Below are 266685 nucleotides of genomic sequence, written 5' to 3'. Positions count from 1 at the left end.
GACGTGACAATTTAACGAGGACATTATCGTTGTTTTATTTGCTCCTTCGCTCGAGCAAAGTATTACTGACTGATTGATTATTTGTCCCAATAATATAATTTCGAGCGATCGTATCGGTGTCGATTCGTTTATTAACGGAATTGTTGTCGACCCAGTTAATTGTATTATCGCTATCTTCAGCTTTATTTCCAGCGCACTGCTGTTCTCTATTTTCAATCAACACAATAACAAATTTGAAATTTCGTGTAATTAATGTTTAATTGAAGCAATTTAAATCTAATGTACATGATCGTGGAAGTATAATTTAATTATAAAATTGAGGCATTTCGAAGTGTTTACACGTGGTCGCCTCACGGACCATCTTTCGACCGTGCCGTCAAGTCGGAGGTTCCATTTTTAGATTACGGTTAAGGTGACGATTAAACGGCCAAGGGAGGCCAACGCACATTATCTTCGTATACTTGGACGACAGAATCTCGGTCCTGACCCACCCACGCGATCATCGATGCTTTTAGCGAAGGAAAATAAAAATTAATTTAATCGGTAACACTGGGGAGGAGGATCAAAAATTTACCCAGTAGACACCAGGAAATGCAAATTGATGTAAATAAGCTGTTTTGTTTTTAATTTTGAACGAAACAAAAATATACTACGTATCAGGATCTGCACTCGAGTTAGAAAAATGAAAGTTTTATTCAATTAACGAGATAATATTCATTTTTATGGTAGATCACGATGGCAGATATTTTGATAAATTAAACAGATCTGTGATCTGACCGCAACGTAGAGGAGCAATTAAAACAAAGCACGCTTTCTACGGATTAATACGGCTGTTCTCTGCTCCACATACACGTCTGGTTAATTAAAAATACTTAGATTCAAACGCCTCGTTTCCTCTACTTTTATCTAATTTATACGGTCACGCTGAATTATTATAATAAATTTACACTATCCTCAATTTCCGACTGTTTACATTATCCTGAATTCGCAGTGTAATCAATAATCTGTTTACGCTATCTTAAATTTGCCAGCAATTATTAACTTGTGCAATATAATCAGGGAGAAAATATAATTATTTGAAAATACAGAAATCGACCTAATAAGAACAATGATACATGCGTGCCGGATATTTCATAAAGATCAGGGCTAGGATAAAAATAAAAAGTCATCAGTCAACAAGAAGAGACTAGAACGCGTCTTATTTTTAGGCAAATGATGTTTACTAAGAGGCAGAGACCCGCTACCGATTTGATAATTTATCACCAGCAAGCATTCCACGCTGAATTGATCTATGGCCCCTTTATATTCCACGTTTCTCTACGTCCTTCTTTTTTTAACCGAGATATTTACCGGCTTCTTCTACCTCGATTAATACGTCCATTATCAAGGCGAATTGTCCGAGGGAGAGAAAGTTCTTCGGATACGGTCTCTCGCGAAAGAACAATTCAGGTGGTGAACTCTGTTGCTCGTTACTTTCGACTTCATAACGAGCGGACCGCGCGAAAGTCAGACTCACGGATCTGTGAAATCCGCTAGTGATGGATATTTCAAACTTCCTCGCGTTCAACTTTTCGAACAAACTCCAACAACTTCGGTTCGCTTCCAATTTTATTCGAGCCCCGAAAATTCTTGCAACTTTTCGATAATTTATCGAACCGGAGATTCAAGGTCCATCGAAATTCTGCATTCATAAGTGTCGTGACAATGATTCATTTGTGGATAAAGGGATGGACATCGAAGGGTCAATTTTAATATAATATTAGGCAAGATAACGATGCAACTGTTAAACAAAAATTCAATTAAAAAAGTTTATTTATTCAATGAATTTCATTCCTCTTTCATTCTATACAAATTGAATCCAGAAAGATTTATTTTGTAGCTTAAATTTCCAATTGCCCATCCCTCGAGTCAAAACGAAATCCTGGTCGAATGTATTTTTTTCCACTATTTTTGTTAAATTCGATCAAGTGTTTTTTGTTTAAAAAAACTGCTGCCGTGAATCCCGATCTGTCGCGGATGATTCAGGTGAATTACCGTGAATCGTTCGGTCAAAAATAGAAAAGCACGCGTGGGTGTTCTTTCAGAATAGAGCGTTAGCGAATGATCTACTATTATTTATGAAAATAAATGACTAATTTATGTTCCTTCTTTCCGAATAGTTCGAGAAGAATGGCTTTGTCGTTTTGGAGGACTTCTTTCAACCGGAGGAGATCGACGAGTTGAAATTTTGCGGCGAAGAGTTCACGAAGAACCTACCTCCGGAAAATGAAAGAAAAATTTTCAATTCAGTAGATTCGCAGCAAGTAAGAAACAATTTAGATGAAGCATCGTCCATCACCTGACAATGATAATGTATGAATTTTTCATTTGATAAATTATTCCAGAGTAAAGATCAGTATTTTCTGGATAGCGCTAATAAAATCAGTTTGTTCTTCGAGGCTGAAGCTTTAGAGAACGATGGAACGCTGAAGGTACACCCTCGAGTATCTCTGAACAAGGTACCACTCAATCTTTACAGTTAGGCTTCCTTGAACAAGCGTAGAACAAGAAGCGTCTCGCTATATCGTCTTATTTGTTCGTGTTCTTCACATGGAAAGACAAAAGCTTCTCTCCCAAGACAGAAGGAAAATTGATTGTTCTGTATGACAACATTTTAGGTAGGTCATGCTCTTCACTGGCTTCATCCTACGTTCAAGAAGTACACGTTCGACGAAAGGGTAAAAGAAGCAGCTTTCCAACTAGATTACGCGGAACCAGCTGTGTGTCAGTCAATGTACATTTACAAAAATCCGGGTACTGGATCTGAAGGTAAATAAAATATGAATTAGTTGTTCCAAAAATCCAACTGAACCTTTCCTGTTTAGTGGTGATGCATCAAGATGCAACGTATCTATACACCGATCCAGTGAAACTAGTTGGTTTCTGGATCGCCTTAGAGGATTCTACCCAAGAAAATGGATGTCTATGGATCGCTCCAGGCTCTCATCAAAGTGGAGTACACCGGCGTTATACAAGAAACAAAGATCCAGATTCCAAAGAGTTGTTGTCATACGACAGACCTGCACCCTGTTATCAGCTTAGCAATTTTCAACCTGTACCAGTCAGTAAAGGAACGTGTATTCTCATTCATGGACAAGTAGTACATTTCTCGTATCCTAATAAAAGTGACAAGTCGAGGCACGCTTATACGTTTCATGTGATTGACACGCAGCATGTATCTTATTCAAAAGAGAATTGGTTACAACCACCTTCAGGAGGATTTCCTAAACTTTACAGAAATTAAATTAACCGAATGAAACGCTTGAAGTGTATATTTGAAAAGGAAAAAAAAAAGATCACCAAGGAACGAGTAATTTAGTACCGATCACAATGCTGGCTGTGCATTTTTATTTTTCACCTTGTACAAAAGTTACTTCTTGTATTATACAGACCTGTTAATAAAAACACTTAAAATATTATTTCCTTTTTCAGGAAAAAAAAAAAAAAAATATAATCATCCAACACTCAAAAAATGTTATGTTACATCGTACGTCCCTGGTACGGAGAGTTACTTAACAGAAAGCTGTACATATAACTATATAATCTTTAAAAAAAAACGTAATGGAAGCGTATGCTTATGTACATCTATAACTTGCAAATCTACAAAAATGCGTGCTCAATTCTTGCAATTGTCGTAAGCCCGTTTTTAATACTTCTTCTTTTAGTTTCACGCAACAATAGACGTCAAGAGGCGCCAAATCATCGTTCAACTTCAACTTTGACGGCATAGCTTCAGGAAGAAACGATACCAATGTCTCGTGTAAGTTATTTAATGTCCGGTAATCGATTCGAGAAGTTTTAACTTGTTCTATTACACTGCAATTAAAACAATTAGTTATTTTACGTTGATACACAATGTCTGACAAATGATTGTACAATTACTTACGCGCTTAGATTGCATAATAGTCGGTTTACGTTCGCCGCTAATTCTGGTTGTATTTGTTTTACATAGTCCACAGCTGGAACTGGGTCTGGAGTATTATAGTGAAAGGTACACGGCATTCCTACAACTTCAGCTGCCAAACCGCTACACGATAAAAGAATGTTTATACAAAATAATAGGTCTAATGTGAAAATTTTATTTTATATCTTACCACATATCACGGGCGTAAACATACGCCGCTTCAAAATACCGAAAAGCTTTAACTGCCCTACGTTCTTGCTCTTTAACATCATTTTCAACCCCAATTTCATCGCGAACCTTCTGATCGTTTATCTGGAGTTCATAATCATAACATTTTTGCAACAATTCCTTTAAAAAAAATAATACAGTTATGAACAGAAATTACTTTAAAATATGATTAGAAAAACTTAGTTAATTTTTTGATTACATTGACTTTCTTAGACACCCGTGACATCAAGTCGTGATGTTTATCCACATGAACCATCTGAACCAAATCGCTACATTTATTTAAGATAAAAATAACTTGTTTTAAGCTTTTCTTTCCTAGAAGAATATTTTTGCATTAGTAAAGAATCATTTTTTCTAATTACTATGTTATTCAATGAAAGTTGATGAACTTACCAGATGTATCTTTAAATATTTCTAACAATTCTTTTAAAGCAGCTTCTGCTCTCCTTATAAATGACTCGCTTACAGCAGCTATCCAGTGTTTTATAGCACACTGTAAAACGGTTACTATTGTCCAAGGAGGTTTGACGATAACATACTTTTCCCAAGAGTCTCCGTATAATGTATGCATTTCTTTGCTAACTATCTGCAAAAGGTTTTCTATTCATTCTTACGCGTTATTTCTTTCTTATCGCATATTATATTTGTACTTGCCACTGTTAAGAAGTCTCTCATAACACCTTTTGTATCCTCAATCATCTCATCCGCTACAAATTTAGTACTCAAAATCGAAGTAGATCCTAAACCCAATCTTTCTCTGTCTTGATTGACTGATTTAGATGGCCCGTTAAAATAATTAGTGGCATTGAGATAGTCAATTTTTTCAAGAGGGTCATTACGTCCAATTGTGACAATATCATGGATCATCGCTTTAGTACAAAGATTAATATCGTACGATAGTAAAACCTAGGTTAAAGAATAATTGTATTTATTGATTGAAGTATATATGTCATATAATTAATAACTTACCACTGACTTTCCCAAGTCACGAATTTGTAAACAGGTCTGCAGAATTTCATCATCTGGACAATCAACGGAAAACTTTTCTTTATTTTTCGCAACATCTTCCGGCGTTTGACCAATTACACGTGGATTTTTAGAAGAAAAAAGCTTGTTAATATAATTTACAGCTTTTCTCGCTTTATAGCAAAGCAATGCTGGCTTTGTTTTACCATGGTCATCTTTAATATAATCAAGCTCCTACAGTGAAACGTTTATAAATAAATGAAATGTTTGTATCAAATATGTAGTATCTATCTTAATCAATTACTTACGCGTATAACCGTCCATGGTATTACAATCAGCGATCGATCATAAGTTTTTAAAGTAGTTTCTTGTACCAAATCAATAATCTCAATATTTGACAAAAATATATTTGTATCGACAACAATGTATACTTGCCGTTTTTCTTGTTGCTCGACAAGTAATGGATATTTTAACATATTACTGGGTATGTTGTATGATGTATTTGTACTATTCTCTGTACAAAGTTGCGTTCTAACAGCCTGGACCTAAGAAAGACAACAATTGTTGACTCCAAATTTTGCATTCCATCAATATTAAATAATTTTAGTGATTAATTAATATTACTTCATGCGAAATTTTTTCATCTTCCAATGGTTCCCAATCCATCTCTTCATACAAAGCATCTCTGTTCGATCGACTTACTAATTCATCTACCACTGTTACACTCGATACAGGCTCAAGCGTTTCTTTGGGTTCCGTACATTTCTTATTTTGCGGACTGGAAGAATGATGATCTTCCTTATTACTGGAAATCGCGTCCTTTGAAAGTTTGTCCTTTAAACGTGTCAATCTAACTTCCGCATATTTGCAAATATTTGTATATCTTCCTAACATAATCATTCCAAAAATTAAATCATAAAATAATATTTGAGTCATAATATGAGAAAGAATATTACAATACTTACTCTGTTTATGTATTGCAGAAGAAAGTATGGATACACAACTACTACCCAAATTTTTACCATCACTAATGGTTGCTGCTAGGTTTTTTCTTAATTTTTCCATGCGCTCCTTTCCCAAATTTTTTTTCATAGGCTTCTGTCTCTGCCTTATAGATGTAGCTTCAACTGAATCACATTCTTCATTTGTCTTTTTACCTATTTCTTTCCTTCCTACCATATCCGCAACATAACATAATTTTTTACTTTATTACTCAAGATCGAAATAATTTCTCTAATATACAAAATTTTGATATAGTTTATGAACTACATGTACCTTTGCTTTTTAACTGCCGCAATTTAGTAACTGGTTTTTCTTCCTTAGATTTAATATCACTGTCTTTATTTTCTTTTACTTTCTTTGTGTTAGAAACACTTTTTGAACCTCTTTCCTGCATTTTTTCTAAAAGTGCTTTCATCTGAGGGGTATAAACTGTGTTTGAAGTTGAATCAATCTCAGTCTTGTGTACCTGGCTATTTCTGTCAGACTTTGTAGCTAATGATTTTATATCATCTTTAGAAGATTTAGGACTCCCAGTTTCTTTCTTTTTTAATATTTTTTCACGAAGTATTTGCATCTGAGGTGTATCTTTTTCTTTGTTATCTTTTGGTTCATTGACTTTTTCTTCATTGACCTTTGCTTGGGTACGACGTAAAGACCTCTTAGCAGTGAGTTTCTTTCGTTCACCAATCTCATTTTCAGATGCATCGTATTCAGGTGTAGTAGGTCTAATCTCACCATCACTTTCATGAGTTACCTTTTTACGTTTCTTAGCAGGTTCAGTCTTCTTTGTAACCTGAATAATAAAAATCATTCATAAATTTGTCTATTTTAATATTTAATTTGTTTATTACAGGATGTATTAATGCACCGTTAATTGTTCAAATTGATCTATACAAATTTGTACAAATCAAAATGTACATTATATACATGGCTAACTAAAAGTACTAATAGAATGTATTAACAATTAATGCTGGTGATTAAAAAATACTTAAGTACTTGTTTAGGTTGATCTTCCATTGGTTTTTCCCAAGAAGACTGGTTTGTTTTGACATTAAAGTAATAAACTCTATCTGGATGCGTTTTTGATGCTAATACAATCCAATTTTTAGGTAACTTCTGTTTCATCATATCTCAAATGATCAAAGATGATCAAGGGAAAAGTTAATTTACTTGGCTTTCGAGAAACTGAAACTTCTTACTACATCTCATTACATTGTATCATCAACGAATATAGTATGTATTTGTGGTGTCATGAAGTTCCACGAAATAACAAATTAGCAAATGCCTGTAAACAAACTAAATTAATCACGCGTTCCAAAATAAGAAACCTTTGGGTTAACATAGAAATCGTCTTAATGATTTTCTTGACTTTTAGACCTTACGTTTAATCTATTACTTTTGATTTAATTACATTTCCTCCATCTTTTAAAAGAAAGCGATCATAAAAATCAAAAGAAAACAATTACATTTTTTAACAGAGATATTTTTTCATTAAAAAAAAACCAATGGATAGGGAATTTTAATGTTATTATTTTGCACGTACATACATATATGTATCAGTATCGATAGTGCCGAATGGTCTTTTCCCTTTCAATGAATCATTTCACCGAATGTTCTTTGTAATATAAAGTGTTTGTGACCAGAAGAAAAATAGGTTGATGTTTGAACAAAAGCTTCAATTATACCGATTCAATTGTTTTCAAAGTATAACTGTTTATGCATATTGCGTAAAAGATCTTTTTCTACGCATACCACCAGTTATATGTGTATTGTTGGTATATAACACCTTAAACAATGACAAATACAATTCAAAAAATTGATGATTCGTTCACAGACGATTTGAAATTCTTTTCAATGATAGATGATACCACAAAAGAGTGGCTTACTTCATTAAATCATATATGGCAGTTATGTAAGCAGATTATATATTGTTACAATTACAATATCACGATTATAATTATATATATGTACTACTCATGTTTCATATCTTTTTACAGGGAAGAAGTGCGATAGCGTAAGCAAAACATTAATAGAATATTTTGAAAGTGCACCAAATCCATATTTAAGCACAATACGAATATTAGTAAATACTTCAGACTTTAAAAATATGAAAACAAATTCATCGTTAGCATTTGCAGGTTTATGTTTTATAATACTTATATAATATAAATTAAATGATGTAAATAAGTTACATTCATTAGTTGTAATAAATAAGTTTTAATGTTTACTATATAAGTATAATTAAAGTTTTGTTAAACATAACATTGTTAACAGTATCATGATATTAATGATATTAATACATTTTTATGCATTCCAGTCATTGAAGAATATACAAAATGGTTAGAACCAAAAAAAGACCAGTACAAACATTTCTTAGTGTTAGATTTAAAATTAGCAGCATTTCAATTAGTCAATTCACAGAACAACATGGAATTCATTAAGATGGTTGCAGTTACATATGAATTTGTAGAACATAAAGAGGAATTTCTTAGTATAATAAAGGTATTATTGTATAATAAAGCTTTTAGTGTTTAACTTTTAAATTGTTTTCTGACACGAGTATATTCTTTCAGAAATTGGTTCATGAAAAAAAATATAAAAAAGCAGCACAGTATGTAGTTATGTTACAATTGCAAGACTATTTTGGAGATCCAGAATGTTTATTACTACCGCTTATGCTACAAAATAAATTAACAATAGTGGAAGAAGTTTTGAACAATTGTCCAGAAATGCAAAAGGTCCTGATCACCTATCTGGATAACTTAATTGGACCTGATAATGCTATGCACATTACATTAGATGAGATAATTAAGTAAGTTTAAATAATTTAAGGAAAAGAAGAATATTAAGTGCGATATAATGTTAAACTTATTACAGGAAAGATAACATACCAGATATAAAGATGTCTACAACACAAGTCAAACCAATGACTAAACTAATAGCGCGTTTTGTTAAGTTGTATAATCTTCCACCTGAATTTTGTCCCAATTTAAATAAAAAACGATGCGAAGGTGCTTTACAGTTCCTGATACATAAACGTTACGTGGATTGTAGTTTAAGTACGTTTATTTTTTATACAATTTACAATAATCAAATATTATAAATAAGAGATCTTTTATTAAATAAAGGTACTGCAAGCTGGAGGGAAATGGTACAGGAGACAATAGGAGGAGACGAAAAATTACAGCTTCACATGATAAGATTATTAATTAATGCAAAAGATGCAAAAGAAGGTTTGTATTGGGCAAAAAAATTTGATATACCTAAAGAGCAATGGCCATGGGCAATTACATACGAAGATGAACACATCGAATATGAAGGTAATAATCCTTTTTTACATTTCAATATCACTTGTACAAAACTATACTATTTAATTATAAAGGAATAAACGAAGGAGCTTCCACTAGCCGAGTTAACATAAACAGTGATGAACTCACTGAGGATATTATAAATTGTCATGAATTGAAACTGGCAAGAAATTCTATTAAAATAATAGATAATTCACGAAGTTTCGAAGAATTTCTTGACACTGGGTTTAACGGTGTCCATATTGTTGGTATTGATTCAGAATGGAAGCCTTGTTTTGGTAATATATCAAGTTAATTACAATTTGTTTCTACAATGACATAATAAAGAATAATCAAGACATTTTTATTTATTGACAGGTACAAAGCAGACTGAATTAGCTTTAATACAAATAGCTACTGATAATAATGTATACATCTTAGATGTAACTACAATGGGAAACGATTCAGGAGATTTGTGGTCAGAACTTGCTTTAATTTTATTTGAAAACAAAAATATTTTAAAATTAGGTAAACTTCAACTAATAAGCTGTTCTTGTATTATAATTAGTAATTGAATTTCATGGAAAATTAGGTAATTGATTATGTATACCTTTTTAAATATATTATACAGGTTTTGGCATAGCGCAAGATATGGCAGTTATGCGGGATAGTCTACCTGCTCTATCTAAAGTAAAAACGTATGGGCCAGGATATTTAGACATAGTTCATTTATGGCAGAAATTGGTAAATGACTATAAATTTGTATTCCCGCATGAAAGTGATGATCAGTTCACCAAACAAAGTTTAAGTAAACTCGTAGAACTTTGTATGGGAAATAGACTGAATAAATCTGATCAATTTTCTAATTGGGAACAAAGACCATTACGAGAAGGTCAAATAATATATGCTGGTAAATAGCTATTTTTTATATTTAAATGTAAAAATTACATACATATGCAGTTTTAATTGTTTTCTAGAAATTAAACGTAATAATAATTTATTATCATAGCGTTAGATGCATATTGCCTGTTGGAAATATATGAAGTTATAACACGTCAATGCGAACGTTTAGATATACCGTTTCCGGAAATTTGTACGGAGTTACAACATATTCCACATCGTTCACCGAAACGAAACACGAAAAAACCTGCACAGAATGTAAGTTCTTCTAACCTAAATAGGTAAATCATTTAAGTACTACTTGCATATCTGTATGTATCTTATTTCAGCAAAATGCAATTGAAAATGATGTACCAAATAATAATCAACAACAAAGATTTAAAAATCCATCGCAAAGATTTAGGAACGTTCAAAAACCTATGTTCCTAAACAGACAGGATCATCCCAACAGACAGGATCATCCCAACAGACAGGATCATCCCAACAGACAGGTTCATCCCAACAGACAGGTTCATCCCAACAGACAAGTTCATCCAAATAGACAGGATTACCCACAAAGACAAAATTACCCGAATAGACAGGTTCACCCAAATAGACAATATTTCCCAAACAGACAATTTGGGAATCACCCAAACAAACCAGATTACCCTAAGAAGCCTTTACATCATCAAAAATATTCAATCCTTGATCTAAACGACGAACCATGTTACATGACAAAAGACTATAATACAGAAACACCACAAAATCAGCCAATGACTAATAAGAAACTTATACCAGCACATAAATGGCGTGTAGTTTGTGATTCCATGTTAGGCGGATTAACGAGTAAGTTAAGAATGTGTGGGTGTGATTGTGTTCACGTTGCTTTTGATCAAAACGGTGAACGATCATTAAAATTAGCAGTGGACGAAAACAGAGTACTTCTAACACGTAACAAGAATGATCTAAAAGTAAGTATATTTTTACAGACTTGATTAAATTTGTATATAATCAGTGATTAATTAGTTTAATTGTATTTTGCAGTTTTCAAAATATCTACCACCTGAAAGATATTATATGGTAATAGCTGATAGTTGCGAGGAACAGTTAAGAGAAGTGTTGAAGTATTTTGGAATTTATGTTACACAAAAAGACATTTTTAGTCGGTGCCAAATTTGTAACAATGACGAATTTGCAAAAATTCCCAAAACATTAATGGACAAACTTGTGCAAAGGTTCGTTATAAATGATTTCTTCTTACAGTCGTTAAGTGTACAAATGGTAACGAACCCTTATAATTTTTTAGCTTTGTCAAATTAACGCGTGAAAATAATTATCGCATACCTTCAAGTGCACTAGATTCAGTGCATGATAATTCATTAGAGTTACCAATAACAAACGATACTAATTCACGAGATAATTATTATGTAAACAACGCAATGGAATTGGAGGATCGCACATGGAAATTAAGTATAGATTCTGTAAATATTAATACGTGTGCAACAAAATATCAAGCAAGGATACAAATTGATAAAGTACCGATAAATGTATTAAGAAATGTACCAGTTTTTTACATATGTGAACAGTGTGGACAGGTATACTGGAGTGGAAGTCATTTGGAACGCACACTCAATCATACTATCAAAGATATTATTTCCAAATGAATGTTGGTTACTATTAAAAATAACACAGTGTCAAAGCAGTGTTTATATGCTGCAAGCACAAATCAAAATTATCTTTATTTATTTAATGTTATCAGTAAGGACTGTTCCTACAATATGGTACGTTAAATCAGTACTTAGCATTTTAAGGATTTTTCAAAATACCTTTAAAGACTTACATGATCCTAGAAAGTTATATCTTTTTCATTCTTACTATTGTTATCAATTACTATTAATGTTGTTTTTTAAAAAGTTGAATTTATTAATAAGCCAAACTTCGTATTAATTCCGTTATAGTACTAAAAATATTATTTGTTACATATTAGACAGAAACATCTCGGTACATACTTTGTTGTATTCTAATGAGATGGTGTAAGTAAGAAAACTATAATTTGATAAAAACATAAGTTTATTTCACGCGCTTTCTACTAATTTACCAAATTATATGTTCACATTTGATGATTATTTGTTTACAGTATTAAATAACAAAGAATCTTTTAAATTATGATAAAGACTTTTTATTTTACATTGAAATTCATTATATTTACACGATACATAAAATATATACATATATGTAATATATTTATCATCTAATATAAATATGAGGATAGTTTCAGTTCGCTATAGGAAATCTAAAATAATGAAAGGTATCTTTTTATGTTAAACGGAAGTAGACGACTTTGCAATGTTAGCGTATGAATTTCATTTCTTCTAAAAGGTATTCTGTAAAAACTACATTTTTACCCAAATAAAGTTGTAATTCTTTCACTAAATTTTGTTTCTGCACCTGTAACAAGAACACCCATATTACAGAAAATTGTAGTTAATCATTGTACTTTTAAAGAAAAAAATATTGCAAAATATTTACATGAAAATCGTATTGGCCATGATTAAGTGGTATTGTAGAAATATTTATCAAAAGATGCTAGAGATGTATCTATTTCAAATCTTCCTGTACTTTACTTTCCAAATTAAGATTAAGTTCTTCTACTTCCATGACATCTTTCTTTCCAAATGGTGGTGGACCAATTAATTTTTCTATATCTTTGTATGTTAACGTTTCGTTTTTCAATAGTGCTTCGGCCAACTATGAGTACATATAAAAAACAAATTGTAGCAAAATTATATACGTAATATATAATAAAATACTATATGTCTAAGAAAATTGATGTAGAATATTCTTTTGGATAATGTCAGCTCGGGACTAGGCTACAATATTTTCTGAGAGACAAAAGTATTCCAGGAATTAATTACTATTACTTACTATTATTAACTTATCTTTGTTATCTAATAATAATTTTTCAGTTGTTTTATACGCTTCAGTAATTATTCGTCGTACTTCTGAATCCATTATACTTGCCATCTTTTTACTATATGGTTTTTTCGTTTTCTAATTAGTAAATCGATCATATTATGAAATCAATAATGCAGTATTATTTTGAAAATTTTATATATATATATATATATCTCTCACCGTGGTTGTATATTCTGTATTGAAAGAAATTAAACCTACAGCAGGGCTCATCCCAAATTGCTGAACTTGACGATATGCCATTTCCGTTACCTTTTTCAAATCATTTTGTGCTCTGGTTGAAATTTTATTAAATATTATATTTTCTGCAACTCTACCGCCTAACAACACACACATATTTTGAAAGAGATTTTCTACACTCCGAAGCTTTAGATTTGAATCGGAATATTGAGTAAAGCCCAAACGTTTATTCGTTCTTGGTATTACTGTAACTTTAATTAAAGGATCTATATGTTCTAATAACCATGCCGCTAAAGCATGACCAGCTTCGTGATAAACAACAACTTTTTTCTCGGAAGGTGTTAACGTGCTAGATTTTTTTACTGTACCACCTAATATTTTATCAATTGCATACATTAGATCGATGTTTTCAACTTTAGTTTTTGAATTGCTAGCTGCGTGTAATGCAGCCTCGTTGCAAACATTTGCTATCTCCGCACCTTCAAATATATAATTTGAAATAAAATTACATGGAAAAGAAGTTCTAAGCGTTCATTAATAATAGTAGCATACAATACCACTAAAGCCAGGAGTAAGATGAGCTAAGTATTTCGAATATTGTGAAGGGCTGCCTTCTAATACCAAACACTTAAGGTGATATTCAAAAATTTGCTCTCTTTCTTCTAAAGTAGGAAGATCGATTAAAATGTGTCTATCAAATCTACCGGGTCTTAGTAAAGCTTTATCCAAAACATCTGCTCTATTTGTCGAGGCTAAGATAATAATATCTTCCGATGTAGTCATTCCATCCATTTCCACTAAAAGTTGATTTAAAGTACGTTCAGATTCACTATTACTGAACTCAGCAATCCCTTCCGATCGTTTTTTGCCGATCGCATCAATTTCGTCTATGTAAATAATACTAGGAGCCCTATAACAATAAATAAACTAATTATAAATCAGAGAATAGTTGCATCATTTTTTTTTTTGTCATATAAAATAATAAACCTTTTCTTAGCCTCTGCAAACAAATCCCTTACGCGTACTGCACCTAATCCACCTACAATTTCGATAAATTCAGATCCATTCATTGATAGAAATGGAACATTTGACTCAGTTGCAACCGCTTTAGCTAATAGCGTTTTACCACATCCTGGTGGTCCTAACAATAAAGCTCCTAAAAATCAGTTAAACTAATTATAGTTCAATCAAAAAAAGAGCTGTAAGTTGAACCCTTTTAAACTATAAAATTTATACCTTTCGGTACTTTAGCACCGAGCTTTCGATACCGTTCAGGATTTTTAAGATAATCAACAAATTCCATAACTTCTATTTTGGCCTCTTTTAAACCAGCTACATCACTAAAATGTACACCTTTACCAGAAAAAGGATCTACTAATGTGAATTTTGCTTTTCTTAGATCACTAAAGATACTATTCAAACCATTTTTGAGGTTTGCACCACGAGCAAAAAAGGCAATTAAACCAATCACTAAGGCTAATCTAAACAATTCTCCTAGAATATTCTCCAATCCAAAGCTTATGTATCTAATTGGAATTCCATCCTCTAAAAATTCATAATAATATAATGATCAATGTAGTTCAAAATGAATGATGTCATATGGCATTCAATTTCTTGATCTTTCATACCCATTTTAATGCCAATACGTCTTTCTATTAGTCTAATTTTTTCTTCAATGTCTTTACTATCAGGAATATTATAAAGATCGAGTCGCGAAAATAATAGCTTTCCTTTGTATGTAGCACCACGTTTAAGTACCACTTGTACTTTTTTTGGATAAATTCTAATCTCTTGAACTTGCCCTTTTAAGAGTATCTCATTTATAAAGTCATTCCAATTTATCCTATCACCCTAATACAAAGTAATCACAGTTAGGCAAAACAATTTTTCATCCTACATTTTTTATTGGTTCAAACTTACCACAGCATCGGTAGGTTGCAAACTTATTAAACGATAAACAGATAATGCCACAAGAAAACCTACAGCAAATTTTACAAGTAATATTTGAAATTCATTAGGTCTTTTAGAATCCTTGCCAGGATCCTCTGAAGATTCACTAGAACCTTTAGAAGATTGTTTGCTGCTGGTAGTCGAGCTAAAGTTTCTTGGATTGCACAATTTTGAAGATTTACAGAAGTCATTTTTCAAAAACAATTGCAATTGATTTAATTCTTTATAAACTTTTGTATATAGCTGCAATAAAAATTGTTACATAAGTACTTCGTTAAAATAACATGTAAAACTGCAATCATAAGACACTTACCCCACATGACAGTGGAAAACATAACCTATTTATCGCACTGTTAAATTTGATATTTGAGGAAGTAGCTTTAATTATTCCATACTTTCGTGCATCATATTTAAATAGAGAACCAACAAGCTTTCGTGAAATAACGAATTGTCGCTTTGGATGTTTCAGTAAACTTTGCATATTTGCTCATGTAATTTGAAACCATAAACACCTTAATGTTAAATCACTTAGGAATCCCTTGCTTATTATTAAATAATTGCAACAGTTAAAATGATGACCACGCATAATATAATAAACACTATCTAATTATAATCTGCTTTAATTCCTTATAATTACCTGTCAACAGAAACCACAAATACTGAGTTATTAAAAAGAATGTAATATTCGGAAATATTTAAAAAACTGAACGATAACAAACCATAATATTTGTACTTCGTTTAAGATTACCATAATTACATTTGTTAATAAAGCCAATCTACTTGTGTTTAAGCATAAAAATATATTAATCTAAAAATAACAAACTCCGAAATTCGAAAGCGGTATACATCAAACGTGACATAGCATCAATAACTATAAATCCAAGACCAGACATGCCTTTGTTCTCGAGGGGACATGATTTAGGGGTTTCAAGCCACCCCCAGCTGAAATTAAGTTTAAGAGTACAGAGTACAGACTCCTTTGAACCTATTTTTTTAGGAATCAGTCAAAGTCAGCACAAGACCGAAAAATTATTGAAATAATTGCTTGATAAACTTGTATTCACAGACTTGTATTTTAAAAAGACCGCCATAAAATTTTAAAAATTCGATCCTATCGCCATCTTTAGGAACGCGGCGCAAACTACTCAACAATTTAACAATCGATTTTCTGGGAGAACACTAGCGCCACCTATCGAAGAGCGGCGGAAGCTATGCGACAACTTACCGACCGCCGAAGAACGGTCGATAAGTCGACAACTTACCAGAGGGTCGGTCGATAATTCGGCAAATAGTTTCCGCTACTTTCCGACAGGCGGCGCTTCTAGGATCGAATTTTGAAAACCCAATTTATGGTGGCCTTTTTAAAATACAAGTTTGTCAAACAGTCTTGTGCTGATTTTGATTAATTTTTAAGAAAATAGAATTAAAGAAAGTCGAAACTGTGTCCTTTTATGAATGCAATTAAATTGTAATTAATATTTTAACTTGTGAATCAATTATTCAGAAATTAACAATACACATCACACAGGTGCAGTAGAAATTTTCAAAAGATATCAGTGCTTCTTAAAATAAAACTTTTGTCCAAATCAATTAGTACTTTATGCCGCATAAAGAGGCAGATAAACGATATGTAAGAAAATTCATCATAATTATAGAATGTAAAGGAATAAAAGATAAGAAGAGGAAATTGAAAAGGGAATTGAGAAAGGAAAAGAGAAGGATGGTGAAGGGAAGGTGGTGGAACCTGGTTGAATATTTTTACCCAAGCCTGTTAACTACACTCTGTTATTTTATCTCACGTACGTAGTTTTTCCACTACTACTACGCTGTTACGCAGGAATATAAGTTTTAAGGCGTGTTTTGATAGCGTCAGGGTGTGTCAGCTGGGGCTTCCTACCTAATGGATCACTTCTTCGTTTATTCGTTCATACTTTTTGAAGTATATGACCCCATGATACCGTGAACATTTAGGCAATTTTAGTTATCTCGTAATTATATGCAAATTATTAAAGATACTTTCAGAATTCAATTATAAGGCTAACTAATGTATTGCATCCCTAAATTGAAGGTGCAAAATACTTGGAATGGCTGTGATGAGTTTGGTCCTGATGACAGACCGATGACAATTACAATTTGATCGTTTAAAAGAAGAAGAGACGAAACTAAAAGTGCTTCACCGCAGACACATATTTACGTGAAATAATATTTTTGTTGGCTTTAAGAAGGTGGCGACAGAGGATCCCCGCTCCTTTTTCTCATTTTACAGTACAAGAAAGACTCGTGAAGACGTTGTCTCTCGTCAAATTCATGTGCCCTGTCTTTAAAGTTAGTAGGTATAATTTAAATAACACACACTTTGTCATTGAACGTAGAACTTTATTATAATAAAAATGATACAAACGACAGGGTTATTTAAGATTATTGTATCTAATGATTAGCGTGCCTGTATATATACGATTAATCACAGTTGATCGGAATTTTGAAAATCTATCCTACGTAGCATTCCCGTAGCAGTCACGTAGAGGGAGAGCCGCAAGAGCGAACGTTGTTATTACAGATGCCACTCGTTCAGGATCCTGGGGTATATTTCAAGCACAAAGAAGCCTCCTTCCAATCCGGAAGAGTGAACGTCTAATTTTCGGGATTACGCGTACGTGGTTTTCTGATAAATGTGACAAGGTGACTGGACATGCCTTTGTTTTCAAGGAGTCTTGAATTTGGGCCTTGAAAACGGGCGCCAACTGATCCATCCTAGTATTGTGAAACCTTTTGCACTGCAACAGTCTAACGCACATTGATGGTAATAGAAATTTCAGCAACAAAGACATATTCAGTCCTTACTAGGACCGCCATCCTCAACACGGGCAGGTCCGAGAAGAAGAGCAAGAGAAGGGTAAATCAACCCTTCCCTTAACAGTAGATATGACGGCTTCACCACCAAAACCGGTGGGGCCGTCAGGGCCGCTGGCGTCCGGAGTGGGGGCTCCGGGCGCCCTTGTACGCAGCCCAAGTAGAGACCGACACCGGTGCGACCACGGTGTCGGCCAGAGGATAGGCAGCAGGGGGAGGGCTCAATTTGGACCTCCCCCGAGATGGGCACCTGTGTGCCAGGCGTGGAGGGCTTCGAAATAATACATATAAGGTCTCGAAGCCCTCCTTTAGCTCCAGTGTCGGTCGCCGTGGGGTTTTAGTCAGTAGGAATCTGACACTCCCCTGCCGCCCTCCCCCAGGGGACGGTGGGGGGTCTCATGCAAGATTTCCCCACGTTAAAAAAAAAAAAAAAAAATTATATCCCTTACATCTCTGCATTCCTTTCATCACTGTTTCCTTTATATCCCTGCATCCCTTACATCTCTGCATCCTTACATACCCGCATTACTTACACCCCTGTATCCATTCCATTACTTCCATCCCAGCAACCCTTACATCTCTGAATCCCTATCATACCCGCATTACTTACACCCCCACATCCCTTCCTTATTTCCATCCCTGCAACCCATACATCCCAGCACTTCAACTATTTCCAGGCCGGAACAGCGCCCTCTAGCGGCAAAAATTTCAACTAATTTTCGATGTCGAATCAGCGCCATCTGGTTTTGGAAAAAGGAACTAAATCACGCAACAATTTTGGCCCTCTAGCGGCAAAAATGTGAACTAAATTCTCGACGTCGAATCAGCGCCATCTGGTTTTGGAAAAAGGAACTAAATCACGCAACAATTTTGGCCCTCTAGCGGCAAAAATGTGAACTAAATTCTCGACGTCGAATCAGCGCCATCTGGTTTTGGAAAAAAGAACTAAATCATGCAACAATTTTGGCCCTCTAGCGGCAAAAATGTGAACTAAATTCTCGACGTCGAATCAGCGCCATCTGGTTTTGGAAAAAGGAACTAAATCATGCAACAATTTTGGCCCTCTAGCGGCAAAAATGTGAACTAAATTCTCGACGTCGAATCAGCGCCATCTGGTTTTGGAAAAAGGAACTAAATCATGCAACAATTTTGGCCCTCTAGCGGCAAAAATGTGAACTAAATTCTCGACGTCGAATCAGCGCCATCTGGTTTTGGAAAAAGGAACTAAATCATGCAACCATTTTGGCCCTCTAGCAGCAAAAATGTGAACTAAATTCTCAACGTCGAATCAGCGCCATCTGGTTTTGGAAAAAGGAACTAAATCATGCAACAATTTTGGCCCTGAAGCAAGGGTGTAAGGGATGCATAGATATAAGGGAAGCAAGGGTGTAAGGGATGCAGAGATATAAGTGAAGCAAGGGTGTAAGGGATGCATAGATATAAGGGAAGCAAGGGTGTATGGATTGCAGAGATATAAGGAAAGCAAGGGTGTAAGGGATGCAGATATATAAGGGAAGCAAGGGTGTAAGGGATGCAGAGATATAAGTGATGCACGGATATAAGAAAGAAGGATGTAATAAGAAATAAAGGGGATGGTCAACCGAAGCCTACAAGATGGATAGAATGAAAAATTTCATCCGCCTTATGAGCTTATTCAATAAGGTAAAAAATAAAAAAAATAAAATAAAATTATCTCTTTTGGACTTGTGCTGATAGTTCAAAAAAGAGATTCGACCTGATGGCGACTGGATAGAGGAAGGAAAGAGTGAACGAAGGGAGTGTAAGCAGTGACAAAGGGGTGACAAAAAGGGAAACGGAAGAAAAACACGACAGAGATAGAAGAGCGAAATAAGAAGGGACGAAAAGGAGGGGAGAGAGAAGTTGTACTGAAATAACATTGGATGACTGTGGTATTGTCAACCCTCGTACTCGCCCACCTCCGCGTCTCTCCCTTCTCTTGCACCCTCCAATAATGCTGCATTCACATTAGTATAGTAACTTGCAGCCTTGTAGCAGTCATTAGGCTCTTAATTAGTGCGGCTAGCTGAGTTTTTGGAAGGATCTAAGGAAAGCTAAAGGATAACCATCTGTCTTTACAGATAAGGAATGTGGGGAGGGATGGAAAACTCCTTCCTCAGTACTTGTCTAACAAACAAAAGTCTAAGTTGCAATGTGAATGTAGCCTTACCCTTCAGCACCGAGTCTTTCTTCCTGTCCTATCCTATCCTAACCTAGCTATGGCTCCGCTTTAGGCACTAGAATGTAGCTGCTCCCGGCTAGAATAGACGAAGCTGCCACGAGGGATGAAACAACACCCCGTTCCCATCGGTTCACCCCTCTTGCTCTGGTATATTCGTCCATCGCTACCGACCACCTTTTTCCCCGCTCGGTCCCTTTCGCGTTCCCTAAATGCGGCCAATAAAAACAACACGGTGCCGTCGCCACGCCAGCAAGATCGAGGATACGGTGAATTATAAAAATAACAATGCGAAACGATCGAACAATTGGCTGATTCGATAGTCGTCCACGTTTCACGGCTTCATGAAAAATCCCTCTATTCATCTCTCGCGACAACTGTTCGTCACCTCTCCCTTCGTCGCTGTTTACCTTTATATTGTTCACGAACCAGCGAAAATGGCAAGAACGAGTATCACTGAATAAACAATGAAACGCTCGTCTGGACCGATCCGTTCGAGTCGATTTCTTCGCTCTGTCGCGATTCCTCTTCTTTCTTCGTTCGCGTCCGATGTTTTCCCTCGTTCCGTCGGGCATTCCTCAGATTTCCTCCCGGTTTTCGCGGCCTCCTGCTCGTCCCTGTCCTCCTGGATTCTTTTCCTCGGCATCCCATCGCACTGCACACGGGTACACGAACGCCTACTCGCCTCGGCGAAGTCAAAGAGAGATAAAATCTATAAATATGTGGGAGGCGCACGCGACCCATTCCAGTGTTTGTTCAACCAGGAATAACCTCCGTTTCTTCATCGTACGCCGAACCCCGAGAAGAGGCTGGTTTTGTGGCTTGACGCAAGCCTAATCCAGGCTGATGCTTCGTTAACCACCTCCGGCTAACCCAAAGCTTTCATCCACCAATTATTCATTTTTCTGATTGACTTTTCTACAAATTATAGAACATCCATCGATTACTGTTCTTAGACCTATTCTCGTTCCCACCTCTAATTGTCTGCTTCACCGTACTGGAATTCAAACAATTTGTCGGCGCAAGTTTGAGGCTGCTTCTGGAGGGCCACGTTCCGCCCCGAGCAAAAGTTAGTTAGCTAGACGCGAAGCGGCAGCAGACGGGAATTAGTTAGTGGTAAACACACCTCATCAATCTTCCTCGAACGTCGTCGTTCTCTTCATCATCGGGCCGCGGTCCGATCTAAAATACCCGCGACACGTGTCTCCATTAAAGTGGCGCTTGCTAAGAACCTCGGCATACGTCATTTTCTTTCTAAATCACTGCTCTACCGAGAAACGTGAATAACTTTATTCCACGTCTTCTAACATATATATAACATTTCCGGGTTCGCTATTTGCAAGTACGTAGAATTATGAAAATTTATTTAGTACCCCAATGGTATGCCAGAAAAATGCAACCGAAACACCAAATACCTATCTATCAATGATCGATGATAATAATTGGAATGTTCAGGTGTGTCACTCGTCGTTCTCACGTGTCGTTCGCAAAATCAAAGAACGACCACTCGCTCCTCCCAGTGTCACAATTAACAAGAAATCTTTCGTGTTGGTCGCAAAGGAGGTTGAAGTGGTGTTAAAAGAGCAGTCAGGAGGGTCGACGGGAGAAAGGTCCGCCATTCTCGACACCTGGCAACAGCCAATGGTAGGATAAAGCAGACAGGAGAGAGCTTTTGGTCCTCGAACGCCACACCCTTCATTGTGACCATATATCGACCGAGTCTCTCTCTCTCACTGCTTGCGGCTGCCACCAGTTCCCTGCTACTAATTGTAAGTACTTGCTGTACTTGTACGCGCATGTGTGCGAAGACTATTCGTTCCCACAGAATTCAGCCACGTGCGAGACGATTTCTCGACAAAAAGGTGGTAAATTTATAATTTGGAAATTTCGAAAATTTCGAAAATTTCGAAAATTCACTGTTTTCTCATTAAATTAGTTTTATACAAAAACGATGATTCGGATGGTGCATTAACTGACAGTAAATACGAAATTCGTGTATAGCCATGAGATACATACACACATGGATGTATGGTGGCAGACTGAGCGGTCAGGTTGAGAGCAATAACCATCCACTTTAGCTTCAGCATGGCTTCTATATGGCACGAGAATGCGCAGCTACCCTAGGCATACCCTCGAATAATATTTTGATACTCCCGCCTCTAGGACTTTTCTCCTTCGTCCGATCTGCCACATATCAGCGGCAGGAAATTATTTTTCACACTCTCGTATCCTTTGCTTCTACTCTTCCCCCGAGATCCCCGAAGGGAACAGAGGAAACCTCGTTCGCCGCCACATCCGAAGGGGGATTCATCAAACCGTTCGTTGTTATGCTTCATATATTGAATTAAACAATAGATATTAAGTTATCAATGCGGATATCAAGAAAAATTCAAATGCCTGAAAAGCAACTGGTGCTTTGATTTAGGATAAACTTGATCTTCTGGATACCAATATAGGTAGGTAAGTTCTAATATTTTATGTGCTTTGCGTAGGTAGAACCGCTCTGCAAACGCTACCAGAACCAACAGAGTCCAGGTACCTGGTACCCTTCAAAGTGTCATCCAAAAGGATCTACGTTGACAAACCTCTAATAGTTCAGTAATGGCTAACTGTGTGATCTTTAGGATGTCAACCATGCTGAATACTACTGGTAGACACACAAAGAACCTTGGTTAACCCTTTGACTCGAAATGATAATTAAATTCTTCTACTTATTTCCACATACCTGAAGAAACTTCCACTACAACTAAACGCACACAGAAATTAGGAGACATGCAACAGAACAAGTGATAATGCTAAACATGGAGGATCATCCTCGAGTCAGGATACTTTTATACACGCGGAAAGCACGTAACACAGTGTCCAGGTATAGGTGGAAACAAACAGGGAGGTGGTAGAGCAGGCAGTCCAGCCTAAATGTTATTTCATGCGACAGAGATTGCTTCTTCAGGTAATACGCTCCCTCTGCCGACCTAGGCGATGGACCTGCACGGCAGGAGTTGGTCAAATATGTATGCAGATAAACACGGCCAAGGTTGACAGAAATAATATCCGCGGGTGAAGGCTACTGCACCTGTCGGTCCGAGTAGAAAAAAAAAAAGAATTTCTTAGTCCGAATCGATGAAACTCGTAGTTGAACATCGAACACTGATGAAATTGGAAAAAAGAGAAATTAAGAAATGTTGTTTCGCGTTTATCTGAAAGATTGGATAATCTGTAATAAGATTGTCAGTGATCCTTTGACGAAGGATAATCGTAAGGAAGGTGTCGCGATTCGGTTCACAGGATCCATTCAACTGAATTATCCTAGCCGATTCAACATCATCGAAACCCGATGACCTGTTTGCCCAACATCACCGTGTCTGGGTCGAATCACAAAAGGGAATCGAATTCGTGTCGAATCGAGCTAATCCGCCCGAGGAATTTCTTCCTCTCCGACAAGTGCCAGCAGGCCTATGTCGATGCCCATGAAAAATCTTTTCTACATGATTTTCTAGCGATGGATTCAAAACGGCAGCGAATCACTTTGGATACGACCACGAGCTTCGAACATAATGGCAGGGATTCAGCGGGGATTTCGATCGCTTTCAATAAGATTTCAGACCACCGGAATAGTCGATAATTCGAGACCATTTTGTAGCATTGTCGTGCTTTCGAAGGGATACTCCACCCATGGTGGTCTAATTTCACGAATTTTTTTTCTTTCATTACCCGAAGACATCGAAGCAACCAACTAGAAATAAATTCCTACGACGAACCTACGGGGCGAGAAATAATAATCAATTTCGACACGATTAATTAGAGGACAGTCTTATCAGAGATTAGAAAAGATCGCGGCAAAGGATGAAGCTAATCTTTGGAACATCCCTCAGTTGTAAAATATCTCGTCCATTACCGCAACTTTGCGGCCTGCTAACCGCTCATATACATATCAAGCCACGTCAGCCGAAACATACCGAAGTCGTAAAGCTCCCGGTGCACGCGGATGGACGGAAAAGAATCCCGGTGCCTAATTCGAGATGTTTATCCAAGCGGTGTTTCGGCCCTCTTAATTCATACCCGAGCTGTTGTTGCAGCTTAGCCAGCGCCAAATTTATTAAAATCGTTAGAACGTCTCCCTTCGTCGACGAGAAACGAAGGAGATGCCGCGTTATTATTACGTTGCCGATACCGCGATGCCCACGAATACCTTTCGCCTTCGAATACCTCGAATTTTCTATTTAAGTCTTTCGATCTGAGATAGAAAAAAATATTTCGCCTAAATTAAGCATTTTATAGAACGGTAATTAATCAGCTTGGAATTAAAATTGTTGAACAATTTCATTCGGTGGACTAGTTTCTTTTGCGGAGGTACGAAAGCGACATGGCAACATGTTGGAGATTTTTGAGGTAACTATGCGAGGCCAGGATTGTCGAGCAACGAAGAAAACGATTTAATGGTCGACGACGACTGGTGTTCGGACGTCGACGTGACGTCCGAATGCAAGCTGCATCTTGTCAGTGCGAAAGGGAAGCCTCGAGCACTCAACTAGACGAGCGAATGAACTGCTCTTCTTGTTGTCCACGATATAACGCACACGGGTCGCGTGAATTTCGACGTTCCGTGAATGAAATATCTTTCGTTATTTCGATACGAGACACTGACGAATCGCGATCGATCATTCAATTTCTCAAGTTTCATTGTATCCCAATAAAAAAGAAGAGAGACAATTTTCTTGGTCCTCGAATGATACAAGTTCGAAGAAAAGAATGGAAAATAGATAAACGTAATGCATTTACCGGAAAGAGGAAAATACGTAAACGAGCAGGGTAGAGTATGGTGGAGGTAGCAGCGTAAATAGAGAACCCTGTGAAATTGTCCGCTGTTCGAGGAATCGAGAGTGCATCCGATGTGCAAATCGGTTTAACCGTCGGCCCGGTATTCCACCCCCGTAAAATAACAACAGACATCGTTTCCATGCGTCGCATTTTCAGCTCGACGCCATTATCTCTGTCGGGTTGCGGCGGCTCTGCATGAATTCCTCCAACGATTATTCCTATATACGTTTTCGTCGATCCTTTGCCACCCACCGACACGGAATTCGTTTTATAGAATCGTTCGTTTCTAGATCCATGGCCGTACGATTATTCTGGAACGATCGTCCTTCCTTCACGAGCTTTCGAAAACCGCGATCTGAAACATAAATTTCAATTTGGTTAAATTAGAATAAAAAGCTAAATTAAAATGATTTGTAATTTTATCGCAAAAATGGCAAAACGGTGTTATTTAACTTCCAATTTCCTAAATATACAACGAATTTGTTCGCCACGCAAGAATACCTTGAAATAACAATGTGGAAGTAAAAGAAAAGGGAAAAATTATTCGAGAAATAATCGTCAGGTGGATGAATTAATACATACAAAAAGTTGCCACGGGTAGAATTTTCTTTGTACGTTTCATTACACTCGTTCCTCTTATACAAACATGTTCTATATGACGGTGAAATTTTTGATAATAAAAGCCTCGAGCTTCCGACATAAAGTGATGCTCGAGCTTTTTCGTTTGAATACTCTCGTTTCAAAATAACAACGTGACTTCAATTATCAGAATTAAGTTTTGATAACAGTTGAATGTGTTTAAAAAATATTCCTTTCTTTCTGAATAAAAAGAAATTAAGTAGGATAATTAATTAAGAATCTTATATATTTTTGTATTAAATCTCGAGCAATTCCACAAAATTCCAGTGTTCCTACGCGAGTCTATGGACGGACCATCTCGCGTGTGCTATTCTAGAAAAGTAGACAACGTCGGGGCACGAATAACCCATGATAGTAGCGCGGAGAAGATAATAGCCATAGAGAGGAGTAAACGGCGAAAGCACCGGGTTCCTCGTGGGCGGGTAACGCGGCTAATTCCGACTGTTTGGTTAGCAAGCATTTAAGGTTTGTCTTGGCTGTTGCTTCGTGTCTTTTAGACAGCCGATCTGTGTTCCGACCAAACGAAACGGAAGCTAAACGCTTCTGACGAGGTGACGAGCCGACGACACCGACGTTCGACGTTCTGCGCCTTTTTTGGACAATTATTCTACAGCCCTAACTTCACAATTGCTTCTTGCATCCTCCAAAAAGCATATAAGTATCTAAATTAGCTTTATATGTATAATTTTCTGAAGGAAGAACTAATGAAAGAAGTACCGTCTAAAAATTTTCTTATTTCAGACTGAGAGTAAGAAAACTTTAGCTTTCTTTCCAGAAAGACGCGTGGTACCTGGCTGTTAAGTAGGCACATAGGTACTCGGACACATATGTAACCGCGTGTACACGAGACAACCGCAACCCTCCGTACGGCACAAAAGATTTAGAGAAGTTGCGGCTGAACAAACACCGCCGGCATAAGCGCACGTTCCTCCCTTCGGCTTTTCCTGGCTGCTCTACGAACACCCGTGAATGCTTGCCTGCGGTTCTGTATGCGTACCCGTCCCTGATAAGGCTTTTCTTAACAAGCCTGCAACAACCCTCGTCTACTCGCGCGTTAATTCATCCGTCGCTCGATTATTTCCCTGGCAATTATTCGATCGTTGCATATCGAATCGCCAGATTTCTTCTTAATATCTATCAAATGCCTGATTGCCAATTAGGTATAAGCTCCTTTTCATTTCATTTAATAGTCAGCTAATGGACAATTGTTTACTAACTGTTCGTTTCCGAAGAGGAAAGATGGAAACGTCGAGACGACACGAAGAAACGACCCGGCCCGGGACAGTCTGGCAGTAGATTTATTTCCTTAAGGCAGACAATGAGGAAGGAAATGCGGCTGATACGTTTTCAAGAAAAATAAACGTCTCGTGGTTATACCCGAAGGGACGCGGAACGAAAGGGGACAAAGTTGAACTCGGTAGAGTTTGTTTTCATCCGTAGCGAATCAGTCGCATTATAATGTTACTAAGCTCTAATCAAAACAGTCAGAGATTCCTTCAAAGGATGGCCTATCAAATACAATATTACTACTTCATTTAAAAAAAAAATATATGTATCAAACTTTTTCTACTTGATAAAGACGTCAAATTTCGTGCACGATGTAACGAGAAAACGATGAACCGAACTTCTGTTACTTTCGCATAAATCGTTCGATGATACAGTCGACTAAATCTGCACGCAATAGGGTGGTGCGGAGAGGCGCATCAAAGTAGACACATCCACAAGCACACGGAGTATGGGGTAGAAGGTGTACGTGCAAGCGAAACTGCGCAACCCTATCTGGCGGAACCAACCGCGGAATATCACTGCACATCCAGATAATCCCGCTGGCCTATTGATATGCTGATGGTGAGACGTGTCGCGTGAAATTGCCACCCGGTACGCATTGTTCGGCTGAATTCCGCTTTGGCCCTTTTCAACTTCGCACCCTCGTACCGCAGGCAGGATTCAATCCTATCGGCACGAGACAGGTTTCTCGTTTTACCGGGAAAAACCGTCGATTTTGCGATCTACAGTTCGCTAGTATCTACTACTTTTCGAAATTAAAATTATCATTAGTTCAGCGATCCGAAGGAATTAAATTATTAAGGGCTAGACACACTTAGAGGCGAATAATATGTAGAAATATTAATTCCTCTGAATTCTTGATTCGCAGAACCGGGTTTATCGAAGGCTGGAAATAAAAAGGAGGTCTCCTATTGCAGGAAGGTGGTAATGTTAACCAGATTATCTTTTTCTCTTAGCGGATTTGAGAAACAGCAGACTCGCTGCACCGGCGTGTTTGTTATTTTTATGCGCGGATCGCATCGGGCCGCGGCCGCGTCATATTCTTGCATGAAAACGCGTGGAAACGGGTGCAGCGTAAACCCGGACGAATTACAAGCTCGTGGAAGATACGATGCAGAATTGCTGCTTCCTCTAAAGACAAACACACCGTTCGCTGCAGAACATCCAAACCTACTGCAGAAACCCTCGACAACCTCGGAGGACTTGAATAATCCGAACCGCACCCTATTCTACTTTCCGATAATTCACTTATCTATTTTACAATTTGAAAATAATTCATCATCGATCATTCATTAGAACCTCGTGTCTCGGAGCTAGCAATCAATTAATCCCTTTCGTTCTGTCGAATCGTACACGAAGATCATTGTACAAGTAAAAAAAAAGAGACGTCCAACAATTTTCACAGGGTTTTTCTTAGGCGTTTTTGCGCTAGTCGCTGGCTACTCGGTCCGCGTATTGGTTTACACGAGTTCCTAAGTTCGGTGGTCCCGAGAATTAAATTTCATCGTTATGTAAACACCGAGTCAGGAGCAGACAAGAAGCATACGGAATCCGAAGAGACTTCCTCCGGTTAATCCGATCGTACGATATGCCGTTCGACGTGGACTAGTTTCTAGATAAAAATAGTAGAAGACGCGCTTTTCTTTCGCTCCGTTTCTATTAGTCCGCGATCCTCAGGGAAATTCGACGTTCGAGTCAATCAATGTCATTTGTGATACAGAAATTTCCGCGACACTAAAATAATTTTCTCCTTTCCTTTTTCCGTACCGTATTGTTCTTTCGAAAGACTTTTGAAATTTGTTTTAAAAATACAGCCACATTTCGTCTGCTTCAATAATGCTCGTCCTCGCGATAACGACGTTCATTTCCTTCTCGACATTGTTACGACCTGCAATGTCGTCACCTTCCAGACACATTAAATTACGCGACGAAACACCTGAACTTTCGTTTGCATTGTCTCGTCAAACTTTATTCAATCGTTATCCTTATCAATCTGTTATGACAGAAACACGTACGCCATTAAGCAGGGTGAATTAACAACGGCATGGGGTTGTATACACCCACCACGGGGTGGTAAAATATTTATCTGATTAGGAAAATTAAGATTAGAATTGAATCAAACGGAAATTATAATTCCCATCGTTGAAAGGCAGCCTTTAAACACCGGATGATTATTTATGAAAGACGAACACGATGTAACATTATTTTTTCCTACAATTCGCGAACAGCGATGTGTCATAAAGAAAATGAACTTTCTTCTGGCAGTGACGTAACCTGGACCCCTCGAAATTCCCAGGGTTTATTGTTTCTGCCGGGCAAAAAAGAGTACGGCCATATCCACGGCATCCGATCGCATAGGATAGGTCATGGTGGTGGTTTATTTGGAAAGACCTCGAAATTTCTTAAACACCTCGAGAGAGGTGCTCGTCGACGCGGGTCGATGTGAAACAAGATACCGATTATTAGCATTTTTATCGACACTACGATTTCATATATTCTTTTGATCGTTAAATTTAAAGGCGAATCTCTTTCTTATTTTTCGAAAGGTTTGCGCTATAGTTTTCCAGAATTTTTCAGTCTATCAAAAGGATGCGGTACGTCGTAATGGAGCAGGAAAAAACACTAGACACGACGATCTTATCGGCTAGATTAACCGCTGGAGAAACGTTGGTTACGGTGAGCGACGAATTTAGATAGAACGCAAGCAAAAGACAATTAAACTTTGGTCGAAAGTTCGAAAGCGTTTCGCTTAGCCCGAGGCGACGGCGGCTAGGAAAGGACCGAATCGAAACACCTACAGTGAACGTCGTTTCATTTAAATGAAAATTAGACCTCGCTTTCGTGTCATCGATTTTACCCTTCCGCATTCTGCGGAACGACTATCCCTTGCGAACGATAGATTATAAAAAAATGACTATAAAGAGCGTTCTTTCCACTCTACTTGTCTCGATAATAAAAGGAGATGTTCTTCGTGGTTCCAGCAATCGAAAATTAAAAACGGTGCAAATATTTGTAAAAAAGACAATGCAACAATTAATGCTATTGAAATTAGTATCTTTTGTAATTGTCGCACATGTTCGCCTCATTCGTCATTCTCGATTCACGGAACCGAACAGTGTGTTCGCAAAATAATTGGAACTCAGCCAGACACAATCGTTATCAAGAATCTGATAAATCATCATACGGAATGTTTTCTCAAGATAACCTTCCTTTTCAACAGGCTTCCGTAATTTACGAACCATCGTCTTCAGAAACCTTCCAAGTTCTCGAAAGAGTTTCGATAATGAAAAACAAAAGGAGATTTTTTTCTCAAAAATTTCTCAAAATGAAAAAAGAAATGATAATTATCAAATGATGTACGTTGATAGAATTAATATCCTGTTTGTAATATAATTTCAAAGGAAAAAAGCGGTAAAATATTGTTGGAGTTATCGATTGGTTCAGAGATCTATCGTCGATGGCGCGGGTGAGGTTTCGCGGAACCGGGACCGAAAAAGTAGAACATCCCGACGATCAAAGATATTTTGAGAAGCTGGATAGAAGTTGGAGGGATTCGTAAGGAGCAGAGAAACGCAAAAGATGGAAGCCGAGGTGTCCCGTCGAGTGTTTTTGCAAGGCCGGAGTCGAACCCTTGGAAAAACAGACGCCAAATTGAATCCCTCCGCTATAAGAACGTGATGTCTCTCCCTTATCTATATAACTCTACCACTCGAGTCTTTTCCTCAGGGTTTCTCGAATTTCTTCGTTCACGGATTACACGTCTATCTGAATTTCTCGAACAAGTATCCAATTTTAGAGAGGAGTTTTAATCAAATGCAAGTGTAATCACAACTCTTTTAGTCGTTTGGAAATTTTTGGTAAACGTATGCTTGCGCAAATGTCAATGAACTTCGCGAACCTTATCATTACACGACATTGAATGGAAATTTAAAGGAAATGTATTTTTGACAACTTCAATAGCGTTTAAATTAATGTTTACACAAATGGATATAAAGAAAATGGGTGTACAAAAGCTGCAGTAATGTGTTATGATAAGAAAGTACAGATACTGGCACCAAAATAGGATGTACATACTACCCCGAAGTGAACCGGAGAAAGATAAGACCAAAGAATTCCTAGAACACCTACCTGCCCGGATAGTAGTCGCCATAAGGTCCCAAGCCTGCGACCACTAACTGGGCAATACCGTCTTGAACGATGGTTACCACTAATTCGAAACTTTGCCTAACATCTCACTATCCCGGACAAAAAAAATGAACACTGTTGAATCCCAGATGAAACGCAAATCAATTAGGATAGAAACACCACGTGGTTAATCGTATCACTTTGACGTATCTCTGACATGCTCGAAATCCATCGCATGGAGCGTTCGGCCGACTCTTGGTTCTCCAAGTTGCCAGTGGGGTCCGCCTTAAGTTAACCGATTTGTCAAATCTGTCGATGGTAAGAAAAAGGTATCCGACGGCGGCGAAAGTCGTACGCGGAAAAATTTCGCGAGTTCTCACACCACACAGGGCGACGCTCATTGTCTCGCTTTTGTTGCGTCGGCCCTGCGCGGGCAGCGAGGGCGTGACTAGGTTAAGACCGTCGCTCGATCCCTGCTGACTCGGCCGCAGAGGCGTCCACGGACTTCCCTTTAATATCCGTTCACCGATTGGTCGACGCTCGTAGGTGGAGTCACATGATCCCGTTCGACCAATGAGAGGGGCGTTTGAAGAATAGGCGGCAGGCAACGACGCGGTTCTCGTGATTTTTCGAAGAGAGGCGCCACGCACGGGGTCGCGCAGCCGTGCTGGTCGAGACCGAACACTTCGGTTGCTCGCGAGGCCGAGGCCCCAGTGTGTTTTTACTCGGGGTTGAGTAAACTCCGGCCTGTTGTGTATCATAATACGCGTGCACGCGGGTTTACGGGTTAGCCTTGCATCGACCACTGGATGCTCCCTTGTCTCGCACCACGCCGTCTCGCTTGTCTTCCTCGATCGCCGAGACCAACTTGCCCGGACTACGGAGATATTCCGGAAAGCGTCAACAAAACAGCCATTTAAACGCGGCTAACGAGTAAACGAACCCGCCGTCTCTGTCTGATCAACGGAATTGATCGTTCGCCGTACGATCCATCGATCGAATCAACCACGATCATGTTCCTCCGTACCGAGAGTTAAGTGAGTGACCGTTGAACGGGACCCGTGAACTCGCGTGACAATTAATCACCGCGCCTTAGTGAAATTCCTTACATTAGAATTTCTACTCGTTGTTAACTTGTGGAATAAAGTGTAAGTTACTAAAAGTGACTGATCGAGATCAGTGAGTGAAATCGGCATAATTAATATCTAGGATATCAATAATGTCGGTCGTTGGGCGCTGAGGACGTTTCGCTTAATAGTGATCTAGGTACTGTCAGAGAGATTCACGGCAAGTGCCGTTGAATCTTTACTCGAATTTTCGCGCGCACAGACACTATCCGTAATAAAAATGCATACACTGTTCGGTGAACAAAATGCTTATTACCGGCACGCAACGGCCGTTCCCGTTGGAATGGGAACTCCATCTTATCCAGGAGTGGGCGCCGCACCAGGATATTACGAGCAGTATCGCTACGGTGGGTATGCGACGGCAGCAGGGTACCCGGTCTCGGGTATCACTCAACAGCACATCCATCATCCTGGTAAGGATATGGTTAAACCCCCATATTCTTACATCGCTTTGATCGCGATGGCGATACAGAACGCGCCCGACAAAAAGATCACTCTGAATGGGATCTATCAATTCATCATGGAACGATTTCCGTATTATCGTGAAAACAAACAGGGTTGGCAAAACTCGATCAGACACAATCTGAGTCTAAACGAGTGCTTCGTAAAGGTTCCGAGGGACGACAAGAAGCCAGGAAAAGGAAGCTACTGGTCCTTGGATCCGGACAGTTATAACATGTTCGATAACGGTTCTTATCTGAGACGGCGTAGACGCTTCAAGAAGAAGGATGCTCTGAAGGAGAAAGAGGAAGCTTTGAAAAGACAAGGCTTGGTACCCGAGAAACGTAACCAGGAAGAGGCGAAACCCAGTAACATCGTGATCCCTCCGCCGTCGGACACTTCGAACAAGAAGTTGAACACGTTGGAAACGACGTTGTGCAAACCGAAGAGAGAGCCCGTCAACGATGCCGGAAGTCACTGTATGGCTGTGCAAGCGAAATACGGTCTTCACAGTCCGATCCAGGACACGAAAACGACCGCGGCGACGACGACGGCCGCCGTCGCGGTACCCGGTCAAAGCGTCATACAGACGGCCCTGGGACACCAGGTCCATCCAGCTCACCAAGTACACCAGGACGCTATCCAGGATGTCTCTATGGGTCTGGATCCCACTAGCTTTAGCGTCGATGCTCTGATGACGACGCGAGAGAATAGCGCCACTCTGATGACCAGAGAGAATCAGCACCATACGCATCACCCTCATCTTCAGCATCCTCACCCTCACTCACACTCGATAATGACGAGCAGAGAGTCGATGGGCGCGGGGGTCGTGTCCAGGGACCATTTGTCGGCGGTGTGCACGACCACGACCACGACGACAGCCGCCGTCGCAGCAATGATGGCGACCACCGGGTACGGCCACGGTAGCACCGTATCCAGGAGCAACGGTTCGCCACCCGGAACTATGTACGCGCCTTATTGCACGCCCACGGCTGGTTACATAATGGATCACGCGGAATACAATTCGAGAAATCACAACAACACCGCAGGACACTCGCAATGGTACCAAGAGGCAGCCAGTCCCGACACCGCGGCCATTTATCAGGATACCCAATCGCCGAGCTGTCAGCTTTACAGGTAAAGCAGTGAGCTAATGTTGCTAAAATGGTTCGATTTGGTTTAACATGGTTTTTCTTTGGAAAGAATCAATACTCATCGTAAAATTAACCCGTATTTTCCAGATCCAGCCCCCCTACTCCACTGTCGAGCAGTGCAGCACCGTCGCCGCCCTTGTACCATAGATATTACCAAGACTGCAACACCGTCAACACCAGTGGCAATTTACCCATCACGCTGCACAAATACTGAGAATACCGAAATTCAAGGCCTCATCATCGAGGTCTTGAAGAGCACCATACCGATCACTACGACCCGAGCTTGGTTTACGTGAAGCAAGAGTGGATCCCCAGCACGGAAGAACTCGCCAAAGAGTGGAATTAGATAAGTTCTAGAAATTCTGATAAAATGGCAAAGTTCACGAGTCGTGAATGTATTTAGCACGTCTTAGCGCAACGATAAATGTTAACGAAATAGGGAAAAATTAGCGATTCTATCGTGAGTTATTCAGAACTAGCTGATTTTTACTTTGATTATCGAGTTCAAGCTGTTCGTCGATCTTTTTAAATTTCTAAACAAAAATCGAAACCGGACTCTGTCGAAACGTGCGTGGTCGCAACGCAACCACTTGACATTTTAATGTCGTTATTGCGATTAGCGAACACGTGTTCCAACTGTTCAGAAGCAAAAAAAAAGGTTACACGTATACGTACGTGTAACTAAAAGAGCCCGTGGATTGACATATGACCTAAAACTGGCCGGTGGTACGCTGAGAGACAATTTCTTTCCATTCCCCTCCGGCTACGGAGTCTGGAGAGTTTGATAATTGAATGCACCTAATTGAACGTCTCAAAGAGAACCATTTTAAAAACTTCTTGTAACTTTTTTCATTGCTGACGTTCTTCTTGTTCTTTTAATTATCTCTTAAATTAAATCTCAACATTTTCGTTACTTCGCCTTGGATTCATCGTAGGACTTCGAGGCAAGTCAAAGATGGTGGAAGATGTTAAATTTAATCCTTTCGTGGGCAGTCATTTGAAGTCTTTTATTATTTTATGGCAGAAACGAAGGTTAAGTTCAACTTTGATGCCTTTGGTTTTCGTATGTCTGATTGCTCTTATCGCAACTAGAATCATTCATTAATGAATCGGAAGTGCGAGTGGAGCGAGATGTGCCCCAAGAAAACAGTTGTGAATATCAATGACGATCGTAGTCACCTGAGCAAACAAAGGCAAGTCTCCGTCCTGACCTACTCTAATTTGACCGATTTGAAATTCCTTTTTTCCCTCGCAATCGTGTTCGTATGTACGTCAGTTCTGGTGCAACTGTAAAAACCTTCCACAAATTAAACAGGTAAAAAAAATATCCTGAAAATTGCGCAGGTCTTTGCTTGTAGACGTTGCTTTCGTCACGTACACGTTATCAGTGTTTTTAACGATGATAGTGATAATATAGAAGCATATATTTTAATTGCATCGCGATGTTTATGGAGTTAACGACTGTTAGGTATAGAATCAACCTATTTTGCATTTGTAATAATTTTTAATTACCCGACAGTGTTCTACGATCACTGCTTACTATTTCCCGGCACGTTCGAACATTTTCATCGATCTTTCACCGCCATATTGGAGAAGATCTAAAATGGTGGCTTGCGATTATGGTAGTTCAGAGTAAATCACACTTTATTCTATTTCATACTAATCAACCCCCTAAATTCGTCACTTCGAAATCGTGAAAGTTTTTCCTTAGATAATTTAGTGGAACGTGACGAGGACGTGATAGAATTCATTGTAAAAGAGAAAAAAATAAAGTGATATGATAGTTTGAAGAGGTGTTTCGTGTCTCGTCGTTTGTGCATTTATCTATGTAAATGTCATTCCTTGCAACCGATTTGTGACGAAATTGGTTGAACCGACGAGAGCTGAGATAATATAATATATTTATTAACGACAAGATCATGTGAATAGTTAACGATTTAAACGAAATCGTATAGTAGATAGATCTCTGCGTGTATATTATTAAAAAAAAGAGTATATATAGATATAGATTGTATAGATGAAGCTATATATGTATAAATAGACAGATATATATATATGTATACATGAAACGTATTGGTATCAACGATTAATATTAATAATTGCAAACTTATTAACGTAGGATGAGATTCGTGCGAATACGAAACCGTTACGAAATAAACATAATGAATCACAACGAATAATCCTGTGTAGTTTCTTTTTTCATTTCAAAATTATCTGTGCGTCGAGTCTCCTTGGGTCCGACGTTACCAGCCGATACATTTGTTAAACTATTGTCTGGCTGTCGAATGTGTTTATTGGTATTACGGAAAGGAGTGCTTGGAAAAAAAATATTCCGTTACATTTCTCTTTTTTTTTGTCTTCTTTCCCCATCCCGTTTCTTTTTTAACGCGATTACCTGCCAAACGATCGCAGACACGGTGGACGTGCAAACAGCTGCAAAAACAATACAACTTTTTAATTATCAGCACTTCGCTCGATCGAATCAAATGCAAGACCCGGTCGAAAAAGAATTCTTTCGCACGGCACGATCGAAGGTGAAAACAATCCTTCGAATCGGATTAATAAACCGACGAAATTTTACGAGGAAAAAAGCTGGGGGCGGCACATAAAAGTCGCGCATCCCCGAAATTACGTTTACAATAATAACGAACTGGCTCGAAGGTGAATCGAGTCGGTTTAAAAGCATCGCGAAGATTCGTTGGACTTTTGCACTTTCGATCTCTGCTACAGGAATCGAACCTGATTATTTCTAGTCGCGATCTGCGAAACGTTATTTCTCCTCCGGCCCGCATCAGGCGTGGGCGATAATGGAAAGGTAAGAATATCTCGCTCGGCTGTATTTGCACGAACGAACGACACCGAGGGCTCTGTGTAATCCCAAAGGAATTTCATTTTCAAGTAAACGCGTAATAATCTTGAAACTTCTTTTGGGCTGCTTGAAGTAAAAAATAGTTAGCTCAGATTATATGCTTTCTTTGGATCTTGAACCGATTTAGACGAGGACTTTGATAACGATTATTTGGCAACAGCAATTAATGTTTGGTAGGGGAAAAAACTTGATCAGCAACAGACGTTGCGAGCAAAGTTTCGGTTCTGGTCTTTTGCTCGAGGCGGGATTTAACTGCATCTGCCGAAACACGTGCTCCGGATAATACGGGGCTTTAGAACCGTTCCGTTATTTCGTCGGAAGATAGTGTATACCTATCGACCAGTTAGCAGAATCCCTTCGAGCACGCGTCACTTTGTTCCTTTACTCTCCTCCTAGAAGCTCAGCTTTATGGAAAACCCAGAGTCTAAAAAGTGCAATTATTACCTATGCAAATGTAGAATTGCAAATAGTAAATATGGCAACCGGTTAAATGCCAGAGTTTATTAATCGATTACGAGAGGTACTCTATCAAAAGCGAAATCGAATTAGCGATCGACAGGCGAAAGTGATGGACGTCAGAAGTGGTATTTGCGCGGAATGTAAACCGTCGGGATGGTGGCTACGGCATTAGCCTCTAAACCGTGCAAACACACGCGAGAACGAACAGGCAAGGGGCAATTTTAGAGCGTCGGAACTCGAGGGTGCAAAAGTCATCGGGCCCTCGTTCTCTATCTCCACGGCAAACACTTAAAATTATCCACCCTGCGGCGTGCAAATACGCCGAGGAGAACACGCGACCCTCCGCTCGAAATTTAACCTCGAATGACCAGCGTACCTTGTCGGCGCAGCACCGGAAAGACCCACGTTTTCTATGAAACTCGATTCTTCCGTCTCCTTAAGTTCTCCAAGTGCGAGATTTTTCTCTTCGTCTGTTTAGAATTACAGACGTAACTTAAATCGCACCATGATACATTATTGATAAAAAAAATGAAACGAGTTACTTATCACGGAGCTGTAGCAGCTGGCAAGGACACGAAAAAACTTCATTTTTGAGGGAAGAATCTTTCACGGTAAAAACCGGCTGGAAAGTTTGATGGCATCGCAGCTAAGTTCCCACGTGTGGCGTAAACATTGCCGACGGAAAAACCACGACCGAATGACGATTATTTCGGCACCGAGAACGCAGTCGCACGCTTTTGGCTACAATTTGAACGGCCTTCCTTTTTCCCGCCTCCTGTCCCCGCCATTTCTTTTTTGTTCCTTCCCGCGTAACCGTTGCGGCCGTATTAGCGGTTCGTGCAATCATCAATTTCAAACAAGAGAAGGAAAGAGAAAAAAAGTTTGGCCGCCGGCTTACTTAAACAAACAGTACGCTCTACGAAATGAACGGGGAGAGAGAAAGAGAGAATCGAACGAGTAAACCTTCTCCGTTTCCGACTTACGTATAACAGTTTTTCTTTTCTAAGCAACGAGATGCACGTTGTGGCGGAAATGTTCGGTGAAAGCTTACGAAATCGCGTATGGTACGGGAAAAAGAACCCCCTTTTTTAAGTTCGGACCGAGTTAAGTCGTTCTAGAGGGCGCTGTTGAAACAATAACACATTTGCATCGATATAAGCACATTTTCCGACTACAACTCGTTATTATTAGATCCTAGATTCTATGTAAATACAGTATATGTTCGCAACTCTTTACGAAGGAAAAAAAAGAACAATATACGCGCGATAGGTAAAGGGTAGCTATTAAATTTCAACGAATATTTTCAACGTAAAAGCTCGAACGGAGGAAGCAAGGCACAGAATAGAGGAGAAGGAGGATGAAAAGAGAAGAGACGCATCGCAAAGAGAAGAGCGGGGGAGGAAGGGGGTTTCACCATCGTCTACTCGTCCAGGGGAAAGACGACAGGTGCACATTTCCCAGAGACCTGCGGCAAAACGCGAAACTGGAATCGCTGCCAGAGTACCGTGACCTAACCTCGATACACGTAGCTAACCTTCTATCGTTGCACTCGCTCCTATCCTTTGTTTTATTTCTAAAACCTTCTATTTCTCGGCTCCCTTATCATTATAAAGATAACTAAAATTTTTTTTTAAAGAAAAACAACGGATCGATGTAAGGTAAGGTTCGCTGGAATATGAAACTGAAGGAGTACTATGTCTTAGAAAGATAATACAAATATACCAAAAGGCAATCATATAATTCCTTTAATTCCATCAGAACCTCCTTTTCTCTCTTCCTGTAGAAGAGATTAGGTATTCGGTAATATTTGCTCAGTATGGATGATCGAGTAAGTAGATAGTAAAATGGAATAATGGCAAGATTGAAACGAACCAGCTCTACTAAATAAACTTCCACGGAAACGGATGAAATTCGCCATTCCGTAACAACCGGAAAAATGGGGGTGTACGACCCTACAAATACACAATCAAAACGAGAAGTGTATACGTGGGAATGGAAATGGAAATAGGAAGAAACGGAAGAAACTCGTCGAGCGTGATGCTGGATAAATAGAATTTAATTTACATCAAACATAGTGGTACTCTTCGAGGAATAAAAAAAAAGAGATGAGAAGGAAACGGTTGCAATGGAAGACAGGGAAAACCGAGAAAAAGAACAAAGCCAATTAAAATTGGCAATTAGGAAGGTACGGTTTGAAGTTACAATATTCCCTACCATCCACTTTTTCCCAGCATTTGGTTGCACCTCTCAGATGAGAGAAAAAGGACAAAGGGGGAAAAAGAAGAAAAGAAAACAGAGAAGAGAAGCAAAGTAGGGGTATGGAGTAATGGAAATTGGTTCGTGTCGGTGTTGGAACAAAGGACCTCTGGTGTCCATTGGTATCTGCGGCTACAGATCGATAATCACTGGATATGGAGCATCGCCCTGCTGCGACCAGCATCGTGAAAATCGTTTGAAAGCGGTTTATTGGTGGCGCGAGCATCGCGCAGCCTCGTTATGCGTATTTCTGTCGCGAAATGCGTATTACTGAATGCCATCGTTCAATTTTGCATACCAGAAATTTTGAGGTCGTAAAATATGTTGCGATTTAGATTTAGGTTTGGCTAGTTCGATTGAAGTTTCAAGGTGGATTGCCTTATTAGAATTGAATCGTGAACTTTCCGCTGAAAAATAAATCTGAAAATACTGTTATACGGATATTCGTGTAGATGAGCTTACGATTAATCGCGGTTTAATTCGAAATAAAGTAAACAACAAGCCAGTCGAAAATGCAAACGTCATTATGACGTTGAATGCTAAATCGGTTGCGCGAAACGTTCCCAGGAACATTTGTAGGCATATTACGCGTCACGCAAACAGCAACAATTTCCTCGTTTTCCCTGGTAATTTCGAATTTAATTGGCGCAGCTACCAACACACGAAGGAACGTCAATATCGATGTCTCACCGGTGCCACCCTTCTCATTATCCTATGCGTCTATCTCCTTCACCCACGCAACGCTGGGACGTTGCCGCCCGAGGCCATCTTGTCAAGTGACACGTTATTATGCCGTAGTAATTCGAATTTAAAATAAGTAATTAATTAACCGACCGATCTTTAACTCTCACCGTACAACCCCGATAGAATTATAAAACGCTAGTGAATACTTGATGCATTTGTTTTCCCCGGTTTGTTCAACGTCCACGGTGTGTTAATTATAAACGCTGTAAATGAATTTCCAAGTTCCTTTCACAGAAGACCCACTTGCCAGGGGTGAAAATCCACTACGGAAGACACAGCGTTTCGTGGGCCACCCGCAACGAGTGCAGCAACGGGTCCCCATAGTTTAACCCGTGGTGTGTTTACGAAATTACGGATGATAATGTAAGCATTTTTTCACGCTCTCCACGCGTGTGGGTCTACGTTCGATACGTACCGCTCGCGTATACGCGTCGCGTCCCGCTGCGGGGCTAATTTTAGGGTGTTCAACCCCCGTACGGTATGTTGGCCGACACCGTGTCTGTTTACATGTACGTGCGTCCCACGAAATTCTCACACCGAATGCCATTAAATCGTCCAACGGGATCCTCTTCTCGGAATCGCGTCGTTATCGAAGTCGCCCCCATAAATGACCTTCGGACATTACCAGTCTACTTCCTCTTCGCGTTAGAAACGCAGTATGTATTCGTCTTTACCTACTCCGAAGGAAATCGTTTCAGAATTTCTGGCCTCGAGGTTCGCCTCAAAGCGACCCGTGAAACCGTAAACATTTCCGTTGTGTCGGCGGCGTCTCTCTTTGGGCTTCGCGTTACGGCATTCACGGACGAGTGCAGCCGCCACGCGTGCATAATGGCGTGCAAGAAGAGACCGTGGGCTCCAAATAGCATTAACTCATTGCCGGTGGTCAGTCGTGCGCGTGATATCCTGCTGTCGCCTACCGATTGTATTGTTACGCGGGAATCGCGCGTATCCATTGTGCCCGCCGCTTGATGCACCTTCAGCTCCGTCGATCCTTCTGCCCCGGCAAAATTTACAACAATGAGATCGTTGTTTCGAATTCGTGTTTCGATAGTTACGGTGTATTTGCTCTCGTGAGAAGGTCACTCGCGTCATCGGACGATCAACTTGTATCTTTCACGTCGGATCAAATTTTAAACTGATCCGATAAATTTTTACCTTTAGTCTTCGGTTAGATTATGTTTGATTAACCGATGGGAGGATCCTCTTCCTACGCTATTTTTCTCCAATTTTCGTCGCGTAAATTCCCTGCCTTTCAAGTAACAATTAACCGAAAAAATGAATCGCAAGGAATAGTTGCCTTGTTGTCTGAACAATATGCTCCTGGAAAAGATCATCGTGTTGACAGTGGGGAGGTGAGTCGTACACAAGGCTACATTCACCGATTTCACGGTAAATCGAGCCTCCCTTAACCATGGATCTGGTTGTGCCCTTACGCAAACCTATTGTGCACGAGTGCCTCCTGCGGTGTCACGGTAGAACGAGAGCATAAAAGGGCAGGCTTCGAGCCGCAGGTCATCGGTATCTTCGAAATAGCATTACCAGCGGTCATAATGGATCAATCGGTGCGTCGTTGATGTGGCTTAAGTCTCGAATAAGGGAATCTTCTAATGGGGTACACGTTGCGTGGTATTACAAAAAAAGAAAACGAATGAAACTGGCAAACGTTTCTCTATCCATTAAGACGATACACAACAAAGGAGATTACACACGCGTACCGATCTTGATTTATTTTTATTTCAATTTCTGATCTTACAACCGGTAAAGTGTTTTACGATTCGCTACTATTTTTTCGAACGAACAGTAAATACACGAAACAGCAATAATCTGTTCGAGAGTAAATTTATTATGTATCAATGTATATCGTAGCGAAGATAAGAAATAATCGAAAGGAGGATAGCAAATAAGCTTCTCCCAGACTCTGTTTCTATCGGAAGCGTTTTAACACAGATAAAGGGTCGCGACATGGTGGTACAGGCGATGACGGTGATTTAATATTTTTCTTGTTATGAGTATAAGCTCGCTAGTTTATTCTGAAAACAGCAGCCAAGCACCGGTTCTCGGGTCCTCGTGCAAAACCACCTGCACGAACGAATAACCCATCGCGATAACCGTCCGCGCATTCTGAATCTTACTTATTTGCTCCTCTATTTACCTGTTGATCTTTCCTACCTTTTTCCCTTACTTCGAAACTTTTCCTTCTAATCGATAACATTGTTTCGTACGCGATTAACGCGATAAGATCTTTTTTTTTTCTTTTCTTGAAAATAAAATTTCAACTACGGTGCATTTGCATGCAGTCCGGTCGACATAACGGACCCGTGCCAACGTCTCGTGAACAAGAGCGAGAGTAAGAAAAAGGAAAATCAAGCTCGTATGCGTCTACGTGATTATTTCGAGAAGTCTAAGCGTCGAGACGTGTCCGCGTGTCTGACGGATGCCGCTAACGAGCACCGTTGACGATTGACAAAATATTCTCAGTGCGTGACCGAGTGTAACTATGCCTGGCTCGACCATGCGTACGAATACCCACGGTCCTGCAATTTCCAACCTATCACGATACACCAGCAACGAAATCGGTTAAATTTAATCGAATCGTTCCGAGAAAAGTCGTATAATTCAAATGATCATAAATCGACCGAGTTCTGTACATTTAGAACTTCTTCCGGTACAAATTTATATTTCCCCAGTTTCTATGCGTGATTTTTTTCATTTCATTTCCAAAATTAAAGAGTCCTGGTAGGTAATTATTATTTTTGATAAAAATTTAATAATAATTTTAAGAAGTGGATGATAAAAAAAGATAAAGAAGCGAAGGTTTCTCGCATGCAGAAGATGTTGATGTAGGTATGCCAAGTTAAATATACAGGCAGGACAAAAAGCTCTTCCTCTTATTCGAGTACACTTTGAACGTAGGATGAAATAAAAATCTTTATTCAATATAGAAGTGTACGTCGTTTTTCGAGTCGTTCTCTACTCTCTTCGTTCCCATTTTCATTTTTACCTTCTTATCTCACTGATACGATCCTTCGAAAGTTGCATAAATTGTAGAATCTAATTTTTTTTCTCTTCAAATTATCCTGGTCGTGACAATGAAACGAGAAATTGTCGTATCAATTGCACGATTTCAAGACCGAGTGTACAATCCTTTTCGTCTTGGAACACGTATCCAAAGCGTTACAGCTTTCATGTTGATGCTGGCAATGAGTTATGTTAGCACAACACAACTTGTCACGGCTGCTTGTTGCACGTTACGAACGTATTATGACAGATACGCCAAGCGTGGATCATGAATATTAGATAGTCAAGGCTGGTCGTGAAGTAAATAATAATCGTTTTAACGGGATCATGAGGCGAGCGACAAGCAATTATAAAAAGATCAATTTCAAGCTGTTCCCTATACAGAGATTCGTCGATTTCGACGTTGCGCTTGTTTAAATGTCGATTGCTGCGTTTCATGCACTTGCCAGACCGGAGAGATTCCACTAATAACCCGGATCATAGTGAATCCCAGCGTCGATCAAAATCAAAGATCTCCTTTGGAAAAGTCAGCGTATCAACAAACAAAGTGTCAATCGTGTTTCGTCTGAAGATTCTTCGAGTCTTGGGAAATTACACAGAGATCATGGTGCATTCGTTACTTCGCAAATTATTCCTTCCTAATCCTTATTTTTAATTCAATATTTAATTAGGGATGAAAATTGTCTTCCCTTCTAATAACTTGATCGACAAATTTTGGTTAACCATGAATTTAAAACGATTCAAGGTTCAAGATCAATAAACAGTATTTAATTTGACAGAAAACAGTCCGCCATTTACTAATTAGGTATTAAGTTTCATCCAACTGTACGTGTCTATGCTGATGAAGCAACACATTGAAACGCGTTATGACTGAAGAAGTTAGACGTTTATGAATCTAGAAACGCGAAAGAAAAAGTCGGGACAGGTTTTTTGTCGAAACGGGTAGAGCAATCTTTTGCAAGTGCCTCGAGCCGTTGCCAATAATAAAGGAATAAAAAAGGCTCATTGGACGACAGTGGTGTGTTTCAAAGCGACGGTAATGGGGCTTGAAAGCTGCCGGCTAGGAAAAGGAAGTAGTGGAAAGAGAAAGGGGTGACGGTGAAAGAAAAGAAAAAAAAATTGAGGGAAAGACGAGAGACATTCGTCTTCGAAGGCGTTCAACCGTTTGATAGCGGAACCACCCAGCGTTGGCACTGTTTGCTCTTTTCAGAGGAGGAAATCGGCTGCAACCGTCGGAAGCGTTTCCCACAGTGACAACCAGAGAAATCGTAATTTTTACGCGTTAAAAGGAACTCTGAAAACGAGTATGCTGTAAACTGTATCGAATTGAATGAAACAGAAACCAAGTAGTAACTTTTCTTTCTTAAAAAAAATGTAACAAGTGATAATGCGGTGAATTTTTGATTAGAAATACAAAAATTTCCTTCTCGAACGAACTCGAAGCCGTTTGGTAAATCAACGGCTTGCAACGGGATAAATGATAGTGTTTACACAAATGGAACTTGGTTTCTCGATCATTTACTTCCTGAACGAGGGTCACTTACCGACCGACACTTTCCTGTTCCGTTAAAATCGGTAGGCGGGGGCTAGGAATCGCTTCCGTTACTCGTTAACACCTAACAATTTGTTCCTGACGACGAAAACAGATCGACGAAAACATAAATCATATGTTAGGTTAATTACTGTTATAGTCGTTAAAAATTATCCAAGAAATATTTCTAAAACTATTAAATTTCCCCTTTAGAAATTCCCGTGTGAAAAGGAAAATTCATCACATTTTTCCTGGCTAATTACACACCGTGCTGGATAAATGAAATTAAAATGACGTCGAGGGGATCGTATCGCCACCTCCGTTGCCCGATATTCTGCAACGCAAATCACGGGTAGTAAGCAAACCTAATTACGGAAATTAACTGTACCCGTCGTAATTAACACCCGTTAAATCTCGAAAGTCGAAACATCAGGACTGAAGAGGCCTCGGATGTATATGTATAGGAGCGTGGTTTCGGTAGAGGCCACATCAGACCTTCGGCAGGCGTCAGACCTGTCGACGGTGGGTGGATGCGTTCCCGAAGACGAACGGCTTTTTTACGTGACGCCAGACGTTTCTTACGCCTCGTCAAGATGTCAACGACTTGACCGATGGATCGACGAAGGATTCTCGAAACGCCGCCTGGATCACGATTTCGCATAAAGTCGCGTTGATCGATCGGCAAGGTTCGTGATCGAGTTAACGGGTATCCTATCCAGTGTCTCTTTACGTGACTTGCCTCTATTTTCGGAAATTTACGTCCTCTGGGTGGCATTAAGTATCTCGTTTATAACATAATACGTGGCTAGGGATCCCTAGGAATGTCTAGGGTTCCCTAGATCGAAAGGAGTATAGCCAAGATAGAACCAATCATGTTCGTTAATCGAATCAGTAGACATTCTTCTCTCGTAAGATGGTATTGTTTACGGGACGTGGCCGTGTCACCTCGTCTCGGAATGAGATCGCATAAATAACTGAATGGAGGCTCTTCCTCGATGCTAGTCATCCCGGAGACTCATTGTGCTCCTCGTCGAATTTCTTTCTCTTTCTCCTCTGCCCTGGGTCCCTGGCAGGATCAGTTAGGAATCCCGCCAGTATGTGTCACTGTTCTGACGCAGCAACACGGAGACGCGAACAACGAGAGAAGGTAGCAACGAGAGGCGATGGGAGCAGTCAGCCTCATTGTCCGATCGAAAAATGACCACACGGATTTTTTCTCTCGGTTCCATTCAGTCTGGAGAGGCTCGAGAGACTCGAATCATTCCCTCTCTCTTTCTCTCTTTTCTCTCTGCACCCGTTTTTCCCGTCGGATTTCATTCATAATACCATCCTCCTCGAGTGGAGGCTCGAAACGGACCGGATGGTATTTCGTTTTCTGACAGCCAGCAGCGGTTGATCCACCCGTTCGAATTACGAGCCGAGTGTCCAGGAGCCGGGATATTTTGCTTATAGTATAAATAATCGGATCGTGAGTCGTCGAATCGTCGAGTTTTCGGCAATGGGAGAAGCTTCGCGATTCGCATCGCAACCTTTACGCGACGACCATCTCGCTGCACCGCGATGCAGCGCGGTGAAAGCAAAGTTGATTTGTTTATTCTGGTTAGATTTGAAAAAATTCCTCGTTGGCAAATTTTCCCTTTGACCGCGACACCATCCTGCATCAAGATGGTGCCGTGCTGTCTGGGAGACGTGGAATTCCATTGGAATTCATCTTTCCTCGTCAAATATTTGCTTTCTTCTGCTGGCACTCGAATCACTTTGCCTCGCTTCGTCGCTACTCCATGATTCGACGTTAAGAATACAACGGTGCTATCTCGTGTTGACCAAGAAAGCGATATATTTCATGCCATACTCGACGTTTTCAAACTTCCCCTCGCGTAATACGCGTCGATGGACGAAGAAATTCAGCAACGACAGGGGGGAAAACTTGTTCGCCAACGGGTAGTATCGTTAAGCTTGATAGCAAATAAACAAGTCGGTCTTAAATCAGAACGTCAGAGAAAGAAATAAAAATCGTAGAACGATTTCAAGATAGTTTGTTAGTTGCATGGCATTGGGATTTTGTTTTTATTTCCACGTTTCCATGGGTAACTAGACGGCTTGGCACCTAGAGCATGCTGCCCGTCGTCGACACACCAACCGGGCAACTATTATTCTTCCGGTCGATTCGTCGATCGGCGAAACGTTTTATCGTTGATTTATCTCTTGTTTGCTTTCTCTGTACGCGCGGAAACACGGCAAACGACCGATTTATGAACGTCCCGATAGAGGGACGGGATTCGTGGAGTCGTCTCGACGGCAACTTCAACTTCGGCCACGGTGAATAAGCAGGACACCGTTGCGTCAAACGCGAGTCTGCTGATCGGATCTATTCTGAGAAACTTTGCCGATTTAACCGACGACAAAATGCAAGGTTATTTTAAAACGGTCGTCGATCAACGTAATCGGGATAAATATAGATAGTTCAGTCAGAATTTAAAGGAAATTCCCCGCGACCCCATCCGTCAAACTCTTACTACTTCAAGGCTTGGTCGTATCAATGGCATTTCTCTTATATATTATTTATACTGTACGAAAAGTTGTTAACTACGCGATCCAATGACTGGTAGTTTGTAGGAGGAAAGCGAGGCAAAAAGAAAGGGGGTGAAAGGAAGCGAGAAAGAGGACGCCTCGCTCTATGTTGACTTTGGCCCGAAGCCTCGCTTAGGTGGCAGTACGGATGGAAATATCGGCCGCTAAAATAATTCGACGACAAAGAGCGGCGATCCAACGACAGGTCCGACAGTCGAGGATCTCCTATTGGCGGGCTTTTTAAACCGTCCCGGGTTCGAAAATAGTTTCGTCGAAATTTTCGCTCCGCCGTCGTCCCTTGTATCCGATGAAAGGCCTCTATTTTATGGGCACCACGATTCAATTGAAACCTACTTGTCCAAGCAAACGAGCTACAGAATACTCTACAAAATGAAAGGTTTAACGGTGCGCTCTGTCTGATATATGAAACGTCGCGATGCACTTTTCCTTGAAATATCGCGAGCAAATTCGAGGCTACGATACTCGAGAATTCGCTGAAACTAGTTCACGTTCCACGATCGGGCAGCGGAAAGTGAGATTAAGAAAAGGAAGATGATCACCAATTTTCACTATAGATTCACTTGTACACAATAGTGGGATGCCAACCACTCGATAATCTCTTCGAAACTTGCGCAAACTTTCGAAGGGTAGGGAAAGGGCGTGAAAAGCACGAAGAAAGGACAGCAATTGTTAAGCCCGGCAGGACGTGGGAAAGCTGGTGGACAAGGGACCAACAGAGTTGCCCGTGACCATTCACCTGTCAACTACCTTCTTCCTCTTCTTCTTCTTCTTCTTCTTCTTCGTGGTGTTCATCTTCGTGTGCCAGTAAGTTTCTTGGTGGCACAGCATCGGCATTGCCGTCCACTGCTCACGTAGTCGCGCCTACCAAAACATCTTCCAACGATCCTCCATTTGACTCGCCATTCATAGCCGGTGAAACAGCTTAATATAATCCTATTTAAGGAGCTGCCATTGTGACTGGCCTGGCTGCGTGCTACGTGACCGAAATTATTTACTCGTTTATTAGATGTCGCTGACCGATCGGCAGCCTCCGATGGATTTCACGTTCAGCCCTCTTCGGCCACTGTGCCCCTCGTTGTCGCCTTCTACTCGAAGGGACCATCGTCTTTTTTTTTATGAATCGCAATCTTTTCTTTTATTCCTCGACGAGTTCTTTGATTTTAGATGAAGTTGCAGAGCACCATCGCAGGGAAGGAATAAATTACGTTTGATTTATGATCAGGGAAGGTTTTTCTCAGAGATTAACCAGGCAATTAATTTCATCCCCGTCTGGTTACGCAGATACGTTCTGGGAAACTCGACGGTAGTAGAAAATTTATACGAGATTCGAGGAGTTTCAAACTCACGCCAGGATGAACACCGTTCGCTCTGTCGATCCGGAAACCATGGGATCGCGATTCTCGTGGAAATCTTGTTTTCTGTGACGACATCTCGTATACACGAACGTGCACTTAGGTAACGGTGCTTTGTTACGTAGACGAGTACACCCAGAAATACAGGATTGATTAACATTAAAAAGTACTACCAAAAATTTTAATTAAAATTGAAAACTTCATTTTATCGCACGCTTTGGAGAAAGCATAGAAGGTAATGGAAGATTGTTCGAGATGTTCCGAACTTATGTTGGATACTTAAATAGAGTCGTATCACTGGCAAAGAGCGATTAGATGCAATCGAATTCCAGGATCAGTCTGTCGGCAAAGTTTACACTCGAGTCTGGGCATAGCTTTGCTATGTTAGGTGGGCCAACATAAGCAAACCTCTTGAGACGAGGCACATGTGGCCAACAATGGGCCAAATAGCGTAGAAGGTTACATGTGTAACGTAAGATAAGGACCGGAACCGGATGCTGGGAATTAAAGACAAAGGTTCTACCGTAGAGATGTGAACCTTGGGAAGGCCGAACGATAGATTTTCATTTCTTCGATCTTCCATATTTTTCTTCCACTTGTATCTTTATCTCGATTTTCCTATACTAATCAACTTCCACACTTTCAGATACGCTAATTCGACGAAGGTACACAGAAAGTGCGGCCAGCCTAGGGCTCTCAGACTTTCGCAGGATTAACCGCAGACTTTCGTTGCTCGGTGAACGGCAGGAAGTGCTCGTGTGCCGGATTGGGCCACGGGATTAAAGGCGGAAGCGGCGAGGCAGGTCCTGCGAGCAAGGTGACTCGCGAGGACCACCCGTTGGGGCCGTTTAAAGGATTATCCTCCGAGGTGCCATCGTGTCAAAACACCGACCCTCTCTGAATGCCTTGACTTCGACTTTGTCGCAGGACCAATGGACCAGTTGCAAAAAAGACATAGTGGCTTACCAACTATAGATCAATTGTCTTTAAGAAATTAATTCCTTTCGTCAGAAATAAAAATTGAATAAACGTATCAACAATTTCTTTTTAAATTAATAATTTTTCCAATATTCCAAACACGATTTCAATTACAATCGCTTCGTCACAATTGACAGTACAATATCAACCATTTCGTCGCACACTGTTTCACCTCCTTCGACCATCACCTTTCATTTACCACACACCATGGCCATACGTGGACACGTCCTGTCAAATAACCAGCCACGGGAATGGCTAGCAAGCACACATTGTCCCGGTCACAGGCTGCTACTACCGTGGCACGAAGAAACTCGCCACTGACAGTCAGCTCCATTAAGACCCATTATGAACTCGCCCCGCGAAAGGTACACAATGTTCCTGTTGCACCTTCGCGGCAGCCAAGTTTCTGTCGTTTGCACGGCAACTCGTTATAATCAAAAGACAGATGCCATCGTTCGAAGAAAGGATAACGAGTTCTGCTTTGTACAGGGCAGAGATCGATAGGGCATGAATGCAGGATCGTTGGATCCTTCGTTTAATTGCAGACTTTTTTCAAAATTGATCAATTTTAGTCCTGAAGCATTCTAATTACAATTTCATCTACATTACCACGTTCAAATATTTGCTTTCCCTTAAAATGATCATTAGTGCTCCTTGGGTTTGTCCTAGGAACCCTTTTGAAAGCAAACTACTCTGTTTCAAAACAGAAACAATCTAACACCCACGCTTTGTTTAGCCAATAATGCTGTATATTCGCTACCTGGCATTGTTTGTTTACCTAATCGCCGCATTGTTTTGCGTTCACGCGTATGTATGTACAATGGAATGCTGGCTGGAGGATCCGAAAAAAAATATCGCGTGACAAAAGCGTGACAAATAATATCGGTGCTCTGGTATTTCACACGTGCAACATCCAGCCGGAGAGCGAAAGGAAGCTCGGGTCGTATTAATTGTCGTTGCCTTTCGTCAGGCCGTTAATTAAGCGGTGACCGTCTGCTTCTGGGCGTTTTCTGACCACTGGTGCCACGCTGTCTTGCGGCTAAACCGTCCGGAAAGACGATCGTTTACATCTTTCTGGGTCAGAAAGTTGGAAGTTCATTTTGTACCCAGACTCTAACATAAGTTCTTCTCGTTAATTAACGCATTCGTTGCAGACATTTGCCAAGTAAATAAAGATAAAAATATTGATAATGAGATGATTCGTAGAAAGTTTCATAAATGAAGCAAGTTGCATCGATGAGGAAACGCTATGTATTTAAAACGTTTGATGTTTCAGTGGTCGAAACGTAACGTGGCCAAGGATATTTCTGTCCGTCGGCAACGTTTTCGGTGCTTTCCACGACAACTCGTGAGTAGCCCGGTTTTCATTCATGATGGAAAGCTAAGTCGTCTCGTATCCTCCGCCAGGATTCCGAAAACGGTTCACTGTTTTCTCAGGCAGCCGGGCAGGCCCTGTCCGATATTGGCGGCTCTCTGTTTTCTTAAGCAGCGGGCCCACTTCCTTATTGCCACGCCCGAGAAAAAAAGAAGAGGATAGACAGCGTTTGGTGCCACGCTGTCTGCCAAAGACGGCATTCTCCGGCGACGATGACGAGTGCAGTCGTTCTTTCTTTCCTTCTCTTCGAAAGTATTTCAGAGATCCTGGTAACTTGGTCCAAACTGGCCGAGTCACAAAAAATCTTCGTTCTTCGGTATCTGTTTACTTGCTTCCATTTCACTATCGTTTCTTTCAAGTTTTTACACTTTGTCTAATTTAGCATCCGTTTATAACTTTAAATACTTAATGACAACGCCTCTGAACCCTTTTATAGGTAACCAAATAAATAAACTAATGGTTAACCTAAAGTTAACCGAAAAACTGCCGCCAAATTATACCTCAATTCAAACATACTCGATAACGAGCGACACTTTAATTCTCTTCATCCCCTAACCCCTACCCTCGAGCTCCATTTTCGTAATTGAAAGTCTATCGAGTGAACCAATGGTAACGTCGCTTACCTCGTCTCCCCTACGTCCATATTCGCAGCCCTGAACTTCCGCGTGCGTTCGTGGCACGATCGAAGAAAAGCGCAGGTCGACGAAGAAAAGGGTACGCTAGGTGGGGTGGTGAGAGCCGCCCTTCGAGAAGGGAAGACGACGACAGGAACGAGGAAATATCGACGAAAGGGGATGGGTTTCTTTGTTTTGTGTGAAAACAGCCCAAGGGGTGACGGACTGTGGCATCAAACCAAACCGAATATTGCGTCCACACTTACGACGCTTCCGTGTTCTTTTCAGTATATGTATAGAAAAGATAGAATAGTCGTGGAAAACAGGAAGAAGGCACGTACCTGAACGAGGAAGGAGGTGGAACTGGAATATCGATCCACGGGACTGATCTTTGTGGCAAGGTGTGACACGAATTCGTCCTTTGCTTTCTTCGTCACTCTATCGCAATAACTCTTCACTGCCCTTTAATTCTTGACACCTCTATATGCACAAATTAATTACGCCTATTTTAATAAGTAAGAGCTTCAGGAATCATGAAAGAATCCACAACTTACCTCGTGTCATCTGCAATTAAAGGTCGTGACAAATGATCGCTCTGCACTGCCGACAAATCACGGTGATCCGTATCCGTTTGTCTTCACGGCGTCCATCATTTTTCCCTCGCGTTACGAACAACTCTCTCCTCCGTTCGTATGCGCTGAAAGCTTGAGAACAGGAAATCTTCGTGGTACGGAGAAGAAAAAAAAAAAAGAAAATAGGAAAGCGTGAAAAAGAACGTATCGAGACGTAAATCAAACGGCAATTAAAATTAGCGAGGGGTTCGCGTTAAACGGCCGGTTACATTTATCCATCCACGGCTCTTTGATGAGTTTTCCTGAGAAAGCCTCGGTTACCTCGAACTTCTGTCGGTTTTTCGGCATTTGCAGCTTCGAGGTTTACGCGTATCCGTTGTCGCTTCTCTTTGATGTCGTTCGCCATCGAACCCTCTTCCTTCTTTACACTATTCCCGCCTTCCATCTCTCTCCTTCCGTCTTCCTCCGCAGATCTCTTCCATTTCCTCTGTTCCTTCCTCTTTCTGCAAAATTAATTTTTTACAAATTTTTTCTTACTTATTCATCGCATCAAACTGATGGTACACGGCAACGGTTCATCTTGAAATTTATCAGAAAAACTTCAATCTTCAACTGTAACTGAATTGTTTTACCTTACTTTCCTTTGTGTGGCAGTTCCATCTTGATAATTCTGCGAACGACGCGGAAAGTCAAGATTTGGATTTTCCAAATCTAACTGGGATTTCTCAAAGAAGACGATTATCCATATTAGGATAACTGGTGGCGTTATTCAGCGTTAAATCGCCTAATCTACGGATTTTTTCCCGCTAAGTGACTGGTGGCGATGTTTGACACAGAATTCATAATCCACAGGTTAATCTAGACCCATTTACGAGTTAATCTAGCCACACTCTGTGAATAGGGACAGGGCTTGTCTTGACCGTTCTTTCAGATCCGACTCGTCCCTTTTCGTGCACGTATATCTCAAGGTGGACACGAAAAGGGGCACGAGGCCAAAGAAAAGGACTTCGAAGGGTTCATCCTTGTCTCTCTCTTTCTCTCATTCTCGGTGTTTTAAGTCGTTCCAGATGGTCAGGGTTAAGGTTCTCTCGTCGCAACCACCTACAAGGGTGTGGACCTCCGTCTAAGCCGAAACAAATGTTCTTTGCGACGGGCATTTACTAAAACCAAATTCGAATGTTCGAATTAATACGTTTTTTGATAAGAACAGACAAGAAATACAAGGTTAAACAAATGTACCATACCGATGGCATCTGTTTTTGCTGATAAGAACGCAGGTGCAGTTGCAGTTTGGAAACAACGAAGGTCGAAGAGGTTAAAAACATAACATAGCTAAGAAAAAATGATTCCACAGGTAAATACTTCAAAGGATTCTTTTCTTCTGGATCATCGATACCTATATGAAACAAACACGAAAGGATTTTAGGTTATTTTTTAATATTTAAATTCCTCGAAATAAAAATGTAACATATTGGTTAACTGAATTTCATTCTTGCAAAGAATTTGCAATCTATAAAAATAACAAAATGTATTGTTCGATGTCTGATAAGGCGATAACTGTCCTTTTGCAACAAAGAAGCAGCGCAAGCTTGTCTCTCGAGTGGGGCAACATTAACTCAAGTGCGTGAACACTCGAAGGATTATAAGTGGGTTGCGGCCGAAATCGAATATTTGGATTCGCCGTGACGTGTATACTCGTACGTCTCCCATTTTATTACCAACCACGTTAATTGTGACAGCCTCACAGACGTTACGATTATTTTTTCACCACGACCTTCTTGGCAACCTTACCTACGGATCACCTTACGTCCGGAACAAAACTACATATCTTGAACGGATTTTCGTCGAAGTTGTCCTTAAAGCGTGAAGTGAGCACTTCAACATTCCACGCTTTTACGACTCTTTCTGGAATATCGTGGGATATCGATAACGATCGCGTCATAGAAACTCGAAAAAGGAAAATTAAAAGGAAAACGATATACTGAATAACAAAAATTACTTTGTTGCAATACAATGCTAATAATGGGTCCTCTGGTAACAAAAATTTTGTTTGCACGAGACAAACATTCTTAATGAACAATAGCTGTATTTTTCACGTATCGAATATATGACAAAAGATTCTTTAATTCCATCTGATATCTCGCGAAAAAAAAGGAGTTCGAAGGATTATTTCAGCGAGCAAACTTGCAACCTGCCAACTGAAAAAATATTTTTCGTCGACTCATCGTGTTTCTATTGATATGCAAATTGCATCGCACATTAGAGTCATTCGGGTATTGGGCAATCGATCATTAAATCGAAAGTTTCGAGGGACATAAATATGACTATAATTCGTTCAGTTCTAAAAATAGAAATTTAGAGAGAAGAAATGGCGATTAAGATGTTTCGATCTAACTAACCTACCTGTTGTTCCAAGGTCACGCGAAAGGTTCAATATTGATTCAGAAAATATACGAAATCAGTCGGTGAACAGGTTGGGACAGAGGGTTCGAATGATGTTTTTATTTAGTCTAGGATAAAGTATTTAAGGATTCAGTTTTATGTATTACACCAAATATCACGTAATTTTATGAATCATCGTGATATAATACTTTGCAATCTTCGAATAAACAAATTTACCTATTCTGGGATTACTGTACCTTATTATAGCTTCCAATTACTTGATGCTGTTTAAATTGTACACAAAACATATTACGTTTAATAATAACTGAGACTGTTTATTTAAACACTTGTTTCACGAAACTGATTTAAAACCACAATGAAAATGGGGTTACTATTATCATACGAATAGCGACATCTAGAGGGAAAGACTCTAAACTATCTTTACCGGTGGATAAAGTTACTTTCTATATAGCAACAGTCTGTGAAAGGGAAACCTACTTCACCGACTGTAAATTATCGCCTCTTTTAATTTTCTACTTTATCGATTATCCATTAATGTAGAATATCTATTACATTGATTACTGATCAAACAGGATTATAATCATTGTTAATTTTAAAATTAAATTTTATGGCCCTATCTAAAAATTCCTATCTACACTATAATATCCGATTTATCCTTATTGTTATTTTTCTATTTCATCAAACTGTTTCCATTTTAAGCTGTAAATATTTATCTATTTCTAAAGAATTATTTCCCACATCATTCCACATCTAATCCTTTTATCATAAAAAAGAAGAGTCTGATTTTCAAATTTTCAAATTCTTAAAAAAAGATTGTCAAGGGGTGGCGTAGGAAAGAAAGATACTTTTTTGGTATCATGTACCCGCTGGACAGTCCAAACAGATGGTTCACGTCCGAAAGCTCGTAACGATACTCTGTCTTGTAAACATAGAGAAGACAGCAAAAGTATTGTCTGTTTCTACATCACACTGTAGCCAGCATCTTACCAGAAAACCGACCTTAAAGATTTCCATCAATGAAAAGGGCGAGTGGTGGTAGAAAGAGTTAAGATTTATAACTTCCGGTTTGTTGAGGAAGATTCTTAGAAGATGGCGTTCGATTCGCAAGGATCACCATTATCACAAATCATTGAATGAAAATCAATAAAAAAAAAAAAATTAAACCAATTGCCTTACAACCTATCAATTTAAAATAATTCTGTTATCTAATTAGAAATATTCACATTAGACACATAGAGTTACAATATAATAAATATTGTGAAAATAATAGATAAAATTTATTAAAAATACAAGTACTATCTTAGCCTCAAAATACCAAAGATACTTGTTGATGCTTTGAGGTAAATTTTTTCCTAGCATTCAGGAATCTAAGGATCAAAAAATCGCGTACAGTTACCATCGACTCGTAAGCCAGGCCACAGTGTGTTCACGGTGCCTGGGTTTCTATTCCGGTAGGCCGAGTCTTTTGACAAACGGTCGTTAACATTTAACGATGCCGTTAAATGTCGGTCCGGCAAGATGGCTGCAGCTGTAACACGCTCTTCGTTCTAGACTTGAACGAGCGCTACGAGGGCAAATCAAGCGAGTGTGAAAATGCCGTAGATTTCGCGATTATTTGCTGTTCCTTTTTGTATTCATCGCGTCAAGCTGTTACTTGGAAGTTATGAGGGAATATTAGTCGGAGGAACGATGTGAAATAAAGCGTCCCGAGCCAGAACCGATTGTAATCGTCTAAACATTGTGGTGGTGGCGCGAATAATAAATCGTTTGAATCTTACCCGTCACACGTTGAATTATATTTCATGAAGAGGTACGAGCTTTTCTAGAGGATGTTACATCACAATGTACCACCATTATGTTGTGATTAGTAAAATAGATGTAGTACATACTTCGAAACCTAAGAAAAAAAACAAACATTTATTTTACGGAAAATAAGTAAATAACTTTGCTTTGAAATATATTTCAAGAATTGCTCCCCTAAATTTTCATTCAAAATCATTAATCATTTTCACCACACGACAACAAGGTTGCTTAGACGGTGTGCAATCAAGACTCGTTTCTTTTTTCTCATGGGTAAAGAAAAGAGAGGCGAGGAAAGAAAAAAAAGGGTCGAAAGACCGTAGAGACGGAATCTCGGAGAGGTCGTGTCAGTGCAACCCCCTACGGTAGTCGAGATCTAAACACTAAAACACTGGATTAAGTGGGGTACATACGTTGCGTAAACAACCAAGCACCACGGGGGTGCGTCCCGGTTAGTGAAAAATTTCTACGCAGCAGGAAGGCGTTCATTCGTAGACAAGCGCTATTACAACGTGCCTTCAACGAGCTTTCACGTGAAAATAATCATCCTTTGATGCAACGAAACGTTATCGCGATTATTTTAAAAATTACTAAACTGAGTCTTCTTTCACAAGAGATTCTGTTATGTCCGATGGACTGTTGCATCGAAGCTAATTCTGATTCGACGAACTAGACTGTTTCGCATTTTTAAAATTGGAAAAAATTTGTGGGTATTTATCAAAGTCTCTGCTACATTGTAGAGTTGTCGAATATTGAAAACTTTTTTTAATAAAAATAAAAATTCAAAGGAAGGAGAAATAATTTTCATTTATACCTACACAGTCTCTCATCTGCTGTCCTTAATGACCCAGAATACCTGCAAAGGGGTAAAAAATCGTGAAATTCGAGATTTTGTGGAGTATCAGAGGGAATCAAGGGGAGATTCTTGATAGAAACTTACACGTATAGGAGAGGGACTTGCGCGCTTTCCAAAATAGCAGCATCAGCGGATAAACATGTCTTATTTTGAGAGCTGGTATTCCCTCTCCGTTCCTCTTTAGAACTGTTCCACCGACGAGGCCTGATCTTACGCAAAAGAAACACTATCCAGACACTGTACGCCAAGGATGGACTGCAGAAATCCAGGGGAAATTAGACGGTGCTCGAGGAAACCACGACGAACGGCGCGTCGGTTTCACAGAAATTTACGAGCTTCTGGAGAGATCGATCCTGGATGATTACCACCAACGTAGACCTCTCACCCTTCGCTTGTCGCTCTTCGGGGCGATTCGATTTTTCTAAAGTGGTGAAAACAGCCCGCCCCGATGTCTACGTCTCAAGGATGCCCGTGAGAAACGACCTGAAATTAAGATACAGTCAAGAGAGGTATGGCAACCACGTGCTGATCCATTTTACCCATTCCACTGGTCGTCGCGTTCTTCTGACGCGAGACGAGGGACAACAAAAGCAAGGAAGGGGAGAGAATTGTTTGTCTTAAATACAGTTTAAAAGGCAATGAAAACAGGGAGCCGTTACCAGAGAAAAGATATCAGTTTCCTTAAAGGATGCCGCGGCGCATGCACCTCCGGGAGTAGCTCAGGTAGTATCCGACAGGTACTCGACCGCTGATGGAAGCTCTGTAATATAAATCTACTATTAATTTTCTTTGAAATACGAAAAGAAATATAAATTTATGAGTTACGTTCGCATAAGTATCTTTGGTTTTCAAAGACATTTACTCAGCACGATCGCAACGGTAGACGTGTATGTACAGGTACACGGACAAATCTGGCGGTGAACATGGGGTTAAAGATGCGACAGGAACATAGGGCTCGTAACGTGCACCCACGATCAGCGGTATAAAATTACGGTATCGTGTAAACAGAGAATATCGTCGGCGCGTCTGATGGCCGCTTGGGTGGCCGTCAGAGCCTCACGTGTTCTCCACAAGCAGTGAGACTCTAACTTCGGCCTCGTCGAGCAACCGAGATCGCGTAAATCGTTGAACAATCGTCGAAACGGAAGTCCGTCAACTACTTGACGAATGTCACGACCCTACATACTCTTGAACTTCTTTAAAATTTAGTTTTGAAGTTTTCAATTTTCAGCTTCATACTTTGAACTTTGATACAATTTTACAAAGCAAAATTCAGGGAGCCGTTGTCAGAAGCTCGAATTCCAAAACGAAAGTTCCACGAACAAAGGAAGTTGCGCAACCCTTCTTCTCACCCCGAGTTAACTAGTAAACCCATAATACGGTTGGTTAAAAAGCTATAAAAGCAAGGGACAACTTCGATGCTCTCGCTACTCTTGAAAAGCGAATCACTCAGAATTAAAATGGCTACGCCGCCGGATGTAAACAGTCGGAAGGTTCGTTTCGTGCACGCGAGACAGGCGGCCGCAATGTCTGGTTCCGGTCTGCGGTTTTCCTACGGGAACACGTGCGACCGAAACCGGGTTTTTCTTCGGGTGGTCTTCGCCCTGTGCTCCGCGTTTTATCTTTAAAAAACAAGCCTGCACTGTCTCGCGATTTCGAGCGATATTGGAATACCTTTGGAGAAAGAAGAATGCGAAACCTTTGAAAAATATCAGACGTATGTTTGGGAAAACTTATTTTTTTTTTGGATAAAGATTGTGTCTTAGTTATTATTGCACGAAAGATAAAGTTAATTAGCAAATGACAACGATGAAAATTAACTTTATCTTCAAGTCATTACCGAAATTTTATACCTAAACGGATAGCTTCAATATGTTGTCGTCTCAAAGCAGAAACGGAGCTGGATGTTTTTTCTTCAATATAATTTTTCCTCCTAGACATCTAGGACTCAATTACATAGTTTTTCCAAGGGCCACTTGAAGCTGTCGCAGAAAACGTCGCGAGGAAATCTTGGAAGCAGTAAAAATGGTAAACACTGTTGGGCGCCACTATCTCCGGAGGGTTGGCCTCTGAGAGAAAAGACGACCACTTCACTTTCAACCCTTAAGGCACGAGGTCCATTGCCAAGAGTCTCGTACGCTTCGAAGAGTGTGGTCTCTTATTTCTTTAAAAATTAAGAATATCCTGAAATCGAGATTTTGTTACTCTAAATTAATTTAGGGTACAAATGAATGAATTTAGGTGGAAGAAACATTACCGATTCAATGATTTCAGGATAATTTTGGATATATAATTAATTTGAAATACATACGAAAAGGTTTTAGCGATATCGTGAAGAGTTTAATTAGAGCGAAGGAACAGCCGTTGCAGGGATTCAGCTCGAAGGCAAAGACAAGATGGCCGTGACGCTCCTCTTTCGTCGGATCGTTCGCTGTAAGGCAAACAAACTTCTTGAGAATTCGTGGTCTAAAGAGCGTAGGGCAGATGATATCGTCGGACGGACGTTGGATGACATTAAATAATTGCTCCTTCGATGCTACGTTACTGAATTTCTGCTTTTCCTGGAACCTAAATTATCAGGAATTATTCTACAATATGCGTTAAATAAAAAAAAAAAATAAAAAACTCCTGGCAAACCTAACAAAATTAGCCATTTTGAAATTACAAGGTTTGCTTCCTTTTATCTATCGCCAAAAGCAAAGTTTATATTAAGCACAAGTGCAAATGAATTTTAGTTATAATCTGCTGAAAGCCGTTTCTAATAACATTTCATTTAAAACTTCTCACTCAAAAAGTTAGACGTAAACAATTTTGATAAGTATCTATATAATAATCCATTAACAATGAAATGAATTCGTTTATTTCATGCGAACATTTTTGACTACGTGTTCGATGCAGCGAAATCTCGACCGGAAACTCAAGTAGAGGGCCGTAATTCATGATAAGCCTTGATCTCTTCCTTTCTTTCAGGACCAGTTACTCGACACCTCGTCACGTGCTTTGACGAATAAACATTTCTCTTCGATCGGCTCCGATCAACGAGTTAATTGACAGCCGGATCGTTGTAATCTAGCCAAGGTGGTGACGAAATACTGTACGATAAGAAATGAAAGTTCATAGAACCGAAAGAATAATATAGGGCACTGTTGCCGTTCTTTAAATTAGGGGAGCCGGAACAGAGCTCCAAACTTTAAAATTAAACATACCTGCTGCTATAATCAGATATTTGAAAATTTATACAATTCCTCGTTACATCATTAAGGTTTTAAATATTACAAAGAGGGATAATGGTGGAGAACCGACATTTTGTGTTACACGAATCGATGATTCGTAATGACGAGTCGGTTCAGTCGGAAACTGACATCACTGGCTAAATTTCTAGATAATCGACACTGATTTCAGGATAAACCGATGATGCAGCGATTCGAAGAGAAGATCGAAGCAGAAGATGGAGGGCGTTTCTATGCGCGGGCGGAGCATGAGTCTGCGGCTTCGTTGGCCAACAGGTGGACCAATCGTTTCATGGAGATTTTTCCAACCGTCTGGAAGCGCTGTGTTCTGAAATTGTTAAATTCGTTACTTGTTAGCGATCATTTTTAGAGGCAACATTAAGAACAAAGTACTAAAGTGAATAGAACTTACTTTTGAATTGTTGATTTAATTTACCACAATTTTTTAAACAAATTTCTATTGTTTAAAAATAATTTATCCAAAGAATAAAATTAGAATTAAATAGAGTGTAAAGTAGAATACTTAACATTAAAAATTTGATCAATAGTGTACCTAATTCAATTAATTATAATAGTCATCTAATAAATAAAAACCCTCCTCGATCTCCTTCTAATAATATCGAAGCCTAATAATATCACAAAACAATCCAATAACCATCCGCAAGATTTTTCTGCAATAAGGAAATCTAAGAGGCTTATGTAATCATTATCAATTACAAAGTGATCAGCGTGTCTGATAATCATTCTCAATACCTAAAGCTTAATGTCATCAGGCGTGACACTGTAAAATTGTAGACATCTGCTATTGGTCACGACCACGAGCTTCAATGCTGAACTCTAAGCAGCAACCAATAGAGAGCCAAGATACATCACCCTCGCTGGTTACGCCCACCAGGGACGAGGCTGGGGTCGTGACGGCGTGTCTCGCGTCATCGCGTCGTAGCAAGCTTCCACCAGGTCCGAAGTTGATCTCCGGGTCCAGTCATCCGAAAACACTTAGCGGCGCATCAGCGAAACGTCTGCCAAGTGGCAAGTCTAAATAATTGACCCCACCGTGCGGCACCGTGCAAACAATTTACATCGACCACACGTAAATAACGACTTCTCCTCTTCCTTCTTATTGTGATTACCGAGTTAAACGCGTGGCTGCCACGCGAATCGCTCTACGTCGTGGCAAACATAAATAATAAATATACCGTGAACTGGTGGATTGTTAAGAGGTGTCCAGTGGATGCTAGCAACGAGATCCTGAGGACAAATTCGTTTGATTTGAAATAAGGATATCGTAGATACTGTTACTCTAAATCTAACGGTGCGGTGATAATTAGTGACAGACATTTTGTGAGAAAAGTTACATTAGCCTCGTGTTCGAAGTCGGTGAAGTGAACGTTTTTAGAATGTTTACCACCGTGTGACCACTGACCAGGGACTTGATGGATCAGACAGTGATAGTGCCGTCGACACCTCGCGGAACCAGCGTCGCCATGAAAAACGAATCGGAGACGAGTCTGCATCTCCAGGATCAATCCACCGTCGCCCATGCCAATTCCAACTCGGTGGTTCCACGAACGAGCTTGTCGATGACCAGCAACTCGAACCAAGACCAGAGTTTGGACCCACTGATGTGCAATCCATCCAGTACGGAATTACCAAGGAAGCCAGGTGCGCGTCGCCAGGAGAAACCACCCTACTCGTACATAGCGTTGATCGTAATGGCGATTCAGTCTAGTCCTGGAAAGAGATTAACCCTCTCGGAAATATACTCGTTCCTGCAACAACACTTCCCATTCTTCCGTGGCGCTTATCAAGGCTGGAAGAATTCGGTGCGACATAATTTAAGCTTGAACGAGTGTTTCATTAAACTGCCTAAAGGTTTGGGCAGACCAGGCAAGGGTCACTATTGGACGATCGATCCTTCGACGGAGTACATGTTCGAAGAGGGAAGTTTCCGTCGACGACCACGAGGCTTCCGTCGCAAATGTCAAGCTCTGAAGCCACAGTATCCTCAATACTTCGCCGGAAGTGGTCCGGTGGGTGTCCAGCCGTCCGGTTACGAGAATCTCACACCTGGAAGCATGGAGTACGCGAACGGTTACCAGAATCAGTATCAGAATTACCAGGAGTACGCGATGTACGCGCCTGGAGCACCGGTGTCAGCCGATTGGGCCTACCCCGAGGCAACGTACAAGACCCCACCCATAGCGGAGGTCACTTACAAGACGACGGAAGTCACTTACAAAACCGGGGAACCGTCGGTGTACAGAAACGGTGAGATCGTGGCGTTCAAGAGCGAGCCAGGATACGGGTCCAGGAGTCAGGAGCAACTTGCCTACAAGGCGGCTACGGAAGGATTCTCTGTAAAGGATCATCAACATCACGCGGACTCTGTTTACAAAGAGAACGATACTATGATGACTTACAAGTGCCCGTCTAATCCGGTACCGACTACTCAAGCAACCGGACAGGATTATTACGTCGGCTACGGGCTTCCTGGAGTGAACAATAACGGGAGCAATGTAAACGTCGCCATGCAAGGAATTCCGGAGCAGACTGGGAACAGTAGTCCTGTTGGAAACGTCAGCTCACCGCACAGCGGTTGTCAGACACCTGTAACGGATAATGGTGAGTGGATAATTTAATTTACTCTGAATACTGCAATTAACTTATATCGTAATAATAATTGGAAACAAAGATAATCGCGACGACCACACGGAAAACACTTTTTGCGGCCCTCTTGGGGTCGAGATTCAGAATATAAGGTACAGACGAATGCCGTAGACGATTCACCTTTTCAAAGAAAAAAAAACCAGACATCACGAGGTTAACACGAGATCCCGGAGTCGAAGACAACAATGACAATTCATAACAGTCAGAGGTGGCCATGTGGAAAATCGCAGACAGTTTACGACCGTATGGGCGCCGCGCCGGGCACCGTAAAACTGTAGGCTATTCGTTCAAAAAATGTCTCACACAATTACAAGGCACATTGAAATGTACGGGGTTTTAAAGTTTTTCGATTCTTTTCGTATCTTCAACGTTAATGAACCTTACAGCGAAATTTAGATTCTACCGAAGAGGTGCACAGGAAGCGATAACTTCCTGGAGGAGTAAATTTAAAAGTCAGTTTTCGTTGAATAGTACCGTCGAAAGTACACTTCTCGCGGAGCGGACAGACACGAAATCACCGGAGTTGACAGCGCCTATTAGTCCCGGTGACATTCCCTGTCACGCCCATGCGAGAAGACATAATTCGTAACTGGTAACATAACATATGTAACAGGGCGTGACACGAAATTTTGACGTTCGGATTAATTTACCGTGGAGACCAGTGGTTAACAAGTAGGCGACAATTAAACGCTCGTTAAACGTCCCTTTCTATTGGCAGTAAAATCTTCGTGTTACACAGTACCAAATATCATGGCGAAGCAATCTTAAAATATCACTACATATCTCTTTTACAAGTTGCTGTAAAATTGTATTATAAAAATCAAATGTTCGTTACCTCAATTCGTGTGCAAAATAGCGAATTCATAAAAGAATCTGTGGTATTTCATTTACGTTCATTTAGTTTATGAATGAATCGAATGAAACGCAACAGCGTACTATATGCTCGATCGTGTGATAAACAAATGATCGAGAAGAACGAAAATACACGGTTTTTTGTATCGGTTACCGGTAGTCGCGTGCTGGTAAAGTGAGGTCTCAAATCGCTTATCGCGTAAACATTTACAAGTGGGGTAAACAAGATGTTCTTTAATCTAAGTACATCGAACGTAGCCACCTCAAACATTAGCCCGTTCGTTTATTAAACCTCTCCGCAAGACCGACTTCGCTTTCATAGTTCACTGATCTCCAAGATATTGTATAGATATTAACGAACGCTGATTCCTTGATAACGAACCGATAATTTTATCAAATGATATGCAAATCAGTTTTTAAAATATATCAAATCGAAAATCGAATTTCTTGAAAACAAAACTACGGAGTATATTTATTTCGTTCTTCACCGCGTGTAACAAGAAACCAGTTTATTTTCCTCAAAAAAAAATCTGACCTTCCCATTTTATATCAATATTGTTAGGAAAGCCTGTATATCCATCGTGTTCCGATCAACAGATCGTTCCCATTCCTGCACTCCCGTTATAAGTACAATCTATTCCTTCTTTCCACCTCGATACATCGTGGAATCGACAAGGGATAAACGTGCCACCCACGCAACCCTTTCTCCTCCCTTCCATCTCCTGGCGTTCAGTCAGTAAAGTGTAAACGAGATCAATCTGCAGACGTCTCGGTTGGCCCCAGTTTTCCTCTTTCTCCTTTTTCTTCTACCCCGTCGCTGTTGGAATGTATTTCTGGAGCGATCTCTCTACTACGGCATCGTTGTTGGTACGCCGGCTCCGATATTCGCCGAGGAAGCCGCTTCTGTGCTCTTTTACTGCCATCGTATTTCGACGTTACGCTCCGACTGAAAGAAGAGGAAAGGAGAGTAAGAAATTTGCGCGCGAGAACAGATTGCTCGAGCAAGCAGGAAACTTCGGATTTCGTTCGAACGGGTAGAGAGGAGAGACGGGAAGAGATTTTGACTGACGGCACTGCCATTGAGACCACACACGACGCCGTTTTAAAACCCTCGTTACACTTGCCTTCGATCTGGAATTAAACCGGACTCCAATTGCCATTGAGACGCCCGTTGCTTTTTAAATCGTGTTACGTGGTTGATTCGTGGATGATCTTGTACCGAGCAAAATAGGCTTTCTATGGAAAATGGAAAATGGAAAATTTGAACAGAAGGCAAGACGTTATAAAGAGAAAATGAAGAAGAAAAAGAAGGGAATAGAAAGACAAAGACGACAGTCGAGACACGAGTGAAGTGTGCACTTGAGGAAGAACTACTCGAGAGCTGCCGGAGCTTCAGATTTATCGTACCTATACAAGGACTGATTTCGTATCGTGAGATCTTTGGCTTTTCCCTTCTTTCTCTCTTGGTCGCATCATGTGTGGTCTCGACCATTGAAATTTTTTCAAAAATTCACTCGTTAAGTACATGCTGCTTTACCAAACTACTTACTACCGTAATTCTTTTTTGTCTGTTTCTCGTATACGAACGTCCGAGGGACAAAAAGATTTGGCGCTTCTTCTTGTGTTCCAGGGATAAAGATGCAGTGTCCGAATTCGAATTCGAACAGTTCCGGGGGTGGACTGATCGACCGTAAACCGTCCTACTTTGGTCATCCGGCTGGATCGGTTACCTTGAGCTCGTTAAGCTCTCTAAGCTCTCTCAACTTGAGCAACATCGGTGGATTGAGTATATCAAACATACCCGGTACAGTTTCTTCGAACATTCATCACACGACGACCACACCACCGACGACGATGTATTACGATCAGATCAAGTACAGTATGTGAAACGACCTGAAACAGAGTGTAACGTGTTACAATTTCTAAACGTATAGTGTCGATGAAACTTTGAAACAAGTGCGATGAGCAAACGTTAAATAGACTCTGCTGTCCGAGAGAACAAGTATGTACAAGTTGTAAAGAAAAAAGAAAAGAAAGAAAATGGCATTGCGTGCTCAAGAATCATCGAAAGCGTTGTACACCTCGCAAGCCTGGCTAAAGGAAATCCTTTCTTTTCAACCAGCCGCTTCGATGATCGCGCACATTGAGCTCCTATTTATATTTATATAGCTACGAACAAATATTGTTAATTTAAGGTCTTCATTGCGAATCGAATTAGAGAGTCTACGATTGTCGTATGCATGTATCAAGCCGAATGGAGTAAATATTAACGAGGTGACGTTAGTTTTGCGGTTACGATAAAGAATTGTTTTTTGTTGATAATGGCAAGCTCTTTCCTAGTCCCCTGCTTCTCGTCCACGAGCGAATTCTGAGAACTCCTCTGGTTTGTCAGACAGTTTGAAGCGTCATCCCGCGCATAATGATTATGCTTTTCGCTAGCTCGTATTATTCGCTTCTGTCACTTAAGATCTTCTTCTCCGTAGCTTCAATCATTCCTTACCTACAATAAAATTCTTTCGACTCTTTACAATTTCATTGATTTTTTAATTTAATGATACAGGGTTACAGAAACCTACTGACACATTTTCGGTCATTTCATTCTTTTTTTTCTTCCTGAACAGGGAAAACAAGATTTCTTTTTCCAGAGAAGTTAAAGAGGAACCAGCCAGTGCCTCGAGATCTTTCACAGGAGGCTATAAAGAAGATAGTAACTTGCTGCCATAGTAATGCCCAACGAATTTCTATTGGAACAGCTTGTTGCCTGTCCCGGCCATAAAAATGACGAACACGTCTCGGAGCCTTCCTTTTGGGTAGCCAAGATACACTTATTTGAGTAATATGGAGTTTCCCTGGACGTTCCTTCTGTCACGTGTTCAAATAGTGCCGGCTCTTTTGGAGATGTTCCCATAAAATCACGTGCTTGCACCACTTCGCGGAATCGTGATCCGACTATCCAGCCTATCATGTCCGAAAATAGTTTGGTGACAATATCATTATCGTGGTCAAGGAAAAGGAATAAAGAACGCGTTTGCGAAATTCAGCAATGAATCAGGCTGCTGAATTCGGGTTGCATTGTACTGCTTTCCTAAACTCTCCTTAGCTCTTTCTCATTTTCTCTGGCGAATCTTTGTTTATATAAAAATGTATAGTCAACACGATTACAATGTACTCATTGTATCTACGGTCACTATAAAATATATCCTGTTAATATACTTGACTATGATTACAGCTACAAGTTTTGCAGCATCGTCATTTTGAGAGATAAATGACCCTTTGTTTCATCGATTTAACCATCTATCGGTTATTCCCTTGAATCGTCTTAGAGAATTAAGAGGCAGAGGAGATTGCTTATGTAATAAATTAGAGAACTCTCGCTATGCAAGATGGTAGATCGCACGTGGTGTCGGCTTACACGAAACAGATTCATAACCGACATTAATTTCTCATTAAGATTTTTCTTGCAATAAGATTCATCCTTGCCTGTGAATCTGAATCTGTTCGTCGAGAGAAACGCGATTGAATTTTCTCCGTCGTGTGTTTCTACTTTAATTCTTATAGTAAAGTGTAAAAACTTTGAAAATATTTGTTCACTTCTGTAGTACTATCGCGTGAACCGGATACTAAATTGGTACGAAAAAAAAAAGCTATTCCTCTTTCTCGTCGTCTGGAATGCAAGTATGTAAATCGGACGACGAACATGCACGAGGTGCAAGAGGAGTCGCTCAACGAGGCCGCTGACAGGTCATCTTGCTGTCTTCTAGCTGTGCTTTTTCAAGTTCATATTTCTGCGATACTTTTCCACCGAACGTGATATATGTTGCTTCAACAAGCGAAGCATCTTCTATTTTTTAATATGTTATGTAGTATATATTCTTGATATTTACCTGAAATAAAGAAAAATTTGTTAAACGTTAAACTGCAGCTGTGTTGCTTATTGTCGTTGAAAAACAATATATATCTAATGATTGTTTATAGCTTATTACCGTGAAATTTTAAAATAGTAATCCTAGGAATTCAAAAGACTGCATTATCTCAGAGCGCGCCCGTATTGGAGCATTTACAAAAACGGAGGAAGCAACAGAGAGGGTACGGTACGAAAGAAGGGTGAACAAGGAGTAAAAAGAGAGGTAGGCACAGGAGGAAGGGGTTCGCTCTAAAATAATAAACTGTACGATGCGATGTGAGGCTAGACGAAATCAGGACAAACGGTTCGCAACTCATACTATACAGACAAGAAAAGAAAAAAAAATTCATTATTACCGATATTAACAGATATATGTTAAATATTCTTTCAACATTGATGATCTCTTCATCGCCAAATGGAGTTTCCAATCTACAACAGAATAATTAAACATTCGTGTTAATAATATACATTCATATGAAATTTCAAAATTACTTACTCGTACATCTATTACTTGAATTAGTAAACTACCGCCCTTTTGTAACTGAACTTTTTAAAATGGCGTTACCATCACCATCTAGTGGCGAAGGACAGTCGAACGCAAAAGAAAATTGCCTGTTTTCTTAAAATAAATGTTTTGCGCTTCGTTGACGCCAGCAGAGCTTCCTGCAATAAAAATATAATTCGAATAAAGGCATTACAGTTTTGTGAGAATATTAAAATAGGTAATTCAACAAATTACATTACATGGGCACCATCGAAACTGATGAAATTGAATTTTGCTTACTTCTCTTGCAATGATTGAGTTTTTCGACTTACTATAACTCGTGAGATGATCTGCATGAAAAATATGCTTCAAATAGAAACGATACCTTATATTTAGTAGTTATAAAATAGTAAAAATAAAAAGAAATACCTTTGATACGTTATCAGGAAGCGCGCACTGAAAATCGCACTACTAACATCATCTAGCGGTGAAACAAGAACTATGGATATCGTCACTGATACCATTTTGTAGCGCGCAGTTACATAAAGTAAAAATCCTATAAAAATAATGCTTGCACAATGTTTTCAGCTTATTAAATTAATTACTTTAGAATAATACAATATTCTTTCTGATTGCTATAGGATTTCACTAATTATAAACTTGAAGAGGATGTAAACCTTTAACTGTACAGTAGGGCGCAAAATTTTCTGATCTTTATGACGATTTGATGTTTAAGTGGAAAGAAATCCTTCAGGCTGGTGAAACATTTATCTTTGAAGGATAGTGGACTTGACTTACTTTACAACGTGTTCTTTTTTACAATATCCAATCTAATTTATGATAATTTTAGTTGGTTTGAAGAAATTTTCTTTGCAGTTGATACACGCAATATTACACATGCGCTTTGAGCAACTATAGGACGTCACCAACAGGTCAGAAAAGCGGTAGTAGACAGCCGGCTATTTTGCTCTAAAGTACTGCGAAATTCATATTTTATTATCAATATTACAGCAATAATGGAGGAAATATTATTGAAGTTACTCGTAGCCGATAACGCAACAATACAACAGGTATAGCTAGAGGAATGACACTCAATAATAGAAAGAAATTTTGTGACATTCAAAACACGTGTCTGCTCCTGTTGATAACCACTTCAAATTAAATCAATTATTTTATTTAATCAACGTTATTAACTTTACCAGAAAATGCTTTTTCCTTCATGTACCTTGTATACTTGAAACGAATAAAATATTCTATTTCCTGTCTTCCTTTCTTTACTGTTCATACCTTTGATGTTTTAATATGCATGCCATGTAATCCTTTCTAATATTAAAAAAGGCTGAACATACAAGTGTGTCTTCAAGGTCCTGTTCACAAAGATTTTTATATTTTACTTTTAACATATAGTATTGATAAAATGTTTATAGGGAACAACAGAGCTTAGAGAAGCTTTTAAAAAACCTGAGAGTACACCAGCATTATGTCAACTTATTGTCACTTCAACAAATTCTCAGGTATTTCACTTTTACCACACAAACATGTTGCTTTCATTATCAATTTTTATAATAAAAGATTATGTATGTTTAGATACGACAGTACGCTGCTGTATTACTCAGAAAACGCTATGGAAAAGGAAAACACTGGTTAAAATTACCGCAACATATACGTACTGAATTTAAATCAGTAATTTTACAAGTAAGAAAATATAATTTTAGGGATTATATTTTGTTAATAATATATTCAGCTTCTGTTGTCTTTTAGGCATTAGTAAATGAGCAAGAAAAATTTGTAAAGAATGCAATTGCACAATTAATTGGTGTAATTGTAAAACATGAATTGCCTACTAATGGATGGCCAGAGGTGTTACAATTTGTGCAACAGCTAGTTACTAGTGAAAATTTAAATGATAAAGAGGTATATAAACTCTAACATATTTTGTAAAATTTCCAAGAAGTTTCATATAAAATATCATGTTGTTACAGTTGGGAACCTATACTTTGTCAATTATGACAGAAATTGCACCTGATGCGTATCTTACTCATGTTGGTTCTCTTGCAGTTCTTTTGGCACAAACATTAAATAGTTTACAAGATTTGGGAAATCCTGTAGCGTATTATGTTTTAAAAATAATGCAGAACCTTGTTCCTTTGGTTGAAGGTGATCAAATGGTAGGTCATAGATAATTGTTAATAAAGTAACAAAAGATATTAACTATATTTAATAATGCATTATTTTTATAGATGGTAAATGCTTATCATCAAATGATGCCTCGAGTAATGACTACAATTCAATCGCTTACCGCTACTAACGAAGATAAAGCTATCGAATGTTTTGAGCTATTAGATGAACTGTGTGAGAATGCAGTGTCTGTAATAGCACCTCATGTCAAACCTCTTGTCAGTATGTGCCTTGCTATTGCTAGTAATAAATCATTAGATGATGCTCTTAGAGTTAAAGCAGTTAGCTTTATCGGTTGGTTGGCTAGGACAAAAAAGAAAGCCATAATCAAACACAAACTTGTTGAACCCATTATAGGTAAGGTATAATAATATTATAAATAGCCTTACTTACAAAAATTAATTCTTTAATATGACCTTATAGATCTCTTGTTCAATCTTATGTCTACGCGACCCGAGGATGATAATTATGAAATTTATTTTAGTGGTGATAACGAAGATAATACACCTGTAACTTGTGCTACCCAAACTTTAGATCTACTTGCACTTAATTTACCGCCAGAGAAATTAATTCCTCAATTGGTATGATTTGAAATATTTTCAGTAATCTTTCATAGCGTACGAAATTAATTTACATGAAATTGCTCTTACAGTTGCATTACATTGAACCTAGTCTTCAAGGTACAGATGTATATGCAAAGAAAGCATCATATTTAGCGATGGCAGTGTTAGCAGAGGGTTGTTCAGAATATATCCGTACTAAATATCTTGAATCTTTCTTGCGTTGCACCTGTCAGGGAATTACCGATTCCATTCCCGTGGTACGCAATGCTGCACTGTTTGCTCTTGGACAGTTTTCTGAACATTTACAACCTGACATTTCCCAATATTCATCTGAATTATTACCGGTGTTATTCGAATATCTTGGTCAAATATGTGCTCATATTAAGCAAGAAAAGAAAGAGCCGCCTTCGGTTGATCGTATGTTTTATGCGCTGGAAATGTTCTGTGAAAACTTGAATGAAAGTCTTCTGCCATATTTACCAACTTTGATGGAAAGACTTTTTGAAATTCTAAGTGCAGATACTCCTGTTCATGTTAGAGAACTTTCTTTAAGCGCTATAGGTTCGGCTGCCATGGCAAGTAAAGAGAACATGTTGCCATACTTTGAAAGAATTGTTTCCATTCTTGATAGTTATCTTTCGGAAAAACAGTCAGAAGAAACCATGTGTCTTCAAGTACAAGCAGTTGGTTCGTGTGTTTCTTATTTTATCTAGTCAACATAACGTATAGTAATTATGTTAATGGTTGATTACAATTGTAGATACTCTTGGAGTAATTGCAAGAACGATAGGTGATAAAAATTTTGCACCTTTGGCTGGTAGGTCTCTTAATTTTGGAATGAAATTATTGAAAGAAACCGAAGATCCAGATTTGAAAAAGTCTATTTACGGATTGTTTGCTTCGATTAGTACTATAATGAAAAAGGAAATTGCAGCTGCTCTTCCAGAAATCGTTGACTACATGATAACAAGCATACAAAGTTCAGAAGGCATAGTAGTAAGTAACTTGTATAACGATAATGAATACTGGAGTGGGAAACACGTGCACAAATATATTATTTTGTTTTTGGCAGCCTCACTTTAAAGAGGATGAAACCTCTGCTTTTCCCGTTTATGAAGATCTTAGTGAAAATGAAAATGAAAATGACGAAGAAGATATTGAAAATACAGATAACGAAGATGACGACGATGACGACGACGTCGCGGGTTATAGTGTTGAGAATGCATACATTGAAGAAAAAGAAGAAGCAATTTTAGCGTTGAAAGAAATCGCAGAGCATACAGAGGAAGCATTTCTGCCGTATCTTGAAAAATCTTTTGAAGAAACATTCAAATTAATTAATTATCCACAAGAAGATATTCGCAAAGCTGTGATCGATGCTATTCTACAATTTTGCATTAATTTCTCAAAAATTAATACTAACGAAGGAAAAGAGGCTTTATTGAAAGCTCTTTCTGTATTTATTCCAAAACTGTCAGAATTAATAAGATTAGGGGACGAACGAACAGTAGCTATTAGCGGTTTAGATGCTTACACAGAGCTTTTGAAAGAAATAAAATCAGATGTTCTTGTTGGAGAAGGTCATAAAGATGCTATTATGAATTGTGTTACAGACGTAATGTCAGGTAAATATGTAGCCCAGAATTATTTTTCATATTTTAATAATCATTAGCCAGAATGTGATTTACGATAGGTAAGACGGAATGTCAAGATCAGGAGGAAGCAGAAGATGTTGACACTGAAGCTGAGCAAGATGAATTACTAATTGAATGTGCCGGTGATGTGCTATCTAATTTCGGAAAAATAATCCCTCCAGAAGATTTTGCACTTTATTTCCAAACTGTCCTGCCGATGCTTTTAGAAAGATTGGTACGATTCTATTTAATCATAGTTACATTTTTCCTGATATTATATTTACATTTTGAAAACTAGCTAATATTTTCAGAAAAAAAATAAATCTGAAGCCCAAAGATCTTTTGCAGTTGGTACAATTTCAGAATGTTTCTCAGGGCTTAAACATACGGTAGCCGCATTCATTCCTCAGTTGCTTCCTACATTTTTGAGGCTTACAGATGATCCAAGTGCTGAAGTTCGTAATAATGCGATCTATGGAATTGGTGAACTTGCATTACATGGAAAAGATGCAGTTTATTCGTATCCTTCTAATATCTTATTCCAAGCTTTGATAGAAATTTAAACTTTTCTTCCTTAATAATAATTTGATAGACATTACCCTGATATTTTACAAGTTTTATCAGGTGCGATTGCTAAGGAATCTCACGCAGGAGCTCGTGATAATGTAGTCGGTGCAATTGCGCGACTTATCATCGCTAATTATTCTAATTTGCCTCTTGATCAAGTATTCCCAGTTTTTGTTAATCAGTTACCGTTAAAAGAAGATTTTGAAGAGAACAAGGCAGTGTTTAGAAGCATACTAACATTGTATCAAGCCGGTCATTCTATCTTACAACCTCATATGCAAGTATTACTGAAGGTAGCTATTAGCGTGTTACACGAGGAGAGAGCTACCGATGATGGTACGTTACATAATATTTTTTTTTATCATTTAACTATGAAGATATTACCGTGACACGTATTAAACTATACGTTTATATTTTTTTCCACAGAGGCAAAGAATTTTGTTATGGAATTTAGCAAATCCGCTCAGCGAGATTTCCCAAATGAATGGAATGCTGCATACGCCGAGCTCCCGGTAGAAGTTGCAACGAAAATTCAACGTACATTTTGTTAGATTTCGAAACGAATTCGAAAACAACGATTTTTTATTGGTTTGCTTTGCATATAATGTGCAGACTGATGGGTGAAGATATTGTTATCTTAAAAGAAAGTGATCAACGAAACGTGTCTCGTAAAGTTATATGAAAAATATTGAGATTTTCACCACTAGTTACAATAGTTTACAATTTTATACCATATGTCCAATATCGAAGAGTTCTCATAATGATGGAAATCTTGTTGTACGTTTAAGATGTATAATACCAGACATTTGACTAAGTGCAATTAATCAAACAGAACAGTGTATTCCGTTTAAGCCTATTTTTGGTACTCACATTTCACAAAACTACATAATGATTTCATGGTGGGAACATATATTTATGAGGTGCTATGTATACTGATTAGACAATCCATTATATTCTAGTCTGTTGATTCTCTCTCTTTTTTTTTTTTTTTTTTTTTTTTAACAAACTTATAGTATTTTGAAATATTTTAGTTATTTCAGCCAGCACAGTTATGAAGATTAATATTGCAACCAATGATGGAAACCGGAAATTTCAAAATCTAATAGATATACAGTAGGCGTTAAAGAAATCTTATATGGAATAGCAAACATTTTGACAAATAGGTTTTATGTTTATTTGTATCCCATAATGTTATGTGTAGCATGAAGTATCGCATGTATACATTGAAGATAAACGTAATATTTGAAAAATAAAATTGTTGCACTGTACCCTTTTTTACAAATATTGTTTGTGTTTCTTTATCTATGAAAACTCCCCTATTGAAACATGTATCAACTGTTGTTAAGTGTACTATGAAACTAACTAATGTTCTAGAATTTCAATGTTAAAATTTCAAATAACCATCAACATTTTGGTAAACTCAGATATCGAGCTTTGAACGATACTATCTGTACTTATCTATAAACACGAGATAACTCGGTAGTATGTCATGTTTTTAGGAAGCCATCGAACATTCGTCTTATTAATCAAGTGTCTTCGATTTCAGTCTGTGAACATAAAGTACAACTGTTATATGTTTGCATAAACATTCCTAAGATATATCGGTATATTCTATTGCAAAACTGAAGCCTTAACTTGGATGGCAATCATGGAAAAGTAATGATCGTTTAAATGTAAAAATTTCTCTGTACATATTAAACTTTATCATGTACGTATAATTTTTTCTCAATCATTCGCAATATCAGTAAATGAATAAGTATATTACATTCGTGAGAAAGATTAAAATAGATTACGTTTAGGTGATGTGCAAATCGAAGAATCATAAAAGAACAGTCGATCTCATTATTACCGACGGAATTGATTATTGGATCGATCGAATCACAGGTGCACACATGTGCTCCAAAATTGAAATATTCAACGATGACGTCAATCTGCTCAAAAGACAACGCGACAGAGAAAATACAAAGAGTATTCAATGTTATTTACACAACAATGAGGAATTTCACATCAAGATCAATGTTTAATAATACGAATCTTATTGCGTACGAATACTATTACGTGTACAAATTTGATCATATCTAAAAGGCGGAAAATTACAAATTAATTTGAATTTATAATTGAACAGTGTTGCTCGGGAAAGAAGGAATTCTTCGTTATCGACCGGACCGATTTGACGTACAACGTGATCGAAACGAAACGATCCACAAAATGAGGGGACGTTCTCGTATCTATACGTCAAGATTCAAATATGAAGTATACATCCTATAAAGTGTGCAACACGTTTGGAGAAAGTGTTCCGTATACGTGTACAGTCGTAATGAGTTTCACGACCAGATGATGCTTCGTTTAACGCGTATCATCCTGAGATACTCACCTGCCGATCGACGACCTTCTGACATCGAGAGAACGGAAGTCATAAAGCGTTATCGAGGTTCTTTTCGTGCCACTGAGCCGGGTGAGTTAGTCATCGATGATCAAATGTGTGTAAACCCACAGGTATACGAGTCTGCAGATGTACAGTGAAAGACAAAAGTAAGTAGACACTGTTCAAAATAGAATAGAAGAGTTTTTTTTTTCAGTTTATTCAGAAATAATTTTTATACCTTCTCAAAAAACCTCAAATTATTTACACCAATTTTAACAATGTTTCTTTGTTTATCAGTTGCACTTTTTAAAAGCAACATACTTTTGAAAACATCATTTTCTTTTCACTGTTTAATCGATTCGTTCTTACGTTTAGAAATCATCGGAATGATTGTTATGCCAATTGTATAAGCAACGATACTGTGCCTGGATGAATTAGCGGGAAGAATGATCGAAACCAAACGAGTGTGAAATATCAAAACATTTACCTTTCATGAAATCATCAAACATAGAGTGGAGGAATAAGTTTCAGTTTAATTAAAACCCGATCTTGTATACTTTCAGTAACTTGATCGCGTAAGAAACATAGCTGGTAAGCATCGGAATTCTTGGACACCCTGTACGTGTACGAATATCGCGTGGTTGATGCTGGCCGAGCGTCCTTGGGATCTCCACCATGACTCGAATCGAAAAGGAGCCGTAGGTGTACGACCCATGTCCATGGCACTGCTTCTGTACCTGTCGAGTACCTTACCATGCTTCATGGAGATATCGTTACCGTAGAGTTTCGTCAGACGAAAGTGGCATATTGCACGCGACAGCTCGACGCGTCCAAATTCTACGGATCCACCGTTTAACTATTCGAACAAAGTATCTACATAACGGAAATGCACATATTGTGCATGCTGTAGCGCAGTTCGACGATAATTACGAATATCATGAGGGTTGGTACCAGCTGCTTAACCGTGGTAAGTGATCATTAGCGATAAGGAACAATGTAGTACAATTTATAATTGATACGCTCCGAGCAGAGATTACAATTAGCGTATTAATTATCCTCGATATCCATTCATATCTCAGAATATTTGTTTTCATTTATCAGGCTTGCTGTGTGTATTATTGTCTTACTGGATATCATCGCTAGTGCTATAGTTAATCTCTCGAGCACGTGACTTCTTTGCTGGTACCTAATGACGGGCTATAAAGCGCATCGGATCGTTCGTTGTATGGAGAAAGTTTCGAATCACTTTGAACTTTATTCGAATCCTGAAAGTTTTGAAATATGCAATATTCCATTGCATGCAACGGTATGCAAATAATATTAACTCTTTGACTGCGGCACGCTATAGCAGAAATCCATCGTTGCTCCATTTCGTAAGATGAATTTGCACGCGTACGAAGGACACTATAGCAATCGTTAAATGATAGGATTAAACGTTCCTTCGTATCATCGCGTTGTTAATCATTGACGGAACGAACAGATTATCCGTTTCTCGGTGCCGCAAGACAAGTTTTTTCTTACACCTCCCTCCTTTCTCTCATAAAATTATAAAGAAAAAGAAGGCGAGATACATTTTTTTGCTACACGATAATTAGTCACAAGGTTCGATCAATTTCATGATTCATTCGACTGCGCGGGTTATTTGGTTGTTTATCTAACAATATCTTTATCAGCCGGTCGTTCGTGCTTCTATCTAAAGTTTGATGGATTTGTCGAATTTCATCGTGTACGTCCGTTGGATGTAGAACGAAATAATTAGAGGATTATACTCGTAAATAATTCCCGACGATCTAGCGCATAAAATATTGAAGCTTTTAAAAAGGCAAATATTTACATAGCTACGAAGCCGCTCGCGCAAACAAAGTTCTCTGCGTATTTTGAATCGATTCGTGCCTTCTTACTTTACCTGTAACGAACGGGTCAATTGGTATCCTTTCTTCGGGAGTCGTTAGTTTAATGGATCTGTTGCTTTTGGCCGATGAAACGATCCGGAAGGACGTGTGTTACGAAGTGTTCACGCTGCCGGTTGCATGCGAAGAGGCAAAGGCAGGATGCAATTAAGATTCGACGATTAAAATATGTGTGACTGGATGGAATCACGGTGGGAGGCCTCCGTGTTTTTAAATCGTCATGCATAATTTCTGATTCTTCGCGCGTGAGAATAATAGGCCGTAATTTTATGACGACTGTCGCGCGAATCGAGACTGAAACAAATTACTGTTTCTTTTCTTTTTCTTTTTTCTGATTACAAGATCCTCAATTTTAATGCTTTATCTATGCACTCGCTAACGCTAATTATTTTCAATTTTAGAAAACTTGGTGGTATAAGAATTCTGAATGATTGGAAGATTATCATCCTTGATCTAAGGATACCAAGGATACCAAGAGTACGTCCTTACGTGAAGTTGTTTGATGTTTCATTTATAATAGAAGCACATGTAACAATACCACGTGTCAAACAGTTTGATCCAAGTTAAAGCACCTTTACGCTTATTGACAAGGGTTTAATTTATGGATGCACAGATTATTTCCGGTAGCGAGGAGTACTCGAGCGTGATACAATAATCATGCTGTTGTCGCTCATAAATGTCACTTTCACGCTCGATGATAGTAATCGACAATGGTAAATTTCCTCTTTCCTTTCATTCATATTTATAAATATTGAAATTCACGATTGTTCGATCCGTTTCGTTTCGTTTTGTTTCGTTTATAATACACCTGGTAGCTGTTATAAAGAATGAATGTTTTAAGATTCGCATCAGCTACACGCCTTTGTAAAAACTTCACGGTCAAAGCGATTGATATCTCAATGTCGAGAAATTACCAGAGAATAGAACTGTACGAATCAAGATCGATCAAGAATGAATCATAGTCGTGAGTCGAGCATCTCTCATAAAAGTCGGGTCATTGATGTTTCCAAGAAACGTCTCTCTGAATCGTGAACCGGTTCTAAAGATACTCGGATAAAGAAAGTCATTCCATGAATGCTGTTAACTTTTCACAGTCTATTTTTTATTTACAATTCCAAATGCATCGAGTATCAAGAGATGAGACAAATGTAATCGGCGCTCAGCTTTGGCAAAGTCAACACATTGGGATGTTGCTTACTCTGAGATCGTATCATTTTAATTTCAGTACTGATTTCGGCCAAGCGTAGAGCAGTCAACCGCCAGGCAAACGTAGGAGGTTTCTGCAATTAAAAGGGAACCGATGAAGGACGTTTTTAAAAGGAGACACCGTAAGAATGAAAAGGCCAGCGTGATCTTAGACAAGCCAAAGTAGATAAAACTTTTATCATTGTCCTGGCCATTGCGTATGACGCTCCCCTGAAAGGTTGAAAGCTTGGAAAAGCGACGGTTCGTTTGCTGGGGCATCCCATTGTGGAAAACAACAGGGAAACAAGCTGCTCGCAAAGGGAGAGAGAAGGGGCGTTTAGAGTGGCCCATTTCCCTTATCACGATAAAGCGGTGCTCTAACACGGTAGTGTTTTAGAAGTGACACCAAGCGCGGCCAGCGAAGCCGAGAGCCGCTTCAGGGTGAGTCATTTTCCACGTACGATCAGTCTGCTCGTGGATCGTAGCCGCGATGGATCGAACAGTGGTGAAGTTGTCGTCGTGGTCGTCGACGTCGTCGCCTACGTGGTCATCGATCGAGTCCCTGTGATCGGTCCAGCTTTTTTTTTTCAAGTAGTCCTTCGAGGAACAATGGAATTCGAACTGGTCACCCGAGCATCCTTGAATTCTCTTCAGATGGTGGGCGACGGTCGCATCGTCTCGCCTAACAGTCTTGACGAATGGACCTGGTCCAGCTTGAGAGTAAGTGCATACATTTTTTTATTCTAAACTACGTGCCTTTTATCATGGAGAAACTAACGTGTAGCATTGTTCTTCGAACGAGGATAAGCAGGCAGTTTTATGCAAAGGAGCGTGCAAGAATTTTTTCCTTTTAATACAAAAAGAATACTTGTAGCAGTTTAACCGCGACGATGATGAACACTTTGGGCAGTTTTTGTTTAGGTCTTTGTGTCTTTTAATTCAACAGAAATCGTATCAGCCCTCGATGGAATCTATTGTATAATAATCATAAAATTGATAGCTATATTATACTTTCATGATTCAATATTGATTTAACAAATTTTTAGTGTACAATATGAAATATCATTAAGACCCGATGTTTGATTAGTTTCTGTTTAATACTCGTCATAAAACTGAAACTGTTCACAACGAAAGGGTTAGTAATTGTTGCTCGTAAATATGGAAGTATGCTCGATCAATTTAATTAATCCTTCGAAACGGAGAAAGTTTCGTTTCACGACTGTGTAAGTTTAATTCAACCATTTACGATTCTCCTGTCGACGTAGACACGTCGACTCGAGTTCTTCTCGTTTCTGCACCGTTCTAATCATAGATAAACGTTTCAGCTCGTTTAGTGGTGGTTCGCACGTTTTGAAAAACATTCCAACGCGAATGATAATTAAATTATAAGGAAGAGGAGGGCCACGAAAGCGCGTCAGTACGCGAGAGAAGCAGCTAGCTGCCATTACCGTGAAGATTTTCGTGAAATTGCAATTGGATTATCGACGATTTATCTATCGAGTTAGACTCCGACGACTTTTAACTCTACCCGCTCGTTCGACGAAGAATCTGAAGAGTAGTCCGATGTTTTATCGGATTTTTCCTTCCTGATAATTCGATTACACGGAAAAGTTGAATTTTTAAGCGAGCAATCAACGCGCGAATAGTTCATTTGTTACAGTATCAAGTTGATATCAACAAACGTTTGATAAGAGCAATAGAAAAAAGAAAAATGTTATTCAATCTCGTTCACGTCCTTCGTCGTAATCCGTTTGCATGGAAGTGAATTGATAGCGTGACACTTGAAATCTTTAAACCGGCGCTAAGAAAATCCTTTACGCGTTCTCTGAAAAAATCCTACTTTTTTCATCACCCGGTATATCAATTTTATTTGAAAGTTATCGCTGACAGTACGTCTAGATTAACTGTGCCTCGGTCAAAAACGAGACTAAATATTTGTGCTGATTTCTTCTGGTAAAAGTGAATCAAGGATATCGTATTGTGCAATTCTCGCGATTATTTGTTGAGAAATCATTTTTGCTTTGATAAAATGGTCGCATTGATTTAATGTTTATTAAGTTCGAATTACTTACTTGATATTTAGTTACACGGAAGCTTATCTAATCAAATTAGGAAGAAAAATGGTCTATGAACTGTGTTAAGTACAAAATAGCATTGCAGTATATTTTTAACAGATTTCTACGAAGACGTAGTGCCACAATGTCGGCGGAAAGACGATTTGACCCGATGGTCCATTTCTCGCTCTCTAATGACGAGATATACCGGAATGATACATAGCTCGTGACCACCCAGAGATTATAAGGAAGTAAACATTGAATGTTTCATCAAATGCATGTGATTTTTAGAAAAGTGTTATAGAACACGGAAATTCTCAGAAAACGCTGGATGATTCTATTAATACAACGCTATAAAATATCCATCCGTAATTATTGCTTTTTTATATACAACAGGCAAGCACTAGAAACAGTCTATAACCACTCCTATCATTCAAGAAGATTAACAAGTAGCCCATCCATCATCGTCCTTCCACATTCTAAACAACCGAAGCATCAAGGATTATCTCTCCCGAAAAACCATTCAACCTTCAGCTCCAATATACAATCTCCATTCACTTCCGGATGAACCAAGCGAACCAGCAAGCTGCTTCCACCGTTTATCAGCTCGTTTCGTGTACGAATTACAAATTAGCCAGGGATTCATGCATAATTTCGCCGCGACGATGAGGAGGAGAAAAGGTACGAAATAGAAGGTGGTCGGTCGGGCCCGTTCAAGATTGAAGATCAATATTCGCCGGACCGAAAGGTTCGCAGCCACGAGCTGCAACGGGCTCGTGGAAAACGCACGCGCGGAACACAGCAGCACAGATGGAACTGTTCCGTGTGTATCCGTTGAAACGAAAGAAGCGAAATTTCGCTCTCTCGCGAAACGAGTCAGGGAAAAAAAGGAGTGAAACCATTGGAACGTTGGGGCGGAAAGGCGCGGCTGCGCCCCACGATACTCGCTACGATTTTTATCGTGCTTTACGAGCCGCATAAATTCATGCTGGCTGTTCGCCTCACACGTCGCACCGCCGATTTTGCATCAGACCGCCGGTGACTGGCGGAGATAGAAGCACGTTGGGAACGCGCGCGGGGTTTCCTGTCGACCTCCTTATCAATGGGCTAACGCGATTCAGTGCGATACATAATTAGACTTTTCTTTTTTTCTTCTATATACGTTTAAGATATCATTCGTGAGTCATTCGACGAAAGGGAAAAGAGTTTCGAGTCGTTCGATTTCACTCGTACGTTTAACGGAGGCGCGAAGGTGCGACCGTGTGATTTAATACGAGCATCACCGATGGTTCTACTCCTTTTTTCTTCTTGATCATCGAGGCGAATATCGAGCGAATGGTGTATTTCTCAATGACGCAATTGCATATGATTCCATATTGGTCGTCGCGTAGGAAACGTCGAAGGATGTTTCCTTCGTTTCGAATCTCGCGTTTAGTTGCGTGTCGATCATCTCTGTGAAATCTTCTTATAAAATCATCGTATTTCCATCATTCTCGTTTAGTGATGTTAATTAGTTTAATTGAAAGAAATATTTTTATATACTGAATGTAAACATTGTGCACGTGCGATGGTGAAATTCTCTCTATGAAGATTATGCGAACGGAAGAGAAAAAAAGAAAAATGATTTGTTAGTGGCTGCTCCGGTTAGAGTGTTCCTCTTGTAAGACTATTTTGTCGGTGGTGCACGGATAGGTTTTATTTTATGCGATTGATAACAACGGAACGATCGCGCCCACTCGAGTATACTCGGCTTTTCAAACAGAACGCTATTTTTGCGTGCGCAAACTTTTAAACAACACTTGATATCGTATATTTTTCTTGCATTCTTTTTGTTACTCGTGATTTGTGCATTTTAATCCCGTTCGAAAAACTAACAAGGCAAGTACGCGCATTGCCTTTAATTTGTCAATTACTTCTTAACGTTATTCTCGAATTCGCTTAATTAACTCTTTGCATTCTTATTTTAAAATTAATTATTTGTATCCTCGAACTGTGAAGGTCGATTAATAGTAATTCAGAACTGAATGATTTGTTTCACGGAAAGTAAGAAAATTAGTAATTACAATTAGCAGAAACTTTCGAGCATCCGAGAAATGTATTTAAATGGGAATGCTACGCGCTATGTATTCCTGGAAGGTAAACTCCGAATGCAAAGAGTTAAAAATCGATTCTTTTTTAACAATGTGCGGGCTTAATGCGTCCGGATAGTCAGCTGTAAAATCATTAAACAGGATCGATACTCGTGTTGATCGTTATTAACGTTAACTCTGTGTAGAAAGTTCAAACATCGGCGGTCACACGTCGAATACATAATCTCACGTGGGCTTTCACTTTCAGAAACAGTTCAAATACAAGAGCCTAGAGAAGCTGTTCACGGTTTACCAGAGGAGGCTTCAGTATGGTTATCTGTCGCTCTTCGTTCTACTACAATTGGTGCTCGGAATCACGTATTGTTTGATTCTGATTACAATGGTAAGCGAAATGAAACACTAAACGTCGTACATATGTATGTACATACGGTGAAAACGAAACAGTCGGCTAGGAAATGTACAGTAAATGTAGAAAGTATACGTACAGTAATCAGTTTTAAACAACACTTATTGACTTATTTATAAGAAGATTTTTTTTTTATGTTCTCTTTCATAAATTAGTTGAGATGGACTATTATTTGAAATTGATTATTGTATCGTATAGCAGTAATTATAACGAAGACATACGATTAATCTTTGGAGGAAAGTCTGTCGTTTGTAAAGGGTGCTTAACTATGTATAGTCGATCTGTTTATAAATATGGATCACCAAGGATTAATTGGATTTCTCCCGTTCGATACTATAAATCAGAATAACTGAGACATCTCCCCCCTTCCAAGAAGCTACTCTATCAAATGAAATACCGATTCCGGAATATCATGTCCGATATACGTATTTTTCCTTGGTCACGTCAGAATCTGCAACTCCCATTGAATCGATAATCTTTCTATTGGTAAGGAGCGGCCAGTCATTTCGTTCCTATTAATAGAGCTGGCCGGTGTACATGAAAATCACCGGTACGCTGCCTATAAAAATATATGTATATATATGTACGTATTTCGTATAGACGAAAATACACCCGAAGTGTTTTAACGCGTGACCTAATTTTTCTCCAGGTCAGCATCGAGAACTGTGTGCCGGACGTGGTGGTTTGCACCGTGATGAACGCGTTGCTCTGCCCTGTGATCGCGCTATCATTCAGATCGAAGATCATCTCCAGAAACAATTATCTATCCGTTATATTGTCCTGTATGATCGTGGTGTTGTTGGTGGTCGGTGATCTGGCCGTTCCATTGTACTACACTTTTATGCACGCCCATGAGGTACCGCCGATAAGGTAATAAGATGAAGGAAGCTGCTTGATTAATCCTTCTGATCTGAAATTATAGTACTTAGGTATAATCTAGTGTGACTTAAGTTTTCAGTAATTGATGGAAATGTAGAGGAAGGAATATTCCATCACTGGCCTTATCTGTCTACATATAATATTTTTTTTTTAGCTAACAAGATGAGAGGTTCTATGTTAGACTCTCCCTGGTTCTTCCTGGATTTTCCTAAGACTATCCTAAAATCAAAAATAAATCAGGAAGCCTGCGTTAATCCAGTAGATTTTCAAGAAATGGCAATATAGGGGATAAAGTTCCCACCGCTCATAGTGACCAAACATTAATAGACTCTCCATTGTAACCTTGGGTCAAAACTGACCCAATATTGGCTGATCGAGGGTTAATCGTACAAGGACGTCGTTTAATTATCATCGACGTCCTTGCTCGGTTTCTCGTCGTCTCGGACCGACAGCTTCGATTTACTTCCTCTAAAACCGCAGTTACGAAAGACTGGCGAACCACTTATCGATATTATACTCGCAACACTCCCGTGAGATACTACTACGACTAGGTTTTCCTCTTCGTTCGAATTGCAAATTTTTATTTCGGGGAATTTCATTCAATTAAAGGCGGATAAAACGCTCTGCGTATATTAAAATTGTTATCTCTCGTTAATTCCAAGAATACGAGTTAACGTATCTATTTTCTGTTGAATCTTGATACTATTATAACTTGTTTTTCTCTTTTTTTTTCCTCGTCTACGTTTATACGAATTGTAAATTGTAATTTCGGTGAATTGCAATTCGATTAAAAAGAGGGATAATACTGTTCGTATAGTAGAATAATTACCTCTGATTATTCCAATGAGACGAGCTAATGAATTTATTCTATGCTCAATCTTGTTTTTCATCTATGACCCTTACACGCAAAAGGTAATTAGAGGTCAATATAAATTAGACGCGTATAATTTTGATGATTAAATCGAGTCTAGTAATCGGCTAATAGAGAGTCGTTTTTACCTTTTTCGCTAACGAACCTGTATACATGAATTTATCGTGTGTACATACACGTATTTATACCACACCTGTGTCACCTATATACGCATATATGTATACCTGCATGTGTTTAACAGCGTTTCTTTTTTCAGACCAGCGTACGCAACGCACGCGCTTCTCGCCTGTTACGTCTTCCTACCTCTCACGGAAAATCTACACGCATTCATATTAGGCGTCACGGCTACCATGTGTTACCTGGCCACCCTATCGTTAATCACTTACAGAAACACGTTCGATTATTCGACCAAGGTAAATTCACCTGCGTGTCGTTGACGCAACATCGTTGAAAATTAACCGAATAAATAAAATGATAATGTGTCGCTTGAAATCATTAGAGGATCACCTGATCAAATGAATCTATCACAGGCCACTTGATCAATTCTCATTCTTTCATTTCAAAATCCAACGTTCTCCGATTATTTTAAGCGTCACTATGTTACAGCTACTATGTTATTTGTAATTGATATCATTTCTTCTACAGATCATTACAGACACGATATATTTTATTTGCGTGAATGGGCTAGGATTATACTTTAGATTTATGAACGAAGTCGTTATTAGACGATCCTTCCTCGATCGTCGGAAGTGCGTTGAATCGACGTTGCGATTGAACTATGAAAAAGATCAAGAGGTAAGTTTATCTTGATGTAATACATTTTATTACGATCCTGTTACAAAACTCTGCGTACCAGTGTGCATAAATATTTGTAGGAACAACTGACACGGAGCATCCTACCGCAGCATATAGCCGCGAAGATCAAGAAAGATTTTCGTGATATTTTTAAATTTATCGAGGAACACAAGAAACCTCCGCCTAAAGGACGACCGCATCAGTATGTTTCTTGTTTATACTATCAACCCTTTTCTTAATTATAAAAACACGTGATCGTTTGTTCTCCAGCGATTTATGCGTCGAAACGCACAACAACGTGAGCATTTTGTACGCTGACGTGGTGAATTTCTCTGGATTGACCGTAACGTTACCCGTACGAAAACTGGTGGAGACGTTAAACGACTTGTTCGGTAGTTTCGACGAGGCTTCCGAAAGGCATAATGTTCTGCGAATCAAATTTCTGGGTGATTGCTACTATTGCGTCAGCGGTGTGCCAACGCCGAATTCCCAGCATGCGAAAAGCTGCGTGGATCTAGGTAAATATTATAGTTTGACGTACGCAGGTACAGCTGATCGCGTTGACTGCCCTAATAGAAATAGCCGTGCTTATTGCCCACCCACGATATTACAGATCATCAAGGTTATTAAGGATTAATACTTTAATCTGAAGCTTCAATTCGCCTCGTAGGCAGTCGACGCGTTAAACTAGCATGAATTTAATTGGAACGAATTGCAGGACTCGATATGATTAAGATCATCAAAGAGGTGAGAGGTAGGGTTCGACGCGAATGCGGGGTGGATGTAAACATGAGAATAGGGGTTCACTCGGGCAACATAATATCAGGAATTCTGGGTGCCAATAAATGGCAGTACGACGTTTGGTCACGCGACGTCGTTATAGCTAATAAAATGGAGCAAACAGGACAACCGGGCAAGGTACACGTAACGCAGCAAACGTTGGATCTCGTGAATGCTTCCGAGTACGATTGCGTACCGGTGGATTCCATAAACGACGAGATGCTGAAGAAATACGGAATTCGTAGCTACCTGATCACACCTTCGCTTCCTCCCGATTCGCCTACCACGCAGGTGCGTATTTCCCAGTGGCGTAGGAAGCCCGTGAAGATTAATTTTTCTTTTTTATCCAACATTTACGTTCGAGCTGTTCCTACGCCACTGTTGTCATCATTAATCGTTGAACGAACTTTCGTCAAGTATTTCGCGTCGTTGACAGGCGAACCTTGTTGCAGAACAGCGAGAACACCTTGACAGTCATCAGTCCGGACTCCCCTCCGGTGGCTAACAAGCATTACGTGAGATTCAGTAACGTCCGTACCAGTAACGTTAGCAGTTCTGGCCCGAGAAACAGCAGACGTCTGACCACCACTATAAATAATCATGTTGACGTGTTCGCCGGCACTTATAGACGGCGTACACACTTCATGGACTCCTGTTTGCGAGATTATCATCTGATGCTAAAAGCCGCAGATGCGGAGATGGAAAATGCTATTAAGCAAATGCCTCTCACTAAGTGGGAGTAAGTACTATCGCTGGATAATTTAACCGTTGTGTTAATGACCGGTTAACCGGTTCAACTTAGCTGAGGGAACCCTAAGTTGATATAGCTGGATTTTCTAATAAATTTTCGAATCACTTTTCAGACAATGGTGCAGATGGGAACACATCAATCCTTTGTTATTGACCTTTCAACAGTGGAACTGGGAGATACCGTTCCTGAAGGAACCCGATCCTCTCTTTAAATTTTACGTTAGCTCCGCTGTTTTTGTTCTAATCTTTATGGGACTCATTTACTTGGTACCAGCAATTTCCGTCTCTGAGTATGCTCCATTTATAAAGCACTTTATTAATAATCTTGATTAGGATTATTACATCATGGAAACGTGTAATCATCTTTCAGATGGCACTTGAGTACGACAATCAGTTACTCGGTTGCGATATTGTTCTTGATTGCTCTAATACCGATCGTTTGGATGCATTTCGCGTGGAATCGATATAAAGATCCGCACGATGAACACGAAGGACACGTTCCACACCCTCGTAACAAATTATTGTGCTTTTTGTATCAAACCAGTGTAAAGGTATTTTGGGTTATAAAAATCTTTCTTATCTTTTTGCATACTTATTTCATGTTACTTAATACAACGATCATATTGGATTTCAGGTGGTATGGAGCACGTTTCTTCGAACAATATTGTATTTGGTGATGACGATAATGTTAGCAGTGTGTGCCATGTTCGATATGATTGTAAGTTCAATGCCACATGATAAATAATCAAGAGAAAGCTTGTTATTCGATAATCGTGTTATTTCAGTTTGAATGTAACAATGTGGACGAGCTTGCAAGCAACAACATAACGTCTAGCGTAGCAGAACCTGGTGCTTCTAAGCTCGAATGCGTAGCTACACCTTGGGTAAGATTATTTAGTAGGTACTTGTGTTACTGTAGATTTCTATTTAGTTCAACTTTACAAATAAACAAGATGGTGTTTTTAATATCCTACAATAATCGTTTCCAGCAAATGACACAGACTTGTTCCTTGGCAATTCTAACAAGTTTCTTGTTTCTGAGGCTCCATTACCTTATAAAATTAGTAATGGGCATCGCGGTGGTGGCATTTTACTCGTGGAACGTTTGGATACACCGTTCGAATTTGTTTCAGGTAACTCTTGCGGATGCCTTTATTAACGTGACATTAATTATTTGACGGGAATTAATCTGCAATTTATTTCACAGTCAGGTGAAAGGTGGAATCCGTATCTAGAACCAAGACTGGCTCACGTTTTAAGCATTGTTTTTCTCACCTTTTCTTTGCACCTGATCGATCGCCAGGTAAGTTTTCTCATATTAAATATTCGTTATTTATTCGAGAACACATTGTATATGCATTTGAATTCTTCCCATAATTTATTCAGGCAGAATACTTGAGCAGATTAGATTATCTATGGAAGCGTCAATTAACCAAGGAGCAGGACGAAGCGTTTCATACTAGGAACGCCAATAAACTGCTACTCCGTAACATCTTGCCAGAACACGTTGGTATGTGTTGGCTTAAATAACATTGAAACGTTGAAAATGATCTGTGTAATTATATTTTATATACATTTTATACAGCGGAATTCTACTTAAACATGAATAGAACCGAAGAGAACGAGCCATACCACGAAGCACACAACAACATTGCTGTTATGTTTGCTTCGTTAACCGATATATCCATCGATGAAAGCAACGTTTTGATAGATTTGAACGAGATTATATGTGAATTCGACAAATTATTATTTGAACCGTACTTTGTTTGTCGAATTGAAAAAATCAAGATTGCTGGTAAATAAATTACTGAGGGACAAACATTGTTTCTACACGATGAAATCCTAAAGAGTATCGTATTTCGTTCAGGTACCACATACATGGCAGCATGTGGATTAGAAGCGACTCGACGTGATTCAATGCGCAGCTCAGAAAGCGAAGAAAGTTTCAACGATAACGTGGTGAAAGTAATGGCTCAGTTTGCAGTCGAAATGATGGCAGTTCTCAGTAAACTAAACGGCAGATCTTTCTACCGAACTAAACCATATAAGTGTGTATTATTTCTCTATGGTACACACATATTCTTGAAACTTAAATCATTTAGAAAAATCAATTCTTCAGATTAAGAATCGGCATATCACATGGAGAAGTAACAGCCGGTGTAGTGGGTGCTCAGAAACCACTGTACGATATTTGGGGTGATGCTGTTAACATGGCATCAAGAATGGACACGACGGGTGTTCCAGGAAAAATACAGGTTTGATGAATACCCATCAATTTCTTATTGAATAATTACTTCATCTCTTCCCCACGTTTCGTGTGGTTCTAATTTTGAAGATACGGAATATTATTTATACAGGTTACAACGGATACTGCGGCTGTTCTTGAACAGCAAGGCGTTAAATGCCATCTTCGAGGAAACACGTACGTCAAACCAAAAGGATACGTCACGACGTATTTTGTCGGCATCGACGAAGAACGACAGCTCGAGAGAATGAGTTCCGTCGAAGAGACTAGTCTATGATCCGAAGGTTAAATTAATTTTTCATAAATCAATTTGCAACCTTGGTTATAGTGTACAATAGTTGACCGAGGAATCGTACGCAAAGTGAAATTAATAGAAAAAGGGAGAGAAGAGAAACCAAAGAAACTTTGAAAGACCAAAGAACTGACATAAAGAAACGTAGTTAACGGCTGCGATACTAATGTGGAATACCTCAATCGAGTTTGCAGTGAATTGTGGATAGTATATGGATATGCAGCGTCTCTTTTATAAATGACGAATGATTTTATATGACCAATATACGTGATAAGGACAGTTCGAGGATGATGCTGTACCAGCAGTTTTCCAATTTGTGAAGCTATCGATTTACAGAGAAAATTCTGGTTTCACTTGAAAAACCTCGCTAATCATAATTACTAAATATTATTTTCTTCGACTACTTGAAATGTTTATATTGTAAATAACGCAAGAAAGTTTTTAAACGGTTGACGTTGTTTGGAAAAAAAAAGGTAACTTAAAAACGAAGCACAATCCACTGAAAGTACGATGTAACAATAATCGACGATAAAAGATTTCTGCTGTCGATGATTCGACGCTTTAGTGATTTGAGAGATAATCAAAACTGATATAATGCTTTATTTATATCGATGCATGTGTACGATAACGACGTGTTTCATCTGTATATTAAATGTACAATTGTACCGTGTCCGATTAACAAACACGTAGTTAGTTCAAAATATTTATTAACGTAGGTTCTTTCGGGGTCATGACATTAGGCGAGAATATTTTGAAAATTTCTGTGTACTCTTCAAAACTCAGCCTTGAAATAACTGGACCATTCTAAGTTCTAATTCATGCGTATACATATACAAGGTGTTCAACAACAGGTGGTAGATTTTTTAAGGGGTGATTCTAGGGATCAAAATAAGACAAGAATCGAGAATGACGAAATAGCGTTTGAGGTTTTGTTTTCCAGTAATTAATGTTTAAAAATTCGACGACTGAACGTCAAGTCAGCAGGGATGGGTACAGTCATAACCAAGAATCATTACCTCATGGTTATGACTGTACGCACCCCTGCGGACCTTCAGCCGTTCAGTCGTCGGTGCTGGGCAGGTTGCAGGTTTTAGGCGCTTTTTACTCGAATTTTTAAACGTTAATTACTGGAAAACAAAGCCGATATTTTGATCCCTAGAATCACTCCTTAAAAAATCTTCCACCTATTGTCGAACACCCTGTATATTCATCGATGATATCATGATTTCATTCAGTGTGTATAATTACTTTTCTATGCGTAATGCGAGTACCTTTTTTACATGAATGTTTGCATTCTTATTACACAAGATAGGATGAAATATGCTAAACGTGTGACTTCACACTTTCATTGTTAAAATCATAAGTTGCATATTTTATTTTATTAAAAATTATTTTAAAAAAAGAAAGACAAATGATACACGTGTAAATCCGCTCCATGTCATAAATTTCAAACTATGACAATTGTATTTAATTACCATGTAATGTCAGCGCTTTTAATGTTCGTAATCAATGCACAAGATGTTATAATTACATTTTAAAAATCGTTCTACGTACAAAATGAATGCGACGACTTTTATTCATTGATTTGTAAATCATACGTTTAATGAATTAAGCTCCCACCCTGATTCTAAAACTACTAGTTTACTAGTTTTTTTAATGAGGTATATAGTCGCATGACAAACACTCGTTTGTTTCTTTGTAAATACTTTTGTATATATTTTTTAATTAGTAATAACGACCAATGTGATTATTCGACGACTTGAATAAAGTATTTATTACTACACAATAAGATATAAATATAATTTGTAAACAAATAAACACGAAAAATGTAATAAATGTTTATACAGTCTAATAAAAGACCTTACGATAGAGATGTTTTTTTCTTCATTTCACCGCTAAAGAATTTAATGTTTCATAATGTATATACTGTGTGTAAAAAATCTACCTTCCTCTAATTTTCTCGCAAATCAGTCAGTAAAGACGATTTCACATGCGTGATGGCCTCGTTTTTCTTTTAGGAGAGGCTTTTATTTATCTTGATATGGTCGCGGTAGAACTACGTGTATTACATACGGTGTGGCAAACGGTAACAACTATATTCATTTAAGACTTGCCTTAGGCTTTATCGATTTACCTGAAGTTTTAGAGCTTCCCACAGTGAACTTGATTTATTTCGAGGAACAACATAAAGGTTGATATATATATATATATATAGCTTTTATCAGAGAAATCACTAATTTTTCGTTAGTAATTGTATGAATCATCCTGCAAGCTAATCATCTTTCTGGTCATTTTGTTGACAGCAGTGGAATAGGAGTAGAATCTACTCAGTAGCACTCAGTAGATAATCATTATTTGCCATCTTTGACGTTCGAACTGTCATCGTGGTATTCATTCTTCTGTATTTTCAACGTACTCGAATTCAGTAATCCTAAATTCAATTAATACAAAAAAAAAAAATTACGACCGTGACTTACTACGAATGGTTAACTTTATGTGTTAACCAGTGAACGAATAACCTCTAACAACGAGGTTATTATTTGACACAGAAAATAATATTCCAATACTTTCAACCCCATTGAATTAAAACATAAGTCACCATGGATATTGGGTTCTCATCGTACCACAATGGTGGCCCTGCAAGGGAACAAGATTTTGGTAGACTGTCTCAAACGATTGGTACATCAATTTTGAAGATATCTCAAAATGGTAAGCGTGTTAATTTTGTTGATACAGAAAAACTTTGTGCTCATCTTGACTTATATTTCACAGTGTCTTCCATGCAAAAGATGGTTAATCAATTGGGCAGCTCTACAGACTCCCAAGAACTTCGAAACCAACTGTAAGTTTTAATTTGTAAATGTCCAAGATCTGTACATTTAAGATCACTGATTTGTTTTTAGGCATCAGATACAGCATTATACACAACAGTTGGCAAAAGATACTAGCGTACTTCTTCGAGACTTAGCTATATTAGCTAATAATTCAGGCTCTACAAGTCCTGGGGAACAAAGACAACGTAAAATGCAAAGAGAACGACTTCAAGATGAATTTACCAGTGCATTAAATTCTTTTCAAGTAACAAACTCATTTATAAACTTACAGGATAAGACAAGCATCTTAATATACAATAATGATTATATTAACTAATATGTATAAAATTTCAGGCGGTACAAAGACTTGCAGCTTCCAAGGAAAAGGAAATGGTTAGGAAAGCTAAAGCAAATGCAGGTATTGCTCCATTTGGTGAGAAGAAGCAAGAGACATTGATAGAATTACAAGATAGTAGAACTCAGAAACAAACACAACAACAACAATTAAAGGAGGAACAAAATTTACGAATGTTAGAAGAACAAGAAGCAAGCATAAGACAGTTAGAGGTAAATATTTCTATTTGAGAAATGGATTGTCGACTTTCTGATATTGGATTGAAATGCATAATTATTGTCTTTACAGAGCAATATTAGTGATATTAATCAAATCTTTAAAGATCTTGGTGCTTTAGTATATGATCAAGGAGAAGTAATTGATTCTATAGAAGCCTCTGTAGAAAGAACAGAAGTATCTGTGAATGAGGCTACTTCGCATGTAAGGCAAGCGAGTATGTATCAGAATAAACTGCGCAAGAAAAAATGTGTACTCGTAGTTATTGGAGTGGTCGTATTGTCTATATTAATCGGGATCATAACTTGGCAGAGTTCATAAAACATTTTACATTCTGAACGATACTCTTGCATGAGTAACAAGATGTAGCTGCATTCTAATTGCAAAGTATAATACTTGGTTGATATTTTTTTTTTTAAGAAGCTCCTTATACAATTATGATCGCTTTACGAGTACATGGAAGGCATAGTACTATCAAGGGAAATGAACACAAAGAGAAAACTTGCATCGTTGATGGTTATTAACAACGCTCTTGTAATTGTGATAATAAATGGTGCAAGATCTATTTTACAAAATAAAATGTGCAATGGCAAGTCTCCGACTGCCCAGTCCATTTGTACGTTTCATTACTCATTGCATAATACTAATGCATAAATATTCATATAAAAAAGGTATATAAATATATATGTATACTTACATAGGTCTATCGATGGTATAGTCGTGATTAATATTCCATATAATTTTATTAAGTATACTCGGAAAGTATGGTGATTCATTTTAAACGATGTCAGAGTGCGCTTTCAATTTTGAATCTTGTTTGAGTTGTGTGAATCAGAGCGGAATGGATGTGCCGGTATAATCATTATAGAAGTGTGTAAGCATGTTTCGAACGCCCTAAACGAATATTAATAAGGATACATGGAACCGCAGAGAATATGAATAGAAAATTGATGTAAGTTAATGTATTATATTTAAGAATGTTGATTTATTTTAATTAAAATGTAATAAATCCATGTAAAGCAAATTACATTACATCAGATTTGAATTAAAATGGCTGTCTTATTATTAATATTCAATTTGAATAACTATTAAACTATTTTAAGAAAACAATTACTTAGAAGATTTTTACAAACAGTTTGGTAAAAATTTCATATCGTATTATTCGTTCAACGAGAGGCCATCCGTGGCGCTACGTACGAACGAAAACTCGTCGTATATCGTCATTATTTACGTCGTCTGTGATTCAAACTGCTTGCTTGACAGTTGGGATGTGTATTTGGAAACGGTGAAATTTTATTTGTTTCTAAAGACGTTTTTATGCTTACGAGTTAAATACATTAAAGTATTAAAAGAGAAACGGGTCTGGATGCAACGTGTAACTGTATAATGTTGACGCATATCTTCCTCGTAACTGCAGTCACATTGTTATGCTTGTCACAATCTGAGGTTAGAATATCAGTTAGTCAAATATTGACATTTAATTTTTCTAATATATAATTTTTACAAACGATTGTAGGCGCAGTACGATGATAAAAGATGTAAGTGCATTTGTCCTAATGTTTCATCAGTGGTAAATACAGCGCAATCATCGTTAGTGCGAAAAACGTACATCATAAATGTTCCACCTTCTCAATGGTAATTGAAATTCCTATTTAATATAGAGAACTTAATCCCGTATACGTAACACCTGTGAAGCGAGGTCAATATCATAATTTAATTTAAATTTTAATCCACAGTAATTGCGAAGGTGTTGTTTTGCCAAAGGTAGGAGATCAGTTAAAAGGCAAGGAGGAAATATTTTGTTCAAGATGTGGTTGCAAGTATGAAAATAGGAATACCACTATTATTAAAGTTAGTTTCTTATTTTACTATTCTAATTTAATTGATACAGAAAAATAATGAAATAATTGTCTGTTTTCAGATAGTGGTAATACTTGTTATTTGGGTTATATCCCTTTTAGTGATTTACATGTTATTCTTAATCTGTTTGGATCCATTATTGAACAAAACAATTCATAAAACTTCAACAAACATTGGCTACCATGAACATAATAACGTTGATGTATGTATATTTGGATTGTTACATATATTATGTATGTACATAAAATGTTACAAATTCAATTTAATATTTTTATATTTATTTCGATAGGACGATTCATCAATTGGTCCTGGAACATCTCATCCTATGGGTGAAAGAGGTAATGTATTGAATCGTGTCGGTCATCAACAAGATAAATGGAAACGGCAAGTTCGTGAGCAGCGACGTAATATTTATGACAGACATACCATGCTTAATTAAATTATACACTGTTTCTAAACAAAAATCAAGCATAATAAATAGTGATATGAGGCTGTGGCATTTATTTGTAGGCATTTAAAGTTCTGCATCTGATTTTTTCCGAATATGTTATATATATATATATATGTATATTAAATTATTAGAACACCATCTATTTGTAAATGCCAATAAATTAGGTCACAGCTGATATATTCACATTGTACCAGGTATGTATGTCTAGCAATCTTAAAATTCATCAGATTTAATGTATAAAACAATAAAGTGTCAACAATGTGTTATTTTTATTAGTAAGTACGTATATATTTTTTACGAAATATTCATTTCAAAATAAATTTAAATATTATGTAGAATGTTATTTATACTGAAGAATTTTAATATGCAATTAATTCGGATTTCATTTGCAGAAAAGTGTATTTGATCTTACAAATTATTTTAGTATCACAATTAAATTAAAGATATTATTCCGAAGGTTTGGTTGAACCTTTTCTCAGTGCTGCATCAATTAGGTCTTTAACTGAATCATATAATGTTAAAACTAATGCTCCTCCAGTACCTCTAAGAATATTTGAAAAAGCCCCTTTAAAAAAAGCCGCAACACCTTCTGCTTTGGCTGTTTTCACCCAACAGTCCAATGTGTTTTTATACATTATTTCCGTTTTACTACGTCCCGACTGCATCATCATGCGTCTTCTAACCGTATCGAAAGGATACGATATGATTCCAGCCGTTGTTGTTACTACCTGAAAAAATATTGTGTAAGCATATTCAAATTAAGCATAATAATTTGATAAGCAATCATTTACTTGGGCAATTAAAAAGTTAATATATAACGGAGTGTTTTTCGGATCAGGAAGCAAGCCTCTTGTAGTGTCGTAAAAACCAAAATATGCTGCTCTATAAATAATGATTCCTTGGACACTTACACTGAAACCACGATATAATCCAAAAAGACCATCTGTCTTGAAAACTTTTACCAAACAGTCCCCTAAACCTTTAAACTCTCGTTTGTCTGCTTTGCCAATATCTGCGGCTAATCTGTAAAGTATATTTAACATTTAGTATTATTTAAAGTTGAAGAAGAAATACATTACCTTGTACGTGCAAAATCAAGTGGATAAACAAATAACAGGGATGTTGCTCCAGCAGCTCCACCGGATGCCAAATTTCCAGCAAACTGTTTCCAAAATGCATCTTTTGGAACACCTTCCAAGAACAAAGTTTTGAATTTGTCTTTAAACGCAAAATTTAAGGCTTGAGTTGGAAAATATCGAATTACATTAGCTAGATTGCCCCTCCAATAACTGAGGAAACCAGTTTCCTTGGGTATACGTACAAACGCGTCTATCATACCTACAATAAGATTTGAAACATTTATAAATCATTTTAGTTAAAAATAAAGTACATACCCTTGTACCGATCTTCTGGCCTTATTTGTTTTGAGGTATGTTGTACCTGAAGTAACAACTTTACCCTTTCTATCGGTGCAACTGCAGTTTTAGAAACAGCTGCAGATATTCCACCAGCTAAAAAATCTACTAAAAATGATTTGTATGCATCCATAGTGCAAATTTCAAGACATAGGCATAAGTAAAACTAATTTGGATGAAAACTAATACTGTCAACAGTTTTTATAAACAACTTGTTTTCGTACATTTATTTTTTTACATCAAACAATTCTAAGACAGTGAAAAAAAAATGAAGAAAATTTATTAACCCATATCTGACAAGAGTCTCCTTATAGCATTTCAGTTTACAACTTCTATTGTTTTCTGTTTTTGTTTTTAACTTATTATAACAGGGTAGGTAAATTAATTCACAGCTGATTTGATTTTAACGTTTAATCGCTTTACATAAAATCGAATCTTTTTTGTTTTCATTAATTTAAGGCGTTAAATTGGTCATACAAATTTTATCATCAAAGCTCCCAAACGTGTTTTAAGAACTATGACTAATTTTCTTTTTCGTACAAAGAGTTTTAGATCACAGTAAATTCTAGCTAAAATCGACGTAAAATATATTAATAGATTTTTAAGTGTAGGAAATATTGTATAACTAAACACTTAAGTGGAGATATTTCAATTTCAGGGACTAGACGAAATTACTTAACATCAAACCACATTGAATGTATTAGATAGTAGCATTACCATTTCTAAAATGCTCATACCCGTTAAATTATGTTAATACATTTAAAAGGTACATATAGCATATTAGAGGAATGTTTCGGCACATAGTGGCAAAGTTATATACGTATGGACAAAACTGGACCTTCTTTGGTCAATACGAGACTTCAAAAAGATATATTTGCAATTTTTTTCTCTTCTAAGTGCATAAAAGATTAATTAAAAAAATAATAAAATAAAAGTTTTATTGCAACTTTAACTTACATTATAGATAAAAATAAAATATTGGTTAAATAAAATACACGTTCACTGCCCCTGTAACTCAGACATTTACTGTTATATCTATTGCATATCGTGTAAGTAATAGAATATGAATATTGTGCGGACATATTCATTGTTTATAATCTATTTCCAAATATTTATACGAAATATCTTTTACTTTTTAAAACATTCATTTAAAATTGGCACTAATTAATATCAACTTGTTATCGTCAAGTAATTGGCAGTGAAAATACTGAACTTTTCATCCAATTAAATGTTATTGAAATTCAAATTAATAAATTGACTCTAATATGGAGCAGCATATTAAAATAAATGATATATCAAAGACTCATTAAATATTTCATATAATTATGGATGTGGTCAGGAAGTATTTAAAATTCTTGTATCGTTTGTTTAAGCAGCATGAACAGACTGAAAGAAAAATATATATGAAGTTTTCATGTATCAATATATGTACATTTCGAATATTAACTTATATAACGAACTTTACCTTTGCAATGTCCACTCCTGTTAAATTCTTAACCAGTTCCGGTACGCGCGTTACGATGTTAAAGACTTCTTCGGTTAATTTTTCTGCTCCAACAGTTCCATTTCCGCTAGAGACCATCGTTATCTTCTTTGCTTGTGATAATGGTGCTGCAACTTCCGCCGCAACCTTTGGAAGTGTATCAAGCATCATATCAATCATAGCAGCGCTCTTATATTCATTCCATGCAGCAGCTTTCTTTGCCATTTGTTCCGCATCTGCTTTAGCTTTTGCTTCAATAGCAAAAGCTTCTGCTTCACCACGAATTCGGATAGCTTCAGCTTCTGCTTCGGCTTCCATTACTAAACGCATTTTATTAGCTTCAGCCATTTTTTCTAGTCTGTAAATACAATGTTTATTAATACCTATTTAACAGTTTCTTTCATTTATAAATTACCTGTATTTTTCGGCATTGGCTGGTCGTCGTACTGTTGCATCTAATTCTCTTTCGCGTCTCAACATTTCCTGTTCTTGTACAGCTATTTCTTGTCCGCGTTCGACCACTTTTACTTGCATCTGTTCTTCCATAATTCTTTGTTTTGTCTTTGCAGCTTGTAATTCAAACGCCATTTCCGCTTCTGCTTTCTATGAACAGTTAGAAATTAATTATTTACCATTTACTTAAACAAAGATGAAAATGATATAGCACTTACTTTAGTTTGCACTTCAACATCATAAGCTGCTTTTTTTAATTCAAAATCTCGTTGCGCTTTTGCAATGTCAGTATCGTTAAGGAAACGCGCAGCCATTCTTTGTTCTTCTGCAATGGCTTCGCGAATCTGAGCATCTCGGCGAGCTTCGGCTTCGCCAATTCTCGCATCACGTTTTACTTCAGCAGTTCGCGCCATTCCAAGTGCTTTAAGATATCCCTATAAATAATTGATAAATATAATTTAACACAATGCAGTTTAATAATGATATTATTTCGTTCAAAATGTTAAATAATAACATTAATTTTAGCACTTAATTTATTTAGGCCTGAATTACACAAAGACAGCATACAATAAAAAATATCACACACATATTTGAAGAACAGATTTACAAATGTGTGTAGAAGATTTATGCTACCATTGAAGCAAATACTTGATATATGCTCTAAATCCCTCATTAATTGAACAGTAACGATTTTTACTAATTTCATCTGGAGAGCAGTGCATTGGCATTATATGTAGTGATAAAACAAAATTTGAACGTACCTTTGCCCCCTGCAAGTAGCAAAACAAAAATGTATTCAATATTTACGATATACAAGATTGGACTAGATTAACTGATATTAATAAAAAGTACTTATACATATACAACCACTTAAAGGGGGACTTTTAAGAGTGTATACTCTAATAACAGATCACTGTTGAAAAGATTTTAAAAACACATTATCATTGCTATCATTTTCAAGTTTTTAGTATACCTTTTTGGATGAATTTCTTCTTAAGTTTTTGAATACAAAATAAATACTTTTTAATGAAAAACAGGATGAACTTACTTCCTCGTCTCGAATATCTTTTAATGTATAGGACACAACAGTAATGCCCATATTGACTAGATCACTGCTTGCTACTTCAAAAACTTCCTTGCTGAATTTTTTTCGATCCTTGTATATTTCCTGTGATACATAAATGAAATAAGGTACACACAATTAATATTTGTATCTATCTTTAATTAATCATAATAGTATAAGGTTTAGTGTACCTCTACAGTCATGCTTCCCATTATTGCCCTTTGATGCCCTTCTAATGTAACAAGCGCAATATTATGAATTTCGTCTTCAGATTTTCCAAGAAACTGCTCACACGCAGTAGAAAGCATTTCTTCATTTTGTCCTTGTATTTTGACCTTTAAACAAATACACAAATGTTGTAATATATAATTATTTTTTGTATGTTAGTAGTTGATATTGAATCATTTACCTGTGCAATTCCTGTTACAGATATTGGTACACCTTGACATGTATACACAGTAGGACTTTCCACTTGTAAAGTCATGGTGTTTAATGAAATTCTAAGAAATACAAAATGTAAAAGTAACATTTGTTCAACAAGCTACTTTTGTATCTTTAACAATATAACAATTTACTTACTTTTGCACTTGCTGAACGATTGGCCAAACAAAAACTCGGCCACCGGGTACCAAAAGGGGTTTGCTGTAGCAGCATCCTTAAAAAGAAGAGCCGAAAATCCATTATATTTTAATGTATCTCTACGATCGGTGTCTTTTAAATTCAAGTAAAAATACTTCAAATAAATGAACAATTAATTAGACCATGAAATAACATAATTTTACGTTAAATATATATAGTTAATTAAACGTAATTGATGATATAACGTGTAATTCAATTTTTAACGAATGCGAATTAAATCAATTAATTGACAAAGTACTCCTCCCATGTCGAGTTATTTGAGGCGCATAAAAGCAGACAAGTTGCAGCCTAAATCTATTTACCTGACACCACGAGTGCCTCGTTTGGGCCACAGGTAACAAATCCACAACTCATAGTTACAAGAGCGTTACAAGGAAAAATAATAGTTACTGGAAATTTAAAGGGATCGAATTTCGATGCAATTTCCCCACCACCAATTGACGTCGCTAGTTATCGTCGTAAGATCGTATCAAGGCTTACGGCAAGTTTACAATAAACACAAAACTGTTTCCTACAAAACATGTTTTATTTTTAGGTATACACATAATCATTTAAAACAAGTTGTTACTAACAATAAATCAAAATTTATTATACATATATGTATATATTTCACATGATATTTATAATCGATTATATGTATATTTCAAAGAAATACATAAATTGTTATTTAAATGGTTTTATTAAAATTTAGAATCGTCTGAATTGTTTCTTAAATCGCTCGTAGTGGTAATCATCGGTTGCTTTTTCTCCATTGTCCTTCCTTTTTCCTTTAAAATCATCTCGCGGAACAGCTACCTTTTTTTTGTCATCAGAATCTTGTTTAGACTTTTGGAAATCTGTGTCTTCTATATTAACTGAAAAGAAATGAAGATAATAATTGTAGACAATTTATAAATTAAACAATAATCAAATAAACATTAAATATACAACATACATCTGTTGTGTTGTACAAAATTAACAGCCATATTTGTTGGCACAAATTGTGAAGGGCCATCCTTCTTTCTGTGCCTATCCCAAAGCAACTTTAACTTAGCTTCTTCTGTAGCTTCAATATTACGAATTTTTGCTCTATAACATATACCAAATTTTTCAATAACAAATACGATTTCTTTTATATGTAGTTTGCTAACAAAAAAAACGTACTCTATTCCAAGATCTACTTCTGGAATACCAGACAACATTTGATTTGAAAGCATTTCTTCGCTTCTATGTGCAGAACTTTGTCTTAAATGTTCAGGTACTGCTTGTAATGCAGCTTCTTCTGGTGAACAATAGGATCCTTTATCATTGTTAGATCCACTTTCTGTTTTGTCTTCATTTTTGCTTTTCCTTTTTGATAATTCTTCTTCAATATACTTTACCCTTTAAAAATTATAACACAATATTGTTAATATTTGTTAATTTTGTAACTGTTTGATAATATATTTTATATACTATATACATTTCTTCATCTTCATCTCTTTTATTTGTTTCTGCATTGAACTGTGTGCCTATTCCTGTTTCATAAGCATCGTTTTGTTTAAGCTTTGTATTTTTTAATGCAGCCATATTTACCATTCCTCCAGTTTTTACATTAAAAGGATCTGACTGGAAAAAGATCCTTCTTAGAAAGAACAATTTCTATAGTATTTATTATTAACTACAGAATTACAAAACTTACTGTCATTACATCAGGTGTCACATTTTCTCCAAGTGCTAACCCGACAACATTTACACCCTTGGGACGCTCGCGAAGCTTCTGTATAATTTTCATCTCCTCCACTTTTTCTCTAAATGAAGTAATAGTCTTGCAATTAGATTTTACATGTACACATAATTAGTATTATTATTTACCTGACTGATGCTTCCTCATTTTCATCATCTTCATCAGATGATACATGTCGTTTCCTTAGTTGCTTTTTGGGCTTTTTCTTAAATTCTATTTTATGTTCTTCTGTACTAGTCATCTGTTTTGGAATAAATAAATAGAAATATTTACAACTATTTTACTTAATCATCATGTATTATAAATCATGTATACAAATAAAAGATTTACATCTTACATTGCTTGTATGTATGATTATTTTTACATTGAGCACTTAAAAAATTTTATCTTAGCGCCATCTATACGACAACGGCGCAAACTATTCGACGACTTACTTCTACCTCTTTCCGCTAGATGGCGCTAGTGCTCGGGAAATCAATCGGTAAGTTGTTGAGTAGTTTGCGCCACTTTTGTATAGATGGCGATACGGTCGAAAAATAAGAGCGTAACCCCTTACCTCTGAGGACCGACGGCAGACTGAGGCGCTCAATGCAAAGCGACTAATTTATAAAATTTATCGAGTTGAATTCTCATATCACTAGACGTGACACAAGGATCTGCTATTGTGATACCATGCAAACAGATGATTGTCAGTATTGCTGGAGATAGGGTAAAACTCAAACTACAGGAATCAGTGGAGAGGAGAATAGAACAGTAATATGATAAAAGACTATCAGATTGATAGCCTGATAGACTACTATCAGAAGTGTATCCAATCAGTTCTAATATTTGAAAGTATAAAATATCAATTATTTGAATTATTACCATGTCTAATACTAGTAAAGATTATGGAAAATTAAAGGATGTAAGCAGTCATTTCACAGAAGAAACATTAAAGAACATATTATGTACTGTACATAATGGGACAGAAGTAAATGTGTTGAGTTGGAATTTTGGTCAAGCCAGTGCTAAAGGTGATAATTATTTATCAACTGTTAATAAAATTAAAGTTAATGGGATTGTTGATGGTAAAGAAATACAAGTTAGTTTGGTGGTAAAATCCTTACCACAAAATATTGGTAGAAGAAACACGTATAGAAGTGTAGATTTTTTTCACAATGAGATTATATTTTATACTCAGGTGAGAATTACTTTGATTCTATTTTTATTACAAACTCATCTAGTATCTGATAGCATGTATACCTCTTTCAGGTGCTCCCTAAATTGGAAGAATTTGTAAGAGATAAAGAACAAAGTCAAATATTATGTGTACCACGTCACTTTGTTTCTGTTATGGATGGTAAAAATGATTACATAACATTGGAAGATGTAACTACTTTAGGATATAAATCTATAGACAGACAGAATTGCCTAGATCAAAATCAATGTATGATGATTTTAAAAACTATAGCAAAATTCCATGCAACTTCTTTTGCATGTAAAGATCAAAGAAAAGAAGAATTTATGAAAGCTATAGAAAATTTGGATGAAACATACTTCAGTATGAATCATTGGGATTGGTATAAAAGATTTTATGTAATATCCTAATCATTGTTATTAATTATAGAATATTAACTGTTATGGAACATTTAAAAATTAACTCAGTACTTCTGCAGGAAAGATTAGTAGGTATTGCTAAGAATGCTTTAGCTATGGAATATCCTGGCAGTGAAGCAGAAAAAAAGTTTAATTCTTACAAATTTGATGAATTGTTTGAAAAAGTTGCTGAATTTTGTAATCGTAAATATCATGCAACGTCTGTGATAATCCAAGGTGATTGCTGGGTTCCAAATTTTATGGCCAGAAAGACAAACGAAAACGAAGCTTTAATGCTTGATTTTCAGTTGACAAGATGTGCAAGTCCAGTTTTAGATATATCAACTTTTATTTATGCTTGCACCGATAAAATTGTTTGGAAAACACAGTTTGATGAATTATTAAAATTTTATCACAACGAACTTTGTAAAACTATAAGATTGCTTGGATCAAAACCTGAAAATATATATCCATGGAGTACATTTATGGAAGAGGTGAATCGCGTTTATGTCTTTCATCAAAAGTGATGTACATCTTTTGATAATATTAATCAAGTTAAATAATTGTAGGTAAAAGAACAATTTCTATTTGGTCTAGTATTTGCAATGGAGATTATTCCAATGAGTCTGTTAGACGAATCTAATATATTCGACTTAGATGCTATAAAAGATGATACTGCAGTAGACATTGCTGATATATGGACACTGTCAAATATTAAGTCAAAAAGTGGAAGACTTAGACTGGCTGATGTTATTGTTCATGCAGTTCAAAAAGGATTTTTGTAACTTTTATAAATTTATATTTAATAAAAGATTCAGATAAATATATTTTTATAGATAATGTTTATTAAACATGTGGCATTAAATAAAATAGAGACAATCTGTATTTGTATAATTTCAATTATAACAACACAGTTTACTTAAAATATAGTCTGTATAAGAGTAGATATAGATACTCATCATTTATTCATTTATAAGCAACGAGTATGTAAGTTTTTTTGTTTCTTTCATTACTTACTTATATTAAGAAACTAGAGAAGTGTCATAAAAACATCTCATTTTTTATTTAATAGAAAACATCTATTGCCATAAAGCATCATTTATACAGATAAGTGCATCTTTGAATTTATATCTGATATTGGAATTTAAAAGATGCAAACAAGCAGTTTTATATGAAAAAATAATCAGGAAATATTGTGTGTATCAAAGTGATGTACACTTTGACTTTTTAAATACCATCAATTCTGAAGAAAGTTTCTTGTACAAATAAAAATTTATACGATAGTATGATCAGCATACTCTATGCTGATTTACTTCATAAATTTTGATGTTGAACATTATTTGTCATAACATTACTGGCATCAAAAACAGTAGTATCCTCATCATCTTCTTCGCTTAACGGTAATGGTCTCATTTCAACATCTTGTCTGTGTGTAAGAACACCATACTTTCTGACCATTTGGGCACGTGTTTTACTTAATCTGTAAAAAATTTGTTTTTAACTACACAGTTTAAAAAATCTTGATACAAATGAATAGGAATTATATACCTAAAGCTACGGAACACGATATAGGCCATGACAAGAACACTTAGGCCCACAAACACATAAAATCCACGCTTCAGAGCTCCAACATTTAAAGAAGTTGTATGTCCCTCGCCCACATGCTGTTGAAAAATAATAAAATAATATGCGCATAAAGTAAAATATATTTTGAATTAAATTTTATAAAATTTCAAAGAGAATAGCAGAAACTGAAAAATCACATTGCATTATTTTAAAGACTAACCTCTTTTCGCGATCCTGTGACTTGTGTATTAGTTTTATTAACGTCTGCTTTTAAGGTCGTATCGTTTACCGTTTTATTACCCTCATGAATCGTTGTTGCATCTTGTTGCGGTACTTTTTGTTTCTCTAACGAATTATGTGCGTTATCTTTTTTTACAGTTCCATCAGGTACAGTCCTATTTACCCTAAAGTTTCCATCGCATACTGCACTCTGTGCTAATAGGAAGATCGACAGAAATATAAAGTATTTTATTATCTGGATCCTCGAGCTCGTCATTGTTCCGTGTCATTTGTAAAATAAATTCTAAGAAGGAAAATAGCTCAGCACTATGCATTGACGTTTCATCGCGGGCTCCGTGTTTACCCGGCATAAGCGACTACCATCTCAACACATTTTGACTTCACTGCTGTTTCGCGGTATATTACATGTATTGACCACATATACACACGATCAAAACAATTTACGCAAAATGGTTAAATATAGATCGCAGAATATATCAACAAATCGCTTATATGTATTTTTCGAAATTTATTTCGTATTACACTTGAAAGCTGTCTTCCACTATCCAAAATAGTCACAACTTCAATGAAGAAAGGTTTTTCATAAGGAAAAAAACGTATATGTACAAGTGTTAATATTACTCATCTTTCATATCAGATTTATGATAGCTATAGATATGAAAAAATGCGTCTACCTTATACGCCTATTATTCTTTGGATCACATTATTCGATTTATACGTAATAACATAGTATTTGTTTGACAACTTATACATATATGTATATGATATAACATTATTATACTGTCATAAAAATTATCAACCAGTTCCGACGTGATAATAAAATAACGAAGAAACTTGACTTTAATTATCAGTGTTTATTCAGTTCATGTAAATATTATGTATGTACAATTAAAAAGCGAAATTTATCCGATTTGAGCGTAGAATAAGTATCGTGCGGTTGTCAAAATGTTACACGCCATCCGTAGTTGACATGCGTAGAAGATTAACCAATGAGAAAGTTGAATTTGACGCGTATCATGCGTATAAGCATACATACATACATACCCGTACGACAGTCAAAGCTGTTGGAAGTTACGGGTAAGAGCGCAATACACGTCAGGCTCTTATTTTCATTCGTAGAGGAGGCTCGCCTCGAACAAACGGGTGACCGAGTCCGAAGGATTTTGCGAAGAAAATCCAGGATATAGGTCGCCTATAACTGGTTAAATATGATACGCGCCGAAAATGGGGATGTTGTATATTTGGAACAGTTAAAAAATTCGGTTGAGAGTGACGCGACAGAGAAGGCAACGTCAAGAAAGTGCGAGGGGCAGCTGTCTTCAGTGAAGGCAAACAGCTGTTCGTCCTACAAAGGTGCAAATCGTACGACAGAAATGGCGCAAGAGGACAATAATCCGTGCTGGGATAACCTACCAAGTGTTATCCTGCAGGAAATATTCTCATATTTACCACACAACTGCCGGTTAAGAGCCTCCCAGGTATTCTTGAATTTTTTTTTCCTCCTCAAGGCCGTTTAAATTCTGACCTGACATTGTGGGTAATCAAACTTCTACGTCGAATCTTGTGTGTTCTTTCGAGTTTTGTTTGTTACGTAGTTTAATTACGCGTCTATACTTATTTTCGTATCTGTCATCCTACAAAGAAACATTAAAAATAATTCATTAAAATAAATTTCTACAGGTCTGTAGAAATTGGAGGTATACTTTATTTCATCCCCGTTTTTGGAGAAAAATTACATTTGCTCTGAAAGATGAAGACAGTATATTGTGGTCTCAGTACGTAAAGATTATTCTATATAACGTATTGTATATCAATCTAAATGTCAGTGCATCGTTTCTATTTAATTTTTTTTTTCATTTCAGATGTTTGGGAGAAAATTTTGGACTTAGCGTGCGTGAAGTTACAATTCGCTGTGATACCCCGAACCATTCTGTAGAGGAAGCATTATCTCTTTTAAAGAAATTGAGTTGTAACAGGCAACTACGTAAATTGTTTTTGGAATCTAGCAGTAGCTCGTTTGAATACGACGATGACAATGATGACAGTCCAGGATATACTACTCCGCTGATCAAATCTCTTGTAAAAATTATCGAGACGTCTAATCGTTTAGAAGCTTTGAGTTTAGGATGCATAGAAGAACTAACGGCGAGCGCAGCTGTGCTTTTGGAACCTCTTCGTTTACACCATGCTAAACATTTGACAACTCTTAGTTTAGCATCGGTTAGAGACGAACCAGATGATTACGATTTTTTGCAATTCGATTATGAATTCGTTTTTAGTTCCTTTGTCAGATTATCCATTTTAACTCTAGATTATGAGTTTATAACTGATTATTTACTACAAGCATTAGATAATGGCACGATGGAAAGACTTGTAATTCATGTGCACGGTTGGAATGACCATTATTTAGGAACAACGGACAGTGCTTGGCAAAATTTTATTCAAAAAAAGTAAGCGTCGAGACAATTTGTCTGTGATCATTCCGACGAAACAATTTAAGTATCTCATTAGATTTCTTTAATTTCAGCCCAAAATGCGAGTTGCGATTGAATCTTATACACTCTTATGTCGGTATTCAAATGTTAGACACCGATATACTACGACCTTCCATGCCTCTAACACACTTAAAAGTTTTATTTTGCGAAAATGTTAATATCAGAGCGTTACATCGACTATCTAGCTGGTATTCGCTTACTTTAAAGTCTTTAATATGGATTGATTCTATGGAACCTAGAATAACATTTGAACCAGCAACTCATGACCCAGATGATCCTGATAGGTGAACAATATTCTGCGTTATGCTACTTTTTTCTACCTATTTCATTACTAAATACATTTAATACTTTGCTACAGCCCTGATCCACTAGTGTTAGTTGCATGGAAGTGTACTAAACTTGTGGAAATTGTATTCATTGGCCACAAATATTACCAAGAAAACTTGCTAGCTATTGCGCGTCTACGTGGATGCTCTCTGAAATCATTAGTGTTTGCACAAAGATATATTGCATCTGACAATGAATCCTGGCATATGGCTGAAACCATTACACATGTAAGTTTTTATACCTTTCTTAAATATTTACGTATCTTTTGAGATTAACAAAATCATGATTTTCTTAGTTGTCTTACATCGAGTTTATTAGTGTTTAATTATATAGGAAATAGAAGAAATAATGGGGCGTCGGTGGAAACTATTAAGCGACGCGGATTTACCTCCAGTTGTAAATAATGCTTTTGGAGGTGACAGTAGAGAAGTTATCATGCCATTGGTCCTTTGCGACCAGAAGTAATTTTCAACACAATGCAATGAAAACAACAAAAATTACTCCCAAATATCGTACACTGACATCTCCAACAATTTCTGGGCGAGCTACATTCTCAGAAGTGAAGTTATAAAAGTTAAATCTTTTATTTTTCTATAAGATTTGTTTTTATGGGAACTACGGATGAAAACATCGAACAGCGAACATGTGTAAATTCGTAGTTCAATGCCAGTAACTAACGGATACAATATTGCCTGTTAGGTAAGAAAACACAGCTCCAGTTCTAAACGGCGAGCATTAAAAACGCACACAAGTTGTTCTTTACAATGATTTTATCAGTTCTTACGAGAGCGTGATAAGCCATAGTTAACTATGTCTTTCTTGAATTGATACAACGGGGTATCGAAATTAAGTATGAATCAACCCCCCTGTCTTTGTTTATCAGAACGGAGAATGAAGCGATTCGCATTGGTTTTTCTCTTTGAAAAACCTTTGGTAATGGAATCACGTTTCATTGCTAACAGTGGTGGTCTCGGAACAAGAGCAATATATGTATTAATGATCGTTCCTCTCATCAATGAATATTAGGAAAGAAAAGTATTTAAAAAAAAAAAAAAATCAAACATCATTAAACGTTTGAGGTCTTACCAAGAAGAGACCGTTGAGTGTGTGTGACATACGATGTCATGAAAGAAGCGGAATTCAAACGCACGAAGCCAAATGTACTACCGGTAAGGGGCGATCATCCTACCAAGTTAAAAAGAAGAAGAATACGAGACCAGAAGAAAATACGAAGAAAAGGGGGCCGATTTCACACCATGAGCCACTGGCAACCGTAACGAAATTCCAAACGTATGTAAGTAAAGAAAACAAAAAATCATGTTAACAAATACTTTTCCAATTCTATGGGAAACTTAGATCAAGCGAGCGCCAAGAGCATGCAGTGTAAGAAAGAGTAACTAAAAAAAGTAGTAGACTTCGCGAAAGAGTTTAAACGGTGTTTTGTGCAGCAGATATACAAAGATGCACTCGATTAAGAAGTCGAACAGCGATCCGAGGTTATTTTTAATACCAAAACCAATCGGACGCTCTTGTACAAATGTTAAATGAATGTGCGCCGAGAAGAGTGCGGTTAATCTGGTGGTACGTGGTAAAACAGAGTTTGTATATCGTAGTAGAGAATGGAGGTGATGATACATCATTTCGATGACCTGTTAAACAACCTGTATAAACCTCCATAAAAAACAAAATATGTACCGTCTCTTCACCGTGCTCTTAGCGACCGCTGAAAACGAACACAATTGTAGTTATCTATAAAAGAAGAAAAAAAAAAAAAATCAGATGAATTTAGCTGCTAATCGTGTATGTGTATAATGTATGTATATCTGTATTATCTGTCGATCTTTAAATGTTAAATATTTGGATGCCACATGCATCTATTTCTGTCGTGCGATTAATGACGATTTTGAACGTTTAAAACAGAAGAAAAACAAAAAATGGTGATCCACCAGAACACAAAGAAATAATACCAAAAGAACAACCGTGTATACAGTTTGTTATTCTGAAAGGTTATTTACATTCTTTTTTTTTCTCTCTCGAGCCTTTATGTAATTATTATTACATCGTCACGTATCGTACTTGTAGTCACGTATATACCATTGTTTTTTTTTTTTTATATGTGGTTCTGTACATACATTCATGCGTTTAAAATTATTGGACACGCGCAAAAATCGCGGAGTTGCGCCCGAATTTAAAGGAGGGAAAAAAAAGGAAAGAGAAGAAGAGAAAAGTGAAGAGCGAAATAATATATAGCCGTGTTTATTCGAAGGCAATCGAAAAAAAAAAAAGAAAAAGAAAATAAGAAAGGTTCGATTAAGGGCTAGGCACAAGATAACGTGAAAAACTATTTCTTTAAACGATTTAAGCTGTTATACAAGATGAACGGGCCTTAACATGTACCTGAGTCGCGGTAAGAATAAATTTACCGAAAAAAAAAAATATCTGATACGCGACAGCCACCATAAGAAAATAATCGTAGACACCTTAATGGACATTTTTCGGCGATTCGCTGGAACACCTGGCCGTGTCTCTCGCCAAAAAATGCCCGCGCCGTATTAAGGTATGCGCTCTCGTGCCCTTTCATTTCGTATTCCGTGCGCGTGTATTCTGTTCTATAGAAGTCCGGCAAATTTGTCATGAAAATTCGCAAACTTGTTCGCCAACTATCACTGTTGCGCGAACAGGTTCGATTTTATTTCTTCTTCTTCTTCTTTTCTTTTCCTTTTTTTTTTTTTTTTTAATTTTGCTCGTGGTTTTTCCTTTTTTTTGTAATCGAACGAAGTCCCGCATAAACAGTATACTCGCGGGCACGGTGCCCGGCGTATGAGTCTAAAGAGAGAGAGAGAGAGAGAGAGAGCGAGAGTGAGAAAGAGTGAAAGAACATATGACGTTGCGAAATGATAACGTATGAGAGAGAACGGAATTAACGAAAGATGATGATACGCGTTCGGATATAAGAACGATGATATCCAAATGAATAATAGATGCAGAAACAAAACGAAGAAAAAAATAAGAAAAAAAAAACCAGGTATCGAAAGATACGTAGTACCATCTCTGCGAATTCACTGTGTACAAAGTCTTTAGAAAGAAGAACGGCATTCGTGCAGCTGCTTAACCAAACGGGCACAACCCAATTACACATTAATATCGATATAAACGCGTCGCGACAAACCAAGCATAAGACTGAACCTGCCGGGAAAGGTATTACACTAGTTAGGTGAGCTGCACGTGTCGCCAAATGTCCGACCTCATATTCATAAAGCAAAAGAGGACGATCCCGACTAAACGGAAAGCATCGTTCGCGAATCATCGAAACGAAATTGATCACATCGATGTTGCGTGTGCGTGTACGACCGGCTGCGATTTAAGTTTTCTCTGGTTAACAAGAAAGCGTAGGAGAAGAAAGCAAACCTTCCTCCTCCCTACGTTTACTTATAATTAAAGGAAGCCTACTTTGCAATCTGTTGTACTTTATCGAATAATGTATAATGGTTGTCTCCACGATCGTTGCTCGTTTAACGGTTTCCTTTTTACTACACGTACGTTTTAGCTTTCCGTCTTAGCTCGCGGCCCTCGTCGATTCGCCCCTTGATGATTTCAGCCACGCGAACACCGAATTTATGAATATGCGGCGTCGTTTTAATTAAAAAAAAACAAAAAAAAAACGAAGGGATGGTGCGCCAGCTAGTGTTTAGATCGAACAAACGCCCCCGTGAAGAATAAAAAGAAGAAGAAGAAAAAAAAAGAGCTCACTCGACCGGTGGTTCTCGTAGCCGATAAAATATGTACTAAACTTTAAGCAGCCTGCCAAGAATCAAAATACTGTATAATATCAAACGAACGCTAGCCAGTACAGAATGCTAAGATCTATTTTTTAAGAAGCGAATGTATATTTTTGTACTAAGGCAGGCCTTAGTTGTGAATCGTGTGTATTCTTGCGCGTGGAAAAAAAATGATGGCACAAGACGAGGAGATCTGTGATCGTGTCGGCTCAGCGGGACAAAGAAAATCTTACGTATAGCAAAGAGAGAGATAGAGAGAGATGATAATAATTAGCACCATGACGAACGAAACAGCAAGGGAAATAACGCGACCACGGCGTGTCCTTGCTTTTGTTATATCGAGTGGGCTATAGATAAATAATAAGGGGCGACGATAAATCGAGAAGAAAACATCTGTGATAAAAAAAAAAATTATAAAATCTTAGAAAGGGTGCTCGAGAATAGGTGGCGAAAGAGAGAAAGAGATCAAGCGTGCGTTTTAAGGGGGGAAAGTAAGAAGAATCTAACAAAATAAAAAAAAATAGAAATGAAGAGCGAAAGAGAAAAGTACAGGGGAAAGACGGAATCCTACGTGTATTAGGAAAACGATACGCGAGATATGCAATTCCTAACAAAAAAGAAAATGTTTAGAGATGCTTTTAGAAGATCTATTGTGCGAAAAATGTTCGTCGTGACCGTCTTTCGACGAGATAGCCCGGTCTAACTAATGCAGTGGGTACAAAACCGTCTTGACCATCCTTGTTCGAACGATCGCTCGGCTGTCGTGTGGATTTCGATGAACGCTTCTCAATCGAATAATATGTTATCGTTGCCAAGCGAGGAAACATTTAATTAAAGTTTCGTGTTCCTTCGAACGATCGGAATATCAAACTCGAACGTTACTTAAAACAAATTATCTGACATTCCACTCGAAGCTGCCAGAATGAAAGGGTTACGCGGTGTAATCTTTACCGTCGTTATTTAGCCTCTCGTGATATCGATAGAATTAATTTAATATACCTTGATTAATTTCGAGCAGAGGAATCGTCGCTGTCGTGTTAGGTTGAAAGAACGAATTAGTTTACACGAAAGGGCTGATTCAAACGGATCCGATCGAGTCAACAAAAAGAAGAGATCCTTGTTCGAAGTTACGCGCATCGCGTGTTCCGATTTCCCACGTGACCTCAGGATAAGTCAGGACGTCGTACGCCACGAGTATAGTATTATAAGTTCCTAAAGAAGATGAAAGAAAGAAAAAAAAAAAGAAACAAAAAATTTAGATGGTTTTAAGTGATCGATAGAACGAAACCGGCAATTACGAATAAACGCATATTTCACGCGAACAAAGAGCATTCGGTTCGATGTTACGTACAAACAAGTTCGTTCGTTGATTCGTTCTGTTTATGGGATTGTTTTAAAAAAAAAAAAAAAAAAACGCTTTTCAGACACTGCACCAACAACGTTTCTTTTTTTTTTATATATATATGCATATACATATATAGATATATATCTATATCTTATATCTATACAAATATTAATTTACAAGTACGCGTGTATAATTCATTCCAATCGAAAGGGGCAGGCGTGAAACACGTATGGCGGTAAATTTCAAAAACGATGGTTCCGCGTTGAGGGAAACGGAGGCAAGAAATATAGCGTCAACGATGGTAGACTGAATTCAACGTGAAACGAAAACGGTCCTCGGACAATCTCCGTTTGAACGGATAACACAAATTTACTCGAATTTACCGCCGTGTATCAACTACGAAAGAACGATATTCCATAAATTCGCGCGCTCCTCGATCGACACCGTAAAACAATATTAATAAAGATATTACCAAAACAGCGTTTAGATATGTATATAAGTTTATTAAGGGCTCTGATAGCGAACGCGAGCAAGCTATTTTTTATTGTGGTCGAAATCGCGAGATAGGAGACGGAATTTAATCCGCCGTGTAATTTCTTCCATTACGAACGGAGGGGGAGAAAACAAACGTTTTCGATGTAAGAGAGAATATTAAGAAAAAAAAATCAACGTGACCGGGCCCAAAAAAAACGATGAATGTCTTCTTGTAGCGTTGTATTCTCGTTTAATTAATTAACGGAACGTGAAAGTCCTAGCTCATAGAAACGAGCGCACGCGTGTATGCAAAGTAGCAAAGTGATCAATGAAAGGTGTTTAAGAAACCAAAAAAACGACGCGAAAAACAACGGTCCTGGAGATTTGTTTTTCCGATTCGATATGAGTTTCTTTTCTCCGCGAGAATCGGATTTAACTTAGAAACGCGTTACGGGAGCGGAGCAACACTTATGCGAGTGAATCACAACTCTCGTTCCGTCGCGCTAAAAATACTGAGAATGCACGGGGAGATTCCTCGACAGTGGGGTAAATTGTTATCTTCGAGACGCGTTATTGCCTCGCGTAACTCTTGATTTTTTTTATCCTCTTCTTCTTTCACTCGAGTATTCCGTTATCATTATTATTTACAATAATAACGATACTCGAAGCCGAAAACGAAGGAATAATAAAAAGAGAGAGCGTTTCGCGTTTACTAGAACCGCGCGTATTTGTTTCAACGCAAAACAGTGCTCAATCGGTTTCGTTCGCGCGAACCAACCTTACGCCGTGCCGGTTGTCTCGGTATTCCACGTTTAAAAAAAGAAAACGTCGTAGTTTTAGCGTTTAGTTTTGTATATTTCCTAATTATCGCGGTCGACTTGCATTTCAACGATTCGTGTCGTTTCACCAACAGCACTTTCTGTTATTTTTCATTCTTCCTTCGAACGACACGCGCGAACGCGATCCGTTGCAATTAACATTTTCATCGCGATATCTACAAAGTGCAATAGAATGCGCGCAAATATTGTACATACACACCGCGCGCGAGTTAACGCGTTGACCGGGTTGATCTTTCGATCTCTTTCTCAAAATTTATTCGTTTTGTCCGTAAAAGATCTCTTGATAAACTTGACTGTTACCTGCCGAAAATATAAATCAATGAAATCAACGAGTCGACTCGTCTCGACCGGTTAACAGGTTGACCCTTCTGTTAAATAATCGGGTACCTCTTGTTTAATCCAGACGTGTTCTCTCGGCTGTTTAAACGAAAGAAACACGAAAAAGCGACGTTATCGTGAACTACTAATGGACAAAACGTGGCCTCTGTTATGCACGACACAGTTTTAATCGTAGCAGAACGTGTTTTCAACCTGTGTTCGGTGCACCGCGAGTTTTCCACTGAAACGATAAGATGCGCGCGCGACTTTGCAAACGTTGCCTAAACATTAGGTTGCTGCATAAGTTCTCTGATCGTTATTAAAAAAAAAAAAAAAAAAAAAAAAACGTGAGAATTAAGATCTTTTTTTTAGAATATTTTATGTGAAATTTTAAATTACAAGTTGTATAACAGCTGTGTAGAATCTTTGTTCCTATATAAAATTACACGGTATAGCGATTTAAGTGGAAGTTTGTTGGTGCCATATATTTCTTTCTATCTGCTTTAACGCTACACGATATAGGACACTTTTAACCCCATAGCTGAATTTTCGTTATACATGTTTTAATTTTTTATTAACGCGAAATATTATCTGATAATGTTTGCGGTTTAAAAATGGAATGTTTTACAAATATATTTTTTAATTATATACAATGTATACATCGGTTGTTATTTCGTTTTGTTATTCGTGGTCTTAGACGTTTTACACCTTTCGTATTTATATATTTACTGCTTATCTGGATCTTTTTCGTGAAAAGATGTAGGTCAAAAATGACCCAGTATTTACACTTTTCGATGGAACTTTAGCAGCAATCTAATGTCTTCGATGAAGTGTACAGAGAAAGAAAGTAGTTGGAATTGGAGTTCTTTAAACAGAAATGAAAATCGTTTCTCGCGTTGATTTTAAGACGTGTGTAATTTGTCAACTGGTTTGATTCGCACGAACGTTTCGATTTAAGATCTCTTAAATAAAGGAACCAATCAATTTCTGCGTATCTCTTCGTTACTTTCCAAGTTATTTTACTTGACGATGACAAACTAACGAACGAGAATCGATATGTGTGTGCGTGCGTGTGTGAACGACGCTTAAACTTGTTGAAAGGAACGCTTTTACCGGTTCCTCTTCAAAGTCATTGCTCGGATTAACCCCCGAATGGCGGAGATGGGTCGATCTGACCCGAGCTTATACAATGGTGCTTGGATCGAAATTAAAAATTGAAATGTTTCAACGAAAAATCTACAGGAATGGTGGTTTGGTAAATAGTTTAAAATCAGATGTATCCATCATTGAAGATAAACTTTACTTAATTAACAGTCTGACATTAAATTTAATCACTGTCTCAGCGACCGCCATTCGTGGTTAAATTTGGTTAATCGATCGTAGAAATGACTCTGCGTCTAAATACTTGAAAGTATTCGAACAGTTGAATTCTAAAAGAAAGGAGAATAAAAAAAGCGTCGTGTAACGAGGTAATTATTTCATAAGACGTATCGAACCGGAGTTCCATCGTGTTCTTCGATGCGTGAACAGGTGTTGCTTGGCGTCCTACACTTTACAATTTTCTTCGTTATGAAATAGATATCAGTATTAAAATGATACTTTCTCGTTGACAAACATGCAATTCTAACGCTTTGACTGCCACGAGTTTCAGCCTAATGCAATCTTCGCCAAATGGTGCAGACTTTCTCCGCGCTCGAAATTAATCTTCAGTTAATTCAAAGTTAATTGGAAATAGAAAAATTAGATAAAAAGTTCATTCTTGATATCCAGTGTACCGTGGTAGTCAACGCGTTAGCGATTAACACGTTGACCTAAAAAAAAAAAAAAAATAAATAAATAAATTGTGAGTATCAATGTATATTACAACTCGTCTTCGCTGTATCAATCAACGTGTTAAATTGTTCAACTTTCAATGTTACGTAAATTTCATAAAGAAAGTTTGCATGAAAGTTCGTAAAAATTCAGGCGAATTTCTTTCGGTGCCTCTCACCTTTTTCAGATTCAACGATTCGATGTTTCGTTAACCCTTTCGCTACGATGATATATAATTAACGAGAACTAGAAGATAATCGGCGAAAGGGTTAAATCGCGAAGGCACCGAAAGAAAGTTAATTTTAATGGACCACCATGGACAGCGAGTGAATCGAACGGCGAAAAATCGCGTGGACGAATTCAAAGTCGATCTCCTAATCCGTTAAAACGGAAACAGTTCGTTGAACTCGTTTCGATAGAGTCATTGATTACCGGAAGTGCGTATACATTGTGCAAGCGCGTGAAGAGAGGAAATCGCAAGTCGAACATGTTGCATCGTCCTATTCTTCTTGCAATATATCCGTGCAAAGGGAAAATAAAAATAAATATCTTTACTGCCCTCGACCTTTCGCGGTCCAATTTCTCCGTTTGCACGCGGATCCGAACGTTTCGACATCGAGCATCTCGGTTCTGTTGCATCTTGCAAAGAGCATATTAGAACAGGGAAAGTCTCTCCTGTTCTATGCACCGGCATGCAATTAATAGCGAGATATAATTCCGGCTATGTAACCTGCCGAGGAACATTCGCGAAACCGACTTGTCGGTATTCAACGTGGTACCTGATTTTCTAACATTCTCTTCTTCGCGCGCGATCGAACTTATTAACCCTTTCAGTGCTGAATACTTTTGACAAAACGCTAGGTAATTAGATCGGTAGTTGGATAAAATATTATTCCGTTCTTTAGATTCTACAGTTTCGGGTAAGTGTAGGGGAAAGGATTGTTCCATTAGTCAGAGATTAGGGTAGGATCTTGTTTCTACTTTTCCCTTAAACACAAAAATATTACCATAAATGAGCTAATCTGAATAAATGAAATAATATTTGATCGAACTGTAAGAGTAGGCTTTGGAATACCTAAAATTCATCAGTTGTATCAGCACGTTCCAGAAGGGTCTGACATTTCATAGCACTTAAAGGGTTAACGACAAAAGAGGTAGTCTCGGCGGGAATCATTGGACGACGAAATGGTCGAATACATCCTCGACATTATGCAGGATGTCCGGTGAGGTGTTTGATGAATTTTCTTCTTTACAATTGGACAAAGTTTATCGAATACCTGACCGGACACCCTGTATAGATGTGTATATATATTATATAGGTACTAACAATGTTTTGTCTGTAAATGTGAAGTACGTTCAACGCGTTATCTGTTGATCGTCCATTTCAGTGAAATCACGCTCCAGGTGCACAGGTACACGCGGGCAACCGGAACGAGCAGGTAAACTAGAAGCTGTACTTACACCTTCGTACATAAATACGATCTTGTATCTATTTTTTTTTTTTTTTTTTTTTTTTTTATTTTTTCTTGTTAACGAACGTCGATTTTCGTTCGATTCGATTGCCCCTGTGCGACACCTTGACACCCGATAATACGATACGTTCCTTAAACAGTACGATTTTCCAATCTGCTTGCAGCCTGTTGCAGCGAACTATGTGTATTTATAAAAATTCTCTCGTGTACTGCGCCTGTTGTCTTACTCCCGGCCAGCTAGTTTTTCTGTCGTTCGTGACACCGAAACTTTTCCTTTAGTTTTCTTCGTTTTGGTTCGTCGATGGATGAGCTTATATAATAAAAAAGGATTTTCAAAGTCAGCTATTGCGTTTGTCACGAACGATAGAAATCTATTATCGTAAACGCAGCTAATATCCGTAATTGTCCACGATTGTACGTTTCTTTTACTTTTAACTATGTTTCTTCTACGTGGACAATAGAGTCTCGAACGAGCATTTGTAATATGGCGCGATAAAACCTAGTGAAATCTGTCACGTAAAAATCAGTATTCTTTCGATCCGACATCCCGTAGAATTGTACGCCGGTATCTGATTTTTACACCACTTCTTCGATGATAGAAATCAAATGTTTTTCTCAAGTATCAATCAATTTTTAAAAGATGTATCGATCGATTAAATAAATCGTGCATGGCATAAAAACGTCGTCGTCTTTATTCTGCTATCTGTCCAGCTGATATAGTTTGTAAGAGAAAAAGGTAAGAGTAGAAAATTAATAGCATTCTTTATCCGAGTAAACAAATGATCATTTCTATAAATAGGTGTCCCGCAATTAAGAGTTGTTCATTTTTAATCTTTCAGTTAAGCAGTAAGTAATGTATCGGAGTTGACTAATTAAAATTATTTCACATCCGAATTAGAGGTGGCTGAAATTCGTGAAATCTTCCCCTGGTATGGTCATCTATCGAAATCCACTAAATACTCTGGTATCATTCATTCACTCTAGACTCTAAACGATACAAAGACTCTAAATTTAGCTTTGAAACTTTATCTCTAATCTTACATTCTATTATCGTTAATCCGATTATTTCTTATCACTGCTCGCGTGAAATGTTTCCATCTGTTTGAATGTTAATCTCGAATCAAATGTCACATTTTATATCTAATAATAAGATATAGATCTGGATTGGTAAAGCGAGAGTTGAACCAGTGTAAAGCCCTGCTGAGAAAACGGTGTCTTGTGAAATGATTCGATTTGAAATACCCTCCAATCCATCGTGGCTGGTGCCCGATTGGCGGTTACCGGTGCAGGTTCGACAGGGAAGGGAATGCGCAGAAGCACGTGGATTTGTTTAGACGACTGTCAAGCCCCTTTCGTAGAGCATTTACAAAGTCCGTGGGGTGCTTCCGGTAAGCCCCGTAGCTGGCGGCGCTTTCCCGACAAACGATACCGGGGGCCAACGGGGGCGACAAGATCCACTGTCTACTCCCCTCCTCTCTTCTGCCACCCTGTCCCCCTTCCACGGCGTTACACCTCCGATGCGGAGACAGAGACAGTGGCCGGGACAGGAACAGGGACAGGGACAGGGGCAGGGGAGTGTGACGACGGCGACGATGCCCGGCGAAACGAGCGATGGAGGAGGGGAAGACATCAACGGCGGACAAGGCCGCCATATTGAATCACTCTCGTTAATTTTTGCGCAGAGGCGGTGTGAATTTTTTCTCCTTGCGCGGAAGGTAGCGGCTCAAGGTTGTGTCTGGGATTCGACGATTCCGACGATCGTTTCGCGGTTATCACTTGCTGCTGGCCACGTCTCACCCCGGACCCAACCAACGATTGAACGTTGTTTCGCGTAAACGGAAGAAAAACTTTCTGCTCGTGTATGGATGAGTAAATTGATGCTCGGGTATGTCACACGAAAAAGGTTCGTGCAAACATGCGGAAATCGTGCGTGTATGATCGCGAGGCGGTGAAGTGTGCTCGTGATAGGGAGGGACTCTCGAGGGAAGCAAAGTGTACGCGTGCACTGACTGCAGTGATGTGGTGTGCGCCATGTCATTGTACGTAAGCGATAGTATAGAGAGTGTAATATATCGTAGTGGAGTGGAGTGAAGTGGAGTGGAAAGCGACCGGCTGCCTTGTCTGCCTAAACACCGTGCCTGCCCTATCTACATGTCTCTGCTCTCCGTTTTGTGCGATCGTGTTGTATGTCAAAACGATTCTCGCACAAAATTCGGACCGCAACTTTGATTTACCTCCTCTCTCAGGTACGTATGCCTTCCTGAACGCGGGAGGCGTATATAAGACCGTGTGTGGGGGTCAAAACACTCGGTGCATCGTTTTACAGGGAAGGTGCGATTATCAATGTAGTAGCAAATATGTTGTGCACGCGGAAACATAAAGAGGAATCAGTCGCGTGTCGTCGTCGTGCGAGCTGGCGTCACACGTCGGCCACGAGCATTCCTTGTATTAGTACATTCGACACCGAACCACGATATTTTCAATCGCATGCCTAATTAATCCTCATCGAATAATTTCCATCTTTTTCCTTCGAATAATAAATTCTGATGCTGCTTTTTTATTTATCAACCACGACACGCATAATGACGAAGCTGCAATAGCAATTTATTAATATGCAAGAAAGAAACGATAAACGATGAGACATCGAACTGATACGATACATATTACCAATATGATCACTATTATACCATTTGCTTGCATGCGCTTTTTTTTATTACTATTTCTCTTTCTTTTTTTATCGATGATCGTGTATACCAGTTGAACGAGAAATTACGGAATAAACGATGAGCTATTGTTTCTGTTTTGAATCGAATAATTTGACTCGCTTTCGAATTGACTTGCCGATAAGATTAGGTCATCGACTTAATGCAACGGTGGCATTCGTTTATTAGGTTAGGAAGAAAGTGTAAGATTGCCGTAGGTCGCTTTACGTATTGCCTACTGGTTCCAGCGTTCTGCACCATTTACATCGCGCGTTACTTCCTGTTGATTTAACACAGTACAGGAAAACGCTTTTTAACAACAAAGTAGAAAATTCTTTCATGTATACGTATATCTCGTTTTCTTCGATACGCATCGTTCAATGAAATCGTCGACCAAAAAAAAAAAAAAAAAAAAAAAAGGTTGGAATTTCTATAGAATACTTCTTTGCCGGTCGAAGAGTAAAGTGACGAAACGGAAATTAAAAATGCTGTGACATCAATTCGAGAGTTTAGATCCTACTCTGTCACGTGATCTGGAAAGTGTGCAAGGCGGGAGATCCGAGAGAAACTCCGTGAACTAGTTAATGCTTTTGCGTTAGGATGTTCTAAAAGCGTGTTCTCGGAGAGATGGTGGGTATTTGAAAGAAAAAAGAAAAAAGAACGTGTTTGCTGAAAACACTGGCCTCTCGATGGTACTACTCGCAAGCGTACAGAGAGGAAGAAAAGTGAGGAGTAAATAGAGTCGTATTACCTAGAGGTCGCGCTCGGTTTCTCGATACAATAGTAATTACGAGATGCGTGGACGATATCAAATACATTGCAAAAACATTGCAACTCCTTCGTCCCTCCGGTCGGGAAGGCCGGCAGTGGGGACTCGGTCGAAAAATCGATTTTCCGTAGGGCATAAGGGCGCGGGGAGGAGGCGAGGGCAAGGGAGAAGTACGGAGACGAAATTCGGGAAAATCCGCAGAGTGAGAACGGGAGAAAGAGAAAGGAGGAGGGTGATAGGGAAGAGGGAAAGAGAAAGAGATTGGTTTCTAGCCCGTTCCGATGTCGCTCGTGTGGGTGAGTGTGGCTGACTCGTGTGGTAGGGGGTTTAGACCGTCGTCGACGGGGTGAGGGGAGAAATAATTAATGTGCGACCGTACCTCTCCCCTCGCGGTACAGGGCACCCTTCCCCCCTTCCACAGTCTTGTACCGCTACGCTTAGCTGCCATTGTGCCGAGACGCCACTTCCGAAGCATCAAATTCAATTCTTCGATTTCGTACCGCCACGAAATTCCTTGCGAAAAGATTCCGTAAATCGGGGGAACCTGAAGGGCATACGGCCTATTGCGCTGCCGGCGGCCCAATAAAGCCCGCCAATATTATTCCTCGTGTACGATCTCGAAGAACGTATATTCTTCCTTGTACATCTTTGAATTCCACGGAGGTTAGGTTAGGACATTGCTTCCGTGGATATCGGCCGATCGCCCGCCTTCCAACCTAGACACGATCTTTCATCGCGCGTTTTAGTCCGCGAGTTGATCGCGTTACCGGTGGTGTCTACTGTGTTGTGACCGCGTCCTTCGTTCCTTTTGAACGGTCCTTCCATCGAAATTACAGGGAAACACGATGCCCCGGTGCATATGAACGGGAATGCTCCAACGGAGATTTTGGTAACCCAGTTATTTTTATTCCGGCGAATCTTTTCTATCGCTTTCAAATCACGTCATTGCGAAACCCTCTCGCACACATTCGCCTGAGGTTCGCTTCTTTGGTAGTGTTTTTTTCCTACCAAATCTCGTTCGTCGTTATTGTTGAAATCGATCCAATTATAAAATCAACCAGATTAATCGAAGTTATTAATAAATACTTGTGTATGTGTGTGTTTTTTTTGTTTTATAGAGTTTCTGCATTTCAAAGAATGGAAGCCATGGATTTGGACGGGGATGCGGTGGTGGACTTGAGTGTTAGGTGAATTATAAGAAAAATCCTTTTTTTTATTCATGTTTTTCCAACTGTTTCCAACCAGTTGATCATAATATTCTATAAAGGTACATTGTTAAAAACTGTGTCAATTTAAAATTGCTGTTGTTTACGTCATTCTGATTATGAAATGAGGCTATTTTACACTCTAGTTATCAACAATAGAAGTATGCAATGCATTATAATATTTCATGATAAGATCATTTTTAGTAATACAAGTTTCCTTATCAGTTATGGCAAATACTAGTTTTTCTATGCAAATTCATTTCAACTTCTTCCTGTTTTCCATATTTCAATGTATATTTATTTACATATTCAGTTTATGCTATTACACTATTTCTTTTGTTCAATTAAAATATATATATATATATATATATATATTTTTTTTTTACCATGATACATTATGGTTCCAGCAGCAGTGGCAGGAGAAATTCTCCATCGATCACTGTTAACTCTGGTGACGTAGGAGGTCCACTGGATTTAGGCATACATTTGTCAGCAAGTTCTAACGTGGATAACAACATGCCTGAAGCGCGTAACATTCAAAATGCAGCAAGAGGCATATTGGCCCCAAAATCTGGGGACGATAGAAAAACACGCCGTAATCTTAGACCTAGGATTGAAATAAGTTATGCAGAGACTCCTGATGAACGTAGAATAAATGGTTACGTGAATGGAAATGCGGACAGTGATGAAGGTTAACGATAAAAATAACAAATTTATTTATAGTTTCGATACTAAGGTTCAGTAGAATCACACGTATACCCATATTACATTTTTATAAATACTTAACAGGTATTTTGTGCAGATTATATCGTATGACTAACAGAAGTTGAAATTAATGTTTATCAGGTGATATGCCCCCACTGCCACCGATAAAAGAGTTGTCATCGGATGAATTAGCCGAACGCGAAAGGACACTTAGAAAATTAAGGGAGGAACTTAGATCTGAGGAAATGAAATTGGTGTTGTTAAAGAAGTTGAGACAATCTCAACAATTGAAGGAGAATATTGCTGCGGTACCCAAAGTACCCAGTAAATTACCTCCACCAGTTCCGGTACAACAAGCTGCTCATAGGTAAAAGATTACAATACATTTTATATTCGTAGTTATTGGAATAATGCGTTTGCTTTTTAGTCTTAGGACAGCAAAAGCACCACCACCTTTACTTAGAGGACAACCCGCGCCAAGTAGGAGCAGCAGTTTACATGCTCCTCCACCTGGAATGTTACTACCACCTACAGTTGGTCGAAGCCCTACTTCTAGTACTGGAATGCCACCTAACATGGTCATACCGCAACCACCTCATCCTAGCAGGGGCAGACCACCGAGCGCGACACCAAATGTATCAAATTATCATGCACCGGCAGACAGAACTGAGAGGTCCACTAAAGATCCTACTCCCTCGCCGGCACATCAAGTAAGTAAGGTACAATTCGCCCGATATTTTTTTAAATAAATTTATTATTCAAAGTGTTATACTCGTTTACATTATTTGTAAACTATGTAAATAACCGTGAATTGTGTTTTTGTAAACACAAAGCTGCTTGTTGGATCTCAAGAAAATAAAACCACCGCATCCTTAAGCACACCTGTGATTTCAGAACAGGTATATCCACCAGTAAAAGTATATGTACAGTCTCTTGCCAGTCTAATTCTTTATTAAACATTGTACCATCTTTCTTTGGCCTTCCTTAATAATATTACTTTTTGTGCTGTATTTAACCCTCTTATCTTCCATCTTCTCCTTCCTGTGTATTGCATTTATTATAACACTGCTACTTTACTTTATAGAGAACTTATTTACAACGCATCTGATTCGATGTACGCGTACCTAATGTTCGATTTTGAAATTGTAGGAAAGACCAAGGGATGATAATCAAACACCCGCGCAACGTCAAGCGGCTGCTAAATTGGCTTTGAGAAAGCAACTGGAAAAAACGTTATTACAAATACCACCTCCGAAACCTCCGCCACCAGAGATGCACTTTGTACCAAATCCTTCCAACACGGAGTTTATATATTTGGTCGGCTTGGAGCATGTAGTTGATTTTATCACTAAAGAGCCTGCCATTCCACCACCTCCGGAACCGTTCGAGTGCACTCAATGTAAAACGGACTTCACACCTGTATGGAAGTGGGAGAAACCGGTGACTGGTGGCAAAAAAGAAGGTCCGAGAGGACAGCATGCAACTTTCCAGAGACCTCCGGCAGGTCGTGATCCTAGAGTCATATGTGAACACTGTGTAACGACGAACGTTAAGAAGGCTCTCAAAGCAGAGCATACTAATCGGTACGTTCTGTTGGTATTCGTGAAAGATGGTAAGTAGAACCAGTACAAGATATTTGCTAACGCGTATCGATACATTTCCAGGTTAAAAACGGCGTTCGTGAAAGCATTACAACAGGAACAAGAGATAGAACAAAGGTTGGCACAAGCAGCTTGTCCAAGTCCAGATCCACCAGCTCCAAAACCAGTTCCTAAAGCAGCTACTCCTACAAGAAGAGTAGCAACACCACCAGCCCCTCCACCGCAAGTACCACCAGCGCCGACGCTAGCCCCAACTCCACCAGCCCCGAAACTACAAGAGCATCCTTTGGTTAAATTAGCAGAGAGTGGAAAGTTTGGTCCACATCATGCTGCTGCTGCAGCTGCATTACAGCAACAGTTACTCAGAGGTATGTCCGTAAATGTCCTTTATCGAAACAATTTATCTTATCGTAACGTTGTGCTTTAACGAACGTTAATGAATTTTTCATTTCAGAACTGGCAAAAAATCCTGTACCAGGTCTACCACCTCATCAACCTCTTCCCGCTCATATGATGCCACCATTTACCTCAATATTGTATCCTTATCAGCTAGCAATGGCGCAGGCCGGCGGTAAGGGACTCGCTGAATTACAACGACAAGCGGCAGATTTGCAACGCCAATATTTGCTTGACATGATCCCGTCGCAAGCGTCTCAAGCGCAAGGCAATCAAGCTCCGCCACGGGCCCACCCGCATAATTGGAAAACGTAACCAGACGCATTTAGAGATCGTACAGTAAATGCAAATAAATGAAATTGCAGAGCTGTGTTGTTAGAGGAATATCGAGAAGCAAGGATACTCGCATTCTTTTTTCCACGACGTCGTACTAAAGGGGAAATATTGTAATGGAATGTGACAGTCACGTCTTCAGGGCAGTTTATAGGATAATGTACCAATCGTACGAGATTGGTATCTTTTATTATAAAGTGATGCTCAAAATCGGAAAACAATGGACAGACTGTATTTCCTGTATCATTGTGAAGAAGGATTACTTGGATCATCATTTGTGAATACGCATTGACGTGTGAGTGTGAATTTATTGTTACCCGAAGGTTTCACCGTCTCGGAGAAGCTAAGCTTTCAGTTAAGATACATGTTTACCATCGTTTGTTTTGTGGTTCAAAACGAAAGAAACGGAAGAAAGAAAGAAAGAAAGAAAGAAAGAAAGAAAGAATATTTGCAACCAATGAAAACCAGACGGGGGAAAAAAAAAAGATGATCGATGTAATTGGTTTTTAACAACGGTATCTGTTTTCTTCTTGCATCGGTATCGAACGATACCGCAACGGAAAATAGATAAATAATGTCAATCGATTGGAGTAAAGTGCATAATGGTTTTTGGATGCACCTGAACGAATATAATTGCTTCAATTATAACATTATATACGTACACGTATAAAGAACCAAGTGGACATTTATAAGGCACTAAGGACAGTAATGAGTGTTACGTGATTTATAAATTGGTTGATTAACGATATAGTAGTGATAAACGAGGAGAGAAAAAAAGGCGTACGCGCGCGCTTCAACGCAGCAGCGAAGCAAAAGGAAAAATGGTGGGATCTTTTTAGGCCCTTTTATATAGTTAAGCCGACCTTTGTCGCTGGTTTTGAATGATTTTTGCAACCATCGGCGGTACCTGTACTCTGTGTATATCTCTTTATTTTCTTCAAACTGTGAGTATTTTTAAGACGATTATAACAAGGAAAGAGTTGTAGGCTACGATAAGAAACAAAACGAAAAGAAAAAAAAAGAAAGAAAAACGATGATCTTTATAATGAAAGTGTGCGTCAGTGATAGTCAGGCAAATGAATGTGGGAGTGATAGTAATGTTTTTTGTCGGTACAAGATAGGATACGTATTCAGCGTGTTTTTTAAACTAGAGTGACACGAGTGTCATTCGCGCACAAATGGTAGAAATTTCGTAATAAGTCGTTGGTTCGTATAAGAGGCGCAGAATGTATTTAAAACAAAGATTTTTCCGGCGATGAAGATTTAAATTAAACGAAAAGGAAATACATATATTAAATATGTATATATAATATATATACAGATATATATATGTTATATATATATGTAACACAAGAAGAAAAAAACAAAAAGAGATATGAAAGAACGAAAACCTGTCGATTAGGGTGTAAAATTTAAGCGCGATTGATTTACATGTGTCACATCGATGTAAAAGTATTTAAAGAATTTAACAGGTCGTATGTATCCGAAGTTTCTTCTGAAAAAAAAAGAAAAGAAAAGAAAAGAAAAAGAAAACGATCAAGTTGGCAACACGCCGAATTTTTACGAAATCCTCTCTGAAAGAAAAGGAAAGCAAAAAAAATAACGTATCTGCACTCACAAGAGTTAAAATATCTCCGGCACACGTCCCAGCAATACTTATTACAAAACCCCCCACTAAATAATCTGATTTCATTGATTCCGGCTAAACCGATCTTGGTCACATTTCCGAATCACTAAATATATAGTTACTGTAGTCTTGATATTTCTCGGTATATGATACAAGTTAATAAACTAAAATAGCATAATCATCTCTCTATCTCTCTTTCTATCTCTCTCTCTCTCTCTCTCTCTCTCTCTCTCTCTCTCTCTCTCTCTCTCTCTCTCTCTCTTCTCTTTGTACTACGTGGATAGATTTTGAGCTCATAACTTGAATAATACATGTAACACCGTAGTAAGTCTACGATCGCATAATAGATCAAGATCTGTGTTTTTTGTGTAAGAGAATCGAAATAATGTCATTGTCAAACGTCATTGTTGCCTACCGCTGTCATCCACCTTAATCGTTAACACGATTTGCTCGTATTTATTCGTTGATCGCTAAAAATAAGGGAGAGCATGGCCTCTTAACGCATAACCTACATATTTATGGGGATTACTCGATTCAATTTTTAGTCATTCGATTATAAACCGACAGTGTTTGTCCGTTGCATTTGATCAGCGGTAGGTGCGGTGTTAACCTTGATAGATTTTCGTATTTATTTTGTAATAATTGCGTTTATTCACCAGCCTCCCTTATTTCGTGCGAAATATCGTTCTTTCAAAGATGAATAAAGCGAAGCGTGCAATTTAGGCTTTTCTTAATTGAAAGAAAACATGGAGGAAAAAGTGTACCACCAACCTCGTCTTATTTGTCAATGTCCTTTCGTATGCGAAGACCGGAAGTTCTAGGTTAGACTCCCGAAAAATGAAGGCAAATGGCGGGAAACTGCTCCCCCTACATTTTTCTTTTAAGAGAAGCCTCAGTTGCACGCAGGTGTACCCATCACTCATACTCGACTGCCTCGAATTCGCCTGTAAGATTCGAAAGAAAGAAAACAACCGCTACGTTTCTTCCTATCTTCCTTTTCTAGTCTTGTCTTTCATCTCTGCGTGGTGCTGTTTACGAACTGAACCGCTCTCAAGTGCGAAACTTAATAATTTTATAAATAAAAATAGACAGTCTTATCGTTGCAAATTCGACAATGCAGGACGGTAGTGTGAAAACAGAGATCGAAGTTATAATTTCACACGGCTAAAGCAATACCTCGAAATTTGTAAAACAGTATTTTTGGAAAGTACTTGGAAAAAAAATTGATATTTCGTGAGGGCGCAGAACGCGAACTATAACGAAAAATAGTAAAAAGAAAAGAAAATTAATACTCGGATCGTCTCGAATGTTGTTCAACGGAAAAAAAAAATAACAAGAACAAGAACAAGAATTTTACGTCCAAAAATGTTCGTACACCGTATCTTAAGTCTGGCTACCTGAGAATCTCTCTGCCCCCTATTCCCCACATCCACAAATTTTCTAGGATTAGTAGCTAAAAAGTACAGATATACCGAATACTCTGGAGACTACACGAATAAAGCTTAATCAATGATTGTATTACGAGTGATGATTTATTTGTGTTCTCAGAAACGTTGTTTCTCTGTTGTATACATGTATACCATAATTGCGTAACACCGTTCACAGAGAAAAATGTTTATCTTTGCCTAACTGTAAAGAATAACTTTCAACCTTTGTAAACAATCGATCAATGGATTTTTGCGTATTAAAAAAAAGAAAGAAAGGAAATTGAACTGCCTGCGTGTTACATCCGGTCCGTCACGTACAAGGTTCGAACGTTCTTTTTCGTTTTTAAGTGTAATCGTTAAGATACGAGCGGGGGATTATGCCTGCGATCGTTAGTCTTTAGAAGGTACTATTAATTTTTTTACTATGTTTGTAAATTGACCTAAAGAACGCTCAAGAATTCGTCATTACAAACTCTTAAACATTCTTTCTGTTCTTTGTTCTTTCTTTTTATTCAGTTCTCGATGGCGTTTCACAGTGTCGTTGTAGATTAAAAGAAAAAAGAAATTGAATTTACATACGTTGATCGACACACGACCTACACGGGGTCTTGGACGTTTCACTAAGTCAGGTACAAATTTATCGCGGCATCTTAGTTCCTGGCTGTCCGACGAAATAGCGAGAAAAAGAAAAAACGACACGGGGACCAGTTTAGCGAGTCGAAAGATAAGTACTATATTTAGAAACTCGATGTAAAACTTTCAACTTATGCAAGATAGCGATTGAGTGTTAGGCTACTCGAGGTAACTCGGTCTGTTACGTGCACGCACGCGGACCACCAGGGGTTTTCTTTTTAATTGACATTTTTAACAAGAACGTTTCCATTCAGAGCGAACCTAGACGCCGCGATAATGTTTCGAGAAGTGAAAGAAAAAAAAAAAGATTAACCCTTTGTCTATTCGGTAAAAGTCCAATTCGTTTGGCAGTCAAAAGCAACACCTGATTCGAGAGTAATGTACAATATGAAAAATGAAACTGATGTGTCTATAAAATGATTTGTGTTCGTAAATTGGTAGAAATTTTATTTGATTATGATCATTTTCATTCCAGCAAAGTTCGCCTCTTAATACATTGACAACTGGTAAAGGTTCAGTTTTCAAAATTAATTAATATAAGGTAATGCCAGTTGTCAATGCATCGAAGGTACTGCACCTTTATAAGTGCAATGTATGTACAGTCTCGCGCAACGAGGCTCCTTATTTAAGGGGAGAGAAGATTCCACCACTCTCTGCAAGCTCCACTCCCCACCTTTTCCCTTAACCGAAAGAAACTCGTTGCACTGGGGTGTACAAGCAATCGAAGAGATGAGATACACATTCGTCATCACTGCCTCCTTCTCTGCGGCTAATGTCCCATTATTTTTTCTCTTTTTTTAAATTCTTGATTTGTATCCTTTTTCATAAGTACCATAAGAAACGACAATTTTATCGACTAACGTTAATTCTGCTTCTTTTCGTTAGGCTCGATCAGACATTTCTTGAAGTGCTTCGAGCAGAATGGATACAACGAGGGATGATCGCAGGTTCTGCAAGCCGCGGCAAGATGAGAACAGCAACGTAAGCTTTCACGACAACAGGACGCCCATAATTCAGGACCAGCTGCCGCACAATTGTAACAGTAACAGTCGCCTGGAAATAAAAGAAGTGACGGCGCACAGGTGAAACTTGCGACCGGTCCAATTAATCTTCCGTTTTATTAGCTGTTGTCTGGGGCCGGAGGGTTAAGACTAACAATTCCTCTCTTTGACTTTTACTCTAGATTACGCTTATTCTTTCTCCCTGGAGAATACTATCCATCGCGATTCCGTTACACGCGTACGCTTGCATCACTCGCGGGACACTTGATGCCGTACGTTAAGCGTAACGAGCGTAATGTTAAAGAGGAATAAAGAGGAGCATAGCAAAGGTGATGCATATCGGGTGTCGTGTACGCCGCACGTGCGGATTTTTCATCTTGGAACTGGTCTAGAATCGAGGCGCGCCACTAATCTTTCAGATGCTTCAACAAACGCGTTCTTTCTTTTTTTTCTTTTTTTTTTTTTTTGAAGTATTATCCACTGTACTTTCTCTAGAATTTGTATTCTTGCAAATTCACCGTGCGAATCGCGAATACCAATCGTTTAACCGTTTAAAATTCTGTAGGAAACTCTGGTTACTCGTTTTAAGAATTTTAGGGGAAACTGATGAGCCGAGAATCGTTCCGAAGCCATCAATAGTGAAAGTATGTCGTGAAGCAACATCTCCAACGAGGGGTTAGTATTTATATTCGCATCTTCAAGGCAAATTGTCGTTCCAGGAAATGTGATTTATTATCGAGTCCCACTAAATCACATCGAATGGTAAATTACAAGACGCGATGCATTCGATCGAGTTCGGTCTCCATTCATTTCACTGATTAATGGCGGTATGCATTTACCTCTAATGTATGTTTCAATTATTTTTAAGAGAATTATCGTTCGATGGAGCAACGAAACTGGACTGAAATCGGTTCTGGTGAAAGTTTACCGTCAAATGAATATCCTTCAACCGCGAAGGGGTTAATATTACGTCGCGAAAGAGAATCGGAAGATCACCTGTTAAGGTAGTCTCCAGAACACTAATGAAGCCATTAAGAGTGTCTCTTATGCAAGTTGAGCAAAGTGTTAAAGATACAAAAGATACAAATTGGAAATTTAACGCTATCATTTATAGAAATTTGTGTTCAAAATTAAGTTAACTTCAGTCGATGGATTAACATTCTCGCACGCGATGCAATGCATTTAACGTGGGCAAACAATGTCTGGGAGCGGCTATGTCAAGGTTACCATCACTATTGTGTACAAGAAAGGATTGTTTTATCAGGAGGTTGAGAAGCGGAAGAGAAGGCAGAAATGCAAATTTTGAAGATCTAGAATTGATTACCTTGAGGACAGTCGACGGACCTCCTCGCCTCGGCTCTTCTGCACTCGAGACCCTCCTCGCCTTTCGGACAGGACGTGAAAGACTCCTCGATCGAATTTTCACCGAGTATCGCGTTTATCTAAAAGCATCGCTAATTAATAGACGTCGAGTTAACGATACAAGCGCAAGAAATTATAAATTTCTCTCGGATAGGAGAACTTATAAATTGTCAATGTTATCGTTTTAAACGAGGAATTATAAAAGCATTATTAGGATTATTAAAAGGAAAATTACTACGTTCGTGTTGTTATTACGGTATTAAAATCGTGCAACCGTTCCAGAACAGTGCGTGCACGAACGTTCTTCGATTACAATTTTTATTATGTAACACCGAGTGCCGGTACTTTTAACAGCGAATTGTTTACGCTCGTCCTTTGGTGGTCCAACAAGTATCAGATCATTTTTTTTTACCTTATACGGAAACACGTAACAATTATCTTGTACCTTTAAAAACTTGCAATAATTTAAAATTACTTATAGAATTAATTCTTGTTTTTCGTTTGAAATCATCGAGCCAATCGATTTTAATTGATCAAAGAACAGTTGCACTCTCGCGTAGAAATTTCCCTTTAATCACTTTCGAATGTAATAGCGTGGGTGTTTTTATTTTATTTTCGAGGCTCACTCGTTTGAACGCTCCGGGTTTCGAAAACATTTTCACCAGTTTCGCCAACGCGTTCTCCTCGGTCACGCTGGTGACATTTTCCTCGCATCGGTAACCGGCGAACAGCAACAGGAACGAGAAAAGTAACAACGAAACGCGAGAACACATCGCCGTGTTGTTGGTGAACACGCGCGACGAAAAAAGCTCGCACCTCTATAACTGGATAATTTGAAATCGCGACTGGTGGCCAGGTACCGGAGAAGCGCATCGGTTCGACTTCTCCGTCGTTTTACTTTCTGGAGGGGATATCCCACATCGCGACACAGACGTGTGCCAGGGATAACCGTTTGATTTCGAGGTCGCAATCAATCGGGAAAGCTCGCACAACCGCGAAATTATCTCCGTCGAAGGTTACTTAATTACGTTTTAAGATATTCGCCACGGAATTATAACTATAGACTGAAATAAAATCACTGTTAATAATAATATTAAAATTATTACCTCGCCCGCCTTCCTAAAATTAAAAAAATTAAAAGAAAAGGAAACAGCGCATCATTGACATTTGGCGCGCAATATACAAAATGTTCGACAACAGGTGGGCAAAATTTTAAGGGGTGATTCTAGGGATCAAAATAAGACGAAAATCAAGAATAACGAAATAGCGTTTACGGCTTTGTTTTCCAGTAATTAACGTTTAAAGATTCGAGTAAAAAGCGCCTGAAACCTGCAACCCGCCCAGCACCGACGTCTGAACATCAGGTCAGCAGGGGAAGGTACAGTCATAACCAAGAATCGTTGAATAGTACCGACCCCTGCAGACCTGACGTTCAGACGTCGGTGCTGGGCGGGTTGCAGGTTTCAGGCGCTTTTTACTCGAATCTTTAAACGTTAATTACTGGAAAACAAAGCCGTAAACGCTATTTCGTTATTCTTGATTTTCGTCTTATTTTGATCCCTAGAATCACCCCTTAAAATTTTGCCCACCTGTTGTCGAACACCCTGTATTATTCAAAGATTAATGATGATACGCGCGCATACAGCTAGTATAACGTGCTTTGAATCTTTTTCTAATGAAAAATTAAGTCGAAAATGAGGAGTCATATTTTGTCGTACGAGGTTTCTCTCTGAGTGAATCCATTTTAAAAATGTCTACATCTTAAAAAGACTGCCATTGCGCGGGGAAACAAGTGGCGCCATCTACTAGTTGATGCTAAAAGTGAGCTGTTTTGTTTCGTCGGTAAGGAGCGCAAAAATGACTCGTTTTGAAGTTCTTCTTGTCAACGCCAGAGGGCACTTTTTACAGTTTTCTTCATTATCTACTGATAAAAAGTAGAACTATTTAAGTATTGCGTAATAGAACACCGAGATGGCGCTTCCGGTACCATTTAAAAAAGCGCGTATTTATGAAATAAACAATTATGATTTGTACGTTACTTTCAGCTTGTTGAACCCAATCTTTCTCAGTAATATGACACTTTTACTGTAGTATAAGTTAATTATTTGTAAAGAAAGCACTTAGCTGACGCAGACCACGTCTGTGAAAATGCGTGCGTAAAATACTCGTAAGGAGGCGCACTATATTTATAGCTAGAGATAAATATATATCCTGGCAATCTTCCAAATTACCAAACGTACTGGTTCGAGACAAGTAACGGTCTAACCCTTGTAATAGCAGCATCGTGTCAGTGCTATTAGTGACGTCTATCGACATTGCGATTGTCGTGGACAACGAGGCACCAAAAAAAAAGAAAAACTTACAAAATTAGTGCGAACACAAATTAGGGAAAGATGTAAACGATCCCACAGGTTATCGGCTGAGGGACACTTTGAGCAAATTTACTTTCCCGGCAAAGTGAATCGTTTATTTGCTGTAGTCGTTTAATATGAAATCGGTTAGCTTATTTTGCTTCTTCAAGATGGAGGGTGGATATCCGAACGTCTTGTATAATTGTTGCTAACGAAGTTAAACTTATATCGCACCCCTGTACCTGATTGAATATCAATCAAGTGAGTATACGTCAATCGATACGGAATTTTTTTCTTGTCTCCTCAAGTATAGAATTTTTGCCTACCGAGGATGACTGGATAATTTTATAGATTGGAAAATTTAGCATTACCAGAGAATATACGTAGATTATTTGTTCTATTCTAGGTTTCCCTACATATTACAACTATCTATAAAGCACTGTTTCAAGTCAATTTTCATTTATCCCTTGCCAAGTATTTCACGATTTGCAGAAAGCCAAGCGATTCGCTAAGTCTCGCCTAATTTTCTTACGAAACTTTATTCACTTATTAATTCAAGGTTTCATTTTTAGGTAGACCCTATCAAGCCCTTTAGTTCTTATTAGACTCAGGCCTGGTAGGGTATAACGACGCTCCATGTGATACCCTGTACAAGATATGCTTTGTCGGAAATCGTTCAGCTATTCGATTTCCGGTCCCGTGTATTTTCCACGAAACGCGTATACGGTGGTACGAAACTTACCAGGATCTCTGTCAATGTATCTTCGTCGTACTACCATCTTGTATCTAATATTTCGTGTGTCATATATGTCATGCTGAAATGGTAGATGACATTAAGGGTGGTTTTCTTAAAAATTTATAAAAGACACGGAGGAACTTTGAACTTGGTGTGTTTCATATTTTTAAAAAAAGCTATTCTTAAAGTTACCTATTGTTTTGAAACCAGCAGGATAGTCTCACCCTCTCAATGTATAGCGTATCTGTGTAAATAACGAGCCTCTGTGACTTCTATTTCTACAAACACATTCGTTTTACACGGCCACTCCATCTTGTAAACTGACACCGTATTTAACCCATGGCGTTGTACGCACCCAACTTATAATATCATTATGTGCAATGGTGTACCGTTACAATAGACATATAAGTTAACTAATTAATGAATGTTTGTCACGAATGTTATCTCTTGTCTTTACACGTAGAATGCACCACATGTATTCGTCGAAGAAAGGAGACCCTCTCTGCCCCCTCGGTTTCCATCCTCAAGTGCGGTGGCCGACCCGCTGCAAACGATGCTTCAGGTATCATTTTTTTATGGATGTAGAAGGCACATGTAATTGTGTTCTGTGATCATAAATTCAATACAAGGCTATTTGGTGCAATTATAACTTTGTTTCTTTTGTTTTTAGGGATTATAAAGAACACGGGGGTAAGAAGGATAACTTAAGGGATATTACATCGTCCACGCCTAGCCTTTCGTTTGAACAATCTTCGGGAAGGTACGACTGCCTTCAGGGTCATTTACGGCCTTCACCAAATGATGCAAAGCTAAATTAAAGAATAAAATTTATTAATTGTATTCAGAATACAATAGACTCTCGTTATATTGCCGCGGTGGAAGAGTAGTACTAGTAAGATCAAATCCCTCACGTGGCAATCATAACGAGCGTCTACTGTTACTGCGTTTACTGAACTGAAATTAAACTAATTCATTAGGTCTGCAGAGAATGGTAAAAGGGTATGGTCGTCAGCGACGAACCTAGCAAAAGATGATTTCAAAGGAAGTTCAGAATCGTCGACGGCAGCAGCCGGCTGGACATCGCTTATGGATCTTTCTGCCATCGATAAAGAAGAAGAAAGATTAAATGGTGATTATTTGAAAGTAATACTTTTCAAATAACATCTTTTTTTCTTATTAAATTATTATCTTGTAGCAAGGAGGCCAACGAAATTACAGATCAGAGAGGTCATAGGCAACAGAGGTGGGGGTAGTTCTGAAAATGATGTTGAGTTTATAATTCAGGTAAATTGGAAGATTATTACAGAAATATTATTTTACGAAATATTTGAGAAAAGAATATTTGTGACTTGATCAAATCTAAATTTCCTAACATTTCTACAGTATTTAATTTAATTATGAACAGCTTCTATTACAGCAGCAGATTTGAACCCAGAAATCAAGAGACCCTGAAACTTCCTTCATCACTCCCAATATTTATTATTGGTCTAATTCCATTTAACTTGAAACTTTACTCCCTCAAGGTGTTCATGTTAAAAAAGTGATAGCAGAGAAATGGACCTCCTTTGTCTACGAATGTATCTCGTAAATTGCTGTTTCTCTATTCAGGTGAAAAAGTCGAAGATCGGTTCATCGAAAAGCGCGATACAAAATGAGGATCACCTTATGGGAAAGGAAGAGACGACGGAGAAAGTAATGATACCAAACATCTGCATCCCATTTGCTCAATTTTTCTTTTCATCGCTGATTTCTTTTTTGAATTGCGTTGAACGTCATGCAGGACGTCATGCTGTACTGAAGATTTGATTAACTAACACTCCAAGTATCCATTATTGGATATTTCCCTGCTGTACAAAAAAGCTATTGTTACATATAGTACTTTATCTTTGCATTAACATTTTTTATCCATCCATGTAAATTGCTGAGAAACGCAACATCTTAATTATATAAAGTATCCTTATGTTTGAAGATGAAACAGCTAATTGAAGTTGATTACAATTATATTATATTATTATGTGCCAGCTGATGTAGCAATATGTAATGCTAGAAAATAGATGCAAGTGGCAAAGCTGAGAGTAGAAGTTGAAATAGATATTAAATAAAATAAAATATAATCAATGTATGATCTTCAGAGCGAGATGGACCGTCTAAGGGCACAATTGGTCGAACTGCAAGCGAGATGCGAGAAAGCAGAAAAAGAGAAAAGCGAAATCTTGATGAGAAGATTAACAACCATGGAAAACATATCTAACAAAGCGTCGTCGAATGAATTACAGAAACTTCAGAAGAAGAACGAAGGTATTACAGTTTTTCAAAGTACATCGAGGGCTGGACGTGTTAACTGATGACATTTTATTGATATTTAGCGTTGATGCAAGAGAAAACAAACCTAATGAGCAAGGTAAAAGAGTTGGAGAAAGAAACAGGCTCAAAGTTGTTTAGGGGCGACAGAGATAGAGAAAAGGAGGAACTAAGATCAAAATTAAAGGCAGCTGAAAATTTATGCGAAACTTTGATGGATGAAAATGAAGACATGAAGAAGGAAATTCGTCAACTGGAGGAAGAGATATATGAATTACAGGATACTTTTAGGTAATCCAGATACTCTTTCGCTGACGCATGTTCATTTGGCTTATGTGTTTCTTTTTTAATTTATGAGATTGTCTTCATTGGTGTAATTAGGATATTTGGATGGGGTGGGTCAGGCCCACCCTGGCTCTTACCTAGTTACGCCAATGATTGTCTTATACGTAAGGATTTTCACAATTCTACTGCCTTTCCTTGAAACATGTGAAGCTGCTGTAGAGGATCTAGATTGAAAGCAAAAAAAAATTCGATTTAACACCCTGTGATCAACAAATTGATGGTTTAAAAAAAGAAAGAGAACAAGCATTCTACTAACCGGTTTGTCTGAATTTAAATTAATAACCAAACGAATAAAGAAATTTAATTTCCACAACGGCGAATTACGACTCGCTCTCGTGTGATTTTTCTTTATGTTAATAACATATACGTGTTTGAATTGCCACTGATCTTTTTACAAAACGATAACGAGACTATGAAGGGAGTCGATAACAACGAATATCCACTTACTGCGACAAAATCAAAATTGATCATGAATCTCTTTAAAAGAAAAATCGAATTTTTTTCCTCAATCAGGACTGAAAGGTAGCTTATGTCGAAGGGAAGACTTTAAAGAGTTAGCAAAGATTTTTTAGCAACACGAGCTGTCTGAATTGTTGCAGGACGACGATTTGGACGGAAGACATCAACAAGACTGCATTGCTTTTCGTCAAAGCTGCACTGAACGCGTGGATGTTTGATCGCTTGGTAATCGAATTCCTCTGGCTATTAATTAAATATCTTAACACATTGACTGTCCAGTGATTAGTCCAGGTGACAGTCAACATGTTAATTGTACTTGTATCAAAAGCAAAATAAACTAAAGAGGAACCGCGTTTTTAAAGAGAGCAGTACGTGGACTAAAATACTGTCGTCGAACCCTTTCAATCTGTACACACAATTTCATGCTTTTCTCTGTCAAACGTCTTCCATTTGAGTCTCTAATATGAATGCAAATTAATTAACAAAGGTAATTATATTGTACAGTGACCTGAAAGTACACTGTAGCTTACTTATGGATCTCTTACTAAAAAACTTACAATTCTTCTGCTTTGATGATTAATCAGATCAGTATGTGATATGAAGATATTTGATTTTGTCAAGGGATGAGCAAGCAGACGAATATGTTCGTCTTCGGAAGAGCTTGGAACAGTCTAATAAGAACTGTCGAATATTGTCGTTCAAGCTAAGAAAAGTCGAGAGAAAGGTGGAGGAACTGGAGAGTGAGAAAAGCGGTCTGGAAAAGAAATATGACGAGGTAATCAATACTCCGTGAAGCTTCTAAAACTCGCAATCATCGATGATAAAAGATTGTTCGTATTAGGTGAAAAAGGTTGAAGAAACGCTGAAGAAGATCAAGGGCGAGTTCCAAGGTAGACCTCAGAAGAAAGCAACGGATTTGACGAGCAAAGTGCAGCTTAAAAAAATGGTGGAGGAAATGGACAAAGAAATAGGTTGAATAAAAATAGTTATATAAACAAATTTACTTCGGGAAGAACCACGGAATAATGAAGTTACTTTTCAGGAGACCTGATGATCATTTTCACAAACATCTCTGATGGCAAAGATGTGGACGTTCAGGAGTTGAAATCCAAAGACAGTCATATTAAATATGATAAGCTTATGAAAGAGTACGAGCTGCTCAAAGAAAAGCTAGACAACGTCACCAAGGAATTATCAAACGAGAAAGAGAAGAAGAGGACGCAATCAGGCTCCAAAGCTGAAGACAAAAATACTGATCTTCAAAACAGTAAGCTACTATTCAGATCTAACCAAGCTGATACTTGAAACTTCTACTATGTACTTATTCTATTATTATTCAGTAAAAAAGAAATTAGATGAAGCTGTGAACATGAGAGAAACCGAAAGAAAGGCATGGGACCAGGAGAAAACAGCATTGTCTGAGGAAAAGGAGAAGCTGAAATCGAAGCTACTTTCATTGTCTGCAGAAAAGCTCAAAGTGTACAATGAAGTCGTTCAATTAAAGAAGGATTTAGAAACTGCCAAATCGTCAGAAAAGGAAGGCGAGAAAATGGAGAAGACGATAAACGAGCTGAAGAGAGAATTATCCCAGGAACGAGAGAAGAACAAGAAATTGCAAGACGATTTGTCTGCTTACACTGAAAGGGAATCAAAAATGACTCAATCAATGACGTCTGTGAGTGTCGTTGAAATAGTTCACTGTATAAATTTTATAAAATAAAATTATCTTTTTAGGTGGAACAAACGAAGAGCAAACTCGATGCTGAGGTAAAACGTCTGAAAAAAGAACTGGAGAATGCAAAATCCTCCAACTCCACAAAAATAAACAACCTGACCACAGAATTGTCTGAGCTAAAGAAAGAAAAAGAGAAACTGTCGTCTCAAATTGATCAAGAGAAACAATCGAAAGAAGCTGAGGTGTCCATGCTGAAGAAGAAAGTCAATTCATTGGAAAAGACTGGATTAAACACAAAGAGAATGAACGAAATGAGGCAAACGTATAATGAGAAGATTTTGAGTAAGTTGTTTTACTATGATACGAAGAAACAAGTCAGAATGATCTACATATATCAGGTAACAGTGGCTTATATTTCAGATTTGGAGGACGAGCTGAAGAAGGGTGAACAGGAGTATAATAATTTAAATGAGAAGTACATTGAACTTGGAAAATTGAAAACGCAGTTTGAAGCTGATAACGAAGCACTCAATAAGTAATTAATCTTCCAATCTTTATCAATTTAATTTTAAGAAAAGATGATATTATACTTTTCTATTACTTACAGCAAATTACGAGAACAAAACACTGAATTAATTAACATTCGCAAGGAGCTAGAAACACTAAGGCAGACCGTCAAATTGAAGGAAAGCGAATGGCGGTCCGAGAAAGGCGTATTGCAAGTGAGAATTCACATTGTACGAAATATTTCTAAATAGAGCGTTAAAATTACATGTGGAAATATTTTTCAGAATAAATTAAAAGAAAGTGAGTTGCCAAACAGAGCCATGATAACAGATCTGAATAACGACATAAGCAATTTGAAGAAAGAGAACAATACTTTAGTAACGCGATTGGAAGATTTAAGGAAAGCGGTAAGTAAAACTGTTACTAGAAAATGATTATATTTTTTTAAAATTTATATTTTGTAGAATGACGATCTCTCTGATAAGCTTAAAGACTATGAAGCAGTGTCAAAAATTCATCAAGCAATAACGCCCGATACTAATGCCCTGGAGTCAGAAATTAGGAAACTGAAGAATGCTTTAGAAAACATGGAAAAAGCTAAGAAAGCTGATTTGGCACAATGCAAGATGAGATACGAGCACCGAATCACGGCTATTAATGACGAGATTCAAACTATTCAAAATCAATTATCACGATACAAACGTGAACGCGACACTTACAAACATATGTTGGAGGGTGCTCAGAAAACGATTGGAGAACTGAAGTCTAATAGAGGCAGATTAGCGTCTAATGCGTCTTCTGGAAAGTCTGATGAGGTTTGTTATTTACTGTAATGAATAGTAGCAATATTAATACAAGAGTATACTTTTTTTCATAGGAAGAAGAAATGTCTGGTGCCAGCAGACTGATTCTGGAAAGACAGATCAACAGTCTGGAAGATGAACTATCTGAAACAAGATTAGAGACGTCTAGATTGAAAGCAGAATTAGTATCAGAAAAATCAGCTAGTCATGTTAAAGTGTCTGAATTGCAATCACGAATCAACGAGGTAAAACTGTAAACATCTGGTTCTTCAGGTTTTAAAATATTTCATTTTCTTTCGATATTACAGCTGGAGGAGGAACGAATGATCGCCAGTGGCAGGACAAAGATCCCAGGATTAAAAGTTCGCATGGAACTGGCTTGGCAGAAAGAACGGGAGGAGCATCAGAGATTGTTACAAGAAACAGCTACACTGGCTAGGGATTTGAGACAAACCCTGTTTGAAGTATGTATTAAGTTAAAGCCATCCTCGTTGATATTTAAAATTAAAATTTTTCTCTACAGATTGAGAGAGAACGTTCCAAAGAACGACTGGAAAACAAGAGACGACAGGATCAATTGAAGAAGGTATACGATGAAGAGAAGGAAGAGAGCAAGAAGAAATTGCTGGAGGTAGATATTCATTAGAAAATAATGTGAAAGGTTTAAAAATTAATGTATTTCCTCCTACAGTTGCAATGTGATTTACTGGAATTAAGAGACGCCCACGCAAAACTAAGGACCAGTAACGAGAAGATGAGGCGAGAAAAGGAACGACACGAGAGGGAAAGAGAAGAACTAAAAGATGCTATATTCAAGAAGAGTAAACAAGAACAAACTGAACTAAGAAATATTAATGTGCTGTTGCAACAAGTCAATGATTTAATGAAATTCTTCCCCGAGTTGAATGGCATAGCTGAAAATGGAAATTCCAGTACTTACACACCTACACCACCCAGACGATTAAAGGTACATTACATTAAAATAATTAGTTATTATTCATAAAATACATCATCTATTTTGATACTTTAAAGGGACCAAAATCAAGAGAATCATCGCCAATGTTGGACGCAAAGGGTGACATAAGAGGTATGATCATTATTCCTTCATTTAGATGATTTAAATCAATGATTCTATTGAATTTCCAGGTTCAAATTCACAACTTGGCGAAAGAACCGAGAAATTGGAATACACTATTAAAAAGCTGATGGATGTGGCAAAGGAGTTGAAGGAATCAAAGAAAGCAGCTGATGAAACTAATGCTACAAGGCTAAAGAAACTCAGCAAAAGGTGAAGATTAATATGATTAATTATATTTTGACTAGATTTAATCAATGATTATTATACACTATCAGATCAACATCCGTTGAGAGTGATCCAGGCAAAGGAATAACAACAGCTCGTTCAAAACCACGTTTGAAGAGAAAGAGCTTGTCTTTGGAACAGACGACCGCACGAAACGAGGAAGTATGCACGGAACAAAGTTGTATTATAATGTAAAAATGATATCAGATAGAATATTTAATTTATGATTGATTGTAGTCACGTATTTGGGGCACCGATAGCAACATGTCCAGCTTGCAATCGTTGGAAGGCTCGGAAGTTGATGGACGAACGCTTAGTTTACAGAGAGATTCTAGTGTCGATAGGTATTTCAATATCTGTAACATATTTAAGAATATATCTATTAATTTTCGATAATTTTTAGTCGTCTCTCCACTGGTTCCACGAAGAGCGAGATGTTAGAACGAGAGAAGAAACACGGTAAAGGAATAATAAAAAAGCTTACAACAAAATTAACTAAATCAGCCAGTGTAGACGATCCAAACGTTTCCATGGACCTCTCTCTTCAGGTACAAAGATAATAAATATATTAATCATTGTTTTCTACAATTGTAAAATTAATGATTCTTGTTTATAGACCTCGGGATCCGAAACTAGTATCACGGAGAAGACTGAAAAGAAAAATCTGAAGAAGAAATTAACGGATATGTTCAAACGAGGTTCGAGAGGCAGCAGGTATGGTTTGGTTGAAATAAAAATAAAAATTTAAACGAAGGACTTTGAAAAGAATGCTATTTTTTAAACAATACAATAATCAGTCGAATAATCAACTAAGATTTAATATTAATATTATGATATAAGTATGTACAAATTAGAGAATGAAAATGAAATTGTCACTGACAAAATAATTTTGTTTCTCTATTTTCAGTGTAGAGAAGAAAACTGGCACCTCGAGTCAAAGTAGACCAGTATCAAGAAACTCCACAACATCAGACAAATGATTAAATTACAAATTTATGGTACCTTGCTGAATCATTGCTCCCTGCTAGCATTAGCGATTTTAAATGTACAATTACAACAAATGGTACTGCAATTAAAAAAGAAAGAGATTGCTCAGTTACGTGTATCGGAGCATATACAAAAAGATAATACTTCCTCTACCAATATCTTCTTTCTTTATTACTGTCCCCATCACGGACCACGTTTTTCCTTCTTCGATTTCCGTTTGTGTTTCGAGCTCTTCTGCTCTTTGTGTTTATGTTTCTTCTTCTCCTTCTTCGACTTCTTCACTTTTGTTCGCTCCACCCACACACCGGTTACCTTAGAATCTGTTTTGGGTTTTGGTACAACAACACTTCTGAACACAGGTTTAAAAGTTTGTGAACTAGACGCCTCTGGTTCAAGAGGAGCTTCATTTTTAAGTAGTCTTGAAGGAAGCGCAGGCCCGTACATATCAGGCAACAACTGAACCTCTGGAGGATTTGAACCAGTATCGCTAATCTGTTTGCTTCCTGAATCAGTGTCAGATACCGTGATTACATCCACCTCTTTCTTTGTTTCACTTGATTGCGTACTGGATCTAGGATCAGCAACTAAACTATCAAGATCCACCTTGGCGAAAATTCCCCTAGGTGGGGAGGTGTTTCTGTTAACATTCACCTCGCTTGGAACTTTACCGATTAGGACCGACTTCACCGCCTCGCTATCCACGCTTTCTTCTGGCTCTGAATCAGATTCTTCACTGCTGCTTAAGAAAATTGCTTTGAAAAGATCTTTCTTCTCTTCCGATTTACTTTTCGTTATACTATCATTCTCTACATCTTTGGCTTGTTCGTCTGAAATCTCTGAAGCTGTAGTTGAATCAAACTTGTTGTCTAAATTTTCTTTCACTTCAATAGCTCTAGGAAATGTTTCTTGGACTTCTTTGCCAAAAACTTTCTCGTAAGAAGCTTCAAAATTTCTCATTTTTTCAGTTACAGGCTCCATTGCTTGTTGACTATTAACAGGAATATCTTTATTGGATTTTATATCTACATTTGTGTTATTAATAACGCTATCTTCTTTTGATGGAGTAGTGCTTTCAAGAGTTTCTTTTGACACGGTGTCAGTAGCTCTTAAAAATCTCGTAGAATTATTACTCCAATCTATGGAATCAAAGATTGAAAATTTCGCTGTTTTCTTTTGCATCTCTGGTGGAGCACAGCCACCCTGTGGCTCAGGAATATTAAATCTTTTGCAAACGATACTCGCAGGTTTCCATTCTATGCGCTCTCTAGTTAATTTACCAAACATTTTCATCTTTACAGCTTGTTTCAACTCATTATCTTGTTCATTTTTTGCTGAAGAAGCATCCGAACTCACAGACTCAGAAGCATGTGTAAATTTACTGGTGACATATTCGTTTGTTGATTTTACAAATAATTTAGCTGCTTGCTCAAATTCAACCCGTTCGTGTTCCCTATCCCATTCTGTCATCGATAATGACTGTATACTTTCGAGTTTATCCTTTTCACCTTTATCTGAGAAAACTAAATATTGCTCGAAACGTCTTTGTTTATCAGGATCAGATAAAAATGGTTTCATCGTGCTCTTGTTTATGGAACTATCTTCGGTTAAGTTATTTATACCTCTTTGTTCCTCAGAAGCTGAAAAGGAATCTTTAAACTCCTCTAGATTCTTCAAACTTCCCTCAGAATCTTTACCAAGACCAACGATACCTCCCTTAACAAAACTTTGTGCATTCAATTTATCCATCCATGAAGTAGCTGCTTTAACTCGCTGATTTTCCTCTCTCTGCCTTTCCTCTGTTCGTTGCTTCCCATGCAAATTTAACACTTTAGTAATGATATTAGAGGCGACCGATGGGACTGAATTTGGGTATGATTCTGATAATTTTTTAGAACTAGGAGTTTCCTCTAGTATCCTAGCCCTATCCGCAGCTGTAAGTTCTTTACGTTTTCCGTTCTCAATTGCACGAGGAATGTTATCAGTCGGTGGATAGAATCTACTTTTTCTAACTGTGTGCATCGGCATGAAATCCTTAGGTAACTCTGGTGGTGGAAAGATCTTCTTGTGTTGCAATTTAGCGCTTGCCAATGCAAAACCTTCTAAACAATTATCATTTTTCAAACTGTTATCGCTAGACCATCTCGTCTTCGTTTTACGTTCAGGACCGAGCGAAAAATCGTAACGCGACATGTCCTCCCTCTCGTATATGTCTTCGTCGTCGGCCTCAAATGCACCAACTCCAAATGCTTGTCCATGGATTGATAACTTTTTATTTTTATCCTGAACACTGAATGCTGGAGTATCAAATAAATTTACATGACCAGAGAGTATGGTTCTTCTATCCAAACCACTGTATCCTATGCCAAAATAATTATCTTTTGGATTGCACCTATAAAAGAGTTATTATTATTGTTTATTATTTATCAAAGTCATATTATGGAAACGTGGAGTTCACCTAAATGGTTCATAATCATCAGGAGCAAATGTAACATCTTCATGATCATCTTCAGAATCTTCAGAGCTACTTTCTGAATTTGCCTTCTTGGAATCTTGTTGCAATACTTTCATTCTTGCATTCCTTCTTTTTATTTTAGCCTTTTCTTTTTTTGTAACTCTAGATCCTATACCTTGACCCGGTCTCCATCCCATTTTCTTCAGCAACATAATGCCAACCGTCTCTCTGTTACATTATATGTTGGTTAATGATTAAAATTATTAACTAAGCCTAACATAAGATTACTTACTTCACAGGTTTCAAAAGGTCTTTTAGTACTGGAGTACCAGGAATAGGACCACTGCTCTCACGATTTATTCTCTCTCTTTTAACACCTCTCTGCCCATGGTCAGTATAATCACTGGTAGCACAAATACCCTTTGGTGCAATTCCAAATTGCCCTGTATCCTCTTCGTCCATGAAATCTTCTGGACATTGGGTAATGCCTCCTGCTTTGCTACTTCTGGAAGACTTGAAGTGCTGTGGCCTCCAGCCATCTCTTGTGCCAACAGTATTAAAGTATCCAGCAGAGAAACCTCCAGTAAATGCTCCATGGAATCTACGTCTACCTTGTGCATCATACGCGCATTGTTCTTCAATTGTTACAGGTTTCTTCCTTGGTAAATTATCTACAAAATATCCATGTCAGAATGTAACAATTTTATGATTAACTTTTAATATTTATATCTCTTTAGTTACCTTCATCTAAAGGATCAAGAGGAACTCCAAAGGAAACATAGTTTTCATCCTCAGAATCACTCATTTTTGTAATGTATAATAATTATCATTTAAAGATAAATAACATTGAAAATCTCTTCTGTCAAAAAGAGTACATTTGAGGTTACAAGGTGTATATTAAAATAGTATTTTCCTCTTTGACTGAATATCAGTAAACCATCTACTTAAACAGATTTTGTTTGTATTTGAATTAAGTTAAATCTTGACAAAGTATAAATCGAAGAAAGTACCTTAAAAACATGGAAATGATTCTAAATAAATCAAGAACTGTGTTATTTGTAATTTCTTCGTTTTAGAGAATTAATGGTGCTTGTGTTGGTAATGGAGCTGCGAACCAATAATAATGTAGATGGTAGGAACTTTTTCTCTAAGATTGGTAGGAAAATATTTTTGGACGCAGTAGGGAATAATTTTGAACAAATTTACAGAAGTACGCAGAAGCATTTACTGCAGTTAGTCAACAGAAAAGTATCCGGATAAGTACAAAACGATGGAACGTAATGAGAAGTTTTTAATTTGAAAAAAAGTCGTAATTACTGAAAGAATACGGGATAAGGAATAGATGGCGTGTGAAGTAATTTTTGATAAGATAGTGGAAGCGAACGCTTTCTTTGATTTGGAGTTGGTTTGAAGGATTGCACGACATTTGAAATGATAAATCAAATGTCGGAGGAAACGATCGCGACTGCACCTACCAGTGCAGAAAAACCGTCAAATCTAGACGAAAAGCCACGAAAATTGAGTGTAAAAACGTTTGATTTCTTTTGGAAGCGTGATTCACGGCGTGAGAATATATTGAAAAAAGAAAACAACCAGAAGAAAAAAGATTTGATAGAAGGAAAAATTATTGAATCCAAGACTAAAAATGCTCCTTCTAATAAAAGGTCTTTTAACGTCTTCAAGGGTATTAAAAGACACATGCAGATTAAGAAGCTGACAATACGTGATTCTAAACAAAAAGTAAGTATACAAAAGCTTTAGTGGTATTTTCTATCTAACAGAAATATTTCCAGATGAAAGAAACATGTAGTCTGCAGAATGATACAAACTATGATTCATCAACACTTCACCAGAATAAATGTACAGTTTCTGTTGAAGAGAGCACTTTATCAGATAATAAATGCGAAGATACTAAGAAAAATTCTGATATTTTGAACAGCAGCGAATCTTTAACTGCTACAGATGAATGTACTTTGTCACAAAATGAATGTACTTTGGACAACCTAAATGAAGCAGTAGAAGGCTGTTCTGATATTGAAACAAAAACAGAATCAGTACACGCGCAAGTTGTTGACAATTATCAATCAGATAATAATCATGAAACTATTCCTAATATGCATTATCTGTTCTCTAATAACAACACACTGCAAATAGAATCTGTAGTTGCTAGGGAGCATCAAGTTGATAATATTGAAGAAATTTCAGAATCTAATATAAATAACGATAAAGCAAAGGTAAGCCTTACAGAAGAGCTGCTTAAATTAAGCAATTATGGATGGTATTGGGGACCAATATCAGGAACCGAAGCTGATGCCAAACTTATGTCCGAACCAGATGGTGCATTCTTAGTCAGGGATTCGTCAGATGATAGGTTTGTTCTTTTTATTGGAAGTATTTTTTAAATGACAACTTACGTATAATATTTTTAATATTTGTTTTTATACAGATACGTCCTGACGCTTAGTTTTAAATCATCTGGAAAATTGCTCCATGCTCGTATGGAACATAGCGGTGGTTTATTTTCTTTATGTAACCAAAGTGAAAGCGAGGGATTTAGTTCAGTAGCTGATTTAATTAACTATTCAATGAATTTTAGTCAGTCAGCAGTATTTTGTTATTCCCGGCCTAAATACCCTGGCCATCCATCGTTCCCTGTAAGATTAACCAAGCCAGTGAGCAGGTTTAATCAAGTTCGAAGCTTACAGTATCTTTGTCGTTTCGTTATACGTCAAAATACTAGATTGGATAATATTCATAAACTACCTTTACCAAAAACTATTAAGGGCTATATCGAAGAAGCACATTATTAATGCAAAAAGAAAAAGAAAACGTGAAACGTACTATAATATCCGTGATACGAATTTTTACAGATTGAGATTATTGAATCATTTAAACTAGTTATTGCACAAAAATTTGATTTTGAAAGGTAACAGATTAGATATGAGCATTTTTATTTTATAAAAACTGAAATACTCATTGTTGAATGTACAAGATATCTCCGTTTCTATAAAAGTTGACTGATATGGCTATATCGGTTTTATTTATATAGATAATGAGACTTATAGTTAAAATAATTTTAACTTGCATGAATTGTTTCATTATAAAATATGTTATATTCTTAAACATAATCAGAAGTTTAATCAACCTGTGAAGTACTTGGCTGTGTAAATACATTGTTTAGAATAAAACAATCTTCTGCTCAATTGAATGGTAAAGGTACAAGTTGATCTTCCCTTGTTTAATGGGGACAAAATTTTATGAAAGAAAGGGATCATATTGCCTTAATTACTGTAGTGTTGCAGGGTAATTGTTAAATATTATTAGATTTATATTTCTATCAGTTTATATCTTTATATATCTTGCACAAAAATAACTCATATTTATTGAGTTTGACTTCAATTGTACAGAATTTGTTAAAATATGGTACTAAAATAAATTAGATATGATTGTTAATTTAACTTAAATCTTCATTTTCTTTAATATTTCCATTGTACAACTGAAAGTATATACATAGTTTTTTTAAAAGTATACTTTCATTCGCACTAAATAAGTTCGAAAATGAAATACTCGACGTGCTTTGATTTCTATAAATAGCCAATAGTTTATTCTTCTTTTACTTGAAATTTAGTTTACCTATTCCAGTTCAGTCCGAGTATATTACGTGCCTGTCGAGAAACAACATCAAATAAGAATACTGTTACAATATTGCTTTATTCAATAATACTAAATTTAACCAAAACTTACTGTAACAAAAGCAGCACTTGCTGTTTCAGAAACACGATTCAGGGCTTGATCTGGTAAGGCTATATCAGAAGTTGTTGTGAAAAATGCATGAATTTGTGTTGCATCTTTTATCCGCCTTTCTAAGAAGTTCCAAGTTTGTCTATGATCTTCACTGTTATCTTGTAGCATATACAGCTCTGTGGTTTTATAAATACCTGCTAATACTACCCTTCTTGTGTACCAGTTGATCTAATTAAAAAGATTTCAATAAAAAATATTTTAATTGAACATAAAAACACATAGAAGACAAAACTATAGAAATATTCTTACATCAACTGATCTATCACCAGCATAATAACAAATGTCATCTACTAAAGTAAGTAAATTAGCTAATGACTTTGGTGCATTAGGTGGTAGTGCCATTAGAGCTAATGCTTGGGGCCATGTCTTTTTATATGGAATCACCATTCTAAGCCTTATTTCAACGGCATCGCGTACTTGTGATTCTAATGGTTTTTCTCCTTTGGTACAATTTTCTTCAGTAGCCTCTGCTCGTTTCATAAGGATTTCATTTAATTCTGTGTTACATGTCAAATAAAAGTACTGAACCAAATCTACTCCTTTATTAGGGAATAATCCATGAATCACACCAGGATACCCAATAGATTCTGCACCTTTAGTACATATACTTATTAATTGTCTGTATTAGATGCAAACAATATATTATTATACTTTGAAACTATAACTAAAAAACATTTAATAAATATATGGGATTTACATCACCTATATTTACTCACACAAGAAATTGCTTCTAATTCATCTACTTAACTGAAAAAAAAATATTATGAATTACCAGCACTGATAGCTTGCTGGCTCCATCCTAGATCATGAACATACTTTAAAGATGCAGCAAGAATTTTTGTTTTGATATTTTTTTCATATTCTTCGTCGCTTTCCTTACAATTAGTATACTCTTGACTTGTTTGTTGTGTATTTGCATTTTCAGTCTGATTCGAGAGTAATGTCTTACAAGTCCATAAACTTCTAAAACCTAATAAAATTAAAATTAATTTTTTTATTTCAAGAAATGATGTATATTTATTTAATTATAATTAGTAATAGCGAAACGAGTTAATTACAGGGTATAGTCAAAATAAATAAATTGCAAATGAAAAAGTATTTTATTTAACAGCAAATAATGTACACATTAAAAATATGGAGCTATTGTTCTGAAATTACAGTACTATTACTGAGTTACTTAAGAGGATTATTCATAATGCATTCATTAACTCTAATCAAAATGCTTTCCATTACATCAAGCCCATTCACTGCTTGATAGCACAATGAAAGTTTATTTAGAATTGGTATTGGTGACAATTTTTCACCTCCCACAGGTAATGGTGCTTCAATATCATTCCTTTCTAATTCTGTTTTTGCATTTGCTTTAATAGCTTTCTTTTGTTCTTCTACATCCTTTACCTTCACCTTCCAATGTGCTCTGCATAAATATATACCTTCTCTGAGTGGTTTTAAATAATCTTTCTCCAATTTATCTACTAAATTCCAAATTCCAGTTTGATTCTGTTGGTCTCTAATAAATAGAAATCTCAAAAGGTTTAAGCTAGTGATTATCTCATCAGATAATTCTACCAAGTCTGATGCGCTTCCATGTGGTAATTTACAAGCTAATTTAATCAGAGACTCTAAATTATTACCAAGAAAATATGGAATAAGTGGTACCGATTGAAGGCATTCAATGACAGAATCCTTGACTATTCCAGTAGTTAAACTAAGCAGACCTGAGTATTTACTAGTCTGATACAACCGAAAAACGATTAAATATCTAGCTTGCATGTCAAACATTTCAACATATTCTTGAAATATGATTAAAGCTCTTTTCCTTTCTTTGTTATTATTAAAATAACAAATCATCAGCTTTGTAATTGTATCAAACAACTGTAAATAAATATTAAGCTCCAGTAACTCTGATGTTAAGGAACGTCTTATCAGTCTTTTTAGTAATTGATCCATTAAACTTAATCCTTTTGCAACTGTTTCCTGGTCTTCAAGTAACTTAATAATAAGATATATACATGCTTGAAAAATATACTGGAAATCATATACTTGTGGTACTCTCTCCCATAAATGTATCCTTGTTATGACATAAAAATAAAAGTTAGCATATGCTAAGTCTGATATATTTTCATCTAATTCAAAAAGTGTTACTTTAAGATTATGACATTCTTCTTCTATGCGTTTCTTCTTAGAATTGGTTCTTTTACATCTTAAATTCACAATATTTAAAAACCAAAGCAAATCTCCAGTTATTTGACTTACAAGAGTTACAATCTTTTCTGGCATAGGCTGTTTTAAACATTTTTCTGGGAGATGACTCAATGGTTTTCCCATTAAAAAAATTAGGATACTCGCAAGGTAATCTTTCAATGTGGCACACTTTTCTGAATTTTCTAATCTTGCTTCCTCCACCAATGGTTCCAAGAATGATATAATCGCGATATAAATATTCTGTATTTTATTTATAGTTATAGTACTACTTGGGGAATCCTTATCTGGTATTGGTAAACTGTCAACATAAGATCTTATTGTACTGCTACACCACTCTATGGCTTTCATCTTATCATTCATTTTATTCAGGCACTTATTAAGTACCTTTAGAACTATACAAAATTTCACATGAATCTCTGGACCTTCAACTTGTTCTAACAGTTCTAATACAGTCTCAGAAGGATTACATTTTTCTACTATAATATTTAATATTTTTGTGCAGCATTCAATTAATTCTGCATTATACTTTGTGTTTTCATTGGTAAGATGAGAAGATACAATTGGTACAATATACCACGAAGATTCTTGAATGATATTGTCATAACTATTGTCTTCAAAGAGATTTAAAACTTCTTTAAGTTTGTTTTCCTTCAAGTAATCGGTTAAGTCATTAATAAATTTTTTCGTTGCATTTTCCTTAGGGTCTGTCATTTTTAACAAAATTATTTGTCATACAAATATTAAACTGTTAACAATCTTCCTTGCTCATAAAAACCTTTACTTTCATAACCTGTACTTTCGACGTATTTAAATACCACTCTTTCCGCAAATGAATAAATTACATTATTTTTAGGTAAATAATTGTAAAATATAATGGGTTACAGGGTTGTGGAGATTTTTTAAAGAATATTATGCTTTGCTTATGAAAACTGTGCGCATTTACTATAGACATAAAATATATATATATAGTATACAAATTGCACAATGAAACACAATTATTACACGTATTAATACGATTTGTAATACTTTTCTTGTGTATTTGATAATTAATTTACAAAATTCTAAACAATAAATGACAGGATCAAAATGATGCGCGTATGAATTGCGATTGGCATATATTATGGATAAAAGAAAACTCGCTTACCGTTCGCTAAAAAACCTTTTCGCATTAACAAAATACTTGACATAGCCATATTCACCAATTTTAAATAAACTACTTGTCATACATTTATATATTCATGTGTACGATGAAACTATACAAATATTATTCTACTTGCGAGATTCGTTTATAGACACTTTATGAATTATACTTTACGTTTCACCTTTCCTGTGAATTTGTCTTAAACATTCTTTTGCTTTTATTTACGTTTAATGTAGTTTCAAAAATAAAAAGGCAAATACTGGATTAAACAAACAATATAATTTAAATTGTATATCAAAATCGTTAATTAAAAGATAGGAAATATAAAATTATCAGTCAAAATTTGATTTTCTGCCAGAAGGGGGCGCTAGTTGTATCAAGAAACTTAACTGTTGACATCTACCTGCAAATTTTGTTTATGGCAGAAAAATGTTATAAAGTATCGCGAAAACAAAGGTCCAGAAAGGTTAAGGGAATTGAAGGTATTTTTATTGTATCTTCAGTGTAAACTTAACTGGAAATGGAAAATAGTGGTGAAAGTGGTGACGACGGAGGACCTTTAAGTACGACAGCATTTCTTGGCGGTAGTGGTGTTTCTGCGTCATATATCAGTGTACAATCAGACGACATGGAGGGTAGGTTAACGATGTTTTGAAAATATTCGATGGAAACACAAATAAACTATAATTATACAACTGTTGTATTATTGCTTTTAAATAATTAACAATTTTCAATGTTAACTTATATTAACAGGTTATTATTTTTATTCAGATGATCCTGAAAACACGGATGATTCAAATCATGGAACAAGCGATCCTTTACAAGGAGCCGGAGGCGGCAGTGGTGGAGGTCCTCTTCGTGAGCAGGACCGATTTCTGCCGATAGCGAATGTTGCTAAAATTATGAAAAGAGCTATACCGGAGGCGGGAAAGATAGCAAAAGATGCACGTGAATGTGTTCAAGAATGTGTATCCGAATTTATATCGTTTATTACATCCGAAGCAAGTGATCGGTGTCATATGGAAAAACGTAAGACTATTAATGGTGAAGACATTCTATTTGCCATGACGACTCTTGGTTTTGACAATTACGTAGAACCACTAAAAGTGTATCTACAAAAATACCGAGAAGCTACGAAAGGTGATAATCCTCCAGGGAGTGGTACACCGGCCGGCAATGGAAAAGTTGAGCCACAAGGAACTATGTACGAAGATCAGTTGTTTGCCATTGCCGCGACTGCTTCTAGTGCTACCACTTCGGATACGCCTGTAATATATAGTTACACGTCTACCGATCAAATGCAATTCCAGCTTTCCTGATCGCAACAGGTTAAAATGATATATTAATATAAATTATTAAGATACAGAATGCGATACGCGATACAGCTATCTCAACTGTAGCATATTTTTTCTCACGTACGATTGTGTTTTACAAAAGACTGTAAAATCAGTTTTTATGGGTAAACTAAACTTACATTTGTAAGAAACAAAGTATGAATGGATTCAGAGTTTGGTAAGGGAGGTGAATTAAATTTAGGCAATTCTTTGTAAAGAAACTATAAACGTGGAAGGAAATAAACCAGGAAGCAGTTAAAGACTCGTTAGTAATTACTTGTTTACTTTTTTAAACACGGTAGGGGTAGAAAAACATAGCCGATTGTTTATTTCACTATTATTTTTTAAAGCTCTAGTATTCGCAATTAAACTAGGATTTAGGCTGTGGTGGTTTGTTGTGTTTTTTTGTTTGCGAAAACGGTTCAGGTCGGAATGGAAACAAGATATTCTATTTTAGACAAGAACCGGCAGTTAATCAGCGTGTAGATTCTCGTAGAAAACGTTCATAATGGTTGTTTTCACTCTGGTAATTGGGCAGGAGAGAGCAAGAGCTCGTGTGCTTTTGTTGATGATGATGCAGCGCCACTCGAAGGCATGGCTGATTGTTGTCGCTGTTGTTGCGCTGGTGACAAAAGTGAGGCGGTAGGTAATGTTCCAGCCGGACGCGCGTCCGTTTTCCTCACTTTTTCCTTTTTGTCAGAAGCAACGTGGCAAAACCGCCAGCGGCACTGACCGCAACGGCATAAACAGAGGCAGAGCAGCACCCGAAATAGGCAACACAGTAAACCGGCGCACAGTAGCGAAGGACCCACCAGCCTCAATTCCGGACTGAGGAATCCTTTTTCTCCAGTGCCGACAAACGAGATAACTAATCCGAGCGCTGTAGTTCCCAGCCCCGCATAAAGTACGGTATTCACTGCCGCACTAACTTCTCCTCTACGACGGTTTGCGTTACTGCTTCCATCATCTTCGTCATCTTCTCCACTGCTTCCATAGCAATAGCTTGCGTCTCTTATCTGAAAACAGTAATACGGTACTTATACGGAATGAACAAATTTCATTAATCTACTTAAAATTATATGTTAAATTATAACTAATAAGTCTTTTACCCTGTTTCTTTTCATCCATCGTCGATGAGCCTCGCATTGCTTTGTCTTGTAACCATCTCCACGACATCCGTGAGGCGACATAGGAGACAAAGGAAGGGGGGAAGGTCTGCTGCACCCCTGCCATGCTGCTTTACCAGGTCCTCCACCACACTGAAATTATTTTTCGTTCAGGTATTGTTGTTATAAGCATTTATAGCAACTACAGTTGAGATCATTCAACACTTTAATTATCTATCAAATCTTTCAATAACTATGTATTATACTTTGGCTAAAAAAATTCTGAACAATCTACATTATTAAATATATCATAATTTTTCTCTTAATTTCTATAATAAATATCATATATATATACTATTATACAAAATATAAATAAATATAAAACATAAAAGCATTATATTATAATTATATATATATATATATATAAGTTTACATCTTTCTCTATCATGTGAAACATATTTTCTATTATTTATGTACTATATCAAGATACTTTTTAATTAACACTCTCTTTCCTCGTTACCCAGCACATAAATAATAATGTAAAATACATGCATGCACGTACTAAATAAAATACAGATAAATTTTTATACAAAGAACCAATTGAGATGTGTATAAACGTTTATACGTACATGTGTCGTAGAACTTGTCTAGACAAGTGCACTGTAATCATTGCATTCTGATTGACAACAAAGAATTAATTAAATATATAATTAGTAGCAATTAAATGTTGAATATTATGGAATACAATCTTCTGTACCATAATATCAATCTGAAATGCATGATTTTTATTTCTTTCATATGTATTATATTTAATGAAATCACTATGAAACTTTCAATGAAAAGTTTGAAATATAAGAGACTAAATTAAACCGATTTAACGTGCATTTCTAAGGTAAAAATAATTTTTATTTATGTTTTTATTGAAAAGTTGATATAAAATGGTACAAAGGTACATCAAAAATCGGAACTTTTCTTTATATGTTTTAATCTCCTTTTAACTTTTCTTTTTAATGATCACATTTTTTTTTTTTTTTTTTTCATTAAACAGTTAATAAACATAGAAAACACTGATCCGTTCTATGATAAGAGAAAGTAAAAAAGGGGATAAACATCAAGTATACACTACAAATGTAATTTCTTTTCCCAGAAAAAGGGTATATAAGTTGATGCATAGATAATCAGCTAGGGAAGCAGCAGTTACCCTCTGATGCCATTAGCTTACTGTTGATGATACAGCATATCGGTATGGTTGATACTTACCCCATAAACGTAAGATCGTGGGGGATATCGCGGAAGCGGCGGAATAAGTCTGGTGGCCAAGTTTGAGGGTAATTCTCTAAAGTTCACCACCTTACCCCCCCGTAACCGTTGCTTCTCCCTTCTAATCAATAAAGCAGCCTGCATTCCGCTCATTCATTTGTATATTTTATTGATCATTAAGATCTCCTCCTCTTTCTCCTTTCCAGTTCTGTTTTTTTTTTTTTTCTTATACACAGTATAAATAAAACTTTTCCCTTCTCCTTTCCCCAGTCAAAAAAGAAGCACACAAATTCCTCCTCAAATCTTCCCCGATAGTGACTGGTACCAGGCACTACAACTTACTCCTAACATTGTATCGTCTGCCTCCAACATTAGTAGATGCTCGTATCCGCTGGTAGGAACCAGTCGAGACATGTTAATTACTATAAAAAAAAAAATAATTGTAGTTACAATTGATGGATAACCAGCTGACGAACCTGGTGCCGCTCGAGGACGTGTTATCGCGCGGGGCTTTACATACGCCACCAGACAGCCAATCGATGGTGTGTTCCTAATGTTATAAGTAAAGGTATGCCAGCAATAGAAGGTGCAAAGTGCAACGAGGATTTGTTAATTACTTGAATAAAGGACTGCGATTAATAAAACGTGATCAGGTAGTACCTAGGCAACAGCGACTAGTGTGTGTGTGTGATAGAGAAAGAAGAGAAACAGAGCTAAAAAAATAGATAGAGAATATAATGAAACGACCCTAGGAGCAATTTAATTACCGCTGAACAATCTACCCACCTGTAGCTCCAATGAAGATGGCGAAACTCGGAGATCAAGGATCGATGGTGGCGGGAAAGGGAAATTATTGGACTTAGTGGCGCAGGTGACCGAACTAGGCGATTCAAGAGACAACGGTGGAGGTGATATTGGGAATTGGATCGGTGATACCGGTGCAACCTGCTGACACTTCTCGACATGACGCCGTCGATCGATGCTCGGATGGAATGCAGATGACGGTGGTTGTGGTTGTTGCGTGGAAGATGGTGGAACAACGTGCGGACGAGCAAACTTGCTGGGATGGTGGTGGTGGTGGTGATGTTGGTGTTGGTGTTGGTGTTGGTGTTGGTGGTGCTGAGAAGAAGCCGCTGGGACCGGCTTCAACCGCGACGGGATCGTACCCTCGGCGACGCGTTTGTTAAGCTGCAAACGTTTCTGCTTCCTCCTGTTCGCTATACTGGCACCACCCGCAGCTGCGTACATCGCTTCGCACCCCGATTATACTCTTCCCGGTTTAACGCCTTCGGGCCAGGCGTTCTTTCTGTTACGAGTTTAGATCCCTTTGCATCGTCTTCCTGTGTGTTTTTCCTTCTGGAAAGGCAAGAAACATGACGGACATCCGCCTGCTATTGGCGGCCGTCATTCTAAACTACCGACTAACTTCTATTCTAGCGAGAAGCACGTGAAAAGCATCTTATTTACAGCATTATACGTATTTGCATATTGAACACAAGAAGCGCTGGTTACACTTACTAAATTAAGTAACTCCAATTAAACGTACTTTTTACTATTAACAACTAATCCTTTGCATTTGAATACTGTTTATACTAATTTTTATCGAATAACATAGGTTTTGAAGAATGAAAGAAGCATTTCAATGATACTTGAAGTGAATCAGAAGTATTTCACGTAATGTATAATAATAATATTAGTTCTTTTTCTATGCATGAGAAGTATACATTAGGAGATATAAGATACTAATATCTACCCTTATTAGCGCTAAAAGCATAACGCGGGATATGTAAGCAGGAAGATGCTAAGAGACTTCTCTTTACAGAAAGAGGAAGAAAAAACATTAAGAAAAGCCTGATTGATCGCATTTTCGTTGATTAAAAAATATGAACATAAATAATTTTCTCTCTTTTACCACCAAGCTCTCAAGTTTTCTGATCTGAGCATTACAAGGAGGAGACCTCCGCATTGACACCTTTCTGTTCAGCTTCTTGACCCGTCAATGGGTCAAGTAGTTTCGAACCCGAATGTAACAAATCGAAAAACCCTCTTCTTCCTCATTGTTTTACGCCGTGACACGTTCTAGTTATCCCTTCTTATCCCACCCTGACATTTTCCTTTTCGCCACTCTTTCCCTCCCGCGATTCATTACATTCGTTTTCAGTGCCCTTCTGCTTTCTATCTTTGTCTTCCTTTGTTTCACCCTTTTCTTTGTTTTTCTATCCTAATATTCCTCTATCATTTTTTCCATCAAATTGCACCATGAAAGCCGCGATATTATTATAAAATTATAACGATACTAAAAAAAAAGGAAAAAAAATTATATTAGTTATGAAATGTATTAAATCCATGTAAAGAAGCAAGTGAGTAAAGATAATTACCATGTATAACCCAGTATCGGGGACAGCAAACAAATGTAATGCGCATGCAATGGTACGTCCGTGCACGAAGCAAGTGAAAAGGGTATACAAAGCGAAATAATATATCAAGTCCCAGGGAAAATAATATAGAAAAGCCAACAGGATCCACGGTGAACTGAACGGCAGTTTGCCCTACTTGGGTACAGTATTGCCTCGAAATAAGCAACTCGAGCGGCACCCTATAAAGTAATCGGCCGAACGTGCGAATTTGTTTGTTTTTTTAAAGGATAGAAGATGACTTCTTTTCTCTAGCGAGTTACTTATTTCGAGGCAGAGATGTACTTCCTAAAAAGAAAAGAAAAAGAACACACGAAGAAGCGCGTAAAAAAATAAAAGGCTGACTGGTGGCCAACGAGCACATCGCATTTATTATATTTTCTCCTTTCTTTTTTTTTAGGTTCGCATTAGGGAAACGCGTATTGACAGAGCGTTCTATACAATAAATGACGACCAACGACGAGAACGACGACGACGGAACAATGAAGGCTACATTTGTTTCTTTCTCTCCCACACTTTCTCTCCCTCTCAATTAACACATATGATCTTTCTCTTTTTTTCCCGTTCATTTCGTATCGCTAGCAACTGCTGCAGCAACGTCGGCGACGGTTCGACGGCGGCGGCAGCGACAGCAATAGCAAAAGCAGGCGTCAAGTCAGCCAGCAACACCAAAAGGCTGCGCGTACCAACGACTCAGGGTAAACCACTGCACCGTGTACGAGAACTGCTTCTCTCTCTTTCTCTTTCTCTTTCTCTCTCTCTTTATCCCAAAGCGCCTTCCTTCGATTTACGTGGACGACATTTTCTTGTTCGTTGTGCCTTTCTTTTTGTCCAATTGCACTTTTTTATTCTTTCTTTTTTTTTCTTATTTGCTTTTTCTTTTTTCTTTGTAGCGAGATGCCAAACTACTACCGTTAGAGGGACCCGCACGCACACAGAAGCACGGACACAGGGGGGAGCAGGGGTGCGCGACAGGGGATACGCGGGACACGAATATCCAGGACACGATCCCCGTGTACACACGGCGCGTATCACTTGTTCGTTATAATTAACGCAGCCTCCATCGTGTTAGCACGTAATTCGTGGACGCGCCCGTTACTACCGAGCAACCACCGACTGAACAACCGTCAGCCCGCGGTTACTTCTTTACCCTCCTGCTCGACAACCCCTTCTCTAACGTTCTCGCAAGCGCGTTACGTCGCTCGATTATGTACGCCATTCGTTCACTAGCCTTATGCGAATATCTAAACTTACCCAAGGTTGAGACACTTTTCAGGTTCATACGTTCTGCTGAACTATGGTTAGAAACGATAATTTAGTTGGTTTAATGCAGTAACTGGTATTCCAACGATTATTATCGATATTGACTTACCGCATGCGGACGCAACCGCGTTCGATTTTTATGTGTAGCCCGAGGTGAAACCAGTTACAACGAGTAATACGTTTTAGTTCCCTTTCAGTTTGTAAAAAGCAAATTGGATAGATTAAATCATTGGTAGCAGTTATTTTTTCACATCACTTTTGTAACTAACGAGGTTCAGATTCAGCGTCGTAAGTCGTTGGAATCGTACTGAAATCGATATCGAAGAAGTTCGTATCGATTAACGATCACTTTCGATACGAGATTCAATTTTGAATTTCGTAAATTGAAGATATTGAAATTGTAAGATTTTTGTTATTCTGTGGGGGGGTGAATTCCATCGTATGTCAATACTTAACAGTTTGATGATCAAATAGGACGGGTAAAGTGTATAATGTACTACTGCATCGAACGAAATATTACGTATATCATGCAGAATTGCCTGCATTTTTAAAGGAGGAATAATACCTTCGTGGTATTATGTAAGAGTTGCATATAATTAAAATTTGAAATATAATCATCTAATGTATTGATAATTTTGACTGACGTGGATTACATGAAGTATTTAAATGCGTTTGTATTTCGTTCAGATGGCATTGAACGTGTATACATATACAATACGTATAAAATCACATGCGGGGTGGAACTCCTTACAGATTCTAGGACAACCCGCTTTCGCACTTACCCTCCCCCGTACCCGCTGCCAGGTTACCTCGCCCTCACGAGTTCCCACGAGTCGATATCCCGTACTGCTTTTGACCTTTCACCTTTCTCACATTACCCTGATTCTGTGGCTAAGGGACAACCTGCTTTATCGGCTTGTAACACCACCCATGTTTCGATTATGTTCTACTTTTTTCTTCTATTTAATCTCAATTAATCTTATCAGTGACAGCGACATGCTTTTTAATCACAAAAATAATCATTACATTTTTCATTATGTAATTCACGAATGAATATGCAATTAATTTATTCACAGGAAAGAAGGGAAGATTAATATGTAATTGATTATTGTACCAATATTATTTATTTTAACATGGTTTAATCTTAATATAGGTACTTAACGTTGTAATTATTGTAGTTCAAGTATTTAAAGTAACACAAGCATTCAGTTCCTTTATCTTCGTTTTCTACCACCTACTTTAAGGCGCATATCACGTTTTCCTTTTCCTCCTTTTGGCTTCTTTGCTCCCTGGCTTTTTACTCCTCTTTTACCTTTCTTTGTCTTTGTTTTTGTTTCGTTAACTTTCGTTCTATAAAAGAAATTTATAAATGCATTGTGATTTTCATGTCGATACTTTCAGAAACTTGAGTACTTACTTTGGAGCAGAGAAATCTTCACGAAAGATTTTAGTATTACTTTTAAGGATGTTCTCTGCTAAATCTGTATTCCGTTTCTTCTCGTCGTTCAAATTTAATGGAACCTTTTCGGCCTTTCTTTTCATACCTGGTACCTGTTTTGCGATGCCCTTTGCATCTTTTTCTTTTGGTAACCTGTGCATATTATACAGTGAACATGGAATTTATTTCATAAATCATATTTTGAACATTACCTATCCTGAAATTTGCCAACAGAGGCTGTCGATGTACGAGCGATAGTAATGGCCTGAGAGAGTTGTTTTGCCTCTGGGAAATGTTCTTTAGTAGGAAGTCCTACTTTTGGAATTTTAATATTCTTTGCTTTAGCAATATTACGCAGCCTTTGCAATTCATTTTTAGACTGTCTTTCTTCTTTTGCTGCCTTTGCTGTAGCAAATGGATCTTCCATAGCTTTGTTTTCATCATTTACTTCTACCAACCATTCTTTCTGTTCTAAAGCTGTCTTACGCTTATAACCAAATGTAGGTATCCATTTCTGTAACAAAAATATCAACAATACATATACTGATATGCTCAAGGTACATGTAGAATACTCAGATACAGAAGACATACTTGTAATTCTTCATCCCACTGAAGTTTAGATTTACCCTTCTTCTTAGTTCTGATACCTTTTTCTTTAGCAAACTTTTGCCATTTAGTTAAAGGTTTTGGTTTTGGAAGTTGACGAGATCTTGGTAATACAAAATGAGGCTTGGGTAATTTTGCTACTATCACTTCATCGATACGTTCTGTTGGTAGTTCCCAAATTTTGTTAATCAGTAGTTGCACATTATCCCTTGTTAAACTTCTTAAATACGGTTCCTGTTGAGCTCTAGAAAATACATAGAAGCAATTAATATAAACAAATATAATTGAAGTAAAATTGCTTGTATCATAAAAATGAATTTGTAGGTTACTTCAGTGCTTTGAGATCCAGGGTATTAGAATCCAATGCTAAGAGAGTTCCTGCATCTGTTTCAACGTCAACATCTTTATGTACTACCGTAGATTTACGTGGGTCTTTCTCTTGAGCATCATTTTCTAAAATTGACTGTACAATATCCATGTTTAAAACACATGTGTTAAAGGTTATGTTATGGTTGCTGGTTTCCTTGATAGTAAACTACTCAACAACTTACCGACTGAGTTTCCGAAACAGGCAACAGCGCTATCTATCGAAAAACAGCGGAAACTATGCAACAACTTACCGACTGCCGGAGTCGGTAAGTTATCGAGTAGTTTGCGCCACTGTATTATAGATGGCGCTACTGTTTCGAGGCATAAATTCAAAACCCTTCGAAAAACAAAAGCATGTCCAGTCTTGTTCAGTCTTGTTCAGTCTTGTTGGATCTGTAGACACCGATGGAGGTTAATGTTGTACTTTAGAACTCATAAGAATGTGTAACAAGAATATTGTTTCACACATTTGTCAAAGGAATAAAAGATAAATGTTGTGTTAGTAAATGAAAATAACAAGTATTATTTCGTTAGTTTAAAATTAATCAAATGTCGTAAAAATGTTTGTCCTCGCAGAATTGAAAGACACAGTCAGAATTCCACCATGGGAATTCAAACGAAAATTAAACGATGCTGTTACCGATGAACTTAACAGGAAACTAGCTAATAAGGTGAATTAATATATTCTAATTTAAATTTGCTAAATCACTAATCAATTATTTGTTCAAGGTTTATCTCAATGTTGGTCTTTGCATTGCTTTACACGACATAACAAAAATCGAGGAATCGTATATTTTTCCCGGCGATGGCGCCTCTCATACCAAAGTAATATTTCGATTTATTGTCTTTCGTCCGTTTATGGAAGAAATTCTAATAGGAAAAATACGTAGCTGTAGCGTCGATGGTGTTCATGGTAACATTTATATCATAAAGTCTGTTGTTGCTAATGCAGGCTTATATTTAAAAAATTCGAACTTTTGCAGTAACATTAGGATTTTTTGAAGATATTGTAATTCCACCTCATAAACTGCAGCATCCTTCAAGGTTTGATCAAATGGAACAAGCATGGGTATGGGAGTATGATACAGGGGATGGTGAAAAGCACGACTTATTTATGGATGCAGGTATTCAATAGGTATTCAATAATCTATAATAATAGACATAAGATAATAACAATTGATAACTTTTAGGAGAAATTATAAGATTCAGAGTGGTGAGTGAAACTTTCACAGAGGCATTACCTACTGGGCCAAATATGTCTGGGGAAGGTGTTGAAAAGTCAGAATCTAAAAACACATCTCCATACACTTTAGGAGTATGTATGACTGATTGATAAAGTATTCATTACAATTCTTACATTCTGATTGTATCACTGTCTTAATTCTAGGGTGCTATCGATGAACCGGGTCTTGGATTGCTAACATGGTGGGAAAACAGCTAATGGTATAAAAATAAATTCAGATCAATAAATTTTTATTTCACAGCACATTCCATCGTGTAATCATATTTTCATTCTTAATGTTAAATCCGTGATTGGCGTCGCATGCAACCCCGATTTTTTCGATAGAACTTTCACTGTGCGGATATATTTATATTTAGTTTTGATTGGTAACAGAATTATTAATCATTATTTGTACAATATATACAAAGACGTTATGTGCTAAACATGTGGTAACACGCAAAAAATAAGTTCAGTTCGATAGAATTCGAGGACATGCTGAACGTTATTGTAATAAGTTAATCGATAGTTATTTTATTCGTCAACATAAAAAAGAAAAACATTGCACCCGTACCATTCCAACGATGGCATAAAATTCATCCAGTACACCCCCGTATGGAGCGGTGATACTCGAGCATAGTGTAACATTGATTTGTCTCAAGTAATCATCGAAACAGTTAACGGTATTAAACACATAAAATACGTTTCTCTCTATATTGCGATACATCCGTTACATTTAATGAAAAAACATTTCGAGAACTTAGCTAGGTGTAAGCCTTAAATATAGGAAACATTAATTACATGACAGCAGAATATACGTAGGTAAAATGTAAGTTAAAAACTTCATCTAGACAATACATAGATGTGCAATGATCATTAATTTCTTCTTCTTTTATCATTCTTTTTTTCGTCATTTTCATTTTTATAATTTAGCAACACGTATCATCGAACAAATCATGCGAATCGTACGGCTGGTAAATAAAAACCCCTCGTTAATCTGCGCAATCATAACCGGAATGTTTCTGCTCATTTTTTTTTTTTTTTGTCTTTTCTCGTTCCTCTATGCAACTCTTTTCTCAAAGCAACGCGTTGTAATCGCGCAATTTTTAACATGTTGACTGCCACAGTGAAAACGTCCTTGTATAATATAGCACACAACAGTTGCAATTGCTCAAGTAAGGCTTTCTATTTGCTATCTGGCGTAACTAGTATAATATCAATGCTATCTAATCTTTCTTTCTTCCAGTTATCCAGTAATGTTGAATTCACGGTGCCGATGACCCCCCCCCCCCCCCCCATGGCAGTTAACATGTTACAACTTTCTTCAAGCGGGATCAACAACGCCCTAAACATAATCGTCGAAGTTGAACAATATACGTATAATAAAAATTTTATCACAGTTCTAACTGTTTTTTTTTTTTCTTTTTTCTATTTTCATTTGAGTCTGTCTTGACGCCTCGTCTGACAATTCTACGTTCGTCATCGTTTATTATTTTTTTTCTTTTTCTTCTTTTTCAGCGAAAACCTACGAGTTTAAACTGTCTCATCGTTTATATTTTTCTCTATCATCAAGCGACGCGTGAAACTCTGTACAATATAAACCTGGATACCTGGCTGGTTTCTTGTCTCCTTTCGTTGCTGACGGAAGTAACAAAAACGTACCCATTGCGATCATAGCATCCTAGATCCAATCGGCGAAAAGAGGAGTGCAGTTTGGTAATAGGAGCTCTGGTGTATGAAAAGAAATGCCTATTCTCTATCTTAGTATCGTGTTTACTTTTGCACGTTTAAGGGCTAGCGTTTTCCTTATCATTTTTTTTTGTCTTTTCTTCCGTTTTCTTTTTTTTTTTTTTTTTTAATCGTTATACAAGAGAGAAAAACATTTCTGGCATTCGTATTTCGCGTGTTTGGACGTCAATTAATGCTTCTCTTCTATTCGTACGACGCATCGGCTCGGTTCCTCGTGCACACCTTCGTCGCTCAAAGTATTGCTTAACACGAAACAGCTTCGTTTCTCGTCGTCTGGTTTCTAGGAATAAAAATTCGTCCGTGGCTCTGAACGCGAAGAAATCCCTGGAGCTACGCTGCTCCTCCTACGATATCGTTTATTCGATGATCAGACAGCGAGGCAGATGTTCACGCAAATAATCGAACAGCTCCTGGGACGTTCCTGGACAGTTGGTTAGCTCTAGCTCGTGCAGATGACGAAGTTGTATCAAGCTGGACAAGCCACTGCTCGTGAGCAACGGGCAACCTGTGGATAATGAATATATTTTCAATGATTCGTTTTACTTTAAAACCTTTTATCGGTTTCAGGTGAAATGGATAAACGCTGTCGCTTGATAACGTAATCAGTCACCGAATAGCTGAAAGTTTTAAGTAGCATTAATGTGCAAGAGAGGAAACGGAAGGTTTATGTCAGAATAATTCCAATTGTGGTCTGGTTTACTAGGGTAATATGTTTATCTTCTTTGTACATGGAAATATGGAACACCGTTCTAGAGAATTTGCCTTAGATTCATCTTACCTGCCACGGAGAGTACTTGTAAGGATTTCATGCCGCACAAGTGCTGAAGTCCAAAGTCTCTAAGCAGTATGCACCATCTCAAGAACAATGCGCTCAGCGATCCCATTGTAGAGATGTAGCCCACTCCAATATCGGTGATATGGACACATCTAAGTGAGAAAGTACCATTTTTATGTCATCGAATCTTCAGACTTATCGTTGGTATAAGTATAAACGAGGGAGCATTATTTTCTCGATTAACGTCTCGATTAACGACAAATTGGCATGGACGTTCGAAGACGGAACCGCAGACGATCAAAGTCCTGTAATCGAGCCAAGAAACGTGTATCAAACACGTTCGAAGCGTCGTACATCATCAGGGGAATCGGTCGCTTAAGCAGATTGCAATTCCGTCTCCTTAGACGTCTGAACGTTCCACGATGGATGATTCACGTTTATTGCGTAATGGCAGATCTTAAATAGAATGCTTGTTAACACGTTCAGTATTTAGAACATGAATGAAGCGCGAACGGATCGTACGGATTCAGCGCGGCTAAATGACGGACTAACGCGATTTAAGGCGCTCCCTGTTTGCCGGCTGATGTCCCGGTTAAGAGGCTCTCACCTGTCCAACGTAAGCTCCTCCAAGTGATTCAAATCACAGGCGATGTACTCTAAGGCTGCGTCCGTGATTCGCGAGCACCAGCTCAAATCCAAGGAACGAAGCCTCGACAGGTTTTCAGCTATCAATTCGACGCCGTCGTCCGTCACCTTACTGCAGCCGGACAACGACAGGACGGTCAAGTTGGGCAAGGAGTTCACTGTAGAGAAGACAAAATTAGGAATTCGTTTAAGTTGCATACTTTCAGTTAATTAAGACATAAATATGTTATACGTATATCTGATATAAAATACATTTTAGGTCAAAGCGATGAACTAAGAGCAAGTAGAGGACACAGGAGATGTGTTCCTGGGTAATTAGCACGTAAATGATTAACACTTTCATTGAAAAGGATCTCACTGACACGATGACTGTAAACTAGCCTCCAGAATGTCTACAAAGGATATAATTGTTTTTCTATGTTAAGAATTATCATGCTACACGCATCTCCGCTTGAAAATGTCCAGGAATCTCCGAACGCAAAGTTGTATAAATAACGACATCCGGTCGTTGTCCTCGGACAACATCAACTCACCTAGGAGCTTGAATCTGAACGATCGCTGACAGCTTGTAAGCTAAATAAAGCTGTGTTCCTTAATTCTAAATTTATAATGGCCGGATACGTACACCACCTGACTTAATTTCACGGTATCGTCATCGCGTATTTCTACCTGGATTCATGCAGAACGATGTCGCAATCGTCCCCTTTTCTACACGTTGCTCTTGCAACTTCAAGGTCTTAAATTTTGTTTCGCCTCTTTCATCTGGCATGTTTCATTCTGTATCGCAGAGTAAACATTAATTTTCTGCATCAGCGATCGTCCAGTCTTCAGTAATATCTTTGTGTCGGAATAACTTTAGTAACATTCAATCTTTTTAATTTGTAGCTTCAACGCGTTGAGAGGAGAATTCTTACCGATATTGACCACACCGTGGTTGGTGAGCTCCCAGCAGGATTGGAGCCTGAGGATGCTGAGGGAGCTACCTTGCGAGGCATCGAAGTAACTTAGGGCAGCGTCGGTTACGTGATAAGCTTGCAGCGAGAACTCGTAGAGACTCGGCAACAATTGAGCGACAGCACCGACAGCTTCATCTGCCACGTTGATACAATCCGACAAAGAGAGCGACACTATTCTAGGTGTCAAGCAAGTCCATAAGCCGGCTTCCGTTATCTCGTTGCAGCCGGCTAATTCGAGCTCGAACAGGGCCTAAAAATATGGAAATCCAGAGAATTAGGAAATCTGTTGTCTTTCCAAGAAAAATTAACGGAGAAACTTACTTGCAAATGATCCAACAGGGTTTCTAAACCCCTGTCGGTAACCGCACAGCATCTCAGAGACAACGAGTGGATATTTCTCTGCGCCAAAGGGAAACCATGCGTCAGGTCTGGGATGTCCTCGTCGGAAGCGCCCAGGAGGACCAACGAATGGAAGCCTCTCCTCACCAACGAGGCATAGAGCCGTGTACGCGAATTTGGTGGCAAAGCACGCACCTCGCGGCACCTGATAACGGGCACCAATCCTGCCCAAAGTCTTGGCCTAGCGTACAATATGTCCCTCCATCTTGTGCACACCTGTACAAAAATTATATTAATTACTTAGTTGTAAAATATTAGGAATTTCACTGTCCGTTAGCGAAACAAAGTAGTGATTCCGACTATAAAACAGTAACATCTATTCGCAGCCAAGAAGCTTAAAGCCTTCCAAACAAACAAGCTAGTTAACGGAGCGTCTCTCTCTGATGTCTTCCATCATTTTGATTTATTTTACGACCAAGCAAAATCATCCTCCACCCGTATGCGCTCATACACGTCCAAGGAGATGACGATTGCGCAACTTTACAGCCACGACGAGTCCTCTGTTTGCGATTGTCCTATTCGTGACTCGTTTGTAAATCAGTGGTAGGTATCAGGCTTGTCTCAAATGGTAGAAAAATACGTTCTAATTCACCGCTGTGTTTTCTAACGAAACGAGTAGCAATGTAATTTGTAATTTAACAAAGAAATTTTTCTTTCAGATGAGTAAACTGCACCCCCAACCTTTGGACGTGTATTTTGAAAATAGTCAAAAGTGAATTTTCAAGTATTCCATCATTCATAGTGTTTAAAATATCTTCTTAAGATTTAGGTAATAAGGCTAATTACTAATGATACCTAACACATTCACAGTTGTAAAAGAAGACACCTATGATCTTCCAAGACCTCGTAATTTAATTAACAAAAGGTGAATGCCTACAAATCCCAAACTGTGAACGTGTTAAAACCCTTGAACCAATTCCTATTCACTACTATATGTTACATTTAATCCTATCTAGTTGAACATAAGCGAAGAACCAAGCAAAGGAGGTTAAGATCCAGCACCTGAGCCAAGATCCTCCTCTCGACGGCGGTGAAGTATAGGAAGAATTTTCCAAGGAAGTGATCATCTTGCATCAGTTGATCCCACGTGGCGGGTGCTACGTAGCCTCCTGTACCACCGCTTGCGAGTGGTACGTTTTTCGGTCGGTTCCTCGATATCCTGGCCCTGCTGGGTGTGTTGCTACTATTCAGGCTCTTGTTGTTCGCTGCTGGCATATTACTCATCGATGTTGGTACGCTCCTGCTCGGCTTTTCCGGGGTTGCGTTCGCATTGTTCGCGCTCTGCAAATTCGTATAGGCAACCCCTCCGCTACCGCAAAACACGTTCGTAACGCGTTCCATGACGCTCGCCTTTCCCCCACCTGAAACATGCCATCGTTCGTACGAATATAGAGGATGTTTTCCTCTCTCCGGTTATTCGACACCGTTTCGGATCATTTCCTAAGCCGGGAGGATACGTGGATGTGAAACTTTTCGAAACAATACAGTATTAGGAAAAATAATAGACGGGCTTTGTGAAAAATAAAAATACTCTGTTTGACGGGATTCTCAACGCCTCCAGAGCGTGGTAGCTAACATTACTAATCCATGTGACAGTCAACGCGTTAATAAAAGCCATTTAATGTCGTTAAAATGATATATAAGTGTACTTGACATATTCATATTTACACAGATACTATATCATACCTTTCATACGTTTGTTTGAGGAATTTAATAAAATAGTTGATAACAAGCCAAATATCTTGGAAATAATACATTTTTCATATTCATATATAAATAATATGAAATGGTCGATGGTAGAACATACACGACCTTCGGTATTACGCGGGTACCAGATAAAGGGTTAAAATAAACTTCTCATTTTTATTTTGATGTTACTTTACATTTTAGAAGGTTGACTTGCCGCATTGATTTTTGTATTATTTTAATCACTGTTCTCTAAAGCGTATTGAGAAAGTTAAAGGGATAGGAGAAATTTCAGTTTAATGAAAGACTTCATTTAGACAGAGAATGGCTATTTCGATTGAAACGAGATCTTGGATCAACCGTGTAAACGTGATCGAATCAATTTTCTTTTCTCTTTTCTTTTTACGAAGCATTTTCCTCCGGTAGAATTATATTGGCGAGCGTGGCATTAAAGGCGTTTCTGCAAAGGTAAACTCGGCAAAGATGCAGCAGTTATTCTCGTTTTATTTTCGAGCTGTACGTCCTATTTGGCTCCGAGTACGTCTCTATTTCCTCTGTCTATCTCTTTATCGCGTGACGAGCATTTTTTCGCGAATCGTGCCCACCCATCGTTCGCAATTAAACTACCCTCTTCAATCGTTACTTTAGGCGAACGATATATCGTTATAAAATGAATAATTCCTTGAAATTATCAACCGTTTAAAGGCAGAGTATTCGAGGAGAAAGACGGGAATTTAATCTGAAATGCTGGCAACTTTAAATTTATCGCCGGTGTATCGATCAGCTACCGTAAATATTCTTCTCTATGAATTTTAATTAAAAAGTCCTGTTGGACTGGCGAGTGATTGCCAATCAAATCGATGAGAAAATATTTGTACTTCAAACGAATGTTAGTTGTAAAATTTCTCCAGGAATCAGGCATAGATGATTGCATCAATGTTTACCGATGTTAACAGCTACAGATTAATTAAAGTTCGTTCGTTAAGATACTCTGATATCATCAGTGTTTCAAAATTCTTTGACATGCAACAATCAATCAATTTGAATATCACTTTATTTATCATTTACTTAGGATGTCAAACGCTCATTTTATAATTTAATTATCTGTTATTATAATTTTAACAGCATTCAGTATTATCTTCCTTCGTTTTTAATCGTTTAACAAAAATAAATTCATAATGCGGATCATCAGTGACCTCCGCTTGCATCGTTAACATATTAAATTATTCATGTACATCAATATTTTGTACGCGTTTACAATTACAAAATCCAGAGAACAATTTTGCATATGTACATTAATGTTGATCTCTTTTATTTCTAGAATGCAAATCAATTTCTTCATGAAACAAGCATGGAAGAAACAAGGAGTAGCCGATCGTGACAATTTACTCTTCAGGAAGCGTTAAAAGCGAATTTTTGAGCGACGATCAGCGCAAAACGGATGATTAATTATCCTCGAGGAGCGTTGGCCCATCCTCCGCGATTTTATCAGCCAGCCTACGTGTTGGCGACGATTCAGCCACCGTGATTGCCTATTTTACGCTTCAAAATAAATCTACGCGGTTGAATCGTCGAACACGGGACTCGTAGACGACCGTGTCTTTTGTTTCAAACCCCTTGCCTCGCGATATCACACTTGTGACGCAACTTACAATTCAAATTTAGTGCTAATTACAATGTGCATAGTCAAAGATCGTTGAATACGTGGTATGTATAGCGTTTCAATATACTTTGTTTGCCTTGATGTTGCAGAAAATTATGAAGCAAGAAGTTCAAGTCTCCGTTGAGCAAAAATTCGATGCAGAAGAAAAATGGATAATCGAAGAGAAGGGCCATGGGGAGAGGTAGACTTAAACGCACTTGGTTTTTACGTTTCCACGTGTACGAGGACGAATGCTATCGATTCCATTGCAGCTTGGATTGCGACTGAAAGCACCTGGTGGCCGTTTAACGACCGATCCTCGAGGAAAATTGGTATAACGAGGGCATGGTTTTGTTGGGAACGATCAGGATACCGAATGTTGTGTTTCATAATGCAAAATTAATCTTCTGGCTAAAAGACATTCTGAGTTTAACAGTTGGGAATCAATTTCTAAAGCTTAATAAGTAAATTTAGAGCTCAGTAGTCAGAGGAGAATATGTGGATCGAAATTAATAATAAGTAATCTTGATTTATATCTAAAGTGATAAATGAATTTGATTAATAAGTTATCTGGCCAGAAATAAATTTCTATCTCATTGTGACTCAACGCTAACATCTTGATCGTCTACAATGAACGATCCGTTTTAAATAACGTTTATATACGTTGTCCGCAGGGAAGGAATTAAGAAAGGGTGCAAGGAGCGGCTAGGGGTTGCGGATTCGACAGAAATCAATTCGTCATCGCGATTACGTAATGATGGGCGAAGAAATTCAAGAATCTTTCTGTTTCGGCGGTTCTTCAAAAGTCTAGCTCGGGAATATAAGAGAGAGACGAGAAGACTGACGTAACTAGCTGGCCACGAGGATGACAATTGCAAGAGTAGAAAAGGAATAAAAAAAAAAAAAAAACGAGGCGCAAAGAGAATGAACATATGCTGGATCTGGGTTAGGGTCGAGTTAACTTCGGGCTAGCTCTGAACCGAACGATTCGTTATTGATTGCGAATTATTCTCAGTAAAATTGATTGGCACGAAGGTTAAAAAAATATTACAAAATACTGGGTGAGTTGTATGATAACCGGAAAAAATTTTATGCAAAAATGATCGTAAATTAATCTAACAGCAGTTCTTTAACAGACCATACGTTTAAAGAAGTTTTCATTCAAAAGGATGTCGATTTTAACTATGTAACGTGTAGCAATTTGCTAGAAATAGTAGTGCACTAATTTGAAATCAATATCAACTTATAATAGGAACACAGCCATTACTTTTGCATACATCAAAATAGAGTAAAATGTCAACTACTGTTGACCCAAATGATTGTTTCCATTGTATGAATTATTCACATATAAAAGATTTCTTCAAGCAATGTTGGAGAATATAAATAATAATAATTTGGTAATTTACAGACCATGATGTTTGGACGTTCTCAACCCCAGACCGTTGATTCTCTTGGTCAACTCGGCGCTGGCTCTTTCGACGACCCCTTGGGCTGATATCGAAGACATCTCTCAAGAAGGGGAGGCGCACTCCCTTTGCTCAGCCGCGACTCGTAGTCAAGACGAACACGGATCCGCGTGGCCGCGGTTAAAGCGTTTCATATTCGAGCGAAACACTAGCGAAACTCCGGACTCTTCTCTCTTCTTCTTCCTCTTCTTGCGCCTCTTTTTCCTCCGTAGACCGCGTTCTTCCCCGTCCACGACGAAAGTCACGCGACTCTTCTTGCGTTGTACGAATCAATTGTATCGAATGAACCCGTTCGTGTGTCGATTTTTTCGTTGTATCCGATGCCCATCGAGATTTATTATCACCGAGCGCGTGGTCGAGACGCGGAGCATCCAACGAAAGACTTCAACCCCTTCGAGCAGAAGGTAGCTCGACACAAAGCGAATCAATGATGAAACGTTTTACTGGAAGGATCTATTTTAATCAACGGAGCCCGTAGCTCACAAAACCAGACGAAAAAGGAAAATTGGAGTTATACTGCGAAAGAATCACGAGTGTTCTCTCTCACCGAATTTATCTAACAAACTTGACCAAACTCACTTGCGAACGACAGAATGACTCTTGGAAAAATAATTTACGCGAATCGATAAGCATCATCGGCCAAGTGGTTTTTATCGACGATGATCGTTTCTTTTCGTACTCGTCACCGTATCTCTTCTCCCCACGATGTAACCGAGAGCTTTTTACCACGGTGTCTTTCTCTCTGTTTATGTGTCAGTCATGACACCCAGCGGAAAACAAAGCTAGAAGGTGGAGCTGCTGCAACGGGCACAGTACATGGGGGTGGTTTGCGCGAGACTGAATCGATATTCGCGCTGAACTTGTCTGGCTGCTCCCCACTCGAGCCACGCAACCGTACGGTTTCCAGGCGCGAACCACCTTTTTTTTTTACGCCTGACGATCGGTGAACCGTCGTACACGTCGCGACGCCTGAAACTATGCAAACCGCTCGATCGACAGAGCCGCCGCCGTTCCTCGTAAAACGACATACACCGTGACGTAAAGCGACAAACATTCTAGAAAGGTATGGTTACAGAACAGGGGAGATTGATATCATCGAAAGATTAATGAGAAATCGTATATTTTTTTCTTTTCTTTTTAGATTTAACATTTATACATCTTTGCGTTTGATGTAATATCTTCCATCTTCCTTCGATGTAAAAAAAAAAAAAGATCTTATGCTATCTTCAGACCAGCAATGGAATTCTCCAAAAGCTAAAACACATCATTCGAAGCTCCATATTCGTTCAAATATAGTATGGCATGGTATTGTAAGATTTTTACCTTGAGATCCCATACTACGAGCTGACCGTCCAAACCGCTCGTACTGAACTCGTTATCCGACACTTTGCGGACGCAGTTTATAGTATTTTGGTGTATACTATCCAAGGCATTATCATTTGTACCACTTCTAGCTTGGCGATCTAACGATTGGAATTTACGCATAGCGGATAATCCGGCAGCTTCTTTTTTTTGAGTGTTGTCTAATTTTGATACAAAATATAATTGTCCGTTGTCGTCTACGGAATACAGCATAGGCATACAACTGTGGCCCTAAAAGGAAGGAGAATAATCTGTTGGTACCTGATCATTTTGGAAGTTACTGAAAACAATAAAAAAAAATATGTATAAATACCGCAGCGACAATGGAATTGGACCCCATCCAAACGCAACTTAAAAACGGTAAATGCTCGGTGTACAGTCTCATAACTGCATTTCCTTTAGTAGCATCTGCTATACATATGGATGAATTATGTGCTACCCAACAAATTTTATTACCACAAGGGCTAAACGCAACACAATGTATCCATCCACCTGGACGTGAATGAGACGGTATGTATCATGAGCAAGTATAATTTACATTAATAATAGAAGAGCATTTTTACCTCCATTAGGAGTATTTTGGAATTCGGCGAGTAATGTTCCTAATGTGTTACTGTGACCCCAAGGACCATTTCCAGGTGCATCCTCCATATCGCTAATAAATGCGCTAAAAACACGAACTTTATAATCTGTGGAACCAGCAACCAATACTTTGTTGTCCGGATGCCAATCAACTGTAGTTACAGTGGATCTTAACGGGCGTTTTATGTGTTTACATTGCCACCAATTATTTTCTGATACAAAGTAACAAACAGCTATTACTCTACCTCCAGATCCAACGGCAAATTTGTTTTCTATAAAAAAATAAACATAGTTTAGTTTCATCCATCATAATTTCATCTAATTTCTTTAAAATTATCGTGTACCTAATGGAGACCATTTTACACATGTTGCTGCTCGATTTATTCTTAAAAGTACCCACGCGGGATTCCACTTTCCATCCTGTTCTTGTGTCCAAACGTACGCATTTTTATCCGCGGAACATGTCACTATTCTATTGGTATTTGGTGCCCAATCAATACCCATGACGTGCATGTCGTGTTCTTGCAAGTTTTGCAATAGTTTCCAACCGCTTGATGTATGTTTATGAACTTGAATCTCATTGTTATTTGGGCAAATAGCAACTTCTGTAACAGGATGTTAAAAGTGTTTGTTAATTCATACATGAATTGTATTAAACAAAGGTTATACCTTTTCTGTCTTTGTTCCAAGCATGACAGCTGATAGCATCAACACCTAAGCTGTGGACCTCGGTCATTTTGCAAACAATATTCACGAAGAATTCGATAAATTTACACACGATATCGTTTAAATAAACATGCGATGATTCCGCAGCTAATCGCTCATATATGTACGGGCGCGGTCACGTATCAACACTTAAACGGCTGGTCGTTAATCGCGTTGTTCTCCAACTGTCAACATATTTGAGCGAGAAAGTAAGAGTTGTTAAAGCCTTTGAAACCTCTTTAATTCTTAACATTTTTTTAATGAAATTTGAAACATTTGAAAGAAATTGAAACAGTTAGTACCGATGCGGTACCAATGCCATGATTAAAAAAACAACTAATGAAGTTACCTGCGCTCTCAAATAAATGAGAGAAATTATCCGAATTTATATATTGATATAATTTGCATCAATCATTTAGCTTTTTTAAACGCCTAGATCTAAATCTGCCCCGCCGTTCAAGTGTTAAGGTACTTCATCAATTTACTGATTTCAATTGTTGAAATAACTTATTTGTATGAAAACCTTTGAAAATTCGTGGACTCTGGTCAGTCTACACGAATTTTCCAAATTTCTGGCTAATAATATAATACACAACACTTTTCTCTAAATACACCAGAATTGACAGTTTATCCGCCTACGGCGGGTTATCAAGGCACCCTTGTAAGGTTATGTTCTTTTAGATAGAAATCTACTGTGCAAATTTGCAATTTTTATCGCAGCGTCCTCTGTTGAAATTTACTATCAACGTTTTGAGAAGGGTTTTTATAATGCCTTAGGTGGTAGTCCTGTCGTTAAACATACGATTTACGATGCGCAATAAGTGCAAGATTCACTGGTTCAGGCAGAAATATTGTATAATTTTTAGTTTTGCATGAAACAGTTAAATGAAATTCTGTAACAATATCTTCAGAACATAAAATATGTCTATCTAATTAACCTTCTGAATAATATTTATTTTTATATATGCAAATATTTGAATGTGTGTAGGATATTTTTGTGGGAATCCCCATATTGTACGTTAATTGTCCTTTGTTTTTCTTGAGATTCATTTCGCACTTTATGATATTTAGCTTTGTTTTCAGCTCTGCAATTCATATTTTTATTAATTGTAAAGCAGATAACGAGTATTTTATTCGCAGAAACAAATTTGTTAAATAATTTTAGGTCATGAAGCAATGATTTTACAGTAATTAAATTAGAGGTAAGTAGTTGCAAATATATATAAATTTGCTTAATCTGTATCAATTGTAAGTAAAAGATTCTAATTATATATGTAATTTTGTTAAAGCTGAACCTCCTAATATAAATTGTGAAAGATCAGAAGATAAAATTGTTAAAGAAGAAATGGATGTAGAAGAATTACTTTCAAGTGAATCATGTTCTGATTCACTTTCAAACAATTTCAGTGCACATACTGATGATAACGATGATGATATATGTAATTATCTAAATGCTGAACAAGCATCCATTAAAAAGTCTGTTTCACCCTTATCACCTGATCTAGTTGCTATAATAGACACTTATGATGATACACCTGTATCCATTACTTTTGATTCAACACAAGATGATTCTGACATAATAATTTTAGAAGAAAATAATAGCAATTCACGCATCAACTTAAATTCTATGCAAAGTTTTCAAAGGCAGTTAAAGTTAACTGCAGTACCACAAAATAATACCCATGAAACAGACTTTGTAAGATGCTTAAGGAGTTTAACGCCAAATGGCAGTAATAATTTACAAGATACTGCTTCTAATGATTTTGATAAAAAGATAAGAGAAGAAGTTCTACAGATATGTAATCTTTTACCTACTTTTAACTATGAGTCAGTATATAAAGTTCTGCATAAGAATCGCAAAGCAAAGAATCGTATAGAGCTCAGTTTATGGGATTTATTACCAAATAAAAGACCAAGAGTAAAACATTTTGAAGATTTATCAACACAGGTAAAACGTCTTAAACAGAATGATACACAGATCAATAGCATTGCGCAACCTGTATCAAATGGTACATTAAATTCACAGACTGCATGCAGTAGTAACGGTAGCAGAAACAGGGAAACTGTATTGCAAGCAAATTGTGAAAACAGAGTGCCAAAATATTCAGTAGAAGATGGTAAAGTTTCTTCCATCACTGAGGGTGGAATATTACGTCCACCGAAATTAGTAATTAACGATAAATGGTCATGTTTAGATGATATTGCGTCACGCAACTCGTTTATTATGGCTCCGCCAAAATTGACAAGTGTACCTGCAAAACAATTAATGAGTGAAAAAGCTACAAAATCATCTGCCTCTGTAGAAAAACACGAAAACAATAAATTAACAAACCAGAATGTCTTTGTATTTAATTCAATAAAAAATAAATATTCAAGGCAAATTTTCCATAAATATATGGAATATTTCAAACATATGGAAAATATTAAAAAGAAGAAATTAACTGGTGAATGCAATAATTTTGATTTTGAAAAACGCAATATGACACGAGATATATTTTTAAGAACAGATTGGTTAACTAATATTGACACACTGGAAACATCAAATAATGTTGCTAAACCTTCAACTTCTGGTGTCAATTTTTCTGTATCTGAAAAAAAGCCAGTATGTGGAGGTACCAGTAAAACGAAGAATAAAAGAGAAGAAAATTTGATAAGGAACAAACCTGCTGTATTGAATATTGCTTTACCCTTCAAATTTCTGCAAATGTATGAAAGATTAGTATTTATGTTTCCTCAGGCAGATAAGATTTCCATTAGACAAATATGTAAAAATCTTTCAAAGTTAGAAGATACTTCATCAATGGAAAGGCTGCAAACATTAGCAGAACATACACTAGTTGCTCTTATAAACTTTGCTAATCTGTTTGTTAATATAAAAGCTTGTACTACAGTGACAGCAATAACTGATTCCAATACTTCATTGCATCAAGTTGTACCAACTAATACAACAACACCGAGACAACAGTCGCTAACCTTTGATCTCTGCAGACCTTCAACTTCTACTGCAGTTTATTTTGCACCTGAAACAAACGAAGTGATTGGAGGGGCAAGGAGAAAGCAACAGTCATTAAGACAACAGTTATTAAGACAACAGTCACTATTGAGAACCAGGCGGTTGAAAATGGTTGAAATGGTTGAAAAGGAAAAGAGAATGCAAACTATTGAAAAAGAAGGTTCTAAAAGTAACAAAAATGTACCAACTAATACAACAACACTAAGCCAACAGTCATTAATTAACAAATTTGACCTCAGACCTTCAACTTCTATTGCAGTTTATTCTGCAACAAACCAAGTGATTGGGGGGGCAAGGAAAAAGGAAATTATTGGAAAAGAAGGTTCTGAAAGTGATAAAAATGCTGAAAAGAAGAATATCGTTTTGCCTTTAAAATTTGAAGAAATGTATGAAACATTAGTATTAATGTTTCCCCAGATGGATAAGGATTTTATTAGGCAAACATGTAAAAATGTTTCAAAGGTGGAAGGTGTTTGTTCTTTTGAACAGTTACAAACTCTAGCTGAACATACGCTACAAAATAAAGAGATACAATCAGCTGAGATAGATATCAGATCATTGTGTCCGGAAAAGGACGAAAATAACCAGTATATTTACTTGTTAGGTATCTTTCCTGATGCAGATCCTACATATTTGAAAAAAGTTGTTGCGCGAACTCAAGATAATCCTTCTGAAATAATTAATTTTATACAATCTCAATGGGAAAAGCCTACTTACCCCACAAAAGAGGAGAAATTGCGGAAGAAAACAATAACACAACAACAGATAAAATATACTACTAAATTTGACGTGAAACAGTTTTTGGAAATATTTCCAGATCCTCTTTCATATTTTACAAATCCAAAGAGAACTTGTAAGTCTAGTTCTGATGCAGTTGAATTTCTTAAGTCTCATTTCACTCACTTTGAGGTATGTTTTTAAAATATTATCATTTGTTTGAGACATGTAAAACATTAGGTGAAATTTGTAGGAATCATATTTGAAGCATGTGTACAACACGAGCAATTACAATTTAACTTTAACTGTGCAAAAATTGGAAAATACGACACCTTATATCAAATTGACTCGAAATATACGCTCATTGGAAAAATGTCTAACCGTGGATATTCCCTTATTACACGAATTTGCATTTATAACACATAGACAAGAAATTGTAGAGCATTTAGATATATTAAAGGAAACGGAAATGATCAAATTCGCGGAATTAAAGGTAACGTGTTATATTTGAAATATGTAAAAGAAAAAAGAAACTCAATTTTTATTTATGTTTTGCAGGAAAGAAATGAACTGTTGGAATGCCAGTGTTGTTACGATAACGAATGTATGCCTTCTAAATGTTCCACTTGTGATGATGGACATATATTTTGTAATTCATGTATTTTAAAAGGCACTGAATCACAGTTGGCACAAGGAGAGACGCGCATTTCATGTTTTTCAAACTGTGACGGAGAATTTACCATTCCTACGCTACAGAAGATATTACCTCCAACACAGTTCAGTATTTTTATCCACAAGAAACAAGAAGCAGAAGTAATGGCTGCTAAAGTGGAAGGTTTAGTTTCTTGCCCATTTTGTCATTTTGCATCTGTACCACCACCTGAGGATAAAGTCTTTAAATGTCTTAATCCTGAATGCATGAAAGAATCGTGCCGGCAAGTTTCCTTTTTATTGAACCAAACTTCTTTAGTTTGTAAAATAAGAAAGTTTTGAATTACCATATCATATAAAATCTTGTTTAAATAGATTGTGTAAACAGCCGAATCACATACCTCTCAGATGTTATGAAGAAAAATCTGACCAAGCACGCTTATTTTTGGAAGAAAAAATGACTGAAGCGCTTGTACGTAAATGTTATAAATGCAGTCGACCGTACTTCAAAGATGATGGATGCAATAAAATTACTTGCAGCTGTGGAGCTATGATGTGTTATATTTGTGATATACCAATATACAGTTATGATCATTTTGGGTACTTAATTTTATAACAGTGATTGTTATAATCATTGATTAATAAGAATAACTTAGAAATAACTTACATGTGCAAATCTAAATTTTTTATTTCAGCACTGGTAGATGTCCACAATGGAGCGATAATTGTATCATAAATAATGAAACAGTTAGAGCAGTTGCTGAAAAAACAGTGGAGCTTATAAAAAAGAAAGATCCCAATGTCACTGTAAATGCAGATGATCTTTTAAAGTATCTTCCATCATCATCAAATGGCGCTATCAGGGTAATGTCATAGCTGCTACTATTACAGTTTACAGTATACAATTAAACATCTTCTATTAACATTACAGGGACGAGTAGAGAAAATAGTAAAATTTGATAAATGAAGTTTCTCTTTAAATTATTTGTTAATTCGTTTTTATGAACAAAGCAAAGGAAAACGTACAAAAACAGTGCATGTAAGTCTATGCTGAAACATGAGAGTTTGGCATTAATTTTTAGTTTGAGTTTCAGTTATAATATTATCATTAACGTTGATTTTTTGTTTGGAATTATATTGAAGTTCAGATTGTTTATTAAAGTATCATACAAGTAAAAAAATACCTAAATGTATGCTTGTACAGAATCAAGTAAAGTAGGTTTCTCTAGGGAAAATGATGATATAGAGAAAGCAGAAGTTCTCAAAATTTTCCGTAGAAAATCCTATCATGCTTGATTCTGAAATAATATTTTAACAAATAATTCAACAATAAATCATTACAGTAATAATTGATAAAAAAAAATATGTTTTCATATATAGTTTTATTATGCGTTTACTTTATGTATCACAAAATAATTGAAGACACAACAAAAAATAAACAAAAAGTTTTCATTCCTATCTTTATTCAGCAATATTCTACTACAGTTTAGTTGTCTCCTATTCTTATATCAATGAGTCCTTCTCCTCCTTCTCGACGGGATGATTCATTGTCAGTCTGTGGAATAGTAGGATTATTTACAGAGGGAGTAGAATTTTCATTAGGTAAGTTCGCGTTATCAGCTCTTCCTTGACTAGGATCATCATTCATGGGATTCTTATTATTGCTTTGAATTCCATTTTGATTTGGCCAATTATTCGGCTGCTGTTGCCTGCCGATTATTATCTGGGTTCCATCGATGGTAGTGATAGTCTGTAAACAATTATTCAACTATAGAAAAAATAGTTTGATACAAAAGTGCCTTAACAAAACTACACTCTGTTCTACAGATTTGCGTCAACATCAATCGTGTGAATGAACTACTGTTATAACTATTAGATATCCTCAAGAGTTATCATCCATACCATGTCATCTGTTTCTGGATTCTGACAAATCCATCCAACGTTGCAGCTTTTGTCCAGAGAGTTACTTGGTTGGTTTGCTTGAAGATTGAGCAATTGTTCTAACATCTGACACGGTTTTAAGTACATGTGCCCTGGTGGTATGTGCTGATGTCCTGGAGGTGTACGTGAATGTCCTGGAGGTAGAAACCCTTGTCCTGGTGGTACGAACGAAGGTCCTGATGGAGAATACCACTGTCCAGGTGGTTGATACCCTCTGTTCCACTGTCCCACCTGGAAGTCTCCCCAGACGGGACTACCTTTGGCAATGGCCGCTAACATCAAAACGGCGAGAATATTCTTCATCTTCTAAGAAATAATAGTAACAGAAATTAATTAACGTCTTCTCTAAAGTATATTCCGAATTTCAACTGAAGCGTGACCAGCAACGAACAAGCGCTGTTACAAGTAATTAGTTAAACAAGGAGAACACTGTCCAGGCTAAGCAATTAATTTGACAACATATAAAATCACGTGCCTCCGGAAACGTATAATTGAACAAAGCAGCGACGCAATAGACTAGTCACGGTACACTGTGACACACCGATTCTACAGGTAAAACGTATGCTCTTCGGTAAAACCAGGAAAATTACGAGAGGACCGTTCATTAAACTGACTCATGTTGGTGATGCTGGTATCCTGATAAATCGCATTTACGCGTTTTAAAGTTGAACTATGACGAGATTAGTATGTAAATATTATATTTTATGACAAAGAAAATCAAACGATCTACTTTTACATTTATTTATTTTTCTTTTAGTGGACTGAATTTTATCAGCTACGGAGGAATCCATCAGGAGCAGCTCGAGGATGAGGATTATCGTGTCAAGGAGCTACGTGAGATACATATGTACATATAAACACGTTTGATTGGACGACCAAGGACAAAATGACGTAATTCGCTTACCGTAGAAAAAAAGTGCAAAGGGTAAAGACGCTCGTTCACCGAACTTATCGCCTAGAACAGCCAAGAGATCCGGAACCGTGGAACGCCGAAACGACGATACCTTTTACGGCATACACTTTTATGTACTTACACACGCAATCAGGCCTTCGACTTCACTCTGATTAGCAAACACCATTAATCAAACGCGATTCCTTTATCGTTCCTTTTTTTCTTCTGTACGTTTACGAGGCGGTCACCGGCGGTGCGATGATGGCATATTTGCAAACGCACGGATTTTAAGCGCGAGCCTCCAATGATTTATTGTAATTTATGCGAAGTTAACAATGAACATCTATCGTGGGAAAGGTCGTTGTAAGTCAGCAACCTTTTTGATTTGTATCAATCGAACATAATAATGTTAGATCGTGTGATTTCTTATTTTATTTTTTAAGGTTGTTGAGAATAACATCATAAAGGAGATTCTTTTTATTTTGAAATTGAATGGAAGATATTTTGGAGACTACTGAATAGGGATATGGAACATGGTGAGATCATTTCTTGGTGGCCTTGAGTAGTTAATTGACTTTGAATTGAGAATACCTTCTATTTAAATTAAAAAAAAGGTCATATATAACATTTAGAAAGTGGATTAACCCTTTGTCCTATAACTTCTCTGTTATCGTCAACTTAAACACTAGCTAAAACTTCAAATTAGCACCTAAATTGAATTAAAAAAGGAATGCTATAATTTCGAAACGTTTTTCACAGATTGCAAGGATGGCGATTCGCGAGACAATGGAAACGAGGTCGTAGAAGAAGGATGTTGCATCGACGACGTAGAATCTCTCGATGAATATTCACGTGTTGCAGCTGTTTCCGGATTTTGTTGCGCTCGAATGCTATTAATATTCACTGTATCCATCATTTTGGAACTGCCGGATAGAAGAGGCAATAGTAGGTCCACCAAGTAATTGAAGGGTGGTGATTGTACTAATTCAATGATGTCCTCGTTACTGATTTCCTCCATCAGGGACGCGATTTGGCTGGCTAACATGTTCAGCAAGACGCGCTTTGTCGCTTTGATTGCCTCCAATTTCGCCATTTCAATGTCTACCAACGTGCTCACTATTCCACTGTTAGATCTCTTCAGGTCCTCGAGGACACCGAACGTCGCTTTGGACACCGCCGTCATGGCATCTACCATAGTCTTCTTTTGCAACAATGCAGATTCCTGCGCTTCGCGTGTAACCACGTGCAAGTCGCTAAGAAATCTTTCTCCAGTAGAGAGATCGTTTACGGGTCTGTGGAAGTACTTTTGAGACGCCACCATCGTCAAGGTGATCTGCGAGAAATAAAATACAGAATCAATACAGATTACGTTCTTGTGGTTTTAAAAAATGGTTGAAACTTACTAAGAGGCAAGCTGTCCTTAATGTCCACATATTCTGGATTCAATGGAAACTCGAGTAACGAAAACTCGCGCGTTCACTTATATATATTACAAGCGGTACTGATTACACCCTAAAATTTTAGCATTTTTGAAATATTTTCTTACGTCTTGAAATTCCTTGCAAGCTTTCACTTTCGATACGGTATTTCTTATCTGATTCTTTGATCGTTAACGAGAATTTGAAGCTTTCAAGTGAAATGAAATTAACACGTTGAACACCATGGGGATTCATCGGTGACCGGCACCGCAAATTACACATGCCTGAATAATTAAAAGAAAACAATTTCAATTTAAAATTTGAAATTTGAAAATTAACTATTTCTATACAATACGCCCTATAACAAATGGCCATTTTCACCGTGACGTTCAACGTGTTAATATACTTCATCATTTTCAATATTATATATTAATACAACATTTAAGGACAATTCAAGGACCGAGTATAAAAACAAACACATATACAAAAGACCTTAGTCTTGTCCTGTTTTTTCAAAGGACTACGTTTCTAAAATTCGTGCGCCGTTATCCTGACTAGAGGTAGATACGTTTTGCGTTTTTATTAATTGCGTCAATTTCTCCTGGTCGTTATTTCGAAAATACGCGTCGTCCAGGACGAACGCAGTGGTCATTAGAATGGACACTCCGGCGAAGATTACCCACATGAGCAGCTCTAATGTGACCTGTTACATGAATTATAAAAATATTTGAAACTGGTAGAAGAAAAGAGAAGTAAAAATTTCTTCTTCGTAGGGTGGTCTGAAGAGAAGATACTGTGAATAAGGTATTAATTAACATTAAATCTGTCTACAAACTAATTAAGAAAGCTCACTTCTATAACGGCTTTCAGAACGAGTTTGAAACGACTGCTAGCAGATACCCATTGCCAGATCATAAATGGTAAAAGAACTATCAGAAGAAGCGTATCCAGCACATGCAACACGATCAACGATATGGAATGCACCACTACTGATTTCCTACGTGACTTCTGTCTAAAATATCAAGCTCTCCCTTACATGGTATATATAACACCTATCATTTTTCACTAATCATCAAATACCTGTTTTGTATTTTTTCATTTTCTTTCATTTCAACCAGCTCACTGAAATTGCTACTGTCCGCTGGGCTTTTAATGGTTAATGGTTGAACCATGGTTCTGAAGAAAAGTTTATTAAGAAATTATGTTTCTGCCGATGGAAGGGAATTAACGTCGAGGGTGTATGGTTAACCAGTTTCATTCTATTAAAATTTGGTAAATTGGACAGGGACAAACGCCATTAAATGGATGAAGAAATGGATCATCAATTTTTCATCTGTTTTGTTTTGTGTGGATACAAGGTGGAGAAAAAGTATTTGATAGTCTAGTAGAGGTTTTAAAATAATAAAAGCTTCAAAAGTAGATGCTTAAAATGGTGAAAACTTTAAAAATCAAAGCTCCAACAGTACAAAGTTTTAATAAATAATAAAAGCTTCAGAAATTAAAACAGTTATAATATTGTCGATTCTTTATTTACAGTAATAATTATAATTCATATTGGAAAAGCAAGAACGCTACAAAATGTTAATAGTCCATCGGCATCTAATTACATAAATCTTGGTTTCGCGCTTATCGGTAATACTTTTTGGTATATATCGCCCATGGCGCGCGCTGGTTACACGCCGATTAATAACACAGGATGGAAATATTCTCTTCCCGTGCATCCTTCTTGGTCATTATCGAGCGTTTATCGTGCTTTCGATCGTCATAAGTCATTCTCGTCGACAGGCTAAACGTGTTCGGGGAAGGGACGCGCGGGAACCGCTTTCTTCTTTTATGGCACAAAACGACTTCTGCCTCGATCGGTTAATTATTATGATAATTAGCCGACTCAAGGATCATCGTAACGCAAACAGTGTGCTCGATGTTCGTTTGCATGTTGTAATAACTAGCTTCTGTCTTTTCTGTTTGATCACACGATTGATCCTTCATTTTGTTTCCAGGCACTCGAGAGGCGAACACGTTGGTCAGATGAGAGGATTTCAGAAGAATGGACGTCGATTGTAGAAAGAATTCTGGTTCATCTGCAAGAAACGATTCTTCGCACGATGTTGCTTCTTCGCCTGTTGCTGTCTGTACACGAACAACGGTCTGAAGATTTTCGCGTCTTGGGCTTCCAGGTCATCCGGTTCTCCTTTGCTTCCCGTTGCTATGGATCTGGATACTCTATTTCCTGATTCGCTTGTTGCTCGAGGTGATATAGGAGACTGTATTCTTTCAATTTTTCCATTGGTCTCAAGGTGATCTTTGGATTTTCCGTACGCCTCCACCTGAAATCGTTTGAAGATTAAAGTATCCATTTCTATGTTTCAAGACAAAAAATGTTGAACTATTAAAACTACCTGAATACCTAATTGCCCGCACCGGTATTAAAGATATTTTTTGCGTTACCTACCGAACGAGTTACTCTAGAAGCATCGTTAAGATCTTCTTTAATCTCTTTTTCTATCTTCCTCTCGATGTACCCGTTATTCATTAGGTTCTTCTTCTGCAATCCATAGGCGCGTATTCCAGGAAGGTCTTCCTCAGAATTGATATGAATCTTCTCTACCTTTCCATCGAATCCAGTTTGATTTTCAATGTGCAATCGCCTCGTGCGACTGTTCTCCCTGAATCTTCTGGGAAATCTAATCGATGGATCCTCTAGCTTCCTTAATCTTGTTTCAGTAGAGTCTGGGTGTTCTATGTAAGATTGTGGATGTAATTGATCCTTTGTAGCGCCGATATCGAACGACGATATGAAACAGATAAGCTGAAACAATTTGAAAAAACATAAACTACGAAATGGAATTTTTTTGGTTGCATTGTAATTGTATGCAAAATCAGCAAAATTGTGGTTCAGAGATAAAAGTTATCGAACAGAGATTACAGGCTTCTTATTGCGTTCTTAACTGGATAAAGTTCTGAAGTAATGTTAAAGAAAAAATGTCACTGATATGTGTATGCAGCTTTCTACTGAAGAATGTGTTGCAATAAACATTAATGTCACGTTCATGATTTATCATCGAGGTAGCTGTAATCTCTGTGAAAGAATTTTTTTTGATAAGTTACTTTTTCTTTAAAATTCCAATTGTGGAAGCTTCAACATTAAAAGTTCCAAAAATTAAAATCCCAATATTAAAATTCCCAACAATTCAAGCTACATATTTCTTTTTATCAAATCACTTAGCACCAAGTATTTCTAACAATTAAAATTTTTTTTTTTTTCCAGAGACAATTATTATCCCGTTAGTGTGCACATCTCTTCTTACCACGAGTACAGTCCACATGGTTGCAAAACGGTATTCAGTGATCAGCTTCAGAACAGTTCCCGTTCCCGGCAAGACTTAGATCACGTTTGAAGGAAGAGATTGACCAAGCATCGGTTATATACGCACCACGTTTACGATCCTCGAGGAAGGCGATTATAAACCGCTACCGCACACACGGTATGCAGATTCTCTGTGGTGGAAGAGAGAGGGAAATAGTCTTCTTTAGCGAAACTCACAGTCTGGAAGTGAGTCACCTTTAGGAGTATTTCTCGAGAAAAAAAAGGAAGAGAAAGATTGTTGCTCTTCTTCTCCTTTGAATACATATTTCCGGCGAAAGCTTCGATACCTTGGATCAACTTGTATCATCTTTTTCTTTTTGTCAACCTGTTATAGTGATAGCGGTATCGTTTGTGGTTTCCGTCACTTTATTTTTATCTCCTTTTCTTCTAATTAATTATTAAAGATATGTTCTTGTAAGTTTTTAGTTTACTATCTTTTTTGTTTCATGGAATATATTATTATCATTGTTATTTAGAACTTTCTTTTTTCCTTTTTAGATATTGAATTTTATTACATTTGGAGCTCATGATAATTGATGGAAAGTTGATGGAGTTCTTCCAAAATTTATTTACCCCATTGGAAATATTTTCTGTATTATCTTTGAGGTAAAAAAATTTTATTCATTCTTCTGCAACTATTACTGTCCTTCTCTTTCCTTATTCACACTGAAAGGTTAACAGATCAAGGTGAAGAATTTCGCACCAGTTATTCCGGGACCAGTTATGATGTTTCACAGGTGTTAAATGTCCACTCACCAATTATTGGAATATTCATACGCACCCTTGGATAATTATATGCTCAATGATGATGAATGAATCGATAGAAAACTGAATGACTAACTATGAATTCCGTCTGCAGACATTAACGATGTTGTGTTAATTGAAGTCTGTGATAATGATCATTAAAGTAGATTCGTAGAAGACTGGTTTATGGTCTGTCGAACATCTTCCGAGAATTAAATTCGATCATTGATTAATCAGAGACATTAATTTCCAAGTAACAGACGAACGAACAGATTTCTTGTTCGTTGAAATATTTATTTTTAGTAATTAAGATCAAATGTTATAAATTATCACGATTTTTATGCTAATAAAATTGCAAAGTCATTTGTAAACAAACTGTTATCACAGAGTTTATATATGTTACCTATAGATACATATTCTATTGTAAGTTAAAAGCGAGCATAGATACATTATATTATAGGATTATAAAATTATTACTATAAAAATACATGTATACCAAAATGTCTGTCTCCGTCAGGATCGTAACAGACGCAAAGTTCGTGAGTGTCGTAGCCTGTCTAACGTCCACCCCAGGATAATCGCGTTTCCTCCTCGCGTTAATCCTCTTCGTTTCTAATAATTGTCGTATCGTGGTCTGTAAAAATAAGCGCGTCTCGGATAATTGTTGGAATAACCACCGTATCGTCGATTGCTTTCATCATAGTATTTAGACCGCTGCTGCATTTGTTGTCGATATCTAAACAAAGGTCTAAAAACAATGTCTTCAGCTACATCCATGTCACCTTTTTCTCTAGAATAATCCATGTTGTCATCCTGATAGGCTGGAACTATCATCTCCCATCTTGACATCGTTATTGGTTTCAGAGAATCTTCCTGCTGGAACGACCATGAAGACACCGGTACTGGAACGGTTTCCTGGATCGAGGATAAATCAAGCGTGATCTGGAAGTGATAGATTTATTATCAAGAAGAATTTTTTCCTGTTCAACCGTCGTTGAAGAAAGAAGAGAGAATTTCTTCCCTTTTTTTTTTTTTTTTTTATAATGAAGAGGACATTGTTAAGATTCTTTGAGAAGAGAATGTTTGATTAACGTTAACGGTTCTGCATCATTACCTCTGAAGGAGTTGATGACTTCCGGTAATCAGGAACAATCGTCAACGAACTTTGATCAATATAATTCTGAGCCTTCTTTTGAATAACATCGTTATTGTCGTTCAGGAACTGAACCTGATTTTTCAGGACGTCGTTGTCCATCTGATTTGGTAAAATGGCCACAATGGGACTGTTCACCTTGCCCTTCTCTGCTTTTGAAGGGTCAATGACCGCAATTATGGGTACAGGTACTTTTTTTGGCTGATCTTCCGGTAACGGGATATCATGACTAATTGCATCTTCTAAGAATTCGGTTTTGCTTTTTAATTTCTCATTTGTTGACATTGATTGGCTTGGATTCCCTTCAGGAGAAGATTGCAAGTCCATATTTTGTTGAGGTCCACTTTCTATTTCCTGGAAATTGAGGAAAGTATTATTTTCACTCTTTTTAATTTCTAAATTGGTGTTTTATTTTTTTAGACTTAATTATTTGTCAAGATTTATCTTTTTAAATTTTAATTTATTTACGTGGCTAGAGAATTCTTAAAATATATCTTATTCTTTTGTTATCTTAACTTTGTTTAAATAATATTTAACATAGTTTTAGATCACAGAATTTCCTATGATTCAATTGCAACTGTTCAATGATCATTAGCAGAATACACAAATTGTTTAACAATGATGCGTGAAAGAACACGATCAACTTGACATGCTTTTGCTCGATCGCAGACATCTGATTGAATGGAATGTGTTCGTTGAATTATTGTCCTTTACCTCGGGCATGTATTCATCAGCATCGCTTTCGATGGACATTTCACTTTCAGGTGAAGAAGTCTCCGTGGCTGCTTCTGTTTGTTTAGTCTCTGTAATATTTTTTCTCACGTCCTCCAAATTTTCCGTAGGAACGACAAGAATATGTTCTCGTTTTGAGAGTATCTTAAGCGACAAAATTATTAACAATTAAATAATCATCCACTTACCGTTAGATTAAAACTAATTCAATTATTATTTTAGGTCTCCAACAAGTGGTTGAAGATAAACTGATGAGGATCAAAATCATACCATGTTGGGATTGCTAGCTGGCATTATGAAAACGTTCTTTTTAACCACGAGACCATTTAATGACCCGTTGCTGGCTGCCTTTTGCACTGCATCCTGAACAACAGGATCCTGGACTACTGCAGCAATCGTTTCATTCTTATCTCGTGGAGTCGGTGGCAATAAACTTTCCACATCTTCTGAACTTAATGGTTTGCAAGTTGAGATTCCTCCATTAAGTATCAGGATTAAGCAGAGAAGAAGTTGAAACGTGGTGATCTGAAGGTAATTGTAAAATAAAATCAATACCGATTATATGACAAAATATATTGCATAATATTGTAACACTAACAAGTGCTCCAACTTATTGATCTTAATTAATTAGAGACCAAGGTTTTTAACGACTGAAGATATACTACGCAACTATTCTTAAGTATTGTAGACATTCATTTTTTTTTGTTATTAATATTTATATTGATACCATTTTATGCTTCATTCTTGCAGTCCAAGTGTGTTACTCAAGATTCTTCAATTTCTGATGCGTCAAATTTCTTCAATCTTCGTCGTTTCGACTGAAACTTCACTAACGTCTTTTCAAGTCTGGCTAGTGATAACGGTTTGTTCGTGTTTTATACCAGCTACCGAAAGAATTATCATTGTCCTGCTAACAGACGTGAGTATCAACCTTGCGGTACACCACTTTAACAAATTGTACCTTGAACCTGCTTGTTTCGTCTTCGATTTGTCGTTTCTGATTGCTCCTTGATACTACTATTCTGATAGTATTTTATAACTCTACGTGTTTTACGGCACTATTATAATAGAGCGTTATAATGCTATGGAAAATCCATGTTACGGTATTCGAAGATTCTTCAACAACCTCTTCTCTTCTCGAATTCTTGCACTCAAAGCATACTAACAGTTCTGGATCGCGTTAAAATTCTTCCGGGACTAAGTTCGTAGTTAGTAGGTCGCTAACAATATTGAAATGTTTAGCGACCGATTTAGCAACTTCTGCATAACCCGAGCTATAAAAGAGGGACCAATATATTCTGCATTCTTAGTTTTCCATTGACATCCAAAGCTCTACATTCAGGATTTCTTGAAATTTACTACTTGAGTGATTCTATAATAAAAAAAAATGGTGTCTTCGGTGCTTCTTTTCAACTTGATTTTGTTATTGAAGATTATATTGCAAACTGAATGCAAAAGTTTGGAAACAACACCGCAGTCTTCAGATGTCACTGATATTGATACCGAATTTCTTATGCACATAATAAGCAACATTAATGATACAGAATTAAATACTACTAAAAATGAAGTAAATTCAACAATTAATTTGGGAGAACCTTTTGAATTAACAATAGAGACACGTCCCAAACGTGAGCCTTCTGCAATGAACGCTGTGAATTCTACAGATACCAATCAGACATCAAGCAGACTTGAAGAGACACTTCAAGAAATGTTTCTTGAACCCTGGGGTCGTATTAGAAGAGATGCTGATGATGCTCAAGATCAAAATTCAGATGAAACTGCTCAAGATGGAAATTCTAATGAATCTGCTCAAACTAAAAATTCAGACGAAGGTCAAAGCGATTATAATGACACTGATGAAGATAATGACCCATCACACGAGTCCTCTATACAACTGGAACATGATGGAACGAGTTCAATGCAGGAGGAGGTTCGTGAAAAAAGAAATGGAGAATCAGGAGAATCTTTAGAAGAAGGTGAATATCGTTATAGAACACATCCATATTGGTATCGTCAGCCCATCAACAGAAGATATTGGTCCAGCCATGAACGAAAACCACCTCGTGATTTCATAAACATTCCCATATTTCCTGGGAAGTAATATTCCTTCATAGAATAGAGTGACTCGCTATAAGTCAGTTCGTTATTTAAAGTTCGTGCAATTAAAAGATCATTATTTTATCTTTTTAATTACAGTATTACTTGAACAAGCAATTATTTAAAATAAAGTGTTATTTGATGAAGAAAATAACGCTTTATCTCCAATACTCAATTTTTCATTTAAAAAAAAGTGCCTAACTTTGTCTTATACTAATTATAAACGTATGACTAACGAATGTTTACAATAAATCAAGGATGAAAGAGTTCACATGTTTATTTTGGTTATTTTAAGAAATTCATAGTAAATAGCATACATAAAAAACAAAAACGATTTTAAATTAACAATATTTGTTTGTATCATTAACGATGCTTGCTTTGGTGAGTAGCTTTTCGTCTCCTTAAACATTAGAGTATTAAAATACGTACATTGTCACTCGTGCTCTCATTCATTATTATAAATTAATAACAAGAATAATAAAATACTAATCGTTGTCTTAGATTAACTTAACTTTGCAAAATTATTCAAGTTACTTAAATTACTTGACAAGCTATTAATAAACATCGAGGATGTTGTTATTTTGTTATTGAAACGACGTGCACGTGGTTTGTTTGTTAATTAACAGGTCTGCTATTTACAGCTTGTTCATTAACAAGATTACTAAATGGCACAGCCTTTCTCAAAACCGGTCTATTTCCGTCTCCGGTGGTACTTCTTCTTTTCTTACAGTTTTGCAATCAATGTTTATAATTTATCTATCGTATTTCTGAGTGAAGTTCATCTTCAAAAATTGGATAGTTTAATCTCATTAAAGAATCTTCAATATCCTTCTGTAAAAGGATACTTGTATCTTCCTTCTTTTGACTTTAATGAAGTCTTACTTTTCCATCTTTTATAAGATTCTTTTAAAATTTTAATCTTCATATTCAGATTTTTCTTTTTCTCTGACAATTTTATCGATCCCAGAGAAAGAATTCAAAGACACTCCTCCGACGAAATGACCATAAATATAAAATTAAACGAATCGCTGGAAGAAACGTATCTCGTCGATGGAATGCGAATCGCGCGTGTCCTTTTTACTTTCCAAATCATTGTCCTCTTGGTTGTCTGGTTGTCAGCAACACAGGCGATGTCCTTAACGTTTCAGAAGCCATTCCTGCGACGATAAGCGTCCCTGACGCGTTGTCTGTACGCTAATTGTTGTCTATAAACGAACAGTGGCCGCAGAGCGTAGTTACCAGCTGCAGTCTCAAGATCATCCTGCTGTTCCTCTTCCTTTGCTTCTCGTTTTTCGATCAGCTTATCATCAATAATATTCTCCGGCTCGTTCAATTTGCTTAAGAGAAGAGTATAAAGCGCTGGAGATGATTCGTCGTTGAAATCCTCGAGGAGGATCGGAATTCTAACAACGGGACCAAGCTTGCTGTCGGGCTTGACCGGAAGTGCGATGGAGGAGCCGAAGAGCGCCAGGAAGAAGGCGATCGCAAGGGGAGTCTGAAAGAAGAAAATCAATTTGTGATTCTCGTGTGATCTTTGTAAAATCTATGTAATTAACTAATGAATTAATTATAGGCGTGCAGATACAATTAATATGAAATTACTAAACCATTATAATTGTACTATCGCTTTTAATCAACTATCACTTCTCACTTTTAAAAGATGATATTAACAAGAATTTTAAAGCCTTTACAGCAGAAAAAATCAATCTAACGCTTATCTATGAATTTCAGGTACCACCTTACCATCTTTGCACCAAGTTAATCTCTCGAAGGACAATTGAAGATGATTCCGATGATCTGAAACAGCAGCCTCTCGTAAGTTATGAACGGATAGAATATCCACGAAAGTATCTTTGACTGATCACGATGTTCCAACAGGAGCTGTTAGATTCGCGGAACTGCTCGGTAGCTACTTTGTGCCCAGCAAACCATCCTTCCAGCATTTATACGAAACAATGGCGTCAAACGGGGCCACGCTAATCGTATAGTGACGTATCGTACCAGGTGATAACTGACCTGGTAAACCAGAAACATCGATGAATCCTCTGCAGTTTGTTTTTTTTTACCTCATCTATGACCCCGAGATCACAGGATGCACAGGGAGTAGGCGTGGATCTTGACGTGGTTCGCGTTTCACGTCAATTGCACCGATCAAATACAAGCTTGGTAAAAAAAATACTACGACGTACCATTTATTACTCACGAGTTTGTTTCTTAAAATAGATCATCGCGTTCTGCTGTAATACACTTGGTAATATTTTAAGAAGAAATGAAGAAGAATCTGCGTAACCAACGTCAATCAGTTTATACGTAAACAATTTGTTGCTATTATATTATTTTAGTTTAGTATGTTTGTAGATTATTGGTGGATATACTGGTGCAAAATTCTGTATTGAGGTAGATAATTAGAAATGCTTATCAGAATTTTAATTGATTAAAGCACGAATTTATATATTGCTTTTTTAGATATAAGATATTCTCGAGCGAAATTAGAACGAACTAACTTCTTTTAATTAACGCTACGATTGCATAAAGCGTTAATTAATCCCGTTTGTTAATACCACTGTATGTCAAAGTATTTCTATTTGAATATCAATAGTACTTTAGTCGATAACGTTAGAAATATATTTTGAAATAATAATTAGAAAAGTGCTATAGAAGCACCTACTACTGATATATATTCAAATTCTATATAAAGTATTTTAACAAATTAATAGTATAAAGTAAAAAAATTGAAAGCTTAACATTTGAACATTGATTATTCTTTTTTTCTTTTTTAATAATTAGTCAAAACTTTTACTGAGAGAATTTCAATTTATTCAAGGTTTTCTACGCATTTTTCATCAACGAAGGAGAGAATATGTTCTTCGAATAAAAACAGGGAAAGGATGAATCTTAGAAAATCGTGCATCTTCGGTTTTTGAAATTATCGAATCAAATGTTGAATCAAGGTATTTACCAAACAAAATCGATTTATTTTCACTTAATCATTCTCATCTTGTCGAATAAATAATAAAGCTGTTCGCTTTTATACGATTATTGTTCGTGTAAAAACGAATAGAGGAACAAAGGGAACCGTTTCCTCTTTCTTTAATTTTTTTGGTTCATTTTAGTTTGTTCTTTTCACTGTTTGTCGTGTATGTGTGTGTGTGTGTGTGTCTGTTTTTCAATCTTGTCACGCGCGACTCTTAGGATATATTAGATCTCAGGCTCGGCTTCTTCGTGCACAGTTTCGCTGCTTTCGGTAGTAGTAGGAGTAGTTTCGCTTTTAGATCTGAAAGAAATCACCAGATGAGGGTATTTCGTGGCTGCTGGGATGAATAAGTACGAGAATATTAAAACACATTCGATGCCAGCTCGGAAAACGAGTCGATTCAATTACTGTGTGCCACCGCCTTTAAACAGTATGGACATTGCACGCGATGTCACGTGAGCGGCACCGAATGTGTTAACAAATGGATTAGTAGTACATATTAAGTTGTTACTTATCAAATGACTCATTTTGATAGACACATAGAAAGACTGACACGATTAAATAACATAAAAGTAACAGTAAAAATTTACAACTAGCTAGCATAATTCTATTTCCAGCTGTAAATTGATTGACTTCAATAGAGAATCAATCATTTTCTATTGAAAAATAATTGATGAACCGTTGATGTAGTAAGTTTCATTAAACTTTATGCCACAAGTGTTATTTTGTACTACTTTTGTGTCATGAAATCATGTCAGACTCTCTGTGCTTAGAAATCAGCTATTTGATGTGCAACAATCTAATATCATTGTTGTTAGAAACACGAGGTCTCTGAGGTCAGAGGTGATAGGCCACGACTACATTGGAGAACGACGAGGTGACACAGATATTTCTAGCAAATGCATTTTCATAGTAATTGCAAACAGAGACTGACTATCGCAATCCAACGCTTAAATTAACTTACATTTTTCATTAATCACTCATCGCTTTGCTAATGTATCCGTGGCCTTAATGTGGCGGGATCGAGACAGACATTAGAATTGTTAGGTGAAAGTCACGGGCGGATGGATCGATCGACCTGTCGTGATATTAAATTTGCTCAAAAATTTCTCAAATAAATTTCTTCTGTTACCTTGATTACTCGTGAAAAATTGAACATTCAACTGGGGCAAATTTAATAATCTGAAAACAGTCGTTCGATCGCGTTAGTTAAACAAAGGGGATAGAGTGGAATAAAAAAAAGTTGGAAAGTACGAAAAAATCCTTTCCTGTATTGATCGATCTAAATATGCAATCGGGGAACCTCGTCTACGAGTCTTACTACATTTTGCGAGTGGAAAAAAAAAGAAAGAAAGAAAAATGTATGCGTCGTGAGGGCATCGAGTTCACCGCACAATTCATTGTTTCTTTTTTTCTCTTTCTCGCTCTCTTTCGTTCCGGTTCGTGTAAATAACATTGTATTACATGCAAATCGTTCATTATTCTATCCGTAGTTACTTCGATTTGGATCTATTCTTTCTCTAACGGGTGAAGAAGCGAAATGACCTTCTGTCTAAGAAGCCAACTTGAAGAGAGATCAAAAGATGAAACTCTCTCTTTTTTTTTTTTTTTATTCCTTTCAGTTCACTTCTTTAGCCCCTTCGTTTCTAGATTCTTTTCTTTCTAAATTCTACCGCTCGTGTTCAGCTGTTACATTATTTCAAACACCGCATTCGATACGCTTCTACGACGCTACAATCTTTTATTTTTTGCGAATATAGTTAACTGTGCTTAAGTCGAGTCGCAAGGAGATGCAATCTGACTTCGTAGAGAAGTAACTTTCCTATCATTAACCATTCGAACTTGAAAATTATCAAGCTGAATTCAATCGTGACACTTTCGATCCATGTTCTTCTTTCGTTTCTATTTCTGATTTTCTTTCGCTTCTCGCACGCGTAACTCGATCCTTAGCTTTTTAGGTAAATCTATCTGCCACAAATTGTCGATCGAACCGACAGAACGTATCAAGAATGTTAGCTTTACAAACTATTGCATCTAACACCTTCTACCAAATGCATTAATTGCATTAAAAAACATTCTTGTTATTCAATTGAAACGTATCCATTGATTCGATCGTTCGACAATTATATGATAACAGACTTACTGGAACGATAATATCTATTAACATATAATAATAATATGTATGTATGTATGTATGTATGTATGTATGTATGCATATTGTCGGATGGTAAAGGATTCACTTGCTCGATGGCTACGCTCTTCCAAAAGGCGAGGATTTTGTTTTACGTTATTGTAATTATTAACGCTATTATCGGTCGTATTCTCGATGTGGTTCCCATTTCGATCCCTTCCGTTTGTTTCGTACGAGTAGGCACTTAGCTATGTTTCTGCGGTTCCTTGTAGTTTAGAACGCTAGTACGGTGAGAATATATTTGTATACCGGGGGGTGGAGAGAACAGAAACTTGCGTACAAAAGCCTCCCCTCTTCGTCTTCTTCTTTCGTGTTCGATCGTTCGATTTCTTCATAATATTTCTTTTTTTTTTCTTTTAGAACAATCATTCTCTTCTTTCTTTATTACGCTCATTCTCTCCCTCTCTCTCGCTCTCTCACGCATTCAATCAAAGCGTGTTTTATATATATATGTATATATATATATATATTTTACGCTTCTTCCCTTTTTTTTTCTTTTTCTTTCTTCTCGTGGTTCTGGAACTTTAAGTTAGCACCGTGTCTTTCGTGGATTCTAGTTCTCGAGAATAAGCCTTTCCTCTCACACGCACTCTCTCATTCTCGTCAGGAAGTTTTCCCGTGATCAACGACAACAGGGGAGTTCTTTCAAGGTGAATTGTTCGTTCATCCTTCTATTGTTTACGGTTATTCAATATCTGGGCAAACTCGTGCAACCACCTTCATTAGGAACGAACGTCTCTTACTGAAAGACTAGCCACGAACGAATTTCATTCTGTAATTGACTCTTCGATCAAGTTGACTCGAACTGTTCAAGGCTTCCTGATTACATACTGTGTCCCTTTGGAATGTCACTTTTTTGTTTCTTTTTCTTTTTGAAGACACATTAATACTATCTTGGATATATTGGATCATCCATACAGCGATCTAGGAACATTGAGAATTCAAAGTACTTTCATAAGCTTAAGTGGAACATTGCGGTTATTATTCACAAACTGAGGAAACTATGATTACATTCTATTAGTTTGTTGCATATATCAAATGAACGGTTTTGGGACACACACTTATACCGTGTCAATTTGAAGCTTGAAAGCTTATTAAATCTTAACTCAGACTTTCTATGTTTAAAAATTGATCATTTGATACAGAACAAGCTAATACATTTAGAATTCCAATTGAGTTGTTCCATTTAGAGTATCCTCAGAACTCTAAATGCCACAATGCAATATAGAAATGCAAATAACAGTTTACCAGGACATTCGATAAACAAGATCTCATCCTCAGAACCTTAATTTCTCAATGCGTCCATTGTACTGAATCCAGCTGCTGCATGGATGAAACGTTTATTCCAATATCCAGAAGCCTCTCAACAGTTTCAACCGCAAGAACCCAATTATCCTCGCGACATCCTGAAGGTATTTCAACGGTGTGTCTCTAAAAAGCAAAATATAAAAAATAGCGAATTTGTTGATTTTCTGTAGGAACGCTAGCATCTCTTTCGTTGAACGAGATCGCTCTAAATGAAGGCACGTACACTTGTTGTTCTTGTTGTTCCCCTCTGTTCAGAGGCTAAATTTCTGACCATTTTATCCTTTTTCGCACCTTCTCGAACGTAGCAGAGAATTCGTCCAACACGGACACTCCTCTAGTTACACAAAACATAGTCTAGACGAAAAATCAGGTAACGAGATATACAATTGGTGCATACACAGGTGAACAACTGTACCCGACGACAGAATACTGTATTAAATTCGAACATGTTAACATAATGCATCTCTAAGATAACGAATTACACGGACGCATATTTAATGCAATAACACGTACCCGAAATGTCTCGTTTTCTTTTTTTTTTTTTTTTTGTTTGAAGATCGTATTCCAAATTTAGAGCCAACGACGTACAAAAAAGTACAAAATACGTTTGCCCATCACGTGCATTTTCTTCTGAAGAAATATCGAAACGCAAACTGCATTTTTCTTTTCTTTTTTTTTTCTTTTGGAACACGATCCAAGTCTTCTCTTCTCAATTTTTTTTTTTCGTTTGTTTCTTTTTGACGATCGTGACTTACATAAAAGCTCGACTTAAAGAGTACAGATTTAACTTTTTTTTTCTTTTTCTCATTTTTTTTTTGTTCAACTCTGCTTCTTCTAGAAGCAATTAGACGTATATTCAGTCTTTCCACGATGCTCAACGTGTAATTAAACATGTTACCATTGAGCAAGTCAGTTGGAGTTAGCATATCAGAGATTGGCTCTTTTAACCCCCTGTTTCTGTTCCCCTCGGCTCTTTTAAGTGTCTTAAACTCTACTCGCTAAGATGCTGAGCTGATCGATGTGCAGAAACACGCTCTGTGAAGAGGGTTAAAAGTGTACAAAATAAAATCTACTAACGCAACCATGACATGGTTCATGAATTTAACACGTTCTGATCAGAATCAATTTTTGATATCAACCTTGATACTTTACACCTCCAGGTTGTACAGAAAATATCAACATCCGATGAACAGTATCAAGTACCTTTAGATCAAGCTAATAGAATTATTATCAATAATTCTATGCTTTTTCTCATCTTTAAGAATGCGAGGAAGTTCCTACGAATCATCAACTAATTCTCAAGAATTAGTTAATACGGTACTTGGTACTTAAAACATCGTTACCTCCCAGTATCAAGGCTAACGTCAGAAACTGATTCCAATTTCTATGCATCTACTTTATGCATGGCATACAAAATTCTTGTTGGCTTCTTATCGTTTGGCACCTACTATATATGGATTACTCCATCACAAAAATTAACAGACAAATAATATGCAGTCGCGTGAGAACAGTGTGATGAGCACGGCAAGTTAATTATTTTTAAGTCGTTGCTAATTACTTCAATACGTTGCGAAATTCATTATTATTAGTCTTCTGTATACCAGGCATGTAACGAAAAAGAAAAACTCCTTTAAAGAGACTTGCGTGAAATATTACCAAGTACACAGAATCGAAGGCACAAATTGCCATTTAAACGAAATGTCTCGGTCAATTGGGTTTGTTCATAGAAGAAAGTGAAAAAGATTTAGTTGTCGTTTACCAACAGCCCAAGGAACAAGTTCTAAACGAATTAAATGATTCTAAGTAAACAACATCAAGAAATGGGCCATATGGTACGTCACAAGCATGACTTATGCTAACTCTAATAATCCATTTCACCTGATCGTGAATGTTCTATAGAAGAATGGACTCTACTTCGATGGGCAAGTTATTTTATAAAAACATTTACATGGTGTACTATAATTAAGATTGTTAACATTTCTTTCTACGCCTATCACGAATATACTCGTTAGATCCTAGCAAGGGAATCGGGTGCTTATTAACTCTAGGAGAATGATTTTGGTACCCTGAACAATTGCTAACAGTAAGACTAATTTATTCGAGAATTATTCACCGAAGAAAAAGAATCGAAGAGACTCGTCTCGTTTGTTCTTAAAATGGTTATTAAAATTATTGAATTAAACGTCGAATAGCAATGAATTATAAATAGAAAAAGCACTAAATCTATTTAAGTGATTGAAAAATTTAAAAAAAAGAAAAAAAGAGGCAAATTAATACTTGCGTTTGTCTCTCTAAAAGTAAATCATTGATTTTACTTATTGGAACGTTATGCACCCATTTGACGTGTAATACCTAACATATATGAAAACCTACAGTTATTACAATATACGAATAAGAAGACATTGATTCATCCTTCGTATTAGATTTTTACACGTGCCTTCTTTTCTCTTCTAATTTACAAGACACACAATTATTAACATTCTCTAACAAATAAAAAACATATCCTATATTTTTCTGATTAGGATTTAAAAAAAAAAGGTCACAAGGTAAAAATCTAACTCAATGCACTTCTTATTCTACAAATTGGAAATACGATTACCAAAGAATCTACTCACTTCGTGAACTGCGACTTTCAAGGGAACCTAATCAATAGATTTTCAAAAGAATGTGTACTTTCTAGTATTCTACATACTCATTGAGTGAATCACAATATAAAAATACAAATTGAATATTTCCGTTTCTCTTTCATTCTCTGTCATCATAAAAGTACCCATTTCTTTTCTTTTCTTTTTTTTTATCGTTTGTAGCTTCTTTGTCGTGCAACAATGTCCTTTACAAATGCACTTCGTTAGAATAAGTTACTTCTCTTTAACGTTTCTTTGTTAACCGGTGTCTCTCCTTAATTGTCTCTTACTGATACAACGGCTCGTGATGGCTGTTTCGCTTCAAATTACGTAACAACAAATACTTCGTTCCTGATTAATTACTCTTTCGATCAATGGCAATCAATGACGCGTGCAATGAAACTGTTAAATATTTCATGACGAAAGTAACTATTCTTGAATGTGCGAATCACCTATTATCACTGTTAACGCGAAGGTCCATGTACACATGTGACATAGAAACAATTCTGTCCTAACCACGCATATACAAATAGCCACAGATTGCTATAATACCCCCACCAACAATTGCGGCGCCTATGCCTATTGAAAGGGGCTTAAATAATGACCTCTTGAGTTTCTGCCATTCTTCTGTTTCCTTTTGTCGACGTTTCATCTCTCGTACTTGCGCTGCCAAACGTTCCTTCTTCTCTTTATTACGATGACGTACTTCGTTTTTCCTATTGAAAGAACATAAACGTCATTAAGAGGAGTCAACGTCGAAACATCCGATCGCGACTTAAATTAACTTACGTATCGGGACTGGACGGAGGGCTAATTGTTTGTAAAGAGTTTTCACCGTCACTGGTGTTTTCATTAGGCACTACAACACCGTCAGAGTTCTTTTCGTGTAAATTGTTTGTAATTATTGTAGAGTTTGCAACTGGTGAACTGGTAGAGGTTTCTGTGGGAGCTGATGGCTCTCTGGGTAACGGTTTATCAGGCGGTCCACCCAATTCATCTAATATTAAACAGGGCATAGTTATATCCCGAAGACTGTTTAATTTTCTCATACTTACCATTTTTATTAGTTACTGGATTTGAAGTTAAATCTGCCATCATGCTACGCGTTAAAGATTCACCTCTCGGAGGAGGCAAAGGAGGTGGTTCATCCTCTTCTTCCACTGTTGAATTATTAAGATTACTTACCACGTCGTAGTGATTTGTTACCACCTCATTATTAATGTTCTGTAAAATGTGAAAAAGTTAACGGAAGCCAAAGATTATAGTACACCACAGCAGCGCAATGTTATTAATTTAAACGAAATACAATTTTTCCGTAATAGAGGATAACAGACATTTCAAAATTCATTTTTTAATTTAATTCGAAATAAAAAGAAACTAATAACATTGTACCACTGTGAATTGGTATTAGTTACCACGTTGTTGGACAGTAATTGTTTTGCCCCTTCAATGATAGCAGCATACGAAAATCTAAGTTGACCCGGTGTTTGGATTAAACCCATTCTATATCTTCTCATTTCGATCAGTATATCTCTAACATTTACAGAATTCAACCCATTTTCTCCGATCTGTAATCAAATAACGAGCAAGTTGTTTTACTCTCATATTTTTACCTTCTTCTTTTAACAGACGTAATACCTACCAAAACAAGGCAGGTATCCACTAAACAAAATGTCCCCGATCTTCCAATTCCTGCCGAGCAATGCACCACAGGAGGGCCAACATTTTGATCTAACGCACCCGACTGCCTAACATGCGTTAAGAAGGATAAAAATGCTGTTGGACTTTGCGGTACTCCAAAATCTGGCCAAGTGGTATAATGAAAATGTAATATTTCTCTACTTTCATTTGTTTCCAAATCAGTTAATCTGTATAAAATATAAATATCGTATTAATTATTGTTTCAAACGTGCTCTTCCATAAGAGAAATTTTTTCACTCTTATTCCTTATTTTTCCCATACTTTAATACTCTAGTCGTATAATCCGATGATTCTGTTTTGCTGACAAATGTTACTTTTAAACCAACATCCGGAAACATCATAGTATTATTATTCTCTGAATCACCCAGAGGCCAATACTGATAACACTTAACATGATTCTTTTCAATTATTTTATTTAACATTAACACCGCTTTAGAATTTTGCTCCCATACCATTAGCCAAAAGTGGCCAGCAGTATTTTCCAATGGTCCTTGAGTAAGGATGTATTGTCTGTGAGCACGATCTACCTACAATAAAATCAAATCTATTACCATATTTTCTTTAGATATACGTTACATATTTCAATGTAATAATTACCTGTATGAGGTTAGCATTAATGTAATCGCATGGACCCCTTTTAAGGACAATCCTACTATGGTCGTACGGCAAAACATCTCTATAACGATTTAAATTTTTGTTCTGTGGCTTCCTCGATTCGTTAGACGTATAAGAGAAATTGCTGCATTCATTGCGTATATGCTGGAAAATTTATTAAAATAAATTTTATCTAATACTTGGTAGACAAATGTCAGATGTCTGCTTATTAATACAAATAAAACCACTAGATATACATATATATCTATCATGTATATTTTGAACCCAAGAGACATTTGACCTTGACTACAGAATCACAACATATACTCTATGCTGCATTTAACATATTTCTGTGAAAATCGCTTTCCGAGAAATTAAGAGGATACTTGGAAATTAAGGAAACAATCCGTGCATTGTAAATAGCAGAATAAAAGGGAATGTGCGTGATTAAGAGATAAAAGAAGAAACGCCGCTGAACAACTTCTGGCTTTATTATCGTATCGAATCGCATCGTAGTGTAGTAAATCAAATTTATCCATGGAACATAAATTAATCGAACACGCGTTATCGGGTAAAAAAATTTCACGAAGGAAGTTGAACGCCACTGTAACGAGCCTGGATGATAAATAAATGAAACGGCGATAGTAGTTGTGACATACACGCTGCACAGGTTTCTCATTGAACGGGACCGTTAAAAATTCACTAGCGTACCGCGAGATCTCGCGACAGATGATGGGGTGCCGGAGTGTCCACGTTACAAGCATAATCTAACGAACGAATAGGAGAGCGAAGAAATGTTGAAGGAAAAGAGAAGGAGAATTAATCGTGGGTAAAACGATTAACATCCGTGTCAGTGTGAAACAATTCGGAATCCGGTTGCATTCATGAGTAACAGACTGACACATTCGCGACGGAAACCGGACGTAAAGACGCAAACACGGAACGCGTAGAATTTACCTGATACAGGATCGGCCAGGCTTCTTTCGAATTGATCTCGTGGTACTCAGTTTCTACGTTGCTGATACCCTGTTCGCACGTCTCTTGACTGGTCATTCTGTCGGCTCGTTCGCGACTCGGTCTCTCCGGCGCTCGAAAACGGCAAAACGAGACGAAGCACGCGAAGAGGCTGGGCCCCGGCCGCGCACGATCTTGCTCTCTCTGTCTCCGAGAAAAAGGCGTCTCAGGCACGAAGCGGTGCCATGCGTGAAGCGGATTCTTGCGAAGGGCAGCCCCCGCCGCACGGGAGACGAAAACGCGCAACCACAACTTTCCAGATAGTACGTATACTACCACTCTCTATTCTGTACACACTGCACCACTCGCGGCACCCAACCACCACCGATCACCTTCGCCTTCGCCGCCACTGCTGTCCGCTGCAACCAGCGCGAAATACGAGCACTGACTACAGATCCACCAAGATTGGACGTGCCTTTGTTTTCAAGGGGAAAAAATGGACGCCATCTGCTCTTTCCTGGTACGAAAATGTGAAATACTTCGCACTACACCAGTCTAATACACGCTGACGGTAACAGCAGATTCCTTCGATATCAACGACTATACGAAATTTCAATAAAACAATGAATACAAATTATAATATACATAGAATTTATTATTCTTACTACTATGTCCATGAATCAAAACAAATGTCATCACCATATTACTCCACTATAATTAGACTTACTACTTGTCGAGTAGTATTCATTATGAAGAAGCTTATTTTAAGTTTAAAAAGGGTACAGTGAAATTATTTTATTCCTTTTTACGATTACTGATAGATAACTCAAAACTGTTAACAGAATATGCAACTTGTGTTGCTTATAGTATTTTTTATGTCTATAATATGGAGATCTAGTAAAATTCAATATTATCACTTATATATGCGACATAAAGATGTAATACAAAAATATAAAAACCTCGTAACTTAAATAAATAAATACAATTATTTGGAAATTAATGTCTGGAATGTATATATCGTATAGTTGTATGTACTTTTGTAGTAAAAAAATTCCCTTAACATTGAGTTTAACGTTTCAGTAAAGAAAATCAAGTTTTCTTTGTACTTTTTGAAGGAACTTGGTCAGTTTCTTCAGTTTCGGTACTTTTTCTCTTGTCTGATTCTGTAGACCCCTTTTGCAGCCAGGAAGCCATAAAACCAGAAGGGTTGGTTTTTTTCTCTTCTCTGTACATAATAGAATTAGTAAATCAATAGTCCGACATGTCTCTCTATGGGATTACAAGTTCATAATTCCAGTAGTAAAACATTAATTACACGATACTGCATGTATGTATACGTACAAAGGCTTTGTCTCTCTTCTGCAATTGTCACTTTTACATAATACATTGTTTACAAGAGTGGAGACTGTATGCCAAGTTAAATCGCCGGGCGATAACGTTAATTTGTTTAATTTGTCAACAGCTTCAACTGCTGATAAATCTTCATTGAGCCAAGTCTAATTACCACAAAATAAAAGTTGGAAATATATGAAAATATTAATACTTTTTATACCTACATTAACGTTTTTTACCTGTATATCTTCTTCTGTGGTTAGAAACACAGGCACACGACCGTGTAGCCCAGACATAACATCGTTTGAATTTGTTGTAATTACTGTACAACTGTGTATTGTTTTACCCTGAAATATAATTCTTTTACAATCTTCTATTAAAATCTATCCATTTAATATTATGCATTTACATCTCCAGTTTTAAATACACTGAATAGCCCTGCCATTTTGAGCATTTTAAATCCCTGCCAACCCAACTCTTCTGACCATTCATCTTTCCATGTTGTGGGATCATCTGCCCTCACACCTTCCTTCTGAGTAGCATAAATGTAATACGGTTGCTTAGGATCTTTCTTTGTCTTTCCAGCCTTCCATTCATAGTATCCTTCGCATACTACAACACATCTTTGTCCGTTGCGAAGAGGTGGGCCATACAATGTAGAAGTTTTGATGTTCTCCAGCCGCGCGTTATGCGTTGATAAATTAAACTTCCTATAGTCGCCCTATTAAATTTTAAACGACTTTCGTTATTAGCATAACAATAAATGGCAGCGTATTGTTATCTCGTAATGTGACACACGTTCGGTATGTTTACATCTGACTGGTAGCATTTTGCGTCAACACGGTATGTTGACAATTAAATCGCAACCACGTGAGCGTCCCCCACTTATGAAACGTCAACTTAACCTTGTTTGTAAACACTGACCTCGTGCCAAGGCGGAATCATACTCCAAAACATAGCGCATAGGGCTCTTTCGTCTTCCAGATTGACATGCGAGCCTGCTACGAGACACGGAAGAACATCTTTTGGACCGATGTTACAGGAAGGAGTATACTGAACGTCGTTCTTGGCCCAGGAGGTTATGGGCTGTTTGCCAGTTGCGTCTTTATAGCCGCATGCACGACTCAAAGTGTCTGGATTCAGGGAACTGTGAAATCATTCGTTGATTTTTGTCGTTGATCAAGGTACATCATGTTTGCGTGTCATGAATTAATTACTAAACTTACGTGATCGGATTACTCACCAAGCAGTTCGACCACACATGTTTCTCGCGCCACAGCAATGACTACAGATATAAAAGACTGGACATGCGTTTTTTTCTAGGGGTCATGATTTAGGGGGTCCCAGACACCCCAAGATGAAGTTAGGTCGACCGTAGGGGTAAGTCGGTAAGTAGTTACCACTATATTACCATATGGGGCGCCAGTATTCCCCTGATCGATCGGTAAGTTGTTGAGTAGTTTGCGCCACTTTTGCATAGATGGAGCTACTGTCGAAAACGAGAGGGGGAAAAAAACATCCTACCCTTTCGACGTCCGAAGACAGACTGAAGCGCTTCGGCGCGAAGCAACTAGCTTATAGCAGGGACGTGATACTTTTTTAAATAAATTAAAAAAAGCAATTGAGTTATTCTATAATTTATCCAATTTCGATTTTGAATTATATATTTAATTTAATTACTGAGGTATAAGGGATAGAGATGTCGGTCCCTGGGGGCCCCATAAAGGAGGATAACAACTGACTCTACTAACGTTTGATTTAAATAATCGAATCTTCTTGGTTCAATGTCAATCCCAATATTTTAATGTTATTTACTTTATTCCGTAATGTACGAAATCTGATTCAACTTGACTCGATATTGCTCTTTTCATTGGCTTCTCGTTGCACCAGCTAAATACAGTTTTCCAGACTGCATCTTGTTGACTCACCAAGAGAAATCGCGAAAAGTTATTCTTTTCTCCGCGAAGTTCATTAGCACAGCAAATTAGTGACTATGCTTCAACTAGCACGTTTAAAGCGAGCATCCTAAAGGTATCGTGTTCGTTCTCTGTGCATTTTCGATGCGTCTGCACGCGTTCAGAAGGAATGTCTCCCTTCTCCCCCGTCTTTGTTCATTGTTCCGTCCCTGGGTGTGGTTTGATACGTCTGCATCTCATTAATTATTTAATGAATTATTATTTCTTGAAAGAACTCTGGGAGAGACTAACCGAGAAAATGTGTAGATAAACGGTAGATAATTTCTTCCCCTAATTGAGGCCAGTCCGAATTACACGCGACTGTATGTCGAGGGCACGATTATTTCGACCAACGTGGCCCACTCGAAGCTAGATAAAGCACGCATAATTGGGAGGGATGCTTCCAACCCTTCCTCGTTGACGCGCCGAGTCCTGTTTTATCTCTGCCGAATTCCTGAACGCCAGCTCATCCTGTCTCATTGTACCGTTGATGCGACGCTAACAGCGAAGCATGTCCGCGCATTGATTCGCATGAATCAGAAATTAAAACGCAAAATGTATGCGCAGAAATCTCTTGACTCATATTTGATCGGCAAACATTGATGCGTCGAGCGCTAAGTACTATATTTTTCGCACCATATACGTACGAAAATCGACGCATTTTTTGCTCCTGCAATAATGATAAGGAAATATTACTCGGTCCTAACCGCAGATCTTTTCCTCGATTATATCATCGACGATCACTCGTCTTCTGAAACAACAACGAATAAATCATCTTCGATACCGAATCTCGCATGAAACATTTCACTTTCGTTCTTGTTTCAAGCGTAATAGCAAGCAAACCTACAACCACCCACTTGGACGCCGCGCCGTTCATTCATCCACGATCATTTCCGCCGCCTTAATGACACGCAGCCACCTACGACCGGTTCGGAATAAATTACGATTCATTTTCGTTCGAAAGGAATGTAATAAAGCCCTGCTCGGTCTTCTATTCCCGTGGTTAGAGGCTCGTTCGAGCGCGAAAGCGACCGGCAAGTTCAGGAATACCTGCGGATGAAACCGGTCTCTCGAAATCGTCTAACTCGACAGCCGCAAAAGAAGCATCCGCGAAATTCCATTTAGAGCCGAGACTGCCCCCACTGCTGCCCCACCCCAAAGTTATTTACTTTGTTGTTCGAAGATTAATCATAAATTTTTCTTTCTAATCTTAGTTTCATTTTTTCTTTTTTTTCTTTTCATTTATTCTTAGACGATAACAACTTCTTTTTCAATTACCTTCATCGGTGACGTCGAATCTTATTACAACGTCGATTAAAAGTTTTACAAGACTTTGGAACACCTTGTAACCGCTTTTTCCTGCATCGTTCTAGGGTGATGCGAGGCGGCACCGTGATCGACGATCGACAGGAAATAAAAAGAGGCGAGTAAGGGAGGGAAAAAAACAGATAATAAGCCTGCAAGAAATCGCTCAAGGTAAACGTCAACCGGTAGGCATGACCGATTCCCCTTCTTCTTTCACCCTTTTCCTCGCTGTGACAACTTCCTTCATCGGGTCTCCTTCTGAAACGTCGGACGACGTGAAAGTGAGGAGGCAGTGGTGCTCAGGTCTACAAAAAAAAAAAATCATTTCGATCTCGATAATTGAGAAAATTTTCAGACTGTAATTTGTTATAAATTTAATCGCACGAATGGTACTCGGGAACATTTCCCGACGAGTTGCAGTTGCGACAATGAAATTACCTAACACTCGCAATAATAGCGTCACGAGAATTAACGATGAGAATCGCTGATGATAATATCGCAAACGCCACTTAAATCAATTTATTCATGCGAAAGAGGAGTGTTTCGGTCTGCAGAAGCGGACGGTCATCACCTGCGAGCGGGATTCGTTCAGTTTGAGTCCCTCTGACACCTGGTGCCTCTCGACTTTGGTGAACACTTTGGTGGGGTCTCCAGAGACTCGTCGAGACGCGGCAAACCGGAGACTTCAGTTGTCACCGCGACACCAGCGGAGCAACATTGCGTTGTTTATTCTATAACAATTGTTTATTTTACGTTCGGTTCGTCTGCGGCTTCACAGAAAGAAGCTGTTCTTTCTTCTCTGTGATTCGTGTAATTTTCATTTCCAATAAACCTATTTTTTTTTTTTAACAAATTATTTAAAATTTTATTCAACAAGAAATACAATTTATATTATGCCTTACTTTTTAAATATGATATAAAATTCGTGACTCGATGAAAGGTAAAGGTGTGCATCGTTGTTCTTTTTCTGTCGATTACAGTTGGTGATGATGATCCAAGAATCGAGGAATCGCGAGGAATTGATCAGTGTTTCCTTAAATTATATAACAACACGCGATCGGTGATTTCGTATTGTATTCTTATTACCCGAAGCAACGTCGCTCGAGCAGCATAATAAGTCTTGGAAATCCCTGGTCCTTGAAGAAAATCAACGCAGGACGTTTACGTTCTTACCGGAGGTATGTTTTACCTGGAACTTCTTTTAATACACTCTGGTTAGCGCATAGAATTAAAAGAGAGCAAAAATATTGAGCAGCCGTACACTTGTTTCAAACGAGAAAATATTTGTCTGCGATAACAGCGAGGCAATAAAGGTATAATAAAAATGAATATCAGAAACCTAAGTTACCGCTTCGACGAGTTAAATTCTTATGGTAATTGGTGAAAACAAACCGCGAAAGATTTGAATCACAGTGTACGAATCTGAATAAGAAATAATTCGCTGTTTTCGTGAAACTTTATGCAAAAGTGTCTTTCGAAGAAAAGAAAAACAGTTATAAACGCGTGGAATGTTCATCATATTCAAAGAATCGAGAGTGAAATCTTCAAATTCTTTGTCGGTAGTACTGAAAGGCCGAGGACGAAGTCCTCGCTGTATATTGACTCTTTTAAAGCTTATTTCGAATGAAAGAGGCGGCACAATGGTTTGATATCGTTGTTCGAGCTCTCGATAAGGGGCTTACACATGTTCATGAACCCTGAGAACGGTTTGTAACTGGAGAATTTAATTAGAACAACGCGCGGGTCACACGTGCTGTATGTACGTTTCTCGTTCGTGATAAATTCTTGCCTCGCGGTATCTGGAATTCGTCGAATTATTTGCGAACGTTCGAATTCCTTCTTTTTTTTTTTAGCACCAAGGCTCTGAATCTTGCAATCTGGCGAAAGATAACACCTCGCGAGGTTTCTAATTTCCATTCTTTACCAGGGACTTAAAAATTTTTCTTTTTGCCCCTTGCACTATGCTTCCCTAGAGACGCCGAGGATCCTTCCGAAAGGACAGCGACGCACGGTATTTAGGCGTGGAATTATGGACCTGTACTCGTTTAATTTTCAGCTTTAGCAATTTAAATTTCTTTTAAATTCAAATGGCTCTTATTGAACTGAATAGCATGTACTAAAAACATTATTCTGCATAAATTATGAAAGTCAAAAGGTGAACTTTTATTTCACGGTTATTTTGCATCTATCGCACTTTTTTGCCGCTTTTGTTCAATATGCAAACACGTGAAAAACGATACAACTTTGCAAACAGGGTTCTTCCTTATTTTTCCTTCCAGTTAAACGATAAAATCTTCTGTTATATTTTCGTTTATTAAAAAGATCAATATTGGGTGTTCAGTTACGTATTACAGATAAGAAGAATGAACTTATCCGAATGATAATAAAGATATAGTTTCCGTGAGATAAATTTATTAGTTTACACTTTGGGATAAATGGAATTTAAATGATATTATCTTCCGTCGATTCGTGTTACGTAATGTTATGAATTTCTTACCACCCTGATAGTTGGCAGCTCTAGATTTTGGCAGACTTACCCACGGTAACGCGTAAAGCACAAATAGAACGCAACGCGTCCATCCTGTTTCCTATAATTAAGCGTGAGAATAATCGAGCCACGTCATTTTTAAAGAAACATCAACGCAAAACACGTGAGGGAAGCTTTTACGATTGCATGATTTGCTATAAAAAAGAACACGGTGTTAGAAAACAGACGTGTAACTAGAAATAGACGATATAGTGACATCATCCGAGTCTTAGAATCATTGCGAATTCTTTTGTTTTAAGGTTAGCTCATCCGTGCACGCCTGCGTAAAAGTTTTACTTCCGTAAGGGTTCTTCCTTCCCCTTCCCCACCTGGTACTCTGTAAGCAAGACTTCCGGAACCGTTCCTGCCCTCAAGATGTAAAGATACACGAATGAAAAGTTAAGTTCCTTTAATTTGATACTTATGAATTCATAGTAAAAGTTGAAACAAGAGAATGACCCTAATTTCTAGGTATTTGTAAATCTTTCAAAGAGTTCACTAAACTCTCTGGTCACGGTGACGTGACTGTGAGTAGCGCATAAAGGGACTTAATGGAGAAATGACTTATTTCCAGCCGTAACCCGAACACTAGCCCGGCCATAGGTAGGTCACATCATTGTACAGAGCCCTCGACATGCCACGGTTTCATTGCGTTGCGTACCATGTTGCGTAACATCAGGCGGCATTAACTTCGGATTTTGTGTCCGTGAAAGTAAAGCCCCGCTCACACTCGAATATCAAAAAGAACAAAATTTCCTGATGCATTCTGTCATCGCAATCGTTAACTCTTTCGCTGTCACGGTGGTTCCATGGGACAGGCGCTCGTCCCATCGTTATCATTGTCACCAAAATCGTCTTACGGGGGCCCTGGTAATTATTATTTTTACATTCTCAAACTATTGCATTAACATCTACCTTTTATTTTACAGGGCCTTATAAAGGTGCATTTAATTCTTCATGTAACTTTCATTTTAATCTCGGCACCAGATTTTGTACTCAAACGTTGTGATCCACGAAATGGATATTTAATTGACCAAGCTTCTTTTCCCACGAGGTCAAGCAATCCAATCAACCACTATAAATGATGCTCGCAGCAAGCACCGTGGTTCCCGTGAGAAAACACCAACTTCTTTTTCTTCTTAAAGGGTCTATTCGTCTCCTGAGGAAACATTTTCTGCGCAACGAGGTGTGACGTTCCCTTACGTTGTAATTTCGAATGAATCATGATTTTATGAGGGTTACTCGCCTCGCTGGTATTAAGTACAACGATGATAGTAAATGTTTACACACCAGTGTACCGCTGCTCAGTTTAGTCTACTATCAATTACATTCTATTAAAAAACAGTGGTGGATTTTGCCTATATGGAGGGCTCTAGGAATATTCCTAATTCAAGGGGTCCATCACTGTTCCATTACTTATTGATACATCATGCTAGGTAATGCTTCACACGAGTGATCGATACAAATCGTTTTGATTGGAAACCGATCTAGCGATATTCCCATGTTGACGATTTCCCTCCGTTTTTCAGACTTTTACGGGGTGACGGATAGCCGGCGCACGTGCGCCGATCACGTGGATGGAACATCAAAGAAATCGACGAATACCGATTACCTATATATATATTACCCTCGTCCCGGATCGCTGGGGAATTCGACGCGTGACTTACGGCACGTTGAAGAGGATTAAGAGAAATTCCCCTTTTAAAGTACGAATCAGCTGCTGTGACTCATACGAAACTACGTGAGGCGCAGGTGTGCTTCCGGGAAGTTGAAGATCTGCGGTTCAAGAGCAGAGGAGCGTACACCGTGTAGTTTCTCTGCTGGTCGCCAAGTGAAACCTTGATATGAGGTGACACTTAGATTCAGGTGTGAACGCTAATTCCATTAGAATTTAAACGATGCTTCTGTATAGGGCAGGAATGAGCATGATTTATAGGGATTCCTTAAAACTTAATTGCTGAGGATCAATTAATATCGCGGAAAGAATGGCAGTAAAGTCGTCCTTGATCCGAATACGGAATCTTTTCATGATTTTTCTTGCGCCTTCGCAGCCGCCGGAAGTGGAAAAAAAAGGAAAACGAACAGGATGCCAGGCGAGGTGCGCGCGCAGCCCTTGAACTCGACAATGTACAGTGGTAGCAGCATGATGCAGCCCGACGAGGAGATTCAGTATGCGCCAAGGAGCCGTCCTGTTAGCTTTTATGACAACTTTAAGGTTCGGGTTCATTTCCTACCACGTGTCATTGTTTACGTTCAAATATTCTCATAGAATTAGTGCTGCGGTGAATTACATCTAAAACAGTATCGATATACATACAAGGTATGGTCAACTGAACAACTTTTAAGTCAGAATCAACCATCTCAACGTTTCAGTTAATATGTCCTGTACTAGTTTTAATTCCAGAAGCTTCTTATCGCGTCCTTCCACGTTAGGCTGTAAATTAAAATTCTGCTACTGCATAATTGAATGTCTTGTAAGATGATACGCGAAGATAGATCGTTTACCGATTAAATGCACTGAATTAACTCTGACCAGAGATTTAGTCGAGTGAAAAAGTAGAGTGGAACAAACCGCAACGCTCGATGTATGAGAATTATCGACGCTTATACATATACATACGAGTAAAAGCTCTATCTACATGCATGCATGATGATAAGAAGAAATTTGACGCATCAAGTTTCTTCTCTTTGTTCGTCAATTAGAATAATTGAATCGGGCAGCCTCGTTAATTGTATACGTATACTAATAGAGTATTGAACTTGAAACCATTTAAAGTAATCCCTGGCATTTTTTTATTTCATTCTTCAGGACGTGCCAATGGTGACACCTTGCGTGACTTCCGCCTTAAGCGCCGACAATTTAAATCAAGTCCGTGACAATCCGTCGATGGCTACGGCCAACAACAACAATAACAACAATAATAGAGTGAGCAACGCCGTCAGTGTTGGTAACGTGTCGAAGATCCAGGGCACCAAAGTCACCGGTCAGTTCAATGAACTGTTTGCGATTTAATAACAAACAGACTAATGCAACTGTTAGTTAAACTAGTTAGAATTAGGTATTGAAACTGAAGAGAGGCCGTTACGAAACTCTGTTTTCTTTTTTATCCATTTTGCACGATTAATTAAAAACGACCGACATTATTGTTGGCGCGAGACGAAATCGGACGCGGCGCTGCACTATCCTAGGAAAGTTATTCCGCTGAAAATAGAACGGTCACGGGTGAAATTCGGTCGTCACTTTGCTAGCACCGGTATTCGAGCAAACTTTCTCGAATTTCATTTTGTTCCTGCACCAGCCATCCGATGTAAATATCGTGGCAAAACAAAGCCGCGTTGAAAATTTCGCGCGCTTTCTAATTATATACATCAGACGAACTAAATTGTATTACTTCACCCGATCATACAGGGAGAAAAATGAGCGACGATGATTCATGTTAGAAGTTTCCAAACGCGTTACCTGTTGCTACAGAAATTTATGTCATCGACTCATTACTGACTGTAATTTACTGCGATAGGCGCAGTGTCGACGGGGAACATTGGAAAAATCTACCGATCAGATAAGGAAAAGGAACTCGGTCGCGCCCCATCGATGGCCAACTGTTTGTCAACCACGGTTCCCGTTAATCTGGCAGCCTCTCAAATTGCTGGCCGTCACACGCCCACGAGGAATTCCCTCAGGCACAGCAGGATGATCGTGCTGCATCGGAGTGGCCACCGTAAGTATACGCAACCACTTTCCTTGCCTGCCTCATAAATCTCCTTGCTGCTTCTATGCGTCTCTATCGAACAGGTATATCAGAAATAACATTGAGATTTTTGCGTTAAATAACAAAAGCGCCACGATCAACAGAATCAGAGGAACGGAACGGAACGGGAACGTCATCGAATATCACCGTGTGGCCTTTCACGGTGCAACAAGCGCATTGGCGTAACTAGGTAGGGGCCAAGGTGGACCCATAGACGGTATTCAAATATTTCAATGAAAATGCGATTGTTTTAATAAATCTAGGGGATCTGCACAACCACAGATAAGAATTCTAGCTACGCCAATGAACAAGCATTCCCCGTAACAGTAGACAACGTTTCTGCAAACGATTAATAATTTATATCGTGTTCGAAGCGTTTCTCCTGGATTTATCTCCCTTATGAAATTCAACGTGGATGGATTACAAATTTAGATTTGTAAGCTCTTTCGAAATCGAAATTCTCTGAAGTTTAATTGCTTGTCTTTTGTATTCTTATCTTCTGATTCTATTTTTGGAAGATTCATTCTATTCTAAACAGTGCGTTCAACTTTTTTGCTGAATCATTTTCAACTAGGGTGATCGACTAAATCTGCTGGAAGTATCATTTCTTCTGAAGGACAAATTGAAGGAAGGCAGGTGTTCAGCTGGATAATTCAAGTTAGGAATGCAGCCAGCCCAGAACAGGTCAACTTTTCTTCCGGTCTTTTCTTTCTTTTTTTTAAATACTTGTGGCGCCATTTACCTGGCAGTAGTTTAACACCTTAACTACCTTGTCGCCCGTATCTAGATGATGCATGAAGTGTAGCAAGTTTCGTTTTGTTTAGGTCATTGATCACTCAAATGGAGGAAAACGTAATGAATATAATGGGTCACTGATGACGATGGCTCTGAATTTAGTATAAAATTTTACATAAAGGGCAGGTAATCCAAATTGGTGCATACTTCTTGGTCTGTTGGCCACTGTGCCAGTTTGAAGTGGTTGCACGCGGATCTCTGAACAGCGGAAGCGGCAAGCCGGAAATACATCGTGTGATCTTTTTAGAATACACTCGTGTTTCAGATACGAAGCGTTCGTCGCAAACTTTTTCTGTTATAGGAAAAAGATTTCTCTCGTATTATCACCCTTGCTCAATTCCAATTAGCCAATTCTCGGTTGCAGTTTGCGTAACTGGAGTCATATGATATTCGCTTTCAAAAGGAATACGATTGCAGCGTTGTGTCAGTTTCAACGTTGAAAAAAAAAAAAGACGCATAAGGAATGTAAATAGTACATATTTCTTTTTTTTTATGGCGATAGAATTAAGGGATAGGTGGTATAAAAGTTGTGTACAATGTAGTTGCACAAGTGCTGCGTTTCTTCTTACGCAAGTTAAACACACCGTCATTATCCATGCATCGAGGCCATCGGATAATGAAAACGTACCACCTAGTATGTTTCTACATTAGTTTTTTACGTAGTTAGGCGAGTTTGTTTGAAAAAAAAATATTTCATCATATACCGTTCGTTTAGCATTACGGTACCTGTAGTGCCACTTTATTTACAATCAGATTGTAATTTTGCATAAATTAGTATTAATCTTATATTTTTTTATAGGAGGCGTATTCTACGATCAACACGTTGTCAGTCTGATACGTCTGGGAAAATATTTGAAGATGATTAATATTTTAGAATTCTATTGTTCTGAGATGAAGATTATTTTTATCTGACCCTTGCAGACTCTGTCCTAGCTGCAGTGGCATTCTTTTCTCTTGTATCGAATGCGACATACACGCAGACATGCGAGGAAAGTACACAATGGGAATGACACGCATTCAAGACCCGCATTCTTACACCGTGCGAATCGTTTCACGTATGAAGAAGCGATAACTGGCACGCATTTGGCATACATTTAAAAAAAGTTTCACATATAAAGTGTTAAACGACCGTAGATACTGACGAATGTACCCTGCTCATTATTCAGTGGTCAGAAAGAAGGATTTAAGTATGGATCTGACGAAGATTACTCTTCTGATCGTTATTCTCTCCTGGACGCAGGAACCTTCGATTGTTAAGCCACAGGGAATTATTTCCAGGGATTATTTCCCCTTCTTTCGTGACTAGGTTTTCCCAGCATCCTTCGAGGAATTCGTTTGAATCGATGCGAGCAACGAATACGCAAACGGAAATGAAGGAACGCGGAAGAATCTTGTTCCAACATTTTAAACATTTTTCATCCAACAATTTTCAATCGATTTCTGTCTTCTATTCGTTTCAAATATCTTCAGCCTCTCACTAATTTCACAAGATCCTAATGAAATCAGTAAGCAATTAATCCAGTTTCAGTATTATCACCGTTCGACAGTGGGCGAGCCTTCTTTTTTCCTCCTCGAATTCCCGTGGAACTTGCAACCCATTGGAAATCTTGTGCAAACGATCCTAGTGGGCGAGTTTCCTGACAGTTCGATACGGCAAGGACGACACGTCCGATCGTCCGGTTAAGATACCTTGTAAGGAGGGACAGCGAGGTCGTTTCGTTCGGAAACTCTCCTTTCTTTCGGCCCTACATTCGTTTCTTGGAATCACTCGTATATCGGTTGTTGATCCTCGCTTCAAAGCTATGGGAAATGTGTGTCGCAAACCTCAAGAAAACATAGACAGATAACATCATTTCCCCTCGGACAAAAAGAAGCGTGGCTGGTTGAGAGAAAAATCTTGTGCTTCTCTGAACGTATTTCATTCAATCTCTAATGATTTGTTTTGTACTTGTATTATAAATTAAAAAAATTCCTGTTTCTAGGGCCACAGAAATTCCTGCCACCGTTGGTTTACCACTGGCGACTAGGACGATGCCTGGCAGCGTTACAAACTATCCTTGGTGTCGCGGTCACTTCATTGTCATTATGGTTATTGCTTTGGGCACCTCACCTGCCCGTTGCGGATAATCCCTACTGGAGTGGTATGCCGGTGAGTACCGCAGTAAATGATCTTCCTAGAAAAGCATCCAGAGAATAGGCCATTTACCTTCCTTCTTTTATTTACAGTTGTTACTTTCCGGTAGCTTTGGTGTTTGCCTGTTGTGCTGCTTCAAAAAAGAGTACCCTGGGTTGAGTCCTGGATTCTGCCTCGCGTCGACGAAGGTCTTTATCATTGTGCAATGAACAGATTTAGAAAGTAAAGCTTAACAATATTAATCGTGAATTCTTCCTTTGGTCAGGTAATAAGCGTATCTCTGGCAATTTTGGCAACGGTGACCTGTTCCATTGCTTGCGTATTCTCAGCGATGCACCTGGCACGCCTGATGCGACTGGAATGCAATCCGGCACGAGTTTTGAACGCTACCTGCGTGTGCAGGCCTCGCGAAGATGCTGCGTCGAATTCCACGGAAACAGCGGTCAGATACATGGATCTCAACTGTCCCGAAGTTGAGAGTATCCTGACGATACTTTTGATCTTCTCGTCCACTTGCAACGCTTTGGGAGCTTTAGTAGCTGGTTGGTACACCTACCTCCATTGGAGCACCAGGCATAAGAGGCCTAAATACATGCAAGTCAGAACCAGTCCCACCAGTGGAAACAATTTCTTGAGCAGTAGACCGATTTACAATCCGAATCTAAACGAACGATGACAGTTTTTATCCGACATGGACGAAGATAACTCGTACCTTCGCTATTCTTCTCTAACGATGGACGATGGGGTGTTTTAGATTGACGAGCCTCGGAGCAAATCAAACTTTCATATGATTTCATGGTTGTGTTTTCTACGGTCTAAAATTTTCATGTAAAATAAACGCCTTACTTGGTCGATAGATTTTTAATACTAATATCATGAAAAGATTCAGTTTATAGCACTTGAAATTGAAGAGTTAAACAATGTTTTATGGTTTGAACTTTCTAACAATGAACTAATCAATTGTAATTTCTGAAGATACTGGAGGCAAGTGCCTGAAGTGCGCATAAACTAGTCTCTCGGGTGTATGAATAAATCTCTGTGAGTGATTCTCGAATGAATCGTATTTAAAGGATGGCAGATAATAACTGTCACGATGTGTTCTGAATATTTATTGTACTGTGAGCGACGCGAATGTTGTATATTATCGTGTAAGTATTTTTTAACGTTTATATAAGAATCTCAAAAATAATTGCATTTAAAAAAAAAATAAATCACGGGCGCTTTTACATATCATCAGTTCATGTTTAACGAGGAGAAAATGAATTTTTGTTTTTTTGAAAACATAGGAATGAGAGGAATACCATTAATAATGGGTAATTATTATTATTATTACGATGGAATAACGGGTCATTCCACGTGCGATTTACTTGCACGTGGATCATCAGTATTTTAGGTGTAATTTATAAGTGAAATTAAATGAACGTCTTGTCAGCATGTGTTTGTACGTGTACGTATTTATAGTATGAGTAAACGGGTAGATAATGACTATGAGTGAAAGCTTTTTAACTTTGTCATTCGCTCGAAAAATAGTGTCTTCGATTTTATACCTCATTGAAGTGATCACGTAACAAGCTATTTTTAATTACGATTAATAAATTATGTCGTAGGACCATTTTGTCAAATCTTCATACGAAATAAATCATTTCAGTATTAAAACATGAAAGATGATACGGTAACATGTTCCTTGATCTTTTAGTTTCTGGTACTTTTTTTTACTTCTTATGATTTACATTATTATTTTCCTTAGAAATTGACTTTCCCCCTGCCTCGTTTATGCGAATCTCTGGTATCATGGCGTGATCACTGGTCTGTGATTCCCAAGAATCATGAAGAAACTTTGCCATCCTGTTCGTATTACATCTTGAATTAAGTAGGAAACAAAATATCTTTCTTCTTATTACCTGTTACTGACTGGTCCTTTCTCATTCGTATTATTTTCAGAGACTGAGTTCTGCGCGTGATCCTGTGGTACCACATCCTGTTTTATGTCTGTCGATTCAACTACCTCTGAAGCTGAACGTTTCCTTTCTTCCACGTCCACTTCGACAGAGTTTTCCATGGTCACTACAACTTCTGGCTCACCTGCAATTTACCCAGTTCTCCGATAGAACGTATTTTACAAATTAAATGATGTCATTGACAAACCTTTGGAAACTTCAGATTTAATTGCTTTTCTGGGTAAGGCTGGTAACATCTTTTTCCATTTCAAAAACGACGTATCTGTTAGTTCCTCCCTCTTTTTAACTATCCTAAACAATTTACGTCGCTCTTCTGTCCGTTCGTGACGTAATTGTATCTAAAGAAGAAATAATTATCTTTTGACAATTTCAATGCAATGGAAAATTATGTACAAATTAATACCTTTAAATCGTTATTAGCCTCTCTCAACGACCCAGTTAATGATACCATATAATAAATAATGAGAGTCATTAAAACAATCAGTGGAATTACAATACCAGGTGAAGCAATGTAATCGAGACATCTGTGAAAAGAAGAATATTAATATTATTATCAATAATATTAAGTAAACGTTGGAAAACAAAGACACCTTTGAATTGGTCCCGGGAGGGAATCAGTGAGCTGTTTGGTTGCTAAATGATACATTTTATTGTAACCAGAGAAAGGGCCACAGTGCCAGGATGGTTCCACCCACACAATTGCATAGCCAACAGGTAACACACATAGAAATAACATTGTTAATAAGAGGGCAAAGTAAAAATTATTGGACCTGAAACAAATAACGCTAATGAATTCAGTAGATCTCTAGAGGATACCTGATGAAACTGAAATGATTTCTGAATTACCTAGATGCTCGAAAAATCACTTCATGGGGTACATTGCAGGTCAGAACAGCCCAAGACCTCAAATACATAAGAATCCCAAGCTTAAAGAGATTCAGTACTGTTAAACCAGGACTGAAGAACATTCCCATCCAAATCATTCCTTGATTATTCACCAGGTGAAGTATATTCTCAGCTATTTTGAAATCTCCGTACTCAGGAAACTGTTTCTCAAGATCCCAGCACCAGAAACTGTTCATAAAACGAACGAAAACTGCGCGAAGAAAATCTATACTAAGCGTGGCTAGAATAGAAAGTACCTGAAATACATAAAAATTGTTTTAAGATAGAAACACGAATATTGACAATGCTTTTAACAAATTTACCAAATCCATAACTGTAAGCTTGGCTAATTCTTGACCGAATGTTGTCTCCCAACACAAACGACGAAGTTTCTTCCGGGTTTTCAAATCCAACAATTTTGATGAAGCAACTATGACAAAGAACATGGACCTGGGTTTAAGTAACATTTATAGATTGTATAAATTACATGTTATTCATACCTGTATCCCGAGTGGTCGTAGTACAAACTTGTTCGAAACACTTGAAAACATAATTCTCTTCAGAGAGGGGAATCACCCTTTCATTTACTGACGATAAACTGCTATCAATAGTAGTTATTTTATAAGTAGTATCGTCAGTAAATCGTTCAGAGTAACTAGATGTTATGATTGATGATTCTGTACTTGTATCTGACACAGTGATCAATTTATCTAATGTATTCACTTCTGTTGTAGATGATGTTGTATCCATGATGAATGAAGTTGTAGTAAAATCATGAGTATCGTCGCTAGTATCATCTGTGTCATAAAATGCCTCAGATGTTTCATTATAAGCTGTAGAAGTTTCAATGAAAGGAACACTCGTTATAGAGGTATCATTAATTTCTTCAGTTGCATTAGAAAAGAATTCATTATCGATAACAAAAGTGGTGGTCATGTTGAAAGCATCATTTTGTTGAAACATGTCTGAGGTAAGATTAAATACTTGAGTAGTATTTTCTGTAGAAAAAGACGTTTCATTGAATTCATTAATTTTTATTTCTTCCCCATCATAATTGTCATAGGTGTAATCTAAGGGAGGATAATCTCCAACGTTGTATATCTCTTCCAATGATTTTTCATCGAGTATTGGATTCAGGTATAAATTGGGCATCAGTGAGAAGTATGGCAGTGCTAAATTAATGAAGAAATATTACTATTTATTATTGTTAAATAGTAACCTGTGTAGTGCTAAACGTACTTGTTTTAGGGATCTCATTCCGACTCTGCATTCCAGTAGCATTACCGGTTACCATAATTAAACTTAGAGAAGCTAATGTTGCTAATTGTCGCGATTTTGTCATGTTTTCTTCGTCGCATACTATTGGCTTGTACGAACAATTCTTTATTGTTGGCTGAAGATTCCTTAGGTCTTGTTTCTAAAATTCAAGTAACTGTCCTTAGAATTGAACAGTAAATAGATCATTGCATATCACTCCACTTACCATTGAATTTATTCTTCCAAACAGTGCAAAAATTAAGGAGTATAGATTCAGTAAATTCAGCACCATTATTCTGTAATACAGTGATCATATTTATGGACATAATTAAATGATATGTTAATTGCTTACCGTGCAAGCTGTAAACGTAGCTGCTTTCTCGGATGATAGCTCTCTAACAGACCCAGTATCTCAAAGAATAATGGAAAGAGGTACGTAATTAAAGACATCACGACGGTAATCTCGTTTTGTCTCCACCAATTGGTTTGCTCAAGTTCCTCAGCACTTCTAGCAACCACTTTTATCACAGCATAAGCTGATAATCCCAATAATGAAATTATTGAGATGTTTACAAAGATTCTCATCGTTATAACTTTCCAACTAAAACGTTCGGTGACTCAAGTTATTTACAGTAATACATTTTTAAAGATTAGGTATTTTAAAGATCAGAATTTAAATCTGTGCTTTCAGCTATTCGCAATATTTCAAAGTAATCTTACTTCCTTTCATCTTTCTCCTTTTCAGCTTCTTCCAACAAAGCTTCTTTGAACCCAAGGACGATGCTGGCCATTCGATTATGTGCAGTTTCAGTATTACCGATCATGAAATCCCATCCTGTGAAAAGCTTCCACGAGAACACACACTCGTCCTCTTTCTCTGTGAGTTTGCTCAACCGAGAATTTTCAGCCATTCTGTAAATACCATTGCAATTTTCATTGATCTCTTCTTTGAGTTTCAGGTGATATTACATTTACATATACAATGATTTACTTGCGCAGTATGGCGACAAAGCTATATATGTAGACCACTAAATTTGTAACAAAGTATGCCAAAGGCAATCTGTAGCCACTTTTAGAATCTTGATTGGTGTACCAGCCATAGAAGAATGGGGAATATTTTAAGACTCCTTCAAACTCCCACAAAGTTAACAAGTGCTTTGATTTGATTTTTTCTTCTCTGAGCATGATCTTTCTTTCTCCAGCTGCTAGAGGATCTGCTGTGAGCATCTGTATTAAAAAGAATAGTTATAGATGAGTTATAGTGATTCTGGAATACTTGTTCGATCAGAGTATTATACCTCTGGAATCGCTACAAAAGCTGTAAGAATGGCTGCCATAACGAGATTGATCCAGAACAACCAGCGAAGAAATGTGAAATACGAGGCCACCGCGGAACCAAAATGAGACTCGATCTCCTTGATTCGAAACTCCCATGGGATTAACCATGTTTGAAGGTTTACCATCTCTCTTCGACAGTATTGCCATTTCTATGATTAAACCATGAAGAAGTGATTGAACGCAATATCAAATATATTAATTCCAGATTATACTTTTAGGCTTCAATTTAATCCTTGCCTTTGTAACAAACAATGAGATACGCGCGATGGCATCTTTGGTACTTCGAGTTTGAGCCAGTCGTTCCTGAAGAACACCTTCGTGCTTCCTTACGTACGACTTCGCTTGTCGTACCAGTTTGATCTTACGACGAAGAGGCCATGGCTGTTGCTTCACTCCACCGAGGACTTCCTTGTGCATCTTCAACTTCTCGAATATCTGTTCCTGACTTCCGCTTTCTTCCATCGAGATTGCGGTTCTACAGATTTTTAAAACATCATCGGAGTACTAAGGAATATTACAAAAAATTATTGGAAATTGATATACTAACTCTCCAGAGCTGATGGTGTAAATAGACGACCTCCGACGAAGGGTAGCTTCAGCCTCCACGCTAAAAGGCGACGAGGGGCGCCGTTTCCGTCTGCTTTGTCGTCGACTCGAACTCCGTCGCTGCATAATCGCGCAAGCTGACGCAGAGTAGTCGTCTTCATCCGCCTCTTCCTCTGAAACACCAAAAGTCCAACTTGAAGAACACTTGATCAAACAACAATCAAGGATTAATATTAAACAAACCAGCTATGGATATTCTTTGCATATCGACGACGTTCTTTTCGTTTGAAGCAACCGTCTGATTATCCTGCACGTTGTTGTCTTCAACAATGGCAAAAGTAACTGACAGTCGGTCGACCGACGGCTGAGGGGATGAAGGTTCCACCTATAGGAAGAGGTGAAAGCAAGCAATTAGGTGCATGAATTTCGCTCATACATCATCCATCGTCACGCCACATGGGGTGTCGAATGAGAAGGCTGGACTTAATTTCAGTGGTACCATTCTTATTGAATTCTGAACCTCTACGATAAAGCCCGTAACTTTTCATTGAACCATATGTTAACAGCATTTTAATTCTTTCTAGGATTTTCAAATTGATTCCATGGATGATTTAGCATACAGGAAGAATAACGGCACAAGTAAGTACTTACCTTGCTTTTGTAAGAAGAAACAAACTTGTAAAATGAAACGAGGAACTTGAGGAAACACAATTAACAACAGCACATTTGGTAAAGATAATAATGATTATATGAATTATAAGAGGACACTGATAATTAGAATCTGAAGAGATGAGGTGATGAATCAACGTCGATGGAGTGGAAGGAACTGTCGATAGGAAACAAGGTCCAATGTTCATCCCCTAGTAAAACCGCGCCTGTACAGAACTCGTTTTAATGGTTGTTTCACTCGATATCAGGGACATCGTGTTTTCGTGGACGACAGAAATCTTCGAAATCACGAAAGCTCGTATATCACAGGGTAAATGGATACCTCGGTTTACGATCCGATCGCTTACTCACCGTGTAACTTACACGACAGCCAAAGCTTCTACGTGACGGTTTCATTTGACCAAAGGTGGTAGTTTTATTTGGTTAATATAAAACAGATGCAATTTGTTATAAATAATTATTCTTTACTGCAGAGTAGACATATGCTTAAAATGATAGCGAGACTATTATAGGACAATATCTAATTTTAAAGTAATCAATACAAGTTAAAAAGAATTAGGAAGTATGCATCTACGGGATTAATGATCTACAAAAAGACTTTGACACCATGTCGGTGTAAATGATCCAGAAGCTCGAGGTCGTGTACGTGCCGCACCCTGAAGAGGCATCGTGCCTCACGTATACCTCGCATTTTTCATGTGACCCCACCTCACATAATCATTTCTCTTCCAAACTCTTGCGTCGTGTTACACGCGAGTTTCCAAAGCTCACGAAAATCGCTCTTCTACCCTCTCTTCATAATGTGCTGTCCATCTAAATGAAGCTTATAACGTGATTCGTAAAAAAAAGTCACGAAACGTAACGCTAATCGTTGTCGTTTATTTTTATAGCACACTTTGGAAAAATGACTAACTTATAGCGAAGAGAGTGTCCAGGAATGTGATTTCGTAATAACAATTTTTTAATTAATATCGGGTGCGTATGAATAGTAATTAATAAATTTTCTGTGAAGTAATCGAACCCGATAACAGTTTTTACTTCTCACGCGATGCCTGGTTCTTGTCGTCGATACATTTGCTAATTAAATAGACTCGAGATAATCATAAATAATTGTTGATTACTTTCACTTCATCATATTTTTCTAGATAACAAATCACTTGATTTAATGGAATATTAATTTAATTAAAAATAAAATGTTACCTGCTTAGGAGATAATAATCCTGAGGCCACCTTGGGTTGGTATCCGGATGAGTCGTTTGATTTCAAAATTCCAGACATTTTACCCTCTTCATTCATGCTTTTTATTTATCACAATCAAAAATATTGTTTGTAAAATTTACAGTTAAAAAAAGTTAAATAATATTAATCCTTTATTGCAGGTAAATTGTTCTGATCTTTCCACGGTCTACCGCTATACTGGTTGCCACGAAGGTAGAAAACTACAAGCACATTCAGAATAATGAACTTCATAACTTGATTACCTTATGGCTGTTAAAAAAAAAAGTAACACGCATTTGGTTGCACGCCATTAATAGTAGCGGCTACTCTACCAGCTCAAAGGATATGATTATTTATGATGATTGCAAATGGGTTTTCACTGTAAGGCTCAATTAGACTCATCGATTTTTACAGAGCATTTTATTCAGTGACCCTTCCAATGGTTAAACAAATCATCATAAATTAACTTTTATATCCTAGTCTTGATTTATTTTATTTGTAATTTTAAGACAAATTTTGTAGAAAGAAATTTTACACGCAGACCGTTTTCTTCTTGAAGATTATCAAAAATATGTTGGATAAAACTTATAAGGATTTAATACTAATCTAAGCTGTATCTATTTTATTTTATAACGACACAGCATTAATCATGTAAAATGATTGAAGTTTAGTAGTATGTACAAGAATAACACGCTCTTTATGTACACTCATTGGTCGGACGTTGATCAGAAAATTCAGAAGTTTACTGACAGTGAAGTTTCCTAAAAACGTGTTAAATATTTGAAACAACATTTGAAAAAAAGGTCTATTTTTATTAAAAGTTGTTCTATCTATGAGATGATATGTTAAGAATATTTCTTGAAGTTTACAGGAAAAACTTTTCATTTGGTCGTGTGACGTGCCCAAGTAGTCCTTTGCACCTCGGACATCAGCTCGCTTCTCGAAGGCAATCGTGCGCTGGTTGTACGCGACGGAGGTGGTCCAGGTGTTCTCAAAATAGTTGCCAGAGTCTTCTGCTTCACTGGATTCCTTTTATTGTTCATACCATTCGTGTTCTCTTTTGCCTGCTTAGCGGTAGCTTCTGAACGTTTACCCTGAGGTGGAGGATCCAGTACGATTGGTGGTATTTCATCGTGAGGATTGATTCGATCCTGCTTACCCTTTGCTTCCTGGACCAAGTGAACAGTGTTCCTTTCACCAGTACACGGTAGTGGTTTAATGAACGTTGACTTTGAGTCTATGATATCCGGATTTACACCATAACTATCTAATTTATGTGTCATTACAGGTGACGATGAGAAACTGTTGGGTTGAGAGACTCTTAATGACATGGAGTTTGGAGACAACTGAGCTGAATTCTGTAAGTTAAAGAGAAGAAATCCATTAAAAATATTGAACGATGCGCATAGAGAGGAAAGAATTTTGAATTTACATACAGATGGTCTACTGCTAGGAGGTAGAAGAAGACTAGGACCCATCGCGTAAGGGGAAGGTGTATTGTAAGGCGACCTTTGAGGCTGATATGGACTTATGTTGTGTAGCCTTTCCAGAAGCTGCGTTTGAAATTGCAACTGATCCGCCGAGGTACTGTTCCCTTGAATTCCTATTGTATTCAGGTTCCCAGCATACAGCGATTCTGGTGGATAAGAGCAGTATGGAGAAGGTGGATCCAGCTCCCATGGTGAACTTTGTCCTCCTGTTCGTGGACACTATTTTCAGAAAATTAATATTAGAAAATTTGATTTTGCAACATGAAGATAAAGGTGCAGAGGATTAATGGAATCAATATTTGAAGGTAAGAAAATCAGGAAGGTGCTATAGAACCTGAAGAACCAGATTCTGATACATGCCGCATGGTGGTTTAAAATTGGCAACGTTACCTAGCATTTGTTGGTTGCACAGAGTCCAAAGTCCCGTGCGAAGACCTGTTACATAACATCGTCACACCGGCGCTTAGCATGATTATTGGATTAGCGATTTAGGTTTAATGACAGCATTAAATTGTTATCTTCCTGTCGGTCAATTTAGAGGCGAAACGCGTCACTCATAAGCGATAGTGTTTGCAAAGTCTCGCTGCAGGCATAGTTTCCTCAGAAGGATTAAGAGTCCTTTATGAAACCTATATCAAACTCATTATGTGTACTTGAAGATTTTACAGCCTAACTCTGATTTATACAATATATATACAATTTTTTCTCACATTATTCAATCAATTTTGAATTTGATATTGGCAAGTACTTTTGAGCAGACATTTTGTCAGGTCTTGTCTGGAAACAAAATACGCAGTCAACCTGCACAGATAATGAAAGAAGTACATATAAAGACAAACGAATGCACGCGCATACATCAAATTCTATGTTAAACAAACAAAAAAGAAAGATACTCATAACAACTCAAGTCAACTCATTCAATCGTCGCTGACGGATGCAAAACATAAAAGGGTGCATACAATGTCATTTTATTAAGAAGTTTATAAAAAATGGTGATATTACAAAAGGTGGTACAAAAGAAACTGGGAAGGGTAAAAGATACATTAAATGTTAATTGAAATACTATGTTTCCAGGCATACGGCTTGCCGGCTGGTGAACACTCGTGTCATGGTATTCGATAGAGCGTTACCTGGCCGAGGTTCGATAAGTCAGGAACGGTAGTAGTTTGCTGCATCGTTGCTGAGCCAGGAATCTGAGACTGTGAGGTGACGTGGCCACTCGAGATGCGTTCTTGTTCTCGGAGATGACCAACCAATGCACCTATATGTTCTAGTAACTCTTTATTTTGCATCAACAATTGGTGTGTCCTGGCCTATAATGGAAACAAGGAGAAGAAGAAGAAGAAGAAGAAGCAGATGGTAAGAAATATTGTTACCAATATTTTCTAACATACTACCATGTCATACTACAATACACAATATCCATAAATTTATTTTCCAAATACCTTCACGACACCATGTACATGAACACGGTATAGGAACAGTATAAGGAATCATTGGAATGACAAGTATCAGGTGTCACTTACTTGAGCTTCAACGCGAGCTGCCGTTTCAGCCGCAAGCTGATCCTGAAGAAGTCGCGCATGGGCAACGGCGGCTCTGGTTTGTTGGCTTTGTTGCTCTAATCGTTCTCGCAACAGCTGAATCTCATGCTTCAGAGCAGTTAACTCTCCTCCAACCAGTAATCCTCCACAATCGGAGGTCACCATGCCCTATAGCCACATAATCGTCATCATGATACATACAATTGAAACTCCTATTAATTCTTATTTTTTAAATAATTTTACCGATGGCGATTGTCTAATCGGCGAGGTAGAAGCGGTGGTCGCTGGAACCTCGTGGGATCTGAGAAGACAGGGGACAGTCGTCTGTTCCGGCACCGAGTCTTCCGTGTCCCCTAACAGCGATATATCTGAAAAATATTTAAAATTTCCAATAAAAATATACAAGGTAACGAAGAATATAATATTTTAATCGCTGTGCGACGGTGCCACTTAATATTAAACAATGCTCTCAATCTTTCAGGAAATTTATAAGGAATTTCTACAACAGCTTGAAATAGAGTTCATTGAATTTGAAGGAGGTTAACGACACGAGGCAAGGGTTGCGTACAGAGAAACCAGAAGGATACTAAACCTTTGTGCACAGAAGACGGCGATGGCTGGGACTGCTCGTTCGGTATTTCGTCTTGGTCCTCGTAAACGTCACGATGATTCTCGTGATCTCTCTCCCGTTCTTTCTCTCTCTCCCTGTCTTCCGTGGCGTTGTTTATACTTAATTTATGGCACACCTCGAAAGCTTGTCCTACCGTTCTGACCACCCTCATCGCTTGACTCTAACGAAATCCAACTTTTTTTTTTTCAATTGAACGTAACAATATAAGTAAAAAGATTTAAAGATAAGTGGTTATGATAGAGAATGATAGAAACTGAAGGGACATTAATCAAATTGTTAGATACAAAAGTCATCAAACTTCAAACATTTGAAGGAAAGGAAACGATTTTATTTTTAAGTTTGATATCCGAGAAAATTCTAATCGCCGAGTTTCCAAGTATCCAAACGTTATTCAAAATAATCAAACGTTCAGTTTTAAGCACCGAAATCACCATTCCAGCTTCATCGTTCTCGTTAAACGACTACAAAATCTCAACCCTGCCACCCACGTTACCCACCCACACGATCGTTCTAAGAATTATACGCGTTTTATTCGTTACAAACGAATTAATTGGTGGGACATCAATTTTCTTTCACAATAGAAATCACTCTGTCCTATAATTTAAAAACTAGTACCTATATACACGATAGAATAATTTCCATTTGAATACTGACAACAAACACGTAAAAGAAAGGGAGAAAAGGGCTGATATGTAAAGCATACGTAATTTATTCCACCCTCGTTTTGACTGTTGTCCTTGAGACACCATACACCCGCCCCATAAACGGTATTATCCCCCAGATATAGTTGTCACTTTTACCTCGAGCTCCTCGAGGTCATCGTTCTCCTCCTCGAAGGGGTTCTCGTCGAAATTGAAATCGACACTGCCGGTAGATCGAGTCAGTCGCAAGGGCGGAGGTTTCGGTTTTCCAAAGGGTTTCCTCAACTTCAGATAGTTGAATATTTCAGGTTCCTTGAACGATAGTTTCTTCCTTGGCTTCGGGGTGGTCTCAACAGCGGATGGACTGGCCGGGCCGGAAGCAGACGACGCGGAAGCATCCGCTGAATTGACTTGCTTCGTTGAATTCTTCAGCATGGCTGGTTACGTGTCTTGTACTTGATGGAATTTTATCACTGTTTTATGGTCGGTATGACGTATTTGGAATTTCGATTGTTCGCTTTCTTATTCATTGATCATTGTTCAACTGGCTAATCCTCTTTCTTTTCTAGATATCGAAAGGAACAGAAAATTGCAATTTCATAGATCCCACGAAATTGAAATGATCAAGAGAATTTAGCAACTATCCAAAGTATACCACATTCTTTAAGTCCATAAAAATAAATGCAAATTACAATTTTTTTTAAATATCTTGTGTAAGATCACTAAAACAGTGTTTTTCTATTGTACTAGGTAAACAAACTGGCTCTCTCTCTCTCTCTCTCTCTGTGGACGAAAATTTATTAGCTTCAGGATTAATTCCTCGTCGGCGAGGAGAGACACGATGTTAGGAACACCGCTTGTTCTTCGCGTACGCCTCGAGGCAAATAAACGTTTGCGCTCGTTGCTCGAAGCTCGCCCGTAAACGACGACGCGGATCCGTAATAGTTTCTAAAGCGAGCAAGATTTATCGGGGAGTTTGCCAGTCGGTCCACCGGCGGCTGTTTATAATTGGAATCGACCGGGAACACTACAGCGCGTAAATATCGATTCTTTCGACCACGAACATCGTGTTCGCCGCGTGTATTTGAAATAAATACACGAAGCTGATTCTCTGCTTTGAAATCATTTAAGATGGATGTTTGTTGTAAGACGTATCGAAACTCTAATCATTAACAATAAGAGTAGTTATCTTTACAATATAAGAGAATTTCTTCTACACAATTTGGAGTGAAAAACTTAGATTAGAGTCTTTCTTTGTTTCTTTGCAAGGAAATAATGAAATGTGAATGAAAAAAAAAAAATGATGAATCACGTCTAGACGCTTATAATGGTGAGGAAGAACACGCGTGGATCATAAATATGATCGCGTGCACTTGATCGAGAGGAACGCGTGTTATCACGTCGCTACTTAATCACCGGAGAGCGTGTTTACTCGCATTACGCACGCTCGCCTAATCAAAGTGACCAGCTACATCGTCGTTATCACTGGTACTCCTCGTCTGGGTCAAGTTCGAGATTTATGAACGACAAGAACGAAGATTCATTGATGTTAATGCTTGCTTCCTTCTTAATTAGAATTACTCTTAATTTACTGATTATTGAAATTATTAAATTACTAATTTGAAAGCTTAAATTTGAAAATTAAGCGTACGATCGTACGAATCGTGTATCTACGAATTCGCTGAACTTTGTAAAGAGAGAAGAACCGGAAAAACATAACGTTACTCTGAACAGCGTATTGTTTCAGGCAACGGAGAAACAAAAACAGAAATCGCGAGAAATCAGAAGCGGCTCACCATGGAAACTTCATTTCCTGAAAGCTCTCGGTAAATATTTGCCAGCCAGAAAGAGGTGTATGATGGGATTCGATTCGTCGGCAGAAGGAGTTTGTTCTCTGCGACCTCGTTACCGTAAGATCTTCAAGGGTTTTCAATGAAAAGCACGCTGTTAGCTCTTTCATTGAGATAAGAGCAAGGAAAGCGGCACGCTCGAGACAATGATAAATTTTACTGTTAAATGTAATCCTACTGTTGCATCGATCACTCGACAGTAGCATTAATCATTTGTTATATTTCCAGTCATTTGACGGGCCTGACGTTTACGTGTAACGTGTGAGCGTTGAGGTACTTACAGTATTTTTAAAATTATTGAAATTTTCACTTTTTAGTCGGCCTTGAGATCTTAACAGCTTGTTCAATTTTATTTGTTGATTTTCTTAAAGCTTCTTTTCCAAGTTTCTTCTTCATTTTTTCTCTTCTGGTTTTAGTTTCCACTTTGGTTCTTTAATTATTTATCTTTTAAACTTCTCCAAAGGTACTTTTTAATTAATTTCCCTTGAATTATATGAAACTCTTTATTCTTCACTTCAAAACTTTTTCCATTTTCTTCAACTAACTTAAAAATTACTCTCTTCAAACTTCCTTCAATCTCTCACAATCACAAAATTCTTCAAACCTCATCAAATTCTATTTTCTATCTCTTTGATGAACAGTCTCGATCACTTCTAATTCTCAATAATTACTCGAACCTTTCTCAACCACCATAACTCATCTATTTCTCTACTCTTTCAGGATGAATCACAAGACAGGAGCCTGAAACCGAATGAGAGAAGATACGGCGGGTGTTTTATACTAGAAATACTGGTATTTCGACGCGTTGACCAGGTGGAGCGGAACTAAGCTTGTGCCACCGAGGGAATGCTGCGTTTCAAAGCGGAGAAGCAGTCCGATGGTGAAGCAGAAGCGTCGCGACGCCACCTCTACCCGCTGGATTTTTCCTCCGGTTTATTTATAAGCGCATTAATATTCTCGCTTTCGTGTGGCTGAATGGCATTTCCGCGGCGCGATCCGATCGTCTCGAAACACCAGCTAATGACGAAAGTCTCTCGATTCTCGGCCTCGATACGGCCGCGGCCCGCTTCTACGTCACACGTGGGCGTGCTGGGATCTCTTGCCGAGCGTAATATCCTACGGAAACATTCCTATCTTTAGCATTATTTTAGGCTTCTTTAGTATTCTTTTTTCGTCTTTGCTGAATTATTATATTTAGCCTTCGTTGCACTGCGATAGGTACATACAACATGTTAATCACGGCGCCCTGTGTTACCTAATCAACGTTCCATTAGACGAGAGAAGAAAATTGAAGAACGACGAATTAAAACTGTCTCGAGCTGTCTAGAACATCTTCACGTCACAAACACAATGCTTAAACATTCTTCTCCTCGTTCATTGTACGATTTCTTTCAAGCTTCTTCAGCCAACGTGTCTCTTCTTTTCCATGAAAAATTTTTCTTTTCTTCTGTCCATCGTCACAGCTGACCAGTGTCAGTGCGTTTCGTCGAATGACGAGCCTAGTCTCATCCCGACTCGTTTCGGGACTCGAGGAGAGGAGGCTTCTCGGTAGAAGCTTAAAGTGGCCGAGCAGCACGAAGGCTAGAGCTTTCAGAACGCGGAAAGCAACGCTTGAAATTTCACCAGCCTCCGTCTCTTTGCGTTCCGGCGCTCGGCGTTCCGTTTCGAGCACCCTTCACCCAGACGAGACCGGTAATTCGGTCGAGGAATTCAACGAGACCCCTTTCCTCCGTTTCCCTTGCTCCGATAAGCAAATTTACGTAACGAAACATCTGTTTCCGAGGAACTTCTCGATACCTCGTTAATTATGTTGTAACGGGGCATTTATTAACGCGTTAATTGCCGGAAGGGTTGTTCGAGCAGTGATCGATGGCAGAGGTTTGATTACATGGAATAATTTGAACGGAAAAAAATAAAGAATTGCGAGATTAAAAATAGGTGTAAAATTCTATTGTAATAGTTATAGCATCGCGTTTATAAATTGTTGCTTCTGTATCTTCAAATTTTCAATACAATTTAATTTTATAACTGAATGAAAAAACTGATACATTCGGTGATATTTATGAAACTTTGTCAGAATAATTTATCGCGAGTCTGTGAAACGCAGACTGCCAAGAAAATGATAGATTCCTTTAAAGCATGAAAGAAAATTGACCGATCAACTGTGTATACTCGAGGAAGGGAAAAAAAAGTTTCCTGACAAAGTAACGAACAGAGCTTAATTCATTCGTGGAATTGTTTATTTTCAGAGTTAAACACGCTTCAAACGAAAAGCTTACTCGAAAGTCGGGATCACTTTGAAGCCTGCGAGGCATCGACGTTTATTTTCTAAATGACAAATTGCGCTTCGCGCACAAAACTTTGCAACATGCGTACACCTTGAACTTTCAACGATGAAATGTTACCGAACAGTGATTTAGAATCCTTTTGAAACGCGTCTAAAAAAAAAAATTTTTCGTATACTACTTGCCTGATCGCATCCAAACCCATACTACTTACACCAGTCGCCTGACTGTGCATTGATCTATACTACTTGCAATAATTATTTCTTTCATTTTCTTTGCAAAAAAAATTTCTATCGAAAAATTATCATGTATCATGATGAATTATTTCCAGATTGAAAAGGTGGTTGATCGGTCGGTCATCTGTTTACAATGGTCCGGTGGCAAGAGGTTGTTAAAATAACTTCTACGAAACCCGTCGTATAAAAGGAAGAAAAAAAAGAAAAAAAAAGAAAAAAAAAGAAGAGATAAAAGTGAAAAAAATAGAAGCGTACGAAACAGGCGTCTAAGCTTAGAGCTTCTCGCATCGCGTCACAATTTGTGTACACAACGAAAGCTTTCGTGGATCACTCTTCTGCATCGAAAGACACACACTGTATTTCGTTTCAAAACATACAAACTTTCGCAAAAGTGATTCTTCGCTTGAAAATACGCCTTAAAAAATATAGTCAACTATATTGGAAGATTTATAAAAGCGTTTGTCACGATACTGTTGATCTTTCACCATGTTTGATTATATTGTTAATATCTAATGTTTATTTGAATAGCTATGTTTGAAGTTTGACGACATAAACGATTAAAATATGGAACGCTTACCTTTTTGCTAGATTTGAAAACGTTGCACTTGAATGTGTTACTGCTTCCATCGCGGGCAATATAGCTAAAAATCTTTAAGTCGTGGCTATCGTGGGAGACGTAGAATATCCTGTAAGAAATTCATTAAAAAAAAAATTCTTTCTCTCCTTCAATTTAGTGATTTAGAATTAATAGGTATTTCATTGATTAAAGATTCACTATATGGTAGACAGAAAATGAACAAAAGTTGCTGTTAATTAAGGGAGCTACAGGAACTTGGTTCAACAAAAATCGTGGAGAAAAACGTTTCTATGGAAGGAGAGTACTTACCTGTATATGGGATGGTGCATCAGGTATATTTTATTCTCGTCCATCCACTGTTGCTGCTTCTTCTGTGCAAACACAGAGTAAATGACTCATTAATCCATGATACGTAGGTTGCTACCAAGTAAGTGCAATCATACGATACCACGTCTCAAGTAACATTATAGTATTTCACATATGAAACACATAGGAATGTTGAAAAAAAAAAAAAAAAACACGTTTCAAATATTTTGCGAATGAATTTGGAACGCTTTTCCATCTCCGAATGCGTTATTTCTACTGATTAATAATGGATAACGAGTACCAAATACATAGTTAGGACAGGTGCATACATGTACGTCGGTGCAACAAGCCAAAAAGCCTGGCGCAATAAATCAGAGACTGCAATCCCTGAGTAATTGGCGCGTTAACATTGAAATATTATGAACTCTTGATTCGTCGAGACTGGTATTTAGTATCTCGTTGGATTTCAAACAGATTCACAGACAGATATTAATTTTATAGAAGATGGAAATACCAGCTTTCATAGAAAGACTTGGTACTTAATATTCCATACTCGACACTTTACATCTATAATACAAATTGAAAATAATTACCTAAGCACTAGAAAAATTACCTTCTTTTTTCGAAGGGTGACTTTCAAACCGTCCACCGACACCTCGAGGGTCACTTTCTTCTTTTTGATCCCTTTGGCCTTGAACTCGTACTGAGGACAACGTAAGACTAAAATTAACGAATATCGCCCGGAGGGTGTAATCGGTCGTAGTTAATTAGAGATTATGTGAACTCACGCGGATTCTTCGCATCGCCGCCACGATCTCCACTCGGCTGGTCGGTCGGGGAACCTCCATAGAGCCGATGAACTATGGGCAGACAGAATTAAAAAGCTTTCCACTTGTTTGCACCGTCATCGACGCGACGGACGTTGAATCATTCCAACGACGCAAAGTAATTTTCTTAATTACTTTAACGATTTATTACTCTGACTTGCGAGAACGTAGAGACTGAATTCATTTCAACTTGATGCGGGGCTATTTTTTTGGTAACTGTACCTCCAAGAAAAAGATCAAAAGATCGGTGACCGCGAATGGTATAAAAAAAAAGGGAAAACAACCAAGGTTTCCCATGCAAAACGACAGTGAGGCAATGAAAATAAATTGTGAATAGAGGAACGCAGCCAGCTAGCAGCCGTATTTAGAAAATCTTCATTGAAACGATAACCTGGCCACGTGTTTAGTCGAGTCGTTGCACACGTGCTGATCTCCCACGCGTCCTATGTAAAAGTGCTGGACGATCGAGTTTCTAACGATCGATACACCGATGCAACGGTAACCCATTCCGGACACCGAGAGTCGCATCGTTTAAAATACTCAATACCACGCTATGATACTATTAAATTCTAAAAAATTGCTGTCTTCGATGATTCATTAGACAATTATAAATAACTATAAAAAGGTTAGCGAAACAGCATGGAATTTGCTTTGTAGAGCAATGGATGCACGTGGTTGCATAAATACAGGGTGCATAACCGAGATTGCGAACAAGCGGCTGAATATATGACCCAGGCGAAACAAAAGCAACGCGAACATTGCGTTTGCCAAGAGGATCATCCGTGGCTAAAATTATTGCGACTTTACTAGGGCGAAAATTATTCTTTCTCTACCTACAACACACAAAAGAATATTATTTCATTAATAATTATAATCCTTTCGCTTGAAAGGAAATAAAAATATTTTTAAAAATAATTGAACGCATTTATCAAACTATGTTTCTCCTCTATTCACAAGCATGTAGAATTTCAAAAGCTCTGTTCATTGGACACGTTTGAAATCTGAATCTGGTTTGAATGGACTGAAAATCCAACTTTTAGATATACGTATGCGGATCGAAAGGGGACGCCTTTGAGCAATATTATCCCTTTCATCGAAGCCGAAGCCGAAGCCGAAGCCGAAGCCGAAGCCCAGCAGAAAATGAACAGTCCACGGAACCTGAGCTCGGGGAACGAAGATTAATCGCTGTTCCAGAAAATCTTTGGAAGCGCACACGGTTCTGTAAGCGGAATCCATCCAGCAAGCTTTTCCCCTTCAAAATGAGAAAGAATATTCCATCTTATCCGCAATAGAGAATTATAAAAGAAAATATTATAGAGATGCGAAATAGGTTGGCGCCGCGCCGTAGTGGAATGAAAATTAATGGTAGCTTTGAAAATTGAACGCGACCACTGGCGAGGGAACGCGAACGTCAGCAAGAGAAAATGAGAACGCCGCGAATAACCCATTCCGTTCCCTCGGAAAAGTGACCGCGTTTGCGTACGCTTTACGAGCTTAGACGCCGGCGTCCGCGCGAAAGCTTTAACCTTTCCGAGAAACGTACACCGCTGAAATAAACATGTGCACAATGACGTCACGGTTCTCCGTTGGCGACCGTCGGCCAAAAATACCTCACCCTGTCGCGATTGTTGCATTGCCACGCACCCATCGATCGCGCACCTACTGGGTATGTATAGGGTGCTGTGTATACACAGGGTTGTTCCATTCAACGACTTTTCCATGGTAGATCATTTGTCATCTCTCAACATTTGACCATGTGGTACCGCTTAACACGCTGACAACCATTTGCCTAATCGTAAGTACAGTACTTAAGTTTCTCCTACGACAACGTATTGTAAAATTGCAATTTTCATGGATCGACCTACATCCATCCACTGTAGGAACAGTTTCAATAAACGAATCAACCACTTCCGTAAAGGAATGCTATACTTTTTAGATTCGTGGAAACGCTTGCGGTTTTATGTGGCTATTCTGTCGGGTCGAATTGTGCGGTAAATTACAGCGTCGCTCGTCAAGTATTTTGGGAAAACGGGATCCTCCTGGTGAATGGTTTCGCGATGCAATTGGGAAAGTTTAAAGAGAATACAAGAAACGTTTTCACTGAATCCACATTCGTACGAAAATATCACTCGTTGCATCTAAAATAAAAAGTTATAATGGATCGAAGAGAATAAACTGTAACTGTTTTAAAATTATTTTGAAAATACCTTGTTTTCCTATCCGTCTTTTGTACCCTCCTACCGTTTGTTTCCTAGTATCATTGCTCCGAAACTTGTCGGTGCCCTTGTTAATTCCGTTTTAAAATAAGCCGATAATTTACGTAGAGAGGAATATTAATATCGTTTGAACCTTGATGAAAAGAAACAAGAGAGCTCTATCCAGGGATTGGTTATACCGTGGTGTAACCATTCTCGTTTCAACGCCTCTACTAGTAATCGCATTTCGAACACTTAACGTTTACCTCCCGCGAGATAACTGTCCTGTACCAGTTTCGTGGACAAGTAAGAACCGCTAGTATTCAGAATCCATCGAGCCTTACTTCCAGAATCCCGCCGTTCCTTCGATACGATAAAATTTCTTGCTTACTGCCTTCAGAATTTATTTTCCCGGAAGAGACACGAAACGAACAGTTCGTTCATCGATGACTAGATCCATTCTTTTGAACGTTTGATCATTCTCCTTATTCGAGAGCCAGAGTTACAGCTTTCATGAGTAATCCACAGATAGGAAGTCCAATAATGGGATCATGACGATTGGGAATATAATGGAAGAAGGTTCTTGAAAAAGCCGCAAAGACTGCAGTCGTATAGCTGGTATTAACTGGAATGAACAGAAAGGATAAGAATAAGTCTAGGATATAGATGGATTATTATAGATACTAAGAGGTCGGCCGAAAGGTCGGCGACGCACGGGTTGCAACACAGCCGCTTATGGAATCAATTCGTCCTTCTGGCAACGATTCGAGATACGATGAAACAAAATTAGACCACCTTCTCGATATTGATTTTTACGACTGTGAAGTCATCTATAGTACCTTTGCTCACCCTGCGGTCCTATAATGTTTCCAGTTGTAGGACTTCGAGACAGTCCGTATAAGGTTCTAGAAGCCTAAACCAGTCCTGTTAATTCAAATTGCGTAAAACTTTACAATCCGAGCAATTATCCTGCTGCGTGCTTAAACACTCGCTAAGAGTTTAAGTAATTCATCAAGCTTACACTAACGATACGGCGTTCAATCTGAGGGTAAAAAAATTCGATGGTAGGTGTGTTCGGAGGAAGAAATCATGTTGCAGCAAAAGGTGAGAAAGCATTCGCCGATGATTACCTTGGCGTGGAAGACGATTCCACGATGGAACGCCTCTTCGCTGTGCAGTGGTATCCTGGTGTCGTACTCGTCATTATGAACGAGATTGTATTGCTTCTTAGAGGGCATGCTTGGCCCAGCTTCATCCGATTATCCTCGTCCAGTCTTGCTGAAACATTAAACTCTGTATCAGCGTTAAATTCCCAAAATTATCCTTCAATTTTTATTAAGGATTAAAAAGACTGCAAAGTTTTCCGATCCATCGAGCTCTCTGAAAATAGTATCGCATCCTAGAGAACCCGTGGAAGGTTGAACCCGTTCGAGAAACACGTGATGCAACTGGTACCCGCGTTCAAGGTCAGCTACGATCTATGTATACAGCCTGTAGCTGACGCACATCTGACGTGTTTCTTGATCGAGTCCGAAGGTACATACATACACCGGCTGAAGAAAAAGGCTCGCGGAGAGCCTGAAGATAGCATCGAGGCCGAGAATAAGTACCGATTTCCTGCGCCCTCCCGATTCCGACGCCTCTCCATTCATGGGAACCAATTGCCAGGTGGCCCGGCCACGACAACTGGCCTACGTAACACGAAAGATTTTTACCTTTCTCAACCTTCTAGATTCTGAAAACTTTAGCAAACAAGTGAACTTATTGAAACCGAAACACTTTCTACTTTTCCGAGGATATCGGAACTATTCCGTGGAATGAATTTTATCAGTTTCAGGTACAAAGAGAGATAAACGGCGTCGAAATAGGAAGTAGTTTTATTACATCCGTTTCAAGCGATCTCTATGGAATTATGGAAAGTTATTGTTCCTAGAAAAAAAGAATGACTAAAGTGTTTTCTAATGGGAAATTGATTTTCAGATGTCTACATTTAGTGTATACATAATATAGTACCAATAAAAATTTAGAATGTTTTCAGTTCGTGATTATATACGATCGCATAAAACTGTAAAGCTTAAGTTTTGCTGTTCATATGCTCGCTAACTCAGCTTCAAACGCGTTCCTAATCTCTGAATTAGTTTGAAAAGCAAATACAATTTACACTGAATTCCCATGCTGCCTCTTTATATCCCACTAAACATTTAATGCTCATAAATAATTCCTAGAAAGTTACGCGCATAAAAAACCGTTACACCCGTTCGCTATTTTTCTAACAAAATACTGATTAACAAGTAGAAAAGCAAACTATCTATACACTTAGAAATTTTTAAAAAGTGATGTGTACGAGCATGCGCGATACATTATAAAATAACCTGAATATATTAGGGGAAAAAATTGTCACCAATCCACAATATGAAACGTAAAAGTTCAATAAATTATAAGGTATAAAAATTTTAAATATAATGTATACAAAAAACTTGTAGTAATTTAAATATACATATTAAAAAGTTTGAAAAAAGTGGTGCGTTGAACTACGGCACACGCGCATGCGCAGTACACCAGAAAATAACTAGGCAATTCAAAGGACATAATGGCGTATAAAAATTGAAATAAGTAATTGTTAAAGAGAAGCGTAACGACGACGGTCACGTCGAAACGCAGAGTTCAAGCACCGCCGAAGGGTGCATCTTTGTGCACACCTGAATCAAGGTGGCATTCACAGATGCGTGCGTGAATCGAACAAAGAAAAGCGTTCTTGTATCTACAATCGCGTCCACCTATGGTGGCAATAAGTATAGAACGGTAAACGCGGGACGCATACTCATTGTACGAGTGTCTGATCTGTTTGTAATGCGACATCCATCGTGAATAGAACCTAAGAAGGAAATGCTCTATCTCCACGTGTAATCTGTTCTTTTTACGCCAGCAGCTGAAATGAATAAAATAAAAAATGAATATCCGTAAATTCCTGAAAAATTGCTAAGTGAAAAAACTATTTTAAGGAAGAAACTTATAATATAATTTTTGAAAAATTATTTTCGAGACAGTTCGTAACGTTGTCAGTCGACTAGCTTGGCTGTTTATAAATATTGCTCGTCAGCATCAGCGAAGAGACCCATTGGAAACTGAGTTAAAGTGAAGGACCTCATTTAACCACCCCACGTGTGCTATTGAACGTGTTTTACGGCCTGTGAGCATGTATCCCGCTACTTTCGCACGAGTCGTTAATTTCAGTGAAAAATTCATCGGTTTTTCGTGATTTATAACGATCCGTGACGGTACTTTAAAGGGAGCGCCGCAGTGGCTAATGCAACGCGAAGAAAACGACAGGAAGCAAGAATCGCGGAAGAATGAAAAAAAGTAGCTGCAGGTAAATCGAGGCGTTCTGTTACGATAGCTAGGAATACTGAAACACTGTGCGAAGAATAAATTATTCAGCGGGAAACGATTGAACAGTTAGGGAGAAGTTTGTCTAATAAAAGATGCACGAAGGAAATGAAGGTGCCAGTCCCGAGTTCAAGACTATGTATATCCATTGACGATACTCTTGTATATGTATTGAAAAAAAAAAAAAAATAATAAAAATAATAAAAACGATAAGTCAGGTCTCGCTTTATAGTTACCTGCTAGCCGATTGGACGATCGTTGCAGGATAGTCTTCATTAACCGGTTCGAATCGTGTTCCTGGCAAGTACGACCGAAACACGGTCCTTGCCCGAAAATCGGCTCCTTTTGTGAATGCAGCTTAACGATGGAAGGCAGGCCAGTCAGCCAGGAGAAATATGCACACATTCAGGTCCGGCCGTTCGTGAAGGAGCAACACTGACGCCCCATGGCGCGGTTATACACTAACACAGAAACCGTCGACCTCTCTCCTTCTTGGAAACAGATGACAGTGACTCGGTCACCGTAACCCACGAGACGTCCCACGGGAGCACCTTTACGTCTCCGATCTTATTCGACCCAACGCGACCACCACTTGATCACTCTACGTGTATATATGTACGTGCCACCGGCTCCATTCGCCTCTCCCGCTTTCTTCTTATTCTTCTTCTTTCTTTTCGTCTTTGATTCGCCGCGTGTATATGTTCTTTTTACGGCGAACCACGAGAATTCGTTACGATACGAGCCAAGGTGATCGCGTGTTAACTCGAGCGATTCGGAGAAAGGAAACGACGCACAGATTCACAATGTAAGCACGCGCGAGATAACAGGGGAGGGATGCGGCCACTAGCATTCGAATCGCACCATTACTTTCCTACTGCCTTTTAATAACGTCCTCGGAATGATCGTGGTACCTCGTAAGTACACACCATGTTCCTCTCACCGTTTCTTCTTTATTAGTTTTCTTCTGTTCTACGTTTCCGGAGATTCCGTCTTAACGAGTTACGCTCATATTGTCCTTTCGTTCTCCGTTCTGTTTGTCCTATTGCGAAGAAGGAGCGCGCGCTTCGTAGAAACACCGTGCACGCCGTACACGATCGTGGTACGTATGGTCCTCGGAGGAACGTGCGAATCACCCCCACCGTGGACGCGACCGGCATCATACTGAAAACCGGCTGAGTCGGTACATGTCTTGTGGGGGAGGAGCGGGAATTCTTCTCGGCTGCACCGCCATCTATCGGAGGAACGGTGAAACGTGTCGCCGAATCTGTCGGTAAAGCAGAAATAGTTTTTGGCGGGCAATCGATACAAATTCAAAAACAGATTTTTCAGTGAAAATTGAATCGATAACGATAATACATTAAAAAATGTATAAAATTAATAAACTATGTGTTTACATATAAATAAATGTTACTGCAAGAATTTTAATCATTGTACTCGGCAATTAATGTTAAATAAATGGAATTAAAATACGTTGAATACAGATATTCATTAAGAAAAAGATCATTTTGAATTGTTAAAGAAGTTGTTGATTTCAGTTGTGGTGATAGAAACAAATTATATTAGATCTTCAATCTAGTTTATACGTAGTTTGTGCTTTTCCCAATAAAAATGCTACGCGTAGGTTGAAATCGTGTTATTTAGCGCACAGTTACCGAAGAAAGGGGATAGACGGAAGTTTGAGAAATGAATACCGTTACTTGTCTTGCACCCGTTAATATTGCTGTTATAAAATACTGTAAGTATCTCTTTTATTATTTTTCAATTGTTACTGTGTAATTGTCATGATTATTATAATATTTAATACATTTTTTTTAGATAATGTACATAGACAATTTATTCGTTTATAGTACATAAATTGCTATAAATTACATGTTGAATTATTCAATTATATTATTATTTATGTTTAAGAAGAATAATAATTAAATAAACAACAGAGTTTAAGAAAAGTTTCCAGTTCCTGTTTCACGTTCAAATGCCCGCCATTTTTAGAATTTTAAATCACTGTTAAAGTTTTTTGTATTACTAAATATTGTATTATTTCTTTTTTAAATTTTGTTAATAAATAACCTTCTATACTCGTATAAGAAGATACATTTAAAAGTATCACAAGTTTCTTTCATACCTGACCTTTGGAAGCAGTTTGAATTTAAATAGATTTTCTCAAGTGTTAGCAGAATAAATTGTTGAGATTATGCAGCATAGATCAGTAATTTACATTTTTCATTTTTACAGGGGGTAAAAGAGATGAGAAGCTAATTTTACCGTTAAATGATTCTATTAGTACTACTCTAGATACTGAACAGGTAAATATATGTAGTATTATGTTCGTACAAAAAAATACTTATAATCCTTACACGCTTTAATTTGTAGTTATGTGCAAAAACTACTGTTATGATCAGCCCAGACTTCAAAAAAGATTGTATATGGTTAAATAAACAGTAAGTTTGAAAGATTTATTTAAAAATTCAAACATATTTCAGCATAATTTTATAACTTTTCAGAGAAGAAGACATTAAGAATCCTAGGCTACAGAATTGTTTAACAGAAAGTATATAAATCTATAAAACTATGCTAAAGGTTTGAGATTTGTAAAAGTAATAAAGTGTACTGTTTTAGTTAGAAAAAGGGCAGGAGGTTCCAAACAATTAAATCAATGGAAAATTCACATCTGCTCAGAAAATAACTTCCCAACTGCAGCTGGTCTAGCTTCTAGCGCAGCAGGATACGCGTGTCTTGTTACAACTCTTGCTAAATTATATGAAGTAGAGGTATTGTTTTATATTATTTAGTACACAAAATTTATTACAATTTCTGTATGTTTAAATATTGATTTCTAGGGTGATATTAGTGTAATAGCTCGTCTCGGTTCAGGATCAGCATGCCGTAGCACTGTAGGAGGTTTTGTAAGATGGTACATGGGTTCTGAACCAAATGGAACTGATAGTATAGTAAAACAAATTGCACCTGCTACTCACTGGCCAGAAATGAGAATTTTGATACTAGTTGTATGTATTATTCGTTGTTTTATTAAACATGTTTACAATTGTATATTCTTCTGTAGGTAAATGATTCAAAGAAAAAAGTTTCCAGTGCAATTGGAATGAAAAGAACTATGGAAACATCTGAGCTTCTAAAACATAGAGTAAAACATGTTGTTCCTGATCGAGCAAATAGAATACAACAAGCAATTATAGAAAAAGATTTCAAAACATATGCTGAAATCACAATGAAAGATTCTAATCAATTCCATGCATTAAGTTTAGATACATATCCACCAAATATTTATATGAATGATGTTTCATATGCAATTGTTGAACTTGTACATTCATATAATGAAGCTGTCAATGATGTAAAGGTAATACTAATAATCAAGTCTTAAACTTACAGCTTAAAATAATGCTGTTGATTTTAGGTTGCATATACTTTTGATGCAGGACCAAATGCAACTTTGTATCTTTTGGAGAAAGATGTACCAATAGTTATGGGTGTATTGGATTATTTCTTTCCACCATCAGAAGATGTTTTAATTGAATACAAAAAAGGGTTACCTATTGATGCAGTTAAACCTTCAGAAGTAAATGTTTGTATTTGTATAAACATATGTTATTTATTCCAAACTAAAATAATTGTTTTTTAGGATTTATTAAAGAAAATTAATGTACCAAAACATGCATTAGGATGTTTCAAGTATATTATTCATACACAGATTGGAGATGGCCCTAAATATCTTGAAGATCCCAAAGATCATCTTTTAAATAGTCAAGGATGGCCTATAAATCATGTTTAAACTTATCGATAGGGTGTCTGTAACTTATTTTTTTAAGACAGAATTCATCCAATAATAAAAAGGACTCATCTGTAAACATTGTTTATCTAAGTACATTTTCCTTATTCACTGTTTATCTCATTGTCAGATAATACAGTGATATCTCAAGTATTCAGATAATGATAATTTTACATGATATTTGAATTTTATTTAAAATTCAGGAATAAAGTATTAACAATCCGTTATCGTGTCTTTATATTTTTGATTTGTAATTGACAGTGGAACTACTTAACATATTAATTTACATAGGTTACGTCAAGCATGAGTTCTGTATTTATATCAGTTGCACAAGTAACTGGCGTCGGCAATAGAAAATAGTGTTGATTATTGCTTCAGACATAGTGCATGAAGAAAAGCACCATTAAAATTATATAATTGTTTATAGTGACAAGTAACTTATGTACATAATTTTAATTAAAAAACGTAAAATATAAACAAGAAACTATGTGTAAAACTCAGCTTATTAAAGCAGTTGTAGAAAATGTAATTTCCAAGACTAATTTTGGACAATGTATGAAAAAAGTAAATATTTGATCTCATTTATTTTTAACACATTTTAATGACAGTTAATTATGTTTTATTTGATCAAAGTTTATTTGTATATTTTAACTGTTTCTAATCCCATATAGATTAAAATAATTTCAGCAGGAAGCGGAAACTGTAAAGCAGAATTGGTTATCTCTGATGAACACTTGAATGCGGGTGGTACTTTGCACGGTGGTTTTACAAGTACTCTCATTGACTGCATTTCCTCATATGCTGTGATGACCCAAGGAGCTGGTGTACCTGGGGTTTCGGTAGATCTACACGTCACGTATGAATTTTTTTAAAATATATATATGTGTGATTCTGAATAATCAAAAGATATGTAACAACAATATTTAGGTTTATGAAAGCAGCCTTTCCTGATGAACTAATAACAATTGATGCTAAAACTGTACGTGCTGGTAAGTCATTAGCTTTCCTTGCGGTAGATGTAACAAAAAATAATGGGGTGGATATGGTTGCCCATGGGAGACACACAAAATATTTGTTACAAGGAAAGCAATAGCAAATTTTAGACAATGAAGGAAGTTAAAATCTGGTGTGTAATATTTATGTTGTTATTAAGATGAATATAATTTTTTGTTAAACATATTATGGTGTACATTATTTCTATAATTTTCTGAAAGAATTTCAAGGGGCCTACATATACATGTACTACTACAGGTATACATTACAAATACTTATAATATTTAATGGCACGATATTATAAAAGATGTACATACTGTTCTTTAATATAACAGTGATACCAAAATTGGACTTATTAACACACATATTTATCACTGCTCAAACTGGACATAGAACCTATTTAGAAATCAGATTTTTACATTGTTAATAATTATAATAGATACAACTAAAGTGATATGTATCTTGTACTGCTAATGAGGAAAGACATGTTATTATATGAAAAATAATTTCAAATTTCTGAAAGCAGCGAATAATATGTAGAATTCATTAACATAATTCATCAAAATATTAAATTTAAATTGTGCATTATACATTCGTGTTTTAATGAAATCGATTACATAAATAATTTTATACATATCGATGTTAAAATATACCTACTCCTGCTAAAAATATACCTGCTACGAAAGCGAAGCGTCATTTTCTGCGATAAAAGAATGTTCAAAGTAAAAAATAAAAATGGTAAAAACCTAAAACGAGTAAGATGGGGGACTATGTACTTTCCTTGGTAGGATGTCTAAGATATCGCATACAAGACTAGAGATAATAACAGACACCTAAATAGGCAAATCGAGTTTTAAAGAGGGCAACAAAGAATCAATCTTCCACTCGATCCTTTTACGATCCGTGGTGTATGTACAATTAATAAATGTGCAAATTAAACGAAGTATTCTGTTACTGTAACTTTTTTACATCCTCTAAGAGGCTCTTTAAATCGTCTATTCTATGAGACAGAGACTCGGCAAGGTCCTTAACTCTCTTGCATTCCTGCTCAGTTTCCTGGATCGTTATTTCCAGATACTTAATCCTTTCAGTTTGATCGTGCCTACCTATATCTTTCGAAACATAGTTATTTTGTGCTGGCAAGTATTTGGCTGCGCTGCGTCTGAATCGCGAGATCGTGTTACTCTGTTCCTCGCAACCGTCGCAACAATCGGACCAGACTCTCAGGTCAACGTACGGTATTTCATCGCAACTTACGAATTTGTTGTCACCTTCTGGTAGCACGAACACATTCGGTTGTATTCTGTCGATATTATCTCCGTTGTCGCATAGAATTCTAGCTAAGCTCGTTTGTTTTATCTGGGCAAATTGGTCAGGTTTAAAGACAGTGGGACTTTCGTACCAGAACCTGTCGCCATTCCTGGTGCGTCTGAATTGTTCCAACAGAAGACACTTGAAAAGAGGACCCACTTTGGCGTTCGGTAGTTGATCCTCTAAAACTCCACCGACCCAGACGTCTATGTTCCCAGGATGACCGTACAATTCTCTTAGCTTCTGTCTGACTCTGGCGCTGTGTATTTCACCGGCCAGATCTTCGAAGGTCTCTACATGCGACATGTTACAGAATCGTCGCCATTCCAGGTATCCTGGCAACGCATGATCCCTGCCGCGTTGAATATTCATAGCAGCTAAGTCCAAAGCTACCGCATGAGCAGTATGGAACAGCTGCTCGGTCAATTCTGTGTTCAAGTTCTCCTCGGGTAATTTTAATTTAGCCGCTGTGGCGAACATCCCTCTCATCAGAGGATCAACGCCACCCTCTTCGACTAATCTCCACGGTGAAAAGAAGGCGTCTCGTAGCTTCAGGGGACCTTGAGGTATAGACTGGAAAGACGAGTTAAGACGCTGCAGACGAGGTTGGATCAATGTGTGACCGAACCTCAGAGCCGCAGTGGCAAAGACGTTGGAAATACTGGCGTCCAAATTCGGGTCGTAACCTCGGTAGGGAGCCAGAAGCTCCTCCGCGGTTCCGTCGAATACGTGAGGTATCCAGTGCTGATAAGTGACGTGTTGCATCTCGGCTCCAACGATCTTCCTAGCTTCCTGGTACAGCTTCTCTCCGTTCCAGTGAGGGTTCATCTCCCGCAGGCTGCGAGCGATACGGTTGTGCTCTCGTAGCCATATCGTGTGCATCGCCAGGAGACCCACCTGCTCGTTGGCTCGAATGTCCCCAGCTACGAAACAGTTGATGGAGCTTTCCAGAGGATTCCTTCTACAGTCAACGAACTGACCGTTGGCGTATGGGAGAAGCGGTTTGTGACCAGGAATAGTAGGACCTTCTCTTAATAAACCATGATCCGTGGTGAAGTCGCGCAAATCTCTGGCTAGAGCATCGTCATAACCGTATACCTGAGAAGCATCCAAGTAACTGGTCAATTGATTCAGTTGTTCGCGTGGAGTGAAACTGCCCCACAATAGACTAGTTGCACCAGAACCACAGACTGCGCTGGTTCTTATGAAGTCGATGCATCTTCTGTTGGTCACTCTAGGATCACCTGGAGGAACATCCATAGGAAAACAGGGCGCTGCGTTGTCGCAAGATTTCTTGCAGTCTATACCATCCCAAGACTCGCTGGAGACCGATGGCAGAGAATGATCTAAATCATGATCCAAAAACTGTCCCCATTGCATCACCATGTGGGTGATCCTCTCGTCGGAGGTCACGTTATGGGTAGCTACTAGGGTAGTAGAGATCAGTCGCGCGGCTGGTTTTGGGTAGCCGTAATAACGACGTCCTTTCTCCCATCCCACTGGAGATGAAAATCCGTTTTCATAAATTGGTTGCAGGACTCTACGAAAACCGGTGTAAGAGGATCCCCAGGTGGGGTATCTTAAGTTATTACAGCTACCATCTATGCTACGGTATTTGGTATGGTAGCACATGTTCGTGCAGTTCTGCTTGTGCCTGTGTCCAGTACATCCTGATAGTCTCTCAATTTCTCTGACCTAGAACATCGATACGATCTTACAAAATGTATTTATACAAAATGTAATAAACATTTGGATGGATGGAGGATAGAAGACACACCTGTTCCGCTGTCAAGACTTGTTCATACCGAAATTCATTAGTGGTATTCGCGGTGATACCAGCGTTTATCATGCGCCTTATATTAACAAGCGTTCTCTCAAAAACTTCCGCTGGCCTAGCCGCGGCGCGACCAACGGCATCTGGAAAACGCGCGAGTCTGAATGGATTCACTCGCGAGCTGTCACCGGTGAAGAGACTTATCAACGTATTATTTATGGCACGATCAATCTCCTCGGTGGCATCCTTGAACGCTCTTATCACCAGTACATCTGTCGCTTCAGGCTGGCGAACGCGCACCAACGCTTGAGCAGTTGCACGCCCATATTGGTTCATTGCCGAGCATTCGTATCTGTGAACAAACACAATTGTTAATTATTATTATTATCATCATCAGTAAATTGAACGTTGAAATTAGCTGTTACGTATGTCAAAGCTATATTATTAATCCGAAGACAAATAAAGAAATACACTTTGCATTTAGCGATCCTTGAACGTGCGAATTATAATTAGAGTTGTGTCATTACGAGGCAATCAATTTCTATCCGAGACAGGAAATTAATTCACCTGCCAGTGTCCGCGGCAGTAACATTATAAAGGTACAAGCTTCCCCCACGGGATATTCGTACTCTCTCCCCTTCCACGGCTGTTCCATCCTTCTTCCATTGTATTACTGGTTTCGGAACACCTTCAACCCTACAGGGCACCTCGATAATGGCACCGGGTTCCGCCTCCATGTCGTGAGGCTCGTATGTCATCCTAGGTGGACTGTAAGAGGTATCAACCACTCTCAAATCCGCGCTAGTTTCAGCCTCACCATTAGAGTTCCTCGCTTGACAAACGTATCTAGCCGAGTCAGACTCCTTCACGGCAATGATTCTCAACAAATTACCGTCGTCTTCAATAGAGATACGACCACCTACATTCAACGTCTGACCATTTCGCCACCATTGAATTTCTGGCGTGGGCTGTCCCTCGACTCTGCACTTGAAGTAGACGTCTGTTCCAACTTGAACAGTTTGAGATTCGGGTAACTGGGTGAATCTTAACGACGGTGATACCGTTATGATAGCTCTAGCTTTTCTCGATTTCGTAGAGCCCATTTCGCTTCTAGCCACGCATTCGTATTCGCCGGTGTCTCGCTCGGTCGCATCTGAGATTATCAACGTTCCATCTCCCTGGATCACATAGCGATTTCCGTCGGGTGATACCTCGTTCGAATCTCGCATCCACTTGATTTCTGGAGCTGGGTCGCCTATCACCTCGCAGGCGAAGCTGATGGTGCCGCCTACTCTAACTTCCACGTCCTCAGGACCGTTCATGATGCGTGGTTTGGCTAAAAGATAAGGATTCAATGAAAATTCAGAATATATATCTATACAAAAACTAACTATGCAAGGATTACCCTCATTGTCAGAGGTCTACCCTGTAACTAATGAATTTTTTCTAAAAACTCCGTGCCATTGCAATATTTTCTTTTGTCACAGAACAAAGTTTCTCCATTAATATTATTAAAACTAATGTGTCTCCGGAGAGCCATAAAGCAGCGTTCACAGTAGAGAGACGCAGTTATTTTATATAATGAACATTCCCTATCGTTTCCACGAATTACTCAACTGCAATGAAAGTCATCGGGGGACATGGTGGTCAGGGAGCGTCCCTTCATCTCAACGGGTGCCTGGCAAATGGCTGCCATCTCCGAGGATTTGCTCTGAAGTCTGTGCAACAGCCAAACCAAGTTACAATCGCAAACGAGAGCATTGCTGTCGAGACGGAGCCGCGTCATGGGTCCCACGTTATGAAACGCGTCGGCGGGAATATGATGCAGCATGTTGCTGTGCAGAAACAGCCTCTCCAACGAGGGCAGATCATTGAACGTTCCTTTCTTGATCTCTCTTAGGTGGTTGTAGTGCAAGTATAGTTGTTCTAATTTCGGCAGACCAGCGAATGCACCTGGTGAGATTCTTTCAAGACGATTCTTGTACAGGTAGAGGATCCTCAGCTTGGGTGCACCCTCGAAGATCCTGGGAGGCAGATGTCTGATGCGATTGTCGTTAAGCAACAGAGTGTGTAATTCTGGGAGATTGTAAAACGAGCCTGGACGTAGTTCGGCTATGTTGTTGAACCGTAGGTCCCTGGAAAATTTTAATATTTTTTAAAATTAAATTTCACCATTTTACGAGGTATTTTCGGATCCCTTTCTGTTCCATATCTCCCATATCGAGGCCTCCAAAGAGGAGACAATGAACGCGTTTTACATACTCAACACGAAGGCAATCACACTCTATCATCTTGAAATTATATCAAATCACCGTGTAGGTTGATTTTACGCTCCCATCTAGCTCTTAGTCGATTATCGATTAAAGCATAATCGCCTAAATAGAATCAAATGCAGATTTTTCATCTGGCGTATAGGTATACTGTTGAATAACAAAAGCAATCGAAACGGTAGGGCGTATTACACGGTTCGCCGCGGCAAAGATCGCATGGAGTCATAAAGCGCGAAGCTCTTAATTAACGATTTCATTCGACTCGTTGCACATTATTTCCTCCCTCTAAATTGCTGGGCTAGTTTCTCGGTTCGACGCGCCGCTATTTTAACCTCTTTATCGCTCCGGTTGATCTTCCAGTGGCTCGTTCCGTGTTGGAGCACCGAGCAGAGAAAAATGGAACAAAATCTGCGAACGGGTCCCCCGCCCCGATGTTTCCCGCGGTTCTCGCGATCCAGCTTCGAAATAATGAAAAGCTTTCGCGCGATGAATATAAAGCTCTAGCGTGAAACCAGAATCGTTTTTTGCCCTTTCTCTTTTGTCTGCGTGCTACTTTTCATTCATGTTTTTCACGATTTCCCAGTTCCGTCCCGGCGACGACGAAGAAACGGCGTGAAATCCGTCGGAAGAAGCCGGAGAAATTATTCCTACGGAAAAAAAGGGAATTTTTGTAAAGTCGTGCTTAACATTCGGGTAACTTATTCTGTAGATACATATAATAGAAACTGTGTTGAAAAGTTAAGAATAACAGAATATTTTGTTTTACAGTTCTTATCTGTAATTATACATACATATAAAATAGAAATGTAGTTGAATCGTACCTAGTGAGCTTTTGAAAATACAGGTATCTCTGAAGATACTTTATCACGTTTTATGTTTTACTTAAACCTGGTATAAGTTACAGGAGACTGAAACGCCATGCGAAACGAATGGAAAATGCGAAAGAGAGGAGAGATTCCCTTTCACCAGATCTAGCGATCATATATTTCGACGCGTCACTAATAATGATACGTGATATTTGCAAAGAGCCGCTTCAGTAACTCTCCTCGGGTACTTGTCGACGTTCATATTCGTTCGCCGCGATTCGTTTCACGTCGAACGCGTTGTAACGCGATCGAAGTTGTTTTACTGCTTGTAATATTCTTGGAAACAAGTTGCAACATTTTTCACTTTCAATCGAATCGTATTTTAACGTAATTTCCGGAAACCGTCGCCTGTTCACCGTTTGGAGATTGAAACAGAATAATCGATTAAAATGCACCGGTGGAAGTCTATTAAATTACGTTTCGTCGCTATCGGATAAAAAAAAAAATAAATGAGTGAATAAAAATGATAATGAATAGGAAATAAATTTACTTTCACCTCGATCTGGGATTTCGCTACTTCCTAGATAAGAATTTCCTTCGACGGCATTACGATTGGGCCTATTAAAAATTTGCTTCTGGTAAACAGTATTTATGAGAAAACCAACGATCATCGAACAATCCTTTTGTATTTTTAGAATCGTTGAGTAATATTTGATAACTCGTTCTTGAATTAATTCAGAAAAATCCGGAAACCACTATGACGTTATTTGTTTCACTGATTCATGAGCATCTTTAGATGGAGTTATGAAATTCTGCTGTTTTTCTGTGATCCTGTTACTTTACATTTCCGGAAAACATTCACCTCACTTTGGTTACAAAGTCAAATTTCCTGAAATTTAATTTTAGGATCATTTAACAGTTTGCAATGTTAATGATAAGATAAGAAATTTAGATAACAATAACAATGGAAATTTTTCGAATTTTGGAATACCATCCTAATTATATTTTGAATATAAATAAAACTACCTTTTCAAGTGGAAATTAAAAAGCCTGCTTGTGAGTCCTACTTTTTACATGATTTCAAGTTTGTTTGCACTTCATTTATAATAAAAAGTTAAACCACGATTTTTGCAATGTGTACTCAGTTAATTGTTTAAAGAGAGATTTTATCAGAATGATTTATCGATGATCTAACAAAGGTGTATTTATTCAATGAAGCCAGGGCAAACCCCACTTATGTGTACTCGATATTCAGGTCAATATCCATAATAGGTATACTCTCGTCGGTCCGCATGAACACCGTTCATTTCAACATTTTAAAGAATCCTTCATCCTCAAATTACCTTCTCCTCAGTCTGTAATTCGATAAAAAAAAATGTTCATTCTATTTTACAAGAGAATATTTAAAAATTTTTTAAGTTAACATATGCAGATCTACCTCTGTAGTATATTGATATTGTTCTTCATTACCAAGAAAGAAAAAAGTGGAAGAAAACATTTACCTTGACAATACGATCGTTATCTCAAGAAACCCCCCTACCCACGTTCGAATTAATTCAATCCAAGTAACAAGCGAGCCTGCCCCCGTTGTCTCCACAAGGGTCCTTCATTTTAACGAGATCGTTTTATCCTTGCGGATTCTCCCAGCGAAAAGAAGATCACCATCAAGGGTCATTTGTATCCGCGATATTCCGATCGAAGTGCAATTTAATCTGTTCAGTTTAATGAAAACATTCAGCCTCGTAACGAACAGCATTTTTATTCGTCTATCTTCGATTCGCCCTCTAAGTTCGTCTACCAGGACCCTTGTAGGCAAAAAAAAAAACACTGATCCTGTTCGTTTCTTGGCGTCGATTTTTACGACGGACCTTCGTCGAGCACCCTTTGTCTGTAACTGGCTTTAAACAAAGATCCAGACTCTCAGTAAAATATCTAGAATTCGTTTAAGCGCACCAAATGGCTAGAATATAAACCGTGAGGATTGTTTATGCGAACCGACGCACGGAAGATTAAACCCATGCCTGCTTGCTGCTTCTTTTCGTGAAACGGTAAAATTATAACATTAATATTTATACTTCGGAAATTGGACTTTTGGCGATTCGATTGAACTGAGAATCGTGGGTGTATACGTATGCTTCGTTGAACTAGAGGAAATTCAATTTGAATACAATTATGCCAGAGATAGATCAGTATGGGAACGTTGTTTGAATTAACCGAGTATCAACGGTTCAATTAACAACGATTTCTCTTAATTACGTCTTCGGATAAGAATTATTACACACTCGTTCCTGGCAGTGACTCATCTGCAGATGCAAAGAGTTTAATCATTCCTTCTCTAAACAAGATTTAATTGTCATTAAATAGCCGATGCAATTAAATCTCCCGTTAATCGCTTATCATAAATGAAAAGCAATCCTTGATACATTTCCTGTCATTTCTCCAATAAGAAGATTAAATTTCTTCCTTTTCCATTATCCGAAGAACTATCGATTGAGATTGGAGACCCTGAAGAAAAAAAAATTTTAATGTTTACTTTTTGAGGCAAAAACGAATTGAAATCTGTAAACAGAGTACACGGAGAAGATAAAATCGTGAAAAAGAAGTCCCTTAACCGAATCGAAGGGTGACTAAAACGATAAAACGTCGCGACGTGTAAATATTATCATCAGATACGATGCGTTATCGTTTTCTCACTCTTGGCCCGTGTTTTCAGAGAAAAATCAACTTTGCGAAGAGGAGAAAAACCGGAGAAAAATGTTAAACCATGTCCACAAGTGTCTTCGCTTCGATGGATCGTATATAAACGTGATGTCACCTTTCGAAATGTTGATAAGAACGAGGACACTTCTTACGAAACAGGCTGAAAATATCAAAGAAAGAAATGAAAAAAAGAATTTACCTTTTTTTTTAAATAAATATAATTCGTGGCTGACCTTTAGAAGATATTCGATAAAGAGGGCGTAAAATAAATTTAGAATACTTAGTGAATCGTTATCAATATCGAAATAAAAATTTGGCGATCGATGATTTTGACGAGTCTGATTGCTTTAGTATTAAGCTAAGAACAACAAGTGAACCAAAGTATGCACACGTGCAGCCAAGAATTTGCATTCACGCGATTCCACCTTTGTTCTTCTCTTCAGAGATTCATCCTCGTCCGCCTCGTCGTATCTTATATATAGTTTAAGCAACACGGTCATGCCTATTTTAACTGTATTCGAAGACTCGATCTTGTACGTGGAAATATCGTCGATGCACGATACAGCTGAAAGAAACACAATTCTATTGAAAAATGAAGAGAAACAAAGTGGAACTCGAGTAAGATCTTCTCAATCTTTGCAGAAACGAAATCTTAATTCATTTTTAAATATTATATAGATAATTATATTTTGTCCAAGTGAATAATTGGAATCCTTAATAAAATGAAAAATTATATTTTACCTGAGTGGAATGATTTAAGCTCCATTTTTCATTAATGGAATAAATGAGAAGATGAATTTTCCAATTGCGTACTTCCATATAATAATTTAAAGTACAAATTAGACATCCAATATGAGCATTACTTGAATACGATCCTCCAATTATATTTCAAACGGCGCATCTTCGATCGAAGGCTATTGCTTCCACAGAATGGAGAAGATCAGAACATTTCGCGAACATTGTAACATCTGCGCGAGCCAGACTTTGCTGTTTAATTAAACATACCAAACGAAATGAAGATTTAAATGCATACATAAAATTACATACATCTTCAATGTTTTCTAATGTATCCTACTTGCTTTTTTCCAATTCAATTTCAATGCTACAAGTACCCTAAATGACTGTTCACTTCTAAAACTACATACAGTGCGATAAGATATAATAAAATAAAAAAAAGTAGTTTATCTACAAGTATCATAACTTCACTTTAATATAATTAATGAGTAAATACACCATCAGCTATGAATATAATTACAAAATACTAACTTTCCATAGTTAATATCTGACCCTATCTTCACCTAGCCTAACCGAGTCCAAATGAAACTTTCCAAGCTATCGTTAAATATCTCATAAATAAAACTTCCCACCCGCGATTTTACGACCGCGTTACATCATTTCCATCGGCTGGTACACCCTGTAGAATTCTACACGGCCCACATGTACTATTACGGATTAGAAATATCTTCAACCTACACCGTGACTACCCGATACATACCCCGAAATTTCCCCATGAACCATCATGGGACACGATGCAACGACCACTTTCAGAGGCCATCGATCGGGATAGAATGAAGCAATACGGATGAAAGAGTAACGGATTAAGTCACTTACAGGACCGTGGTGTTGGTTGGTACCCGTGGTACACGGTTAAGCTTCTGAAACATGCACCGCACGGTACTCCCGAAGCACATGCACTTATGGGGGCACTCGGTCCTCCCATTCTGCAACTGGACCGCCCAGGACACTCGCAGGATCACCAGGATCAAGGATACAACGATCAACTGCAGCCTCATTGTCTCTGATCCAGTCTATGACCCTTCACATCAACATTAATCACGCTACTCGAACTAGCACGTGCTTCTGGTCATCGAGATAAACGCTTCTTCCGTCTGGTTCTCTTTGGACACGCGGTACTTTCACTTCTTCGGATCCAACAGCGGCTCCTGCGAGGTTGCTGCTTGCAGTTTGCTGTCCCCGAGCCGGAATCTCGTCTGCAGGGTCGATCGTTCGTGATTATATAGGGTGTCGGAGAATTCCCTTGGAATTTGGCAGCACGTTCTACAGGTAGAACAGATATGCATCTGATAAGTGCTTTATTAAATAAAAGATCCTAATAAATGCAAAACGTGCTGCCAAAGTTTGGTCTCAATATCATCTGACACCATCTATGCATCATGTTTAGTTTGGACGTACTCGAGGATCTCTGAACTAATAAAAAAAAAAAAAGCGAGATAGGATTTAAAACTTCATCCAAAATCACGTGAGAATCTCTGCAAGTATTAATCGCCTAAAAAGAGATCCAAGTCCTAGCTATTGGATCGCTTCATCAATCTCTACATGGCTCGGTATGCAAAGTAATAAATCACCTGGTTACAGGGAGAACGGTACCGATAAATCAACACAGAACCAAGAGCGAACTATACGCGCATAAAATTGTTTGAGCACATTTTAAACAATTCTTTTTCAATATCCTCGGTACATATCTAAACTAAACATGCTATACACTGATATCTCTTTAAAAACGATCTCTCTTACAAGAACCTCTATCCTCGAAAATCCTCTTTACAGTTTCAGAGTACACACGCGATTGAAGAAGCTGGGACCAGCCTCGGGACCGTTTCGACCGGCGCAGAAACTGCGAGTGCGGTGAACGAAGGCAACGGCGGCGGCGAAATAAGGAAGAGGCGCAGAGGTACGCCGCCGCTGCGTTCTCGTCTCGTCGCGGCGGCTCAGCTACTACTGGAACTCCTCCACGCCGTTCTGAGCGCTCGATAGCCTGGAGATCGAGCGTACGCGCTTCGTTCGGCAGTGCGAAAGAGCTTTTCCTCTACCCCACTTTCCTTGCACGCTTTGGACGCTGCTTCGCGCGTCGAGCTCTCCTGATTCTTTCTCGATCTACCGTACATGATCTTCGTTTGTTTACTCTGTAATGCGGGCATGATACAATTGAGAGAAAGAAATGAAATGAAATAAAATGAACGCGTGTACTCCATACTTATATAATATGTATTACAGAATTGACGAGGAACTTAAAATCAATAAATCTGATGTTTTGTTTACTCACTCAGTATGTGCATATCGCAGAAAACTGTGCATTCAAGTAAAACGTTATGAAGCGTGATTGCTGTTTAGAACTCAGTGCTTCTAGTGTAAGGGCCTTTTTGCGGCTTGCAGTTTCAAGGAAACCGTCGGTGTATAATTGGCCGCTTTGTATCTGTCCACTTTAATGTTTTTACGAGCGCCTTCTATGGGATACTGTTCTCGCGTAGCCACAACTGTTATTACATGCTTCTTTCCTTATTTCAATTTCTTCAACAATTGTAAACTGAACCATGTAGAAAAAAATTAGACAAAGATCCGTCGATCCTAAAAAATATAATCCTTATAAAATATCTTACAAGTTATTTAAAAAATGAGTAACAAATGGTCTAAACCTGCTCGACTACATCATTTCCACTAATTATACTATTGTAGTATATGAAATACACTCTAAATTATACGAGTACCAATCAAAATGATAAGTTATCAGAAGCGGGGAATCCTGATACCGTTAACTTCTAATTGTTCGCCAGGATGCATTACGCATAAATGCAATATTTGGTGTAATTTGATATTTATCGATTGCATATGCACGTTCTCGTACATTTCCCATTAACATTCCGTATGAAATCCGTAGGCAGATAAGTGGAATGCTCGATGCAGGGGCGCGTTTGCATACGTGCTATCTACATCCAGTCGCAAGCGTGAAACGTGCACGCATGCAGGCCGCGTGCAAGTTCAACGAGCAACAGACCGCGGCGCCAAGAGCCGATCTTTGCCTACGCAAGGCTAACAGTACGTATAATTGATAGAAACGATAATAAAGATTGCTACCGAGAAATAAACAGAATGAAGAGTGACGCTTCTCGTATCGCAATAAAAATCTTCATTTCCAGGATTACTATAGTATTATTGCAATGTTCGTTTCAGACCATCCGTGGTGGAGCCATTTACGTTCATTTTGTAAATTTCCAACATCTTCAGTTTCATCCTCTTGACAATTCCTAAATAACAATTTAATTTTCAATCGGTACATCAAACAATGAATGTAAAATTTCTATAAGAACTGATGAGTCACCCAAATATGTTACCTTATCAGCAATGGAGAGCCTTTATGTACTCTTCAACAAAGATTCTCTCCGTTATAGTCTATTTACTCACATATCATTTTTGTTTTCAAAGAAGAATCTTGACGGTCCTGTAGCTGTTCCGTCCAGACAAGGGTGTGTATCTACGCCAAAGAATGCTCGTCTGTTGGGAACGCGTTATTGGAAGCTGTCGTAAAAATACTTGGTAGATACCTTCGGTTCTATTCAACGAACAGCTCGAACCGAACGAAGGAGGAGAATAAAAAACGGGGTCATTACCTTCGTGACCCGTTATCACATTGTCACGGAACAGCTGTGTGACCAAGGAACAATACAGGTGCATTGGAACCGAGAACAAAAGAATACTTAACGAAAGAGAAAGTATTAACATACTGGGTCACCGGCTGCTAGACCCGACTACAATTAGAACGCGGATGCTTAGGGATCGAAAGAAAAGGCCAAACGGGGTTGATGTTGAAACCGAAACGAACAAAATCTATTGTTATCGATATATCTGATAATTGATTAATATTATATTAAATAATATTAAAATAAGAATTCAAATATAGGGTAAGTTGTCTTCGATAAGTCTGTGAATTAAAATCGCGCAAATTTTTCCATGATTATTAAAAAAATGAACAGTATGATGCAGTCCGACTCTCCCTGACATCTTAATTCCTTGAAATTAAGGCTCGAGCTGAAGATGACCGTCTCGGATGAAAGTTTATGCGCGTCTGACTTCCCGCGGAGCAAAAGAAGAAAATTCATTGACCTTATTACTTAAATGGCGAGCAGTCGTAGCGGCTGCAATCAAAGGATCCGTCGGTCGATAGCGTTTAATATTGTCGGATTGCTTTGAACGCGATAATGTGGCTTCAATCGGTCAATCATCGATTATACTTTTCTATTAAAATTGATGAAAACTGTTCCGTTAACCCTTTGTAGTCCAACCTGATAATATTTTTTTTATACAGAAAAATTTCTTAGAAAATTATTCATAAGTTTGAAACGATCAAACTGAAATCACGTTAAAAAAATATAGTTAGAAAATCGATAAAATTAATTTACCTCTACTTCAATATCCTATTTTGGATACAAGCCCTCGAGATATCAAAAAGTTTAAAAAATCAATATTGAAACACAGAGAGAACAAAGGATAACTTTTTGGCAATTAATTTTCATGAAAGTAACAAGGATCTCTTATAAGCTGTCGTTTACCATCATAACATTAAAGAGATATATAATGATGATTAATATAAGCATCGACAGGGACAGCTGTGTTTGATCTGGACACTTTTAATGGAAGCCGATGAAATCATCATCGGGACCAGGATAAACTTACTTCACCGAATATCGTTGTCGTATTAATATCAATCTTTTTCGTCGGCAAGCTATTCGTAGACGACGTCGGTGCTATATCATCGAATCTTTAGTCTTCTATCACTGACACTCCAGGGAGACCAATCCGATTACACCAATAACTGGAATAGCTTCTTCTCCACGGGATGTCCTTGTAAATCAGTGGCTCCCAAATAAAGCAGTACGGTAAACCTGAAACGGCAGAAAGTGAAGATCGGTTACATGCGACATGAGCAACCTTTATTAAAAATAAATTCTAAGAATCCTTCTGAAAATGTTGGAACAAAATAAAATGAAATAGTAGAGATAGCGAAGAATATTTCAACTTTCTCTATCTTATACTAATCTCCTGTCGTGTCAAGTAAATTACTAGATAACTTGATGATGAATATAAAAACGGATAAAAGTTCTTCTCCAGCATTGCAAGTGCCCGCACAATCTCATCAATTCAACGGGTTCTTCTCTCTGTAGACCCACATTTCACGCTTTCCCGCATCTTCTCGACAAATGCATTACGATCGAAGGATACCGGAATCTCAGCAAAGAAGAGATGAAATAGAAACCAAGATGTTCTTCCAGAAAGTAAGAAAGAGACTACATATTTTAGGAAGTTGCTTGCAAAGGTAACATTGCGAAAGAGAGAACCGCATGTGCATCGGTGCATAATCGATTATGCGAACCCATTTCCACTGTCTCCTTTCGTCCGACAGAAGAGATCCAGTCCCCTTTCTCTTTCTCCCTCGATCTCAGCTCCTTTCAGTCGATTTCATTAGTCCTCTCTTTGATCCACAGTTCTGTTATCCACTTTATCCTCGTCTCTCTTTACGTGATCTGAACGTATCCATCATGAAATTCCTCCTCGTAGCTGACGGTGCACCGCTGACCAACGCTGACCTACATGATACCGCCGCCCGTGATACGGCTCCATCAGCAAGTCAAATTCGTTTCTTCTCTTTTTTTGCATCTCCAGAGAATCGATCTCTAGAGATGGGATTCGAGCATATTGCAAGCAGGTTCGATATTTGCCCTAAGATTCCAAACGAACAAGAGCTCGTTTTCCAAGAAACTTTGGATAGCATCTCGGAGATAGGGACAGTTTCGCGACGATCAACCTGAAACAGGATAAATTTGTTCGTTTATATGCGTCGCCTTGTCGGTGATGGAAGAAGTCACGTTTCCTACGATGATCATACGAAGTACGTGAGAAGTATTTTTCGCTGGTTACGCAATGTTTCCTTGTCGATGATCCATTTCTAGGTGAACGAGAATCGTTTGGAACGTTGTTGGTTCGGGTTGATTTCGGCTCGATGGATTATCGTGCTTTGCTTGCAGTTTCAACGTTGTTTTAGCATTTCAGAGTTGCTGAGGTAGGTGGTTACAGTGAAAGAATTTACTGCAAATTTTTTTACCTGAAAATGAATGAAACTACGTAGTCGTTTCAACTGTTTAAAAAAAAATAATAATATAGGTATATCTTGATTAAGTATAAAACAAACATCAAGGCACTGTTTTAGCATTAATGAGATACTTGGTGCCCACGAATGTCTGGATCTCTTAGAATTCTATTAATAACACGGTTTCACGGATTAAATCACGATTCGTGGCAGTGAATCGTACATTCTTGTATGCATCGGCGAAACATTCGTTGACCTCGGTTGAAGTATCGAGCCAGACCTAATTTGTGCTCTTCGAATAATTAAATAAAGTTGAAATTTAATTTTGCCCGCGCCATTCAATCTGTGGTTAATTCATTCGTGCTCCAGGAAGGACGACTATTTAATGCGGTATCCATTTTGTATCGTGCCTTGGCAACCCTTGGCAATCCTTGGCTTCCGCTTCGTGAAAAACTCCTCTTTCATTTCCCTTCTGAAATATAATTTTTCTGAACACTTTGCATTTTTACATAATATTAAAAATACCATAGCAAGTCTTTTGGTTTATAAAATATTAGAAATATTTTTGCCAAGAGTTTTAAACCAGAAAAGGCAAATACTTAAATCTTATGCACTTCGTTGTCGACCTTCATCCCACATTCGAAGCTTCTTTTTATCACCATGACATATATGGAACGCACATGGAGATGGTCCGCGTTGTTCGCAAGGCTCTCCTTCTGTAAAAGGTCCCGATGCAACGGTGTTCCATAAAAATTACATCCTTTGATCGTTTTTGCGCTCGCAGCTTCGCGGGAACGAAGCTCGTATAAACGTTGAGGTTTTGTGTTCAAATTCAAAGTGAAAATAGAAAGTGAACGTAATGATACATCAGTGAGATAAGCTCTAGAGAGTTAAGAGAAGGTTGATCATCCAACAGGAGAACTATTTCTTCCTTTCAACACGTATGATTCACGTTAGCAAATCTTATCCTAGTGCACTCTCATCCTTGATCTTTGCCAAGTTATCGCACAATTTTCTCCAAGCGTGATGAAATAAAAAAAATTCATAAACTATTGACTCATTTATTGTTCAGAGAATTGAGAATCGTGTAGACAAAGAATGTGAATTAATGAGAAATATTCATTTTCCTTTCAACAATGAAAAAAATGCTGTTTCAGCCTGGTTGGTCGATGTGAAAGGTAAAATGAGAATCGATTTCTCGTTTATACGGTGCGAACGCATTGTTGCGCAACTCACGACAATGGCCTGATTGCAAATAATAATCGTAGCAACTGATAAATTATGTTGATTCGTGCGAAAACCGTTTTGTTTCTTCGCTCCGATCGATGCGTATTTTTGCGCCTTATCGTTGGTTACATCAACCAGCACGAAACCGTGTTTCCCTTGTTAATAATCTCAAACGGTGCGGGTGTTTCCGAAGGAGAATTGGATATTCTTAGAAATGATCGCATCTGTGTCTATATAGTTAGATTGTTTTGTGTTGATCCTGAAATAGTAACGAAAATGGAATGATCGATAACAAAATTGTAGCCTGTTAATGTTAAAAATAGACTTACGGTTAACTAATAAAAAAAAGAGCGTTTCAATTAGAATTACTCTAAAGTACATAAACAAGATCTCTTCTTTTTATACGCTGTCCATTGGAATAAAACAACAGAGGTCCCTTAATGTAAAAGCAATAAACATTTTAAAAGGGCTCAAGTTTCCGTCTCGTATTAAACGTCCGTTTTTAGGCTGTAGGACGACGGATTCATCCGTCACGGCTGCGAGACTTCCGTTCTTTGTTTGGCGCCTCTATTTCAGCACATCCTCGAGTACAACTCATCGCAAAGAAAGACTGTAGTTATCGCGAGGACAACATTCGAGTCTTTAACTACAAAATTACGCTATTTCCTTTGCTGCAACAAGTGTTTCGTGGAAGAGCACGGTAAAAACATCGGGCAATTTGAAATAAATATAGAAACGAATCCAAGTTCTTTCTTGGGGGATGAGTGAAATTTCATTCAAAGTCACGAGACACGTGTCACGTGACAAAGAAGCGGCAGCATGCAATAGTAAATTAAAGGTTGATAGTCGTTCATAGTCCATCGAGACACCTGGTCGATTTCTGACAATGAGAAGCTCTGCAATTACAATGATAATCAATTCGGCAACAGAACGATCCCAATACAGCTGTAATTCACCCTCGAAATGTGTAAACGTCGATACGTGCAATACAATTTCGTTGGATAAACGGGTCTCGGAAACGTTAAATTTACGCTTCCTGTATAAAGAGCCGATCGATCAAGGTTAATAGCTAGCTTCCTGTGTTGATCGCATAATTATGATGGAAACCGTGACGAAATAGTACCTTCTGTCATGTTTGCCGTTTGATTGTCAATGAATAATTGATTGACATTCAAAAAAAAGATAGCTGGAATTCAAGTGTGATTATCATCTTCTTTGGCAGATTCTTGGATGAGCAGATGCTTAATTTATTGGCCTCTTTGTACAGTCTGAACATCTGAACCCTCTTACTGGGCCAAGGACTTCTTTGATCCTAATATTAATCTGAGGCTGTCGAACACTGGGCCTTGGGTGCTTATGTATTGTGCTGATTATACACTCTTGAGTACCTACTGAACAAGCTAAAGTGAACTAGAGCGAGATTCGCTCTAGAGCCAACCCTTTCTCGGCTATTCCCGGTCAGACCGGAAGTGGCAAAAAAACCATTTTTTTCGGCCATTTGTTGAAATTTTCACCCACAGATATAATTTGTAATATGTATAAAACGACACAGTAGTAGTCTGATA

At 37.9% G+C, this 266685-nt stretch overlaps 46 protein-coding genes and 13 long non-coding RNA genes across 113 annotated transcripts in view; 28 read left to right on the top strand and 31 right to left on the bottom strand.

The window, feature by feature from the left end:
• The window catches only part of LOC114882774 (phytanoyl-CoA dioxygenase domain-containing protein 1 homolog), a 30932-nt gene extending 27474 nt beyond the window's left edge, over positions 1 to 3458 (top strand). Inside the window, exons 3-6 of the mRNA XM_029199794.2 lie at positions 2160 to 2303; positions 2385 to 2498; positions 2658 to 2808; positions 2865 to 3458. Of these exons, the coding sequence (XP_029055627.1) occupies positions 2160 to 2303; positions 2385 to 2498; positions 2658 to 2808; positions 2865 to 3283 (828 nt within the window). The 3' untranslated portion in view covers positions 3284 to 3458. The remainder of the gene's footprint in view (positions 1 to 2159; positions 2304 to 2384; positions 2499 to 2657; positions 2809 to 2864) is intronic.
• LOC114882770 (transcriptional protein SWT1) lies at positions 3351 to 7622 on the bottom strand. The gene is made up of 13 exons (XM_029199786.2): positions 7522 to 7622; positions 7136 to 7424; positions 6413 to 6932; positions 6103 to 6309; positions 5762 to 6024; positions 5446 to 5682; positions 5141 to 5371; positions 4826 to 5077; positions 4565 to 4757; positions 4371 to 4486; positions 4134 to 4291; positions 3926 to 4066; positions 3351 to 3855 (listed from the first exon to the last, which is right to left on the bottom strand). Exons 2-13 carry the CDS (start codon positions 7265 to 7267, stop codon positions 3615 to 3617), a joined length of 2691 nt encoding a protein of 896 aa, XP_029055619.2. The 5' UTR covers positions 7268 to 7424; positions 7522 to 7622; the 3' UTR covers positions 3351 to 3614.
• A 66-nt stretch (positions 7623 to 7688) lies between these two features.
• Positions 7689 to 12739, top strand: LOC114882769 (exonuclease mut-7 homolog). Of its 2 annotated transcripts, none has more exons than XM_029199784.2 (13): positions 7689 to 8051; positions 8137 to 8277; positions 8457 to 8641; positions 8713 to 8951; positions 9017 to 9198; positions 9268 to 9459; positions 9522 to 9725; positions 9805 to 9954; positions 10058 to 10336; positions 10436 to 10584; positions 10656 to 11276; positions 11350 to 11540; positions 11612 to 12739. In XM_029199784.2, the coding sequence occupies exons 1-13, from the start codon at positions 7934 to 7936 to the stop codon at positions 11967 to 11969; spliced, it is 3009 nt and encodes a 1002-aa protein (XP_029055617.1). In that variant the 5' UTR covers positions 7689 to 7933; the 3' UTR covers positions 11970 to 12739. The 2 variants fall into 2 exon arrangements, with proteins under 2 accessions (XP_029055617.1, XP_029055618.1); XM_029199785.2 differs by having other exon boundaries at positions 8003 to 8051; positions 8137 to 8153.
• LOC114882772 (paraplegin) lies at positions 12663 to 16279 on the bottom strand. The gene is made up of 11 exons (XM_029199789.2): positions 16128 to 16279; positions 15722 to 16045; positions 15379 to 15651; positions 15087 to 15309; positions 14695 to 15003; positions 14446 to 14614; positions 14016 to 14368; positions 13441 to 13937; positions 13231 to 13356; positions 12835 to 13053; positions 12663 to 12753 (listed from the first exon to the last, which is right to left on the bottom strand). The coding sequence occupies exons 2-10, from the start codon at positions 15887 to 15889 to the stop codon at positions 12904 to 12906; spliced, it is 2268 nt and encodes a 755-aa protein (XP_029055622.1). The 5' UTR covers positions 15890 to 16045; positions 16128 to 16279; the 3' UTR covers positions 12663 to 12753; positions 12835 to 12903.
• A 6624-nt stretch (positions 16280 to 22903) lies between these two features.
• Positions 22904 to 55139, bottom strand: LOC114882675. Of its 2 annotated transcripts, none has more exons than XR_003790469.2 (7): positions 55046 to 55139; positions 53651 to 53802; positions 53039 to 53566; positions 52728 to 52909; positions 52389 to 52554; positions 52176 to 52312; positions 22904 to 25628 (listed from the first exon to the last, which is right to left on the bottom strand). It is a non-coding gene; the product is annotated as an uncharacterized LOC114882675 (long non-coding RNA). The 2 variants fall into 2 exon arrangements; XR_003790468.2 differs by having other exon boundaries at positions 52389 to 52538.
• On the top strand, positions 32052 to 36188 carry LOC114882663 (fork head domain-containing protein crocodile). Its single transcript, XM_029199561.2, has 2 exons — positions 32052 to 34029; positions 34134 to 36188. Exons 1-2 carry the CDS (start codon positions 32672 to 32674, stop codon positions 34258 to 34260), a joined length of 1485 nt encoding a protein of 494 aa, XP_029055394.1. The 5' UTR covers positions 32052 to 32671; the 3' UTR covers positions 34261 to 36188.
• Positions 55140 to 56580: 1441 nt separating the features above from the next.
• On the bottom strand, positions 56581 to 60084 carry LOC114882678. Its single transcript, XR_003790473.2, has 6 exons — positions 59777 to 60084; positions 59319 to 59649; positions 58125 to 58225; positions 57550 to 57948; positions 57428 to 57465; positions 56581 to 56706 (listed from the first exon to the last, which is right to left on the bottom strand). It is a non-coding gene; the product is annotated as an uncharacterized LOC114882678 (long non-coding RNA).
• Positions 60085 to 60545: 461 nt separating this feature from the next.
• Positions 60546 to 66114, top strand: LOC114882665 (forkhead box protein E1-like). Of its 2 annotated transcripts, none has more exons than XM_029199563.2 (2): positions 60546 to 63317; positions 63388 to 63542. In XM_029199563.2, exons 1-2 carry the CDS (start codon positions 62129 to 62131, stop codon positions 63471 to 63473), a joined length of 1275 nt encoding a protein of 424 aa, XP_029055396.1. In that variant the 5' UTR covers positions 60546 to 62128; the 3' UTR covers positions 63474 to 63542. The 2 variants fall into 2 exon arrangements, with proteins under 2 accessions (XP_029055396.1, XP_029055395.1); XM_029199562.2 differs by lacking the exon at positions 63388 to 63542 and adding an exon at positions 65845 to 66114 and having other exon boundaries at positions 60679 to 63317.
• Positions 63219 to 65938, bottom strand: LOC114882677. Its single transcript, XR_003790472.2, has 3 exons — positions 65764 to 65938; positions 64750 to 65160; positions 63219 to 63302 (listed from the first exon to the last, which is right to left on the bottom strand). It is a non-coding gene; the product is annotated as an uncharacterized LOC114882677 (long non-coding RNA).
• Positions 66019 to 69488, bottom strand: LOC114882674. Of its 3 annotated transcripts, none has more exons than XR_003790467.2 (7): positions 69401 to 69488; positions 69032 to 69158; positions 68858 to 68952; positions 68615 to 68781; positions 68475 to 68547; positions 66511 to 68098; positions 66019 to 66107 (listed from the first exon to the last, which is right to left on the bottom strand). It is a non-coding gene; the product is annotated as an uncharacterized LOC114882674 (long non-coding RNA). The 3 variants fall into 3 exon arrangements; XR_003790465.2 differs by lacking the exon at positions 66019 to 66107 and having other exon boundaries at positions 66623 to 66714; positions 66795 to 68098; XR_003790466.2 differs by lacking the exon at positions 66019 to 66107 and having other exon boundaries at positions 66625 to 66714; positions 66791 to 68098.
• Positions 69187 to 74799, top strand: LOC114882661 (importin-4-like). 2 transcript variants are annotated; one of them, XM_029199558.2, is made up of 15 exons: positions 69187 to 69534; positions 69614 to 69672; positions 70030 to 70116; positions 70190 to 70297; positions 70364 to 70516; positions 70585 to 70770; positions 70843 to 71137; positions 71204 to 71361; positions 71433 to 72030; positions 72104 to 72339; positions 72416 to 72968; positions 73037 to 73212; positions 73289 to 73497; positions 73570 to 73880; positions 73971 to 74799. In XM_029199558.2, the coding sequence occupies exons 2-15, from the start codon at positions 69619 to 69621 to the stop codon at positions 74093 to 74095; spliced, it is 3249 nt and encodes a 1082-aa protein (XP_029055391.1). In that variant the 5' UTR covers positions 69187 to 69534; positions 69614 to 69618; the 3' UTR covers positions 74096 to 74799. The 2 variants fall into 2 exon arrangements, with proteins under 2 accessions (XP_029055391.1, XP_029055390.1); XM_029199557.2 differs by lacking the exon at positions 69187 to 69534 and having other exon boundaries at positions 69541 to 69672.
• An 87-nt stretch (positions 74800 to 74886) lies between these two features.
• On the bottom strand, positions 74887 to 77985 carry LOC114882676. The gene is made up of 3 exons (XR_006829436.1): positions 77816 to 77985; positions 75919 to 76050; positions 74887 to 75091 (listed from the first exon to the last, which is right to left on the bottom strand). It is a non-coding gene; the product is annotated as an uncharacterized LOC114882676 (long non-coding RNA).
• LOC114882660 (adenylate cyclase type 7) lies at positions 76790 to 91100 on the top strand. Of its 3 annotated transcripts, none has more exons than XM_029199555.2 (22): positions 76790 to 76876; positions 78221 to 78532; positions 79045 to 79724; positions 83396 to 83530; positions 84204 to 84424; positions 85561 to 85717; positions 85950 to 86099; positions 86180 to 86301; positions 86370 to 86617; positions 86818 to 87170; positions 87332 to 87618; positions 87743 to 87919; positions 88000 to 88180; positions 88264 to 88347; positions 88415 to 88513; positions 88619 to 88762; positions 88837 to 88932; positions 89016 to 89139; positions 89215 to 89424; positions 89497 to 89677; positions 89749 to 89884; positions 89987 to 91100. In XM_029199555.2, exons 3-22 carry the CDS (start codon positions 79614 to 79616, stop codon positions 90149 to 90151), a joined length of 3381 nt encoding a protein of 1126 aa, XP_029055388.1. In that variant the 5' UTR covers positions 76790 to 76876; positions 78221 to 78532; positions 79045 to 79613; the 3' UTR covers positions 90152 to 91100. The 3 variants fall into 3 exon arrangements, with proteins under 3 accessions (XP_029055388.1, XP_029055389.1, XP_046141836.1); XM_029199556.2 differs by lacking the exon at positions 76790 to 76876 and adding an exon at positions 77140 to 77215; XM_046285880.1 differs by lacking the exons at positions 76790 to 76876; positions 78221 to 78532; positions 79045 to 79724 and adding an exon at positions 82187 to 82396.
• Positions 91101 to 92258: 1158 nt separating this feature from the next.
• Positions 92259 to 94601, top strand: LOC114882670 (syntaxin-12). 3 transcript variants are annotated; one of them, XM_029199572.2, is made up of 6 exons: positions 92259 to 92357; positions 92716 to 92875; positions 92939 to 93008; positions 93070 to 93244; positions 93334 to 93546; positions 93623 to 94601. In XM_029199572.2, exons 2-6 carry the CDS (start codon positions 92767 to 92769, stop codon positions 93869 to 93871), a joined length of 816 nt encoding a protein of 271 aa, XP_029055405.1. In that variant the 5' UTR covers positions 92259 to 92357; positions 92716 to 92766; the 3' UTR covers positions 93872 to 94601. The 3 variants fall into 3 exon arrangements, with proteins under 3 accessions (XP_029055405.1, XP_029055404.1, XP_029055407.1); XM_029199571.2 differs by having other exon boundaries at positions 92470 to 92875; XM_029199574.2 differs by lacking the exon at positions 92259 to 92357 and having other exon boundaries at positions 92365 to 92875.
• A 178-nt stretch (positions 94602 to 94779) lies between these two features.
• On the top strand, positions 94780 to 96140 carry LOC114882672 (uncharacterized protein CG1161). Its single transcript, XM_029199575.2, has 5 exons — positions 94780 to 94996; positions 95067 to 95185; positions 95287 to 95401; positions 95472 to 95612; positions 95700 to 96140. Exons 1-5 carry the CDS (start codon positions 94937 to 94939, stop codon positions 95847 to 95849), a joined length of 585 nt encoding a protein of 194 aa, XP_029055408.1. The 5' UTR covers positions 94780 to 94936; the 3' UTR covers positions 95850 to 96140.
• Positions 96141 to 96197: 57 nt separating this feature from the next.
• Positions 96198 to 97573, bottom strand: LOC114882668 (ADP,ATP carrier protein-like). Of its 2 annotated transcripts, none has more exons than XM_029199569.2 (4): positions 97256 to 97573; positions 96941 to 97199; positions 96773 to 96884; positions 96198 to 96589 (listed from the first exon to the last, which is right to left on the bottom strand). In XM_029199569.2, exons 1-4 carry the CDS (start codon positions 97407 to 97409, stop codon positions 96308 to 96310), a joined length of 807 nt encoding a protein of 268 aa, XP_029055402.1. In that variant the 5' UTR covers positions 97410 to 97573; the 3' UTR covers positions 96198 to 96307. The 2 variants fall into 2 exon arrangements, with proteins under 2 accessions (XP_029055402.1, XP_029055401.1); XM_029199568.2 differs by having other exon boundaries at positions 96653 to 96884; positions 97256 to 97441.
• Positions 97574 to 97672: 99 nt separating this feature from the next.
• Positions 97673 to 101387, bottom strand: LOC114882666 (flotillin-1). Of its 2 annotated transcripts, XM_029199564.2 has the most exons (10): positions 101217 to 101387; positions 100855 to 100930; positions 100685 to 100775; positions 100467 to 100610; positions 100261 to 100380; positions 99974 to 99982; positions 99431 to 99646; positions 99175 to 99362; positions 98742 to 99117; positions 97673 to 98662 (listed from the first exon to the last, which is right to left on the bottom strand). In XM_029199564.2, the coding sequence occupies exons 1-10, from the start codon at positions 101266 to 101268 to the stop codon at positions 98645 to 98647; spliced, it is 1290 nt and encodes a 429-aa protein (XP_029055397.1). In that variant the 5' UTR covers positions 101269 to 101387; the 3' UTR covers positions 97673 to 98644. The 2 variants fall into 2 exon arrangements, with proteins under 2 accessions (XP_029055397.1, XP_029055398.1); XM_029199565.2 differs by lacking the exon at positions 99974 to 99982 and having other exon boundaries at positions 101217 to 101385.
• A 146-nt stretch (positions 101388 to 101533) lies between these two features.
• Positions 101534 to 103049, bottom strand: LOC114882669 (telomere length and silencing protein 1 homolog). Its single transcript, XM_029199570.2, has 7 exons — positions 102957 to 103049; positions 102748 to 102860; positions 102575 to 102683; positions 102356 to 102501; positions 102058 to 102276; positions 101849 to 101982; positions 101534 to 101768 (listed from the first exon to the last, which is right to left on the bottom strand). Exons 2-7 carry the CDS (start codon positions 102858 to 102860, stop codon positions 101602 to 101604), a joined length of 888 nt encoding a protein of 295 aa, XP_029055403.1. The 5' UTR covers positions 102957 to 103049; the 3' UTR covers positions 101534 to 101601.
• A 430-nt stretch (positions 103050 to 103479) lies between these two features.
• LOC114882667 lies at positions 103480 to 105021 on the top strand. The gene is made up of 4 exons (XM_029199567.2): positions 103480 to 103799; positions 103871 to 104194; positions 104275 to 104688; positions 104764 to 105021. The coding sequence occupies exons 1-4, from the start codon at positions 103485 to 103487 to the stop codon at positions 104977 to 104979; spliced, it is 1269 nt and encodes a 422-aa protein (XP_029055400.1). The 5' UTR covers positions 103480 to 103484; the 3' UTR covers positions 104980 to 105021.
• Positions 105020 to 106756, bottom strand: LOC114882673. Its single transcript, XM_029199576.2, has 3 exons — positions 105981 to 106756; positions 105743 to 105858; positions 105020 to 105674 (listed from the first exon to the last, which is right to left on the bottom strand). The coding sequence occupies exons 1-3, from the start codon at positions 106254 to 106256 to the stop codon at positions 105509 to 105511; spliced, it is 558 nt and encodes a 185-aa protein (XP_029055409.2). The 5' UTR covers positions 106257 to 106756; the 3' UTR covers positions 105020 to 105508.
• Positions 106757 to 107027: 271 nt separating this feature from the next.
• Positions 107028 to 119541, top strand: LOC114882662 (F-box only protein 33). The gene is made up of 6 exons (XM_029199559.2): positions 107028 to 107478; positions 107681 to 107775; positions 107863 to 108450; positions 108528 to 108779; positions 108854 to 109049; positions 109156 to 119541. The coding sequence occupies exons 1-6, from the start codon at positions 107209 to 107211 to the stop codon at positions 109285 to 109287; spliced, it is 1533 nt and encodes a 510-aa protein (XP_029055392.1). The 5' UTR covers positions 107028 to 107208; the 3' UTR covers positions 109288 to 119541.
• A 3124-nt stretch (positions 119542 to 122665) lies between these two features.
• Positions 122666 to 129720, top strand: LOC114882690 (transcriptional repressor p66-beta). 4 transcript variants are annotated; one of them, XM_029199623.2, is made up of 9 exons: positions 122666 to 123221; positions 123451 to 123519; positions 123948 to 124228; positions 124384 to 124609; positions 124670 to 124952; positions 125076 to 125141; positions 125392 to 125825; positions 125907 to 126211; positions 126298 to 129720. In XM_029199623.2, the coding sequence occupies exons 2-9, from the start codon at positions 123470 to 123472 to the stop codon at positions 126552 to 126554; spliced, it is 1902 nt and encodes a 633-aa protein (XP_029055456.1). In that variant the 5' UTR covers positions 122666 to 123221; positions 123451 to 123469; the 3' UTR covers positions 126555 to 129720. The 4 variants fall into 4 exon arrangements, with proteins under 4 accessions (XP_029055456.1, XP_029055453.1, XP_029055458.1 ...); XM_029199620.2 differs by having other exon boundaries at positions 124670 to 124961; XM_029199625.2 differs by lacking the exon at positions 125076 to 125141 and having other exon boundaries at positions 122668 to 123221.
• A 959-nt stretch (positions 129721 to 130679) lies between these two features.
• On the bottom strand, positions 130680 to 133528 carry LOC114882691. The gene is made up of 3 exons (XM_029199626.2): positions 133249 to 133528; positions 132585 to 132702; positions 130680 to 131312 (listed from the first exon to the last, which is right to left on the bottom strand). Exons 1-3 carry the CDS (start codon positions 133393 to 133395, stop codon positions 131122 to 131124), a joined length of 456 nt encoding a protein of 151 aa, XP_029055459.1. The 5' UTR covers positions 133396 to 133528; the 3' UTR covers positions 130680 to 131121.
• Positions 133529 to 134877: 1349 nt separating this feature from the next.
• Positions 134878 to 144245, top strand: LOC114882806 (trichohyalin). Of its 4 annotated transcripts, none has more exons than XM_029199864.2 (29): positions 134878 to 135234; positions 135546 to 135702; positions 136173 to 136271; positions 136380 to 136469; positions 136687 to 136838; positions 136905 to 136993; positions 137318 to 137401; positions 137842 to 138007; positions 138076 to 138301; positions 139436 to 139589; positions 139656 to 139785; positions 139857 to 140081; positions 140155 to 140489; positions 140549 to 140831; positions 140895 to 141024; positions 141097 to 141211; positions 141281 to 141403; positions 141461 to 141811; positions 141874 to 142044; positions 142108 to 142263; positions 142323 to 142430; positions 142491 to 142766; positions 142832 to 142886; positions 142946 to 143087; positions 143153 to 143264; positions 143340 to 143446; positions 143506 to 143650; positions 143719 to 143816; positions 144010 to 144245. In XM_029199864.2, the coding sequence occupies exons 3-29, from the start codon at positions 136174 to 136176 to the stop codon at positions 144080 to 144082; spliced, it is 4194 nt and encodes a 1397-aa protein (XP_029055697.2). In that variant the 5' UTR covers positions 134878 to 135234; positions 135546 to 135702; position 136173; the 3' UTR covers positions 144083 to 144245. The 4 variants fall into 4 exon arrangements, with proteins under 4 accessions (XP_029055697.2, XP_029055698.2, XP_029055700.2 ...); XM_029199866.2 differs by having other exon boundaries at positions 134879 to 135234; positions 140910 to 141024; XM_029199865.2 differs by lacking the exon at positions 135546 to 135702.
• Positions 144246 to 144267: 22 nt separating this feature from the next.
• LOC114882807 (G patch domain-containing protein 1) lies at positions 144268 to 147643 on the bottom strand. Of its 2 annotated transcripts, XM_029199869.2 has the most exons (5): positions 147552 to 147623; positions 147283 to 147481; positions 146834 to 147212; positions 146545 to 146769; positions 144268 to 146478 (listed from the first exon to the last, which is right to left on the bottom strand). In XM_029199869.2, the coding sequence occupies exons 2-5, from the start codon at positions 147344 to 147346 to the stop codon at positions 144273 to 144275; spliced, it is 2874 nt and encodes a 957-aa protein (XP_029055702.2). In that variant the 5' UTR covers positions 147347 to 147481; positions 147552 to 147623; the 3' UTR covers positions 144268 to 144272. The 2 variants fall into 2 exon arrangements, with proteins under 2 accessions (XP_029055702.2, XP_029055701.2); XM_029199868.2 differs by having other exon boundaries at positions 147283 to 147643.
• Positions 147644 to 147737: 94 nt separating this feature from the next.
• LOC114882809 lies at positions 147738 to 149999 on the top strand. The gene is made up of 3 exons (XM_029199872.2): positions 147738 to 148281; positions 148335 to 148912; positions 148988 to 149999. The coding sequence occupies exons 1-3, from the start codon at positions 147973 to 147975 to the stop codon at positions 149349 to 149351; spliced, it is 1251 nt and encodes a 416-aa protein (XP_029055705.1). The 5' UTR covers positions 147738 to 147972; the 3' UTR covers positions 149352 to 149999.
• LOC114882810 (ubiquinone biosynthesis protein COQ9, mitochondrial) lies at positions 149988 to 153865 on the bottom strand. The gene is made up of 5 exons (XM_029199873.2): positions 153695 to 153865; positions 151118 to 151315; positions 150595 to 150938; positions 150286 to 150513; positions 149988 to 150206 (listed from the first exon to the last, which is right to left on the bottom strand). Exons 1-5 carry the CDS (start codon positions 153741 to 153743, stop codon positions 150171 to 150173), a joined length of 855 nt encoding a protein of 284 aa, XP_029055706.1. The 5' UTR covers positions 153744 to 153865; the 3' UTR covers positions 149988 to 150170.
• Positions 151427 to 153688, bottom strand: LOC114882808 (glomulin). The gene has a single exon (XM_029199870.2). It carries the CDS (start codon positions 153259 to 153261, stop codon positions 151519 to 151521), a length of 1743 nt encoding a protein of 580 aa, XP_029055703.1. The 5' UTR covers positions 153262 to 153688; the 3' UTR covers positions 151427 to 151518.
• A 240-nt stretch (positions 153866 to 154105) lies between the features above and the next one.
• LOC114882496 (nuclear transcription factor Y subunit B-4) lies at positions 154106 to 155285 on the top strand. Its single transcript, XM_029199385.2, has 2 exons — positions 154106 to 154326; positions 154463 to 155285. Exons 1-2 carry the CDS (start codon positions 154212 to 154214, stop codon positions 155008 to 155010), a joined length of 663 nt encoding a protein of 220 aa, XP_029055218.1. The 5' UTR covers positions 154106 to 154211; the 3' UTR covers positions 155011 to 155285.
• Positions 155286 to 155287: 2 nt separating this feature from the next.
• LOC114882453 lies at positions 155288 to 162152 on the bottom strand. 2 transcript variants are annotated; one of them, XM_029199347.2, is made up of 6 exons: positions 161851 to 162152; positions 161178 to 161375; positions 161060 to 161100; positions 158178 to 158747; positions 156135 to 156284; positions 155288 to 156041 (listed from the first exon to the last, which is right to left on the bottom strand). In XM_029199347.2, exons 4-6 carry the CDS (start codon positions 158637 to 158639, stop codon positions 155544 to 155546), a joined length of 1110 nt encoding a protein of 369 aa, XP_029055180.2. In that variant the 5' UTR covers positions 158640 to 158747; positions 161060 to 161100; positions 161178 to 161375; positions 161851 to 162152; the 3' UTR covers positions 155288 to 155543. The 2 variants fall into 2 exon arrangements, with proteins under 2 accessions (XP_029055180.2, XP_029055185.2); XM_029199352.2 differs by lacking the exons at positions 161060 to 161100; positions 161178 to 161375; positions 161851 to 162152 and adding an exon at positions 160492 to 160705.
• LOC114882565 lies at positions 155948 to 160756 on the top strand. Its single transcript, XR_003790442.2, has 3 exons — positions 155948 to 156058; positions 156218 to 156305; positions 160699 to 160756. It is a non-coding gene; the product is annotated as an uncharacterized LOC114882565 (long non-coding RNA).
• A 21-nt stretch (positions 162153 to 162173) lies between the features above and the next one.
• LOC114882471 (ribosome biogenesis regulatory protein homolog) lies at positions 162174 to 163658 on the bottom strand. Its single transcript, XM_029199362.2, has 5 exons — positions 163442 to 163658; positions 163098 to 163356; positions 162719 to 163020; positions 162486 to 162659; positions 162174 to 162418 (listed from the first exon to the last, which is right to left on the bottom strand). Exons 1-5 carry the CDS (start codon positions 163588 to 163590, stop codon positions 162283 to 162285), a joined length of 1020 nt encoding a protein of 339 aa, XP_029055195.1. The 5' UTR covers positions 163591 to 163658; the 3' UTR covers positions 162174 to 162282.
• Positions 163659 to 163853: 195 nt separating this feature from the next.
• On the top strand, positions 163854 to 166106 carry LOC114882525 (DNA-directed RNA polymerase III subunit RPC8). Its single transcript, XM_046285742.1, has 6 exons — positions 163854 to 164152; positions 164211 to 164394; positions 164465 to 164605; positions 164672 to 164796; positions 164869 to 164924; positions 165947 to 166106. Exons 1-5 carry the CDS (start codon positions 164042 to 164044, stop codon positions 164920 to 164922), a joined length of 615 nt encoding a protein of 204 aa, XP_046141698.1. The 5' UTR covers positions 163854 to 164041; the 3' UTR covers positions 164923 to 164924; positions 165947 to 166106.
• LOC114882384 (F-box/LRR-repeat protein 16) lies at positions 164938 to 175057 on the bottom strand. Its single transcript, XM_029199272.2, has 7 exons — positions 173963 to 175057; positions 170227 to 170585; positions 169147 to 169440; positions 168784 to 169075; positions 167832 to 168027; positions 167228 to 167376; positions 164938 to 166954 (listed from the first exon to the last, which is right to left on the bottom strand). Exons 1-7 carry the CDS (start codon positions 174057 to 174059, stop codon positions 166806 to 166808), a joined length of 1536 nt encoding a protein of 511 aa, XP_029055105.1. The 5' UTR covers positions 174060 to 175057; the 3' UTR covers positions 164938 to 166805.
• On the top strand, positions 167966 to 168842 carry LOC114882579. The gene is made up of 3 exons (XR_003790447.1): positions 167966 to 168054; positions 168129 to 168180; positions 168755 to 168842. It is a non-coding gene; the product is annotated as an uncharacterized LOC114882579 (long non-coding RNA).
• On the top strand, positions 169447 to 170271 carry LOC114882561. The gene is made up of 3 exons (XR_003790440.2): positions 169447 to 169767; positions 169884 to 169993; positions 170181 to 170271. It is a non-coding gene; the product is annotated as an uncharacterized LOC114882561 (long non-coding RNA).
• LOC114882549 lies at positions 170265 to 174053 on the top strand. Of its 5 annotated transcripts, none has more exons than XR_003790436.2 (5): positions 170265 to 170354; positions 172232 to 172434; positions 172663 to 172884; positions 173227 to 173613; positions 173961 to 174053. It is a non-coding gene; the product is annotated as an uncharacterized LOC114882549 (long non-coding RNA). The 5 variants fall into 5 exon arrangements; XR_003790435.2 differs by having other exon boundaries at positions 172232 to 172588; XR_003790437.2 differs by lacking the exon at positions 170265 to 170354 and adding an exon at positions 170592 to 170791 and having other exon boundaries at positions 172232 to 172588.
• Positions 175058 to 175121: 64 nt separating the features above from the next.
• On the bottom strand, positions 175122 to 177323 carry LOC114882464 (actin-related protein 2/3 complex subunit 1A-A). The gene is made up of 7 exons (XM_029199359.1): positions 177017 to 177323; positions 176632 to 176852; positions 176307 to 176567; positions 175944 to 176234; positions 175694 to 175872; positions 175342 to 175611; positions 175122 to 175272 (listed from the first exon to the last, which is right to left on the bottom strand). Exons 2-7 carry the CDS (start codon positions 176696 to 176698, stop codon positions 175234 to 175236), a joined length of 1107 nt encoding a protein of 368 aa, XP_029055192.1. The 5' UTR covers positions 176699 to 176852; positions 177017 to 177323; the 3' UTR covers positions 175122 to 175233.
• Positions 177324 to 177449: 126 nt separating this feature from the next.
• LOC114882373 lies at positions 177450 to 182520 on the top strand. Its single transcript, XM_046285743.1, has 7 exons — positions 177450 to 177869; positions 177957 to 180589; positions 180651 to 180890; positions 180956 to 181332; positions 181424 to 181648; positions 181744 to 181912; positions 181980 to 182520. Exons 2-7 carry the CDS (start codon positions 178013 to 178015, stop codon positions 182013 to 182015), a joined length of 3624 nt encoding a protein of 1207 aa, XP_046141699.1. The 5' UTR covers positions 177450 to 177869; positions 177957 to 178012; the 3' UTR covers positions 182016 to 182520.
• LOC114882503 lies at positions 182484 to 184150 on the bottom strand. Of its 4 annotated transcripts, none has more exons than XM_029199390.2 (3): positions 184024 to 184150; positions 182951 to 183295; positions 182484 to 182798 (listed from the first exon to the last, which is right to left on the bottom strand). In XM_029199390.2, the coding sequence occupies exons 1-3, from the start codon at positions 184066 to 184068 to the stop codon at positions 182535 to 182537; spliced, it is 654 nt and encodes a 217-aa protein (XP_029055223.1). In that variant the 5' UTR covers positions 184069 to 184150; the 3' UTR covers positions 182484 to 182534. The 4 variants fall into 4 exon arrangements, with proteins under 4 accessions (XP_029055223.1, XP_029055228.1, XP_029055234.1 ...); XM_029199395.2 differs by having other exon boundaries at positions 182951 to 183292; XM_029199401.2 differs by having other exon boundaries at positions 182951 to 183292; positions 183894 to 184110.
• A 2-nt stretch (positions 184151 to 184152) lies between these two features.
• On the top strand, positions 184153 to 184725 carry LOC114882569. Its single transcript, XR_003790443.1, has 3 exons — positions 184153 to 184244; positions 184325 to 184417; positions 184641 to 184725. It is a non-coding gene; the product is annotated as an uncharacterized LOC114882569 (long non-coding RNA).
• Positions 184332 to 185367, bottom strand: LOC114882521. Its single transcript, XM_029199405.2, has 2 exons — positions 185285 to 185367; positions 184332 to 185214 (listed from the first exon to the last, which is right to left on the bottom strand). Exons 1-2 carry the CDS (start codon positions 185312 to 185314, stop codon positions 184615 to 184617), a joined length of 630 nt encoding a protein of 209 aa, XP_029055238.1. The 5' UTR covers positions 185315 to 185367; the 3' UTR covers positions 184332 to 184614.
• Positions 185368 to 185811: 444 nt separating this feature from the next.
• On the bottom strand, positions 185812 to 186471 carry LOC114882540. The gene is made up of 3 exons (XM_029199424.2): positions 186380 to 186471; positions 186152 to 186311; positions 185812 to 186002 (listed from the first exon to the last, which is right to left on the bottom strand). The coding sequence occupies exons 1-3, from the start codon at positions 186469 to 186471 to the stop codon at positions 185820 to 185822; spliced, it is 435 nt and encodes a 144-aa protein (XP_029055257.1). The 3' UTR covers positions 185812 to 185819.
• Positions 186472 to 186797: 326 nt separating this feature from the next.
• LOC114882489 lies at positions 186798 to 188725 on the bottom strand. The gene is made up of 3 exons (XM_029199380.2): positions 188608 to 188725; positions 187752 to 188108; positions 186798 to 187626 (listed from the first exon to the last, which is right to left on the bottom strand). The coding sequence occupies exons 1-3, from the start codon at positions 188623 to 188625 to the stop codon at positions 187339 to 187341; spliced, it is 663 nt and encodes a 220-aa protein (XP_029055213.1). The 5' UTR covers positions 188626 to 188725; the 3' UTR covers positions 186798 to 187338.
• A 275-nt stretch (positions 188726 to 189000) lies between these two features.
• On the top strand, positions 189001 to 190358 carry LOC123987786. The gene is made up of 3 exons (XR_006829392.1): positions 189001 to 189080; positions 189165 to 189272; positions 190275 to 190358. It is a non-coding gene; the product is annotated as an uncharacterized LOC123987786 (long non-coding RNA).
• Positions 189771 to 192167, bottom strand: LOC114882446. Of its 2 annotated transcripts, XM_029199342.2 has the most exons (6): positions 192023 to 192166; positions 191566 to 191820; positions 191278 to 191439; positions 190525 to 190917; positions 190193 to 190352; positions 189771 to 190044 (listed from the first exon to the last, which is right to left on the bottom strand). In XM_029199342.2, exons 1-6 carry the CDS (start codon positions 192035 to 192037, stop codon positions 190007 to 190009), a joined length of 1023 nt encoding a protein of 340 aa, XP_029055175.1. In that variant the 5' UTR covers positions 192038 to 192166; the 3' UTR covers positions 189771 to 190006. The 2 variants fall into 2 exon arrangements, with proteins under 2 accessions (XP_029055175.1, XP_029055171.1); XM_029199338.2 differs by having other exon boundaries at positions 189771 to 190352; positions 192023 to 192167.
• A 74-nt stretch (positions 192168 to 192241) lies between these two features.
• On the top strand, positions 192242 to 195363 carry LOC114882479. The gene is made up of 3 exons (XM_029199374.2): positions 192242 to 193271; positions 195124 to 195207; positions 195271 to 195363. Exons 1-2 carry the CDS (start codon positions 192683 to 192685, stop codon positions 195171 to 195173), a joined length of 639 nt encoding a protein of 212 aa, XP_029055207.1. The 5' UTR covers positions 192242 to 192682; the 3' UTR covers positions 195174 to 195207; positions 195271 to 195363.
• Positions 193654 to 195228, bottom strand: LOC114882532. Its single transcript, XM_029199418.2, has 2 exons — positions 195136 to 195228; positions 193654 to 194887 (listed from the first exon to the last, which is right to left on the bottom strand). The coding sequence occupies exons 1-2, from the start codon at positions 195136 to 195138 to the stop codon at positions 194537 to 194539; spliced, it is 354 nt and encodes a 117-aa protein (XP_029055251.1). The 5' UTR covers positions 195139 to 195228; the 3' UTR covers positions 193654 to 194536.
• A 983-nt stretch (positions 195364 to 196346) lies between the features above and the next one.
• Positions 196347 to 206283, bottom strand: LOC114882736 (tyrosine-protein phosphatase non-receptor type 1). 5 transcript variants are annotated; one of them, XM_046285738.1, is made up of 9 exons: positions 205444 to 205732; positions 204788 to 204949; positions 204452 to 204717; positions 204132 to 204357; positions 203905 to 204057; positions 203545 to 203713; positions 203279 to 203486; positions 203095 to 203205; positions 196347 to 196666 (listed from the first exon to the last, which is right to left on the bottom strand). In XM_046285738.1, exons 1-9 carry the CDS (start codon positions 205546 to 205548, stop codon positions 196591 to 196593), a joined length of 1476 nt encoding a protein of 491 aa, XP_046141694.1. In that variant the 5' UTR covers positions 205549 to 205732; the 3' UTR covers positions 196347 to 196590. The 5 variants fall into 5 exon arrangements, 4 of the variants coding, with proteins under 4 accessions (XP_046141694.1, XP_029055536.2, XP_046141692.1 ...); XR_006829390.1 differs by lacking the exon at positions 196347 to 196666 and adding an exon at positions 197618 to 199988 and having other exon boundaries at positions 200089 to 203205; positions 205444 to 205733; XM_029199703.2 differs by lacking the exons at positions 196347 to 196666; positions 205444 to 205732 and adding an exon at positions 205742 to 206283 and having other exon boundaries at positions 197618 to 203205.
• Positions 206284 to 206375: 92 nt separating this feature from the next.
• Positions 206376 to 208452, bottom strand: LOC123987785 (abasic site processing protein HMCES). 2 transcript variants are annotated; one of them, XM_046285741.1, is made up of 6 exons: positions 208314 to 208452; positions 207995 to 208217; positions 207498 to 207791; positions 207310 to 207417; positions 207080 to 207234; positions 206376 to 206963 (listed from the first exon to the last, which is right to left on the bottom strand). In XM_046285741.1, the coding sequence occupies exons 1-6, from the start codon at positions 208331 to 208333 to the stop codon at positions 206828 to 206830; spliced, it is 936 nt and encodes a 311-aa protein (XP_046141697.1). In that variant the 5' UTR covers positions 208334 to 208452; the 3' UTR covers positions 206376 to 206827. The 2 variants fall into 2 exon arrangements, with proteins under 2 accessions (XP_046141697.1, XP_046141696.1); XM_046285740.1 differs by having other exon boundaries at positions 207480 to 207791; positions 208314 to 208450.
• Positions 208129 to 210385, top strand: LOC123987787. Of its 2 annotated transcripts, none has more exons than XR_006829393.1 (3): positions 208129 to 208254; positions 208394 to 208458; positions 208551 to 210385. It is a non-coding gene; the product is annotated as an uncharacterized LOC123987787 (long non-coding RNA). The 2 variants fall into 2 exon arrangements; XR_006829394.1 differs by having other exon boundaries at positions 208531 to 210385.
• Positions 210386 to 210984: 599 nt separating this feature from the next.
• On the top strand, positions 210985 to 221198 carry LOC114882394. Of its 14 annotated transcripts, none has more exons than XM_029199307.2 (11): positions 210985 to 211088; positions 211311 to 211508; positions 213118 to 213727; positions 213787 to 214293; positions 214387 to 214723; positions 214909 to 215072; positions 215667 to 215841; positions 216376 to 216576; positions 219384 to 219550; positions 219628 to 219723; positions 219801 to 221198. In XM_029199307.2, exons 6-11 carry the CDS (start codon positions 214944 to 214946, stop codon positions 220209 to 220211), a joined length of 1179 nt encoding a protein of 392 aa, XP_029055140.1. In that variant the 5' UTR covers positions 210985 to 211088; positions 211311 to 211508; positions 213118 to 213727; positions 213787 to 214293; positions 214387 to 214723; positions 214909 to 214943; the 3' UTR covers positions 220212 to 221198. The 14 variants fall into 14 exon arrangements, with proteins under 14 accessions (XP_029055140.1, XP_029055128.1, XP_029055133.1 ...); XM_029199295.2 differs by having other exon boundaries at positions 210989 to 211140; XM_029199300.2 differs by having other exon boundaries at positions 210989 to 211508; positions 213118 to 213255; positions 213432 to 213727.
• Positions 221199 to 221247: 49 nt separating this feature from the next.
• Positions 221248 to 226021, bottom strand: LOC114882737 (transmembrane channel-like protein). Its single transcript, XM_046285959.1, has 18 exons — positions 225956 to 226021; positions 225763 to 225904; positions 225521 to 225692; positions 225211 to 225448; positions 224934 to 225122; positions 224627 to 224862; positions 224356 to 224547; positions 223988 to 224236; positions 223862 to 223931; positions 223618 to 223795; positions 222879 to 223550; positions 222702 to 222808; positions 222340 to 222635; positions 222084 to 222263; positions 221897 to 222017; positions 221681 to 221831; positions 221437 to 221605; positions 221248 to 221380 (listed from the first exon to the last, which is right to left on the bottom strand). The coding sequence occupies exons 1-18, from the start codon at positions 226019 to 226021 to the stop codon at positions 221248 to 221250; spliced, it is 3561 nt and encodes a 1186-aa protein (XP_046141915.1).
• A 1992-nt stretch (positions 226022 to 228013) lies between these two features.
• On the bottom strand, positions 228014 to 244869 carry LOC114882783 (carboxyl-terminal PDZ ligand of neuronal nitric oxide synthase protein-like). 5 transcript variants are annotated; one of them, XM_029199815.1, is made up of 13 exons: positions 243612 to 244869; positions 241119 to 241266; positions 237755 to 237826; positions 237580 to 237669; positions 236970 to 237031; positions 236661 to 236769; positions 231033 to 231231; positions 230684 to 230808; positions 230423 to 230608; positions 230027 to 230209; positions 228843 to 229115; positions 228566 to 228764; positions 228409 to 228500 (listed from the first exon to the last, which is right to left on the bottom strand). In XM_029199815.1, the coding sequence occupies exons 2-13, from the start codon at positions 241224 to 241226 to the stop codon at positions 228496 to 228498; spliced, it is 1611 nt and encodes a 536-aa protein (XP_029055648.1). In that variant the 5' UTR covers positions 241227 to 241266; positions 243612 to 244869; the 3' UTR covers positions 228409 to 228495. The 5 variants fall into 5 exon arrangements, with proteins under 5 accessions (XP_029055643.1, XP_029055644.1, XP_029055645.1 ...); XM_029199810.1 differs by having other exon boundaries at positions 228014 to 228764; XM_029199811.1 differs by having other exon boundaries at positions 228014 to 228764; positions 241119 to 241262.
• LOC114882786 lies at positions 239234 to 240242 on the top strand. 2 transcript variants are annotated; one of them, XM_029199820.2, is made up of 3 exons: positions 239234 to 239459; positions 239520 to 239588; positions 239730 to 240242. In XM_029199820.2, the coding sequence occupies exons 1-3, from the start codon at positions 239352 to 239354 to the stop codon at positions 239868 to 239870; spliced, it is 318 nt and encodes a 105-aa protein (XP_029055653.1). In that variant the 5' UTR covers positions 239234 to 239351; the 3' UTR covers positions 239871 to 240242. The 2 variants fall into 2 exon arrangements, 1 of the variants encoding a protein (XP_029055653.1); XR_006829434.1 differs by having other exon boundaries at positions 239234 to 239588; positions 239674 to 240242.
• Positions 244870 to 244974: 105 nt separating the features above from the next.
• On the top strand, positions 244975 to 247238 carry LOC114882784 (diphosphomevalonate decarboxylase). 2 transcript variants are annotated; one of them, XM_029199818.1, is made up of 9 exons: positions 244975 to 245110; positions 245608 to 245678; positions 245746 to 245813; positions 245877 to 245923; positions 245992 to 246143; positions 246213 to 246380; positions 246437 to 246730; positions 246788 to 246949; positions 247013 to 247238. In XM_029199818.1, exons 1-9 carry the CDS (start codon positions 245059 to 245061, stop codon positions 247160 to 247162), a joined length of 1164 nt encoding a protein of 387 aa, XP_029055651.1. In that variant the 5' UTR covers positions 244975 to 245058; the 3' UTR covers positions 247163 to 247238. The 2 variants fall into 2 exon arrangements, with proteins under 2 accessions (XP_029055651.1, XP_029055650.1); XM_029199817.1 differs by having other exon boundaries at positions 246788 to 246955.
• Positions 247239 to 247340: 102 nt separating this feature from the next.
• On the top strand, positions 247341 to 248338 carry LOC114882785 (acyl-coenzyme A thioesterase 13-like). The gene is made up of 3 exons (XM_029199819.2): positions 247341 to 247723; positions 247831 to 248015; positions 248087 to 248338. Exons 1-3 carry the CDS (start codon positions 247646 to 247648, stop codon positions 248250 to 248252), a joined length of 429 nt encoding a protein of 142 aa, XP_029055652.1. The 5' UTR covers positions 247341 to 247645; the 3' UTR covers positions 248253 to 248338.
• On the bottom strand, positions 248282 to 260364 carry LOC114882781 (peroxidasin homolog). 2 transcript variants are annotated; one of them, XM_029199809.2, is made up of 7 exons: positions 260078 to 260364; positions 259549 to 259937; positions 258625 to 259071; positions 252855 to 253372; positions 251805 to 252573; positions 251241 to 251589; positions 248282 to 251158 (listed from the first exon to the last, which is right to left on the bottom strand). In XM_029199809.2, the coding sequence occupies exons 3-7, from the start codon at positions 258804 to 258806 to the stop codon at positions 249104 to 249106; spliced, it is 3873 nt and encodes a 1290-aa protein (XP_029055642.2). In that variant the 5' UTR covers positions 258807 to 259071; positions 259549 to 259937; positions 260078 to 260364; the 3' UTR covers positions 248282 to 249103. The 2 variants fall into 2 exon arrangements, with proteins under 2 accessions (XP_029055642.2, XP_029055641.2); XM_029199808.2 differs by having other exon boundaries at positions 258625 to 259004.
• LOC114882787 lies at positions 253974 to 258616 on the bottom strand. Its single transcript, XR_006829435.1, has 5 exons — positions 258509 to 258616; positions 257755 to 258000; positions 255816 to 257578; positions 255340 to 255668; positions 253974 to 255202 (listed from the first exon to the last, which is right to left on the bottom strand). It is a non-coding gene; the product is annotated as an uncharacterized LOC114882787 (long non-coding RNA).
• Positions 260365 to 266685: the final 6321 nt, after the last annotated feature.

Source organism: Osmia bicornis, chromosome 5, assembly GCF_907164935.1.
Source record: "Osmia bicornis bicornis chromosome 5, iOsmBic2.1, whole genome shotgun sequence".
Classification (NCBI taxonomy): domain Eukaryota; kingdom Metazoa; phylum Arthropoda; class Insecta; order Hymenoptera; family Megachilidae; genus Osmia; species Osmia bicornis.
The sequence above is the reverse complement of the archived record's forward strand: the minus strand, read 5'-3'. Positions and strand labels throughout refer to the sequence as shown.

Excerpts from the sequence above, each read along its gene's own strand:
- LOC114882770 (XM_029199786.2), bottom strand. The coding sequence starts at position 7,267 with ATGATGAAACAGAAGTTACCTAAAAATTGGATTGTATTAGCATCAAAA. Across the intron at positions 5,078-5,140 it reads GTGACTTGGGAAAGTCAGTG|GTTTTACTATCGTACGATAT; the intron begins GTAAGTTATTAA and ends TCTTTAACCTAG. Across the intron at positions 4,067-4,133 it reads GTTTACGCCCGTGATATGTG|CGGTTTGGCAGCTGAAGTTG; the intron begins GTAAGATATAAA and ends TTTATCGTGTAG.
- LOC114882769 (XM_029199784.2), top strand. The coding sequence starts at position 7,934 with ATGACAAATACAATTCAAAAAATTGATGATTCGTTCACAGACGATTTG. Across the intron at positions 8,052-8,136 it reads AAATCATATATGGCAGTTAT|GGAAGAAGTGCGATAGCGTA; the intron begins GTAAGCAGATTA and ends ATCTTTTTACAG. Across the intron at positions 8,278-8,456 it reads TTCATCGTTAGCATTTGCAG|TCATTGAAGAATATACAAAA; the intron begins GTTTATGTTTTA and ends TATGCATTCCAG.
- LOC114882772 (XM_029199789.2), bottom strand. The coding sequence starts at position 15,889 with ATGCAAAGTTTACTGAAACATCCAAAGCGACAATTCGTTATTTCACGA. Across the intron at positions 15,310-15,378 it reads TGCAACCTACCGATGCTGTG|GGTGATAGGATAAATTGGAA; the intron begins GTAAGTTTGAAC and ends ACTTTGTATTAG. Across the intron at positions 13,938-14,015 it reads TCTTACTCCTGGCTTTAGTG|GTGCGGAGATAGCAAATGTT; the intron begins GTATTGTATGCT and ends ATATATTTGAAG.
- LOC114882663 (XM_029199561.2), top strand. The coding sequence starts at position 32,672 with ATGCATACACTGTTCGGTGAACAAAATGCTTATTACCGGCACGCAACG. Across the intron at positions 34,030-34,133 it reads CCGAGCTGTCAGCTTTACAG|ATCCAGCCCCCCTACTCCAC; the intron begins GTAAAGCAGTGA and ends CGTATTTTCCAG.
- LOC114882665 (XM_029199562.2), top strand. The coding sequence starts at position 62,129 with ATGGATCAGACAGTGATAGTGCCGTCGACACCTCGCGGAACCAGCGTC. Across the intron at positions 63,318-65,844 it reads GACACCTGTAACGGATAATG|GGATAAAGATGCAGTGTCCG; the intron begins GTGAGTGGATAA and ends CTTGTGTTCCAG.
- LOC114882661 (XM_029199558.2), top strand. The coding sequence starts at position 69,619 with ATGGAGGAAATATTATTGAAGTTACTCGTAGCCGATAACGCAACAATA. Across the intron at positions 71,138-71,203 it reads ACTTGTTGAACCCATTATAG|ATCTCTTGTTCAATCTTATG; the intron begins GTAAGGTATAAT and ends ATGACCTTATAG. Across the intron at positions 73,881-73,970 it reads GGAGAGAGCTACCGATGATG|AGGCAAAGAATTTTGTTATG; the intron begins GTACGTTACATA and ends TTTTTTCCACAG.
- LOC114882660 (XM_029199555.2), top strand. The coding sequence starts at position 79,614 with ATGGAATTCGAACTGGTCACCCGAGCATCCTTGAATTCTCTTCAGATG. Across the intron at positions 86,618-86,817 it reads GAAAAGCTGCGTGGATCTAG|GACTCGATATGATTAAGATC; the intron begins GTAAATATTATA and ends AACGAATTGCAG. Across the intron at positions 89,425-89,496 it reads TGAAAAAATCAAGATTGCTG|GTACCACATACATGGCAGCA; the intron begins GTAAATAAATTA and ends TATTTCGTTCAG.
- LOC114882670 (XM_029199572.2), top strand. The coding sequence starts at position 92,767 with ATGGATATTGGGTTCTCATCGTACCACAATGGTGGCCCTGCAAGGGAA. Across the intron at positions 92,876-92,938 it reads TTTGAAGATATCTCAAAATG|TGTCTTCCATGCAAAAGATG; the intron begins GTAAGCGTGTTA and ends TATATTTCACAG. Across the intron at positions 93,547-93,622 it reads CAAGCATAAGACAGTTAGAG|AGCAATATTAGTGATATTAA; the intron begins GTAAATATTTCT and ends TTGTCTTTACAG.
- LOC114882672 (XM_029199575.2), top strand. The coding sequence starts at position 94,937 with ATGTTGACGCATATCTTCCTCGTAACTGCAGTCACATTGTTATGCTTG. Across the intron at positions 95,186-95,286 it reads AATGTTCCACCTTCTCAATG|TAATTGCGAAGGTGTTGTTT; the intron begins GTAATTGAAATT and ends TTTAATCCACAG. Across the intron at positions 95,402-95,471 it reads GGAATACCACTATTATTAAA|ATAGTGGTAATACTTGTTAT; the intron begins GTTAGTTTCTTA and ends GTCTGTTTTCAG.
- LOC114882668 (XM_029199568.2), bottom strand. The coding sequence starts at position 97,409 with ATGGATGCATACAAATCATTTTTAGTAGATTTTTTAGCTGGTGGAATA. Across the intron at positions 97,200-97,255 it reads GCCAGAAGATCGGTACAAGG|GTATGATAGACGCGTTTGTA; the intron begins GTATGTACTTTA and ends ATCTTATTGTAG. Across the intron at positions 96,885-96,940 it reads CTTGATTTTGCACGTACAAG|ATTAGCCGCAGATATTGGCA; the intron begins GTAATGTATTTC and ends TATACTTTACAG.
- LOC114882666 (XM_029199564.2), bottom strand. The coding sequence starts at position 101,268 with ATGAGTTGTGGATTTGTTACCTGTGGCCCAAACGAGGCACTCGTGGTG. Across the intron at positions 100,931-101,216 it reads CGAGGCACTCGTGGTGTCAG|GATGCTGCTACAGCAAACCC; the intron begins GTAAATAGATTT and ends CTTCTTTTTAAG. Across the intron at positions 99,363-99,430 it reads ATGTTGAAGTGCAAACTAAA|AAAGCAGAAGCGGAAATGGC; the intron begins GTAAGTGCTATA and ends AACTGTTCATAG.
- LOC114882669 (XM_029199570.2), bottom strand. The coding sequence starts at position 102,860 with ATGACTAGTACAGAAGAACATAAAATAGAATTTAAGAAAAAGCCCAAA. Across the intron at positions 102,684-102,747 it reads AATGAGGAAGCATCAGTCAG|AGAAAAAGTGGAGGAGATGA; the intron begins GTAAATAATAAT and ends TACTTCATTTAG. Across the intron at positions 102,502-102,574 it reads TGACACCTGATGTAATGACA|TCAGATCCTTTTAATGTAAA; the intron begins GTAAGTTTTGTA and ends ATCTTTTTCCAG.
- LOC114882667 (XM_029199567.2), top strand. The coding sequence starts at position 103,485 with ATGTCTAATACTAGTAAAGATTATGGAAAATTAAAGGATGTAAGCAGT. Across the intron at positions 103,800-103,870 it reads AGATTATATTTTATACTCAG|GTGCTCCCTAAATTGGAAGA; the intron begins GTGAGAATTACT and ends TACCTCTTTCAG. Across the intron at positions 104,689-104,763 it reads GGAGTACATTTATGGAAGAG|GTAAAAGAACAATTTCTATT; the intron begins GTGAATCGCGTT and ends AAATAATTGTAG.
- LOC114882673 (XM_029199576.2), bottom strand. The coding sequence starts at position 106,256 with ATGACGAGCTCGAGGATCCAGATAATAAAATACTTTATATTTCTGTCG. Across the intron at positions 105,859-105,980 it reads TCACAGGATCGCGAAAAGAG|CATGTGGGCGAGGGACATAC; the intron begins GTTAGTCTTTAA and ends ATTTTTCAACAG. Across the intron at positions 105,675-105,742 it reads ATCGTGTTCCGTAGCTTTAG|ATTAAGTAAAACACGTGCCC; the intron begins GTATATAATTCC and ends AATTTTTTACAG.
- LOC114882662 (XM_029199559.2), top strand. The coding sequence starts at position 107,209 with ATGATACGCGCCGAAAATGGGGATGTTGTATATTTGGAACAGTTAAAA. Across the intron at positions 107,479-107,680 it reads GCCGGTTAAGAGCCTCCCAG|GTCTGTAGAAATTGGAGGTA; the intron begins GTATTCTTGAAT and ends AAATTTCTACAG. Across the intron at positions 108,780-108,853 it reads GACCCAGATGATCCTGATAG|CCCTGATCCACTAGTGTTAG; the intron begins GTGAACAATATT and ends ACTTTGCTACAG.
- LOC114882690 (XM_029199620.2), top strand. The coding sequence starts at position 123,470 with ATGGAAGCCATGGATTTGGACGGGGATGCGGTGGTGGACTTGAGTGTT. Across the intron at positions 124,962-125,075 it reads CGGCACATCAAGTAAGTAAG|CTGCTTGTTGGATCTCAAGA; the intron begins GTACAATTCGCC and ends GTAAACACAAAG. Across the intron at positions 125,142-125,391 it reads CACCTGTGATTTCAGAACAG|GAAAGACCAAGGGATGATAA; the intron begins GTATATCCACCA and ends TTGAAATTGTAG.
- LOC114882691 (XM_029199626.2), bottom strand. The coding sequence starts at position 133,395 with ATGTGTTCTCGCGTTTCGTTGTTACTTTTCTCGTTCCTGTTGCTGTTC. Across the intron at positions 132,703-133,248 it reads AACCCGGAGCGTTCAAACGA|ATAAACGCGATACTCGGTGA; the intron begins GTGAGCCTCGAA and ends CGATGCTTTTAG. Across the intron at positions 131,313-132,584 it reads GTCCGTCGACTGTCCTCAAG|GCGACTGTTACTGTTACAAT; the intron begins GTAATCAATTCT and ends TTTTATTTCCAG.
- LOC114882806 (XM_029199865.2), top strand. The coding sequence starts at position 136,174 with ATGCACCACATGTATTCGTCGAAGAAAGGAGACCCTCTCTGCCCCCTC. Across the intron at positions 136,839-136,904 it reads AGAAGAAGAAAGATTAAATG|CAAGGAGGCCAACGAAATTA; the intron begins GTGATTATTTGA and ends ATTATCTTGTAG. Across the intron at positions 143,817-144,009 it reads CGAGGTTCGAGAGGCAGCAG|TGTAGAGAAGAAAACTGGCA; the intron begins GTATGGTTTGGT and ends CTCTATTTTCAG.
- LOC114882807 (XM_029199868.2), bottom strand. The coding sequence starts at position 147,346 with ATGAGTGATTCTGAGGATGAAAACTATGTTTCCTTTGGAGTTCCTCTT. Across the intron at positions 146,770-146,833 it reads GACCTTTTGAAACCTGTGAA|AGAGACGGTTGGCATTATGT; the intron begins GTAAGTAATCTT and ends ATAATGTAACAG. Across the intron at positions 146,479-146,544 it reads GATGATTATGAACCATTTAG|GTGCAATCCAAAAGATAATT; the intron begins GTGAACTCCACG and ends ACTCTTTTATAG.
- LOC114882809 (XM_029199872.2), top strand. The coding sequence starts at position 147,973 with ATGATAAATCAAATGTCGGAGGAAACGATCGCGACTGCACCTACCAGT. Across the intron at positions 148,282-148,334 it reads TACGTGATTCTAAACAAAAA|ATGAAAGAAACATGTAGTCT; the intron begins GTAAGTATACAA and ends AAATATTTCCAG. Across the intron at positions 148,913-148,987 it reads AGGGATTCGTCAGATGATAG|ATACGTCCTGACGCTTAGTT; the intron begins GTTTGTTCTTTT and ends GTTTTTATACAG.
- LOC114882808 (XM_029199870.2), bottom strand. The coding sequence starts at position 153,261 with ATGACAGACCCTAAGGAAAATGCAACGAAAAAATTTATTAATGACTTA.
- LOC114882810 (XM_029199873.2), bottom strand. The coding sequence starts at position 153,743 with ATGGCTATGTCAAGTATTTTGTTAATGCGAAAAGGTTTTTTAGCGAAC. Across the intron at positions 150,514-150,594 it reads CTGGTGATAGATCAGTTGAT|ATCAACTGGTACACAAGAAG; the intron begins GTAAGAATATTT and ends CTTTTTAATTAG. Across the intron at positions 150,207-150,285 it reads CAAGTGCTGCTTTTGTTACA|GCACGTAATATACTCGGACT; the intron begins GTAAGTTTTGGT and ends GTTTCTCGACAG.
- LOC114882496 (XM_029199385.2), top strand. The coding sequence starts at position 154,212 with ATGGAAAATAGTGGTGAAAGTGGTGACGACGGAGGACCTTTAAGTACG. Across the intron at positions 154,327-154,462 it reads ACAATCAGACGACATGGAGG|ATGATCCTGAAAACACGGAT; the intron begins GTAGGTTAACGA and ends ATTTTTATTCAG.
- LOC114882453 (XM_029199347.2), bottom strand. The coding sequence starts at position 158,639 with ATGTACGCAGCTGCGGGTGGTGCCAGTATAGCGAACAGGAGGAAGCAG. Across the intron at positions 156,285-158,177 it reads CATCTTCATTGGAGCTACAG|TGTGGTGGAGGACCTGGTAA; the intron begins GTGGGTAGATTG and ends AAATAATTTCAG. Across the intron at positions 156,042-156,134 it reads GATGGATGAAAAGAAACAGG|ATAAGAGACGCAAGCTATTG; the intron begins GTAAAAGACTTA and ends TACTGTTTTCAG.
- LOC114882471 (XM_029199362.2), bottom strand. The coding sequence starts at position 163,590 with ATGGATATTGTACAGTCAATTTTAGAAAATGATGCTCAAGAGAAAGAC. Across the intron at positions 163,021-163,097 it reads AGTGGGATGAAGAATTACAA|AAATGGATACCTACATTTGG; the intron begins GTATGTCTTCTG and ends TTTTTGTTACAG. Across the intron at positions 162,660-162,718 it reads GTTGGCAAATTTCAGGATAG|GTTACCAAAAGAAAAAGATG; the intron begins GTAATGTTCAAA and ends TAATATGCACAG.
- LOC114882525 (XM_046285742.1), top strand. The coding sequence starts at position 164,042 with ATGTTTGTCCTCGCAGAATTGAAAGACACAGTCAGAATTCCACCATGG. Across the intron at positions 164,153-164,210 it reads ACAGGAAACTAGCTAATAAG|GTTTATCTCAATGTTGGTCT; the intron begins GTGAATTAATAT and ends TATTTGTTCAAG. Across the intron at positions 164,797-164,868 it reads CATCTCCATACACTTTAGGA|GGTGCTATCGATGAACCGGG; the intron begins GTATGTATGACT and ends TCTTAATTCTAG.
- LOC114882384 (XM_029199272.2), bottom strand. The coding sequence starts at position 174,059 with ATGTCTTCGATATCAGCCCAAGGGGTCGTCGAAAGAGCCAGCGCCGAG. Across the intron at positions 169,076-169,146 it reads CCCTGTTGGATCATTTGCAA|GCCCTGTTCGAGCTCGAATT; the intron begins GTAAGTTTCTCC and ends CCATATTTTTAG. Across the intron at positions 168,028-168,783 it reads CCACGGTGTGGTCAATATCG|TGAACTCCTTGCCCAACTTG; the intron begins GTAAGAATTCTC and ends TCTTCTCTACAG.
- LOC114882464 (XM_029199359.1), bottom strand. The coding sequence starts at position 176,698 with ATGACCGAGGTCCACAGCTTAGGTGTTGATGCTATCAGCTGTCATGCT. Across the intron at positions 176,235-176,306 it reads TGTAAAATGGTCTCCATTAG|AAAACAAATTTGCCGTTGGA; the intron begins GTACACGATAAT and ends ATTTTTTTATAG. Across the intron at positions 175,612-175,693 it reads CCAATTCCATTGTCGCTGCG|GGCCACAGTTGTATGCCTAT; the intron begins GTATTTATACAT and ends CCTTCCTTTTAG.
- LOC114882373 (XM_046285743.1), top strand. The coding sequence starts at position 178,013 with ATGGATGTAGAAGAATTACTTTCAAGTGAATCATGTTCTGATTCACTT. Across the intron at positions 180,590-180,650 it reads CTCATTTCACTCACTTTGAG|GAATCATATTTGAAGCATGT; the intron begins GTATGTTTTTAA and ends TGAAATTTGTAG. Across the intron at positions 181,913-181,979 it reads CATCAAATGGCGCTATCAGG|GGACGAGTAGAGAAAATAGT; the intron begins GTAATGTCATAG and ends TTAACATTACAG.
- LOC114882503 (XM_029199390.2), bottom strand. The coding sequence starts at position 184,068 with ATGGTGTTTGCTAATCAGAGTGAAGTCGAAGGCCTGATTGCGTGT. Across the intron at positions 183,296-184,023 it reads TCGAAGGCCTGATTGCGTGT|AAGATGAAGAATATTCTCGC; the intron begins GTAAGTACATAA and ends ATTATTTCTTAG. Across the intron at positions 182,799-182,950 it reads ATCCAGAAACAGATGACATG|ACTATCACTACCATCGATGG; the intron begins GTATGGATGATA and ends AATTGTTTACAG.
- LOC114882521 (XM_029199405.2), bottom strand. The coding sequence starts at position 185,314 with ATGTGGACATTAAGGACAGCTTGCCTCTTA. Across the intron at positions 185,215-185,284 it reads TAAGGACAGCTTGCCTCTTA|ATCACCTTGACGATGGTGGC; the intron begins GTAAGTTTCAAC and ends TATTTCTCGCAG.
- LOC114882540 (XM_029199424.2), bottom strand. The coding sequence starts at position 186,471 with ATGGTTCAACCATTAACCATTAAAAGCCCAGCGGACAGTAGCAATTTC. Across the intron at positions 186,312-186,379 it reads AATGAAAAAATACAAAACAG|ACAGAAGTCACGTAGGAAAT; the intron begins GTATTTGATGAT and ends TTGATATTTTAG. Across the intron at positions 186,003-186,151 it reads TTCTGAAAGCCGTTATAGAA|GTCACATTAGAGCTGCTCAT; the intron begins GTGAGCTTTCTT and ends TTCATGTAACAG.
- LOC114882489 (XM_029199380.2), bottom strand. Across the intron at positions 187,627-187,751 it reads CTTCTAGAGTAACTCGTTCG|GTGGAGGCGTACGGAAAATC; the intron begins GTAGGTAACGCA and ends AAACGATTTCAG.
- LOC114882446 (XM_029199338.2), bottom strand. Across the intron at positions 191,440-191,565 it reads CAGCTAGCAATCCCAACATG|ATACTCTCAAAACGAGAACA; the intron begins GTATGATTTTGA and ends TTGTCGCTTAAG. Across the intron at positions 190,353-190,524 it reads AGTCATCAACTCCTTCAGAG|ATCACGCTTGATTTATCCTC; the intron begins GTAATGATGCAG and ends TATCACTTCCAG.
- LOC114882479 (XM_029199374.2), top strand. The coding sequence starts at position 192,683 with ATGGTGTCTTCGGTGCTTCTTTTCAACTTGATTTTGTTATTGAAGATT. Across the intron at positions 193,272-195,123 it reads AGGAGAATCTTTAGAAGAAG|GTACCACCTTACCATCTTTG; the intron begins GTGAATATCGTT and ends TATGAATTTCAG.
- LOC114882736 (XM_046285736.1), bottom strand. The coding sequence starts at position 205,548 with ATGCTTGTAACGTGGACACTCCGGCACCCCATCATCTGTCGCGAGATC. Across the intron at positions 204,718-204,787 it reads TTAATGCTAACCTCATACAG|GTAGATCGTGCTCACAGACA; the intron begins GTAATTATTACA and ends ATTTTATTGTAG. Across the intron at positions 203,714-203,904 it reads AATTACTGTCCAACAACGTG|AACATTAATAATGAGGTGGT; the intron begins GTAACTAATACC and ends CACATTTTACAG.
- LOC123987785 (XM_046285740.1), bottom strand. The coding sequence starts at position 208,333 with ATGTGTGGTCGAACTGCTTG. Across the intron at positions 207,235-207,309 it reads CCACAGAAGAAGATATACAG|ACTTGGCTCAATGAAGATTT; the intron begins GTAAAAAACGTT and ends TGTGGTAATTAG. Across the intron at positions 206,964-207,079 it reads AGAAGAGAGACAAAGCCTTT|AGAAGAGAAAAAAACCAACC; the intron begins GTACGTATACAT and ends TATTATGTACAG.
- LOC114882394 (XM_029199307.2), top strand. The coding sequence starts at position 214,944 with ATGCCAGGCGAGGTGCGCGCGCAGCCCTTGAACTCGACAATGTACAGT. Across the intron at positions 219,551-219,627 it reads CCTACTGGAGTGGTATGCCG|TTGTTACTTTCCGGTAGCTT; the intron begins GTGAGTACCGCA and ends TTTTATTTACAG. Across the intron at positions 219,724-219,800 it reads TCTGCCTCGCGTCGACGAAG|GTAATAAGCGTATCTCTGGC; the intron begins GTCTTTATCATT and ends TCCTTTGGTCAG.
- LOC114882737 (XM_046285959.1), bottom strand. The coding sequence starts at position 226,021 with ATGGTACCACTGAAATTAAGTCCAGCCTTCTCATTCGACACCCCATGT. Across the intron at positions 225,449-225,520 it reads TACACCATCAGCTCTGGAGA|AACCGCAATCTCGATGGAAG; the intron begins GTTAGTATATCA and ends AAAAATCTGTAG. Across the intron at positions 221,832-221,896 it reads AGGCTAATAACGATTTAAAG|ATACAATTACGTCACGAACG; the intron begins GTATTAATTTGT and ends TTTCTTCTTTAG.
- LOC114882786 (XM_029199820.2), top strand. The coding sequence starts at position 239,352 with ATGTGCACAATGACGTCACGGTTCTCCGTTGGCGACCGTCGGCCAAAA. Across the intron at positions 239,460-239,519 it reads ATCGATCGCGCACCTACTGG|ATCATTTGTCATCTCTCAAC; the intron begins GTATGTATAGGG and ends TTTCCATGGTAG. Across the intron at positions 239,589-239,729 it reads TGACAACCATTTGCCTAATC|ATTCGTGGAAACGCTTGCGG; the intron begins GTAAGTACAGTA and ends TATACTTTTTAG.
- LOC114882783 (XM_029199810.1), bottom strand. The coding sequence starts at position 241,226 with ATGCCCTCTAAGAAGCAATACAATCTCGTTCATAATGACGAGTACGAC. Across the intron at positions 230,210-230,422 it reads CAGCTCGCGTTGAAGCTCAA|GCCAGGACACACCAATTGTT; the intron begins GTAAGTGACACC and ends TTTCCATTATAG. Across the intron at positions 228,765-228,842 it reads CTCCTAGCAGTAGACCATCT|AATTCAGCTCAGTTGTCTCC; the intron begins GTATGTAAATTC and ends TTTAACTTACAG.
- LOC114882784 (XM_029199817.1), top strand. The coding sequence starts at position 245,059 with ATGAATACCGTTACTTGTCTTGCACCCGTTAATATTGCTGTTATAAAA. Across the intron at positions 246,144-246,212 it reads CTAAATTATATGAAGTAGAG|GGTGATATTAGTGTAATAGC; the intron begins GTATTGTTTTAT and ends ATTGATTTCTAG. Across the intron at positions 246,731-246,787 it reads AAGCTGTCAATGATGTAAAG|GTTGCATATACTTTTGATGC; the intron begins GTAATACTAATA and ends TGTTGATTTTAG.
- LOC114882785 (XM_029199819.2), top strand. The coding sequence starts at position 247,646 with ATGTGTAAAACTCAGCTTATTAAAGCAGTTGTAGAAAATGTAATTTCC. Across the intron at positions 247,724-247,830 it reads TTGGACAATGTATGAAAAAA|ATTAAAATAATTTCAGCAGG; the intron begins GTAAATATTTGA and ends AATCCCATATAG. Across the intron at positions 248,016-248,086 it reads TCGGTAGATCTACACGTCAC|GTTTATGAAAGCAGCCTTTC; the intron begins GTATGAATTTTT and ends AACAATATTTAG.
- LOC114882781 (XM_029199809.2), bottom strand. The coding sequence starts at position 258,806 with ATGAGGCTGCAGTTGATCGTTGTATCCTTGATCCTGGTGATCCTGCGA. Across the intron at positions 253,373-258,624 it reads CCAACCAACACCACGGTCCT|GGACCTACGGTTCAACAACA; the intron begins GTAAGTGACTTA and ends AAAATTTTCCAG. Across the intron at positions 251,590-251,804 it reads ACTGCCGCGGACACTGGCAG|ATACGAATGCTCGGCAATGA; the intron begins GTGAATTAATTT and ends GTTTGTTCACAG.